Source organism: Dipteris shenzhenensis, chromosome 26 (assembly GCF_047967505.1).
Source record: "Dipteris shenzhenensis isolate YYH24624 ecotype China chromosome 26, Dip_SZ_1.0, whole genome shotgun sequence".
Lineage (NCBI taxonomy): Eukaryota > Viridiplantae > Streptophyta > Polypodiopsida > Gleicheniales > Dipteridaceae > Dipteris > Dipteris shenzhenensis.
Window position 1 is genome coordinate 6,441,680 of NC_141621.1, and position 288,358 is coordinate 6,730,037.

Sequence of the window (288,358 nt, forward strand, 5' to 3'; positions counted from 1 at the left end):
GAAAAGTCCATTTGGGCCTCAAAAATGCTAAAAATAACAATATGTTACATTAGTCATAACCTAGCACATGTTGTTTTCATGCAATGCACGTTGAGTCAGTAAGCTAGTGGATGTCGGGTTAGTAACCTAACACATGTCGGGTTAGCTAGGTGACTGACAATGTGCCATGATTGACCTAACTTGGGTACCTAGTAAGGGTGTTGGCATTTGAATGCAAACTGGAAAATAGTGCTTCCAATAACATCTTATCCAATCAAGTGCCCAATCTAGCATCACCCCCATCCAAGAACTCAACAATGAGGTCACACTCTGTACAACCAACCCCCCACAAGAAGATATCTCTAGCTTAGAGAACTCTATGAGCTTTGATGGAGATATGGGTGAATTCAACAAACATGTAGTTCTCAAGCAAGAGAGGGGCCTCCATCAACTATTAGTAGCCCTACAATGGGAAGAGTAGAAAAGGCCAAGCACTTACAGATGCTTCCTTACTATAGCAAGGGCTCATATGCAATATTGCTAGATCAAAGAGCACACTATGCCTTTAATGCATGGGAATCCTTTTGGATTCAAATGGGAGGAAGATTCTATTAACACTTTTTCTCTACTTTTAGCTAGAGACATGGAAGAGAGAGTGTATCTAGGCTTGTTGTCTCTCATAGGGTTTTGCAGATACATCCTAATGCCATCTTGTGGACTTTTATGTCTCCCTTCTCTCAACGGATCCTCACTCACTTGCGAAAGATGATGCTAGCTAGACATAGAGTTCGGTAGAGTATTCTAGTTTTGGTGAAACCTCATATGATAGATTTAATTGATGCCCCTTTTAACTAATCTAGAATCGAGGACTATAATTCCTTGCACTTCACAAGGGAAGCCTAGACTCAGGTGGGATGACACCTTACTTTTTATTGGGACATGATTTGGGACCATGCTACCTCATCCCTGTAGGTAATTTAGGACTTTGGTACTATTCCCAATTCACTTATAGAGGGTCTCACCCATCTTATCCCAAAGACAGGGTGCAGAAATTTCATCTCTCAATGGAACTCTATAAGGAACCTTTTACAAGATTTGGCCAAAGTGTGTTTGAAGCCCTTTCTTCTAGACCTTATTTATGATATAAAAATGGTATTCATGAATGGAAGAAGCATTTTTAATAATATTTTCTCTTTGGGAAGCTTCAAATTGGGCTATGCATGGTGGCCAATGCCTTGCTATTCTACTCTTGGATTTTGAAAGGGCATATGATAGAGTAGATTGGAGTTTTTTAAAAGGTACCCATACATGCCTTGGATTTTTAGATGCATGTATTAAATTGGTTTTATCCTTATACATATCAATCCATAGCTAGGTGCTAAGCAGAGAAACAGAGAGAGATTTCAAATTTCTAGATCAGCTCATCTCGTCAGGGATGCCCTCTTGTCCCCTTCTTATATTTCTTAATGGTGGTTGAAGCAGTGAGCATACTTTTGAGATCCCAGGTGGACATCTGTGGGTTGTCTTCTCCTTAAATAGAGGGAGAAGCTCTTGGATAGTGTGATACTTTTTCTTTTTTGGATGCCAACACACAGAACCTCACATATTTTAGAGTAGACTTGGATCTATTTTGTATTGCAATAGGTGCACACATCAATTGGAGCAAGTCCAATGTCTTTTGGATCAATGATGAGGACACTCTAGCCTAAGGGGCTGATTTCGGCTTTACTTAGATGATGCTGAGGGGTGTTTTTGTTAGGTACTTAGGCTACTAGGTCGGTGTGGGCATCTCTTCCTTGCAACAACTTGCCCTTGTGCTAGAAAGTGTCAAGAGGAAGCTGATTTTTTGGAGTTCAACCAAACTTGACCTTACTTCCAAGAGTGGTGATAGTCAACCAAACATTACTAGCCATGCTTGATTTGTTTGCTCTTGTTGGTTACATTCTAGAGACTACATCACTCGACTCAAAAGACTGATACAAAAATCTATTTGGGTGGTCTAGATGGTTCAATGGTAGACAGTAAAGTCAAGGTTGCTTGGAAGATTGATCCTTCCTAAGTGGGAAGTTGACCAATATAATAGATCTAGACTTGCAGATCAAAGCTTTATTATGCAAGGTGGTGGTCAGAGGACTCTTGCCAGGGTAGGAGACTTGGAAGGATTTCTTCATTAGATTCATAAAATCTCACTCTCCTTCCACACATGGAGATTGGAATTATAGCACCAGCTGGATCTTTAATGCGACCCATCTTAAGGCTCCATCCTCCCCTCTTATGGCTGCTATGTTGAAATCTTGGGCTAGCTTCAAGAGTCCCTTCAATGAGTCTTCCCTTCCTCTCAAGAAGAGATTGATAGGTAGCCAATCATGTGCAATGATAATGAGCATGGTAGGCCACTAGGTACTTGTGTCTATATTTAGTGGTCTTCATGGGAGAGAGGTCCCACTTCCTTTGTGGGTGCTTGGAGGAATTTTGAATTCCTTCTAGGTGGTCACAAATTCCAGTTAGTAAGTCACCTAAAAGGAAGTGCAAGGAGAATCCAACAGATTGATGTAGCCATATTATATATTGGGTTCTTTCAAGTGACAGGTTTCCCTCTAGGGACACATGGCCTAGAGCCTTTAGAGATTAGGGATCCCACTTCAGGTTGTGGGACTATGAGGATCAAGCAAGGATGCCTTGATCTTTAAAGTTCATTTTGGGGGTAGGCTATCTAGATATATGGATGGTATAATTGTGCATATTGCATTTCATGTTGTTAAGGTTATAGGTCATGTGGAATAGTGCTTTTTGGAGTCAAGATGGTATCTAGACTCTAACCAAGGTCACATTTCTTTGGGATCATGTGGAGACTTTGGCTCTATGGAGGCATCCCCATAAAATATTTGTAGTGGGAACCTGAGCAGTGGGAATGGATTGATATAGGAACCAATAGAAGAGCCTACCCTTCTTTTGATACATGGTTAGTACTACCTAGAGATTTCAGCTCAGTCTTAGAGGCTAGAAGCCCACCAAAGCTTCTGAGAGGGAGAATTTTTACATTTCTATTGATCTATAGACATCATTTCGAAAGATACTATGGAAATCCATCAAGAATAGAAAAATCATTCTATTCTTTTGGCTTTCTATTCATAGATTATTGCAATGAACCAATGCAGGTTAATGTTTGGGGTGTATTCCACATGTATTCATTGCCTCTCTACTAATGTGTCTATTCAAAATTTCTTATGGGATAGTAGATAGGCAAGAATTATCTGGAAGGGGATCGTTAGACTATTAAGCAGCTCTATGTATTCTCCTTCCTTCATGACTTGGAGCTCAGGTACCTGGCTCTCTCTTTCAGAGCCTTTGACGTTTTGTGAGAAACATGAATCTTCTTGGGCTCTTTTGGTTTGATGACATTTGGATGAGTCGTTCTCTGGACAATGTTCCCACCTCTAAGTACATATCTTCGCATATATTTGTGGATACTTCATGGGAGATTCTAGTGATCTTTGAAGGTCATTGCAAGAACACAAGGAAACTGAGTGACGTTTTTAACATCGCAAATTCAAGACTAAGTGAAGAAGCTAAAGGTGGGAAAATAGAAACGTGTTGGGTGGGAGAACACTTAGGCCTTTTTGCATGAAGGAGAAAAGGGTTTCCAAGCTAATCATTAGCCAAAATGATGAATCTACTAAATGAGATATTTGTTGACCTATCCACAAGGCCTTAAGGAATGAACCCAAGAGAGCAATGGATATACTGCTTGTATCTTGTATCTTCTCACTTGTGGCATGAGGAAAACATAGGATTGGCTATTTCTCCATGGATGTAGCCCACACTGGGTGGACCATGTATATTGGTGTCTCTCTATCTATTTCATTTTGTGCACTTTCTATATTGTGTATTTTATGAATTCAGCTTCTCCCATTGTTGCTCCATTTATCACGTTGCTTGTAACAACAAGGTCAACCTTTTCAGAAGTGACATTTAAGGTAGGGGCACATGCGTGTAGCTTTGATAGCCATATTCATCAATTTCCCTCGTAGAGCCTATATTAGTAGTCTTGGAACCCATCGGGAATTACATTGCTGCCTAGGTCGTGCATAGCACATCCTTGTCCTTTTTTTTGGGTGAGTCCTTGGCGGGCCATCTTACTGGGAGGATAATAAGGTGTTGGCCTCTAGCAATGCTGGTGAAGATTATGCATGGTTTTTTTTCCTCAAAAGCTCTGGTCGAGCTTTCGAGGGGGAGGAAGTAGCACTATTGCTAGGTGCCTGGGGAGTTGGGGAAAATGGGTTGTTGCAATTGTTAAGGTGGGCTTCTTGTTTTTATCCTTGTACCATAGAGGCACCGCTGAGGTTTGTCCACCATTGGTTATGTATGTCCTTCTCTCACGCTACTCTATCTGGCAGTTGATGCGAAAGCACTGTTCTCTACCGAGAATGACTGTTCGTTTCACTATCCATTGTTCATCAATTGTGTCTATGGGCATCATATAGAAGAGTTTCCTAGACTATGGTTATTTACAATCAATTCAATATCTGCATAACCAATTACATACATGCCTTGACCATTAACAACTTCTATTCTAGTGGGGCTAGATTTAAGGAGTAACTCAGGGAGTTGTTCCCTATACATCCTACAAGAAGAAGTTGTGGCTTGCTCCTGAGTCCACCAACGCTACTTTGGAATGTATAGTTCATCCATTAGCCTAAACTAAACTGGAAACTCAGTAGGGTCAATCATTAGATTATCCAAATCATCTTCTTGTTCTAGGGTTGCCTTGAAAATTGTCATCAAGCCCTTTTGTTTGAGTTTATTTTGATAGGCACGGGCTTCCTTGATCACTTGTGTTTTCATGTGGGCGACCTCTTTTTTTACCTCCTTTTCTCTATGGATGGCTTGAAGGGTTTGTTGCATTAGAGCACCATAGTAATACTTTAAAAGCTTACTCCCCTTGATAAAGCCATCCATTTCAACTCCTGGTGGCGTGATCTCTGCAACTTGGTATGGACCCAGACCATGATACTCGGTTATTGCTTAGTGTTCCTTAAATTATATAGAATGCAAGGTCAGCACAAAGGTCCTTATTTTTCAGATTGAGGTCAAACCAATGTTTACTATAAAGTTTTTCAACCTTCATGCCATATGCCACCCTAAGTCTAGTCTCATCGCCTCAAGCTCTATTAGCCTCTCAGGGATGGCTTCCTTCGATAATCTTTCTTGAACTGCCACCCTTAGCCTTGGTACTACAAATTCCATGGCTATTACCACCTCGACCCCCAAGGCAAGGCTAAATAGGGTGTAGTTAGTTGCAACTTGGTATGTGGTGTGGTATGCCCATGATGCAATGGTGAGCTTATGCTCCCAGTCACTTTGACTAGCTTGTACCTTGCATGCCATAGTGTTACATAGAGTTTTGTTAGAGCTCTTGGTTTGACTGTTTGCTTAGGGTTATGGGTCCATACCATGATACATCAGTTTTTGCTTGGTGTCCCTTAAACTATATAGTAATGCAAGGTCAGCTCCACTAAGGTCCTTATTTTTTAGGTTGTGGTCAAACCAATGTTTCCTTGAAAGTTTTTCAACCTTCATGCCATATGCCACCATGATTTTGGTATCATTGAGTTTCTCAAGCTCTATTAGCCTCTCAGGGATGGCTCCGTTAGATAATATTTCTTGAACTACCACCCTTAGACTCGGTACTACAAATTTTATGGGTATCACCACCTTTACCCCCAAGGCAAGGCTAACAGTTAGTTGCAACTTTATATGTGGTGTTGTATGCCCATGATGCAATGGTGAGCTTATGCTCCCAGTCACTTTAACTAGCTTCTACCTTACATGCCATAGTGTTACACAGGGTCTTGTTAGAGCTCTTGTCTTGACCATTTGCTCAAGGGTAGTAAGGAGTTGATTTCCTATGAACTATTAGAAACTCATAAGGATTTGTATGGTAAGGAGTAAGGAGTTGATTTGCTTAGGCGGAGTTGATTTCCTATGAACTATTAGAAACTCATAAGGATTTGTATGGTTTTTTTAATGAAGTGAGTCCCTGGATCGCTAACAATTTGCAAGGGGAGTCTAAAGCGTGATATGAAATTTTCATACAAGAATTTAGCTGTTGCTCTAGCGTCAACTTCTTGCTAGTCTTGGATTTTGCCAATTTGGTAAACTAGTTGGTTGCCATGATAATCTATCGATCTTGTGTCCCTTTAGATAATGGTGGATTTATAGGTGTAATAAAATTAGTGCCCACTTCTCAAATGGTTGGTCTATAAGAATTCTTGTAAGAGGCATGCAATCCCTCTTTTGGGGGATGGAAGCTCTTTGTTGGCAGGGGTTGTATCGCTTAGTAAATTTGGTTGCATCTACAAAGAGAGTAGGCCACCAAAATCCAATGTGCAATACCTTGTGGGATGTAAGCTCGTTCCCTCATGCAATACTTGGATGGGCTTCTTCCAACACCTTGACAAACTCGCTTTCATGCATGTAGGGGCACATTATGCCATCCTTACCCATTTAGTATAATTGGCTGGCTATTAGTTGATAGGGCACTTTATCCTTAATGAGTTTTTGGACCCCATCCTTGTAAAGGATTTGTCCTACGGAAACCTATTGGTCAAGAAATGGACAAACTCTTGAGCCCATTCTAGTATTAGGTCAATGAGGAATAGTGGGGCATTGGAGAGATCATAATCAATGCCAGGTGTTGGCTCTTTGTTGTAAATCTAGGACATGTTGTCCATCATAAAATGCATTCATCTCTTGCAAACCACAATGGTGAGTCAAATTCTAAGAGTATCAACATCCATTACATGATATGTCCTATCATATAAGGCTTTTTCACTAGATAGAGAAGTTCCTAATGGTCTACAAAGAACACAATCTTGTTTGCCATCAAATAGTGGAAATTTTTCTTTATGGCATAGACAATTGTGAGGCCCTCCCTCTCCTTGGTGGTATAGTTCATCTAAGCCTCATTGAGTTGGTGACTTGCAAAATATATGGGGTAGTCCAAATTATACTCACAACAAGCATCCTATTCTGAACTTTCAGAAATTGATATGCACACGGGTCCATCCAGTTAAATACAATTAAGAGCTTATATAAGGGGCTAGCAATTTCGGCATAGCTATAAAAATCTTCTATACCATATGCTCAGTGAATCTTAGTACACCCTTTGCGTTTGTAGGGGTGGTAGATTCAAAATGATCTTGATCTTGTTTTAGACGATGGAAATTCCATTTTTGGACACAAAATGACCTAAGGCTCACCTTGTGTTTGACTAAAAACTGGCTCTTGAGGGGGTTGAGGGAAATCTTGTAGAGGCGATACCTCTCGAAGACTAGTCTTAAATATTTGAGGTGGTCATCCCATGATGAATGCACACAAAGATGCTTGAGGAATATATCTAGAAAATCCCTTGAGTACTCTTTGAATGCCATGACCTTCAACCTCTATAATGTTGCGAGAGCATTAATGAGCCCAAAGAGCATCACTCTTGAATTGTAGACTCTCCATTCCATGGTGGTGAATGCCACCTTATGTTGATCTGCTAGAGCTATGGATACCTAGTTGTAACTAGAGAATCCCTCAAGAAAGTTGTAGGATTTTTTTCTTGTGGCTCTTTCTAATACATGCTCCGTGAATGGCAGCGATGGATAGTGGTACTTACAAGTGGCAACATTTACCTTTTTGAAATCAACACTTGCCATTCTTCTTTAGCACGATGACAATGGGGGACACCCAGTTTGTAGTATGATCGATCTTGTATATGAATCCTACATCGATGCGATTTTGAATTTCTTCCCTCATGATCATCGTTATGTATTTAGGATTCATAGGATAGGGTCTTTGCCTCATCGGTTTGAAATCATCCATCATAGGGATGGTGTCTAAATGACCTTGGGTGGCAAACCATTCATATCCATGTACTTTCAAGCAAAGCACTATTTGTATTCTCAAACGAGGGAAATCAAGGCCTCTTTTCGACCTAGCGTGAGATCATCAGTGATGTAGGCCGATTTATAGTTTTCATCACAGGATGCAAGGTCTACTTCCTTCACCTTGGTTGGACCATCGTAACCTTGTTGATTCCTTCATCTACTATCCTTTTAGCTTGCTCTAGAAGTATTTTGTGGTCTTGACTGTGAAAGACTTAAAATGCTTTGGAACTTGGTGTAAATTAGTATTTTCTTCTTCATCATCATCCAAGTCCCTCGGAATGGGTTGCTTCTCTTAAGAGAAGTATTTTTGCTTTTGACTCATGGGGGCTTGTCCCCAAGTTGAGGCTTAGCTTTCAATGAAGTCTTAGCCTTGTAAGGGGGCTCTTCTTCTACCTTCATAGACTCCAATGGGGTCTTCCATCTATCCAACCTCACTCGCCAATTGGAGGAGAACTTGTAGTGAGTTGTGGCAACAATGACATGCCTCAGCTCGAACTTAGACTTCCTTACTCTTGTTGCTTCCTCAGCTGCTAAATTGATCATGTTCAAGGGGACTATAGTCCTAGGAACCTTGGAATCATAAGCAACCATTAGTGTTCCTCTTTTTTCAGGCACATTTATGGTTGCAAGGATGTGCATCTAGTTGTGGCAGAACTCGGTTTCTAGCGGTGGCAAAGCATACCAATGTTCATCTTGGTTCTCTCTAGCATCATTTTCATTACAGGCCTAGAACATGTTCACAAAAGTGGTTTGCTGGGCAGTTTTTGACTTGACTGTGAATAAGTTATAGGACATGGGATGGGCTTTCCAAGTTTGAAGGTCAAGCCTCATGACGTGCCCGTCGATATATTCGATTTGAGCACTTGTCATGGACCAATCCTGCAGTGTGCATGAAAGGTCTTCCCAATATAATGTCATAACCATCCAATCGGTCATGGAAATCCATAACCACAAACCATACATGGTAGGTAAGCCTGATGGTCTTGATTTTAATATCTCTTAGCACTCCTACTGGTTGAACTATAGCTCCATTGGCTAACTTGACCACAAGATTTGTACTTTCCATCTTGGGCCATCAACACTTGGTCCAATACTGCTTAGTGACTATGCTCACCCCAACACCTCCATCCAAGATTTCCATGGCATTCTTGTCCTGGTTTGTGAGAGGGAGTACTACATTGGTATCGTCACTTTCAAAATAGTGGCCTTGCTTATATTGATTGGTACCTTGAGAAGATTTGGCTCCTCAAGAAAGGGTTTTACTACCTCAAGGGGCACATCCTTGGGGGTGACCATTTTGCCATTCAATTGGCCTACTCATCCATTTGAAGAGATCCCTCCAAAGAGTAGCGTTCCCATGATAGTAGTGTGGAAATGGGCATTTTAACCTTTGTGGACAAGAATGTGGCTAAGCCAGCCATATCTCGAGGTTGTGTAATCGGTTCTTGTCCCACTGCTATGGCTCTTCAAAGCCATATAGGGACATGTCCTCCTCTTCTATGGCTTGGTGCCATGCAAGTTCCTCCTCAAACATTATTGGTCTTTGAGCCATTGCTCAAACTTCTCTTGGAAATCACATACCAACTATTGTGCATCAAGGTGATGCGTTGTTTCTCTCAATAAGAGAGTCTGGGTATTTTCCTTAACCCTTGGAGATTGGGGGTTTCCTATAATTCAACACCTCCCCCATACCATCCCTACCTTTAGGAAGGTGATTGATTGGGTTCTAAACTGAAGGGGTATCACTAGAAGAGGAGGAGGTTGGTAGGGTGGTTGTGTCCTCATCAGACCCACTTTGAATGATTACTCTATCAGATCCTCTTCCTACCTTAACTGCACCCATATAGTTTGTTTCCTTGGGCTGGGATGCACTAGATTTGTCTCTCTTGGCCTGCATATTATTTGTTTCCTTGGACTGGGATGTATTGGAATTGTCTCTCTTGGCATGCTTGTGGAGTTCTTTGCTGAAATCTCTGGCCTAGGCCCTGGTTATTACATTTAGGGAGACCAAAGACACTCGAATCTTTTTTGATACTCAAAAAATTAATGTGGTCTTAGGATCCTTGGCCGTTCTAGGGGTCTTACGCATTAGACAATCTTTAAGAGATGATCCCCCTTGCAACGAGAGTGCACCCGTTATGGTAGTAATTGCCGCAAGCAAGGGTTGATCATCTTTGTAGAGGCAATCCTTTAGAAAGTGAGGTCCTCGGAATTTATATCATGCCACTGATTGATTGGCTGGCATCTTATATGGACACTTGCTGGCTCAATGGGTACCTTGACATACATAGCATTGTGTAAGTGTTCTACAAGTCAAGGCATTCATATCCCTAGCCTTTTGGAAGATGCGGGCCATTTGATAGATCAGGATATATTGTTCGTCTTGCATAACATAATGACTTACATAGCTGGATGGTGTGGAGGGCGCAAGAAGGCTTTTCAATTATTGTTTTATTCATAGGGGTGATCTGTGGTGTGTGAGGACCAGTACTGGTGGAGATAATGAGCCCATCTCTTACTTGAGAATCTCATATATCCTGAAGTTAGAATCTCATGTCTCCTAAAGTTAGCAATTGTATAGTAAAAATCACTAATACCAGATAGGGTTGATGCAACACATGAATGGGATGACACTCCACCCTGCAAATGAGAAACCCACATCTACAAAAACATCCTCTATGAGGCACTCCTATGCATACAATGCATCTAGAATCTTGATACTAGCAAAGCGCCTCTTATGAGGCTCAAAAATCATAAGAACCATCAAAAAGTGTGATCAGATGTGGTAACCCCTGGTGCAATGCATGTTGAGTCTCCTCTGTCACATGCCCAATCCTCAACATAGAATCTATCTATCTGCATGGATGGGCATCTTGCAACCTCTTGTTTGATCAAGAGAACTAGAGAAAATGTGACAAAGTGTGAAAGGCATTATCTATCCAAGCATCTCTACCATTGTACTAAAAGGCAAGGCATCCCAAGTTGCCCTTTCCAAAGAATGAATGTCACTTCTCTCCCCTACTTTTTATCTAAACGAAACTCCACCATGTTGAAGGCACTTGCAATAATCTATGACTCTATAATGGTTGAGCAATAGAAATTTTCCTTCTAAAAAAAGACATGGCCCCCTGTATTTGTGGAGGCATAGAGGTTGAGAAGACCAACCTTACATTGACCAATCAAAAGAATGCTCCCTTGTACTCCTTCTAGAGGGAATAATGATAACATGTCAGACCACAAGGGAAAGAAAAGAGTTTGATGCTAGAATGTATGTTCCCCATGGTGCCCAAAGTAGGAGACCAAAACGTATGACATAAAATTAATTTACCAGACTTTGGATGATCTCTGTCATCTAGTTTGTGTTCTTGAAGAAAAAGTATACATCAGTGACACTTAGATGAGGCTGCTCTACTACTATGACGATGATGAGACACATCACCAAGGACATGAATGTTCCAACTAAGTTCTAACAACGCTCATTGGAATGAGGAAGTAGGGTAGAACACCTTACCCAACCTAGTGGTGGAAACAGGCCCCTTTGAGGTGGAGGCCTCCTAGCATATGCATGAGGGAAGGGAAGTCTACAAGAAAGCCCATAACTACATCCTCACATGTGGAAAACACAAACTCCTCCTCAACAAAGTTTGCAAAGATAGAGAAAGAGTTTTTGTGAAACATGCCTAGTGCCAGAGTGCATAAGATCCCTACACTCAAAGAATGTGAGGAGTCAAAAGAAATACCCTTCCCTCAATCAATGAAGTGATTCTAAAAATCAGATGAAGAAGGGGGATACTCGGATGAGGCGAAGTAGATCTGCATGACAACCATCACTGGTTCTATCGAAGCCCATATCCAACATAGGGTTGGTCACAACTTGAGAAGAGTCTAGTCACTATGAGAATAGGGGTGCTAGAAGCCTTTATAGGGGTGGCCCTATCCAAGGCTAGATCAGCATGACACTGGCCACAACTTGAGAAGAGTCAAGGGCATCACTAGTCATGACAAGATTTGGAATGGCAAAAGGCTCAACAAGGATAGGGTTTATCCCCCCTCGGTTTGTGGATGTTGGAGGAACCACTCAAATTAAGACCTAGCATGGGATAGTAGGTGTGGGACATGTGGTTGGTGCCAAACAAGATGCGGTGCCAAAGTTACACTGAGAAGGGGCCGCACTGGAAGCTTTGTTATATCTTTTCTGCTTCTTTGACATTGGTCCTACCAAAAAGAGAGCCATCTAGGTGTTGGAGCAAGATGTGGTCACCGAAAATGTTCGGGTCAGAGGCAATGATGATAACCAGTGATATATTTAGTCTGTATTTATGTAATATTTATGTAATTAATTCTCATACTTTATCCCTTTGGATATGAAGAACCACCTTTTATCAGGTGTGATTTTTTAATTCTTAACCGTATGTTTTCCAGATTCAGTTGTTAATTTTGCATCAATGTTTGGATGAGATCTTGACAATCGAGCGTGAGAGATAATGAATGAATGATGAGACTATGTGCAGTTTGCATTCTCTATTTTCATATTGTACTCATTATATTTTTGCATTATACAATCTATGAAAAATGAATGAGTTTTGTTGATCATTACATCGATACATCACGAGGGAAGCACCCCTTCCTGGTTTTTATAGCTCATGGAGAGGAAGCGCGCCACCTCTCCAACCACACTATGTGTGCCTATATAATATTATATAAATAAACGTATATTATTATTGCTCAAAATATTTAATCTCAAATTTATCTTACGTGGACTACTTTATTCTGGTTATTTTAATGTGGACATTTTAACAAGTTTTTTTTTTTTTTGGCTAGAGTAAACCATTACGCGATTGTCGAAGAGATCTCATCTCTCTTCAAGACACATCTCAGTAGACAAGGTGCTTTGTTGTTCCTATCTCTGAACAATGTCTCAGTCGACAAGAGGTGCTTTGCTATTCCTATCTGTGAACAATAAATATAATTTCCTTGGATACTGCTTCAATCAATTTTTACACATTGATTCCTCCATGCTACTTTTGGTCGATGGTGGTGGTTTAAGCCTATTGTGTGTGTGGGATGATCACTCATTCCATTTATTGAAAGGTGAGCTTGAGTTCATACACCCGTTTTAAGTTTCAGGGAGACCCAAGGTTACAGCTCTTCTAATATGTAGTGTTTTGATGATATTTCTTTGAATCAATGACTTGAAGCTCTCTACAAGATCTTGTTTGGTTTGTTACATTAATCCTCACTTTTCTTAATCCTATTGCCTTGCAAAAACCATTCCAGGAATTGAAGTCCATGCTTTGAAGGTGGACACAACACTTTGAAAGAGCTCATGGAAGTTATCACTTGGTCTCAGCTCGACATATGAGACCTAGGGTGATTTGACATTAACTTCGTTAATATTTGAGAAGTGACTATAGATTCCTTAATTTGGTTTTAACATTCTATCAAAACATTGGTCGACATCATGCTCCCAATACATCTTTTTGCAACATCGAATCTCATGAAGAGTTTGCTTTGGATTTATTTACGTGTAATGTTGTTTTGCAAGTGGGGCTTCTAAATGTTGAAGGTTACTACAATTCCATGCTCGCTCTGTTCTGCCAATTGTCAAAGAAAGCTATTCTACCAATTGCCAAAAAAGTTGTGCCAAAAAAGCTATTTTACAAAAATATATACTACTAAAAAAGCTATTCTGTCAAAAAGGGATTTTTGCCTGTCGATAGGGCTTTTTTCCTTATCAAACAGGCTTTTTGCCTATCGAACGGGCTTTATGCCTACAAATGGGCTTTATGCCTACCAAACGGGCTTTATGCCTGCCTAATGGGCTTTTTGCCTACCAAACATGCTATATGCCTACCAGTGAAAAGATTGTTATTTACTGGATAGAAAAAACAGAAAGAAAGAAAGTTGCCATCAAAACCAATATGCTTTTTGCCTATCGAAAAGGACTGTTTGCCTATCAAAAATGTCTTTTTGCCTCCCAATGTATGTTGTTGCCTCCCAAAAGGATGGACTGATACAAAAAAGAACTGATACAGAAAATCTATCTTGTAAATCTATATATTGCCAAAAAAGATGCTCTGCCAAAAAAACCGTTCTGTAAAAAAAATCTATTTTGCAAAACTATATACTGCAAAAAAAGCCATTCTTTCAATTATCTTGCGAACTTACATATCTCGATAATGTGCTCATCTGATCCATGGTTCCTGCCATTTCAAGTTTAGCTATTGTTCATTCTCAGTCTTTGCATATTTTCTGTCATTTTGACTAAGAATGCTTCCTTTGATTGAGAAGTTGCTTCCTCTACTTTCATCCAAATAGTGGATTTTTTAGAGGAGCAGATCTAGAATGAAAGGAACCAAGTGCAATCTGTAGATGTCAGAACCTGATTCGAGGAACCACTAGTGGTGGGGGAAGGAGTTCCAATGCTGACCAAGAATGTCCTGGGATTGGTTAGCCCACAAAACCATGCGAGTCAAGATCCAAACATTCAAGCATTTGTTTGAATTACCACTTTGGTCCAATCATCGTTTATAATTCGACCCTCTCCAAATTGGAGGAGTGGAGAAAATAGCATAACTGTCCGAGCTTTTGGAGTTTGAAGACGTTGAGAATGTTGTGCATGAACCACTGGAATCAAAAGTAGAGGATCCAACAAGCATACCAGACAAAGAGAAAGAATACAATAGTTTGCAAGTAGTCCAAGAGCGATGAGTCCACCTCAACAAGGAAGACCCGGAATACCTCCATCACAAGCATCACCTGAAACATCACCAATACAACAAGTTATGGCACATCCACAAGTAGCATGTTTGAAATGTAAGCTCACTGAGTTTTAAGAAAGGCAAAAAAACATCCACATAGCCATTTGGCATAGTTTGAAACACAATTGCAAGTGAGCAGTTTTGATACACTATTTGGAGATGTGGAAAATTTGAAGCAGTTCACTGGAACACTCGCTAGAAATGTGATGAGTTGGTTTACTCATTTCAATTAATACGACAAGCAACAATTTTGGCATGATTCAAAAAAGAGAAGACTCTAAACAATGTCAAGAAGAAGCTCAGGGAACTGAGTCAAAAGAATCTCTCAATGAAGTATCATGTCCAATGCTTTGGGATTGGATGTAGTTGAGAGACCGACTAACAAGACGTTGGCAAAATATTTTTACAAAGGGCTAAATCCAAAATTATTGAGTGATGTTAGAGGCCTAGACCTACTAGTAGGTGCACTTTCTTATTGAATTAGCAAAGCATACATAACAAAGAATTAGAATGACTAAAAAGACGACAAAGAAAGATGGGACGAATTTTGACATTGAGTCTAAATTTGATCAAGAGGACGTGGACAGTGAGTCAAAGAGGAAGAGTATGATTCCACTCGTGATATCTAATAGTGGTTCCATGGATGATGACAAAAGAAGAAGAGGAAGAAAAACCTCCCTCTCATTGCTCCATCTTTGCTAGCTCTCCCCTACATTTTAGCCTGCATCACTGATACTTCTCTTTAAGTGCTCATGGAACCATTCGAGGACATATCCAACAAGTACCATGTGAACCTACAACTGGAGGCAGAATATGCAAGCACACATTCTTTGGGATATAGTGGAACTCCTCAAAGTGTGCTCCATAGTCTTCGATTGCAAGGGAAGAAGCATCTTGACCTTTGGGTGGATGGAAACTTGTATCCTTTAGACCCTGCCACCCAAAAGTGTCCTCCTTTTCATACAGTGCATGATGTTGTTCGGTTTGTTGGCAAGGGACATGCTGGATTGCTCGGTTATTGCAATTGATTAAACCATTCTGAGACATTGGCTATGCAAGCAAGCGAGGCGCAGAGAGCCCAAGCAGAAGAACTTGCACATTTGGGAAATATTACTATTGTGGCAAATACATAATAGTATGCAGGATCTCCAATTGCAAAACAAAGAACTCAGTGACAAAGCACATGTACTGGACTTGGAGTGACATGAATTGGAAGAATCAATCTAGAAGCTTGCTGAAAGCAAACAAGATTTGGAAAGTTCTATCTATGGCCAAGTTCAATGTGCTGTGGAGAAGGAACGAGAGAAGTCGATAGAATGAGTACAAAAGTTAAAGGAAACACCTTTGGGACTGAAGGAGAGGAAAAGACAATTGCAATCTATGGATGCATTGTCAACCAATAGTGGTGCCCGAAAGAGGAGAATACGGGTTGCAAGGTTAGTTCCCCAAATTTTCAATGAAATTTCTTACCCCAAAATATTTGTGGTGTTGCATTCTTTCCATTAAGACTCATTTGTACTGTACTTTAGGAATTTCATAGAGGATGTGATGGGAACAATGGAAATGGATGATAGTGATCATATATTCTAAGAAGTTTAATAAAGCCAAGTGATGTCATGGAAGTGTTGAAGGACCCTAGACAAAAAGGGCTACGTAAACAAGTTGCTAGAGAGGTGATGAAGGATTTCAAGGGCCTCGTCCAAGCAAAGGAGATGCTTGGAGCTTGTGATGCTACTGAAGTAAGTCATGAAGCTTACAACTCTGTTTTTAAAATTTTCAAGTCTGCTATGGAGGAAAAGCATAAGATATCTATAATGCCATTGCCAGCACCATGGTCTGTAAGGCTTGCACGTCAAGAAACAAACCAATGTGCTAGAGAAAAGCTTGGAGGATACCATTGTGTAAGTGGCACAATGACTTGGAAGAGTAAAAGTAAATCTGGCATCCAAATGTTTGAGATGAATGCTTTCAATAATGTTTATGTGGATGTAGAGAATTTGTAGAGAGCCATGGTCAAATTCTATGGGATGAGACAAGAAGGTAAGGGAAATTCCCTTTCACATTCAACTTTATTTCTTCTTATTTCTATATCATTACTGAATTTCTCTTTCATTGTACAGATGGCAAGCTAGTATTTGTTATAAAAATGGATGAGTTGGTAAAAGAGCACAAGCTAGAGAGGGTGAGCATTTGTATTATGAATGATGCCTTGCATTTTGCTCAAGAGGATGAGGAAGTTGAGCAGGGTTTCTCAGTCCAATCTGAGAAGGACATATGGTGGCTTGCAGCCTTTGAGACCCCAAAGGAGTGCCACGAGACATTGAAGTGGGTTTTGGAGAGAACCAGCATCTCATCGATTATTCGAAGACAAGAGGTAGGGCAAACATTAATTGTGGATGGGCATGGAACGTTTCAAGTTGAATGGCATCTAGTTGGTGATTTGAAGACCCTCAAGTGCTTGTATGGTTGTGATATAGGTGCAGATGCAAAATGGACATGCTTGTATTGCACCCCCTCTCAGAAGATGCAAAAGGGAAGCCTACAATGGGAAAATGGCATCCTTTCTTGCAACCAAAGCGTAGCCCCTAATCATCACAAAAAGGATCCTAGGTGGGACCCCATTCTACCAATTCCATTGGAGTGGATACACGTGTACTTTGCATGCAGAACTACGTATACTTGATAAGTTACTCTATCTCCATCTAGTTTATGCTTGAAATTTGAGGCCACAGCAAGTATCTGCACAATGCATTGCAAAAGTTGAAGAACTACTCTCACTAATGGGACTTCACGGAGGCAATGTGAAGCTTAAGCAGGAGAAGAAACAATCAAGAAAGACACAAAATCTTCCTGCTAAAGTGTCCATGGGTGGAGGAAAGGCAAGGAGGTTCTTGTCCAAACAACCACAATGCTAATAAAGAAAAACATACATTGGCTCAAAGCACCCTAGGTTGGGAGTACTGGAAAGATTTGTGTGAGTGCACACAAATCAAGCTTCACATCTGCGAATTGCTACTTTGAGAGCAAAACTGTGGACAAAGCTTGATGCATTTATAAAGTTGCTTAGACAAGGTCAAACAAATGAGCTTTATTATGAGAGATTCAGGATAGCATTGGGAGAATTCATATCATTGATGGTAGAAGCATGGGGGGAGTCACATATTACACATTACATGGTAATCCTCCTTAGGTTGAAATTTTGTGCTTTAAACCTGAGTCAGTTTATGTTTCTAATACAATGTTTTTCTTTACAGGATATTCTTTACGCACATGCACCATGGTTTGTGGAGCAATGGGGCCCTCTGTCCATTTGGAATACTCAAGGAATGGAGAAATCACACTACAGAGCAAAGGCAGCATACTTCAAGAATACAAGGCATGGGGGTGGTATCACGCAAAGCAATGCACTACACGAAATGTTCAATTGGTTTTATAGCTGTCTAGAGGCTAGGACTCTCAAGCGCGATAAGGTAGAGGTCTCAAGTCTCGCAAAAGTGGTTCAACATGTCAAGAAGACAAGGAGATGTGCTGCTTGGAAGTCCTCAACAGGGAGCCAAGGGGTTGCGCTTTGGTTGCAACGTAGAGTCAGACAAGGGAGGCGGGTCCTAAGAGAGCCCTAAATGTAAAATGTTTGATGAATAAAGTTAACACTATTTTGAGTCAATTATAGATTCTAAAATTCACAAATTTGTTTGAAAATTGCAGAATTGCATGTGCGACATGGCAGGGTGGAGGGGTGAGTGGGTTGGGAGGGAGGGTGGTGAAGATTAAGTATTACCGAACTGGCGACAAAAGACTGGGGGGGAAGAGGTGCACTCAAAAAACCCTAATTTAAAAGAAAAACCCTAAAGTGCTTTAAAAAAGACTATATAAAGCACTTCAAAACCCTAAAATCCCTCATTTCTATGGCACGAGTTAAACAAACTGCTAGACCCACTGGGACGCCGTTTAGATGCTACCCATTGTCCTCCTCACAACGCCATGGCCTCCGAACACACTGCAAGCCCCAGTGGCCAAGAGGGCAATGATCACCAAGGATCTGAAGGCGGTTCTCCTCATTAAGAGTCCAAGCAACGTGAATCCCCACCATCCGACTCTCATGGGGGATCCTAGGGATCTCAGCACCATGAGGAATCCTAGCACGATGAAGGATCCAAGCACGATGAGGGGTCCTCTTAGTCCTTCCACACAACTAATCGTGGAGTAGAGAGGTCTCCCGAGAGGGGCAAAATAGTCCACTCAATCCTGATCAATTGCCCCTCCCTCCTCCGTGGGGTCCTGGCATGGAGCAACTAGACCAACAAGGGGAGCAAGAAATGCAAAGAGGGGAGATGGAGAGATTACAGGGGCCACAACAAGAGGAAGTATTTAGCGGGCTCGCAGATATAATGAACCTTGGCCCCAATCCTCCAACCAAGCAGACCGCACACAAGAGCACCATCAACCCTCTGTGCCTCGAGATGATAAGATATATGGAGCCTCTAGTACGAGCTGAGCAAGAGCCTCAGCTTGCTATCTCAGAGCCTCACAAGGAAAAGAGACCAAGGACAAAGCAGAACCCTAGGCACGAGAGGCCATGTCGAATGACCCAGCAGACACAGGAAGAGGAGTCTGAAGAGGTGGTTGCAAGGGAGGAGAGGCGAAACAAGTTCAAAGCGGACAAGCGGCCATGGAACCATGTCCAAAGGCCAGTGCAGGGTCCCCCAAAGATTAAGAGGCACAAAAAATCAGGAGTGAAGGCACTTCAAGAGATCCGCAAGTTCCAAACCACTATGGACAATCTCATTCCTCGTGCACCCTTCCAGCATGTTGTACATGAAATAGCACAGCATTACAAGAGTGATGTGTGTTTTACTTCAAGCGCTATGGGAGCAATTCAGGAGGCAACGGAGCAGATGACAGTAGGTCTTTTTGAAGGCGCGAACTCATGTGCTATCCATGCCAAAAGAGGAACAGTGATGGACAAGGACCTTGCACTCGCCAAGCGCATCCGCTCCGATCGCTTCCTTAAGCCCTAGATGTTGTTTAGGTTCATTTGGTGTAACTTGAATCATTTTGTAAATCTCTGCCCTTTGAGGCCAATGAATAAAAGATATTTGTATGTTCTATTACTATTCCCATGTTATTATACATGTTACGTGATGCTTTCCATCAGTTTATGCAAGTTCAGTGTGAATTTGAGTGGTCAAATGATGTTTTTTCACCGCGCGGCAGAAGGCAAATGTGTTCGGCATCGCGCAGGGAGCCCAAAAAAGGCAAAACCTGCTATGGCGCGTATGGGGCCTGTTTGACCAAGTCATATGTGCCATAGCGGGTTTTGCCCTTTTTGGGCTCCCCGTGCGATGCCGAACACATTTGCCTTCTGCCGCGAGGTGAAAAAACATCATTTGACTACTCAAATTCAAACTGAACTTGCATAAACTGATGGAAAGCATCACGTAACATGTATAATAACATGGGAACAGTAATAGAACATAAAAATATCTTTTATTCATTGGCCTCAAAGGGAAGAGATTTACAAAATGATTCAGGTTACACCAAATGAAGCTAAACAACATCTAGGGCCTAAGGGAGGGATTGGAGCGGATGCGCATCAAACAGGCCCCATATGCACCATAGCAGGTTTTGCCTTTTTTGGGCTCCCCGCACGATGCCGAACACATTTGCCTTCTGCCACGCAATGAGATTCTTATTTGATTGCTCAGAAATGACCATTATAGCACAAATATTTCTATGATCGCATGCTTTTGAACAGAATAGTGAATGAAAATATTAATGCCAACAACAATTAAAGTTACAAAATACAATGACAGTATAAAATAAATTTTGTAAAAGAACACAAAATGGGGCACTGTATAAAAAGTATAGATGTATTCATATAAAATAAAATTTCTATACAATAAGGCTTCATAGCCTTTCTCTCTTCTCTAAAACACTAAGAACATTGGGCTTTGAATTCCCAAATACACTCCTAGCTCTAAACCTAGTCGATAGAGAGTAATTGCTATTGTCGTTGCTGGCCAGGGACATGGCTGTTGAGAGTTGTGGTGCCATGAGCACTTGTAGAGCAAAGGTATGAGCAAAGGGTAAGCTGCCACATGGCATGGAGGAGATATCCCACATGTGAGCAAGCAAAATGGATGTAAGTACCCTCACCTATAAAAGGGAGGTTCATTTGAAGTAATATCAATCAAGCACTTTGCACTATCTCAAGATTCTCTTTATGAGTCCAAGCTAATCTATCTTGGAACCTAATTGACTTGAGATACATGTCATGAGCACTCTCTTCATTATGCTTGCACTTAGGTTTCATCCTCCGTAGATTAGTGTTGTATTAGGATGTTGTATTAGGATGTTGTCTTAGTGACTAGGAGAGTAGGATCCTCACTTTGTCATGGTATCAGAGCTTAGGTCTAGTTCTCCTAGATTAGTTGTAGATTGAGTTGAGTGTTCACTTTTAGTGTTCATTCTTTCATTCTCCCGCCGTTGAAAGAATTCCGTCCATGAAAGTTGAAGATTTCCGTTCATTGCTATGAGATATTTCCGTCATTCTTGAGAGAGAGAGAGATAGGGAGAGTCTTTCAAAGAAAGATTTGTGAGAGACCTCCTGTGGATCTGCTGAGAATGAGAGATGTTTTTTTAAACATACTCTTGACTAAAAGAGACAAAGCAACAAAGCTCCCAACAACTCAAAGAGTGCAAGTTTGGCACTGCTGCTCACAACGTCGACCATCAACTGAAGCAAGCCAACAGCGTCTTCTTCTCCAGCTACGCCATGAATGGCCATCTCTGTCGCCTGAGCATCTTTGTTTGCAGCAATAGCAAGCAAACACGAAGTGCAGCAACCACAGAGGTACGAGCTCTCCAATGAAGCTAAGCGCAACAGCAGCTTCAACAAGAAGCCCACGCTACCTAGTGACCTTCACGGACTGCTCACCAGCCAGCAGCCTCAACATCCCTGCGATAGAAGCGGCTCCATAGCCAACAGCAATACACAGTGTCGTCTCAGCGTGACGGACTAGCTATGCGCACAGCCACGAGTTGCAATACCGGCTGGAGAACGCTCCAGATCACTTACCTTTTTTCCGAATGATCAACGAAACCTCCAAAGCCTCACGAGCTTCAACGGCTCCTATGACAATTCGCTGAGCACCGACGTCTTCGTCACCGTCGTCGCAGAGAAGGTCTTCGTCGCCGTCATCGCAGAGAAGGCTTCTAACCTTCTCTTCCTTCTCCAAGGTCTTCCCAAAAAATGCCACGTGGCAGATAAGAAGTGACTAAGGGTTATTGAAAGCAGCCAAGGTTAGTTTATGGTTAGGTTGAATTGCATGATTTAGTTGGACCATGGTAAAGTTACTGTAACCTTGGGTTCACCTAGTTGGGTCAAAAGATTGCCACATCAGCATGCACAAGCACACTCCCTTTGTAAGCACAATTTGAATTCTGCATATGACCTCTTGTGCCACATCATCAAAGGCCCCTCTTATTCACAAAAGCTTCAACAAGCCATAACTTGCAATCCAGGAAGAATTTGCACACGCTCCAAAAAGGAAAAGTGATCGTCTTTTCGAGCTCTATGCACCTGTCAACTCAGATTCTCTGTATGCAATTAGACACTGCCAGATTTGAAAGTATCATCAAACTGGTAAGACCTTTGCAATGGCAATCCGCACTCCAACTGTTGAGAAGTTCACCGGGGATGGATTTCACACATGGTCTACACAAATGAGATATCTTCTGATGCACCAAAAGCTTTGGAAGATTGTAAAAGAAGATATACCCACTGCACAAAATGATGCTTGGAAGGAACAAGATGAAGCAGCACTATCACTCATTGGATTGCACTTGGGTCCAAACATCATTCATCATATAGACTCTAAGGATCATGCCAAGGATGCATGGGATGAGTTGAACACAGTGTTTGGTGCAAAAGCCAAAAACCAAGAAATCCATCTTAAAATTGAATTCTATGGTATGCACATGGGCTTCAATGAATCCATGGCACAATTTGTCAACAAAATCAAAAGCATTATGACTCAACTAGAGGGCATAAATGCAAAAGTAGGAGAGAAAGATGCACTTGCAATTCTCCTTAAAAGCATGCCTGCAGAGTATAGTGCATTGACAACCACTTTGAAGAATTTGCCAGATCCAAAGTTTGAAGAATGTGTATCCTTTCTTCTCGAAAAAGAAAGAGAGTTAAAGGCATTGACATCGACATCAACATCGACATCAACATACAACAGCTATAATGAAGAACAAGCACTATTCAATAAAACATCAGTGAAATGCTACCATTGCGGAAGGATGGGTCACTATCAAAGTGACTGCAGATTGAAGAACAAACCAAAGTGTCACCATTGCAAAAAGCTCGGACACAAGGAAGAAGATTGCAGATTGAAGAATCAACAAGTCAACTACGTGGAGTCATCATCAAGCCATGAGCCAAAAGGTGACATCAATGGAATGTATTGAAAAGCAAAAACCTTGCCAACCTTGCCTATGTTTTTGTAATCAAGCCTGACCACCTGAGAGTAGCTATGAAAGCACCCAGGGGAGGTATTGACATGTAGAAGCCACACTTGACCACCTTAAGTAGCATGCATGCACTAAGGGGAGGTGATGGAATGTAACTCACATCTGACCACCTTGCAGTAGCCAAAGGATTATGGCACCAAGGGGAGGTGTTGAGAGTTGTGGTGCCATGAGCACTTGTAGAGCAAAGGTATGAGCAAAGGGTAAGCTGCCACATGGCATGGAGGAGATATCCCACATGTGAGCAAGCAAAATGGATGTAAGTACCCTCACCTATAAAAGGGAGGTTCATTTGAAGTAATATCAATCAAGCACTTTGCACTATCTCAAGATTCTCTTTATGAGTCCAAGCTAATCTATCTTGGAACCTAATTGACTTGAGATACATGTCATGAGCACTCTCTTCATTATGCTTGCACTTAGGTTTCATCCTCCGTAGATTAGTGTTGTATTAGGATGTTGTCTTAGTGACTAGGAGAGTAGGATCCTCACTTTGTCAATGGCTGCTGCTGTCAATGCCATACCTTGAAAATTGGTTCCAAAGGCATTGAGGGCAGCCATGCGATTCACCAAAATAACATTACATTGGAATTCCATTAAAGCAAAAGTATATCAAGAGAGAAGAAATTCAAAGCTCATAGTTTCTTACCACTATGGAGTCATCATGCTCAATCCCTTCGTCTTTGTCAATGAGGATGGATCCAAAGGCCTCTTGCTATCTGGAGTGAGATGTGGAGGCTTCTTCTGGAACATCAGGTAGGTCGGAGTAGATTGATGTCTCTGCATCTTTGATTTGGGCCAGTGTTAAAGCAAGAACCTCTTCTATTAAATCATCTACTCCCAAAAACCCAGGTTCTTGCATAGTCATGTCCACCTCGTATCCACACAGGATACCAAGAGTTTCATCCTCCCGGAGACCAAACATAACCTCTATGTCATGGAGAAAGAGGTATTGTTCTCCATCGACAAGAAGGGGAGCAAGAAACCATATCATTGTTGCGGGGTCAATAGAGGTGGTGCCCAAGGTGGATGGAATTTGAGAAGTAGAATGAGGTTCAGGAGGTCGCTGGAGCACTTCTAGGGACAATGTAGCTTCCCGCTCCTCAGCTTCTTCATCTGTGGGCTCTTCATTGTAGATGTTGGGCTCATCTACAGAAATCAGAGGATCGGAAAGGGCAGGGGCAGGGTCAAGGCTTGAGGTCGAGGCCTCCTCTTCCATTTGTCCCTCCTGGAGAAGGAAAATAAAGGTCATTTCCCAGGATAGGAACCTATTTCCTGTGTTTCCGATGACTCCACATGCTAGGAGGTCATCAGTGTCCACCTCCCTAAACCCTAGGGGTGTGAGCTGGGCTCGAAAGCGATCTAAACGCTTAACGAACCTGGGTTCTTGATTGAACAAGTACTTCAAATAATCAATTGGGACCCATCTTTTTGTAGACTCATCAAGTTGATATGCAAAACTCGCGATGTAGTCTTGCATGTACTTGATGAGGTCTTCAAAATCATCTCAGGCTCCCAAGTAGGTGCCTAGGACATCTATGCTCTTATCAAAGGCTAGAAATAACTCCTCCTCTCTATCAATTAATGGAAGGCTAGAAATAACTCCTCCTCTCTATTATGGGAGATGAAATCGTGGAAGGCAGACCTAGCAAAATCCATGGTAGTTTGGTAGCTAGGAGAACTATGGCTATGATAGTGAAACTTTGAAACTAAAGTAACTTTATAACCTCTATATACCCAAATGTTCTAAATATAAAAAATAAAAAGAATTATAAAATTTTTAGGAAAAACTTGACATTGACATGAAACAAAACCATTCAAAACATCCAAATTAATTGCACCACTATTAATTGGAAAATGTCAAAATGTAGGATTGTTCCACGCTAACAATCTTCAATATTGCAGGAGGGATAAAAGTGGCACTATGCACGAGCTTCTCTACATGCTTTCCTACCTTTTCACCATTTAACGTAAAGTGAAAGGACTCAGACATGCCATCCTCCATGACCAATAGGTGTTCCCGCACGTCCCTGAGAGTCCACTGTGATGTGACAGTCACATTCTTAACATCTTCTAAATGAGAACCAATACATAAACTTACCCCTGTATTATCATCATCGTTAGAGTCAAGGGGGAGCCAATTGTCACATGTTTTCTTCCAGCGCCTATATTGGAAAGCAAAATATAACATTTGGCGAGAGATGTGGTACTTGACAACCACATTGTCCTTACATACATGGCATTGAAACAGATCACCCTTTTGTTCACCTGACCTGCTTCCCCAATTCACCCCAAGCAATTCCTCAAGGGCATTCTCATGTAGGCACTTGCATGACCACATGGTTTTTGTTCTGTGCATCTGGATATTATGAAAAAAAGAAGCAAAAATGTGTAGAGGCATAAACCAAGACAACCTTACCCATTTAGAGCCAAATGTAAACTTTATGGCCATGCCCACATCCTTTGCAATCTTTTCCTTGTATGATTGCATTGTTCTTGTGTCCACCATGCTGCAATCCATGTCTTCAAGTTGTGGTGTTGCAATGCATTGAAGATGGCCATAGCCTGATGCCGTCCTTGGAGTAATGTACTTGGAATTATACTAATAGATATTTCTCTGTTTCAAAGCAGAGGACTTCTCTCGAGCATGCATTTGCCTTCCTAAATCCTCATGAATGGCAGTAAACTTACTTAAGAAGCACTCGACTGGTTCCCACTCCTCAAAGTCTAAAGGAAATACATCTGTTAGGTATAGAGGGTGCAACTGAAGCTTGAGAGAAGCTCCAAGAGGTGCTGTAGCTAGGAATGGAGGAAGAAAGAGTAGAGGGGGATGAGCAGCTGCTCCAGGAGGTGTTGTAGCTAGGAATGGAGGGAGAAAGAGCAGAGGGGATGAGTAGCCACTACAAGAGGTACTATAGCTACGAATGGAGGAAGAAAGAGCAGAGGGGGATGAGCAGCTGCTGCTGTAGGAGGTGTTGTAGCTAGGAGTGGAGAGAGAATAAGCAGCTGCTACAGGAGGTGCTGGAGAGGGAGAAACACAGTGGACCAGAGCAGGAGCAGGCAGAGAAGATGCCGAATGCGTTTCCACATTTGAAAAATGGAGGGAGAATGGAGCTGGACCAGAGAAGAGGAGGGGGCAGGCCTGTAACAAGCTAAGAGGGGAAAAAAATTCGCCCAGAAGGGCCCACCGCCTCTTGAATCTTGTAGGTTTGTTTGGGGGAGGTGCATATGGGAGAAGGGTCAAGCATGGGTTGAGGGGGGGGAGGGGGGATGGTTTGAGTGGTCCCCGGTGTAAGAGGAGTAGCCAATAGGGGCTGTTTGCAGGTCTGTCCACCCTCCACCTCAACATGGCATTGCCCCACAAAAAGGAGCACTCCCATTGGTACACCTCAAATACCTCATTAATCCCTTGAAATTAGGAAACACTATTTGGAGACTCCAATTCTCCCCTAATGGCGGTGTCCACAATTAGGTCTAATCCAAACTAGCTAGAACTAGGAATATAGGGGATATATCTGGAGCTAGGACTCAATCTGAAAGAGAGTTCCCATCAACATAAGTGGAAATGAGAACATGATTTAGAAAAACCAAAGAAGCTTACAAGAAGTAGATGCAAAGAACTTCAAGAAAAAGAGAACCACCTTGAAGAATTGAATTTGGGGAATGCATAAAAGCTGCAACAAATAATTAAAATCAATGTTCATGTAGAGGGCCAATTCTAAGAAGATTTGATTCGGTCACTGGCGGAGTATAAACATGTATATGAAAGGAGTGGATCCACAGTTGGTTGCTCATCAAATCAATCTAAACAAAGATGACATACCTATTGTCAAGGAGAAGTATCGAAAGAATACCAATTTTCAAAATTGATATATGTCCCCTAAGGCATGTGCAAGTTTATAGGGGGAGAAGTGAATATCATCCAAAGAGCACAACTCAACTAAATGACATCAAACTGAAGGAGCTATGCATCTCATAAAACATCTAAGATCCAAAAAGAGAGATCCAAGCCACTAATTCCCATTGATAAAGAAAGTGGAGTGAGCAAATGTACTCAAAAGTTCGCAATCCCCTTCTAGACAACCTTGGCCTATCTACAATCCCATTCAGTGGAGGCAACACAAGCCTGTAGAGGGAGTCCCAAACTTGGACCTCCATTGATTTACTACACTTTCTTTGTGAAAATGAAAGGCCAATGAAAGAGTGATTTTTCTACTCCTGAAAAACCTCTAAGGCCTTATTCAAATCATTTTCGCAAATCGCAAAAATATGAAACTCCTCCCAACAAGAGACTCTAGAGGGCTTCCAGTGTAGTAGAAGAACAAGAGGTTGTTCTAATGGTTTTCTGCATCAATCCACTCCCACTCTTCAAGAAGGACCCCACGGCAAGTACTTGATAGGGACATCCCCACAAAGCCAAGAAGGACCCCATTGCAAGTACTTGATAGGGGCATCCCCACAAAGTCAAACCCTCTAGAAGCCTAGAGAGTTGTCCTCTGAACGGGAGTCTGATTACCATCCGAAAGCCAAAAACCATTTGCCCCCGTGTCCCACAATCCTGATCGGCTCAAAACATGCATCCAATTGTCTTGTCCTCTTCTAACATAATTGAACGTGGTAATCTACTACAAAATAGACAATGATACGTCAAGTACCTATTTGCACTGTGAGACGATTTGATGAATCATGCTCTACAATTTAATGTTAATATCACTTATACTGGTGCAATAGCCAGTAATGCGTGCATTGAGGTCCATAGTATTTTAACAAGTTCTACACTTTATATACAACTTTTTAATTGTACTCTTTATGTAATCTAGCTAGACCTCGAAATAGAGAAACCATCCAATCTTCTTGTCCTCTCCCAACATAATTGGATGATTATTGACATGGTAAACTACCTATAAAAGTAGTCATGGGATGATGTTTCACCTTTTCCCACATCCCAAGCATCTATCTATTTTATGATCATTCAAGACATCATACTCTGTTGACGAATGTTAACGTTTCATACACACTAGTACAGTCGCTAGGAATGCTTGCATGGAGGTCCACAATAGTTTAAGGTTACATCCTATATATAACTTTTCACTTTCAAAGAGGAACGCAAGGAACAATGCCTACAGCAGTATGGGCAGAACAGAAGAAGAAACACAGAGAAGAACGGGAGGAATAAAAGCGAATAGAAGTACGGGCAGGGCAGACAATATACTTGGAGTTCAAAGGGCAAACGGGACAGCATGGGCAGGAAAAACGGCAGGATTAGGGCGAAGAGCAGTATGGGCAGGTGGAGAGGATGTATGGAGGATAAGAGTGTAGGAGGAAGCAGTACGGGCAAGGAGGAGAGGGTATACAACAAATGAAGGGAAGGAACAGCAAATCAATTGCATTTGGCAGTCAAAAAATAAAAACAATAACAAACAAAAAAAACCCACAAAAAGCAATATATTGAAAAAGCAATCTGAGGTATTGCCAAAAACTCTGTGTAATCTGAAACTCTCGTGTCTTCCCATTTGACACGAATTAAAACCCAAATTTTGTAACTTCCTCTATGACTTTTAGTTTTTGAATGTTCTTTGATGTTGATTTTAAATTTCAATTACAGCACAGTCATTAAAACTGTAGAAAGAACGCCCTCATATATAGTAAAATACTTTCACCAACCTGAGTAATGATAGAGAAGTACAATATGACCTTGTAAGTTGTAGAGTTTCAGTAAACAAAACATTACTTAAATAAAATTTCCCTTATGCATATATATGATATGAGTAATCATTGGGTGGGCAATAATTGGATCATGATCAAATATTTAAACATTTGTATGATTATTGTATGCTAAAATTATAAAATATTTAATTTGTGACTGCAACTAAAAACACTCACTACTCACAAATACTCGATACTTGTTAATTTCTACACAGCTTCAAGATTTCACTGCTGGCCCCCCAAAAAAAAATCCTAGAGCGAGGAGCATGAGAATGTTCCATTGTTGTGCCACAAATAAAGGCATATATTATGCACCTTCTACATTTCTTCTTCGTCTTCTTTGCCCAAAAAAACTCAATGTCTGAAACATTTACCGAAAAAAAATCAACGTCTAAGGAGGCAAAAAAAATCAAAAACCTCCCCATTAGCCAGTAAATATCCAAGATGGAGAGGAATGATTATTCTATTTGTCTGTCCATCGTCAAGAGCTGGACACAGAAATACTTCTAGAGCGCTAGTGAAGCCTTGACCTCACTGACAGACTTTTTCCACAGATTGTTTTTGTGACTGACTATTGGATGCTCTTCTCCAATCATCACAGTCCATGAACATATTTTCTTAATGGTGCCCTCTTAAGAGACTCTGCAGGCTTCTGAAAACTCTCTCGACGATTTGTTTGTTCCAAGTTGAGGGTTGTCACTGAGGCTGTTGTGTATATTCTTTCCTGTGATAACCAGCCAGCAAGTGACAAAAGAATAAGCACGACTGCATTACAATCAGCTGATACAAATTATCTGATTAGATTTTTAAATCCTTTTAAAACAGGGTTTAAAAATCTTCTCAGATAAGAAATATCGAGAAATTGAAAACAAACATCAATTTAGCATCACTACATTACCTTAGATCTAGTGGCTGGATTTTTCACCTTAGTAACAAATACATTTTGAACAAGATCTTTATCCATAACATGGGAACTCAAAGTGTCAGTTCCTTGATTCACTGCAACGGGCAAAGGAACAAATCAGACGGTGGGAAAAATGTAAATCACATCTCTATAGTAACTGCTGTCAATCGGGGACCAGTAACTGTCATAGAGATAACTTTTATTGGAAGGAAACACACGAAATTTAGTGAGGCCTGCCGTAGAAGCCTGCACTCATGTATTCAGACAAGCGAATACTTAGAAAGTTCAGCCAAATGGGTACTTAGAAAGGTCGTCCACCCACTTGCGTATGTCATGAAGTTAGTTACACAACAGTGCGGGAAATCACCTAGATATTCCAATATAAAATACGAAGACAATTGCAACTGCTTTTAAAGATTAACTTTTACCAAGTTGGATAGATTTAGTAGTGCTGCCATTGTGTTTTTCACTTTTGGCCATGAATGCCTTGAACCTTGCCTGTGAATCTGGACAACAACAATAGAACCAAGCAGATATATAGATAACACTTTGCTCATGGAGCATCAATTTGCAAGGCTCAAAAATCGAGCAATGTCATTACCTAGCATTGGAATTTTTGGGACTTGTGCTCGCCTTTTAGTATTTTCTAAAGCTCTAATTAACTGCAATGCTGTCTTCTCTTGTTTGAAACCCCTGAAATGAGAAGAAGAAACATTGTTAGACAAAATAGGCCTGCATAATACAAACCAGAACACGCACCTGACTGAACGTTTTCTGAGAACACCATGCCATCCAGGACATTGTCATTGATCCTCTAGTTTTGTGTATAAATATAGAATAAATAAGAGAGAAAGTTGTGTTTGGGGTTGAGGTTGTGCAAGGGACTACTTTGTTACACTAAAGGGATAGAGAACGATGCAACACATGTTGGAATGTGGGGTCTTTGTGGCCCAAAACCCCTCATATGGCACCTAGAAATGATAATGTGAGGGGTGAAAGGCTCCTCGCGTTCACTCATGACACGTGTAAATTGGGGGACTTGAGAGTAGTCCCATAAAGAATCATGCACTGAAGTGGATCTTGGATATATGAAGGCGTGGAAGCCCTCCTCTACATCTTGCTGGCTATTTTGGGGTGATGCGGCAGAGGTTGCATGGCTAGGAGGCAGAAGAGTGGGACCCCCCATACTTGGCGCTGTCTTGGACACATGGCAACAACTGATGGCTGCCCAACAGTGGTATCAAAGCACATATGTGACTGCGTTGACTTTGAACTGTGACTGTTGCTGTATGTGGGGCAGCTATTGAAGGATGCGACAACCCGCGTGTGCACTCTGACTAGCAGTGACTATTCTGAATGGTGGCAACAGCTGCTTCTTGTGATCTGGCAAGCAACTGCACACTTGCGGGAGGTAGCAACCTATGTGTGCTTTGACTGCAGTGCCAGATTCGACGGCTGCGTGACCGTCTACGGTTAGTGGGTGACCATTGCATTGGTTGGCTGATCTGACTCTTTGTGGGTGATCAACACTCATTGGTTTTTGGACCATGGGGGGGTGTTTGGACTCGTGTGGCACCTAGAAATGATGTGACTAATGGAGTTAGAGGGCTGAAAGGCGCCTTTATCTGGGTTATTTCCATACTCAGCACCTTCAGGGCTGCTGTTCTGTATGAAAGTTTTTCAAGCAATAATAGAAGGTTCCTTTCTTTGCAAAAAAAAAAAAGAAGGCGGCTGAGAAGCTCCTCATGACACGATGTAGAATGGGGACTTGAGTAGTCCCAAATACAAATGTGCCTATAGTGGACCTTGGATATATGAAGGTATGCAACCCCTCCTCTAATCTGGCTCTTTTGGGATGTGGAGGAGGCTGCATGGCTAGAAGGTGGGGGACTGGGAACCCCCATACTCCGCACTCCCTTGGACACGTGGCAGCATCTGGTGGCTACCCAATGTAGTACATATAAGTAGTGCACGGGTATAGAAAGTGACTTGGTGTGGGTGTGCACACCAATGCTGCAGTAGCAATGCACAAAAAGGATGCAATGGGAATGAATGAATAGAAGGGATGCAACAGGAAATGCCGTGATGTGAGTGGGGGTGCTGTGGTACAAAGGCACAGAAAGGATGCAATGGGAAACACTGTGGTGCAAGTGTACAAGGAATGCAAAGAATGTACACAGAGAAACACACCTCCCAAACATACAAATAGTAGGAAGAACTAGTGTTTCCATAGAGAATTAGACAAACTATAGGCTCTCCTGCTCACGCTCCCCCTTGCTAGCTTCCCCTACCCTTCTACCTCTTCCCACCTCCCCCTGCCTCCATCCCTCTCCTCCCCTTCCATTCCCCCACCTAGCCTCTCGCCACCCTTGTCTGCCGCCTCCACCCCCCCCGCTATCCCTCTTCCTGCTCCGTCATCCACCTGTCATGCTTTGCTGGATTTCTTTAATGTTTTGGGTAAACCTCGTAGGGGGAAGATTTATCCACATGGCAAGCTGCCATGGAATGTTCAACGTGGCAAGGAGGTTCTTGAAAGGTCACCTCAATGAATTGGTGGCTCTCCTTTCTTCCCAAATGGTTCATTGATTGTTGGCTGACGAGAGTCTTTAGGGGTTTCTCGGGTGCCTCTTTGCTGGCAACATGTTGGTTGGGCAGCAGGTCTTGAGCACAGTTTAGAGTCACTTCATCTTCCATGTATCACTACAGCTTGTCATGAGCAGTTTGGCCTGTGTGTTGGTATTTCTGGTCATTTATTTATGTCTTTGAGCACGTGTCACTCCATTCTGTCCATTTGTGATTCTAGTGAAGAGTTCTTTAGTGGGTCTTTTACTGTCTTTTCTAAGTCTTGTAAGGTACAAAAAGCCGGTAAAGATGAGCAGCAGTCCCATCTTTTATCTGAGTCTTTGAATATATTTAAGAGCTTTTTTGAGTCTTTCTCTGTGTCGAAGGCTTTCAAATTTCTTTATTGCATATGGGGAACGTGGTTGATCCCTCCTTCCCTTTCTTTCTTCACCCTGCCTCCTCCCTGCACGCATTTGTTGCGCTCCATTCTCCCTTTGTGCATTCTGCACTCTCTCTTTTTGCTGCAGGTTCACAGCCTTTCTAGAGAAGTTGCTTGCTGCACATGGCTTGGTATCTTCACAACCAGATTGCCAGGGTCTATGTTCTTCTCCCTCTTCCTGACAGCAGCCCTCAATTAGAGGCTGCTGTTTTTGTCGGGCTCCGGGTCTATTCTGTGACTCTGTTGTCTCCAACCAGTTAGGGCTAGATAGTAGCTTGGGGGAGTTTGAAACAAGAACCTTTCCTGCCTGAGCACCCCTTGGCTGAGCCTTTTTTGGGGACCGATCCTTTGAAATCCCCCCCCTTCCTTTCTTGCCTCATTTTTCATCAGTTTTACTTTTCATTTTCCCTCCTTCCCTTCCTCCACTAGCAGGGTGTTTTCTTGATTCTAGGGAACATAAAACTTGGTAATGACTGCTTGGTCTAGCAAGAGGGGCTCACATGGCAACTTCCTCGACTCCCACAACTATTCAGATTGTACTTTACCCGGAGTAAAAACAACAGGTGAAGAATGATGTTTGGTCCCACCAAGACAGAGTTCTAGTGGGCTGTATCATTGGTCTCACACCTACAAGGAGCTTTGTGATTGGATCCTAGCGAGCTTGGCGCTATAAGGTGACCATATTCATGATTGCGGCATCTCAAGGAGAGGATTCTTTCTTGTCCAACTGAGCTCCCCCGTCACCGCCCAAGCATTGGTGGAGTAGAGTCCCATCTTCCTCAGCCCGCACCTGGTGTTCTTGATCCCATGGTACCACGGGTTCACAGTCAAAGACATGGATGTGATACATCATGCGCCACAATTCCAAGTGATGCTTCACTTCTCGGGGCTCTGAAGGAGTATCGGCCCATCATATTCTTGATCAGAGGCTGTCCCTTTTGACCACAACAGCCTTGTATGAAACTTGCAATTAGGGGTGTTCTCTTTCCCAACTACTCTTGCATTCTCATTGACTTCCACATTGTCTATGTTCTCACCATCTGCTTTTGCAACAGTAGTCACCTACAGTACCATCTATGTACACTTCCTCTATGGCTACATCAGTAGTGACTTCACAATTGTGGTCCTCTCCAGAAGATGTTGTCTCATCGGTGTCTCCACCATATGTCTCCATGGCACCCATACTTATTGCTGCTCAAATAGGAGGCCCTTCCACCCTTGTAGCTGCTTCAGGCCCTAGGGTGGGTAGGAGTGTCACCTCAGCCATGGTGGTTCTCAATCTACAGAGAGAAGTAGACTTCTTGAATTACTCAACAAAGTCCATGTGAAAACTCAAAAGTTCAAGGGCCAATTCCATGAGGATACAGAAGCTCATTTGAGGAAATTCCTTACAGCATGTAAAGCTTAAGGTGTGGAGAACGAGCGTGCCTTTCTACACACTTTTCTGTCATCTTTGGAGGATGCAGTTGATGTATGGTACTGTCAATTCACCCTTGATCATTTTCAAATGTAGACGGATCTAAGGGAGGAATTCCTGTGGACTTTCAAGCTAAAAAGTTTGAACACATGATTCTCCAAGAGTTTTCCACAGACACCATGAAGCCCGGAGAAAGCATCTCTGAAATGTACACTTGAATGAGGGTCTTGGCTGCTAAGATGTCTGTCCCACCTAAAGATGCTATCATGAAGGGGTTGTTCTTCAAGGCATTACCTCCTGCCATTGCAATTAGATTGGTTGACAAACTTCCTGAGCATGCCTCATTGCAAGACTTCCTGAGGGAAGTAGTGAAGATGGAGCGGTCTTTCCACGTCTCTTCCATGGCTAGTACCTTCTAGAGCTCCCCTAAACCCTATGCATGTCACGTGTGATGCCAAGTGTCTACTTATGGACTATGTCCTTTTAGGTCCTCAATGCATCCTTAAATTATGTTGGACCTAGTTTGCCCCTAGGTCCTAACCTTACATAAATGCACAATCTAGCTTTTATAATTTCGTCCCTTAAACGTAACCCACCTTCAAGTTCTGACATTACGGTTGGCGTAACAATGCAGCATTCTCAAGATCAAAGAGCTTAAATGTAGAAGAATGGAAGTTCGTATTAAAGTACGTACAAGAGTTTTGAAAAGCAAGTAGAATCGATTAGAAGCTAGAGGGCATCATATGAGAATGCAAGCCTATACCTCTCAATTTACAGATATGGAGAGCTTCCAGAGCTCTCATCTTTGTAAACTACACAAATACAAATGGGGACACATGCCCTACACGTTTGATTAAAGCTAGGACCCACCATACACAGTATAAACAATGATAAGGCTATTGACGAGTACAATTCAATGGTGCATGCCACCAAGTTAATTGTTTTCCAACAAGACGCTAGAATATAAGGCTAGAAGTTTACTTTCCAGTTTACTTTTCTTTGTTACAATTAAAGCATTTCAATTGTATGGTCAAGGAAACAAAGGCAATTTTCAGCCATGATATGATTATTTGAATGGAAAAGGAAACCTTGCAAAACGCACTTCAAAATGAATCTCTTTTCTCCACATTTCTTTGAAAGACTCATTCTAATACCAATGTCGTTAAGTCCCCACTCTCATAACCATTTTCAATAGAGCAATAACTAAGAGATCCTACAAGTTAGAAGGCATTTATGAGACTAGGTAAGCATCAAGCTCATCCTCATCATCATGCTCACAAGAGTTGTAACCAAATGCGTATGCTAGAGAAATAGAAATGACAAGGGGTTGACCAGGTCGGCAGAAGTACACACATCAATGAAATGGACAACAGAAATCACAAGTCACAAGCCACAAGAGGTGACCATCTCTGCACAAGTCACAAGAGGTGACCATGTCTGTCAAAGTACACAAGTCCATCTCTCATAGAGGACACAGCTCTCTTACCGAAAATTCCCATACAACAAGCAAGCTTGTAGCTCAAGCCTCTATCTCTACCCCCACTCTCCTCTCTATCCCCATATGAATGCTCAATGCCGCCTCTCCTTCATTGTCAATGTCGTATGACTCCACTCCTCCTTGGCAAGGTCCTCTCCGTGGTCAATGTGACCTAACTACTCCATGTGCACCTCCCTGTGCAGCTAGTTGGACCGCATGAAATGATATCCCTAACATAACTTCTCCATGTGCACCACCCTCTGGGGCTAGCTGGACCACATCAAATGATGTTCTACCAACATAGCCATCCCCCCACTGGATTTCTTGCCTCAATTGTCACCCATCGAATCTGTCTCCCTGTTGCCGAAATCTGTGGACCCGCCTTGTCATAGGACCAGAGCAGTCAAGCAGTCACATGTTAAGTCCCTAACATGCCAACAGTGACCAAGTGCTGGACCAGACGAGTCAAGCAGTCACATGTCAAGTCTTGGACATGTTAACAGTGACCAAACTGACCAAAGTGACCGGAGCATCACATGTCGACTGAGGCAGCCAGATGTCAACCATTGTCACATGTCGACCAGATGTTCACCGCCATGACAAATGTCAACCAAAGCAGTCATATGTCCACATATGTCATCCATCAGAGCAGTCAGCAGTCAGTGGTCAGATGTTCAGTGTGATCACATATGGATTTGAGGGGTGGTGCACATGAAGAAGTTATGTCAAGGGCAAACTCAGCAGATGTTAATGTGGCGTTGCGGTGATTGTTGCTGCAGGTGTGCGAGGGTAGATGCACAGGGGAAGACGGTTGATCTGAAAGATTTGTATGTCCATAAAAGTTTAAGGGACTCCTTGTGACGGCCTTTAGACCATGGTACATGATATTTACAATTATTGAACGAAGTGCATAAATGCAATTGCAATGCACATTTTTAAAACTCAAATGGGACTGATTACGGTGTCCTGCTCAACCATGATAAAGGATATTTACAATAATTGGATGAAGCGTACAAAATGTAGTTGTTGTTTCACCCTGTGACCTCTTGGTGATTTTGAAGCCCAAAACATGCATTCGATTCCGATTCAAAAAGACGTATGAAATGTCGAACATGGTATTACTAACCCTTGCTGGGTCTTATGTATGTTCTTTACAATGGATCCATTTGTTTCCAGCAAAGAGAAAATTACTCTACTTTATGTGTGTTCTTTACAACGATCCTTTCCTTTGCAGCAAAATCATTTTTTTTCTTGGTTATTCGAGCTCTTTGTTCTTTTATAAATGCACATTTTGTAGATAAATAATGTAAGAATTTTGAAGGAATAAACCCAAACCAGTCCTTTGCTATTTCCGCTGCGACAGCTTTCTTTTCATCAAAAGTTGGCAAATATTTTCCCATTTCCATGGAATTGTTCTGCAAAAAACATGGAGCTATGTTGAAAACAGAGAAAGGTCCATAGGAGAAAGTGATGGGGAGGGGGGGGAGACAAAATAAAGCTATATTATACATAAATGATCCAACAATCTCATGTGATAGTAGAAACATATGAGTTTGGTATCAAGTAGTACTACTACCTTTTATAAATTAATTAAGACCCTAGACTTTTATAAGACCTATTTATATGAAAATTTTATCAGTTTAAGGCCTATGATTGTTGTTTGTCTACAATTGCATAAAATATGACATACATTACTGGGTTGACAACAGCCGATGGTTTAATTTCCACTTCAGTAAAAGGTTTTTTTCATCGCGGAAAATGTGACGATAATATCAAATTTACCACACACAACCATTACTAATGTGATGTACCTACCCTTGTTGTAGAGGTCTTGACCTCCATGGGTTCATACTAACCTAAGCTAAGCTATTGAACATAAACCATCATCACAAGAAGTAAAAGTGTTAACCAAATATGTCACAGAAATATAAGGTAAGACCTGTGTGGATATTGTTAGAACATGAAGTCAAAGTGAGTGTTCGAGGTCTCTAGGTGGTGTTTTTAGTGTGTGCTATTGAGTCCTAGAGAGTGTTTATTGTCTAGTGAGTCCTAGACATGCCACATGTCATATTCATGCATCCATGCATGATGGGCCTTTGAGCCATGCTTGATGAGCCTCTGAGTCTATTGTACCATGCTCACTAGCCTCTGAGCCATGCTCACTTGCCTCTAAGATTGTGTGGGAACCATGTCTAGTTCTGACTTGGCGATTAGTAGTCCATCATTGTCATGTTCTGTTCTTGGTTTCATTCCAGTAGTCTCTCACCTTGCCTTCATGGGGGGGTGTTAGAACATGAAGTCAAAGTGAGTGTTTTAGGTCTCTAGGTGGTGTTTTTAGTGTGTGCTATTAAGTCTTAGAGAGTGTTTATTGTCTAGTGAGTCCTAGACATGCCACGTGTCATATTGGGAGTTATCCCATATGCATTGTGTCTTTCTAGAGTCTAGTGACACGCTATATAGTGTTGTACTTTTCTTGAGTCTTTTCACACTAGTCAACATCAAGCTTTATATCATGTGAGTATTTTGGTTATGATTGCCTAGCACTTGGTTCTTTCTTTTGCTTTCCCTTTTTGCCTTTCCATTATGCTTTCCATATTTCCATTCCGTTCCTAGTTAGCTCCATGTCTCTTCAGATACACAAACCAGAAAATGCCAAAGTGCAACGTGACACTGGAAGGCAAAAAAGAAGTAAAAATCCCGGCCTATGGGACAGTGCCATCTACTACCCTCATTATCAAGATAAAATAAGAAATCATATTATCAACATGAAGAAATAAAACTTCAACTGCTAGTTGCTTTTTTGGTTCGGGTGAGAGATATGGAGCCTATAAGAGCTGGCTGTTCTCTCCTTCCTTTTCCTCCCTAGGTTGATCGACTCAGTTGCAAAAACTTGAGATCGAAGTAGTAGTTCTTATTCGTCTTTGTCTTCTCTCCATGAATAAGATGATATTTTCCCCACATAGAACTAAAAACGAAAGTCTGCTTGCATGCAACCACAAAACAGAAAGAAAGAAAGAAAGAAAGATTTAATAAAAAGTACTAAGCGACCAAAGCTGAATACATCATGCTCATACGCCTCTATAGGAGAAATAGAGCTGGTACACGCCTACAATACGTAATGAGGAAATGTCCATAAGGTCCATCCATAATGCAACTATTAGCATCCACATGGAAGAAAAATAGCAATCAATCAAAGGAGAAATCGTGATTTTAACACAGCTAAGAAGTTTGAAGTGGGCCATTGTGCTTCACTTGCAGTACCCACACTTAACCTTTTTTTTCTCGTGTGTAGGCTATGATGGAATGTCCATGGATTGAATTACACATCCTAAGGTGCATGCAAGCAACAATTCATAAGGAATACTATTGTGCATGCTTTGTATTCAGGTTCAGGAACAAAACAAAGGCAAATAGAGGGTACGTCTGCCAAGTTAAGACTTGCCTTGCAGTATAAGGAAGACACTCTTTACTTTCGCACATGGAACTGGGTGGACGTTGTATATCAATCGCACCTAACTCGCATTCAGAGGATTTTTGAGAGGGTGTGCTGAGTCAGTCTAGAGCAATCTATTGACCACCAACATTCAGAGGGTACTGGTATCCCCCCCCCCAATCAATGCTCCATTATTTCCCTAGGTCGTGCCTGTTCTTATAAAATATTTTATTAAAGATTTAGCACTGGAAGACCATTGGGTAGTCCAAAAGGCCTTTAGATGCTGAGTTTCTAGTGCCTCCATGAGGTTCTCCAATCTCATTTCCCAGAGAGAGAATTAAGTTTCGTAGAGACATTTTCTCATGAAGGCATAGACCAAATGACTTTTCTAATCTTCAAGAAAGCCTCTTAAATGCACCATATACCCCTCTCTTGGGATACCATTATTCACTTGCCCCTAGGCACATTACACATTTAATGCATTTAAGACCCAGCCTTAGACCCATCTAGTCAGTGCCTTGTCACCCTCATCAAGGACCTTGACATTAATCCTTTTGACCATTAACATGAAGCCCAAATAAATATCATACAAACATTGATCCTTTAAAGGAAAATTTCCACTGACCCTTCCGAGGTCATGTTACCTCAACTTGAGCGTAACATTCCTGTGTTGGTGACTGGAGATGTGATAATCTCACTTGATGCACCATTCACCAACATATAGTTCATTATTGCTCTCTCTGCCCTTCACAAGGGCAAGTGCCTTGGTTCAGATTGCCTTACACCCTCTTTCTTTATTTCATTTTGGGATCAAATTAGGGATCACATTACTCTCAGCCCTGCAAGGAATTTGGGACTCGAGTGAGATGCCAGACTCACTTATTGAGAGCCTCATTTATCTTATCCCTAAAGGGGATTGCAGGAATTTAGTGTCTTAGTGGAGACTGATCACTTTGTTTTTTGTTTTTTTCGCAAAAAGTAGTGCTAGTTATATTGCTTGAAAACGAGAGTACAAGAAGGCCTAAAGGCCAGCGGGCTGTAATCACAAAACGGATACAGCCCGTGGTAACAAAATAATTACAAGCCTCTCACGGCATAATCATATGAGTGTGGACAAACAGCCACAGTGGGGGCGAGTAATGCCACTAAAGACTCTGAGCAGAGTGCTGGAAGAAAAGCTCTTGATGGTCCCAGTCGTGAAGGAAGCGCCGTCTCTTCTCCTTCCCTGCCCGGGAGTCCCCCTGAATCTGATCCCACTGACCCTTGAGCGTGTGAATGATCGTGCTCCAGATGTCTGCTAGGGTCTGGGTAGCAGAAGAAGCCTGATCTCCTAGGGTCTGCGCGCATCTGGAAGTCCAGATATGCCAGCCTACGATACTCCCTGATCTCCCAAACTAGGTGCCGAGTCATCGCTCCTGCATCTGTCTCTGTCAGATGCCAGAGGAAGATTTCCATGTATGCCCAGGTGGCCTGCGTGATGAAGAAAACTGGATCCTGCCAAGAGAACTCGTAAGCCAAGTGATGTCCCATCTCGGTGCCACACCAGCAAACGGCTCCCCAAGTGACCGGAGCTCGGGTGCAGCCCTCGCTAAGATCCCCATGACTCCCTTCCACATTGTCAGAGCATGCGAACAGCTCCAAAGGCAGTGCTTCAGGGATTCCTCCTCCTAAAAACACATCTGACAGTGCCCCTCCTGCCCCATCTACCTCAGCCATCTCCCAACTGGTAGCCCCTTATGGACCACCATCCAAAGAAAGTAAGAGATCTTCCTCGGCCGCCAGCTCGCCCATAGAGTCTTCTAAAATGTACGAAGAAAGACCAGAGATATCCCTTGGGCATACCAGCTATGTGCCTGGGTGGGTAGCCTACGCTGGAGAGCCCCAAGAGCACGCCTACCGGTACGCGCGCTATATGAGAAGAATGGGGTAGGGTTATTTGAGGTCTCTAGTGGTGGCCAGCGCCACTCCCCTGGATCCCACTCCACCTGTCAAGGAGCGGCCCTCCCAAATCCAGAGTCTCCAGTCCTGGTCCTGCACAATCAGGGGGTCTATATGCCACGCTTTCCCTTGAAGCCCTATGATGTGAAGGCGCTGCCAGGGAAGCTGGGGGTCGATCACGACCTCTCTGCTCTGGAGACGGCTACCATTGGCGACGGAGAAGAAATGAATCGAGGAGTCCGAAAAAAGACCTGCAACCACCAAAGGAATGCCGCGCGGTGTGAACTGCCCTAGCCACCTCTCATCTCCTGGGAGGAGCTATCTGGTGATCATGGGAATCCTCCAACCTGCAGGAATGGCAGCATCGATCTCCGCTCGCCGAGCCTGGATCCCACATGCTGTACCTACTGCTGCTGCCAGCTCGTCTGGGCCCAATTGGCTATAGATGTCCCTCCAAACCCGGAGCGAACGCGCAGGCCCACGCGCCCAGAGCGCCCATGGGATATGGGATCTCTCTCCAAGCTGGCGACCTGTATCATCTGTCACCTGGCTGCTCCAGATCAGGGGCTATCTGTCTATCTCCTCTCGGCAGTTGGGGGGAACCTGGGAGAGGATGTGCCACAGCTTCCTCCAGACCGAGACGAGACTGCGGAGGAAGGGGAAGCGGGGCTGAGTCAGCGGGGCTGAAGTGAAAATCCACCGGATAGAAGGCTGCCAATCACCCCCTCTCTGGGGGATACACGCGCTGAGACCATGCTGAAGCAAGAGCTTCCACGTCTGCCCTCCTGGGGTCAGACCGCGGATGACTAACTTGCCAAGTAATGCCTGACTCTGAATTTTTGGATCTATAATGCCAAGACCGCCCTCTGTCTGGGGGAGAATGACCGTCTGCCAGGCGACCCGAGCTCTGGTGGTGCCGGAACCGCCGTCGAGCCAGACCATAGAAAGTTCTGCACCAGTCTCCTCAACTGGGCTACGCACGATCTTGAGAAGCACCAGCAGGATGCCACATACCAAGCGGTGGCTAGAAGGACCTGATTGACCACTAGGGCCCTGCTTGCCAGAGATAGCCGAGCCGTGCTCCAGAAGGCTAGCTTCTGTCGTATGGAGGCTAGGACCGGTAGGAACTGCTGAGCCGGCGTGATATCCAGCCCTACCTGGAATCCCAGGTAACGTGTCGTCTGTCCTCTAGGGATCCAACGAAACCCCAGGAAAATACCCCACTGTGAGCTGGCTCTCGGATCCGTAAGAAAACCAACTGACTTATGCCAGTTGATTTTCTCCCCAGCGGCTAGGTAGAAAACCTCTAAAGACAGTCTCACTCGCTCCAGTGACTCGATATCATCTTGCACATACAGGGCCGTGTTGTCTGCATACTCGGAGTCCAAGAGTTCTGCATCATCTCGGATAGGGAGGCGCATCCCTCGAAGACCTGTGGTACGAGCTCATAGGAAGTGAGTCACGGCCTCTGCAAAAAAGAGGAAGAGGTAGGGCGCAAGCGGGCAGGCGCAAGCGGGCAGCCCTGACGTACCGAGCGCTCGAGGGTGAATCTCTCCCCCATCCTGCCACTGATGATAACCCGGCTGGAGGCCGATCTGTAGAGGCTAGCAATACCTTTGATCCACTCGTCCGGGAAACCGAACCGAGAAAGTGTGCCCTCCAAGAAGGACCAGTCTACCCTGTCATATGCCTTCTCAAAGTCAAGGAGTATGGCAAGGTGCTGGCCACTATGCTGGGCCCACTCCGTCGCCTCTGAGAACATGAAGATGTTGTCCAAAATGCTGCGATCCTGGACAAAACTAGTCTAGGTGTCGTGGATCAAGTCATGTAGCAGGGGTCGGATGCGGCTACTGATCATCTTGGCGAGGATTTTATAGGCAGTCGGAAGGAGGGTGATAGGGCGCCATTGTCTGATCTCCTGACGGTCCCCCCCTTTGGGGATGAGGCAAATCAAGCCTGTCGCAAGGCTCTCTGGCATCTATCCGCTGGAGAAGATATGCTGGAAGGCTACAAGCAAGGGCTAGTGGATCTGCTCCCAAAAGGTGGTGAAGAAAGCTCTAGAGAGCCCATCCTCACTTGGGCATTTCTGCCCATCAATATCGCTCACAACATCCTGCATCTCTGACACGGTGAACGGGGCGAGAAGGGTCTCACTCATGCTAGGCTGCACGAGCGTCGGCGTATACCTCCACACCTCCTCCCTGCAACGGCGGGCACGAGGGTCTGGGGGCACCTGCTGGAACAGGGATCTATAGAAATTTGTCGCCAAGTCCCTGACCTCGTCTGGATCTGTCCTGACACTACCATCCTGTGCCCTAAGAGATCGGAGCTGTTTCCCTACTGACCTCTGGCCATGAGTCCTGAAGAACTCTCTGCACATCCTGTCACCTTTCCTAGCCCAAAAGAACTTGGAAGCGTGGAACGAGAACTCTAAGCGTCGCTGGGTGATCTCCTCTAAGATGGCTCGGGCTCTAACCTCCTGTCGTCTGAGCTCCTCGGAGCCTGGAGAAGACTGCTGCATCCGCTGTATCGAGGCAAGGTCTCGTCTGAGACCCCTCTCCTTCGCCCACCACTGCTGCCTGACCAGAGTCGCCTCCTGCTGACATATGAGACTAGACTCGGCAAGAACCTGAGCTACCTGAGCTGCCATATCCCCCATGGGGTCCCAATCCTGCTCCCACAGGTCCACTACGCTACTGCGAACTGCTGCCCTGGAGTAGATGGAGTCTGGGATCTGGCACAAGCGGGGAGGTAAGGAGTGAGAGGCTGAGTCCAGGACTAGGATGATTGGGGCATGGTCAGAGAGGGTCATCCCTGGAACCACCCCTGACTCTCCACCTCTGCCTATCGCCCAATCACTGACATAGAAACGGTCCAACTGCTCCAAAAGTCTGCCTCCCTCCCTCCTGTAACCCCAAGAGAAGTCCAAGCTCCCTGTCCATCTGCAAAAGGAAGGGAACTGTCCCGACCTCCCACAGCAAATAAGAAGGAGTCCCATTCCGCCTGCTCCGCCTGAGCTATACCGAGGAACTCTGGGCCCCGTCCCTGCTAATCCTCTAGAGCCTCAAGGTTATTGAAATCCCCTCCTACAATCCAAGAATCCATCTTTGGCAATAAGTCTGTCAAAAAGCTCCAGAAAGCGGCTCTCCGTCTAAGGTCGGTCAGGGCATAGATATTGAGGATGTCGATGCGGGATCCCACGTATTCAAGCCCACCCAAAGCGCTCGTCTTGGGATCAAGGTGCCAAAACCACACACATGCTGAACTAGAGAAGCGTCGATGGAGGTACAGACATCTCCGCTCCTCCCCTGCTCGCCAATCGAAGGTTCCAAGTAGGTGTGGGAGTGCCCTGTGAGGACCTTCCCACACTTACTAGTCTGAGAAGCCGAAAGCTTGTGTTCCTGCAATAGGAGCACATCTACCCTTCCCACCAAAGCTGGCTGGAGCTCCTGTCTAAGCACCATCTTCCTGTGGCCGCGGGATCCTGATGAGTGGAACCCGTTGACGTTCCAAGAGATAATGCGTATACTCATGAAGAGGAGAGATGAGCCACAAACAACTGTCTGCTTGCGGTCGATGTCGAGGTGGTCGGAGGATGTCCAGTGTGCAGACGAAGGCGCTTCTGTGAAGAATTCGAAGGAGAGGCCGGATCATTGGACCCATCCTCTAAAACCTTCAGCAGAGGGGAAAGGCCCTTCGTCCCATGGTGGTAAGCTCTCTCTAACCAACTCGAAGCCTCCGCCAGGGAAATATTGTAGAAGCCCGCTACCTCTGAGGTCCTCCAAGGGCGGAGCCCTTCCGATTAGATCCACTCCAGAGGCGGTCGAATGATGACCAAAAGGAGGAATCGTTTGGCGTTGTGGCGCCATCTCAGACGAACGTCACCCTCCTTCCACTGCTGCTGCAGAAGCTCCGCTACTCTACTACCAATCCAGTCTTGTACCTGCTCCTGGGACTGATCACGAATCGTCTCCCAAACATTTTCATTCGTCCATTGCTCATTCCCGTCACTAGTGATAGTCAAGGAATAGCTAGGACCATCATTGGGGGCAAGGACGGACACCTTACCCTCCGCCCCCTTTCGGAGGAAGAAGATGCTGATGTCTAGGCATGCAAGGAAGGAGCCAATACCAGCTGCATCCAAGTAATCCCAAGGTCCTGCTCGGTAGAACTCCAAAGGTAGAGCTCTAGGAGCTGCCCTTGGGTGGGGGGACGAAGATGAGGAGTCAGAACCAGAAAGAGGGGTGCTGGCCGTTGAAAGAGCTGAAGTGGTGTTGGCCATCTGCGGGGAAGGGCCTCTCCCCTCCACCGGGCCAGGGGGGTAGGCGCGGAGGAGGTCTGTGCTAGCTTCGGGGCTGCAGGAGGAGGGGGGGGTTCCCACGGGATCATGCTCGAGGGAGAGGGGAGGGCTGAAACCAAAGGTGCCGGGAGGGGTCCTGGAGGGGGGGGAGGTAGGGGAACCGAGGAGGAGGGGGGAGGAGGAGGGGGGTGGGGTGAAGGATGAGGAGGAGGCTGGCTGACCTTCTCCTTCCCCTTACCGGGCTGCTGCTGACTGGTGACCACAGGGGTCTCTTGCTGGAGAGGGGGCTTTTTGGTTATTGTTTTGTTTCCTTTCCATTTCCTTTTGACCTCAGTCCAGCCTTCCCCTTTTGGAGGGGTTGTCGATGCCTGGCGGGGGGGATCCTGAGTTGCCTGGCTGGGGGCCATCCGAGGTTCTGTCCTCGTGAAGCGAGGGCAAGAGCGCGCCTGGTGCCCGAAGCCATGGCATCTTAGACACTGATCTGGGCGACCAGTGACCATAATGCGCTGCATCACCACACCTGTGTCCGTCTCAATCTCAAACTCCGAGGGGATACTCTGCGGATCTAGGACTGCCACTTTGACGCGTGGCACCCCTTGGGCTACCGCCGCATCAACGAAGGTGTCCTGCATGAGCCAGCCAAAGTGCGCCCCCAAGTCCTTGATGATCGGGCGAAGCTCTGTTGCGAGGCCTGGGAAGATGAGGGTAACTGGATGGCAGGGGATGCGGAAGCGGGCATCGAAGTCCGCTACACTAAAACCCCTATACCATGGGACCATAAGGATGATCTGCCCATAGAGGTAGGGGACCGTTTGACCATATCACTCGCAGCCTGTGCCGAGGAGAGCTTGAGCCAGAAGATACCACGTCCCATGAGTGCGACCTCCTCAATGTGGCTCTCCTCAAGGTATAGGGTGGACTGCAACCAGTCCCTGATGTCTGCTCGTGAAGGGGCGTAGCCAATGACTCTTCCATAAACGGAAGTCTGGGAAAAGTCATTGGCAGCCTGCTTCACCAAGGAGACCTGATGCTCTATCAGTGTTATGCGGTAGGCTGAAGAGGGGGGGGGGGGAGTCCGTCTGGGCCACCGGTTCCGAGCTTACGGCCGCCATACCGCACCGACAAACTGCGAAAGCTCCAAAAGGCGGGGGAAAGGAAATGGCAGAGGCGAGGGAGGGAGGAATGGAGGCGGAGGCGGGGAAGGAAAGAAGGAGGGATGGAGATGCACGAGGAAGTGGGGGGAGGAGAGGCGGTAGCAGGGAGAGAGAATGGCGAGGGAGGGGAAGGAAAGGAGGCGGGAGCGGTGGCAGCGCGGTGGAAGGCGGGGAAGGGGAGGGAGGAGAGGCGGGGGTGTGGCAGCGCGGCGTGACGCGGAGGCGGGGAAGCAAGGAGGAGAGGAGGGAGGGGACGGGGGGGGTGGCAGCGCGGCACAGAGGTGGGGAAGGGGGAGGAAGGGAGGCGGGGGTGTGGTAGCGCAGCGCAAGGAGGAGGCGAAGAAGGAAGGAGGGGCAGAGAAGGAAGGAGAGCGGATGGAGGGCAGAGAAGGAAGGAGAGGCGAAGAAGGAAGGAGGGGCGAATGGAGGGTGGCGCGGCGGCAGCGTGGCGAGAGGCAGAGGAGAGGGAGGAGGGGAAGGGGAGAGGGGGCCGCGCGGCGCGAGGGAGGTAGACGGGAGCGGGGGGGGCTAGGAGCATTCGCAGGAGCAGCCTCAATCGCTATCACATGGTCGATATAGTTTCGAGACTGATCACTTTGTTGGGCACTTTGTACAAAATCCTAGCAAAAGCAATCAGCCTACGTCTACAACCCCTTCTTCCAAATATTATACATGATATGCAGACGGGTTTTGTGCATGGGAGGAGCACTTTCGATAATATTTTCTCATTTTGGGAGGCTTCTTAATTGGCCATGCATAATGGCCATAGGCTTGCCATTCTACTCCTAGACTTTGAGAAAGCTTATTAGAGAGTAGACTAGGGTTTTCTAGAGAGTACCCTCTCTCGCTTTGGATTCACAGACGCATGGATCAGAGGGGTGTCACCTCTCTACAGATCAGCCCATAGCCAGGTTCTTATTGGTGGAGTTAGGGGAGACATATTTTAGATTACCAGATCGGTCCGTCAGGGATGCCTTTTAGCCCCCTTTCTCTTTTTATTCGTGGCCGAAGCTATGAGCTACTACCTTAGAGCTCAAGCTGATATTATAGGGCTGATTCTTCTATTGAGGCAGGAGGAGGAGCTTTTGGATAGTGAGTTGACAAATGATAAAGCTGTTTTTTTGGATGCCACACCACATACACTCACCTCTTTCAAGACAGCCTTGGATTTATTTTGCACTGCAACAGGGGCCCATATTAATTGGAACAAATCCAATGGCTTTTGGATTAGTGATGAGGACACTCCATACTAGTGTATTGACATAGGATCACTTGGATTCATAGGAATGTTTCCATCAGGTACTTAGGATGCCAGGTTAGGATGGGCATCTCTCCAGCACAGTAGTTTGCTCCCGTGTTGGAGAGCATCACAAGAAAACTCATTTTTTGGAGTTCTACCAGACTTGACCTTGCATCCAAAGTAGTGGTTGTGAACCAAGTATTATTGGCTACTGCCTGGTTTGTTTTCTCTTGTTGGTGCAAACTAGAGATTGTATATCTCAGCTCATGAGACCTGTCAGGAACTTTCTTTGGAGTGGGTTAGATGGCACCTTAGATGTTGTAGCTAGGGTGACTTGGGAGGATGCAGCAGATAGAGGCAGCCATACCAACGGAGTGGATAGATATAGATGACTTGCCAATCACAAAGTCCACTTGGTTGGGAGCTTTTACGAGGACGAGTGCTCCCTTACAGGTCATTGCCTTGTGGGATGCACATGAGGAGACCCTTGTCTTTGATGTTCAATCGGGAGGCAAACTTCTCATATCTTCAGATGATATTCTTTTGGAGATTGCCTTTCCGCCTGTTAGGATTGCAGGTTACATGGAGTGGGGCACAGACTCACAGTGGTATTTTGATCCTGACCTTGTTCTTTGGCACTTGGGTCATGGAGACTCTGGTTATATGGTGGTTCTCCAATCAGGTTCTTGCAGTGGGACCCAGGGGAGTGGGAATTAATTGATGAAGGGCACCGAGAGAAGAGCATCCCCTTCTTTTGTTACACCGTCAGAAATGCTAGGAGATTTTATCTTAGCAATAGAGGTTGGAGGCCATCCAGAGCTCCTCATTGGGATAGTTTTCATATTTCTGTAGAGCTGTATAAAAACTTTTGGAGGCTGCTCTAGAAATCCCTTAGAAATAGAAAGATCACTTTCTTCTTTTGGCTTTCTATTCATGGAGGGATTTTAGTGAGCCTGTAGAGAACCAGGTTCGGGACTGTAGAAACAAAGTGGAGACAGGTTGTGAACATAAGTGAGCAAGAGTGCACACACAAGAAAGCTTCAATAGAAATGTTCAAATGAAACAATCCAAGTACTTGGTATATATAGTACCCAAGTACTACTGGTCAACCATAGGGTTGACTTTATGCCTACAACACCATATCTTTGTAATGTCTTACAAATCCCCCCTCAAAGATATGGCTGAAAGTACCCTGGAAATGTCTCGGGTGTATCCTGTAGTACCTAAAGTACCAATGATGGATATGCAACCTATGGGAGTACATGAAAACAATGTCATTGTGAATCACTTCACAACCCCCTTTGACATTGTGAGAATGTCTCTGATCCCCAAGCCATGTTGATGTCGTAAGAAAAGATCTATTGACAGGGCTTTGGTGAAGATATCCGCCACATTGTCCTCATATGGACAATAGATGAGATCAATGAAGCCATCAGAAATACAATCCTGTACATAATGATAATGATTTTCAATGTGTTTCATGGGAGCATGAAAGACAGGATTGTTGGCTATGGCAATGCATCTCTGGCTGTCATGCAAAAGCTTACTTAACCACATTAAAAAGTAGTGGCTGAATTTGCAGCTTTGTACTCTGCTTCACTGGAGGAAAGAGAGACTCGCTCTTGCTTCTTATTGAGCCATAAGATACAGGCTGAACCCAATAAGAAGCAATAGCCAGTAGTGGACCGTCTGTCGTCAATGTTCCCTGACCAATCTGAGTCGATGAAACCACTCATTTTTCACAATGGGCGCATCAACCAAGTCCCATGTGGCATTCTTCTCAATGGATTTAATCTCGGCTTCCATAGCTTTCTGCCATGCCAGATTATGCTGAGCATCCTTGAAGCTCTGAGGCTCATTTTCAGCTTCCATCACTGAGGTCATCAAAGCAAAATTGACCTTTTTCTTATTTTTCTGAGTGCTGGCCCTAGTTTTCCCCAAAGTAGGCTGATCCTTAGCATCTTGAATGGTCAACCTTGCCCAACGTGGAATAGATTTCTTTGCTATACCACTCGGGGCTGCATCAACATCTTTAGTGGCCTCACGACGTTGATAATGCCTCCAAACATGAGGCTGTCTATTCTCAATAATTGGGCTACAATTCTGAAACATTTGAGGGAGAGCCATCCTCAACATGTGGCAAGCCATCTGAACTATGAGAAGTAGAAGGGGAAGCATCAAGAGACTCCATCTCATCATCCTCAAACTGGATGATGTCCAAAGGGGTGTCATTGTATGGTGGCAAGTCTGCACTAGCGGGCTGCATGCACTCATTCTCAGCAAAGAGAACATCTCTACTGATTATTACCTTCATGGTAGCGGGATTATAAAGCCTAAATCCCCTGCTTTTAGTGCTATACCCCACGAAAATGCATTTGACACTCTTGTCATCAAGCTTTGTCCGATGTGCATCTGGAACCAAAGCATATGCCACTGAGCCAAAAACTCTGAAATGACTAACCTTTGGCTTAAAGCCATGCAAAGCCTCAAATGGAGTCACATTAACCAAGGGTGAACCTGGATACCATCCATCGTCTCTGTACACCTGGCTCTCCAAATATGCCAAGCTGCAATGCTAGCCAGAATCTCCCAAGACGTGTCTACTGAGGCATGAACAGCTCCGAAATGAGTGAAGGGAACATTCTGGAGGGAACAAGACTCCACTGAGTGTCGTCGTACAATGAGAGCTAGATTTGGATCCTGTCCCTCGAAAAATACCTAAGGGCCAGTAAGAGATAACTAAGTCACTGAACCCCAAGTCATATAGAAAGGTGATGTATGAAAGATACTGAAAATCCTAGCAACACCTTTCCTGATCTCGTCCTCACCTGTCTGCACTCCCAAAGGCAATGTTGTACTGACTCAACTGCAATGTGACATTGAGGACAAGTAGGGTCAGCCCCGAACTTGGATCTCCATAGGTTTACTGCAATCCCTCCATGAATAGAAAGCCAAAGAAAAAAGTGATCTTTCTATTCCTGAGGGATTTCCAGAGCCTACGCCAAAAGTTTTTCCGCACAACTGCGGAAATGTGAAAACTATTCCAATGAGGCGCTCTGGAGGACCTCCAACCTCTACTGCTGAGCTGAAACCTCCGGGCATTTCTAACTGTATAGCGAAAGAAGAGGAAGCTCTTCTCTCGGTGTCCCTCATCAATCCATTCCCACTCCCCTGGGTCCCACTGCAAGAACTGTAGTCATCGATGAAAGTCAAGTAGTAAAGTGAACCATTGATGTTGCAGGTCTGGGCATGACCCCATACATCTGTATGAATCAAATGAAGAATATCTCATGTTCGAGGGGTGCTTCTGGCAAAGTTGGTTCGCTTTTGTTTGCCGAAGCAGCATGCTTGACAAACTTTTCCAAGAAACTGTAGCTTAGGAATCCCAATCGTCATATTCTGATTCCTGAGCTCAATCAAGCTCTTGAAATTGACATGTCCATATCTCTTGTGCCATTTTGCGGATAGTGGCATCTGTTGCGGTTGAGCTGACATGGCATGCAAATCTGGTACTGTGCCTACCATTTTGAACAAGCGTCCTTCCTTAACTCCTTTTTCTACTAGCAGAAATCCTTTGGATTTGTCTCTGATAGTGCATTCATCTACGTCGAAGATGACTCGATAGTTGTGTTCCATCATTTGACCTACTGACAAGAGGTTCTTACTCAGCTTCGGAACATAGAGTACATCTTTCACAAATCCTTTCGTACCAGTGAAATTGTTCATAGGAATAATGCATGTCCCTTGAACTGGATTCGGTGTATTATCTACCGTGTAGATAACATTCTTCTGACCTTCTAATGGTTTCATCTTTGTGAACCATTCCTGATGCTTTGTCATATGAGATGATGCACCGTTGTCAATATACCAAGGATCCTGATCTGCTTGGTCGACTTGATAGCTGAAATCCTCTTTTGAATTGCAATCAGTATCTAGATATACTGTATCAGTCTTCTCGCATTTCCTCGTTTGCAAGGAACATATTCCCATGTTCATTTGCATAATGACTGTGACTAGAATGTCCACCACCACGATGATTTCCTCTTCCATGGAAATTCCCTCGATTGCTGCTGGATTCACCGCCTTGGTCGTACTGCTTCTTGCAGCAATCTCTTTCATAGTGTCCAAACTTATGGCAATAGTTGCACTGAATGTTTGACACGTTTGTGGATGCATTCCCTCATCCTTGGAATCTTCCTCAGTTGGAATGATTTCCTCTTTGTTGCTTCTGATGTTGCTGAGGATGATTCTAATGCCGATTCTGACTTTGATGCTGATTTTGTTGTTGATGATGACCACTTCGCTGGAATGCTCTACCTCTACCTCTGCTTCTATCTGAAGCTATGAATGCTTGATCATTGAAATGACCTTTGCATGCGTGAATGGCCTAAGTCCTGAGTTCTTCTCCAAGTAAACCTCACTGAAGTTCTTACAGTGTTGGAATTTGCCATTGGATGGCAATACTTTGGACTAGATTCTCGTATCCCTTCCTAGTCCATTCAGGATGACTTGAATCATTTCTACGGGATTCATTGTCTCTCCTATTGTTGCTGTAAGTTGATTATTGTAATCTTTGAATCTGAGTACGTAAGCATAACTAGTTTCACTACTGTTGTGGAAACTCGTCAGTGTGAGAATCTTAGAAGTGTTCTTGGACTCGTATAGAGTTGCAAACATATCCCATGCTTCTTTTGATATCTTAACTGTGTTGAGTTGTCCTAGCATGACATCTTGCTTTAAGTGATGATATGTATACTTGTCTTTCTTATCTCATTCTGCCTGTGCTCGGGCAATGGCAGGATCTGCTACAGGTGTGAAAACTATTTGTGTAGTTGTAGATCTCGCTGTAGATCCCGCTACTGGTGCTGTGACAACATGTGGAGTCGAGCTACTGCTGGCTAGATCGTCCAATGGTTTAGGTGTAGACCCATCGACATACTCCCATTTGTCCTGAAGTACAAGAATGGTCTCCATTCGATATTTCCATGTGCCGTAATTGGAGTTGTCTAGCTTAGAAGATGCCTCCAGATTGAGGTTGCTAGTCGTAGACATGGTGCAAGAAATGTACTCAAACTGTCGTGAAAATCACTGTCTGAATCAACTGTAAAACATTGACTGTGGCAAGTGAAATCTGAACTGTGGGTGAAGATAGAATTGCAATATATAATCTAATATGTTACAAGGCTTGTGGCAAATGATGCCGGAAATAGCCAAGAGGATTTACAAGGCTCAAAATGATGTGCACAAATGCCAGAAAATAGTCTGATTAAAGGCTTTACAATGGTGGCAATGTGAAGTGAAAATGTGCAATAGTATGCAATCTGCCCACTGATACAATGTGTCAATACCATTGAAGACTGCTCACTAATCCGAAGATGGTAGGGTTTCAGGTAATGTGATGATGTGAAACCGCATGTGAGCGTAAGGATTGACTCCGAGTAGGAACTAGTAGGGAACTTTGGGCATGGCTTATAATTCAAATCGTCTCTACTATGGCGATCTAGTGTACTCTGATCTAGATCTAGACCAACCGTCGATCGAAGAAAAGAATAGCAAATAATTTCTTTTTATGTGCTGGGGCAGATGCGTCGATGTAGAGGCTGATGTGCGTGAAAGAAGTGGATTTGTCATCAAGGCTCAAAGTGTATGAAACTTGCGCCGAAATGTGTGCGTGATGTGACGCATAGAGCATGAAAAATCAAGTGATTTTCCTTTTGGGAGCGTCCTCAAATTCTTCTTGGATCAAGAGATACGACTTGATCTAGGTGGAGGGGCAAAAAAAAAGGGTGCAATGATGATGTGACAGTCAAGGGTTCACGTGGTGACTGTGCCTGTGAAGAAGTGTGGCAGTGGAGCACTGTGCTGATGTGGTAGGCAGGTGCACATGCAGAGCACCAAGTGTGCCTGTAGAAGGGTCAACGTGCCTGGCAGGGGATAATGCCACATGGTAGTGATGATGTGGCACTGCTGATTGGACAAGATGACGTGGTAGTTGACTGGTCAACCCTCATGACCTGGATGATGATGTGGCAATGCTGATGTTAGCCTGGTGATGTGGCAGAGATGAGCTGGCTGATGACGTGGCAATTGATGAGCTGTTTGATGATGTGGCAGGATAGGGTCTCCCTGTGCTAGCGGGATGCTACTAACGTGGCACCTTTGACACCTTGCCATGTGGTACTATGTGAAGGGTGATAAGGTTGATCGCAAGGAAATCTAAAAGATTCTGTCACCGTGGAGAAAATCCATCGGGGCATTGGACGCGTGACTTCGTTCATCAAGTTGTGGGCGTTGTCTGATTTCCGAGCGTGGAGCGCCTCCTTACTGTGTACTAGGCTGTGTAGATGGCCTTGGAGGTGGCATAGAGGAGGAGCCCACTGGAGGCTAGTTGTAGGTGGCTCTCTGGTGGTGGCCATCGAAGGTGTTTGAAGAGCCTGGAGCTATGAGCTCTGTTGCACGCTGCTTGTAGGTCATTGGAGCCCGTAGAAGTGCAGAGAAGCTATCCTTGCTTAGGAGGTCATAGTGGCAGCCGTTGGAGTCACGTGCACAGAGGCAGGCGGCAATGTGAGTGGAGCTATGGCAACGCAGAAAGAGTCGGAGATAGTTGTGCCTTACAAGTTAATGGCTGCCGTCTACGCTCGGTAATTCCGACAGAAGGTTGGTGGTCTTCTACTTGGGTGCACTGATACGACGGGTGCTAGCTCATTGTATCGATGGTGGAGAGATTCATTCGTCTGTTTCTTAAGCATGGGTAGAGGAGTGCAGCGATGTATTGAGAGCTCCAAAGAAGGAGCCTGTTGTTGGCAGTGGGTATGACGGACTATTCGATGTAGGAGGCGCAGCAAACGCTATGTAAATGGAAGTGGCCGCATATGAGTAGTAGTTATTGTTGTAGGGATGCTGTAGGGGCCGCCTTGCGGTTGGGATGCTGTAGGAGAAGGTGCTTTCGTCGAAGGCGCTATGAGCAGCTTAAAGTTGATTTGCTGTTGGGCGTTGGTTCTTTTGGTTGATGGAGGAACCTTCGAGCTGCTTCAGGGCAGATTTCCCTCCAAAGCTAGGAGCTGTTGAAGCCAAGAATTGAAAAGGCTTGAAGAAGCCTTTGCCTCATAGGAAGCAAGTAGTATCCCTACCTCTCTCTCAACGGAATATTTGAAGCAAGAAATCTCTTAAGGAACAATGAATCGAATGAAAGGAGATTAACGAAAATCTCTCAATCTCTCATGGACGGAATTCTCTCACCAATGGACATAATTTTCTCTCAATAAAACGGAAGTTCTCTCAACGGAAGAGAACACTCGATCTCTCACTCTCAAGGATCGCAATGCCTCAGCGGAAGGAAAGGATGCTCTGATACCATGACAAAATATGAAGAGGGGAGAGGAGAAGAGTGGAGATGAGGAGAGAGGGAATAGCTAGAGAGCACACCACAAATGACTAACTGTATACTAGATTTAGTTGAAAATGTAGAATATATACAAACCCATTTAGGGTTAGGGTTAGGGTATCTAACCCTTTCCTTTATAGCACTCTATATGTGTTAGTGCTATGCACATGTAATCACATGATGTCGAGCGTGGTCTCTCAACATGCTTTAGCTGTAGAGACTTTTCCTGGGATGCCAAACCTAATCTCTTTCCATGGTTCAACATACCCTATAAGTTGTTGCATTTAGACTTCCTCATCTAAGTAACCACCATTGATTAAAACGTTTTTGACATCTAGTGGTACAGATTCCATCTGCTGAGTGTCGCTAGTGATATCAAAATTTGTATGGAATCTATCTGCGCTACTGGAGCATAAGTCTCATCATAATCTTGACCATATTCCCGTGCAAAACCTTTTGCAACTAATTTGGTTTTGTATCTTTCAATGCTTCCATCCGGATTGTACTTTACTTTATAAACCCATTTTTTTGCAATGGCCTTCTTTTTTGTTGGAAGGTTGCATAAATCCCAAGTGTTATTTTTATACAATACTTCCATATCTTCATTCATAGCAGTTTGCCATTTTGGCTAACTGCATCCTCAAAGTACACTGGCTCTTTTGTAGCCATGATGGTAGTCATAAGAGCATAATTGGTGGTTTCAATCTAAATTGCTTTGCCTTTCTGGGCATATGTCAATCTTGCTGGTGGTTTGCTTTCCCTAGTAGACTGTGTGAGTTGTTGCTCTTCTAGAGGGTTCTCTAGCAATTTTTGCTCTTTTTCATATTTGCAAATTCACTACTCCTTCTGTGTATTTTCTGCTAAAACTTTGGCCGAGTAATTCCAACCTCTTTCAATGACATTCCACTAACTCTCACTCAACTGATCTTGGTGGTTGCACACAGTTGACAATTGCATTCAGATATGTGAATCGTATTTGTTGTTTTTTGGAGATCATTGTGATTATCCATTCCGTCAATTTGACTTGAATCTTTGTGATGTTCTCACATTGAGTTTCCCACAACAGTTCCCACGTAGGAAAGGCTCCTGGCCTAGATCGTGATGAAGGTACAAACTCCCCGAACAGTCGTCGGTAGATTCTTTGACTTCTTGCAGTTCTCACGACCTGGGCACATCTCTGGCTATGAGCACACCCTGGAGTGGCCAGCATTGGACAATAGCAAGCCCCGAACAGGCCTCCACTGACTGGGGTTGTGAATCACGATAGTTTTGGGCCTGTTTGAAAAGGCAAAGTTATTGTGTGAGGTGCTGAGTGTTATGCTCTAGCCGAGATAGCATGACCTCGGATAGATCGGTGGGCATTTTCTCTTAGATGACCAACTTTTGTAATAATTAATGTGCGTAATTAAATGGTCAAGAGAAGTAACTGCCAAGGTCCTAGGTGAGGGCGTAATGGCATTGACTAGATAGTTCTAATAGGGCTAGGGCCTAGGTGCATCTAATGTGTAAATTGCCAAGGGGCAATTGTTTTAAAAGGGAACTCCAAGAGAGGGGTGAAAAAGGATGCATCTAAGTAAGGGCTTAAAATGTGACATGTGGCCAGGAACTATCTAGGGAGATTGGGGTCTCAGGGATAAGGATGGAAAAAAATAACGAAGAAACGTACGTGACAGGACGAATCTTATCCTGAGAGTTGGCTGGGAGGAATATAAACTTGCCATCGCCCGTGAGCGTAAAAAGTCAGTGCGCAGGTACACTATTAGACAGGTACTGCAGACGAAATCTAGGGAGAAATTTGTTACACTTGGTATCAGAGCGCAGCAAGGGGGAGATCGACGAGTAGGAGATGCAGATTAACGTAAGGCAGAAAGAATGGTCGATCATACGGGTTGCAGTTAGAACCGGTATCGCGAATTGAGAAGGGGCAAAGTGATCGCGATTTCAAGCGACTGGGGGAACTGAGCGTGAGGAGTGACTTGTTCGTGACTACAGCAGTTGGGTGCTTCATCGTGCGGCATATACTCTGAGCGCCGATGCAAGGCTTTGGATAGCGTGGTGGTTCGCCGGTCAGACGGGACTTCTGAAATTGTGGCTGGAATTTTCGAAGGGGCACCTTATCGCAGGGCTGCTGATAAGGTCTGCGTATCGTCATCTCCACGCAAGTGACGAAAATTACGAACGGAGCAGGTTGATATTTTATTGCGATAGTGTGGCGTCGTTGACGAAACCAGGCGCAGCTTCTAGAATAGACCAGCGTAGGAACGTGATACGGAATCGATCGACGGCGAATCAGATGAAGACATGGGATAATCGGTAGCAGGACCTACTGTAATTCGGAGATATCTGATAAAATCGGAACTGACGAAAAGCCCAGGGAGCATCTTTTCCGTTCGTTTGAGTTTATCGTTTACGCAGAGTGGAAATCGAAAAACGGTATATATATTTTACTTTGGAGGTTGGCGTGTAGAGTTTTTTTTAAGAAAAAAAAAAAACCAGAAAAAGGAGGCAGTATATATTTTCCTTTAAAAAAAAAAAAGAAAAGAAAAGAAAAGAAATTTCCCTTTCAACAAAATGGAAGCAGAAGGGCAGAGTTCAAGGGTGAATCCTAGTGAGTCTAGAGCTCAATCTACACAACAGATGTCACATCACGCAGCACCTACTTTGATTGGTAGGATTTCAATATTAGAGGATGCTTTGCAACAGATTATGAACCAGCAGCTTCAAGTGAATGCTGGTCAAAATGAGATTAGGGAGATGGTGCAAGCCTTGTCGGCTAGACCGTCTAGGATTGACAAGGGCAAAGCTCCAGCAGAGCCAGAGCCCAGTGTACATTCCTTAGAGCGCGCTAGGGTCAAAGTGCCCAATATTGCTAATTATAGACCGGAGAAGTACGCTGGTCGGATGACCGAGCGCAGCTCTGATGTGATCGAGGTTTGGTTGCACAAGTGGGAAGAAGCCTTCGCCATTTGTGAGATTAAATCCGATCTAAAGAAAATCCGCGAGGCCACACACCTGTTTATTGAGGCAGCGGATAGATGGTGGATAAAGCAACAGAAGGATCAAGTTGCTCCAACCACCTGGGAAGGGTTCAAACTTGAATTCAAGAAACACTTTCTCCCACCTGATGAAGAATCCCGAGCTTGGGATGCTTATAGAAGTCTTCGTCAGAGGAGCTTGTCAGTGGCAGAGTACACTGACAAATTTAGGGAATGTGTTATGAAAATAACAGACCCTCTCCCTATGTCGGTTCAGTTAAAAGACTATATCTATGGACTGAACGACAAGATAAAAATGGAAGTTCGGGCTAAATATGTGACTACATTAGATGAATCTATAGCAGTAGCCCTGAACTATGAGGATGCCAGAGGTAGGTCTGGTGGATTTGTGCAGGCAGGGACTCAGTATGAGCACCCGAGAAAAGGGGGATTTCAGAGGAAATGGGTTTCAAAGACAAGTGTCTCGCAGCCAAGTGGCCAAACCAAGCAGGTGAAGCCGGTTGAGGGACCAGCAAAAACAAGTACCACCGTTGGGGTGAAAAGGAAAATAACTCCAATGGCAGCCCGGGCTTGGTCAAAGTCCTCATTGACCCCTGAACAAAAAGAGAAAGCTAGGAAAGAAGGATTGTGCTTCGGCTGCCTTCAGCGACATCAGTGGAAGGATTGTCCATTGAACAAAGATCGTCGCACGGCTAATATGATAATATCTGAATGCGACGTAGAAATGCAGGAGAGTCCCAATGCGGAACATATGCAGATGCAACTGGCGGGACCTTCTCAGAGGTTAGTACCTTGTTTGTTGTGTGTATCTGTTGCTAAGTTAGTGACGAGTGCACCTGATAACATCCTATCTAAGCCCGCAGCAACGGGGTATACAGCCTTCAACGAGACGGAGTTGATTAAAATGAAAGGGCAAGTGGCCAATCATGATGTCATTGTGTTGTTTGACTCAGCGTCAACTCACAATGTGATTAACTCCAAGCTCGTGAAGAGGCTGAAATTAAAGACAAGTCCATCTGACTATGCGTACACAGTCAGGATGGCAGACGGAAGTTCAACTGAAGTATGGGACCAAAGGGTTACCCAGTTGGAGCTTCGGATTCAGGACTATACTGAGAAGCTGGATTTTGAAATGACCAAGCTTGCTCATGCGGATATAGCCCTGGGAATGGCGTGGCATTCTAGGAAGAATCCAGCCATTGATTGGAAAAAGCACGTATATCAATTCAAGATGAATGATGTGCTTTATGTCTTGCGAGGTGAAAGAGATATACCTCAGGGACCGTTGGTTTCCGTGATGGAAATAAGAAAGGCTCAAGTAGAGTTTTTGTACCTTTGCACCGCATCGGTAGAGCCGGTGGATGAGTCTTCGGCTAGCACTGATGTTACGCAAAGTGGTGAGATGGCCAAGCTGGCTAATCTTATAACAGAGGAGTTCTCTGAATGTTTTAGGGATGAACTACCTTATGGGTTACCTCCAGAGCGGAAAGTTCAGCATAAGATTGAACTGATCCCGGGGGCAGAACCTGTAAATAGACCTCCCTATAGAATGAGTTTTACTGAAGAAGCGGAGGTGCGTAGGCAACTGGAAGAATACCTCAAGCTGGGGCAGATTCAACCAAGTTTCTCACCTTTTGCTTCACCAGTGATATTAAAGAGGAAAAAGGATGATACGTTTTGCCTCTGTATAGATTACAGAGCATTAAATAATATCACTGTTAAGCACAGGTATCCGATGGCTCGGATTGATGATTTGCTAGATGCATTACATGGAGCCGTGATTTTCAGCAAGATAGATCTTAAGTGCGGCTATCATCAGATCCGGATTAGAGCCGAGGATGTGCATAAAACCGCTTTTAGAAGCAGGTTTGGTCATTATGAGTTTTTGGTAATGCCCTTCGGACTTACCAATGCTCCAGCGACCTTCGTCATGCTTATGAATGATTTACTACGTCCGTATATCGGAAAGTTCGTAGTACATTTTATTGACGATATTTTGATATTCAGTAAAAGTGTTACTGAGCATTGTGAACACTTAAGGATAGTGTTTAGTACTTTGAGGAAAGCCAGTCTTTACGTGAATAAAAAGAAAACTATACTGTGTATGGTTAGGCTTGAGTACTTAGGGTTCATAATTACTCCACAGGGGGTAGAAATGGATCCGAAGAAAGTGGCTGCGATACTAACTTGGCCAATCCCTCAGAGTCTGACCGCGTTGTATTGCGATCATTCTTGGGATTTGTCCAGTTTTATAGAAGGCATATCAAAGGATATTCCGGAATAGTATTGCCATTGACTGATCTGACCTCAGATAAAGTACCTTTTATTTGGGGACAGAATCAACAAGAAAGTTTTAACACCATAAAACAAGCTGTGGTCTCAGGACCGGTGTTAAAAATAGTTGATCCCCAGAAACCGTTGTTCCTAGAAACCGATGCAAGTGGCATTGCGGTAGGAGCAGTCCTCCTTCAAGAGGGAAGGCCAGTAGCCTTCGAAAGCAAGAAGCTTTCTCCCTCTCAAAGGAATTGGCCAACTCATGAATTGGAGTTGTATGCAGTTATCCATGCTTTGAAAACATGGAGGCATTATCTGTATGGTTCAGAGTTTTATGTGGATGTAGATCATGATACTCTGAAACATTTCTGTAAACAGCCTGACTTGAGGGGCCGCCAAGCTAGGTGGGCAGAGCTCATGCAGGAATTTAATTTAACGATTCGGTACCGAAGAGGAAAAGACAATAAGGTAGCTGATGCGTTGTCTCGCATTATGCACAACCTGAGTTTCATGGTATTAGAGAGTGCTCTAATGACCGAGATTAGAGAAACTCAGAAGGTGGACGAGTTGTCCAGAGCTTATGGCCTAAGGCTCATGTGTTAAAACCCGGGGAAAATGAAAAGGATGACCTGGCATCCAGAAAAGGCCAAACTTATGCAAGATATACCATAAGGGATGGTATGCTAGTTAGAAATGGCAAGGTTGTAGTACCTGGTCAGAATGATCTCAGGCAGAGAGTCATTCGACAATGCCATGATAGCCCGTGTGCGGGACATCCAGGAGTCGAGAAGACATATGATCTCGTGAAGCGAGATTTCTTTTGGCCAAAGATGAAAAAGCATATTCATGAATATGTGACACGGTGTTTCTCGTGTCAGGTAAGTAAGGCCGAGCGGGTGAAGCCACCCGGACTTTTACAGCCCTTGGAAATACCACTAAGTGGGAGAGCATTTCCATGGACTTTATTGTAGGACTACCTGCAACACAAGGAGGGTATAATTCTATCCTTGTGGTGGTTGATCGTCTAACCAAGATGGCTCACTTCATTCCGACTAGAGAGTCTATTAGTGCCCCGCAAGTAGCGGATTTGTTTATTAGACATATATTTCGTCTGCATGGATTGCCTAGATCCATAGTGTCAGACAGAGATGTCAGGTTTACCGGTCATTTTTGGACAGCGGTATTTGAGACACTAAGGACTGAGTTGGGAATGAGTAGTGGGGATCATCCTGAGACGGATGGTCAGACGGAGAGAGTCAACCAAACTTTAGAGGATATGCTGAGAGCATATGTGTCATTGAGGCAACATACATGGGACAAGTGGTTGCCATTGTTGGAGTTTGCCTACAATGATAGGAAACATTCATCTACTGGGTTCAGTCCGTTTGAGCTGAACTATGGTTATAGACCAGCCAATCCGACTATAGTTGGAGTACCTCAGAAAGTGCCTAGTGCCGCGAACTTTGTAGTTCAGATGCGGGAGATGCTAGCACTTGCGAGAGCTAATATCCGCCAGGCTATGGATAGAGCCAAGGTGTATGCGGATGAAAATCGGTCTATAAGAGTATTTGAAGAAGGAGAAAAAGTTTTTCTCAGAATTCCTTCGCACTCGAAGTCGTTGACTTCAGGAGAGTGTGCTAAGTTATCACCTCGATACTGTGGGCCGTGGTTAATTCTAAAAAGAATAGGCAGTGTAGCCTATAAATTAGAATTGCCACAGGGGTGTAAGGTGCACCCGGTTTTTCATGTTTCGCGCTTAAAGAAATTTTTGCATACAGGTGACTCAACTCACTAATCGAAGGTGTGGTTTTGTTTCAGGAGATAGAGGATATTGCAAGGCGCAAACCAACAAGAATCCTGGACCGAGGAACAATGCAAATACGAAATCGGAAGATACCCACGGTGTTGGTTGCATGGCATGGTCAGCCTCTATCGGAAGCTACCTGGGAATCCGTATACCAGTTGCGGAGAGCATTCCCAGATTTCATCATCGAGGACGCTGATGCTTGAAGAGGGAAGGAATGTTATGCTCTAGCCGAGATAGCATGACCTCGGATAGATCGGTGGGCATTTTCTCTTAGATGACCAACTTTGTAATAATTAATGTGCGTAATTAAATGGTCAAGAGAAGTAACTGCCAAGGTCCTAGGTGAGGGCGTAATGGCATTGACTAGATAGTTCTAATAGGGCTAGGGCCTAGGTGCATCTAATGTGTAAATTGCCAAGGGGCAATTGTTTTAAAAGGGAACTCCAAGAGAGGGGTGAAAAAGGATGCATCTAAGTAAGGGCTTAAAATGTGACATGTGGCCAGGAACTATCTAGGGAGATTGGGGTCTCAGGGATAAGGATGGAAAAAAATAACGAAGAAACGTACGTGACAGGACGAATCTTATCCTGAGAGTTGGCTGGGAGGAATATAAACTTGCGATCGCCCGTGAGCGTAAAAAGTCAGTGCGCAGGTACACTGAGGTGGGAGAGGGGGGGAGAGAGAGAGAGAGAGAGAGAGAGAGAGAGAGAGAGAGAGAAAGTTTATTAAAGTCTTCGGAAGACCGATGGGTCTATGAGACTGTGAAAAAACTGGTGTAAACGAGCTGTGGTGGTGGAGCTACTAAACGAGCATCCACACCAATGCATAATGCAAAAAATGCAAAATGGTAGTACTAAGTCAACATAGTCATGTCAGTGGTCGAATATATATCAATCTCATCATCATCATCATCATCGTTAGGACATCAAGGTGGATGAGGCAATGGAGGCATGAAATCGGCGATAGAGTGTTGTCGGCCACTCATGGGTGCGGCCCTATCACGTCTCCTGGTCATAGCTCTGTGTCTAACAAGGGCTACCGTGACCCCTGTCGGTCGGGCTCCAACTCTAAACAGGGAAGGGATGTCCCCAAGTATGATCTGTGTGTCAATCCTCTGTCTAAGCTATCGGGTCAATGGCTACGGCGGGTCACGGTCATGTCGAGGCCTCGTCTCGTGGGGGTCCATGTGACCTGGCTGAAAAAACTCCGTGATAGAGCTCTGGGAGGGGTCAGCCAAGGAAAAAGTCTACGTCTTTGTGCTCGAAGTATCCTCTCGAGGTGTCTACGTACCTCATGAATGAAACCTGCCAAACATCGCTGGTCTGGGTAGGAGAGGAATCGGGCCAAAATCCCATAGCTATCTCTGAAGAGGCAGTAGAAACGCCCTCAGATCTCATAGTAAACAAGACACCTGAAGATGAAGTGCTCCTTCGTCTCAACCTCCTACATGTCACATAATGTGCATATGCGCCTCTCTCTGGGGGGTCGCTCTGCTTTGCCGCTCTCGATACGAAGTCTATGTGAAGACACCCGGAACTGCCCAATAGAGATCCTCAGTGAGTGGGGTAAGTAGATCTGTGTGTATCCTGGGGGGTCAATGAAATCCTCCTCTCTGATATGTAAGCAATGATCTCTGTAGAAGCTAAGCTTCATTGGGAGTTCACTCGGTCCCAACCAGGTCCGAAAGACTTTGGGATTTTGCCTCTGCCATCCTCTCACTCTTTGGTGCTATCTTAAATCTTCCATGTGCACCTTCTAGTGGCTCTTATTGACACTAAACTAGACTAATAGGTAATGTCGATTGGCACAACTTGTCATCCTTAACGTATGTTCACTCCAAGTTGTTGGTTCAACCAAGTGGCCTCCGGGTCAGATCACCTCAATATCAGCCTAGTGCGCTGTTACTTCTAACTATCCTGGAGACCTCCTGGTTGCTTGGTCAAGCAGCGAGGTACTCCAATGCTGAAGTGATCCTTACACCATGTCTCACATGTCATAGAATGTACAATTTTGTTGACTTAATGCCATCCCTTTTTCTCAGTACACCTACACATGCATCAATGGACACTTGCTAGGAGGAGCGGGCATCACAGCCTGGCACTTGCACAGAAGCTATTGATGGCACCCCGGTCCACCCTGCTCGTACCCTTGGCCAGCATATGGACAACCATTATACACACTGTGATGGCTATTTGGTTGAGGACGCAGGGTACTTCTAGGTTTGCTTCAGTCAGGACGATGATTTTTCTCAAAAAGTGGAGAGGTTGTCCTTTCTTTTCTGAAACCACCACAGGCATTACGTGGCATTTACAGACACGGTGCTAGTTCTTATCAAGATTTTCATTTGCTCAGACTCTTTGAGTGGTATCTACCATGGATGTTTCATGCTCTGCATCATGTATCTATGCCTAGGGTTTCTTCTCTCAGCTCTTTCTTTCATACTTAATTGATGTCCATTTCAAGCATTAAAAAAATATGAAAAATCAAGAAAAGTACAATATGCCTATCCTATGAATATATGCACTACACCGTAGCCTTATAAAAGGCCCTTATTTTGGATTTCACAAGGATTTTGCACGCTCGTGAGGGATGGAAGAGAATTTTAATACGGTTTTACAGCAACAAATGCACACATTATAGATCAACATGTGAGTGTCCCTCTCTTGTTTGTGTGTACCACTCTAGCTCCTACTCTTATTCTCATCTCCTCTCGTTATTCAAGGTGGGCTAGGAGGGGTTACAGTAGAATTGCGGGGCTGGAATAAATATAAGAAGTCAGGGTCGATAACAGGCAAAAAGTTGTGGGAAAGAGCAGCCAAAGAGCATGAAAAAATATTTTCAATGCATAATCAAAATTTTCTCTATGTGTATCTTAATAGATCCCTTCATATTTGTAAGCATGCCTGCAAATGGAAAACTGAGGTATTTACCCTTAAGACTCTCATTTCGCACGAGTATAGGTCTATAAGTTTTGTCCATTGCAAGGTAGATGCCAGAATCAAAGACTGAACATCATCATCAAAGGTTACTTTCAACAGATGACTTTCTCGTACTTTTCTCTATACTACCTTTACTAAGGATCATGATATTGACATTACATATGTGATCAATGGAAACTCAAGCTATGGTGACCTACTGCAATATAATACCATATACACACCGTGGCCCTTCTTTTGAGAACACTGAATGCTGAAGGATGATACCTTGTAGAAAGTCATGTCTCGTGATTCGTGTGAGTTCACATCTGGGGAAGATAAGGCCAATCCAGTTGTTAAGTTCTCACAATCAGGTAAGCTCCGCTGTGCATCGATACATGAAAGATCTTTATTATTTTCCACTGTATGCTCCTGTGACAGTTTTTGTTTTATTACTTCATGCTCCTCGATGAGGAGGATTGGAGAACTGGTATCTTCTGAATCTTTTTTTACATTTGAAGGGAGCTGTAGCTGCTGGTATGGAAAGCTGTGCATACATACTTCATTGTGTAATAGCTCATTTCCTGCATTAAATTTCTCAAAATCCACTTTCTCTGGTAGAAATTCATGCTCATCGACTGCAACATACTCAAATCCATCAGAATCCTCATATTTTGATTTTATTATTGCCAGCTGAAATAATTTTCTGGTTCTGAAACCTCTCCAAAGTGCCTGAAATTTTACTAGGGCCTGCTGCCTAAATTCTCTCTCCATATAGAGGCTATTTAATATGTTGGACTTCCTAACTTTCCATCCCCTCCAATGGGACTGAATTTTCGCTACCAAGGAGAATAATATTTTTTCCTGATCCTGCAACTTGGCCCTAAGATTGATTTTCTCAGAAAGTAAAATTTTGTGATCTCTGTATTGCCTTCTAGCTATAATACCTCTTGAAATCGCTTGTAGCCTTACTATTCTTTTTATATGGGTAATGATTTCCGTTTGATATGCCTGATTTATTTCAAATATTTCCTTATAATTGCTGTCATTGAACTGCATATGCTCTTGCATACAAAGCTCAAGGTCAGAAGTGTCCCTGTTCCTTGCCAGAGCTCGATATCCCAGCTGTTTAAAACATTGTGGTAAATGTTTGGCCTCTTCTTCTGGATAGTGATAAGATGCCTTTGAAATGCTTTGCAAGCATTCATCTTTTCTATTCCTATTGGAAAAAGTATATTCTCCTGCACCAGAAAAAAGTCGTCGTCGATGATTTAGGCACATAATTTGGAATGACTGTAATCTCCACTGGGCCTCGACTTGAGATGGCAAATACCTTTTATCTAAGAATCCTGTTCTATGCCAGCTTATACTGTACATTTGGGAGACTTCTAATAATATTGTCCACAAAACAGCAACATCTGCATCCCCTACCATGATTTTGTTTATAGAGATTGTATTTCTTTCTATGGCTGTATCATGAACCACAGAACCAAGGCTATGCCTGTGCTGTTTTGGGAATCTGATCATTCCTCTAGTGTGATTTATCTTGATCTCCTGCCATTTAAAAATATCTACTAGACCTAAAACTGGTACTCTTCCCTTCATTATGTTTGATTGTACATACTCCAGACCAGTGACATTCATGACTTTTAAGAAAACATTTCTTATTGCTTGGTGCTTTAAATTTTCAGCTAAAGCTTCATTGTCCAGTTCTGCAAGCCATGGTACAGCCTCAAGAACTCTCTCTACATAGTATGGGAGCTCTGATACTGGATTATCATTGAGCTGGAGTGAACGAAGATTGGGAAAACAACCTAACTGCTGCAACTGCTGAACTTGTGAGATCTTGTTAAATGAAAGATCAAGAACCTGAAAACATTCCAAAATCTTGTCAGTTACTCTCATGCGTCTCTGCATTAACATTACTCAAATTTCAAAGGCGCAAGTCATCAAGCTGAAAGAATGACCTTAGTTTTCAACAAAGTTTTGTGTTGAATTGAATAATGAAATACAAAGGTTTCTTCTAATCATCTTTCTTTGTCAGGGAAAGTTTCTGGTTCCCAATAAGGTCAGTTTTTCTGAGTTTATCCAGTAAAACAAAAGTGACTGATCTCTTCCAAGCACTACTGGCATATCTATGAACTAAAGAGACCATATAGTATGGTTTACCATCAAAATTTTCTTCCCCAAAGTTACAAAGCCTCCAAGGTTCTCTTTGGCACTTTACACACAGTCTTGCTCAATCTGGTGACCTCTGAAGACATCAGATATCAAGCATGTCGAAATTGTTGCAAGGAACCAACCTAAGCCACAATAGCAACGTCTCCTAGTTCATTCAAAGTGTTATCAAGTATCAATTCTACACACCAGTTATTGATGTATGAAAGTCTGGATTCCCCAGGTGGTGGTTTGCTGTATGCAGCAAAGCATGCGATATGTTTACAAGGTTTGTTGATATGGGGGCACATTCTACGCTAAAAGCCAGTCACCCAAATGCCTAAATATATGTAGAGACTCATTTGCACGTCTTTTTAGGATCACGGGATTGAGATACTGTACCCTGAATACTGTTGGAATATAGATGCACTCTTGCACCAGCCCCCTTCCCTCAGGTTTTCCATGTACACCTTTCATCGCAGAGCATTCTTTATTATTGTTATCAGCAAAAACATAGAACAAATCAGAAGGCATGGAACGTGATAGAATAAAAGAGATGAGGAACTCGTGAGTATATTCCTCTGGATCTCTTGTCAACTATTACCTCAAGAACTGGAAAACCCCAAACAGGTGCAATGGTGTCAATCTCATTGTCTTGTAGGTATAAACGTTGCAGGTTTGGCATCCAAGTTGTGCAGGAGAAACACTTGATTGCATTTCCATTGAGCCATAGCTCTCTAAGTAAAACACTGCCACCATGATTAGGGAGCTCTCTAAGCCTATTCCGCGATGCCACCAGTGAAACCAGAAGGGGACAGTACTTCAGGGCCTCCCATAGGCTATTTCCTTTTAGTCTGTTCTGCCCCACATCTAAGACCCTTAGGCATCTTAGACCTAAAAAAGCACTCCCTTGTGACCCATCAAGAGACACAAGGTGATTGGAACCAAGATCCAAAACTTCAAGTTTTGGACAGAGAATTCCAAGTTTTACCACCTTTGAAATCCTGTTGCAGCTCAAGCCGAGCTCTTTCAGTCTGGGCCAGAAAGTTGAAGGAGGGGATCCAATATCCGTTGTCACAAGTTCTTTCTCTACTGCACCTTTGCTTTGCCCTTCGGCCACATTGTCCAACATGATTTCTGTTCCATAACCGCAATCACTTTGAGACATAATTGAATAATTTGAATTTGATGCAATCACCTGAAAAATAGAATTTCCATCTAAATGGATCACTTGTAGTTTGTGTAAGTACTCCAGTCCACTGAGGTCATACAAAAAGTTGTCTTTTAATGACAACTGCTCCAAAGTTTCTTCGTATCCAATGAAGGCATCTTTCAGATTATTCAGCCGGTTCATGTCTGCCGTGAAAACCCTAGTCTTTGGACACCAATGACTAAGAACCCCTTCACCCAAGGAAGACAATCCCTCGTGGTTCAAATTGAGAAAGGTAACACACTTTAATTCTTTCCCACAGCAGTTGAGTTTCTGCTCAAGTATTGTCCTGGTCAGAATCACAGGTGCAGAAAAAGTCAAAGCTAGATCGTCATCTTCAGGATTCTCAACATGCAGTCTGTAGGTAGCCAAATCCGTTTCAAACTTTTGCTTATCATCCTTTTCATCTTGTACTTGACTTGTGAATTTTGCTTCTTTCAGGACTTCAGTTTTTGGCCTATCCTTAAGAAGTGATTTAGTAGTTTCTTCAGCTTTGAAGCTAGCCTTGATGATCTCTGATTGCATAAAAGGGGATAACTCCTCTCTTTGTGCATATAATTTATGTGGTTTCACATGATCTGCAGGCACCCATTCTTGCTGTATATTATTTTGCACATCAGTGATGTAATTCTGCCACTGACTTCGAAGCTTATCTACAATATCCCAGTTTCTTAACATTGAGTGGACTGGAAGGCTGATTTCGGATGTACTTCCATGGACAGCGCTTGCTGAATATCGGACCAGAAAGTCAGACACATTCACTGTATTAGAATACTCTTGACTTTTCAGATCCATGCCAGAAATGACTGCTCCATTGCCTGCTAGTTTCCTTTCTGGATTCCCTAGTTCATCTGTTTCAAACAGTGCCCATACTTTCCTATTTTGCTCCTGCATGCATATAATTATGAACAAGGTAGATTAAATGAATATTTAATTGGAGAAAGGCCATTAACCTTGAGCAATATCATTTTAGAAAGCATCCTTTAGTAACATTAGTTGTACAGACTTGGCCTTAACCTGCTGAATAGAATCGTGAAATAAAATCACCGTTTCAACGGTGGTTTCAAAGTTGGGACACCAGTGACCCTACTATGTCATAGTCTAAGGTCGTAAACTAGATGAGTCTGGTAAAAAATATTGATGAGTGATTGTGAGCATAAAATAAGATTTTCAGCAATGCTGCTGCTCTCCGCTCCTCCTGCTCCCCTCCTTGCTGCCCCCTCCCTCCCCTCCCCCCTACCTGCTGCTCCCCCGCCCTCTCTCCCCTTCGCTACCCCCTGCACACTGCCTCCTCCCTCTCCTCCCCCCCCCTACCTGCTGCTCCCCCCCACCTCCCCTCCCTCTCTCCCCCTCCCTACCCCCTGCACTGCTGCCAGCCCCCCCTCCCCCCCGCGCTGTTGCCCATGCAGCACCCCCCCCCCCCCCGTGCTGCTGCATGCACAGCCCCCCCCCCCCCCGGCGTGGTTTCCTCGCTCCCCCCCCCCTCTCCTCTACCCTCCCCACCTCACTGTCCCCCCCCCTCTCCTCCCCTCTCTTGCTGCCCTCCCTTTCTCCTTTTTGACGATGACTCCTCTCCTCGCTCAACCCTCTCTCTCCCTCCCTCCTCTCACCCTCTCCCTTCATCAGGTGTACCCCTGTTTTCTTTTGGGGGTCTCCTGGGCTTCACGAAAGCGGACGGAGTTTTTTTGTGTTTGAGTTGAGCTTTTCCACCTCGATTGACGAATGGGTACCCGTTCAGTCAATCCGTTACAGCACACACTGGCCGCGAGAACTATCACTTTCTCAAAAGATGAGCTGCAGTACTTGCAAAAGGATTTGGAGCATGAGTGTTCCACGACCCTCTTCGCATGCATCTATGGCTCCCACCCCTCTAGATCACAGGCTAGAGATTGGATGCTTGCGGCGCTTCCTCAGGACCTTGCTCCCCACCTTAAGGACGTTCGTTTGTTGGGACGAGGCTTCTTTTAGGTGTGCCTAGATTCCCCGGACGTCACCAGAGACTTGCTATAGCCTAGGTTTCTCTTTCTAGGCTACAGGAGGATTTTTTTGTTTCCCTTTCAATTGGGCTTTGACCCAGTTGAAGAGGACAAGCACGGAGTTTCCGTCTTCATCAGGTTCCCTGGTCTACCTTCAATTTATCACCGGCTTCTTTTAGTTATTAGCGAGAGGTTTGGTGTGGTAGCAGAGATCCCACCTCTTCCTGGCGAGCCTTCATCGGCTACTGAGGTGGTCAGGATGGATGGGGTACCCAGGGTTAGGGTCTTTGTCGAGGACCCTAACATTTTAGATGACCACATCATGCTACAGCGACCTGATGGATCATTCTTTTGCCAGAGATTTGAGGTTGCACGTCGCCAGGACCAGTGCAGGATTTGCAGATCCTCTGGACACTTCACCAAAGATTGCCCAAAGAAGAAGAAGAGGCCAAAAAAGCAACCAGCTCGTACTAGGTTATGATAGAGATCGGGAGTAGGACCTATCACTCCACAGGAACCGCCTCAGACACAGGGCCCCCCTCCTCCTAGGGCTGCCCGAGTCCCTCCTGCACACCGCACTACCTCTGGCCCCCGGTGGGTTCCGGTCACGGTTAGGCTCATACTTCCACCACTCCGGAGACTACCCCTTAGGAGCCTCGGGAGGCTACCGCCGTGGAGCCTATTGTTCAGGAGCCTTCTTCCACTCCACCACAGGATGTTGCTATGCCTCCTTCAGCAGCCCAGGTTATTGGCACCTTGTCCACAGCACTTCTTGATTAGGACGCAGCACAGGTGCCTCCTTCTGTTGACAGAGGGAAAGGGGTCTTACATTCTTTCCCTACTTCGGTAGAATTCCTTTGGACCTGTTCCTCAGGACTAGCTCAGTGGAATTCCTTTTCCGCTCTTGAGGATCTTTCTAACCTCCCAGATGATGATTTTGTACCCTCCACTTTCGGAGAGCCACTTATCGGCATCCCCCTTGAGAGATCCTTCTCTCTCTCACCAGTGGACTTTCCTCCCCTTGGACCTCGTGTGTATGGCAAGAGGTCAGCTCCGGTAGAGGGTTCTTTTTCCGCCACCAAGTCGGGTAAGGTATTCCAACCCGCTTCCTCCTGCCGATGAGGATAGCCAGTTGGAATTTACAGGGGTTGGGCGGCATCCCTCATCGCCGTCGCAGACAGCTGATAAGGAATCAGCTTCATCCAGGTGTGTCAGGTGGTTCCTTAGACATTCTTTTTCTACAGGAACACAAAATGGATGCCAGAGATTGTTCCAAGTCAGGTAAGCTTATTTCAGGCCGGATGTTTTGGCTTCCTGCCTTGGGAACCAGAGGAGGTACTTGCATATCATCTTCAGACTCTATCCTCCCTCTGGTCATTGGACACGGTACCATCAACCCCTCCAGGGCCCAATGGATTTTGCTTATGGTCAACGGACGTAAGGTTGGTTTTCTCAACCTCTACGCTCGGAGGGGACCGTGTTCTTTTTTGGAGAGAGTTGCTCTCTTGGGCTGACATTGCAGATTCTTGGATTATTGGAGGTGAGTTCAACATGGTTGAGGCACCATCCGATAAGAAAGGGGGAAGAGAAGGTGGTATTCACTCCCTTGAGAGAGCAACTTGGGATGCCTTCTTGTTCAGATTCAGTGGCAGAGATGTTTGGTCAGATGCTGCATTTCATATTCAGTCTTAGTCACTCTTGTTTTCGTGGTCGAACCGTAGGGTGCAGATGCCTATCCATGCTCGGATTGACAAATTCTATGTGGATGATTGGGCTCTTGATAGAGGGGGGACAGTTTGCATTGCACCTGGTGTTTCCACCTCCGACCATTTTCCGGTGGTTTTGTTCATCTCAGAGTGCCATCTGAGAAGACGATCTTCCAGTATCAGGATCCCCGACGGCTTATACACAGATGATACTCTCACAGAGGCAGTCTTGGAGATCTGGGTTTCTCACATGCATGGGGGGTGGCCGCACCTTCACATGTGACCACAGCACTTGCCAGTATCAGCGACTTCTATCATTTTGTCGCTAGTACTAGGCAAGGTGAGGTACTCAGGCGGGAGATCGGTATCCGCCGGCAATTGACAAACCTGCAGAGGGAGGAGCAGAAACGACCCTCAGATGCTTGGATCCAGAAGCGCCTTGCTGCAGCAAGGGCTCACTTGCAGACATTGCTAGATCAGAGAGCAGAGTATGCCTTCCATGCACGAGAGTCTTTTTGGATACAGATGGCAGGGAGAGTCAATAAACACTTTTTCTCTACACTTGGTCCCAGACATAGAGAGAGTGTCCGGTAGCTTATTGACTCTGATAGGGTTTTGCAGTCTCATCCTGTCTTGGGGGGGTTTCCTAACACTTCCGGAAGTATTACCGGAGGCCTAGGGCCACTGGTGCGAGAAGCAAGCAAGACATGCCATAGGTGTCACCGATGGTACGTAGGCGAGTGTGCTAGTCGATGGTGTCAACTATGTGCAAGCGGTACAAGTGCTAAAGTGATGTGAGCAAGAAGAAGACCAAAGTAAAACAACATCATAAAAGCCAACCCTTGACATGAACGGAAAAGAACTTCAACCACATGACACAGGGTCCGTTGTACCAGATGAAGGGAGAGGAGGGGATGAGCTCACAAGGGGAAGAGATCTTAGAGAAGCGGGCAGAGATGGGGAGTAGCATAGTTCATTAGAAAGCAAGATGACTGATACACCAGGAGAAGATACACACGAGGCGAGCTCTTGACTCTAGCCTCTCACTCCTTCACTCTCGCCTCTTGCCCCTGCTAGAATGTCCCCTCCTTTTTCCCGTTTCCCCTTTTCACCTTCTCCTCCTCTACTCCCCCCGCTGCAAATCTCCTTTCCTTCTTCCTATTGAATGTCTTCCTGCATCCTTAGCCATTCCATCGTTTGTGGGCACTTCGCCCTTGATGGCTTCTGCAATACTCCAGCCTATTATGGGTTAATGAATCCCGTGCTCCATGTGTTCTCCTGTCTATTCCATGCACTCCTGACACTAGTTGGTTGCGAGGGTTGGTGCACCACCTATACCTCTTAACTGTTGGACTGCTTCCCATGTGCACCAACGAGTACCGCTTGCGCTTGTGCACTCTGCTGGATTGCTTCCCATGTGCACCAACAGGTGTACCTGGTGCACCATTGCGCCAGTACTTTCCTCTGATCAACTTTGACCATGGTGGGTCGAGGTTGAGGTTCGGCACTCTTCAGTCATGTATTGCTTCCGTCATATCCAAGTCATGTCCAGGTCCTCTATAAGTCATGTACTGTCAAGTCATGTCCATGTCAAGTCATGTCCAAGTCGTGTCAAGTCATGTCCATGTCAAGTCATGTCCAAGTCATGTCCATGTCAAGTCATGTCAAGTCATGTCCATGTTTGTTTCCGAGTGACCAAGATGTAAACATATGTGAACACGATGCGACTAGGTATGACCAAGGTCTAACAACTTGGCATGTTGCTGAGGTGACCATGATGTGACCCAGGTGTGACTCTTGGTGGGAGTCCCGGAGACTTTGAGTACAACAGATCCCCTGCCACTATCATTCACCGTCCCGGTGAATGACTGAGGGTCTGTGTGAGAGATAGTTAAGTATAAATTACAAATAAGAAAGTGACCTTGTGGCTGACATCCCCAAAACTGAAAAGAAAGGGCTCATGGCCTTACAACTATAAAACTGAAATAAAACTATGGCTCATGGCCATACAACTCCAAAATTCCTTTATTTACATGAGAACTATTGTATCAGTTTTACAGTAATCAAATTTTTGATTCTCCATATTATATGTTTTCTCTCTTGCGTACAAGATCCTGTTATCTGTTGAGCACAGACGTTGTATTGTTTTATTACATGGTATCAGAGCCTGGACTCTAGCAAGAAGATTTGGTAGTGTGTTTCTGTTTTGCGAGCAGATTGTGAGAGATGGCCCAGTCCACAAAACTGCAAATCCCACCGTTCGACGAAAGCGAAAAGTTGGACGGCACTAACTATCCACTCTAGAAGTTCAAGATGAAGACCATCCTAAGCGCATACGAGCTTTGGGACACTGCTACTGGGGTGGACCTGAAACCGGTTCCGAGACTGAATCTGGCCAATGCAGCACAACATATAGTACCAACAACGGATGAGATTCTCGTGTGGACAAGAAGAAATACGAATGCGCTGTGTTCTATTGTCTGCAGTGTAAGTGATTCTGTCATGGCGTTAATTCAACATGTCACCACAGCGGAGGAGGCATGGACGGTCTTGAAAAATCAGTACGAGACCACGAATCATACGTGGATTCAGAATCTGGAGACTCAACTCGCGAATGAGAAGCTGTCTGAGCCTGAAACGGCAGAGAAGTCATCACCAGGGTGAAGAATCTGCGCGATCAGATGACTGTGATTGGCATCACCATCACCAGTGAGAATCTAGCACGAAGGTACATACGGATTCTCCCACCAAAGTACGACGGTCTTGTTACGGCGCTGAATACGCAGAACAGAAATCCGCCCCTCAACTTTGGGGATTTCAGCGCAATGCTTCTAGAGGAGGAGATGCGTCAAAAGACGAGGACTGGAGAAGATTCAACTTTCTACGCTGGATCAAAGAAAGATAAGGGTAAGGACTCTAGTAACCCATCTTCTTTTGATGATAAAAAGAGAAAGAAGAAGATCAAGTGCTTCTATTGCAACAAGGCAGGGCACAAGCAGAATGAGTGCCGAAAGAAGATTGCAGATGAGAAGAACGGAGTAAAGAAAGAGTCCAGCAACAGCGCGCAGGCAGTACCAGTAGAGCTGTTCGTAGCAATTGAGGAGATTTGCACAGAGGCAGTTCATGTACCTGCGGATGAACCTTGGATTATTGACAGTGGTGCATCGGCCACATGACCAATCAGAAGGATTGGTATACCTCTCTACAGCCGGTAGGGAATGACATCCTGGTAGCAGTCGGCAATGATGCAAAATGTCCAGCAAAAGGAAAAGGTACGATTGCTCTCAAGTCAGATGGAGTTGTAAAACAGTTGTCGGACGTTCTTTATGTGCTAGATATAAAGAGGAACTTGTTGTCCGTTTCTGCGATCACAGATCGGGACCTCAAAGTTCAATTCGATAAGAATGGTGCACATATTCTGGATCTTCAAGGGAAGGTCGTTGGTAAAGGTACACGGCGCAACAACATCTACGAACTCTCAGCTTTCAGTGCTCGAGCGGATGTGAAGAACACTAAGCTGTGGCATGAGAGGTTTGGTCATCTAAACCTTAGTTCTTTAAAGGAGATGCATAAAAGTGGAATGATTGCAGACCTACCAGAAATTGCAGATCTGCCCGATGTATGTGAAGCTTGCATGATGGGCAAGCAGCATCGGCATCCCTTTCCTAAAGAGGCCAGCAGGGCAAAGGCTCCTCTAGAGCTCGTTCACATGGACCTCTGCGGAAAGATGGAGATGGAAGCTTTGGGTGGTTCCTACTACTTCATGACGTTGATCGACGACTACAGTAGAAGGATATGGATATACTTCTTGAAGACTAAAGACGAGGCTTTTAGTAAGTTCAAGGAATGGCATGTAATGGTCGAGAAAGAAACGGGAAAGAAGGTGAAGAAGTTGAGATCACACAGAGGTGGAGAGTTCACATCAAGTGAATTCGAAAGTTACTGCAAAAGTCACGGGATCAAGAGGCAGAAACCCCCGCCACATACATCACAACAAAATGGAGTAGCAGAACGCAAGATGCGCGCCATCTGCGAAATGGGCAGGAGTATGATGAAAGGGAAAGATTTGCCAAAGACTTTTTGGGCTGAAGCATGTAACACTGCAACAGGATGACTCCACTGCAGGCCTTTTCTGGTAAGAAACCTTCAGCTGCACATTTCAGAGTTTTTGGATGTGACTGTTTTGTGCATGTCCCTGATGCTAACAGGACCGAATGGGAACCAAAGAGCCGGAAATGTATTTTCTTGGGCTACAGTGAAGAGACGAAGGGTTACCGTTTCTATAACCCTGTTACCAAGAAGGTAATAGTGAGTCGCGATGTGGTCTTTGCAGAACAGCTGCATCAATTGGAGGAGGATGCTTCCTTCCCAGACAACCTAGACTAGGATATCCATCCAGTACAACCACCAACAGCAAACTGAAATCCCCAAACGGTGCTTGGGAGGATTCAAGATAAAGAAGAGGAAGAAGAGCCTGCAGAACCACAACGACAACGGCCATTCCCGAAGTGGGTAAAGCAGCTTTTGGACGGCAGAGAACCTCCAGCCATTGAGGAGGAACCATCCGAACACTGCCGGTCCAAGAGATTAGAGGAGCAAAGAAGGGCGCAGGAACACTTGGTCAACTACGCTTTGATGACAGAGGTGATCCGTGCTGAAGAACCCAAGTGTCTCGAAGAGGCACGGGGTGATGATAGGTGGATGGAGGCTATGCAGTCGGAGTATGGCTCCATAATGAAGAACAACACTTGGGACCTTGTGGATCAACCACCAAAACGCAAGGTAATCGGCACCAAGTGGGTGTACAAGACCAAGTATAAGTCCAACGGCACATTGGATAAGTACAAGGCTCGGCTCGTGGCAAAAGAATTTGCACAGGTACATGGTTTTGATTATCAGAATACTTTTGCTCCCACATCTCGACTAACCACAATTCGCAGTGTTTTGGCTCTAGGTGCCCAGGGAAGTTGGCCCGTGTTTCAGATGGATGTAAAATCCGCCTTTCTGAATGGAGATCTCAAGGAGGAGGTATACGTGGAAAAACCACCAGGTTTTGAGATCCCCGGTTCAGAAGGTAAAGTCTGTAAACTGAAGAAGGCACTTTACGAACTGAAATAGGCCCCACGAGCGTGGTACTAGCGAATTGATGCCTACTTTATGCAAAACGGGTTCAGGAGGAGCCCATCTGATGCAAATTTGTATATCTTCAAAGAAGGAGGCAAGTGTATGATTGTGGTCCTTTATGTGGATGACCTTGTCATAACAGGGAACCATGAAGAGAAGATCTCGCAGACAAAGCATTTGCTAGGAAGAGAGTTTGAAATGACAGACCTCGGACTGATGCATTTCTGTTTGGAGATTGAAGTTTGGCAAGAGCCGAAACAGATCTTTATTTCATAGCTGAAGTATGCTGGAGAGATACTGAAGGCATTTGGCATGGCTGAGTGCAAGACAGTTGGTACCCCTATGGAGGTTGACGTGAAGCTCTCAAACGAGGATTCATCACCACTGGTGGACGAAGCGAAGTACAGAAGACTTGTGGGCAGTTTGATTTACTTGTGCAACAGACGGCCGGACATCAGTTTTGCGACTGGTGTACTAAGCAGGTTTTCCAATAAGCCCCGGGAGAACCATTGGAGGGCAGGGATGCGGGTGCTGAAATACATCAAAGGCACACTTGATTATGGCATCACCTATATCAAGGGCAACATCTTGACTGGATTCTGTGACTCGGATTGGTGGGCAGGAGACGTGGACAGCAGGAGATCAGTGACAGGTTATTGTTTCTCACTTGGATCTGGAGCTGTGTCATGGGTCAACAAGAAGCAACCCACAGTTGCTCTTTCTTCTACCGAGGCCGAGTACAAATCAGCATACTTTGCTTCTTGCAAGGCAGTGTGGTTGAGGAGGATTTTAGGGGACATGGGTGCAGTGCAGAACAAGCCTACGCAGTTATCATGTGACAATCAGAGTTGCATGGCGATTGCAAAGAACCCTATGTTCCACGCTCGCACAAAACACATTGAGATTCAATATCACTTTGTACGCGAGTTCATCATGGATGGAGAGGTCGACTTGGTGTACTGTCCGACTACAAAGAATGCTGTGGACATCTTCACGAAGGCTCTTGGAAGAGACTTGCTGGAGAGGCATCTTCATCGACTTGGCATTGGACCGAAAAAGTAAGTTCACTTGCGGGTGGACATTGAGGGGGGGTGTTAGATATCAATGCTCCACTCTCGTGTAACTACGCGTGAACCAGCTAACTCTACTTGTAAGCCCCCCATATGAGGAGAAGGCATTTGAGTAGCTCGGTTATCCGGTAGGTCCTGGTTTGGACACCAGATGGGGACCATGTGTGGCCTGATGGCTGGACGACTTCAGATAGAGTTGGCACACTGCCAACTAGGCTACATGCAAGTGCGGGAAGGTATCCCATGACTGACCGCACTGAGGGTAGACGGAGCATTTCCCGGGGCAGCCCACTCTTGGGTTGCGGGGCCCGTTTGGAGCCTCAAATGATCCCGGATGGCTCTGGGCCGAATGGAAACTGTAGGTTAGTTGCTCTATTTTGCGCACCGGTTCTATCATGTGGTCGGTGGCCTATTTTGGGACCGACCCCCAGTCGACCGTTTTGGGCGGACTGGGTCGGTCATCCAATTGGGTCTAACCGACTACGACTGGTGGCTATATAAGAGCAAGCCCGTGAAGCCCATTTCATCACTGGCTACAGCAACCCTGATTCCTTAGCATCCAGTCTCTGTCTTCTACTGTTTCCAGCTTGCCATCGAAGCTTCTTTCACAGGAGCGCACGGCTGGGAGGCAGCGCCATCTATTGTATCAGTTTTACAGTAATCAAATTTTTGATTCTCCATATTATCTATTTTCTCTCTTGCATATGAGATCCTGTTATCTGTTGAGCACAGACGTTGTATTGTTTTCTTACAGTCTACACTTCCAAAGGCAATGCTGAACTGACTCGACTGCTATGTGGCATTGAGGACAAGTAGGGTCAGCCCCGAACCTGGATCTCCACACGTTCACTACAATCCCTCCATGACTAGAAAGCCAAAAGAAGAGAGTGATCTTTATATTTCTGAGGTATTTCCAGAGCCTCCTCCAAAATATTTTATGCACCTCTACATAAATATAAAAACTATCCCAATGAGGAGCTCTAGAGGGCCTCCAACCTCTAATGCTAAGCTGAAATCTCCTAGCATTTCTAACTGTGTAACAAAAGAAGGGGATGCTCTTCTCTCTAGGTATCCTTCATCAATCCATTTCCACTCCCCTGGGTCACACTGCAAGAACCTGATGGGAGAACCACCATATAACCAAAGTCTCCACCAAGACCTAAGTGCCAGGAGAACAAGGCCAGGATCAAGATACCACTGTGAATCCGTGCCCCTTTCCATGTAACCTGCAATCCTAACGGGGTGGAAGTCAACCTCCAAAAGAATATCATTTGAGGATCTGAGAAATCTGCCTCCCGACTGAACATCAAAGACAAGGGTCTCCTCATGTGCATCCCGCAAGGCAATGACCTATAAAGGGACATCCGTCCCCGAAAAGACTCCCAACCAAGTGGACTTTGTGATCAGTAAGTCATCTGTATCTATCCACTCTGCTGGTATGGCTGCCTCTATCTGCTGCATCCTGACTGCACTCCATCTGAGGTGGCCAACTGATAAGAGTCTCTGATATTCTGGAAGCTGTCTAAAAGCCTTCCACACACCTATAGTGGATGCTGGTCCCCTCTCCCATCTAGAACACCGCAAATAATGTGACACGCCCAGTCATCTGCCATGCTTATCCAATATGGATTCATTCCACATAACTGGCTGCCTGTCTATTTCTTCACGAGAGAGGGTGTAACTCTCCGCAGCGTGTCTCTGAAGCTGCCCCAAGCTTTCAAAACGGAAGCCATGAGAGGGGAATAGGGAGACCTAAGATGCGCTGAAGTAAAAATCCATTTGGAGCTGTCCATCCAATCTCCCCCTTGAAAAGAAATACAAGACTGAATGTTGCGTAGGAAAAATTCCTTCCAAGGCTCCTGTCCACCATGCATCAAACCTCTCATTACAAATTTGCAAAGCAAGGCCATACACTGCAAATTCGGATCAATAATATTGAGACCTCCTTCCCCAATGGGGAGAATGAGGGTCTCCCAAGCCACCCTAGCTGTAACATCTAAGGTGCCATCTAACCCACTCCAAATAAAGTTCCTGACAGGTCTCATGAGCTGAGATATGCAACCTCTAGATCTGCACCAACAAGAGCAAACGAACCAAGCGGTTCACAACCACTACTCTGGATGCAAGGTCAAGTCTGAAGAAACTCCAAAAAATGAGTTTCCTCCTAATGCTCTCCAAAACGGGAGCAAACTGTTGTGTTGGAGAGATGCCCACCCCAACCTGGCATCCTAAGTACCTGATGAAAGCACCCCTCTGAATCCAAGTGAATGCTATGTCAATCCCCCAGTCTGGAGTGTCCTCATCACTAATCCAAAAGCCCCTGCTGCAATGCAAAACAAATCCAAGGCTGTTCTGAAAGAGGTGAGTGTATGTGGTGTGGCATCCAAAAAAACAGCCGTATCATCTACCACCTCACTATCCAAAAGATCATCCCCCTGCCTCAACGGAAGACTCAGCCCTATAATATCAGCTTGAGCTCTAAGGTAGTAGCTCATAGCTTCAACCACAAATAAAAAGAGAAAGGGTCCACGAGTAGAATGGCAAGCCTATGGCCATTATGTATGGCCCATTCGGAAGCCTCCCAGAATGAGAAAATATTATCGAAGATGCTCCTGCCATGCACAAAACCTATCTCCATATCATGTATAAGATTTGGAAGAAAGGGAAGTAGACGTAGGCTGATTGCTTTTGCTAGGATTTGTACAAAGTGCCCAACAAAGTGATCGGTCTCCACTGCAACACTAAATTCCTGCAACCCCCTTTAGGGATAAGATGAATGAGGCCCTCAGTAAGTGAGTCTAGTATCTCACCCGAATCCCAAATGCCCTGCAGGGCTGAGGTGATGTGATCCCCAATCTGATCCCAAAATGAAATAAAGAAAGAGGGTGTAAGGCCATCTGAACCAGGATACTTGCCCTTGTGAAGGGCAGAGAGAGTAGTCCTGAACTCTATGTTGGTGAATGGTGCATCAAGTGAGAGTATCATATCTCTAGTTACCAACATAGGTAAATGCTGCCAAATAATACCTCGAGCATCATCTCTGGCTTGAGTGTCAGGATCTGCTGTAAGAAGGGAGGCATAGAAATATGTAGCTACCTACAAGACAGTATCTGGATGTGTCTGTAAAACTCCATTTGAGTCAACAAGCTGTGAAACGCTCTCCCTACTATTTTTTTCCGAAAAAACAGTGCTAATTATATTACTTCGAAAACAAGATACATGAGGTCAGCTTTGCAACTGACGGCTGCGTTCACAAATCGGACGCAGCCCAAAAGGGAACAAAAAAGTAAAGCTCTCTCTCACGGAGGGATCAGGCGAGTGTGAATGAACAGCCAAAGAGGTGGTGAGTAGTGCCACTGAAGGCCCTGCGAAGTATGCTCGAAGAAGAGGCCCTGTGTGTCCCAAACACGGAGGAAATGACGGAGGAAATGTCTCCGCTTCTCCCGGCCAGCCCGGGAGTCTCCCTGTATCTGGTTCCACTGGCCTCTGAGTGTGTGTATAATCTCACTTCAGATGTCAGTCATGATCTGGGCAGTTGAAAGGGAGGTGCCACCGAGGATCTGCGCGCAGCGCGAGGTCCAAATGTGCCAACCTGCGATGCTGCTAATAATCTCCCAGACTGGCTGCCTCTCCTGAGATCCTGTGCCAGCCTCTGCCAGGTGCGGCGGAATGCTCTCGAGCGGCCCCCACGTCCCCTGTGTGATAAGGAAAGTGGGGTCCTGCGGACATGCCTCGAACAAGTGATGAAAACCAAGTGCGGTGCTGCACCAGCAGAACGTGCCCCAAGTGATCAAACCTAACTCCGGTGCTGCGCGAGTAAGGATCCCAAAGGTCCACCTCCACACTTCCTGGGCGCGAGTGCAGCTCCATAGGCAGTGTTTTGGTGACTCCTTGTCCTCATGACAGATCTGACAACGTCCATCCTGACCTATCTACCGCAACCAGCTCCCCACTGGAAGACCTTTGTGGGCGAGAAGCCAAAGGAAGTAGGAGATCTTCTGCGGCCGCCAACTTTCCACAAGGCCTTCCAGAAGGCCTGCAAAAATAACTTGGAGATACCCTGAGCATACCAACTGGGCCGCTGGGTGGGAGGGCGGCTCTGCATCCTCTCGAGAACTCGCCTGCCCAAAGTCGTGCTGTAGGCAAAGAAAGAGGTCGGCCCCTGTCCTGTCACAATCTCTGGCCATCTCCACTCTCCTGGGTCCCAATCAAGCTCTGACAAGGCCCGCTCCTCCCAGAGCCAGAGTCGCCATAACTGCAGCTGATCCTGCTCTATACTGTGATCGGTCCGCCAAACCTTCCCCACGAGGCCTATGACCCGAACCCTCTGCCATGGGAGTAGGGGGTCGATGAGCACATCCTCTCTCCTGAGTCGGCCATCCCCCATAACCGCGAAGAAGGAAACAGAGGAGTCATCCATCCGACCTGCAACCACTAGTGGGATGCCACGAGGGGTGAACTGTCCTAGCCAACGGTCATCACCAGGCATGAGGAGCTGAATCTCGGGTGAAACCAACCAATCAGCTGGAATCGCTCCGTCTATCTCCGTGCGTCTTGCCTGAGCTCCACGGGCACCTCCAGCTGCGACTGCTAGATCAGCGGTCTCCAAGTGTCTGTACGTGTCCCTCCAAACTCGAAGGGACCGGGCTGGCCCCCGCATCCAGCCGTCCCACCTGATGTGTGATCTCTCCCCCAGCTGAAGGCCCTCGGCATCTCCTAGTACCCTTCTCCACCCCTTTGGCCTTACATGCTGTGAGAAATTTTTTGACATGAGCTTCACATCTTTGTAAGCAGCCCTTGAACTTCTGGGTTTTCACGTGGACTTTGTTTAGTAGTTCAAGACGTCTCCCTTTCTCCATGGAACTCAGAATAGCTATGGCTGAGGCAACACCTTTACCAAAACCGGGACCTGAAGTATTTACAACCCGTTGAAAGACCTCCCGATTTAGCAGTAGTAAGGCTTAGTACCACAGGGCCATATGGTTGCGAGGTCATGGGTGGGACAAGGAACCCTAATGAAGACCACAGTGGCGATGTTACTACTGATGTAACCATGGATGGTGCTGGTGCTGAAGGTACTACTACTGCCAAAGTAGAAGGTGAGAGTGCTAAAGGTATTACTGATGCCAATGTAGACAAAAGACCATAGTGGATGAAAAAGGGGTTGGTACGCTAGGTGCTGAAGGCACCATGGACACAAATGTAGGGGTTGAGAATGTAGAAGGTGGGGAAGTCAATGATGATGAAAGAGTAGTTGAGAGAGGGTGTAACAAAGTGGAAGCTATGAATGATGGGTAAGAAAAGGACATAGATAGTGAAAAAGGCAATGCAGTGGAAAGAGGAGGTGAAACATTCATGGAAGGTAGGGACATGACCGGAGAGAAACAAGAACCAAGAGGTGCTATGGATGTAGAGACTAGACTGGGGAGGAAGCCGAGGTTGTACATAAGAGATGGCATAGCACCTTGACAGTTTTGATGTGTCGAGTTGGATGTTGATGATGTGGTCAACCCCATAGATGATGCTGTTGACAAAGACAGTTTTGCGAGAGGGGAGAAAAAGTTGTCTTGAACTATATGAGCTTCGTTGGATGAAGCCTCACCTTGAGTGCCTTCTTTCTTCACTTGTTTGCTGCTTTTCACTTCTTCTTCCCCTTCACAGTCTCAATCTGACCACCACGGATCTTGCCGGTTCAAGTGAGTGCGAGCTTCGACAAAGCTGCTGACTCTAGCGACTGCGCTGATGGGTTCACTTTGTGCTTGGCTGGAGGACTTCTCCAGCTTCCATCGCACGTAATGCTTCTTATACCATGCTTGATCTGCAGGGAACCTTCTCTCCACTCTTCTCAAGTACCTTATCGTTCTCTCACTTGCTCTCTCAAGGATGTCAGAACTACTTGGCATATCTCTCTTCTAAGGCCCTAAAACACCACTTCACTCTTTGTACTCAACACCAGTGTCCCACCGTGATCACCAGTACATTCTGCGAGGGTGGTCCGAGCACTTCTAGAGGTGTTATTAGAGGACAAGGGCCACTAATGTGAGAGGCAAGGAGTGGGTGGTGCGAGGACCTATGACACAGTGGACCTATGACATGATACTAAAGAGTGCAAGGATCATGCTTGTGGGTGCTAGAAGTGATGTCAATCGGAATAACAAAGAAAAGAACGTGCTCTAAGAGAAGACTAGGGAAGGAGAACTTTGAGAAGAGACTAGGAGAGAACAATGCTCATAACAAACAATGCAAGAGACAGTGAATATAGAGGAGACTCTACAAACAAGAGCACATCATAGAGTGAAATGAAACCAAGTACACTAGTCCACCTCGGAGATACAATAGGCGAGCTCATAGTTCCAGCCTCTCTCTCTCTCCTCTCCATCTCCTCCCAAAATCCCATACAATGAAAAGAATGGCTGAATGGATCCCCAATCTCCTCCAAATCTCCCCTCTTCACTCTCACTTCTCCCTAGCTGGAAATCTCCCATCCTTTCTCCTATTGGCTATCCCCTACACCTTAGCCATGCACCGCTCCATCCCTTATATGTCTTCTGTGACTGCCAGCTTCTCCTAGTTGAAGCGTTGTAGCTACTCCCTATGCAACGCCTGTGCACCACTTGTATCTGACAAGGAGATTCACTGCATGAGATGAAGACATGTAACTACTCCATCTGCACCGCTCTGTGCACCACCTATATCTTTGACAAGGGATTTGATTGCGTAAGAACAGACAACGAGGTGGACCAGGCGAGATAACAACCTTGTGAGATGTAACTCATTGACATGCCATTTTCTTGGGTGATAAGATCCACCAAGCCACCAGGTTGACCATGTGACCATGTCGATGGACCTAACCATGTCGACTATGTGGTGGTTTGGGGACCGAAGTTGCTGGACAAAAGCGTGCAGTATCTGCCTGTTCGGGGCTGACTACGTGAGCAGGAGGCGCTTCTGTCTGCACAATACTTCTGCTGTCGACCAACCGTAGAACAAAATTAGGTGCTGGTTTTTCCTCTTCCATGATTCGTATCATGCCAGTGCGAGGAGGGATATGGGCGTAAGAGTGCAGGAATCCGAAACTGCACTGCACACAATGGGTGGCATGTCATTCATGCATGGAGGGAAGGGTGAGGGGGTTCTGAAGGATGGAATCATGTGTTGGTGAACACTGCGTTACATGCATGCAGCGTGTCGTTGATGATGCAAAGGGAAAGGAGGGGGGAGGTATATAAGCATATGTAGGCTGAGAATTGAAGGAGTATTAGAGCGTTGCCATAGCCACAACAGCCAGAGCGGCTGGGGCTCGTTGGCCTTTTGGACAGTTATCAACCAGTTACCGATGGTTACAATTGCGCTAGTGTTCTATGTGATAGCCGCCACCTTTCCTAATCTTTGTTTTTCCTTTTTCTTAAGCCTCCATAGTCAATGTAGACTTTGAGTATACTTGTCCCTTCAATATTGGTACTACCTGGCAACTAGGTCCCCCGAACATGAAAAATTTCATAAAATGTTTCAAGGGGTGGTAAATTACTTAAAAGATTAATTTCTATTATAAAGAGTGACTATGTCAATTTTCTTCACCTTGCAATGGTTGAACTCTGGCAGGTTATTTCGACTTATGGATGTGTGAGACCCTATGGCAACTACATCCTCCTCCAATAAGTGGACAACAGGAGCAAGGCTATGGGATGGTGATTGCAAGTATGAATACTTTGAGATTGACTTAGACGAAGCGAGGAGGAGAACTAAGTATATCGAAGAGAGAAAGGGCTGCCGCATGGTCATCCCAAGCTGAGACCACAATGAAGCCTCCTTAAACTCATGCAATCTTTCAACAGCCTCATACTACGTCAGGCCATCTTTGAACTGATTGCCATTTGCCAATGGGTCACGTTAAATACCAAGGCACACATAAAGATAACTTAGTGATAGGGCTATGGCTGAGCTTGCATCTATTTTGATGAAGATCAATGTATTGTTCAACACTTGAACACATAGCTAAATAATCAACCATGAATCCTAATGCAGAATGTCAATGTAAGAAGCTTTCAGTATCGCACTGGATGCTGGGCTGAATGGAGAAGTGGGCCTTTTATAGGCTCTGCCCAGGCCCCTTCAGATGACTGACCAGAAGGGTTGGTACCTTGTCTGGTGGCCGACTATATGGGCCCCATAAACCGACCAGGGTTGGCCCTGGTTGGGCCGACTTGGCCAGCCACAGGCCCCTATATAAGGGTGCCCTGGGCAGCCAGTCCGCACTGCTGCTGATGCCTCCATGTGAGGCCTAAAGCCCCCCTCATACCTGCTGTTGCAGGCGATAGTTTTGATATGAGAAAGTACAATGCCTTTATAGGATAGGCACACACACTCTAAGTGCCAAATGTAGATGGGATAAGTCCCATAGTGACATGTGGCACTCTAGGATATAAAGTAGTATAGTACTACTCTAGAACACACTAAAAGTCACTCAAATTGACTCCATTTCCTAACAGCCTCCATGGAGGAAAGGTGAGGGACTATTGGAATGGAACAGAGAACAGAACATGACAGTCATCAAAACTGTGCATGCCGAGAACTAGGCATGGCTACCACAAAATCTCAGAGGCAAGTGAGCATGGCTCAGAGGCTAGTGAGCATGACATAGAAATCTCATCTAGCATGGCTCAGAAGCTCATCATGCATGGATGCATGATCAACTCAAAGGTCTAGGAGATCAATGCACCAACAAAGCCAAAAACACATGGCTCCCACAGTACATCCCCTCCTGGCTCCAAAGACTAATGAGGAACATGAAGCCACACACCAAAAGTAGAAAATAAATACATCATTTTAGGAGGACCTGTCCAAGGCAGTACCTTTATTGACTACACACACATGATTTATTGCATTCATTTTTGGGAAACACCCCCAGGGCAGAGTACCCAAATATAGCATGCTTAGAAAGCAAAATCATGATCTCCATCATTCTCTAGATGTTGGAGACAGACAGTAAGAGCATGATCCTGTGTCGGATGGTCATTTTTGTCTGCATCATCACTAGTGGCGGATGCCACCCAACTGGCATGATCCTTCGATTGTTGTTGAGCAAGCTTCTAGTAGCACCTGTCCTCAGTATGACCGAGCTTGTTGCAATAAGTGCACTTGAATGGCTTGAATGTCTTTCCTCGTGCTTGTGGAGTCGATGGCCTAGGTCTCCATTTGCTGGTGGAGGCAAGAGCCTGTGTGGTATTCGATGAGTAGGATGGAGATTCTTTGTTGTGGCGATCCTTTTCAAAAAGAAGAGACACCATATCTTCGAATGTAGTCGATACAATGCGAAGTACTTCAAGGGCATTCTCAAAGCGAGAAATCCCTTCCATACTTGTCATGAGGACAGCCATTTTGTCCTCGTCATCCGCGCAACACTTCAAGTAGAGTTGTTGAACTAAAGACTGAATTTTTGCTATATGTGCACTCAAGGTATCGGACTCTTCCATTTTCAACTTATAAAATTGCATTCAGAAAAACCTTGGAGTTGGTGATCTTGTTACCAAATATATTCTCGAGGCGTGCCCAAATCTCCTTAGACTTGGACTTGAAGTCGATATGATGGATCAATGAATCATCAAGGCAAAGCCCGATGATTGCGATGGCCCTTGAAATGTGTTGCTTCCAAATCTTGCGCATTTGAGGCTCCGTTGATGCTTCAAGCACTTCATCATCTTCGATGGCATCCTAAACATTTTCCTTCATGAGAAGAAGTTGAACTTTTGTTTGCCATGTTGGGAATCCGTCCTCCTTGAATTTGTCCACAAGGAGAAAGAAAGAAATTTTATTAGAGTCTTCGGAAGACCGATGGGTCTATGGGACTGAAAGAAAACCTGATACAAATCACAGTAAGGGTGGAGATACTGAAACGAGCATCATATCCCAAATCAGCCAGTCCCTAACCTCTCACACAGGGCTATGCACTGAGTTCATTGCATATGGGATTAACCTCCTAGCCCCGATCTTAGCAAAGATTTTTAATGAAGCTGTTTGTTTGGGATTTCCACACAGTTGGACCATTAACACTATCTCACCCATCCACAAGGCAGGGGATCCCATGAGCCCGGAGAACTACAAGACCATTATGATTGGACATGTCATGTCCAAGATTTATGCATCAGTACTTGACTCCGAGGTTAGCAGACTTGCAGAGTGTCGAGGACTTAGAGCAGCAGAACAGGCCGGCGGATTCTGGCGTGATCATGGAACCATGGACCACATTCTCACACTCAGATGTATCATCAAGGAGGCGAGGTCATGGAAGCAGAGGGTTTATTGTTGCTTTGTGGATTTCCGCAAGGCATTTGACACAGTTCCGAGAGCCCGCCTCATACGACGCCTACAAGACTTCGGTTATGACCAGGAGATCATTTGGACTGTCATGGCACTTTACGAGAGAGTTTCTAACAGAGTTCAGGTATGATCCAAGTGGACAAAGGAGATCATGAGCACCATCGGGTAGGTTGCTCTCTTGCGGGCACGCTAATCTAGATTTTGCTCTATGCAGATGACGTAGCTCTCTTGTCTTTCTCAGCAGAGAGGCTTTAGAGACACCTAGACGTACTACAGTCCTTTTGTGAGTCTCATGATTTGAAGGTCAACCTAGGTAAAACCAAGGTCATGATCTTCAATACATCTCGAGCCATCCTACGTCAGAAGCAGTTCACATTTGCAGGGTCATCTGTTGAGATAGTTTCATCATACACTTATCTTGGGGTTATCTTCTCCGGACCCAGCTTCACTATGAGACCCGCGATGCAGGCACGCTTGAGTAGAGGGTATGATTCATTGGCTAGAATAGAGAGGCAGTGCTTCCGCTCGCGCTTTTAGGATCCACGCACCAAGGGGTTGCTTTTTTACTCCTTGGCTAACCCAGCGGGGATATACGACAGCCCTTGTTGGGGGCGAGACTTGTCGGATATAGAGTGGGCCCGTGTGGAGCGGCTACAGGTTCTCATGTTATCACGGATGATTCATGGTAAGTCATCCGTTCCTCACCAGATCATTCAGGCTGAGTTTGTGTCACCCCCTTTACAGCTAGATGCTGCATTTCAGGTCATCACATATCTGTACTGAGTTAAGGAATATGGGGATTATGTGTAGCAGGCTACCATGGATAGCTCTATCCTCTTCTATGGCACTTGCAGCAGGAGGAGACCAGAGGTGTTGGTATGCACGTACAGAGAGATGGTTTGAGGGATCGGGGCTCCACATGGATAGACTACCTCCCTTCCAGTACAGCATGGATGCTCCGTTTTCTCCCCTCTTATCACATGAGGTCAACCACGTTATCTGTGAGGATCTATACAGCTACACACAGTTCGGACCTGGTTGGGACTGAGTGAACTCCCAGTGAAGCTTAGCTTCTACAGAGATCACTTCTTACATATCACAGCGGAGGGTTTCATTGACCCACCAGGATACACGCAGATTCACCTACCCCTCTCGCTGAGGATCTCTCTTGGGCAGTTCCGGGAGTCTTCACATAGACTTCCAATCGAGAGCGGCAGAGCAGAGCGACTACCCAGGGAGAGGCGCATATGCACACTGTGTGACATGCAGGAGGTTGAGACAGAGGAATATTTCATCTTCAGGTATCCTGTGTACTATGAATTCGAGGGCGTTTCCACTGCCTCTTCAGGGATAGTTATGGGATTTTGGCATGTTTCCTCTCCTACCCAGACCAGTGATGTTTGGCAGGTTTCATTCATGAGGCACTTAGACAACGTGAGAGGATACTTCGAGCACAGAGACACGAGCAGACTTCTTCCTTGGATGATCCCTCTCAGAGCTCTATCATAGAGTTCTTTCAGCTAGATCACATGGACCCCAACAAGACGAGGCCTCGACATGATCGTGACCCGGAGCCTATGACCCAACAACTTAGACAGAGGGTCGACACATAGATGACAATTGGGGACATCCCCTCCTTCTTTAGAGTCGGAGCCCGACCGACGGGGGTCACAATGGCCCTGGTCAGACGCAGAGTTACGACCAGGAGACATGCCAGGACTGCACCTTTGAGTGGCCGACAACACTCTATTGCCGACTTCATGCCTCCACTGCCTCATCCATCCTAATATCTTGCTGCTGCCGATGATGATTTTGATGACGATGCTGAGACTGATATATAGTCGACCATCGACATGACTATGTTATACTTAGGACTTAGTACTGCTATTCTGCATTTTTGCATTTTCCATTGGTATGGACGCTCGCTTAGTAGCTCCACTACCACAGCTTGTTGTATCAAGATTTTCACAGCCTCATAGACCCATCGGTCTTCCGAAGACTTTAATAAAGTTTCTTTTCTTTCAAATTGACTCCATTTCCTAACACTTTCTTCCTCTAAGAGGCTATTCGTCAACCAAAGAGTGGAGACGCTATACTTTGAGGTTTTCTATAGGATTAAGGTGCACTTTCAGACTTATTCTTGGGTCTTTTTTGGGCTCTTTTGTTGAGTAGGGTATTGACTCTCCATGGTTTTTCTCATGCTATGCATGATGTACTCTTGCCTTGAGCAATTTTTCTTTTGGGGTTTTTTCCATACTCAATAGAAGTTATTTTCATCGAAGAAAAAGGGAGCACAGCTTAGCTGCCTTACAAGACATCTGGAGTTGCCTTCTCAATTGACACTCTGGGAAACAAATCAAGTGACACGGATCATAGAACCCAAGCAGGGCATGCTTGATTGTGCACCCTGCAAAAACCCTCAATGAAGGAGAAGAGAGGGTGAAGTGAAACCAACCTCTAATCACTCAGAGGGCAGTGGAACTAAACCGTTAATCACTTCAGCACTTATTTACAGCTCACAAAGCATATATCACAACCATTAACCATTGCATGATCACCATTTGGCATTTACCCATTTGTTCACAAACAAAACCACTAAAAAAGGAATGGAGGCTAGAATGCCCCTGCTCAACAAACATAGACAAGTGCACCTGATTGGCCCCAAACACCGTGGCGCCCCTTTCGGTATTTATTTATATTTCATAGTGAAATGATTACAAGTTGCATCTGGGAGACCTTCCCTGCAACTGAGCACGCAGCCCTAATTCACTGAGCCTTCGCAAGGCTTTCAAGCATATAACACCATCACATAAGTGCACTTAACCCATAGGCTCAATCCAAAGGCATTCTCTTTTCCGAGTGCAATTCCATTGGCTGTCCAGATGCAATCACACTGCACCCCAGCTGCACTCTCTTTGAGTGGTTTCCAAATGGCATTCACAAAGCTTTTCAAAGCTCCAAAATAAAATCAGCAAAGTACCCAACCAAAGAATGACTCATGTAGCACTGCCTTGGCACCTGTGAACCTGGAAAGAGGTGGCACGCGAGGCCAACCAATAGCTTATGGCAAAAAGAAATTGCAGCAGCAAAATCACAACTCACCAAACCCTGCAAACTCAAACCAAGTCCTCAATCACCAAGAGGACATAGTAGCCAATGCCCAATTGCATTCATAGCCAAAGAGGAGTGCAAAGGCATGAAGAAAGAGCATTTACAAGAGCCGACCAACAAGAATTCCACTGAAAAATGCAAAAAAAAGCACTTCTATCGCGAAGAAGTGGGAGTTCTTGGGCTCAAAAGAAGCGTGCTTTAGAGAGGAACGCATTGAAAAGGTTTTGGAGAAGTTTCATCGCTGGAAAGTCCTCCAAAACTGAGAAAAACCAGCCAACCAGCGCGTGGGACCACTCGAAACTCAACAGAAAGCTGTAGCTTTGCAAGAGGAGAGGCCCAGGAGGCTGTAGAAGAAAAAAGGTCCAGAAAAAGCCACTTTTTGCAAATTCGATCAGCAAAAGAAGTGCTCAACTCTGCCCGTTCTACCAAACGAACGGAGGGAAAACCATATCACTGTGAAGGGGAGGTAGAGGGGAAGCCATCGGGCCAAACGAAAGTCGGGGAATCCAAAGGGTGAGGAGTTATGAAGAAAAACGGAATTCAGCTGAAGGAGGCTGAAAAACCAGTCCAAAATCTCAACAAAGGGAGAAGATGAGAGAGAAAACCACACATGTGAAGTTTAGAAGGTGCAGGAAGGTCCAGGAATGGCAAAAGAGCATGTAGAAGGCACTAGAGCCACCTGGAACTCTAGGGGGGCCACTGAAGGTACATGGCTCATTAAAAATGCCACATCATCATTTCCCAACAACCACTCTTTTAATTCCTTCTAGGAACCATGCCGCCTTTAATTACACATTATTAAGCCCACGCTTGGACTTTTAAAACCAAAGTTGTCACGGTCTTGTAGTACATTAAAGTACTTAGAATTTCACGTCCCCGTGACATTACCCTCTCTTGACACAGCAAACCACAGTTTGCTACCCCAAAACACAGGAGCGAGCATGAAATATACCATGGAAGAGTATACAAGAAAGCCACAGTTATAGTATACAAAGACAGTGAAAATATGGCTAGGAGAGGCATGTATCCATCCATATACACTGCTCAAAATCTATGTGATCCTCAGCGATCAATAGTCAAGATGCATCAATATCATGAAGTCTCACAGCAGAAATACTGTCAGCTCAGTATCTCGGATGAAACATACAGTGTCTTCAAGCGACCTCATGAAATCACGGTGAGCCCGTCTGTACTGAGGGAGTGGAGGTGCTACCCCCCTCTCGAACACCAGGTAATCCTCCAGACGCTCGCTCTGCTGAACTACCCGTAGGAGCCTGGACCGCAGTCAGCTCTAACTAGAAAGCATTAAGGTAAAGCTGCAATATCCCAGGTGAATCTGACAGTTCACCTTACTCCATCCATTTCGCATCAAGTGATGGGTAATTTTGAAATTTTACCAAGTAGCGATGGATAACTTTAGCCTTGAGCTTCCTATCTTTGTGTGCGAGAATCTGCTCTGGGACCAGAAGTTCATCCTGTTCTTCCACTTTAGGCTGTATCTCATCACGTAAATCCTCGGGAACATCTCCATGATATTGCTTTAACAAGCTCACATGAAAGGCATTATGTATCTTCCAATGCGGAGGCAACTTCAGCTTGTAAGCTACCTCGTTTATCTTTTCAGAAACCTGGAAAGGACCATAGTAACGCATGTTCAGCTTTGTGTACAACCTTTCCTTGCCTTTCTTATTTTTCAGCCTTGCCTTTTGAAAACGCAGCAAAACTCATGCTTGGGCAGGAACCTTGGAAGGATTTCTTTTTTAGATGCATTTAGGCTTGCACACCTACCTTGGGAGATGATTGGGTGGACAGCCCTCGTTGGATTTTTACTTCCGCCTCTCTCAAGTCTCCTGCCTCTCCTCTCATGATTGCCATCCTCAAAGCTTGGGGGAGCTTCAGGAACACTCTTCGAAGGGTTCCGCCCTCTACCCTTGAAGAGATTGATAGACAGCCGATCATTTGGAACGATAGTATACTTGATGAGCATGGCAGACCACTGGGCACTTCCCATTATATGCAGTGGTCTAGATGGGAGAGAGGCCCCACCTACATAGTAGGCACTTGGAAGGCTTTTATCGGGCTACCTGAGGATCAAAGGCTTCAGTCCGTGAGTCACCTCAGAGGGGTAGCATGCAGGATTCAGCAAATAGATGCAGCCATCCCGGTGGAATGGACAGTTGAGATGCCTATTACTTCCACCACTTGAATGGGAGCTTTTTCGAGAACAGCAGTTCCTCTACAGGTGATCGCTCTTCGAGATCTCGAGCAGGAGATTTCAGCTGAGTAGTAGAGGTTGGATTCCCTCCAGAGGCCCCCATTGGGATAGCTTCTTTATCACCGCAGATTTGCAGGAATTTCTGGAGGAGGCTCTGGAAATCCCTCAGAAATAGAAAGATCACTCTTTTCTTTTGGCTTTCTATTCATGGAGGGATTGCAGTGAACCTATGGAGATCACGATTTGGGGCTGATCCCACTTGCCCTCGCTGTCATTCTGCAGAGGAGTCAGTGCGACGTTGCCTTTGGGACTGCAATCAAGCGAGAATTGTTTGGAAAGGAGTTGCTCGGATACTCAGCATTTTTCATACTTCCCTTTCTTCATGACTTGGGGCTCGGTCGCATGGTTATCCCTTACTGGGCCCTCGGTGTTTTATGAGGGTGAGCCTTCTTCTTGGGCACTCTCGATCTGCCGTTAGGTGATAGAGCCCTGCTCTCTTCAAGATGTACCACATATTCCTTTCAGAGCTTCACATGTTTCAGTGGACACCTCTTGGGAGATTTTAGCTAGCATTTCCTCTTGGCACATTTGGAGAGCCAGATGCACAGAGGCCTTGGATGACACCCAGATACACCCATCACAGGTGTTCACGGGTATTTGGAGTAACACGGTTCACACTTTGATAGCCATATGGGCTAGCATGCAGGGCCCTTCACGGGCAGTCTCTTCTAGGAGGACTGTATTTCTTCGAGTTTGGAGGGGTTCTCCCTTTTTCTCGGAGGTTGCTACCGGATTGAGATGGCACTATCAGCCCCAATCCTTTCTTTTTGGCTCTTGAGCTTTTCACGCATTGCATGGTGTATCCCGTATTCCCATATTGAGCTTGCTCTAACGGTTTTCTTTAATCCTTAATAGAAGTATCTTTTTTGCAAAAAAAAAAAAATGCAGCAAAACCCAATCACCTTCTATGAATACCAATTCCCTGCGGTGCTTATCTGCTGCTCTTTTCTGCTTGTCCTGACTTCTTTGCAAGGCATATTTAATCTTCTTGTAAGCTTCTTCAAGGCTTTCCACAAAACGATCAGCTTCGAAGATTTTCTCTTTTGTATGCAAAATGGGAGGTATCTTCCTGGCACCTTTCACTATTTCAAAAGGTGCTTTACCTGTGGATGTGTGCACCGTATTATTGTAAGCATATTCCAGCAAAGGCAAATAATGCTCCCATTTGCTTTTGTGGTCCGAGACATAGCATTTAAACATATCCAAGATGGTATAGTTTTCCTGCTCCGATTGACCATCAGACTGAGGGTGAAAAGATGACGAAAAATTCAGCGTAGTGCCCATATTTTCAAACAACCCTCTCCAAAAGAGGCTGGTCATCCTCGGATCTCTATCACTGATTATGGATTCAGGCATCCCATGATACTTGAAGACATACTGCAGAAACAATTTGGCCATTTGATATGCTGTAATTTTCTTTCTTACTGGCACAAAGTGGGCTTGCTTGCTAAACCTGCAAATTATTGTCCACAATCCATCATGTCCAGTAGGAGTACGTGGAAGATCAAACACAAAATCCATAGCTATGCTTTGCCATGGTCTATCCGGAATCGGCAAAGGGTATAACAACCTAGGTGCCTTCTACATGTCAAAGTTTACTTTCTGACAAACCATGCATGTTCTCACATATTCTTTCACATCTTTCCTCAAAGATGGCCAATAAAAGTAATGCTCCACTGCTGTAATTGTTGCTGGTATTTCCCTATGTCCTGCATACGGAGGAGCATGACTTTCCAATATGACTTTTTGTCGCATCTGATCAGTGACACAGAGTCGTCCATGCATCAAAATGAGACCCTCTTTCAACATATAGTGATCATGCCTTTGACCATCAAAAAGCTGATCATAAATAGTTGAAAAATCAGCATCATTAACATACTAATCTTTCATCACATCTAACACATTGTTGTAAGCAATGCTCACTGCTGAAACGCTGGGTTTCTTGGAGACTGCTTCAGGCTGTGGTTTCCTGGAAAGTGTATCAACCACGACATTTTTGTTACCCCGCACATGTACAATTTGAAAATGAAACATTGAGAGGAAGTTAGCCCATCTCATGTGCTTTTCGCATAATTTTCTCTGCGTGAGAAAATATCTAAGTGACTGATGATCTGTCTGAACATAAAAATCAGCTCCAAGAAGGTAATGTTTCCATGTGGTCAAAGCATGTATCACTGCTAACATTTCCTTCTCCTATGTCTGCAAGTACAATTCAGCATCTTTGAGAACTCTACTCTCATATGCAGCCACTCTGCCATCCTGCATCAATGAAACCGGCCTCTAATCACTCAGAGGGCAGTGGAGCTAAACCTTTAATCACTTCAGCACTTATTTACAGCTCACAAAGCATATATCACAACCATTAACCATTGCATGATCACCATTTGGCATTTACCCATTTGTTCACAAACAAAACCACTAAAAAAGGGATGGAGGCTAGAATGCCCTTGCTCAACAAACATAGATAAGTGCACCCGATTGGCCCCAAACACCGTGGCGCCCCTTTCGGTATTTCTTTATATTTCACAGTGAAATGATTACAAGTTGCATCTAGGAGACCTTCCCTGCAACTGAGCACGCAGCCCCAATTCACTGAGCCTTCGTAACGCTTTCAAGCATAGAACACCATCACATAAGTGCACTTAACCCATAGGCTCAATCCAAAGGCATTCTCTTTTCCGAGTGTAATTCCATTGGCTGTCCAGATGCAATCACATTGCACCCCAACTGCACTCTCTTTGAGTGGTTTCCAGATGGCATTCACACTAGTAGCCAATGCCCAATTGCATTCTCAACCAAAGAGGAGTGCAAAGGCATGAAGAAAGAGCATTTACAAGAGCCAACCAGCAAGAATTCCACTAAAAAATGCGAAAAGCAGCACTTTTGTCGTGAAGAAGTGGGAGTTCTTGGGCTCAAAAGAAGTGTGCTTCAGAGAGGAATGCATTGAGAAGGTTTTAGAGAAGTTTCATTGCTGGAAAGTCCTCCAAAACTGAGAAAAACCAGCCAACCATTGCGTGGGACCACTCGAAATTCAACAGAAAGCTGTAGCTTTGCAACAGGAGAGGCCGAGGAGGCTGTAGAAGCAAAAAAGTCCAGAAAAAGTCACTTTTGCAAATTCGACCAGCAAAAGAAGTGCTCAACTTTGCCTGTCCTACCAAACGCACGGAGGGAAAAGCACATCATTGCGAAGGGGAGGCAGAGGGGAAGCCATTGGGCCGAGGAATCCAAACAGGTAAGGAGTTATGAAGAAAAACGGAATTCAGCTGAAGAAGGCTTAAAAACTAGTCCAAAATCTCAACAAAGGGAGAAGATGAGAGAATACCACACATGCGGAGTTTAGAAGGCCCAGGAAGGTCCAGGAATGGCAAAGGAGCATGTAGAAGGCACTAGAGTCACCTGGAGCTCTAGGGGGGCCACTGAAGGTACATGGCCCTCTAAGGGGCCCATTAAAAATGCTCCCAACAACCACTCTTTTAATTCCTTGGAATACCTTTGGGCTTAGGGATTAATTATGCTTATGTGCTAGGCACCATGCCGCGTTTAATTACACATTATTAAGCCCACGCTTGGACTTTTAAAACCAAAGTTGTCACGGTCTTGTAGTACATTAAAGTACTTAGAATTTCACGCCCCTGTGACAGTGAAGAGACCGAGCAGGTAATACTCATGATCTAGCAACTTGCACAAAATCCTCCAAGGCGAAGAATAGGGTGATCATTGAGCACAGACGCCCAAGAAAGGAAGGACTAAAGCAGCTTAAGTGATTGGTAGAGAAAAGGTCACCAGTGATAGATAAAAAAAGCTTGAGAGCAATTTGACATTCTCTTGTTGACACGAAATGAAACCGTACTTAGACATGGATACAATAAGTTGAGCCTATGTATGAAGACTTTCACTCAGAAATCTCAGGCACATTAAGCAGCAAAGCAGTTAAATGCGAGTTTTTTTAAAAGAATAAAAGCTTCAGAGTATAGACGCGAAGTGGCAGGGTAATCTCCCTTTGATATCTAGACTCTTGGAATACTACTTTGGGGATGGATCCTTGTTTCTAGTAACTGTTTGCTAGTCTTTAATTAAATAATTACTTATTCAAGGAAACAAGAAAGGCTTTAAAAGAAGACGATGCATGGCAAGCTACTTGACCATCTTGAAACTAGATAGCAAATACCAGCTTTGAAATCACAATTTTCCAGCCATTACAAACAAACTATTTGAGAATGCCAAGTCTTGTTGAGGAAATAAGCCATGCCTGCATGTTTTTCCTCAATTTCTCAAATTTCTTATGAAGGCGAAGAAATTTAGCATTGCTGGTTTGCTGAAGATGAAGCCTTTGTCTTTTCAATCCTGAAAATATTCTCTTTGCAGCTATTCTTTTTTTGACCTGTAAATAGTGTAGCCAGCATTGCACTTTCTTAGTGTATATTCACAGTAGCATAAGATTAACTAAATCTCAATTTAGAAAACGTGGGAGATAACAAGATTTATTGGATCACATCAGTGCATCATCACATGTAGGAAGCAAATTTATTCAATTAATACCACTCTATGACACCCCCATAAGCCCTAAATTCTGAATTGATGAAGTTCCACATGTAACAGCAAACAACCACTCAATAAATTTGTGCACCATGTGGAGTAAAAGGCCTAGATCTCTACAAAACTTGTTTGCCACCCCCCTTTTCTCAATTCTGCTTCCACACCCCCCGTTCTTCCTGTTGCCCATCCCCTAGCCTCCCCACCATCCCTACCAATCTTTCAGCCCTGTGCTTGGAGCTGCTGCCGTAAGCGGACCAGCTGCCTGTGTTGGGGCTGTGCTGAGTCTCGAGGGTCTCGTTCTGAGCCCCTTAGAGCAGAACTTGAGCAGGGTGTGCAGCCTGGACGTGTTGCCCCCACGGGCTGCTTGCACGCTGCTCGAGTTTGCTCACCTCACAGCCTGAGTGTCAATCATCTGCAGCGCCAACGTGGCCTTTTCTTTTCTTTCCTTTTGGAGCTTCAGGTTAATTGTTGACATTTGGAAGAAAGAGAACCTGGTGGCGACTTCTGCCTGACCAGAATGGCTCAAATGGCAGCACCTTCGATCCTTGCATCCATCAAGGTTATTCTCTCTCCCCAGGACAAACAACAGGTCAAGCAAGCAATTTAAACCCTCACGGATAGAGCAGTAGTGGGCCGGATAGTAGGGCTCACCCCTTCTAGGAGCCAGATCCGACTGGTTACAGGAGAGTTTAGCATTAGAAGGGGATCACATCCAGCAGGTCACCATCTATGGACGAGGAGTCTTCCTTCTCCAGCTGTGCTCACCCAACACCACCTAGGCACTAGTTGAGCAAAGCCCCATCTATCTTGGCCCACACCTGGTCTTCCTTTTCTCCTAGTACCACGGCTTCATTTCTCTTGGAAAATGCTCGTCCCCATTGTGGGGGGGGGACTCCAGCAATGTGCCAAAAGCTCTGCCAATGGAGGGGAGGATGGGCATGTACTCCCTTGGAAGTTCTGGAAAACAAAGTGTCATCGGAAAGCGAGGCACATGATAGGATGAGTCCATGTTCTCTAGGGACGAGCATTTTCCGAGCCAAATCTTCGGAGCATCCGAGCGAAGGGAAAAAAAAGCTTCCAACTATGTAAAAATATGGCAAAAATAGATTGGCACAAAACATAGTTTCACTTAGAAATATGCAAAGTATTATAGCAATATCTATTTTATACACAAATATTTACATGAATCTTTGGAAATGGTGAGTAACATAATGGGATGGTTTTTGAAGAAACATACATGTAGAGTAGACTTCTTTATGAAAATTCCGTTATGATCCTTCTTACAACTTTTAGTTAATAGGGAGTGACATTGAAAACCCTCTCTCAACCTAGCTTCATGAAAGGGTTTCTTCAAAGAAACCTCATTGAAGCAAGCTATCAAGGTAGGTTGCCAGCAGCGTAGGTCTTCCATGGTAGTTTCGCCAGCGAAACTACCATGGACGACACTTTTAAAAGTGGCATAACTTTCACATCCAATGTCCAAATATAGTCATTCAACCATTGATTGATAAATCCCATTTGAGCACATCTGTTGGGTTATATTTTGGAAAATCTTGCATACATAGTATTAAATATTACATGTATTTTATGAGAGTGATATATAAGCCCAAGTTAATACTTATTTATAGTAATTTAAATTTCTTTAGAAACATATCCATAAATATATTATTATTTATGCTATCAAAACACTAGAAAACTCTTGTCATATTGATATAGATGTGTTTAATAAGTAATTATATATGTATAATATTATTACATTGAGAGTGATTATGAAAGATATTTCTTAAAAGAATTATTTTTCAATACCTTTTTAAGGTAATAACAAGGATACAAAGCATGTCTATGAATAAGATAATTTATGTTATGTAAAAATGAATGAGTGACTATTCTGTATATTTTTATGATAAAGGGATCTAGTTCTAGTGAAAATAAAAGTCTAAAAACCATGTTTCATAAAGAAATACATTTTTTTAAATCTCTTGAAAAACACGCTCGGATAAACCTACTCATAGGTTTTTGCTCGTAAAATTGGCACATCCCCCCACAGTCAGCCGCGTCAATGGTGTTGGATGGGGGATCCCCAAGACTTGGACTGGTGGTAGAGGACCCAGAGTCCATTTCAAAGTGGATCCCACTCGAGACTCTCGAGTGGGGTGATCTACGTCAAAGGATTGAGATCTCAAGATTATCGGGCCAATGCCTCCGATGCAAAGAGCATGGACACCTATCCAAGGATTGTTCTCGAGGCTAGAGACGACCCCCAGCCACAGGACCTTCAACAAGAGCCTCATGTGGACAGGCAGAGCCACCTACACAGGCAACATCAGCAGTTCTAGACCCCCTAGGTGGAGCCCTCCAGTGGGAAGTTGAAGAAACTGGATCATAAGAAGAAACCAAGCAAAAAGACCCTGAAGAACTGACAAAGGAGAGCCCGTCTTAAAGTGAAGGCGAAAGCTGAGTGTGAGGCAGCCTCTCAGCCTCAGGAGACCAGACCATGGAGGAGTCGTCCATCCCCCCGACCGATCCCACTGGGCAAGGGAACCAGGGCATGCAGATAACACTCAACAACAACATGGTCCATGAGGAGTGGAGGGCCCCTCTCAACAGGTTGATAGACTCGCTTCGATGAGAGGAGTTGACCCCGTGTTCTCAGGTCTTCTCACCCCATGCTTCTTCTCCCGCATGAGTAGAGGCTAGCCCCCTACCTCCCTCCCGCCCCCCTCTCCCTCCTGACCCTCTCTGATGCCCCATGTCCCGCTTATGTTCTCACGCCCCCTTGCCTACTAGTCCAACTGTTATCACCCTCACCACCCTCCCCCCCCTCCGACCGAGTAGTCCCCCTTCCCACCCCTCAGCATCCCGAGCTCCATCTCAGATCGTGCATGACCCTCAGCCCATGGGTAAGGGTGGGACCCCGTACGAAGGGGCTTCTTCATCCTCTCAGAAGCATAGCCCAACGGCTTCTCAGAACACAGCCCCGTCTCAGCAAGTAACCCCCCCTCCCTTCTCACTTCTCAGCCTCCAAAACGGGCCTCAGGGGGTAGTGGCTCGTCCTCCCAGTCCTCAGCTCCCCAATTCCAGCCTGGGCGCCCTCTTCTGAGGAGTTCTTTTTTTTTTCCCCCCAAAGAAAATTACTTCATTAAGTATGAATGAAAAACGCGAGAGAGCTCAAATGCGGAAATACATCATGCTATGCATGAGGGAAAAAAACAGCTCAAAAGGAGCTAATAAAAATCCAAGGCGGAGGCTGAAAATGCCACCTCAACCTTGAGGGAGACTCAGAGAAGAAAGGAGATCCTCTCCAAACTCTGAAACAAGTAACTCTCCTGGCAGTGGCTACTGTGAGGATCCATGCATGCTCGCCTAGATGGCCATCAGAGTGTGTACTGTGTCCGTCCAAATACTGACCATAGCCTAAGAGGGGTAAATCTGGGTACCTTCCATCACCTCTGTACACCTGGCTCTCCAAATATACCAAGCTGCAATCCTAGCCATAATCTCCCATGATGTGTCTACTGAGGCATGAGCAGCTCTGAAAGGAGTGGAGAACATCTTGGAGGGAACAAGACTCCACTGAGTGTCATTGTACAATGAAAGCTAGATCTGAATCATGTCCCTCGAAGAACACCTGAGGGCCAATAAGAGAGAACCATGCTACCGAAGCCTAGCTCATATAGAAAGGTGTTGTATGAAAGATGCTGAAAATCCTAGCAACACCTTTCCATATCGTCCTCGCCTGTCTGCACTCCCAAAGGCAATGTTGTACCGAGTAAACTGCTATGTGACAACAAGGACAAGTAGGGTCAGCCCCAACCTGGATCTCCACAGGTTAACTACAATACCTCCATGAATAGAAAGCCAAAAGAAAAGAGTGATCTTTCTATTCCTGAGGGATTTTCAAAGGCTACACCAAAAGTTTTTTCACACAACTGCAGAAATCTCAAAACTATCCCAATGAGGAGCTTTGAAGGGCCTCCAAACCTCTACTGCTGAGATGAAATCTCAGGGCATTTCTGACTATATAACAAAAGAAGGGGCTACTCTTCTCTCGGTGCCCCTCATCAATCCATTCCCACTCCCTTGGGTCCCACTGCAGGAACCTAATAGGGGAACCACTGTATAACCAGAGGCTCCAAGATACCACTATGAGTCCGTGCCCCACTCCATGAAACTTGCAATCTTGATAGGCTGAAAGGTAATCTCCAAAAGAATATCATCAGAAGATCTCGTAAGTCTGCCTCTCGACAGAACATCAAAGACTAGGGTATCCTCATGTGCATCCTGCAAGGCAATAACCTGTAAAGGAATGCCCGTCCCTATGAGAAGGCTCCCCACCAAGTGGAATCTGTGATTGGCATGTTATCTGTGTCTATCCACTCTATCGAAATAGCTGTCTCTATCTGTTGTTTCCTGATTGCACTCCCTCTGAGGTGGCCAACTGCTAAGAGTCTCTGATCCTCTGGAAGTATCCTAAAGGCCTGCCAGGCGCCTATTGTAGAAGCAGGTCCCCTCTCCCATCTAGACCACTGCATATAGTGTGACACTCCAAGTGGCGTGCCATGGTCATCCAAAATCAAGTCATTCCACACGACTAGATGCCTGTGAATTTCTTCACGAGAGGTGGTGAAACTCTGTGAAGAGTATTTCTGAAGCTGCCCCAAGCTTTCAGAATAGCAGCCATGAGAGGGGAAGGGGGAGATTTTAGATGGACTGAAGTAAAGATCCATTTGATGCTGTCCATCCAATCTCCCCCATGAAATGGAGTACAAGATTGAATGCTGCGTGAGAAGATCTCTTTCCAAGGCTCCTGTCCAGGCATCAATCCATGTACTATGAACTTGTAGAGTAAGGCCATACACTGCAAGTTCGGGTCAATAATATTGAGACCTCCTTCTCCTATTGGGAGAATGAGGGTCTCCCAAGCCACCCTTTCTACAAAATCTGAGGTGCCATCTAAACTGCTCCATAGGAAGTTCTTGATAGGTCTCATGAGTTGAGCGATACAAGGTCTAGACCTGCACAAACAAGAGCAAACGAACTAGGCAGTGGCCAATAATACCTGATTCAAAACCAAAACCCTGGATGCAAGGTCAAGTCTCATAGAACTCCAAAAGATGAGTTTTCTCCTGATACTCTCCAACACAAGAGCAAACTGCTGTGCTGGAGAGATGCCCATCCCAACCGACATCCCAGATATCTGACGGAAACACCCCTATGAATCCAAGTGAACCCTATGTCATTCCCCCAGTTTGGAGTGTCCTCATCACTGATCCAAAAGCCATTGGATTTGTTCCAATTAATGTGTGCACCTACTGCAATGCAAAACAAATCCAACGCTGTCCTGAATGAGGTCAATGTATGTGGAGTGGCATCCAAAAAAACAGCCGTATCATCTGCCAACTCACTGTGTGGGTTTCGGTCGCGGTTAGGCCCTCTACTTCAAATCATACTTCCGCCGCTCCGGATACTACCCCTCAGGAGCCTCGGGAGGCTACCGTCGTGGAGCCTATTGTTCAGGAGCCTTCTTGCACTCCACCACAGGATCAGGCTGTGCCTCCTTTCACAGCCCAGGTTGTTGGCACCTTATCCACAACACTCCTTGATCAGGATGCAGCACAGGTGCCTACTTTTGTTGACAGAGGGAAAGGGGTCTTACATTCTTTCCCTGCTTCAATAGGAATCCTTCGGACCACTTCCCTAGGACTAGCTCAGTAGAATTCCTTTTCCACTCTTGAGGACCTCTCTCACCTCCCAGATGATGATTTTGTACCCTCCATTTTCGGAGAACCAGTTATCGGCATCCCCTTTGAGAGATCCTTCTCTCTCTCACTAGTGGACTTTCCTCCCCTTGGACCTCGTGTGAATGGCAGGAGGACAGCTCCGGTAGAGGGCCTTTTTCCACCACCAGGTCGGGTAAGGTATTCCAACCCGCTTCCTCCCAAGAACTCCTGGCTGCAGGGATGGAAACGACAAGTTGGAATATACAGGGGTTGGGCGGCATCCCTCATCACCGTTGCAGACAATTGATAAGGAATCAGCTTCATCCAGGTGTGTCAGGTGGTTCCTTAGACATTCTTTTTCTACAGGAACACAAACTGGATGCCAGAGATTGCTCCAAGTCAGGTAAGCTGCTTTCAAGCCAGACGTTCTGGCTTCCTGCCTTGGGAGCCAGAGGAGGTACTTGCATATCAGTTTCAGACTCTATCCTCTCTCTGGTCATTGGACACGGTACCATCACCCCCTCCAGGGCCCAGTGGATTTTGCTTATGGTTGATGGACGTAAGGTTGGTTTCCTCAACCTCTATGCTCCGAACAACAGAGGGGACCGTGTTCTTTTTTGGAGAGAGTTGCTCTCTTGGGCTGACATTGCAGATTCTTGGATTATTGGAGGTGACTTCAACATGGTTGAGGCACCATCCGATAAGAAAGGGGGAAGAGAAGGTGGTATTCACTCCCTTGAGAGAGCAGCTTGGGATGCCTTCTTGTTCAAATTCAGTGGCAGAGATGTTTGGTCAGATGATGCATCTCATATTCACTCTTAGTCACTCTTGTTTTCGTGGTCAAGCCGTAGGGTGCAAATGCATGTCCATGCTCGGATTGACAGATTCTATGTGGATGACTAGGCTCTTGATAGAGGGCGGATAGTTTGCATTGCACCTAGTGTTTCCACCTCCGACCATTTTCCGGTAGTTTTGTCCATCTCATAGCCCCATCTAAGAGGATGATCTTCCAGTATAGGATCCCCGATGCCTTATACATAGACGATACTATAACAAAGGAAATCTTGGAGATCTGGGTTTGTCACATGCAGGGGGGGTGGCCGCACCTTCACACGTGGCCACAGCACTTGCTAGAATCAGCGACTTTTATCATTCTGTCGCTAGTACTAGGTGAGGTGAGGTACTCAGGTGGGAGATCGGTATCTGCCGACAGTTGACAGCCCACACTTGGTCCCAAACATAGTAGAGAGAGTGTCGGGCAGCTTATTGACTCTGACAGGGTTTTGCAGTCTCATCCAGATACCATCATGCACTTATCGACAAATTTTTATGCCTCCCTTCTTTCTGCAGACCCTGACACATAGGCCAGAGATGTGGCTAGAGATGCGGTTTGGCAGTGTTTACCTGTGTTGGTCACACTAGAGATGATATGCTCACTTGATGCACGATTTACCAACACATAATTTAGGACTGCTCTCTGAATCCTGCTCTACATAGCCCACTCTGAGGCTTCCCAAAAGGAAATGATGTTATCAAATATGCTCTTGCCATGCACAAAGCTTGTCTGAGTATCATAGATGAGGTCTAGAAGAAGGCACTGCAATCTGATGTTGATTGCCTTGGCAAGAATTTTGTATAGAGTGCCCAAAAGAGTGACCCAAAAGAGTGATGGGTCTCCAATGGGATACAAAATTCCTATTGCCACCTTTCGGGATAAGGTGTATAAGTCCCTTGATGAGTGAGTCAGGCATCTCACCCGAGTCCCAAATGCCCTGCAGGGCTGATGTAATATGATCACCTATCATATCCCAAAAGGCTATAAAACAGGATGGAGTAAGACCATCTGAACCAAGGCACTCTTCTACGATTCGGATTCTCAGATGCATGGATTAGAGGAGTGGCCTCCCTTTACTGATCATCCCACAGCCAGGTTTTGATTGGAGGGGGAAGGGGTGACAGGTTTCAGATTTCCAGGTCAGTCCGTCAGGGATGCCCCCCTTCCTTTTTCTTTTTGTGGCTGAAGCTATGAGTATCTTTCTTAGATCTCAGGCTGGTTTATATGGGCTGAGATTACCCTTGAGACAAGAGCAGGAGCTTTTGAAATGTGATTGGCTGATGACACTACCATTTTTATTGAGGCCTCCTCGCAGTCACTGGATGCTCTCCGGACGGCGGCCTTGGATATCTTTCGCTCAGTTGGGCAGAAGCACACATTAACTGGCATAAATCCTTTGGCTTTTCGATCAGCGATAAGGACACTCCAGGCTGGGGAGTTGACATTGGCTTCTCCTGTATTCGGAGGGGTGATCCTGTCAGATATTTGGGATGCCAAGTAGGGTTGGACATCTCTCCAGCACAACAATTTACCCCAATACTGGAGAGTATAAGGAAAAAGCTTCTCTTCTGGAGCTCAGCCAAACTTGACCTTGCATCTAGAGTTGTGGTAGTGAACCAGGTTCTCTTGGCCACCGCCTAGTTTGTGTGTTCATGCTGGTGCTGGTCTAGAGAGTGCATCACTCAGCTCATTCCTGGTCTAGAGAGTGCATCACTCAGCTCATTAGACTAATCAGAAATTTTTTATGGAGTGGACTCGATGGGCACTTGGAAAGCATTTATCAGGCTACTTGAGGATCAGAGACTACAGTCTGTGAGTCACGTCAGAGGGGTAGCACGCAGGATTCAGCAGATAGAGGCAGCCATCCCGGTGGACTGGACAGTTGATATGCCTATTACTTCTGCCACTTGGATGGGAGCTTTCTCGAGGACACGAATTCCTCTTTAGGTGATCCCTCTTCGAGGTGTTGGGGAGGATGCACTTGTCTTTGACATTGGGGATGGGGGTATACTTTCTAGATCCACGGATGATATTCTTCTAGAGGTTGCCTTTCAGCCTGTCAAGATTGCTGGCTTTGTGGATCATGGAATGGGCTTGCAGTGGTATTTAGACCCCGACCCTCTACTCTTGACCTTGGGATCCTGGAGATTGTGGTTATATGGAGGTGCACCTATCAGGTGCTTACAGTGGGACCCAGGAGAGTGGGAGTGGATAGATCATGGGCACCAAGGAGGGAGATTCCCTTCTTTCATTTCATAGTTAGTAATGCCAGGAGATTTCAGTTGAGTAGTAGGGGTTGGATTCCCTCTAGAGCCCACCATTGGGATAGCTTCTTCATCACCGCAGATTTGCGTACGAACTTCTAGAGGAGACTCTGAAAATCCCTCAGAAATAGAAAGATCACTCTTTTTTGTTGGCTTTCTATTCACGGAGGGATTGCAGTGAACCTGTGGAGATCATGACTTGGGGCTGACCCTACTTGCCCTCATTGTCATTCTGCAGAGGAGTCAGTGCGACATTGCCTTTGGGACTGCAGTTAGGCGAGGACTGTTTGGAAATGGGTTGCTCGGATACTCAGCATTTTTCATACCTCCCCTTTCTTTATGACTTGGGGCTTGGTTGCCTGGTTATCCCTTATTGGGCCCCAGGTGTTTTATGAGGGTGAGCCTTCTTCTTGGGCACTCTCGGTCCGCAGGTAGGTGATAGAGACCTGCTCTCTTCAGGGTGTACCATTTACTCCCTTCAGAGCTTCTCATGCTTCAGTGGACACTTCCTCGGAGATTCTGGCTAGCATTTCCTCTTGGTACATTTGGAGAGCCAGATGTGCAGAGGCCCTGAATGGCACCCAGATACACCCTTCATAGGTGTTCACAGGTATTTGGACTGACACGGTTCATACTTTGATAGCCATTTGGGCTAGCATGCAGGGCCCTTCACGAGCAGCCTCTTCTAGGAGGACTGTATTACTACGAGTTTGGAGGGTTTAGGGTTTAGGGTTTAGGCCCCAATCCTTTCTTTTTGGCTTTTGAGCCCCAATCCTTTCTTTTTGGCTTTTGAGCTTTTCATGCATTGCATGGTGTATCCCGTATGGAGCTTGCTCTAACGGTTTTCTTTAATACTTAATAGAAGTCTCTTTTTGCAAAAAAAAAAAAACGTTGTCTGTGACATAGAAATCCCATCATGGGTCTGCCAAAACTAAATGCCAAGGGCTTCACATTCCAACAGTTGGACACAACTGCTGCTGTTCCCCGCTCCTCCTGCTCCCCTCCTCACTGCTGCCCTCCCCGCTCACTGCTGCTCTCCCCGCTCCCTGCTGCTCCTCCTGCTCCCCTCCTCGCTGCCCTCTCCCTTCCCTGCTGCTGCTCCTCCTCCCTGCTGCTGCTCCTCTCCCCGCTCCCTGCTGCCTCTCTCCCCGCTCCTTGCTGCTCGTCCTGCTCCCTCCTCGCCGCCCCCTCCCTTCCCTCCTCGCCGCCCCCTCCTACCTGCCCTCTCCCCCGCACTGCCCCCTTCCCCCGCGCTGCAGCCTCCCCCCCCTGCGCTGCAGCCTCCTCCCCCCCCGCGCCTGCTCCCCCTGCGCTGCAGGCTGCTGCTCCCCCCCCGCACCTGCTGCTGCTCCCCCCCCGCTGCAGCCTGCTGCTCCCCCCCTGCACCTGCTGCTGCTTCCCCCCCGCTGCAGCCTGCTGCTGCTTCTCCTCCCATCTCCTTCCCCTCTCCTCTACTCCTCTTCTCCCCCTCTCCTCCACTCCCCCTCTCCCCTATCCTCCCCTCCTCTCCCCTCCTCCCCGCTGTCTCTTCTCTCTCCCTTCTTCTTCACCCTCTCCTTCATCTGGATTACCCCTATTCTCTTATAGGGGTCTCCTGGGTTTCAGGAAAGCGGACGGAGTTTTTATTTTTTGTGTTTGAATCGGCCAACACACCTCGATTGATGAATGGGTTTCCATTCAGTCAATCCATCTCCGCTCACACCGGCCGCGAGAACTGTCACTTTTTCAAAAGACGAGCTACAGCAGTTGCAAAAGGATTTTGAACATGAGTGTTCCACGACTCTCTTCGCACGCATTCATGGCTCACACCCCTCCAAGTCACAAGCTAGAGATTGGATGCTCTCGGTGCTTCCTCAGGACCTCGCCCCCCACCTCAAGGATGTTCGTTTGTTGGGACGGGGTTTCTTTCAGGTGTGCCTAGATTCCCTGGAAGTCACGAGAGACCTGCTACAGGCCGGGTTTCTACTTCTAGGCTACAGGAGGACCTTTTTGTTTCCTTTTCAACTGGGATTTGACCCAGTTGAAGAGGACAAGCAGGGAGTTTCTGTTTTCATCAGGTTCCCTGGTCTTCCCTTAGTTTATCACTGGCTTCTTTCAATTATTGGCGAGAGGTTTGGTGTGGTGGCAGAGATCCCCCCTCTCCCTGGCGAGCCCTCTTCAGCTGCTGAGGCGGTCAGGATGGACGGGGTACCCAGGGTTAGGGTCATTGTCTAGGACCCCAATATTTCAGATGACCACATCATGCTACAGCGACCCGGATGGGTCTTTCTTCCGCCAAAGATTTGAGGTTGCAGGTCGGCAGGACCAGTGCAGGATTTGCAGATCCTCCGGACACTTTGCCAGAGATTGCCCAAAGAAGAAAAAGAGGCCCACAAAGCAACCAGCTCATACTAGCTTACGATAGAGAGCTGGAGCAGGACCTACCGCTCAACAAACACGGCCTCAGACACGGGCTCCCCCCTCTCCTAGGGCTACTCGAGTCCCTTCGGCACCCCGCGCCACCTCTGGCCCACGGTGGGCTCCGATCGCGGCTAGGCCCTCTACTCTAGTTCACTCCTCCACCTCTTTGGAGGCTACCCCCTTGGAGCCTCAGGAGGAGACTACTGTTCAGGAGCCTTGTTCGACTCCACCCTTGGATCAAGCTATACCTTCCTCAATAACGCAGGTTGTTGGCACCTCGTCTGCACCACTTTTTGATCAGGATCCAGTACAGGTGCCTCCCTCTTTAGACAGAGAGAAGGGGGTTTTACATTCTATTTCTGCTTCGGTAGGAATCCTTCGTACCCCCTCCCCAGGACTGGCTCAGCGGAACTCATTTTTCGCTTTGGAGGACCTCTCTAGCCTCCCAGATGATGATTTTGTACCCTCTACTTTTGGAGAGCCAGTTATCGGCATCCCTATTGAGAGATCCTTCTCTCTCTCTTAGCGGTATTACGATGAGGCCACCTAGTTGGCGCATCGTTGATGATGTATTTTCCTTTCGGATGATTTTGTGTCCCATAGGCCATGTATGGCCTTCCGTGGACCTTTAATAAAATTTCTTTCTTTCTTTCTTTCTCACCTGTGGATTTTCCTCCCCTCGGACCTCGTGTGTATGGCAGGAGGTCTGCTCCGGTAGAGGCTTCTGTTTCCGCCACTAGGTCGGGTAAGGTATTCCAACCCACTTCCTCCCGCCGATGAGGATAGCTAGTTGGAATATCCAGGGATTGGGCAGCATCCCTCATCGCCGTCGTAGACAGCTGATCAGGAATCAGCTCCATCTAGGTGTTTCAGGTGGTTCCCTAGACATTCTTTTTCTTCAGGAACACAAATTGGATATCAGAGATTGCTCCAAGTCAGGTAAGTTGCTCTCAGGCCGGACTTTTTGGCTTCCTGCCTTGGGAACCAGAGGAGGTACATGCATTTCAGTTTCAGACTCTATTCTCCCTCCTCTGATCATTGGACACGGTACCATAACCCCCTCCAGGGCCCAGTGGGTTTTACTTCTGATTGACGGATGTAAGGTTGGTTTCCTCAACCTTTATGCTCCGAACAACAGAGGGGACCATGTTTTGTTTTGGAAAGAGTTGCTCTCGTGGGCTGACATTGCGGATTCGTGGATTATTGGAGGTGACTTCAACATGGTTGAAGCACCTTCTGATAAGAAAGGGGGCAGAGAAGGTGGTATCCACTCCCTTGAGAGAGCAGCCTGGGATGCCTTCTTGTTCAGGTTCGGTGGCAGAGATGTTTGGTCAGATGATGCATTTCTTGTTCAGTCTCAGTCACTTTTGTTTTCATGGTCGAACCATAGGGTGCAGATGCCTATCCATGCTCGGATTGACAGATTCTATGTGGGTGACTGGGCTCTTGATAGAGGGGGGACAGTTTGCATTGCACCCGGTGTTTCCACTTCAGACCATTTTCCGGTAATTTTGTCCATTTCAGAGCCTCATCTGAGAGGACGGTCTCACAGTATCAGGATCCCAAATGCCTTATACACGGATGAGACTCTCACAGAGGCAGTGTTGGAGATCTGGGTTTCTCATATGCAGGGGGGGTGGCCGGTCCTTCACATGTGGCCACAGCACTTGCCAGTATCAGCGACTTCTATCACTCCATTGCTAGTGCTCGGCGAGGTGAGGTACTCAGGCGAGAGATCGGTATCTGCCGGCAGTTGGCAGCCCTTCAGAGGGAGGAGCAGAAACGACCATCAGATGCTTGGATACAGGAGCGCCTTGCTGCGGCGAGGGCTCACTTGCAGACCTTGCTTGATCAAAGAGCAGAGTAATGCCTTCCATGCACGGGAGTCCTTTTGGATACAGATGGGAGAGAGAGTCAATAAACACTTTTTCTCTACACTTGGCCCTAGACATAGTAGAGAGAGTGTCAGGCAACTTATTGACACTGGCGGCGTTTTGCAGTCCCATCCGGAAACCGTCATGCATTTAGCAACAGATTTTTATACGTCCCTTCTTTCCGTAGATCCGATCTCACAGGCCAGAGAGGTGGCTAGAGATGAAGTTTGGCAGAGTTTACCTGTGTTGGTCACTCCAGAGATGTTATGCTCACTTGATGCACACTTTACCAACACATAATTCAAGACTGCTCTCTCTGCCCTTCATAAGGGCAAATGCCCTGGTTCCGATGGTCTTACTCCTTTTTTTATAGCCTTTTGGGATATGATAGGTGATCATATTACTTCAGCCCTGCAGGGCATTTGGGACTCGGGTGAGATGCCTGACTCACTGACCAAGGGACTCATTCACCTTATCCCGAAAGGTGGCAACATGAATTTTGTATCCCATTGGAGACCCATCACTCTTTTGGGCACTCTTTACAAAATCCTTGCCAAGGCGATCAGCATCCGACTACAGCCCCTTCTTTCAGAACTCATCCATGATACTCAGACAGGCTTTGTGCATGGCAGGAGCATTTTTGATAATATTTGTTCCTTTAGGGAAGCCACAGAGAGGGCTATGCAGAGTGGGCAGAGGCTAGCAGTTTTACTCTTGGACTTCGAGAAAGCCTATGACAGAGTAGATTGGGGTTTTCTTGAGGGCACTCTTCTACGGTTTGGATTTTCAGATGCTTGGATCAGAGGGGTGGCCTCCCTTTACAGATCAGCCCACAGCCAGGTTTTGATTGGAGGGGTGAGGGGTGACAGGTTTCAGATTTCCAGATCAGTTCGTCAGGGATGCCCTTTAGCCCCCTTCCTCTTTCTTTTTGTGGCAGAAGCTATGAGTATCTTCCTTAGATCTCAGGCTGAGCTTTTTGGGCTGAGACTGCCCTTGAGACAGGAGCAGGAGCTTTTGGACTGTGAGTTGGCTGATGACACTGCTATTTTTATTTAGGCCTCCTTGCAGTCACTTGATTCTTTCCGGACAGCCTTGGATATTTTTTGCTCAGCTGCAAGGGCACACATTAACTGGCATAAATCCTTTGGCTTTTGGATCAGTGATGAGGATACTCCAGGCTGGGGAGTTGACATTGGTTTTTCCTGGATTCAGAGGGGTGTTCCTATCAGGTATTTGGGATGCCAGGTAGGATTGGACATCTCTCCAGCACAGCAATTTGCCCCAGTACTAGAAAGTATAAGGAAAAAGCTGCTATTCTGGAGCTCTGCCAAACTCGACCTTGCATCTAGAGTTGTGGTAGTGAACCAGGTTCTCTTGGCCACCTCTTGGTTTGTGTGTTCTTGCTGGTGCCGGTCTAGGGATTGCATCACTCAGCTCATCAGACCGGTCACGAATTTTTTATGGAGTGGACTTGATGGCACAGCAGATGTTGCAGCAAGGGTGGCCTGGGAGACTATTTTTCTCCCTACATGTGAAGGGGGCCCTAATGTCATTGACCCGGACTTGCAGTGCAGGGCATTCCTTTGTAAGGTGGTGGTGAGGAGACTTATGCCTGGGCAGGAACCTTGGAAGGATTTCTTTTTTGGATGCATTCAGGCTTGCACACCAACCTTGGGAGATGATTGGGTGGACAAACCTCGCTGGATTTTCACATCAGCCCCTCTCAGATCTCTTGCCTCTCCTCTCATGACTGCCATCCTGAAAGCTTTGGGGAGCTTCAGGAACACTCTTCGAGGGATTCCACCTTCTACCGTCGAAGAGATTGATAGGCAGCCGATCATTTGGAATGATAGTATTCTTGACGAGCATGCCAGACCACTGGGCACTTCCCATTACATGCAGTGGTCTAAATGGGAGAGAGGCCCCGCCTACACAGTAGGCACTTGGAAATCTTTTATCACGCTACCTGAGGATTAGAGACTGCAGTCCGTGAGTCACCTCAGAGGGGTAGCACGCAGGATTCAGCAGATAGATGCAGCCATCCCGGTCGAATGGACAGTTGAGCTGCCTATTACTTCCACCACTTAGATGGGGGCTTTTTTGAGGACATCAGTTCCTTTACAGGTGATCGCTCTCCGAGGTCTCGGGGAAGACGCACTGGTCTTTGATGTTTGGGATGGAGGTTTACTTTCTACATCCAAGGATGGCATTCTTCTTGAGGTTGCCTTTCAGCCTGTCAGGATTGCTGGTTTTGTGGACCATGGAGCGGGCTTGCAGTGTTACTTAGACCCCAACCCTCTGCTCTTGGCCTTGGGATCCCGGAGGTTGTGGTTATATGGAGGTGCACCTATCAGGTGCTTGCAGTGGGACCCAGGAGAGTGGGAATGGATAGATCATGGGCACCGAGAGAGGGGGATTCCCTTCTTTCGTTTCACGATTGGTAATGCCAGGAGGTTTCAGCTGAACAGTAGGGGTTGGATTCCCTCCAGAGCCCCCCATTGGGAAAGCTTCTTCATCACTGCAGATTTGCGTAGAAATTTTTGGAGGAGGCTCTGGAAATCCCTCAGAAATAGAAAGATCACTCTTTTCTTTTGGCTTTCTATTCATGGAGGGATTGCAGTGAATCTGTGGAGATCACGATTTGGGGCTGATCCCACTTGTCCTCGATGTCTTTCTGCAGAGGAGTCAATGCGACATTGCCTTTGGGACTGCAGTCAGGCGAGGACTGTTTGGAAAGGGGTTGCTCGGATACTCAGCATCTTTCACACTTCTCCTTTCTTCATGACTTGGGGCTCGGTCGCATGGTTATCTCTTACCGGGCCCCAGGTGTTTTATGAGGGTGAGCCTTCTTCTTGTGCACTCTCGGTCAGCCGGCAGGTGATAGAGCCCTGCTCTCTGCAGGATGTACCACTTACTCCCTTCAGAGCTTCTCATATTTCAGTGGACACCTCTTGGGAGATTTTGGCTAGCATTTCCTCTTGGCACATTTGGAGAGCCAGATGTACTGAGGCCTTGGATGGCACCCAGATACACCCATTACAGGTGTTCACGGGTATTTGGACTGACACGGTTCACACTTTGATAGCCATATGGGCTAGCATGCAGGGCCCTTCACGGGCAGCCTCTTCTAGAAGGACTATATTTCTTCGAGTTTGGAGGGTTTCTCCCTTTTTCTCGGAGGTTTCTGCCGGATTGAGATGGCACTATCAGCCTCAATCCTTTCTTTTTGGCTCTTGATCTTTTCGTGCATTGCATGATGTATCCCGTATGGAGCTTGCTCTAACGGTTTTTCTTTAATACCTAATAGAAGTCTCTTTTTGCAACCAAAAAAAAAAAAAAAAAAACTAAATGCCAAGATAATAATGCAATAGGCCCAAATCTGTCATGTCAAAGTTATGACATAAAGAGGACTGCACTGCTGTAATTTGCTGCAAATCACTGCCAATGAGTATGATGTCATCCACATATAGTACCAACATGACCGATTCTGATTTTTGCTGCAGAACATACAGATTTCGCTCTGTATGAGTACTTACGAAGGCCTCGGACATCAAAAACTGATGTATCTTCTAATACCACGCACGAGGTGCTTGCTTCAGCCCATATAGAGCCTTCTTGAGCTTGCATACCTTGTGCTCTTGTCCCTTCACCTCAAAACCTTGGGGCTGATGTATACAGACCTCCTCTTTAAGATCTCCATTGAGGAAAGCCGTCTTGACATCCATCTGGTACACTGACCAACCATAAAACGCAACAAGAGAAATGACAGAACGAATGGTGGTCATCTTGGTCACTAGAGGAAAAGTCTCCTCATAATCTATCCCCTCCTCTTATGCATACCCCTTGGCAACCAAACGGGCTTTTTATTTCTCAACTGTGCCATCTGAATGGTATTTCACCTTATAAATCCATTTCGTGCCAACCACATTTTTCCCAATGGGCGCATCAACCAAGTCCCATGCGGCATTCTTCTCAATGGATTTAATCTCAGCTTCCATAGCTTTCTGCCATGCCCGATTATGCTGAGCATCCTTGAAGCTCTGAGGCTCATTTTCATCTTCCATCACTGAGGTCATCAAAGCAAAATTGACCTTTTTCTGATTCTTCTGAGTGTTGGCCCTGGTTTTCCCCAAAGTAGGCTGATCCTTAGCATCTTGAATGGTCAATCTTGCCCAACGTGGAATAGATTTCTCTGCTGTACCACTCGGGGCTGCATCAACATCTTTAGTGGCCTCACGACATTGATAATGCCTCCAAACATGAGGCTATCTATTCTCATTAATTTGCTGCAAATCTGAAACATATGAGGAAGAGCCATCCTCAACATGTGGCAAGCCATCTTTACTATGAGAAGTAGAAGGGGAAGCATCAAGAGACTCCACCTCATCATCCTCAAACTGGATGATGTCCAAAGGGGTGTCATCGTATGGTAGCAAGTCTGCACTAGCAGGCTGCATGCACTCATTCTCAGCAAAAAGAACATCTCTGCTGATTATTACCTTCCTGGTAGCGGAATTATAAAGCCTAAATCCCCTGCCTTTTTTTTTTTTTTCATGAAAAAGACTTCTATTAAGTAAGAACAAAAACCCGCGAGAGCAAGCTCAAAGCGGAATACATCATGAAATCATGAGGATAATAAAAAACCCCTTAGAGTGAGGTGGAAAGAAACCAAGGCTGAGGCTGAAAGTGCCATCTCAACCCTGTAGTAGATTCAGAGAAGAAAGGAGAATCCTTCCATTCCCTGAAGAAAGAAGCCCTCCTAGCTGAGGCTGCACGGGAGTCCCCCTGCATACCCGTCCATACGGCCATGATACTAGCCAATGTGTGCGAGGGATGAACCTGAGTACCCTCCATAGCCTCTGTGCATCTGGCTCTCCAGATATGCCAGGCTGCTATGCTCGCTATAATCTCCCAAGAAGTATCCACAGAGGCATGTATAGCTGTAAAAGGACGGTGTAGAACCACATCCAACGAGCAGAACTCAACCCGATGACGTCGAACCGAAATGGCCCGAGAGGACAATCCCCTGCTTTTAGTGCTATACCCCACGAAAATGCATTTGACACTCTTGTCATCAAGCTTTGTCCGATGTGCATCTGGAACCAAAGCATATGCCACTGAGCCAAAAACTCTGAAATGACTAACCTTTGGCTTAAAGCCATACAAAGCCTCAAATGAAGTCACATTAACCAAAGCTTTGATAGGGCATCTGTTCTGAATATAAGTGGTTGTCACCACTGCTTCTCCCCAAAAAGCCTTTGAGACTCTCTTGAATTTCAGCATGCACCTCGTCATCTCCATGAGAGTACGATTCTTCCTCTCAGAGAGTGGATTATGCTATGGTGTGTAAGGGCATGTCAAGTGATGTTTAATCCCATGCTGCTTCAAAAATCCCTGGAATGCATGTGACATGTACTCTCCCCCTCTATCTGAGTTGAGTGTTCCAATTCTAGAATTGGTTTGGTTCTCAGCCATAGCTTTGAACTCCTGAAACCAATAGAACACCTCATATTTTTCCTTCATGAGAAAAAGCCATGTGAACCTGGAGAAGTCATCTATAAAGGTCACAAAGTACCTTGCTCCTCTATGCGTGGGAATAGTCATGGGGCCACATACATCACTGTGCACTATCTGCAACACTCTGGTTGCCTTGACCCAATTCTTGCCTTATTTATTAAATGGCAAGCGATGCAATTTGCCAAGTGCATACCCCTCACACACTTCATTTGCTGCCTGCTGCAATTTTGGCATTCCCTGAGTCATATTATTGTTGTACAAGTACGGCAATGCCCTATGATGGACACGTCCAAACCTGGCATGCCATAAATCAGCCTAGAAAGTGTTTGCTACAGCCAATACCTTCTGATCATAAGGCTGAGCATCAAGCTTGTATGAGCCTTTGTCATATGTGCATGTTGCTACAACCTCATACTGTTATGCTCTAGCCGAGATAGCATGACCTCGGAAAGATCGGTGGGCATTTTCTCTTAGATGACCAACTTTTGTAATAGTTAATGTGCGTAAATGAAATGGTCAAGAGAAGTAACTGCAAAGGTCCTAGGTGAGGGTGAAATGGCATTGACTAGGTAGTTCTGAGTGCTAAGGCCTAGGTGCACCTAAATGTGCAATAATGCCAAGGGGCAAGTGGTTTTAAATGTGCCCCAAGAGAGGGGTAAAAAGGTGCACCAAGTGGAGAGGCTAAAATGATGACATTTGGCAAGGAGAACTATCTAGGGAAATGAGGGTCTCGTGGATAAGCATGAGAAAAATAAAGGAACGAACTAATTCGAATATCTGTGATCCACGAGAGTTAGGCTGGGTGGAATAAAAGAAATGCCATCGCCCGTGATCTGTATCAACGTAGGAATAGAGATTCAGGACCAAGGGATAGAGTCGTTGACAGTTGGTATCAGAGCCGAGGATGTGCATAAAACCGCTTTCAGGAGCAGGTTTGGTCATTATGAGTTTTTGGTAATGCCCTTCGGACTTACCAATGCTCCAGCGACCTTCGTCATGCTTATGAACGATTTACTACGTCCGTATATCGGAAAGTTCGTAGTACATTTTATTGACGATATCCTGATATTCAGTAAAAGTGTTACTGAGCATTGTGAACACTTAAGAATAGTGTTCAGTACTTTGAGGAAAGCCAGTCTTTATGTGAATATAAGAAGAAAACTATACTATGTATGGTTAGGCTTGAATATTTAGGGTTCATAATTACTCCACAAGGGGTAGAAATGGATCCGAAGAAAGTGGTTGCGATACTAACTTGGCCAATCCCTCAGAGTTTGACCGCGTTGCGATCATTCTTGGGATTTGTCCAGTTTTATAGAAGGCATATCAAAGGATATTCCGGAATAGTATCGCCATTGACTGATCTGACCTCGGATAAAGTACCTTTTATTTGGGGACAGAATCAACAAGAAAGTTTTAACACCATAAAACAAGCTGTGGTCACAGGACCGGTGTTAAAAATAGTTGATCCCCAGAAACCGTTGTTCCTAGAAACCGATGCAAGTGGCATTGCGGTAGGAGCAGTCCTCCTTCAAGAGGGAAGGCCAGTAGCCTTTGAAAGCAAGAAGCTTTCTCCCTCTCAAAGGAATTGGCCAACTCATGAATTGGAGTTGTATGCTGTTATCCATGCTTTGAAAACATGGAGGCATTATTTGTATGGTTCAGAGTTTTATGTGGATGTAGATCATGATACTCTGAAACATTTTTGTAAACAGCCTGACTTGAGGGGCCGCCAAGCTAGGTGGGCAGAGCTCATGCAGGAGTTTAATTTAACGATTCGGTACCAAAGAGGAAAAGACAATAAGGTTGCTGATGCGTTGTCTCGCATTATGCACAACCTGAGTTTCACGGTATTAGAGAGTGCTCTAATGACCGAGATAAGAGAAACTCAAAAAGTGGACGAGTTTGTCTAGAGCTTGTGGCCTAAAGCTCATGCGTTAAAACCCGAGGAAAATGAAAAGGATGACCTGGCATCCAGAAAAGGCCAAACTTATGCAAGATATACCATAAGGGATGGTATGCTAGTTAGAAATGGCAAGGTTGTAGTACCTAGTCAGAATGATCTCAGGCAGAGAGTCATTTGACAGTGCCATGGTAGCCCATGTGCGGGACATCCAGGAGTCGAGAAGACATATGATCTCGTGAAGCGAGATTTCTTTTGGCCAAAGATGAAAAAGCATATTCATGAATATGTGACACGGTGTTTCTCGTGTCAGGTAAGCAAGGCCGAGCGGGTGAAGCCACCCGAACTTTTACAGCCCTTGGAAGTACCACTAAGTAAGTGGGAGAGCATTTCCATGGACTTTATTGTAGGGCTGCCTACAACACAAGGAGGGTATGATTCTATCCTTGTGGTGGTTGATCGTCTAACCAAGATGGCTCACTTCATTCCGACTAGAGAGTCTGTTAGTACCCCGCAAGTGGCGGATTTGTTCATTAGGCATATATTTCGTCTGCATGGATTGCCTAGATCCATAGTGTTAGACCGAGATCAGACCGAGATGTCAGATTTACCGGTCATTTCTGGACAGCGGTATTCGAGACACTAAGGACTGAGTTGGGAATGAGTAGTGGGGACGGATGGTCAGACGGAGAGAGTCAACCAAACTTTAGAGGATATGCTGAGGGCATATGTGTCATTGAGGCAACATACGTGGGACAAGTGGTTGCCATTGTTGGAGTTTGTCTACAATGATAGAAAACATTTCTCTACCGGGTTCAGTCCGTTTGAACTGAACTATGGTTATAGACCAGCAAATCCAACTATAGTTGGAGTACCTCAGAAAGTGCCTAGTGCCGCGAACTTTGTAGTTCAGATGCGGGAGATGCTAGCACTTGCGAGAGCTAATATCCGCCAGGCTATGGATAGAGCCAAGGTATATGCGGATGAAAATCGGTCTATAAGAGTATTTAAAGAAGGAGAAAAAGTTTTTCTCAGAGTTCCTTCGCACTCGAAGTCGTTGACTTCAGGAGAGTGTGCTAAGTTATCACCTCGATGCTGTGGGCCGTGGTTAATTCTAAAGAGAATAGGCAGTGTAGCCTATAAATTAGAATTGCCACAGGGGTGTAAGGTGCACCCGGTTTTTCATGTTTCGCGCTTAAAGAAATTTTTGCATACATGTGACTCACTAATCGAAGGTGTGGTTTTGTTTCAGGAGATAGAGGATATTGCAAGACGCAAGCCAACAAGAATCCTGGACCGAGGAACAATGCAAATACGAAATCGGAAGATACCCACGGTGTTGGTTGCATGGCATGGTCAGCCTCTATCGGAAGCTACCTGGGAATCCGTATACCAGTTACGGAGAGTGTTCCCAGAATTCATCATTGAGGACGCTGATGCTTGAAGAGGGAAGGAACGTTATGCTCTAGCCGAGATAGCATGACCTCGGAAAGATCGGTGGGCATTTTCTCTTAGATGACCAACTTTTGTAATAGTTAATGTGCGTAAATGAAATGGTCAAGAGAAGTAACTGCCAAGGTCCTAAGTGAGGGTGAAATAGCATTGACTAGGTAGTTCTGAGTGCTAAGGCCTAGGTGCACCTAAATGTGCAATAATGCCAAGGGGCAAGTGGTTTTAAATGTGCCCCAAGAGAGGGGTAAAAAGGTGCACCAAGTGGAGAGGCTAAAATGATGACATTTGGCAAGGAGAACTATCTAGGGAAATGAGGGTCTCGTGGATAAGCATGAGAAAAATAAAGGAACGAACTAATTCGAATATCTGTGATCCACGAGAGTTAGGCTGGGTGGAATAAAAGAAATGCCATTGCCCGTGATCTGTATCAACGTAGGAATAGAGATTCAGGACCAAGGGATAGAGTCGTTGACACATACCCTTTCTTTGGATCCTTGATTCTGCATTGGTTATCCTGAAATTCAACCAACATATGTTGATCATGGGCAATGTTTGAAACTGAAATTAGATTTTGCCTCAAATCTGGAACATACCAAACATCTTGGATATACTTAACTTTCCCATTATCAAGCTGAATGGGAATATGCCCAACTCCGATGATGTCTTGAGAAACATGATTGGCACATGTAACCTGTCTGCCATGAACATGTGTGATGCTCTCAAACCACTCTTGGCGAGGAGTCGTGTGCTTAGTAGCACCACTGTCGATATACCATGTATCACTTGCAACAAGGGAAGCATCCCTTGATTGATTTTCAGCATTCAAATCCCCCCTGGCATCCATCTTCTCACTAAATGCAGCAAACACAAAATCTATATCACCTTGGGCAAGATGAGCTTCACCATGTGCATCTGAAGCACGAGTTTCAATGGGGGCAACAAAATTACTACTCGAGCTGTCCCTTTGCCTTTTCTTTTCATTGGCAATCCTTTTTTGACACTCTGCGATGTAATGTCATGGCTTCTTGCAATAGTTGCATTTGGCCTTTTTTTTAATTTTGCTTGAACTGCTTGCATTCCCCTCCTTGGGCTAAGTTGTATGGTTGTGTTTTGGCTCAAACTTTTTCTGAAATTTGCCCTTTCCACCCATGGCAAGCGCTTGCTCACCCTGACGAGAGGCTTTGGCAAAATTTGAGCATCTCTCCTCTTCTTGCAACAAAAGCCCAACTAACTCATCGAACGAGAGTGGGGCTGCCCTGAGAACAATGGTCAATGAAGTGACAAATGTGCCATATGAGGGCGCTAAGCTATTGAGAGTAATGGAGACGAGCTTCTTGTCTTCTATTTCCTCATCAATACTTGCGAGCTGATCATGTAGATCAGTGATCCTGGCAATATGATCAGTGATGGCCTGGCCTTCCTACATCTTGAGATCCTTGAGCTGATTTGTCAAGGCAATTGCCCTTGCCTCATTCTTAACATGATACATGTTTGCCAATCTTTCCCATGCTGCCGTTGCATCCTTGCACGACTTGATAGTCGTCATAATATGCCTCTTCACATTTGTGGAAATCAAAAATATTGCTTGGGCACTGCGGCGGTCAAACTTCTTCTGCTCCTCCGTCGATGCTATGGGACTAGCAGGAGGGGTTGTTGCAGATTGGTGTCTGCCTGTAGTCTGACCCGAAGAAGTTGTGCTGGATGTAGATGAGCCTACTGGCCTCACCTCATCCCCACTATCAATATCTAACAAGCCCTTACCAACCAAGATGTTCTTAAGCATGAATGACCACAAGGAATAGTTTCGTCCATCCAGCTTGTCACCCTCGAACAAATTGCCAAAACTGTCTGAAAGAGTCGACATGATGCAAAATGGGATACCCACAAGCTGCAAAATGGGATACCCACAACCCTCAGTTCACGAGGATGCATTAGTTGACTCTGCTTTAGTTCGGGCTCTCCCTCCAATCTCACCTCACACAGTTCGAGACGCTTTAGCTTCGACCTCCTCCCTGGTTGCAACTTCTCCCCTAGACCCAACGGGTCTGTTACAATAGAAACACCCATGACCACATGACGATAGGCGTTGACCACATGTCGACAAGCGTTGACCACGTGTCGACAAGCGTTGACCACATGACGACCGGTATTGACCACATGTCACCACATGTTGACCATGTGTCAACACAAGTCAGCCACACGACACGAGGAGTTGACCACACAGGTTCATCCAAGAGTACTATCCGAGGCAACCATGCGTCGACACATGTCAACCATAGGTCAACACATGTCAACCACAAGTCAAACAGGAGTATCATGCCCAAGGCGATCTCATCGAGAGCTGCGCACATGGAGAGTGAGCTTAGCACATGGAGCAGTCAGGAGTATTTACAATTACACAGTGGTTCAGTGGTGCGGTGATCCAGCTCACCTGCACATGGAGAATTTACACCATCCTAACTAGAAGAGGCTGGCGAGTCAGGAAGTCGCCGTAGCCATCAAGAGAGCCAGCGGTGCAACGGCTATCCTCAACAACTAAGGAGATAAGAGGATGACCAATGGGAAGAAAGGGGGAGATTCTCAGCGAAGAAGGGACCCTCCAAGGTGGGGATGAGGATGAAGGCAAAGAGGGAGAGGGGAGGGGACATTCAGCATTGAGCATTCAGCGTTCGGCATTGGAGCGGGAGAAAGGAGAGTGTAAGGAGAGATAGAGGCTGGAGCTACGAGCTCGCCAAGGAGAGAGTGTGGAGAGACTTGTTTGTACCCCTCTGTCTACTATGGGGATAGACCTGTGTGTTCTTGACTTGTGACTTGTGACCTATAGATGCTGGTCCAGTGATATGTACTTTGGCCATCTTGGTCTCATTTTTCCTCTCTCTTTCCGATATGGGGATTGTTCACTAGTGTATAACGAGGTTTTCTTCTTCTGCTTATGTTGTGGAGTTCTCATGTGATTGTCATTTAGCATAGTGCACTCGTACGTCGTCGTTCACTGCAGTACAGCATACGACACTCGCACACTACTGCACTATGCACTCTGCGCGATCCATTGCATTAGAGCATTGCAACACTCCTACTTCTCACGCCAGCGGCCTTTGGCCTCCAGTAACACCTTCGGAAGGATAGGAACCCCTCCCCTTAGACAGGGTCCCCCTTTATCTATCGGTGCCAAACCCTCTCCCCATTCTGCAGGCATGAGAGGTCTCCACGGCCGTTCAGACACAGGGTCGTCTTGATCAATCCTCACTACTTCAGACCACTTTCCTGTTGTGTTGGCTATCTCAGAGCCTCACTTGAGAGGCCGGTCTGCCAGCATCAGGATTTTGGATGCCTTGTATACAGAGGAGGACCTTACTAAGGCAGCCTTGCACATATGGGTTTCTCATGTCCAGGGTGGGCAGCCATCTCCATCACATGTAGTTGCCCTTTCTGGTATTAGCGACTTTTACCACTCAGTTGCTAGTACCAGGAGACGAGATATTCTCAGACGTGAGATTGGTATTCGCCAACAATTGGCAGCTTTGCAGAGGAAAGAGCAGAAACGGCCTTCAGATGCTTAGATTTGGGAGCGTCTTGCTGTAGCAAGGGCTCATCATTGCTTGACCAAAGAGTAGAGTATGCCTTTCATGCACGGGAGTCCTTCTGGATACAAATGGGTGGCAAAGTCAATAAACACTTTTTCTCTACTCTTGGCCATAGACATAGTAGAGAGAGTGTATCTGAGCTTATTGACTCACACGGGGTTTTACAGACAGATCCAGATGACGTCATGCACAAAGCTTCAGATTTCTATGCCGCCCTTCTTACTACAGATCCTGACACACAGGATAGAGAGGATGCTAGACAGGTTATTTGGCAGAGCATCCCTATGTTGGTGAAACCGGATATGCATGTATTGCTTGATGCACCTTTCACCAACACTGAGTTCAGGACTGCGCTTTCAGCCCTTCACAAGGGCAAGTGCCCAAGTTCGGATGGCCTCACCCCTTCTTTCTTCATTCCATTTTGGGATATGATTGGAGATTACATTACATCAGCCCTGCAGGGCATTTGGGACTCTGGCGAGATGTCACAGAGGACATCTTGCTTGAGTCTGCCTTTCAGCCTATCAGGGTTGTAGGTCTTTTGGAGCAGGGATCATATTCAAAGTGGTTCCTTGACCCAAACCCCCGGCTTCTCTCCACTGGATCTTGGAGACTTTGGCTCTACGAGGGAGTTCCCATTAGGTATTTGCAGTGGGACCCTGGAGAGTGGGAGTGGATTGACGCAAGGCATCGAGAGAAGAGCATCCCCTTCTTTCGCTACACGGTTAGTAATGCCAAGAGATTCCAGGTCAGTAGTAGAGGTTGGAGACCTTCCAAAGTTCCTCATTGGGAGGCATTTGATATCACTGTGGAAGAGCAGAAACGGCCTTCAAATGCTTGGATTTGGGAGCGTCTTGCTGCAGCAAGGGCTCATCAACAGACATTGCTTGACCAGAGAGCAGAGTATGCCTTTCATGCACGGGAGTCCTTCTGGATACAGATGAGTGGCAAACTCAATAAACACTTTTTCTCTACGCTTGGCCCTAGACATAGTAGAGAGAGTGTATCCCAGCTTATTGACTCACACGGGGTTTTACAGACAGATCCAGATGACGTCATGCACAAAGCTTCAGATTTCTATGCCGCCCTTCTTACTACAGATCCTGACACACAGGATAGAGAGGATGCTAGACAGGTTATTTGGCAGAGCATCCCTATGTTGGTGAAACCGGATATGCATGTATTGCTTGATGCACCTTTCACCAACACTGAGTTCAGGACTGCGCTTTCAGCCCTTCACAAGGGCAAGTGCCCAAGTTTGGATGGCCTCACCCCTTCTTTCTTCATTCCATTTTGGGATATGATTGGAGATTACATTACATCAGCCCTGCAGGGCATTTGGGACTCTGGCGAGATGTCACAGAGGACATCTTGCTTGAGTCTGCCTTTCAGCCTATCAGGGTTGTAGGTCTTTTGGAGCAGGGATCACATTCAAAGTGGTTCCTTGACCCAAACCCCCGGCTTCTCTCCACTGGATCTTGGAGACTTTGGCTCTACGAGGGAGTTCCCATTAGGTATTTGCAGTGGGACCCTGGAGAGTGGGAGTGGATTGACGCAAGGCATCGAGAGAAGAGCATCCCCTTCTTTCGCTACACGGTTAGTAATGCCAAGAGATTCCAGCTCAGTAGTAGAGGTTGGAGACCTTCCAAAGTTCCTCATTGGGAGGCATTTGATATCACTACGGAAGAGCAGAAACGGCCTTCAAATGCTTGGATTTGGGAGCGTCTTGCTGCAGCAAGGGCTCATCAACAGACATTGCTTGACCAGAGAGCAGAGTATGCCTTTCATGCACTTTGGGATATAATTGGAGATTACATTACATCAGCCCTGCAGGGCATTTGGAACTCTGGCGAGATGTCACAGAGGACATCTTGCTTAAGTCTTCCTTTCAGCCTATCAGGGTTATAGGTCTTTTGGAGCAGGGATTAGATTCAGAGTGGTTCCTTGACCCAAACCCCTGGCTTCTCTCCATTGGATCTTGGAGACTTTGGCTCTACGAGGGAGTTCCCATTAGGTATTTGCAGTGGGACCCTGGAGAGTGGGAGTGGATTGACGCAAGGCATCGAGAGAAGAGCATCCCCTTCTTTCGCTACATGGTCATGCCAGGAGATTCCAGCTCAGTAGTAGAGGTTGGAGACCTTCCAAAGTTCCTCATTGGGAGGGCAACTTTTGGTTTCTATCCATGGTGGGATTGCAGTGAACCTTTGGAGATCCAGATTCGGAGACGACCCTACTTGCCCTCATTGCTTGTCTGCTTTGGAGACGATTCAGCATTGCTTATGGGATTGCAGACATGCGAGGATGATTTTTTTATTTTTTTTTAAAGAGACTTCTATTAAGTAAGAAAGAAACCCGCTAGAGCAAGCTCTGTGCGGAAATACACCATGCTAAGCATGTAATAAAAACACCTCAGAGGAATGAGGTAGAAAGAAACCAAGGCTGAGGCTGAAAATGCCATCTCAACCCTGTAGAAGTCTCAGCAAAGAAGGGAAAGTCTCTCCAATCTCTGAGAAAAGTAACTCTCCTAGAGGAGGCTGCTCGAGATGATTCTTGCATGGTCGCCCAAATGGCACTCAGAGTGTGTATCGTATCTGTCCAAGTACTGGCCAAGATTTGAGAAGGGTGAACCTGAGAACCCTCCAAAGCCTCAGTGCACCTGGCTCTCCAAATGTGCCATGCTGCAATGCTAGCTAGGATCTCCCATGGAGAGTCGACTGAGGAGTAAGCAGCCCTGAAAAGAGTGGCCAGAACATCCTCTAGAAAGCACGACTCCACAAGGTGTCATCGGATGTGAAGAGCCCAAGAGAAGTCAAGTCTCTCAAAAAATACCTGGGGCCCTGAAAGAGTAAGCCAAGCCACTGATCCCCAGGTCATATAGAAAGGTAGGCGAACAAAAGTGCTGAAAAGTCTTACAATCCCCTTCCATATGATTCTCGCCTGTCTGCAATCCCATAGGCAGTGTTGTATTGTCTCCAAAGCAGAAAGGTAGCGAGGGCAAGAAGGGTCAGCTCCGAACATGGATCTCCAATGGTTCACTGCTATCCCACCATGAATAAAAAGCCAAAAGAAGAGAATGATTTTTCTATTCCGGTGGGATTTCCAGAGCCTCTGCCAAAAAATTCTCTGCAAGTCAGAAGAAATCTGAAAGTTCTCCCAATGAGGAGCTCTGGTAGGCTTCCAACCCCTAGAGGTGAGCTGGAATTTCCTGGCATTACTGACCGTGTAACGAAAGAAGGGGATGCCCTTCTCTCGGTGCCCTTCATCTATCCATTCCCATTCCCCAGGGTCCCACTGCAAAAACTTAATTGGGATACCTCCATATAGCCACAGCCTCCATGAGCCAAGGGCGAGGAGAAGCGGGTTAGGATCCAAGTACCACTGTGAAAGAGAGCCATGCTCCATGAAGCCCACTATCCTGACTGGCTGAAACGGTACCTCCAACAAGATATCGTCTGTGGATCTGGACAGCCTGCCCCCCGAAGAAACATCAAATACTAAGGCATCCTCATGTGGGTCAGGAAAAGCAATCACCTGTAAAGGAATTCCCAATCTGGAAAATGCCCCCATCTAGGTGGAGCAAGTAATAGGCATGTCATCTGTGTCCACCCAATCCAAGGGCAAGGCTGCATCAATCACTTGGACTCTCCCTGCACTCCCTCTGAGATTAAGAACCATCTGGGCCTGTTGGTCTGCAGGAAGCTTCCTGAAGGCTTTCCATGCTTCCACTGTAGACGCAGGGCCCCTCTCCCATCTTGGCCACTGCATGTAAGGAGAAGCTCCAAGTGGTCTGCCAAGCTCATCCAAAATCCTGTCATTCCACATGATAGGCTACCTTTCAATCTCTTCACGGGTGGATGGGGGAATCCTACGAAGAGTACTCCTGAAGCTCGTCCATGCTTTCAGGATAGCAACCATAAGAGGGGAAGAGGGAGACCTGAAGTGGGCTGTGGTGAAAACCCATCTAGTACCGTGTGTCCAATCCTCTCCTGAAGTGGGCGTGCGATACTATATGCATCTGATAAAAAAATCCTTCCAAGGCTCTTGTCCTGGCATAAGCCCTCTCACAACGAACTTGTAGAGTAAAGCTCTGCACTGTAGATCTGGGTCGATGATATTCAAACCCCCTTCTCTTGTAGGAAGAATCAAGGTCTCCCAAGCCACCCTGGCTGTAACATCAGTTGTGCCATCTAGACCACTCCATAAAAAGTTTCGTACATGTCTCTTAATCTGAGTGATACAATCCCTAGAGTGGCACCAACAAGAGCATACAAACCATGCTATGGTTAGAAGAACCTGGTTAACCACCACCACCCTGGAGGCCAAGTCAAGTTTGGCTAAGCTCCAGAAAAGGAGCTTTCTTCTGATGCTTTCCAACACCGGAGCAAACTGTTGTGAGGGAGAGATGCCCACCCCAACCTGGCAGCCCAAATATCTGACGGAGAAGCCCCTCTGTACCCAAGTGAAGCCAATATCATTACCCCAATCCGGGATGTCATCCTCGCAAATCCAAAAACCACTGGATTTATGCCAATTAATGTGTGCACCTGCAGCCGTGCAAAACAAATCCAAGGCTCTGTCCGAAAGGAAGTGAGTGTCCTGGGGGAGGCATCCAAAAAAACAGCCGTGTCATCTGCCAACTCACTATCTAGGAGCTCTTCTTCCCGGCGGATAGGAAGCCTCAGCCCATAAATATCAACTTGAGATCTAATGTAGATACTCATAGCTTCCGCCACAAATAGAAAAAGAAACGGGGCAAGAGGACATCCCTGGCGGCGGACGGATCTGGAAATCTGAAACCTGTCCCCTCTTACCCCCCCAATGAGCAACTGGCTATGGGCTGATCTGTAGAGAGAGGATACTCCTCTAATCCATGCATATGAAAAACCAAAGCGAGATAGAGTACCCTCTAAGAAATCCCAGTCTACTCTGTCGTAAGCTTTCTCAAAGTCTAAGAGTAGAATGGCCAATCTCTGGCGGCTCTGCATGGCCCATTCTGAGGCCTCCCAAAATGAGAAAATATTATCAAAAACACTTCTGCCATGCACAAACCCTGTCTGCGTGTCATGAATCAAATATGGAAGAAAAACCTGTAGCCGTAGACTGATGGCTTTCGCCAGAATCTTGTAAAAAGTGCCCAAAAGAGTGATGGGTCTCCATTGAGACACAAGATTCCTATTACCCCCCTTTGGGATGAGATGAATGAGACCATCTGTGAGTGAGTCCAGCATCTCACCAGAGTCCCACACGCCCTGCAGGGTTGATGTAATGTGATCACCAATCTGCTCCCAAAAAGTAATAAAAAAGGAGGGGGTAAGTCCATCTGAACCTGGGCACTTGCCCTTGTGAAGGGCAAGTAATGCAGTCTTGAATTCTGCGTTGGTGAAAGGTGCATCCAGAGAAACATACATCTCATCCTTCACCACTACAGGGATACACTACCAAATAACCTCTCTGGCATCATCAATGGCCTGTGTGCCTGGATCTGCAGTAAGAAGGGATGCAAGAAAATCTGAAGCTACACGCATGACATCTGACTGTAACACCCCGTCTAAGTCAACAAGCTGTGAAACACTCTCTCTACTATGTCTGGGCCCATGAGTAGAGAAAAAGTGTTTGTTGACCCTGCCACCCATCTGAATCCAAAAGGATTCCCGTGCATGAAAGGCATACTCTGCTCTTTAATCCAACAACCTCTGCAAATGAGCCCTTGCTGCAGCAAGGCGCTCCTGAATCCAAGCATCTATGGGCCTCTTCTGCTCTTCCCTCTGAAGGGACGCTAACTACTAACGTATACCAATCTCACATCTGAGAACCTCACGTCTCCTAGAATCAGTGACTGAATGATAATAGTCACTAATTCCGGATAAGGCTGTAGCTACCTGAGATGGATGGACAGCTCCACCCTGTATGTGAGAAACCCAAATCTGTAAAATATCCTCCATGAGGCTATCCTCTGCATAAAAAGCATCCAGAATCCTGACACTGGCAGAGCGTCCTCTCCGATGAGGCTCAAGAATCTGCAACACCACTGGAAAATGATCTGAGGTGGAAACCCCAGTGGAAATGCATACAGATCCTCCTCTGTCAAGTGCCCAATCGTGTACATAAAATCTGTCAATCCGTGCATGAATGGGCATGTGTATTCTCCTGTTCGACCAAGAGTACAGGAGTGACTGTGGCATAATATGAAAGGCATCATCCAACCAAGTGTCTCTGCCACTGAACTGAAAGAGAAAGGCATCCTAGGCTGTCCTCTCCAAAGAATGAATTCCATCCTGTCTGCCTCCCTTTTTGTCTGAAGGCAACTCAACCATGTTGAAGTCGCCACCAATGATCCAAGAATCTGCAATGGGGGCCCAAGAGAGTAACTCCTTCCAAAAGGAGATCCGCTCCCCTCTGTTGTTGGGAGCATAAAGATTGAGAAGACCAATCTTACGCCCTCCAATCAAAATAATGATCCATTGAGCTCTAGAAGGGGAGATAATACCATGACCAGCAACCAAGGGGAGAATAGAAAGAGAGACCGAAATGCAAGTACCTCCCCTTGTGCCCATAGCAGGCGACCAGAAGGTATGTCCTGAAAGCAGTTTGTTAGACTTAGAGCAATCACTGGCATCTAGCTTGTGTTCCTGGATAAAAAGGATATCAATAGCACCTCCAGTGACGCCTGGATGAAGCTGGTTCCGGATCAGCTGCCTGCGGCGATGGTGTGGAACTCCGCCTAGGTCCTATATGTTCCAGTTGACTATCCTCATCGACAGGAGGATGCTGGATGGAAAGGCTTACCTGACCTAGTAGAGGAGACGAGCTTCCCCTGGGCCGAAACACTCCTGCTGAGGGCAGGAAACTCAACAGGTGAAAGGATCCCCACACCTACTAAAAGGGAGGCCCTGTCAGAAGGAATCCCAATGATCGGGACCCCTAAGGTGGAGGGCACAAACTCCTCATCATCCATGAAAGTCGCCGATTCTGCCAGTGCCGAAAAAGAATTCCTGATAAGCAAGTCTGGCCGAGGAGTGCGAAGAAGACCTGCACTCGTGGAAAATGGAGGAGAAGGGCCTGCCAGGCCTCTATCAGCAGAACTAGAGCTGGGGGTTGAGGAGGCCTATGGCTGGGGTGAAGAGGAATCGGGAGCCCTCATCTGCGCCTGCACTTTCTGGGTTGTCCTGACTGTGGCAGGAACAGTCTGCGGGGAAGAAGTACCTGTAGTCCCCTCGTGGTTAGAAACCAAGGGGTCAGAGACCAAAGTGACTGGGGCCGATGGATCTAAAGGCCCCTCCTGATGTGGAACTATAGTGTCTGGGGCTGCAGCAACATCCACCTCTGGAGTCTGGAAGGCGTCTGTCTGAACAGGATCAAAAGTCTCCTCCTGAGGTAAGGGAGCCGCTCTGATAGCTCTCCATCGTGGTACTGGTTGTGCTGCGGGCATTGGGCACCCTGCTGGCCTGGTGGTCCTGGGGTGCGCAAAGCAGGGCGCCCTGTTGCTCTTGGTGGTCCTGGAGTGCGTGGTACAGGGTGCTAGGGAGGTGCAGTCGTGGTAGTACGTGCCCATAGGTTGCTATATCCAAATGTGGATGAATTTGTGCAACCATGGTACTTTAGGTACTACTAGACTAGACTCTAGAGTATCTCAGCCATATCATTGAGGGGGGATTTGTAGAGATATCTACAATGATATGGTGTTATAGGCCATAAGTCAACTATATGGTTGACCAGTACTTGAGTACTATATATTATAAGTACTTGTATTGTTTCATTTGAACATTTCAGTTGGAGTTCACTTGTGTTGACTTCTTGTTCTCTTGTGTTCACAACTCTTCTCTATTCTTGTTCCTACATAGATGATGTTCCCCGCTCTCCTTTCAAATCTGCACATGCTTCGGAGAATACTTTTTGGGAGATTCTAGCGAGTATTTTAGTGTGGCATATTTGGAGACCTAAATGTGCAGAGGCTTTCGATGGCTCCCAAATCCACTCTTTACACCATATTGGCTATTATTTGGACAAATATTATACACAATTTGATGGTCATTTGGGTGAGCATGCAAGGGCCTTCCTGGGTTGCCAAGAGGACTGTTTTCCTTAGGGAGTAGTGGCTCCCCGTTCTTTTCAAAGTGCACCGTAGGGTTGAGGTGGCACTTTCAGCCTCAACCTTGGTGCTTTTCTATTTGTGCCTAATGAGCACCCTATTTACCCTTTTAGGGCGCTTTGTTTCTCATGCCTTGCATGGTGTATTTCTACCATCAGCTTTGCTCTTGGGGTCTATTTTATACTAAATTCAAGTCTTTTCATTGAAAAACAAAATTGGATGTTGATGTTGATGAGCCAGACGTGATTTCACTTTGTATAGGAAGTTAATGGGCACCTTGATTTACCTCATGATCATTAACACAACACATCCTAAGGCCAGCCATTGGTGGGCAGGTGAAAGAATCCTTTGTTGCATCAAAGGTGCTATCCATTTTGGGATTTTTTATGGAACTCTACAGCTGCAAATGAGTGATCGACAAGTAGCAAACATCGAATCCATACAAGCTATATGTACTCATTCACTTAGCACAAGCATTACTTCATGGGTGAGCAAGAAGGAAAACTGTATTGCTCCTTTTTCCACTGAAGCTGAGTACATGGCAGCGAATGCAGTAGTATGTGAAGCAATTCGGCTTCAAAGGTTACTTGGTGATCTTGGCATAGCACAAGAGGGTGCAGTCCCTCTTGGTTGTGACAATCAATCATGCATTACTTTTGGCCGAGAATCCTACAATAATTCCAAGACTAAGCACATTGACAAAATTTATCACTTCATCTATGAAAAGGTGGGAAATCAGCAGTACCTAATGCTCTATTATTCTATCAAAAGAACAATCCAATAGGCACATTCACCAAAGCTTTACCAGAGGATAATATTTTCCCGAGCAAGCATCTCCTTGGTATACAATTGATTCCAGAGATTTGATCATTGAAAATGTACCAAAGGCATTATATGCAGTGGTCTGGATGGGAGAGAGGCCCTGCCTACACAGTGGGCACTTGGAAGGCTTTTATCAGGCTACCTGAGGATCAGAGGCTACAGTCCGTGAGTCACCTCAGAGGGGTAGCACGCAGGATTCAGCAGATAGATGCAGCCATCCCGGTGGATTGGACAGTTGAGATACCTATTACTTCCACCACTTGGATGGGAGCTTTTTCAAGGACAGCAGTTCCTCTACAGGTGATCGCTCTTCGAGGTCTCGAGGAAGATGCTCTGGTCTTTGACGTTGGGGATGGAGGTATACTCTCTAGATCCACGAATGATATTCTTCTAGAGGTTGCCTTTCAGCCTGTCAGGATCGCTGGTTTTGTGGACCATGGAGCGGGCTTGCAGTGGTACTTAGACCCTGACCCTAACCCTGACCCTCTGCTCTTGTTGGCCCTGGGATCCTGGAGGTTGTGGTTATATGGAGGTGCACCTATCAGGTGCTTGCAGTGGGACCCAGGAGAGTGGGAGTGGATAGATCATGGGCACTGAGAGAGGGGGATTCCCTTCTTTCGTTTCATGGTTGGTAATGCCAGAAGATTTCAGCTTAGTAGTAGAGGTTGGATTCCCTCTAGAGCCCCCCATTGGGATAGCTTCTTCATCACTGCAAATTTGCGTAGGAATTTCTGGAGGAGGCTCTGGAAATCCTTCAGAAATAGAAAGATCACTCTTTTCTTTTGGCTTTCTATTCATGAAGGGATTGCAGTGAACCTGTGGAGATTATGATTTGGGGCAGATCCCACTTGCCCTCGCTGTCATTCTATAGAGGAGTCAGTGCGACATTGCCTTTGGGACTGCAATCAAGCGAGAATTGTTTGGAAAGGAGTTGCTCGGATACTCAGCATTTTTCATACTTCCCCTCTCTTCATGACTTGGGGCTCGGTCGCATGGTTATCCCTTGCTGGGCCCCAGGTGTTTTATGAGGGTGAGCCTTCTTCTTGGGCACTCTCGATCATCCGACAGGTGATAGAGCCCTGCTCTCTGCAGGATGTACCACATATTCCTTTCAGAGCTTCACATGTTTCAGTGGACACCTCTTGGGAGATTTTGGCTAGCATTTCCTCTTGGCACATTTGGAGAGCCAGATGCACAGAGGCCTTGGATGACACCCAGATACACCCATCAGAGGTGTTCACGGGTATTTGGAGTGACACGGTTCACACTTTGATAGCCATATGGGCTAGCATGCAGGGCCCTTCACGGGCAGCCTCTTCTAGGAGGACTGTATTTCTTCGAGTTTGGAGGGGTTCTCCCTTTTTCTCGGAGGTTGCTACCGGATTGAGATGGCACTATCAGCCCCAATCCTTTCTTTTTGGCTCTTGAGCTCTTCATGCATTGCATGGTGTATCTCGTATTCCCGTATGGAGCTTGCTCTAATAGTTTTCTTTAATACTTAATAGAAGTCTCTTTTTTGCCCAAAAAAAAAAAAGTACCAAAGGACTCTTCATTAGGAGGACATTATACCTGCTGAACTGCATGCAACTGTTGCAATTTTTTAGCAGAGTGCTGCTCTTGCTCCATTCTATGATCAAGACTTCGTTGCTTCTGCCAAAAGATAAATTTTTGCCAAATAGTCAATTAAATGCATCATGAGAAAACTGCAAATTTGAAATTACCTTCTTGCCCATACACATCAATTAACTTTTCCAACAGATAGTTTGATTTTCCAAACATAAAATAAAGGCTTTGACAATTTATTTGATCATAATTAACGAGTATGTCATTTATTTAATTATGTTCAAAAGTTATATTTAATTGATCAAAGTATTGACTTCGGTCAAAGATACTTAACCTCGGTTAAGTAAGCCTAACCCCGGCTAGACAGACTTGGCGTAAACCAAAAGGGTTAACTGCGGTTAACCAAAGAACCTCTAACTCTGGTCAGAAGGAGTTGACTTTGGTCAACAAGACTTGGCTTCGGCCAAAGCAAGTTGATTTCGGTCAACCTAGACCATTAACGACTTCGATTGGAGAGTTTTGGCATTGATTAAGGCACCTTGACCCTTGGTCAAAGTCATCAATTACAGCTAGAAAAGGGTTGGCTTCGGTCAACCACAAAGCTCGTTATGTTTTGTGCACATGTTTGCTTGGTGGGGACACTCACAGAGACTAGGATTAGTCTAGAATTGATTTGCATACAAAAGCGCTAACGATTAATGGGTGCCATGGCTATGTGCTCTTTAATTAATTGTTGTAGGTAATAAGAGGGGTTGAATGCCCAAGCCATAAGGAGCCTAGCAAGCGACCAGCATTTGTTCGCGTGACCAAGTGCTTCGAAGATCCCCGAATTAGCCCTTTGAGGCATGTTATAGGAGTTAGTCTAGAGTTTGGACACTTGGCATGTTGCCAAAAGAAATGAGCTGAGAGCTCTCTTGTAATGATGATCTGTACTCTGTTTTCAGCAAGCAGCTATAATCTGTACTCTGTTTTCATATTGTCCTAGGCCCTAGTGTGTGAGAGAGAGAGAGAGGGGGGGGGGGGGGGGGGGGGGACGAGAGTGTGATTTCTCAGCACTAGACTGCACAGCCAGCCAAAGAGAAAGAAATCGACGCTGTTTTGGAGTTTCATTGGTATCAAAGCGCAATTTCAATGCTCTTCTTAGAGCATGATGATCCAAATGCAGGAGATGCCTCTTGAGATGATAAACGATGCTTGGATAAGAAGCATGATTTGATCGATGTTGGCATCAAGCGTACTGCTGCTGTTAGTATTGGTCATGGAGACGTATGATGATCATTAGTGCTGCTTTGATGATGCTGGTCGATGTTCTCTTCTAACGCCTGAAAGACCTACGCAAGGCTTCATAGGCCTCTAGTTGTGCCTACAGGACTAATTCCCAAATATGGATTCAGCCTTAAGTCGTGAACAGCGAATTTAGGGGTGTTGGGCTGAGCAATAACTAGTTGCCTGGAAAGGTCATTGTAACCAGGATTGACGGAAACCTCTGAAGACCACGATCGGGCGACAAACTTAGAGAAGCTTGCAAAACGATGCATGTGGATTGTATGGCCATAATCGCGTACGTATGGATTTTTGGTGACACAAAGCTACGTTTGAATTTCCGTTAAGCCTCTGTTGTTTGACACACAAATTCTTGTACACGAACAAGGTCTCGCAGCAAATTATGACGTGTTAGGCCGGGGTGTTGATTCCGTGAAGGAAATCGTAATGGTTGCGGCTGTACCTGCATGACGTGGTGCTCTACCTGCGAGATGGGGTCCGGTGAAGAGCCGTGCGTGAGCGATACGTGAGGCGAAACCTTCACGCAGCCGTAGGCCGTGAGCGTGATGACGTGGTGCTTACATGCAGCACCTAACTGATGTGGCAGCCTGAAAGCCCACGTGGCAGTGATGACGTGTCAAGTTAACACATGTCTGCTGATGTGGCAAACCCATGTTGGGTTAGGTAACTTGACCATAGTTAGTGACCAGGTTAGATGTCCAGGTAGTTTGGTTCAACCAGATCAGTCTGGTTAGTGTAACCAGCTAGCTAACAGTTAGTTTCTCTGGTTAGAGGCTCGGTCATAGACTAACCAGACCAGAGCCAGTTGGTTTTGGTTAGTGTAACTAGACAGTTACTCATCCAGTTACTGTGAAAAAAAATAAATCAGAGACAGTTTTGGCCACCAGTTTCCTACCTACCTGTCAAAAATCAACAGAATACATAAAAAACCAGAGATTTGCACAAGTAAAGAAATGCATGCCTTTGAACAGACAAAAAGGGAAAAACAGATGCATTTTTAGTGCTTTTTGCAGCAGCCAGAAAAGGGGTTTATACTTTTGGTGTATGCTTTGAGTTGACAGCCTGTTACTGGCACAAGTTGTGAATGCAATACACCTTTTGTTGAGGTATTTTCTCCTTGAAAGAAAAGGCTGAGTGCATCAGTTGCATACATTGTGAAGATAGTGGGAGAGAGGGAAGGAGTCTCACTTGCAGCTTTCTCACATACACAATGGGGGAATACACACAAAGGTGGAGGCTGAAAACAGTTTTCATCTTCTTTAGTTGTGAAAGCCAAAAAGAACTCTAGTACAAAGAAATAGAAGAACCCTATATGTGGGTCTCAAACCAAACTCAACTAACTAAGGTGACATACTAACTGAGCCACGAACTAGTGTAGATAAGGATAGTTGTCATCCAGCTATTATTCGTGGGCGGTGTACCAACCGCATCTGTAGCTAACAAGTCGGTGACATAAATGCACAACGGTCACCCTGGCACATCGCGAGTGGAGCTCGATATCTCAACACTCCCCCTCGAGCTCAATCCCAATTCCTGCACACCAAGCAGGTCTCTGAACTTGCGCAGCTTCTCTGCGCCCAATGCCTTCGTGAATATGTCAGCTACCTGATCCTCTGTGCTGACATAAACTAGATCAATAAGACCTAGTAAAACCTTCTCCCGCACATAGTGATAATGCACCTCAATGTGCTTTGTTCTAGCATGATAGACTAGGTTATTTGCCAAGTGTATACTGCTCATGTTGTCACAATAAATGACAACTGGCCCATCTGTAGACTGATGCATATCATAGAGTAGCTTATGCAACCAAGCTACCTCACATGCAGCCATTGCTGCACCCTTGTACTCAGCCTCTGTGCTCGACAAGGCAACTGTAGGCTGTTTCTTGCTGCTCCAAGTGACTGCAGCACTCCCAAAAGAGAACACATATCCACTGGTAGATCGTCTATCAGAAATACTACCAACCCAATCAGCATCAGTGTATCCATGCAACTGTATCTGAACCCCAGCCTCATAAAATAGTCCATACTGCAATGTGAACTTCACATACCTGAGTATGCGTCTAGCCGCATTCAAATGCGGTTTCCTTGGAGCCTGCATAAACTGACTTACCAACCCAACAGCATAGCTCAAATCTGGCCTGGTAATAGTCATGTAAATCAAACTTCCTGCTATGCGTCTGTACATAGTAGGGTCTTCCACAAGCTCACCTGCATCTGCGCTCAGCTTCACATTCTGCTCCAAAGGAACTGAAATAGGCTTACAGCCTGTCATCTCATATTTGGACAACATGTCCAGTCCATACTACCTCTGCAAGAGCTGTATCCCACTTGGTGATCTAATCACCTCAATGCCCAAGAAATAACGCAGCTCTCCCAAATCCTTCATCTCAAACTTCCGCCTCAATAGCATTTTCACATGAAGGATATCTTCATCACTATCACCTGTGATGATCAAATCATCAACATAAATGACAAGTAGCATTATCCCTTTCTCTGTTTTTCTTGCATAGAGTGAGAAATCTGCCTTAGAAATCTGAAAGCCAATAGTGACAAGATACTGTCCTATCTTGTCAGACCATGCTCTAGGTGCTTGCTTCAAGCCATACAAGGCTTTCTTCAACCTGCAAACAAACTCAGGATGAATAGCATGAACATAACCTGCTGGCTGCTCCATAAAGACCTCTTCTTGCAAATCACCATGCAAGAAGGCATTCTTTACATCCATCTGATGTAAAGACCATCCCTTTGATGCAGCCATAGCAATGGCTGCTCTTACGGTTGCCATCCTTGCAACCGGGCTGAAAGTTTCCTCATAATCAATGCCATATGTCTGTGCATACCCCTTGACAACTAATCTTGCCTTGTATCTATTCACAGAACCATCTGCATTGTGCTTGATCTTATAAACCCACTTACAGCCAATTGCATTCTTGTCTTTAGGCAAAGGCAAGCACCAATTCCCATGTAGCATTTGCATCCAAGGCATCCATTTCTTCATCCATGGCTTTCTCCCATTTTTCATTTCCCATGGCTTGCTCAAAAGAAGTGGGTTCTGGTTCCTGTATCACTTTGACCATATAGGCATAGTGAATGGCTGTAAATCCATCATATTTCAGCCTATCCACAGGATACCTAACCCTGGTAGACCTGCGCAAAATAGACTCACTTCCAGGTGCTCTCAAAACATCCCTGGTCTTCCTTACTCCAGGTGTAACAACAGAAGGAATACCCAACTCATCATCAATGCTCTGCTCTGAGCCACTGGATTCACCATTCACATATAAGAGTGACCTGCATTCACATCAAACATGGGCTGATCTACCTTCTCTTTTCCTTTTCGTGATACCTGCATACCACTATCTGCATTGCTTTGAGGGGATTCTCCTGATCTCAATCTACCTGTCCATGGCGAAGTATGTGAACCACTGCTAGAGAACACTGCAGGTCCACTGATATTTTGTGATTGCTGCTGTGAATTTTGTGCAGCATTACCATTTTGTGCATCTACATCAATCATCACATTTACTGGTTTATACCAGCTGCTCATCTCATCAAAAACAACATCTCTGCTCATTGTGAACTTACGTGTAGAAGGGTTATAGCATCTATACCCTTTCTGCTGCAGAGAATAACCAATAAAGACGCATTTCTCAGCCTTTGGATCCAACTTGGATCTCAACTCATTTGGCACATGAACATAGGCAATGCAACAAAAAATTTTCAAATGAGAAATGTCTGGTTTCCTACCAGTATACATCTTCTCTGGCGTCATGCCATGTATTGTTGCAGTGGGAGTCCTGTTCATTATATAAACTGCTGTAGCAACTGCTTCAGCCTAATAATAATCTGGTAGATCTTTTTCATTTAGCATGGCCCGAGATACCTCTCCAATATGCCTGTTTTTCCTTTCTGCAATTCCATTTTGCTGTGGGGTATGACTGCATGAATATTGCTGCTTTATGCCATGCTCCTGCAGGAACCTTGCAAACTCATTTGAGAGGTACTCTCCCCCTCCATCTGACCTTACGCATTTTATTTGCAGGCCTGTTTCTTTTTCAACCATAGCTTTAAAAGCTTTGAAGTGCCCAAACACTTCACTTTTCTTTTTCATAAAATACACCCAAAGGTTTCTGCTGAAGTCGTCAATAAATGTGACAAAATAGTGACAGCCTCCAATAGATGCAGCTTTAGTAGTCCACACATCAGAGTGGATTAATTCCAATGGCTTTTTACTCTCTTGAACATGCTTAGGAAATGGTTTCCTTGCTTGTTTTCCAAATTGACAGGCTTCACACACCTTATGCATTTCTGCAACCTTGAATTTAGGCAATCCTGCAACAATATTTTAGGCGTGCATTGATTTAAGTCGCTGTACATTAACATGACCAATGCGTTTATGCCAGATATCAAAATCTACAACTACACCGGTCCCATGTGCAAACATTGCTGCACTCAATTCATGCATGTCCGCATCCAGCGTAAACATCTTGCCTTTCTTCTTTCCTTTTGCTATCAAGCGACCATTATTTTTCATATCCTCAACAAAGCATCCATGAGGATTGAATCTGACCTGCAAGCCCTGCTCAACCATTTGACCAACAGAAACCAGGTTCTTGGTGATGTTCGGGACATGAAATACATCAGACAAGTATTTCTTTTTCCCATCCTGCATAGACAAAGGAATTTTGCCAATCTGCACAATAGGATGTGCAGTATCATCACCAGTCTCCACAAATCCTGGTTTTTTCATTTTCCTTGCATCCTGCATCCATTCAGCATGACCTGTCATGTGGTTTGATGCACCTGAGTCAACATACCACACATCATTGCTTTCTTCTGCACTTGTCACAGAATTTGTCATATGCTGTACCATAAACAAATGCTCATTTCTGTCATCACCCTATCTACTAGAGGATGCATAAGTGCCTTGCTGCAATTTCCATTCATAATGTCATTCTGCTTTTTGTAGCAGTCTTTAGCCATATGCCCCATTTTACCACAATAGTAGCATTCAACATTGCTGTTTGCATTTTGGCCTCTCTGCCATCCACCACGACCTCTTTGGCTCCCCTTGCCTCTAGAGTTACCACGTCCTCCTGCATAGGACTGGTTTTCTTGAGTTTGCTGCATATTCTGATTTCTACCACGGCCTCCAGATCGGCCTCCTCTACCTCTGCCTCTACCCCTTCCAGCATTTGAGTAGAAGACAGTTTCTTTTGAAGTTTCTCCTGAAGAAGATGCACCACCATTTCTTTGCTCTTCAGAAATTAGAAGAGCAATCAACTCCTCAAAATCAGGAAATTTTTCACGGACGGCTATGGATGTCCGGAACTGTGCATAATCCTTTCCTAGACCATTCAAGGTCACAGAAACTAAATCGTCATCATCCACTGGCGACCCAATGGAAGCAAGTGCATCCGCAATTTTCTTCACCTTCATGTGGTAGTCATTGATGCTCATATTTTCTCTCTGCACATTGTGCAGCTCCTGCTTGAGCTGCATTTTCCTGGCCTGCGTATTTGTGCTGTACATTTTAGCCAAAGTATCTCATGCCACCTTTGGCGTACTTGCATCCTGAATATGCACAATCATTGAATCTGAAATACTGATAGACAGCCAGTACATAACTTTTCTGGCTCTCTCATGCCATCCTTTAAATGCCTGCATTTCCTGCTGATTGGGAACATTAGGAGAAACTGGTTCTTCTTCATTTCCTGTAATGAACTCCCAGTAGCCTTTTCCCATAAGGAAATTCGTCATTCTAAACTTCCATGCTTGGAAGTTGTTCTTGTCAAGCTTTTCAGTGACAATCTGTGAAAGAGAATCAGACGCCATTACAGAACACTACAAAATATTCTGTCACTGCAAAAGACACAACTTCTGCCTCACAAGGGCAAATCTGCAAACCTGACGAAAGTGGTTTTTTGACCACACAGTCACTTCCTAGTAACGATTTTGCATCAACAGGCAATAAGGATGATTATGCAACTCCCAATATCTCTACGTACAGGCATAGGATGCAATTTCTGCGGCAACTTTTCACCGACCTGCAGAACAGTGGTCGCACAGCAAAAACAAGGCCTCTTCCTGAGTGCCTGCGGAGAACTTCCGCCTCCAAAACGGGCCCCGAAATGACCGTAGCATATAATGCCCTCTCGCCACACCGCGAAGGGCGTCTCAATCTGAGACAGTGCACTCTTGCACTTCCGGCTGTGCTACCTGCAGAGATTTGCTCCCAAACTCGAAAAAGGAAAGCAACACTGGTCCTCTTACCAGGACACTGCGAACTTGGTTTGCTTTCTTGAGCTCCTTACCACGAACAAGGCTTTGATACCATGTGAAGATAGTGGGAGAGAGGGAAGGAGTCTCACTTGCAGCTTTCTCACATACACAATGGGGGAATACACACAAAGGTGGAGGCCGAAAACAGTTTTCCTCTTCTTAGTTGTGAAAGCAAAATAGAACTCTAGTACAAAGAAATAGAAGAACCCTCTATGTGGGTCTCAAACCAAACTCAACTAACTAAGGTGGCATACTAACTGAGCCACGAACTAGTGTAGATAAGGATAGCTGTCATCCAGCTATTATTCGTGGGCGGTGTACCAACCGCATCTGTAGCTAACAAGTCGGTGACATAAATGCACAACGGTCACCCTGGCACATCGCGAGTGGAGCTCGATATCTCAACATACATTGTGTGTGAGAGTTTGCAAGTCTCAGATAAGTTGCAGTGATGGCTTCGCAACAGGATGCCATACCCTCCCATGAGGAGAGTGCCAGGAATGATCAAGCTATGCAAGAGCAGAGTCAAAAGACTGAGGCAAGTTACAGACATTTACTAGCACAGCTCATGGAATCCAGAAGGGATCCATTGTTTCGCAGGCTCGTAAATCCTCATGCAGAGAAAGGGCAGCACAGAGCTTCTTTTGGGGCGACCCAGAAGGTGACAGCCACAAAGAGATCCCTGCACGCAGTTCCTATTCTTCCTTAAGATGATGTTTCCAAGAAGAGCAAGAAACCTCAAAAGGAGGACATCAAAAAGAGGAAAGCAGGTAGTCAGGAAGGGAGTACGCCTTCCAAGAAGAAGGCTAAGCATCATCATAGTTCTTAAATTTCCTCTTCTTCTTCTAGCTCTACCTCTTCATCCTCATCATCGTCTTCTTCTTCTGGATCATCAAAGCCAAAGCATAAGGAGAAGAAGTCTCACAAGAAAAAGAAAGTTTATTAAAGTGTTCGGAAGACCTATGGGTCTATGAGACCTATGGGTCTACGAGGCTATGAGAATCCTAATACAAACAAACTGTGAAGGTGGAGCTACTAAACGAGCATCCACACCAATGCAGGATGCAAAAAGCTAGTGCTAAGTTCTACATAGTCATGTCAGAGTGATCGACTACACATCAATATCATCATCATCATCACCATCATCCTCATCATCCTCATCAGGTCATCCAGGTGGATGAGACAGCGGAAGCATGAAGTCGGCGATAGAGTGTTGTCGGCTGCTCCTTTGGGCATGGTCTTGTGTCATCTCAGCTCTGCGCCTAACAAGGGCTACAATAACCCCTGTCGGTGTGTGATGAAAAATGTAAATACGGTGTGCTGTACATGAGATGTGCTTGGAGTGACCAGGGAGCTGTATAGTGTGCAATGGGTGCGGGTTTTTTATAGTGTGGGTGCACCAGCCATCCCAGAGCATGGTATCCAGTCTATGACGGTGTGTTTGTGTGGGATGGTATACGTCTTTTATGGTGGTCCCCAGTCATATGTGTATGAGGGCAATAGTTTTTTTTTGTTGAGGGCGTCTTCCAATTTTCCATGTGTCAGGATTGGATTTATATGTGGATAGTCAGTAGGTAAAGAGGTCTAAGTGCTTGTGGTGTGCATTAGTGTGCACAAAGTGTATGGTTTGGGCATTTAATTTCCTTGGTATAAATTTTGAAGGAAGGGTGGAAGAGTAGTAAAAAGCATGGGATGACGTGCCTATTTTTGAGAGAAGGCAAGCCATGCATGCAAGTTGGCTACGTGATGAGGAAAGATAAGCTTCTGGATTGTGAGAGCTAGCACGTACGTGGACCTTGGGCTTGCAGGAGAATTCTGGAACGTTTCGTGGGCACACAGAGGATGGACACGCGAACTCAAAGACAAGAGGGAGGAGTCCAAGTAATGGACCATGAAAGTATCAACTGTGAGAGGGGGGATACCTTGGATGAGGAGAGTGTGTGCACCAAGTCCAAGGGAGAAGCCGCGACACTGGAGTTCTTGATACGAGGCTGTGATCGTCACGTTAAGGAAGGCGAGTGATAACGGGAGTGGGCTGCAGCTTTTGAAGAGAGCTATGGAGTGGTTGGGCTTGACGACAGAGAGAGCAGAAGGTGGTATCCGACTAGCTGGCTGGGGACAGTTGCTTTGAAGTTGGAGCTTTGGAATGTGGCTGGAGGCGTCACTATTACACGGAGGACCTTGGAGGAGGTCGTGAGCTCCGTGAGCTCTAGGATGCTGTAGAAGCAGCTGTGAGAGGCGACAAGGCAGTTGGTCATCGATTGTACGTGAGCTAGGAGCTTGTAAGTGACAAATGCGTTACGGGCTGTTTGTGGCCAGCTTGTGGGTTGATGTCTTGAAGAATCATGAAGATAGTCTTCATGTGGATTGTGGGTTGGAAGCGATTTGAAGCTGATTGCTCTCTGAGTTGTTGAGGGAAGAAGTCCACTTGTCTCGAGCTGTGTAGTCTTTGGGTTCTTTTTTTTTTTTTTTTTTCAAGAAAGAGACTTCTATTAAGCAAGAGAAAAAACCCGCGAGAGCAAGCTCAAAGCGGAATACATCATGAAATCATGAGGATAAATTAAAAACCCCCTCAGAGTGAGTTGGAAAACAACCAAGGCTGAGCCTGAAAGTGCCACCTCTACCCTGTAGTAGTCTCAGAGAAGAAAGGAGAATACTTCCATTCCCTGAAGAAAGAAGCCCTCCTAGCTGAGGCTGCACGGGAGTCTCCCTGCATACCCATCCATACGGCCATCAAAGTATGTACAGTGTCTGTCCAGATACTAGCCAATGTGTGCGAGGGATGAACCTGAGTACCCTCCAAAACCTCTGTGCATCTGGCTCTCCAGATATGCTAGGATGCTATGCTCGCTAGAATCTCCCAAGAAGTATCCACAGAGGCATGTACAGCTGTAAAAGGAAGGTGTGGTACCACATCCAACAAACAGGACTCAGTCTGATGACGTCGAACCGAAATGGCCCGCCGAGAGGAGTCAAATCTCTCATAGAATACCTGAGGCCCTGTAAGAGAAAGCCAAGCCACTGAGCCCCATGTCATAAAGAATGGGGAGTGGGCAAAGTGACTGAAAATCCTGGCTACCCCCATCCAAATCATCCTCGCCTGTCTGCAATCCCATAAGCAATGTTGAATAGTCTCCGAAGCAGAGAGGCAGCGAGGGCAAGTAGGGTCGGCTCCAAACCTGGACCTCCAAAGGTTCACTGCAATCCCACCATGGATAGAGAGCCAAAAGAAGATAGTGATCTTTCTATTCCTGTGGGATTTCTAGAGTCTCCTCCAGAAGCACCTCTGCAGATCCGCAGTGATATCAAATGTCTCCCAATGAGGAACTCTGGAAGGTCTCCAACCTCTACTACTGAGCTGAAATCTCTGTAACGAAATAAGGGGATGCTCTTCTCTCGATGCACTGCGTCAATCCACTCCCACTCTCCAGGGTCCCACTGCAAATACCTGATGGGAACTCCCCCATAGAGCCAGAGCCTCCAAGATCCGGTGGAGAGTAGCTGGGGGTCTGGGTCTAGGAACCACTCTGAATCTGATCCCTGCACCAAAAGACCTACAATCCTAATAGAATGAAAAGCACACTCAAGCAAGATGTCCTTTGTGGACCTGAGCAATCTGCCACCATCCTGGACACTAAAAACTAAAGCATCCTCCTGTGCATCGCGAAAGGCCAAAACCTGAAGCAGAACACCGCCTCTCGTAAAAGTACCTGCCCAAGTGGAGGAAGTGAGTGGCATATCATATGTGTCTACCCAAACCTCTGGAAGGGTTGCCTCAATCTGCAAGATCCTCCCTGCACTCCCTCTGAGATGTCCTATCAACCTTGATTTGGTCTCCTCTGAAAGCCTGCGGAAAGCTTTTCAAGACCCCATAGATGATGCAGGTCCCCTCTCCCACCTGGACCACTGCATGTAGAGTGAGGCACCCAGTGGTCTGCCATGATCATCTAAAATACTGTCATTCCACATGATGGGTTGCCTATCAATCTCTTCACGAGAGGAAGGAGGAATCCTCCGAAGAGTGCTCCTGAAACTGGCCCAAGCTTTCAGAATGGCAACCATGAGAGGGGACGAAGGTGATCTGAGGTGTGCTGTGGTGAAGATCCACCTAACACTGCTCATCCAGTCTCCTCCTGAAGAAGGTGTGCACCTCTGTATGCTGCTAATAAGAAAGTCCTTCCACGGTTCCTGCCCTGGCATAAGTCCTCGCACCACCATCTTGCAAAGTAAAGCTCTGCACTGTAAATCTGGATCAATAATATTGAGACCCCCTTCCTGTGTAGGGAGGATGAGGGTCTCCCAAGCCACCCTAGCTAAGGCATCTGTTGTGCCATCAAGCCCACTCCAAAGAAAGTTTCTGATCGGTCTTCTGAGCTGAATGATGCAATCCCTAGAACGGCAGCAGCATGAACAAACAAACCAGGCCGTGGCCAAGAGGACTTGGTTGACCACCACAACTCTAGAGGCAAGATCCAGCTTGGCTGAGCTCCAAAAAAGAAGCTTCCTCCTGATGCTCTCCAAAACGGGAGCAAACTGCTGCGTGGAAGAAATATCCAAGCCGACCTGGTAGCCCAAATACCTGATAGGCACACCCCTCTGAACCCAAGTGAATCCTATGTCAAGCCCCCAAACTGGAGTGTCCTCATCACTGATCTAAAAGCCATTGGATTTATGCCAATTTATTTGTGCCCCCGCCGCCAAGCAAAATAAATCCAATGTTGTCCTGAAAGAAGTGAGTGTCTGTGGAGTGGCATCCAAGTAAACTGTTGTGTCAGCTACCAACTCATTGTCAAGTAACTCCTCTTCCCTTCTAATGGGAAGTCTCAGCCCAAAGATGTCAGCTTGAGATCTAACATAGATACTCATAGCTTTGGCCACAAACAAAAAAAGGAAAGGAGCAAGGGGGCATCCCTGACGGACTGATCTCGAAATCTGAAATCTCTCACCCCTTACCCCACCAATAAGTACGTGGCTATGGGCTGATCTGTACAAAGAGGAAACACCTCCGATCCAAGCATCAGTAAAGCCAAAGCGTAGAAGAGTGCCCTCCAAAAAACCCCAATCTACTCTGTCATACGCTTTCTCAAAATCCAAAAGTAGAATGGCTAGATTCTGGCCACTCTACATGGCCCACTCTGAAGCTTCCCAGAAAGAGAAAATGTTATAAAAAATGCTTCTGCCATGCACAAATCCCATCTGAGTGTCATGAATAAGATCAGGGAGAAGGGGCTGCAATCGGAGGCTGATTGCCTTGGCCAGAATCTTGTAACAAGTCCCCAGAAGTGTGATAGGCCTCCACTGGGACACTAAATTTCTGCAACCTCCTTTCGGGATAAGGTGGATGAGACCCTCTGTAAGCGACCCAGGCATCTCGCCAAGAGTCCCAAATGGCCAGCAGGGCTGAAGTAATGTAGTCTCCAATCATATCCCAAAATGCAAGGAAAAAAGACGGGGTGAGGCCATCCGAACCTGGGCACTTGCCCTTGTGAAGGGCTGAAAGTGCAGTCCTGAACTCTGTGTTGGTGAAAGGTGCATCGAGCAAAACATGCATACCCGGATTCACCAACACAAGGATGCTCTACCAAATAGCCTGTCTAGCATCCTCTCTATCATGTGTCTCAGGATCAGCAATAAGAAGGGTGGCATAGAAATCTGAAGCTATGCGTAAGACATCATCAGGCTCTGTCTGTAAAACCCATGTGAGTCAATAAGCTGGGATACACTCTCTCTACTATGTCTAGGGCCAAGAGTAGAGAAAAAGTGTTTATTGACTCTACCACCCATCTGAATCCAGAAGGACTCCCGTGCATGAAAGGCATACTCTACTCTCTGATCAAGCAATATCTACTGATGAGCCCTTGCTGCAGCAAGGCGCTCCTGAATCCAAGCATCTGAAGGCCGTTTCTGCTCTTCCCTCTGCAAAGCTGCCAACTGCTGGCGAACACCAATCTCACGTCTGAGAATATCTTGTCTCTCCTGGTACAAGCAACTGAGCGGTAGAAGTCGCTAATACTAGAAAGGGCAGCAGCTACATGTGATGGATATGGCTGCCCACCCTAGACATGAGAAACCCATATCTGCAGGGCTGCCTCTGTAAGGTCCTCCTCTGTGTAAAAGGCATCTGGAATCCTGATGCTGGCAGACCGGCCTCTCAAGTGAGGCTCTGAGATAGCCAGCACAACAGGGAAGTGGTCTGAAGTGGAAATCCCAGTAGCAAGGCATACCGATCCACCTCTGTCTAGTGCCCAATCATCTACATAGAATCTGTCAATGCGTGCATGAATAGGCATCTGCTGCCTCCTGTTCGACCAAGAGAACAGGAGGCACTGTGGCTGGATAAGAAAGGCATCGTCCAACCAAGTATCTTTGCCACAGAAGTGAAAAAGGAAGGCATCCCAAGCTGCTCTCTCCAAAGAGTGAAGTCCGCCTTCTCTACCCCCTTTTTTGTCTGACAGTAACTCAACCATGTTAAAGTCACCTCCAATCACCCATGAATCCGTAATGGGGGCCCAAGAGAGCAAATCCTTCCACATAAGGACATGTTCCCCTCTAATGTTGGAGGTATACAGGTTAAGGAAACCAACCTTATGCCCTCCAATCAAAAGAATAATCCACTGAGCTCTAGAGGGAATAATGACTCCGTGTCCAACAACTAAGGGGAGAACCGACTGCGAAATTGAAATTGAAGTGCCCCCCCTGGTGCCCAAGGCAAGCGACCAAAAAGTAGGCCAGAAAGCAACTTGCCTGACTTGGCATAATCTCTAGAATCCAGTTTGTGCTCTTGAATAAATAAGATATCAATGGAACCCCCAGTAACACCTGGATGAAGTTGATCCCAGATCATCTGTCTACGGTGGCAATGTGGGACGCCACCTAGGCCCTGTATGTTCCAACTAATAATCCTCATCAACGGGAGGATGTAGAGTGGAACACCTTACCTGACCTAGTGGCGGAAACAAACCCCTCAACAGGGGAAGACCTCCTGCTCGAGGAGGGAGGAATGGAACCAAGTGGCGGAAAATCAACAGGGAAAAGAACCCTGCCATCTGAAGAAGAAGCCCTGTCAATAGGAAACCCAATCACTGGCTCCCCAAAAGTAGCGGGCACAAACTCCTCTGGAAAATCTAATCATCTGCCAAGGCTGAAAATGAGTTCCTGTGAAGCAAGCCAGACACCGGAGTGCGAAGGATCCCTTCTGAGGGAAGAGGATCAATAGTGTGAACCATCCCCTTCCCCCTATCCAAGGGAGGAAGTGAGGACTTCTCTCTATCTTGTGTCTGCCCAGCCGCGGAGACCTCTACCGCCTCAAGAAGAGCGTCTGGCACCGCTGGTTCTAGGGAAGAAGCTGCAACCGGGGAGGAGGTCGAAGCTTCAGTGTCTCGAACTGTGCGAGGTGAGACTGGAGGGACAGCTCGAGGTGAAGCAGAGTCCACTAATGTACCCTCGTGAACTAAAGGAGGAATCTGCACACGTGCCGGAATCCACTGGAGTGCGTCGCATGCCCCTGAGATAGGTGGGGGTCGAGGAGCAGGTGATGGACCTGTACCACCTCCTTGTCGAGGCCGAGGAGCAGGTGCTGGACCTGTACCACCACCATCCTGAGGAGGACCGCCATGCGAAGGTCGAGGAGCAGGTGCTAGACCTGTACCACCCCTCTGTCGAGGCCGAGGAGCAAGTGCTGGACTTGTACCACCCCCCTGTCGAGGCCATGGGGCGGTAGCTGTACCAGAGGGCTTCTTGGGCCTTTTCTTCTTCCTGGGGCGATCCCTGGCAAAGTATCCAATGGTCCTGCATATCCTACACTGGTCCTGTCTGCCTAAAATCTCTACTCTTTGGCGAAAAAAGGAACCATCCGGGCGCTGGATCATAACATGGTCCATCTTGAGGTTAGGATCCTTACAAAGGACCCTAACTCTAGGTACCCCATCAACCTTGGTTGCCTCTGCTACAGTCAATGGCAACCCAGGGAGGGGTGGGATCTCAGCAACCGCGCCAAAATGCTCCCCAATAACAGAAAGAAGTCGATGGTAAGCCTGGGGAAGCCCGAGAAATCTGATGAAGAGCGAAAAGATTTCCTTATCTGCCTCCACCGGGTCGAAACCAATATGAAAGGCTTCAAAGAAGATCTTCCTGTGTCCCAGGTGTAAAAACTCAACTTTGAGCACACTGCTCGCAGCCTCTGGAGTGTTAAAAACAACATGGAAAAAAACTCGTCCCAGAAGACGAACATCTAACAATCGTGGAGTGAGGTCTGGGGGGGAGAGCCGCAAGCATCCAGTCTCTGGCTTGGGATCTGAAGGGGTGAGACCCGAAGATGCGTGCTAGCAACATGGTAGAGCATTCAATCTCTACATCCTTCTTGAGCTGCTGCAACTCGTCTTTAGAAAAGGTAATAGTTTTCACGGCCGGTGGAGGTGGAGTAGGATTGGCTGACGGAGTATCCATCGCCAATCGAGGTGAGGAGGCCGACTCTGACAATTTGGAGGCTCATTCCGCTCCAAAAAATGCTGCGGGAGATAAAGGGGTAGAAAACAGGGAAAGGAGGTGAGAAGGAGCGGGGGAAGGGGCGAGGAGGGGAGGGGTAGAGGGGAGAGGCTGAGAGGCTGAAGGGGAGGGGGCAAGCTGAGAGGGAGGGAGGGGGCAGGCTAGGGAGAGGAGAGGGAGAGGAAGGAGAGGCAGGAAGGGGGCGGGCTGAGGGGCAGGGAGTGGGCGGGCTGAGAGGAGTGGGAGAGGAGGGAGAGGAGAGGGAGGAAGGGGGCGGCGGCGCAAGCTGAGAGGGAGAGGAGAGGGAGAGGAAGAAGAGGGAGGGGTAGGGAGGGACGGGCTGAGAGGAAGGGAGGGGGCGGTGCAGGCTGAGAGGAAGAGGAGAGGGAGAGGCGGAGAGGCAGGGAGGGGGTGGCGCAGGCTGAGAGGGAGAGGAGAGGGAGAGGAAGGGGCGGGCTGAGAGGCAGGGAGGGGGCGGAGGCGCAGGCTGAGAGGGGGAGGAGAGGGAGCGGGCTGAAGGGAAGGGGGGTGGGCTGAAGGGGGAGGAGGAGAAGGGAGGGAGGGGCTGAGGGAGGGGGAGGGGCTGAGGGCAAGGGAGAGAGGGAGGGAGGGGCTGAGGGAGAGGGTGCAGCAAAGGAGCGGAGAAGAGCAGCAGCTCAATCGGTCTGGCTATCTTGGGTTCTTTTTGAGGTTGTGTGGTCCCATATTAGTCAGTTTTTGTGGGAGGTTGTCTCGGTTCCCAATTCAAGGATCCATGCTCTGGTTGCTGGAATATAGCTCCATCTATAAGCTGCCCATGCTTTTCTAATCCCATTGGGTCCTGGCCATAAGTGCTTTCACTGAACAGTAAAAAAGAAAATGATCATACCACTGGAGTTTGGGCCAAGGATTTGTGGTCTGTCTTTTGAAGAATTCGATGTTGAAATTTTATTGTCTGCTGTCCATGGTGATTATTGGACTGTAGTAATTTATGTGAGTGATGAGGAGTGGGCTGAGGTTGTTTGACTTCCAGAGGAAATGTGGCCAGAGTATGTGTTGAATGTAGAGGTGTGTAGAGACCAGGATTTTGAATAAGTCTTTTACCTTGTGATTGTGTTGTTCAGTTGCTTTAAATGTGGATGAGGATGGCTGTGAAGGTTGACAGCCCCGATCTGAACAGAGAGGGGATATCCCCAAGTGTAATTTGTGCGTCAACCCTCTGCTTGAGCTGTTGAGTCGCTGGCTCTAGATCCCGATCATGTTGGGGCCTCGTAGTATGGGCGTCCACATGCTCTGGCTGGAAGAACTCCGTGATCGATCTCTGAGAAGGGTCTACCAAGGAGGAGGTCTGCTCTTGTCTCCGTGATTGAAGTAGACGCTCGCGGTGCCTGGGTGCCTGACTGCCTCATGGATGAAAGCCGTCCAAGCATCTCTGGTCTGAATAGGAGAGAAATCAGGACAACACCCCATAATTGTCTCTAAAGAGGCTATAGAAGCGTCTTCGGATCTCATAGTAAACTGGGTACCTGAAAATGAATGCTCCTCTGACTCGATCTCTTGTATGACACATAATGTGCATATGCGCCTCTTCGAGGTAGACCCTCTGCCTTGCCACTCTCAATGTGCAGTCTATGTGAAGAGACCCGAAATTGCCCAATAGAAATCCTCAGTGAGTGGGGTAAGTGGATCTGCGTAAATCCTGGTGGGTCAATGAAACCCTCCTCTGTGATATGTAAACAATGATCTGTGTAGAAGCTGAGCTTCACTGGAAGCTCGCTCGGTCCCAACTAGGTCCGGATTGGGTGAGATAATAATAACAGTCCAGGTGCGTGGAAACCCCAAACATACAACTTCATTAAAGAGCTTTGCTAAGATCAGGACTAGGAGATTAATCCCATATGTAATGAATTCTATGCATAGGCCTTCATGATCTTTTGCTCGACCATTATGAAGTTTCATTACGGCATCCTTCACTCACCCCTTAGTGAAGAGTGTGCAGGATGTAGGGCCGGGTATATGTGAGAGGTCAGGAACTGGATGATTTGGGATATTGTAGAGCATGCATGCATAGTTATACCAAATTTGAGTGTCTGTGAGTGGTGAGGGGGGACACCCCTCTAGAGATCTCTACCAAATGTCCTTAGAGTTGTTACTAAATAGAATGTTCACTAGTTCTTGCTCGTTCCGGTGAACAAAATCCAGCTTCTTCCCGTGTGCCAATCGACAATACTTGCATAGCATCTCCGGTTTGTTTGGAAGGTTGTTTTTGGTTTCGAATCTGAGCTAACGGCATAAAGCCTTGCACTCAGCATTGTACCAACTATTACAAGGTACGGTCCCAGGTGGTAGTGGACGGGTGGAGCGAGTGGTGTGAGGGAAAGCGTGAAGGGCAGCCTCGTGTAGTGAGCGGGTGATCAGGGCAGCACGGTCCTCTAGTAGGGGTATGAAGTCAATATATGGGAGAAGTTTGTAAATGCGGGCTGAGTATATAGGTGAAAAATCGTGGTGAAAACGTATGTTATGATAGGTGGTGTAGCCGATCTGTGGAGTGGGAGATGCTATGAGGCCGGGTGTAGAGATGCTAAAATAGAGGTATGTATGATCAGCCCCGGGGGGAGGAGGTGCGACAATAAAATCCATGATATGAGATGTGAAGGTAGGGGATCCCATGATGTAATTGACAACGCTAGAGCCCCCCCCATGTGGGAAGCATGTGAGACCACCTGAAGCGGGCCATCTATCAAGACCATTATAGATAATGAGATCATGCATCCTGCCTAGATCTAATAAGACCTGCCCATAAGGTGTGATCGAGACTCGCCTGTCAGCCGACTTGGCATGTTGCCAAAAGAAATGAGTTGAGAGCTCTCTTGTAATGATGATCTTCACATATGTTTTTCAGCAAGCAGCCCAGGAGCTGATTCTGTAATCGGTACTCAGTTTTCATATATGACCCTCGGGGGAGTCGAGCCCGACGATTGTCCTTGGCCCTAGCATGCTTGAGAGAGAGATAGAGAGAGAAGGAGAGTGTGATTTCTCAGCACCAGACTACACAGCCAGCCAAAGAGAGAAATCGACGCTGTTTTTGAGTTTCATTCACAAAGGGAGGAGCTTCATATACTTTTGATGGCCGGGAACATTGATTTCTTATTCCTGCACAAGAGCACCATCTTTTAGAATCTCACGCAGCAAAGCGCAGGAGGGTTCTTCGAGGACAGAGTAGAACCTTCTAGGCTTCTGCAAAAGCAGAGGGAGCATGGTAGGGAGGATTCTGCATATGCATTGCGGAGCCTTGGACACATGCCGTATACGATTGGGGTATCCGTGTGTCAAGCAAAGCACACTGTGCTACAGTGAGGATTGTTGAGGTTAAGGTAGGACTTTTGTCCATTTATCCCCCCAATGAAGCAGCACAGAGAATGCAAGAGGTGGCCCCTGATCCACACAGATCTGTTCGAATCTCTTGGAACGTTTGGGTATTAGGGGGTGCTTATTTTTGCGAAGGGAGGAGCGTCATCAGATAGGAGCTCACAGATTTTGAAGGGTGGGGACATTGATTTCTTTTTTTAATAAAAGCATCATCTTTTGGAGTTCCGTACAGCTAGGTTGGGAGGATTCTTCAATAGGGTGTTCTAGGTTCCCACAGTAGGAGACGGAGCATGGCAAGGAGATATTTGTATTTGTGTTTTGGAGCCTTGGACACAAGCCATTCAGGATTGGGGTATCCATGCGCTATGCAGAGCACTATGGGTTACAGTGAGGGTTGCTGAGGTTGTGTGTGTGTGTGTGTGTGTACATAGAGGAGAGGAGAGGTATGTGAGCTCTAGCGCCTCAAGCAACCAGCCCGCGAGCCTCCGCTACAAGTCGCGCTGCATCAGAGCCTCAAAACCGATAATCTGGAGCCGTTGATACCAGCCATACAGCCCGTCAGAGCGCCATACGATTTTCGTACAGGTGTACGGCCTGTACGGACATCTCCGCCTGCAACAGTTCTCCTGTTCCCAGATCATCCCCGGTTCTCGGCTCTCTTCCACGCAGGGTTTCGTTTGCGAACTACTTCCACGCGCTGACTTTGAAGGCTTTTGCTCCTGTTTTTTCTCCTCTTTAGTCTTTGGATCTGCTGCACCTTTCCCATCGCCAAAATCTTACCTTTTCCTCTGAAATATAGTTCATCTGGGGTTTTTTACTGTTTTTTCCCTCTTTTTCCTTCTACAAAACTGTTTATTATCTTCTCTCGACCTCTACATCCCTCTTTCCTGTCTATCTCCTTACTAATATACTCTTTTTCTCTTCTCTGTGGGCTTCCTGTGGATATTTCTTTGGGACTGGTTTTTTTGCTTCCACTACCCTTTTATAGGTACTTCATTCTTGAGTTCCATTTCTTACAAAGCTATGGCAGAATATTCCTATGAAAAAACGTTTCAAAAGGAGCGTTAAATGGTGCATGTATTGCCATGGTCTCCCACAAGGGATTTTCAGGCTTTAATCCTTCACAGATGCCTGGTTTGGGTTGAAGTTGTCGATTTCCCACAATGTATGGCCTCACTCTTGCCTAAAATTGCAGCATCTTTAGGTAAAGTGGTCTGCCCACCACGGCCAAATGGCAACTCGAACAGATTTTGCATTCTCTGGGATACTGATAATCCCACATCAGATTCTTATTCAATCACGGTGAATAGTGTGGACATGGGAAGTGCTTTTTATAAACTCAAATGGGGATTATTTGGAGGGGCTTGTTTTGAGTGTAAAAAATTTGGACACATGGCTTCACAGTGTCCAATGAATCAGCATAGAATGCCTCATACCACTTTGCCAGTTCAAATGCCTACTAAGGATGCTCCTACTTCAGTTGCAAATAAAAACAAAGGCAGTAGACAGCTTTCTGGAAGTCAGGATAAAGGCAAAGCTCCAGTGGTTTCCAATGGGAATATCTTTTCACATTCACCTCCTGCTATTCAACCCTTGACCAAAGGACAGAAACCTCCAACTAATGGATGGCAAAGTCCAAGAAAAGTTATTTCTGCTCGAAGAATTCCACCCCCCCGCACTTGGAATGGTGCATCTTCTAGTGGAAATACCCCATAGATAAATACAGGAATTGGGATTACATGGGCTGCAGTAACAGCCAGCAGAACACTCTTCCCTGAAGAAGAGGTTGCTGCTTTGCTGTCTACTCCCCAGGTGGCTACTTCTTCTCAGGGGCGAGGCCTTGACCCTGAGATAGAAATGCAAGGCTGACCTCATAAATTTTGCTGCTGTACATAGTTGTTATATTACTATAAATATCTATAAATATAACTGCTCATATCAAATGTTTTACACTCAATGTCCAAGGGATGTGTGACAGTAGGAAATGGAAATCTGTGTGGCTGTACATCAATAGATTTCAGCCTGACATAGTGGCATTACAAGAACACAACCAACATGTCTATGCAGGAAAGACAGGACACTATTGTGGTTATGATATTTTCTATGCTGGGGAGCACTCTTTCTCAGGGGTAGTCCTTCTGATCAAACATGAGCTTCAACCAGTTATTGCTTTAAATGACAACAAAGGCAGATGGCTTGTTTTCCAATGCATTATTCGAGGAGAGGTGTTTGAATTTGCTTCTGTTTATGCACCTCAGTCCTCTAGAGAAAGAACTGCAATTTGGGATGCCATGCAACAATATCCATGGAGATATCATGCCTACATATGTGGGGATTTCAATAATGCTCCACAACAGGGTGACAACACCTCCAGACATGACCATATGTTAACTCCTGAAAGGCATGCATGGTCTCAATTACTATTGCATCTGGATTTGGTTGACCTTTGGAAGGAATTGCAGCCTTTGTCACCGGGCTACACATTTCAACATAATGCCCTTTCTTCTTATCAGGCACGTCTGGATCGATGGTATAGTGTAGCTCCACAACAAAATGGGGATTTTACATGCAAAATGTGGATTGACTATGCCTTTGTGGATTCAGACCATGCACCTCTATGGTTGCGGTTATCCTTTCATGATATGCCAAATGATAGATTGCCACAAAGGAGACATCTAATCATAAACAATAGCTATTTGCAACATGCTGATTTCAAGGCAATGGTTACTGAAGCATCTCATTGTCTGTCCTCTAGCAGCCATATTCATATTGATGATGCCTGGGATTCTTTTATTTCCAAAATGCAAGTTGTGATTAGAGCTTATGGCAAGTCTTACATGAAGACTCTGAGGGAAACCATTGCTCAGGCCAAATCCACTTGTCAAGACCTCACTGAACTCAGCCATCATCGTTCGTTGTCCATGCATGAGCAAACAACACTATGCCAGGCCAGACATTGTCTTAAACTAAATGATCACAGGAAACTAGCCAAATGGGAGACTAGAGCAAGACAAAGAGCCTTTACAGATAAAGGTTGCTCTTCCAAAGAATTCTTCAAAAGTTTGCATCAGAGGAGACTCAAAACAGAAATTTGCAGGGTGCTTATGCCTGATGGATCATGGACCACTTCACGGTCACAGCTTGCTTCTGTTTGTGTGCATCATTTCTCTCAGCAATTTGGTTCTGCAGTTCCTTCCTCACAACAGATTTTTCTTGCACGAAACTTACTGTTGCAACATGTTTCTCCTATCATTTCCACTACTCAAGCTTTGGAATTGGAGAAACCCTTTACTGAGAGGGAACTGTCAGATGCAATCAAATCATGTGGCAGATGGAAATCTCCAGGATGGGATGGTTTAACAGTCGAGTTTTTTCTAGAATATTGGCCTATTTTGAAGCATACATTGCTACATATGGTGAATGCTGCATGGCAAAATCAAAAAATGCCAGACACATGGAAGAGAGGTCTTGTTAAACTCTTTCAAAAAAAGCAACTTTGTGAGTCTTTGGTAGACCGGAGACCTATCACTCTTATGCCCGTCATTTACAAAGTCACTACCAAAATGATTGTTGATCAGCTAAAGGGGTTTTTACATGATGGGTTGCATCCTGCCCAATATGGCTTTGTCCCGCGTAAGCATATCACAGATAACATTGCTAATGCCTATGTTGGAATTGAATATGCCAAATACACGCAGCAAGATGTTTTGTTATTGCAAGTTGATATTGCCAAAGCCTTTGATACTGTTAAGTGGGATTTTATTTCATCGACTATGCAAGCATTGGGATTTGGCACAAAAATGCAGCAACTCATCACTTGGCTATATCAAGATAGTAAAGCTACCTGCATACTTTCAGGGGATATTTCTCCATCCTGGACTCTTGGTTGTTCTGTCAGGCAAGGATGTCCCCTAAGTGCTTTACTTTTTGCCATAGCCACTCATCCACTGCTTCAATATCTAGACCACCTCTTGGACACTGACCAGTTGCACGGTTTGGAGATTCTTGGCAGTCATAGCATGATCACTCAAGCATATGCTGATGATTCATTCTTTACTCCAAAAAATACTCGGGCTGATCTGTCCATGATTATGCCTGCTCTTTCTACATATGGATTGGCTGCTGGTCTTCGGGTAAATTTTCAGAAATCAAAATTGTTGCCGTTGCATGCACAGGAATGACACAGCCTTCTGTGGCCTGGGGAAATTGTCCCCGCTTCTCAATTCATTCAGCATCTCGGTTATCCTCTAGGTTGGGGACTCACCCGTTCCCAACAAACTGATTGGGTGCTAACAAAGTTAAGGGCAAAACTTGAATATTGGAAGCTCGCAACTTGGCCATTACATGTTCGTTTGCGAATTACACAATCCATTTTGATAGCATACATACAATTTTATCTGCCTCTCACTATGTTCACTAAGGTAGATCTAGTTTCATTTATGTCAGCTATCATGGAAATTTTCTGGTGTTCAAAAAATGGCAAGAAAAGTCTCAGATTACTCTCTATGCATCGTCTCTGTTCTCCAAAGATGCACGGGGGTCTAAACATTCTCAATATTCAAATGCATTTACTTGCTCATAGAGGGAAAATGATGATACAGTTTATGCAAGGAGATCGGCCTTGTGCTTTCATGATCCGCTCTCTCTTATTACATATTCATACCTCTGCCTTTGGGCATTGGCAGCCTACTCAATGGGATTTCTTATTTGGCTCTATCCAAGGCAAGATCAGAGGCTGCCCTTTTGTCAATCGTCTGCTTCTTGATTGGAAACATATCTTATCCCACTTGGAATGGCATGGCAGAGATTCTCTGTCGAGAAACTCTTTGAGGGCTGAGAATATTTTTTGGTCTAAAGTATTCCACCCTCCTTTGGCCATACAAGAACCCAGACGTTCTTATTTTCTCTCCTTCAAAGGCATTTCATCTGTGGCGGATGTACTTCAGGATGATGGCACAATTTTATCCTTTTCTATGGCTGCTAGCAAATACGGCTTGGGAGCTCATTATCGTCCTTTATGGCATAGGATTTCAGCAATGCTTCAACTGTACTTGCCGGTACCTCGTTTGGAACTTTAGAATCGGCTTGAGGATTGGATTTTACGCTCTTCTTCCTCATACGCCCGTCCCTTGAAGCTCTCACATATCACAGTGTCATCTCTGTATAAAGTGTTATTACCTACGCCTTGGATTTCTCACAGAGCAAATACCGTTTGGCATATGGATCGCTCAATGAAGTGGTGGAGAAAAAGGCTGCGTCTCCTTTGGCATTACAAAGTCCCTCTTCGGCAACAGCTTTTCCTTTGGCGAGTTCTCCTTGGCATTTTTCCATCCGGCCAGTTACTTGCACACAGACATAGCCATGCGTCAACAAATGCGACACTCGCCGCTGCCAAAACCTGCTCTGATACCATGTTAGCATGCAGAGCATGCCACATGGCACCTGGATGTGAGCTGGGTTTGGGGTCCCCAGTCCCACCCCATAGCCGCCCACAAAGCTCCACAGCTCCCCAAAACGTCCCAGGAGGGGATAGACTGTCAAGAGTGCTTTATATCCAAGGTTCTCCTAAGGGCACAATTGCTTATGGGATGCACCCTCCATGTACACGTGTCAGAAGCACGTGGCCGCCTCCAACTCCTTTTTGTATTTTCTCATGAACTACTCCATGTATGCGAGGGTGAAGGCCATTACCTCCAACAACTCTGATCAGTCATATATTGGAGCTTAAAGACAACAGATGACAAGAGGGGAGGAGGACAAGCACATATTCTTAAAGGAAAGGAGCAGCCAGCTTGCGGAGCTCATATTCCATGCAAGAGGACATGATCCCTATCATTTAGCTGAGTTTGACCACTCACCAAGATCCTCTCCTCTTCTATAGATGGGACAGACAGGTGGATGCCTGCAAATTCTTGAGGCTAGACCGGTTCTATGTCGATGAATGGACATGTGATAGAGCTGGGATAACAGGCTGCCTCAACTAGTTCTATGTGGATGAGTGGGCATGTGATAGAGCTGGGATGATGGGCATCGTCCCGGGCACTACCTTCTCCGAGCATTCTCCCGCATAGATCATTCTTTTGGAGCAGCAAAGAGTGCAGCCTTCAGCTATTAGGATTCCTGACTTCTTATGCCAGGAGGTTTCTCTTAGAGAGCCCATTGTAGAGATCTGGAGATTGAGACCTTTTGAGAGGGGCTCAGTAGCTAAGGATCTAGATCACTGCTTACTTGTGATCAGACTCCTCCACCATGAGGCTGAGACTAGGAGAGGGGCACTTTTGGACAGCAAGAGGGCCTCTCGTGCAAGCTTGGTAACCCTACAGAGATTGGATGAGAGGGTGCCAGGAATTCCTTGTGCGGTGGAGAGTGTGCAAATTGCCAGAGCGAAGATATGCAGGCATGCAGGAGGCTAGATCAGAGTACAGATTTCATGTAGGGCTGCATTCTAAACTCAGAGTGGTGACCAAGTGACCACAGACTTCTTTCAGACTATAGGCCCCAAACATTCAACGGAGGGCATCAGGAGATTTGAGAAGGCTAGATGGCACCATTGCAGCACCATTGATGAGTATTGGTCTTATGAGACCTTTCACTACCGATGAGATCGAGAGAGCAAATAGGATAGTTTACTGCCGATCCTATTTAAGTCTCATTAGGAGCTTATAAGCTCAGGCATTCTCAGGACGCCATACAGACCAGGGATATGCCAGACAGACATTCAGAGGGCTTGAGAAGCAAGATCGTGAGTCTCCATATCTATGGTAAGATTGAAGTCCTGATCCAGAGAACCCAACCCCTCGAGTGGGACCTCACCTCCCTGCTTAGCATCAACAGTGGCATCTGTCTTTGATTTCCCCCCTTTACAATTGTCTTCGTCATGCCCTCCATTAGCATTCTTTGCTGCATACTTGCCCTTCCTCTTCCCCTCCAGAGAGCCATCACTGTACCAGGCTTCGGTTTCGTCCCAGCGCCTGGATAGATTGATTGATATGATATGATTATGTTTATGATTATGATTCTGTTAGCATAGACTAGTACTCAGCAAGGGTCCTAGCGTACCCTTTGCTTCAGCCCACTGAGGCTTGTATGAGTTCACTTTTCTGTGCGCTTTGTCCCATAGGCCCGCGAGGTCTCCCGTGGACGTTAATATATCGTTCTTTCTTTCTTTCGTTCTTTCTAGTCCAAACTCCAGTGTGGGACATGAGACTGATGACGTTTTCAGGATTCTCTAGGGGATGCATGAGACTCATCTTCCTCCCTTCAGGGGTCTGCTACAAAGAGAAATGAGGATGACAGAGGGGACAACTTGCAAAGCAGAGATGACTTCAAGGGACAACTCCAGTGGGGCTGCTCCAAAGAGAAATGGGGATGACAGAGGGGACAACTTGCAAAGCAGGGACAGAGGCCCAGAAATCACAGCATAATGGGGAACTCAGGAAAATGGTGGATAGATTCAATGCCATCCACTGTGATGTCATAGTACCAGGGAATGTAGAACACAAAACGTGAGCCCAAGAAACTGGACATTGCTCTACTAGAGCCTGCATAATCTCTGGCGGAGTCAGCTGGATGAGGAATACCCCTCCCATAGATCGTGAGTTCATATATGTGATCACCCTCAATTGCAAGGCTTGCCTATACCCAATCACAAACTTGGCGTCTGATTGGCATTTGGCCCACAATGCATCCCAAAAGTACCTTGTCTTGTAGTTCGTGAACTGCCGATTGAACCTGCTGGTTGTCCTCAAGTGCGAGAGCTCTCCTGATGGTTTGAATCATAAATTAATCCCACTTCATTGTTGATGATGTAATTATGATATAGATTCCTGATTGTGGAACTTACCAAATCTTCTTCCAGCTCCATCGTTATTTTCATGCGACTATGCAGACTTTTCAGCTTTTCTTCCATCTGTATGTCTTGTAAGTTGAACTTATTTTCTTCCTGCCTTTTCTCTTCCTCAAACATCCTAACGATAAACAGAGATTGCAAGATCCATGACAGTGTCAACTATCTGCTGCAAATCCAATTTGCCAGATACGAGAACTTTTCAAGAACAAAATTACAAACCCAAAAAGACTCTTATTTCACATGCACATAATTTCTTTTTCCATAAGAATGACAACAGGCCCATAATTTCCCCCATAGATTGTTCAAAATACAAATGTATAGATACTCTTAAAGTTATATTTAACAAATTTATAGAAGTTGTATTTAAAAATTTCCATAGAAGAACAGAAATTCATCGTATCTTTGGAAATTTTTAAAAAATCTTTTGAGACAAAGAAAGAGAATGCCACTCTATGCCAACACAAGGATTTTCAAACATCATACATATACCAGTCAAAAAACTAATTCCATGATTTTGGCAAGTTTCTCATTAGTGATCAAGATGTTGACCTAGATGAGTGCAGTTGGCTGATGAGGTTAGTGTGTCATAGATGCCTCTTTCTGGCAGATAGAAACATGAAGACTCTTGTTTGGAAAGTGCCTCACAGCGTATTAGCCTTCTTCCAATGATGTCTAGTAGGTTCTAAAACTCAGTAAAAGTCTACTTCAAATTATGCAGTATCCAAACAACCTCATGCTTATAAAGTTCCACATGCAAGATAGAAGACCAATTAACAGCACGCTTGAACAGGGTTCTCATAGGCACGCTTGAGGTGGGGATCTACAAACCTAATGCAAAGCCTATAGTTTAGCATGCAGTTTCAGTTACTGCCACTAATACTACTGCCCTATGGCATGTCATAATTGGTTGTGTAAGTTGTCATAGCCTGGTCTCAATGAAGAAGAATCAGACACGTTCCTGTTATTGAACACCCTCTTTCGGTGTTTATGAGGAATGCATTCCTTGGGAATCTTCACCCATATAACCTATACGAATTAGTCAATGAAATCCATGGTGTCACACCTTCAGTTGGCGCATCGTCATGATGCTGTTGGACAAATGGATTTCTTTCTGTTGTCCAGCATCATAATTTTGTCATATTTATTGATGACTTTGCGCTTTTGTTGGGTGTTTCAGGTGAGTAAGTACCTCTTTCTGAGAAGGAGAGTGTCACACAGGTTGTTAGTACAAGCCACATGCAGTCGCGGTGTGTTTTGCAAAGAATGTCAAACAACGTATCAGCTAATAGTGCCATTCTCTCTGTCTCAAGGGCAGCTGAAAAAGATAAAAAAAATGGGGCTCATTATATACTCAAGCACAAAAGTTTTGCTAAGGATTTTTGGGTGGAGACTATCATGGGCAAGAAATTAGATTCAGTGCTTCACAAAAGAACTTGTGAGTAAGACTCAATCCCAAGGCATGGTTTGGGTCTAGGCCTCGTGTTGGTCACTTTAGAGCATTTGGCTTTATGAGCATATTCTTTCTCAGAAAGAAACATAGAACGGAATTTTTATTTATGTCTGCAAAAGGCCAAAAATATTGGATGACGAGGGGTGTAAATGCATTTTTGATTGTAACAGTAGTGAATAAATCCAACCCAGTGGAGACAATCACCGGACGAGATAATTTCGTACAGGAGGATAACATGCAACCCACAGCAGGGATTAAAGATAAACGTTTAGTCTCTGTGTGAACACATCCTTTCTTCCTTTTTCCAATTTGTTAGCAAACAGATGACAGCAAGAGGACTTGTACAAATAACCCATTTATGTATGATGGAAAAGGAGACGTTAGTCCACTCCACATCACACTTCTCAGCCACTTTAATGCAAACTTTGGAAATCCATAAAGAAGAAGACAAACTGAAACCCAGCCACATAATGCTAACATGACCACCACCATAAAAACTCCCTGAAAGAAGAAAACACCATGAAAGAAAAAACCTACAGTGATCATGGTATAAAATGTAGAAGATGATCATAGATGAGCAATACAGCATTTCCACCTTGAGAGGCTCCACCTAATGAGACTGCCTCGGACCATCAAAAGCACAAGACCTCTACCTACGCCCCAATTCCTGGTCCAGGCTATGTGATTTCCCTTGTATGGATGCTTGGTTACCTAGCTCCTATTATATGTATGCTAGGAAGTAGGGATGCTCCTGTGTGTCTACCTCTGGGAGCTGCTCAAACCTCTTACCTCTAAGAGGTCTCAACCACCTCAAGTACATGTTAAGAAAGGTCTCAATCTCTTGGCATTCTCCCTTGTACCAGATGTATCCCTTCTGATACATAGTAATCCATGTGGAGGGAGGCCACCTTGTTCTTCAGGCAAAGTATCTTTTTCTCATAATCCTTGTTTATGAGAGAACATGATTGCTGTACATTTTTGTAGAGCCTCACTGTGAGATTGTTAAAAGTTTAAACTCCATTATAAGTATCCTCTTGAACAAATACATTTCTTATTGCAGTTTCTCCTACCTCTTTGCCCATTGGATTCTCTCCATCACCATCTAAGCATGTGCTTTCTCCCTTTAAAGCTGCTCCTTGCTGCACTGTGCGGCTTCCTCTGCTGGCTTCATGTTTAGTCTTTTCCTCAGGTGCTAGTTAAGAGGTGGTCATTTGCTTTGCTTCGCATGTCTGCTTGACCACTTGTTCTATTGTTATCTTCCTTGCAGTTCGGTCTGCTATAACCATTTTACTATACATATCTTCACCTTGGTTGTATCTGTTAATGGATCTTTTTCGCAATGCATTCGACTCAATCCCATGAGCCCATCTCATTTCACAACTTCGGGCATTGGGGGTTGCAGATGATGTTGTCTCAGAAGTAATAGCACTTTATGGGAGGGTCACATGCTGGGTCCATACCACACAAAGCATGTCCGAGGAGGTGAGTAGCACCATTGATGTGAAGCAGGGGTGTCCTCCACTGTCCCCCACTCGGGAGCTTTACAGGAAGTCGTGACATGAAGGGCAACCTTGCTAAGACCAAGGTTACAATCTTCAATACCAGAAGTACCCAGTTCCAGCACGAGTCATTCACTTTTACAGGGGAAAAGGTCCGGATTGTCACATCAAATGTGTACCTAGGTTGCACTTCACCGGGCCCCGGTTTAGTATGAAACCAGCAGCTCATGCCAGGCTAGCTCGAGGGCATAGAGACAGTGCTTCCAGGCACACTTTCAGCATGTGCACCACAAAGTCCCTCCTCTTTAACTCTTTGGTTAGACCAGCAGCATATATGCTTTGCAAAAATAGACTTCCATTCATTATGAATTAAACTCACAAGAGCAAGCTCAAGGAAGTAATAGGAAGAGGTACAAAATAACCAAGGTTGAGGTTGAAAATGATGCAGGAGCCTTTTGGCATGTGGGTATCTGTAATCTGACTCCAATTAGATCTTTGTGAAACAGCATCACCGAGGACAGGGTACATGCTTTGGAGATCGAATTGCAGCAAATAAAGGACATGAAAGCACCCCCGGAAGGAAATTGCAAAGTAATGGAGGAGCTGAAAACAGAAAATGCCACTCTCAGAAGGACATTGCCACCATGCAGGAAACAATGCAAGGCACACATGCTGAGCTTAAACAACAAATCAGCAAAGGGGAAGCTAAGATGTTGGAATGGAAGGATGTGGTCAAAAAGGGCACAACAGCCCCCAAAAAAGAATTTATCTCCGAAGCACTTGAGGAGGAAAAAAGAAGGACCAGCAAAGCATTAAATGTCTTAGTGAGGGGGCTTCCGATGGGAGATGCCAAAATACTGCTCACCAAAATGGGAGTCAATTTCGCTTGTGAGATAGCCTGGAGGGTGGGTAAACTTGAGACACCCTGAAAGCCACTAGTGCTGAAATTCCAGACAGCCATGGACAGGAAGACCCTCATGAGCACGAGGGCGACTTTGAAGGGAACCAGGATCAACCTGGATGACGACCTCACATTCCTACAACAGGAACACCACAGGGAAGGTACGATAAAACTAATGGTAGCAAGGGAAGGAATGGGCTGTATATAAGGATGGTAGGGTGATTATTCGAGAAAGAGGAGATAAGGAGGATAAAGAAGAGAAGGAAGAGAAGGAAGAGGGAGAATTGTGACGGTGTCGAGCTCATAGGATGTGTGCACATACCGGATTGAAAATAGCAGTATGGAATTGTAATGGTCTGACCCAGGGGGTTTCCTGGAGACATATAATGGCACATTATGGTCTGACCCAGGGGGTTTCCTGGAGACATATAATGATAGAGATATGATTTTCTACACCGGAACACACGAGAGTCCGGAGCGAGGGCTGCCCACAGACTGGATACACATGGCAATCAGCTCACAGAAGAGAGTTGAGAAGAGATAGCGGAGTTCGAGGCTCCAGTGGAGTGGCTGTCCTTTTCATATCACAATTGAGACACTCATATCGATGGTTCGGAGAGAGGAACATGCACAACACATGTGGATACGAGTTCAGCTCCCAGATGCTCGGCCTATCTCCATTGCAGTGTGCTACTTTCCTCCACACACATCATCCTACGCACGAGAGGTGTACAGATGGACACAGTCCATATGAGACGATCCATGAGATGACATCACGGAGTTTTCTAGACAGGGAGACACTCTCCTGCTGGGGGACTTGGAGGAAATAGACAGGTGGGCCTACTTGACTTCTTAGATGATGACAGAGACCCACACATAGTCCCGGAACTAGATGCAGCTGAGCTTCGGATAGTAAGGCATTCTGCAGATGCCCCACAGGTGACAGGATATGGACGACACATGCTTGACCTAGGGGCAATCCACAACCTGATCATCTTTAATGGCCTTCATAGATGGCCATCTTCTGGGAGACTCACTTGCTTCCCACATGGTGGTGGATCTAGTACAGTGGACTATCTACTAGGCCCACTAGACTTTGTCTCACGGATACACAACTTTGCCATACCCCCCCCCCCCCACTCAGAGTTGATCACTCATACTTGACCTTCCATATTGCCACGACCATGCCAACCACAGGGATAGCTCCCCCCACACACTCCGATCCACTTTAACAGTGCTCTTCACCAAGTATACATGAGCCATCTAGCCAGGGAGCTCCCTGCTCTACTTGGAGATGACATAGACCTCAACAGCGCCTCCGACACCCTTGTCTCAGTGGTACAGGACGCTGCTATCATATCTTTTCCCACGACCCGATCCAGGCAGGCCAGGGAAGGGAAGATGCCTCAGAACCCTTGGTTTGAGGACGAGTGTAGAGAGGCGAGAGCCCACTTCACACAGCAGCAGGCTTTGAGTCATCTGACGCCACCTAAGGCACAAAGGATCCATCAACGAAACTGGCGCGCCGTAAGAGAGGCGGGCTTTCCTCACACATAAGATGGATGAGATTGTCAAATCGTTCCAAGGAGGAGACCCGACCATTGGATGGAGATTTCTATTAGAAAGGAAGCAACCTATCCCCATTTCTGACCCAGATGTGTGGCACACGTATGCATGTTCCCTCTCTGATGCCCACATGCAAACATCGCTGGATATGTCCATGCCTAGGCCCACCACTTGTCATCTGTTCACCACACAGAATGTACAGGCTGCACTTCACCATCTACACAATCAGAGAGTGCAGGACAATGAGGGCCTCTAGACTGAGCACTTTGCACATGACAAGAGGTCCTCGCCCCGATCGCACAGAAGTTCAACCGGGCTGTTTGTCACGGATTTCCACCTTCTTGGAGTACCACCACCATTGTACCGATACACAAAGCCGGGGACCCTATGGAGACGGGTAACTATCGGACCCTTATGATTGGCCACACTCTGACCAAGATTTATGGATCAGTTCTAGAGACGGAACTCACCAGCCATACAAAGGCTCGGGGACAACGGGCACTAGGACAAGTAGGATTCTGGAGACAGCACTCTACCCTAGATCACATCTTCACTATGAGGGCTATCACTGAGGAGGACACCAGAAAGTCTACACATGCTTTGTAGACTTTCGGAAGGCTTTTGACACTGTCCCACGATCCCGCATGATCAGGAGGTTACAAGAACTGCAGATTCCAGAGACGCTGATATGGGGGGTTGATGAGCCTATATGAGTCAGTCAGAGGCCGAGTTCATGCCCCAGGTGGCCTATCGGACTGGGTCGAGAGTACGATCGGAGTGAAGCAGGGTTGCCCCCTCTCACAGACTCTCTTCGGGCTGTACATTGATGAGATCACCTCTTTCATAGACCACCTAGGAGGCGAAGGATCACTACTAGCTGATCTCATGATACAAATATTGCTATACGCTGATGACATAGTCCTTATCTCATCCTCAGTGGAGGGGCTACAGAGACACTTGGAGGCCCTAGAGGTGTTCTGTAGAGAGAGAGACCTCACAATCAAGCTTGGAAAGACCAAGGTTATGGTCTTCAATACTTCACAAGCAGTAATCCGACGACTCAGTTTCACTTATCGAACCGAACGATTGGAGATAGTGCAGTCATACACATATTTGGGAGCAGTCTTCACACGACCCCTTTTCACTATGACACATGCAGCCCAGGCATGACTTATGTGGGGACAGGGTGCTCTGGCACGATTGGAGAAAGAAACAAAGAAAGAAAGTTTATTAAAGTCTTCAGAAGACCGATGAGTCTATGAGACTGTGAAAAACCTGATACAATGAGCTGTGGTAGTGGAGCTACTAAACAAGCATCCATACCAATGCAGAATGCAAAAAATGCAAAATGACAGTACTAAATCCTAAGTACAACATAGTCATATCTCGACCATATATATATATCAATCTCAGCATCATCGTCGACATCATCATAACCATCATTATCATCATCAACAGTAGTAGGACATCATGATTGATGAGGCTGTGGAAGTGGAGGCATGAGGTCAGCAATAGAGCGTTGTCGCCCCCCCAAGGGTGCAGTCCTGGTACACTTCCAAGATCCATCGATGAAGTGCTGGCTTTTCAATATGCTAGTGCGACTGACTGTCATGTGAGCAGCACCAAACTAGGGATGTGATCTACCAACAGCAATGTGGAAGAGATTTGAGCAGCTATAGGTGACCATGGGATCTAGGATGATTCGTAGAAAACCCTCAATCCCGCATGAGATAGTACAGGCAGAGTTTGCCATGACACCACTACAGATTGGTGCCATCTTTTGGACAATGACTTTCATCCCATTGGAGAATACCGAGGCTGGCTCCGCAGACGACTAGCTGAGGGTGGGGTAGACACATGGTATGCACGTATATTCACATGGTTTGCCAGACACGGGATTCATATGGACAGGCTCCCCTCCTTTCAGTATAGTTTTGATGAACCCCTGAGTCGATCCCGCGAGATGAGACTAACCGTATCATACGGTTAGATCTTCTCCAGCTCCACACGTCTCAGGCTTGAAGGGGAGATTAGGAGCTCCCCACCAAGACATAGTTCTACCGTGACAATTTCTTGAATGTCTTAGAGAAGGGATTCATCATCATACCCCTATTTCTCGAGGTCAGAAGAGTCTCACATGCACTGAGGATCGCCATTGGGCAGATGCAAGTTTCATCCCATCAGCTGAGGATTGAGACAGGGAGAGTAGCACGTATACCTAGAGAGCAGCAGACCTACACGCTATGCACACTGTGGGTGGTTGAGACAGAGGAACACTTTCTTTGCACTTGCCCAGCCTACTACGAGATCTGGGGATGATAATACTGCCTCTATCAGGATTGGAGTGGCTTTGGCCCACTATCACGCTTGATCCATTTCCATGACCAGGTCTGCATTGGGCTCTACCTGCTTGAGATGCACCAACACAAGGAGACCCTGCTACAATAGATCAAAGAGCAGTAGGAGGCAATCACACCACAAGATGCAGAGGTTGACCACACACAGCGGCACATCACATATTTTTATGCATTCGAGTCAGCTGCAGGACACAGTTGGGTGGAGAAGGAGGAGCTCGCTGCTATGCAGCCAGTCTGGATTACCAAGAGAGGACTGCAGAGGCCACCCACGACACAGATAGTGCCCAGAGCACACTTGATTGAGGTTCGCCTTATCACAACTTTCCTTAGAGGGGACCGCCCGAGACGAGGGGTCACTCTGAACATAGCTCATAGGGTTCAGAGATCCGAGGATATCACGCCCCCCTTTGACACCGCAGTATGAGACAGCTAGACAGACTCAGATTCGAGACATTTTCACCGCTCATAGATGAGCCACCACAATGCCGGGTTTCAGTTTCTAAGTTTCCACTTCCAGTTCTAGTTCTCAGCCTACTCCAGATAGCAGATAGCACATGATATGATATGATATTTTTGTAATTGTTTTAGCTTGAGCCATTGAGCTCTCTTTATTTCAGCACAATACTCAACAAAGCGTCTTAGCTCGCCCTTTGCCTTAGCCCCTTGTGGCTTGTATGAGTTTTTCTCTTCGGTGTCACTTTGTCCCATAGGCCCATGAGGCCTCTCGTGGACATTAATCTCTCTCTCTCTCTCTCTCTCTCTCTCTCTCACACACACACACACACACAGCACTAGGGCCTAGAACAACATGTCGGGCTGGACCCCCCCAAAGGCTTTATTCATTCAAAATATTTTGAGTGCAAATCACAATTCAGCTCACGGGCTGCTTAGTTGAAAAACATCTGTGAATCATTTTACAAAGAGCTCACAAGCTCAAAATTTCTTGGAAATATGTCACTTGTCCAAAAGCTAGACTAACTCTAATTACATGCCTCAAAGGGCAAATTCTGGGGTCTTCGAAGCACGGGGTCGTCACATGGACACCTCCTGGCTGCCCACTAGGCTCCATTGCGCTTGGGAAATCAACCCCTCTTAGTACCTACAACCATTAAATAAAGTGCACATAGCCATGGCACCCATTAATCGTTAGCGCTTTTGCATGCAAATAGATTCTAGACTAATCCTAGTCTTTGTGGCTAATTCTAATTACATGCCTCAAAGGGCAAATTCTGGGGTCTTCAAAGCACGGGGTTGTCACATGGACACCTCCTGGCTGCCCACTAGGCTCCATTGCGCTTGGGAAATCAACCCCTCTTAGTACCTACAACCATTAAATAAAGTGCACATAGCCATGGCACCCATTAATCGTTAGCGCTTTTGCATGCAAATAGATTCTAGACTAATCCTAGTCTTTGTGGCAAACATGTGCACATAACATAAAACAATTACTCTGATCGACCAAGGTCAACCCTCTTGACACCATCACTCCTATTCACAAGGCAGAGGGATCTCATGAGCCTGAAAAACTACACGACCATTATGATTGGGCATGTCATATCCAAGATCTATGCATCAATGCTTGGCACAGAGCTTAGCCGGTTCGCACAGCTTTAGGGACTCAGGGCCAAGGGACAAATAGGCTTCTAGGCTGATCGCACAACTCTAGATCACATACTCACACTCAGAGGTGTCCTTGAGGAGGCAAGACCATAGAGACATAGGATTTATTGTTGCTTTGTGGATTTCCACAAAGCTTCTGACAGAGTGCTAGAGCTTGTCTCATCATATGTTTGCAGAAGATGGGGTATGGTCAGGAGATCATTTGGGCAGCCATGGCACTCTATGAGAAGGTATTAGACAATGTTCAGATATGCACAAGGTGGATAAAGGAGATTGTGAGTACTATTTGGGTCAAACAAGGTTGTCCATGATCACCAACCTATTTGGCCTCTACATAGATGAGCTCCAGACTTTCATCGGGACATTAGGGGGGTCTGTTAACTCTCTCGCCGCCTCCTTCACTCAGATCCTCCTTTATGTAGCAATGTGGTCTTATTCTCATCCTCAGTAGAGGGTCTTAAGCAACACTTAGATGCACTTCATATCTCTGCGGGACACATGACTTGGAAAAAACAAGGTCATGATCGTCAACACATCCCGAGCAGCCATGCACAAAGAATAGTTCATCTGGACGGATCACTGGTGGAAGTCATCGCATCCTATACATACTTAAGGGTTCTTTTCTCTAGCTCAATTTTCACGATGCGACCAAACGATGCAGACCCGACTGAGCATTGGATATGCCACACTTGCTAGACTTGAGCGTCAGTGCTTTCGCTCTGATTTCCACGATCCCGGAGCCAAGCCTCTTCTCTTTGACTGCTTGGTCCACCTAGTGGGTATGTATGGCAGTCCTTGTTAGGAGCCCAATCTATCAGAGGCATGGAGAGGCTTCAAGCTCTCTTGCTGTCATAGACAATTTATAGTAAGCCCTCAGTTCGACATCAGATCGTTCTAGTTGAGTTCAGAGCATCTCCACAACAGCTTAGCGCAACATTCCAGGTTATCACTTACCTTCACCAAGTCAATGATTATGGCTCTCATACATCAAGCTGACATAGGTTATCGTGGATGTCCCTATCTTCATCCATGACTTAAGCAACCGATGGCAATTAGAGGTTGGTATGCATGTAAATGCAGATGGTTTGAGACTATGGGGCTCCACATGGACAAATTACTCCCCTTTCAGTATAGCATTGAGGCCCCCTCTCTTCCACTCACCTATCATGAGGTCACTCCCCTTATCTGAGAGGATCTCTCACAGCTTCACACATTTAGGACATGGTTGGCACCCAACAAGCTTCCTGCAAAGCTCACCTTCTATAGGGACCACTATCTGCGGATTTTAGAGAAGGATTTCAATGACCCAGCACGATATACATGGATCCACCTCCCCCTTCCCTTGAGGATATCGATCGAGCAGTTTCAAGTCTCATCGCACTGACTACTCATTAAGAGTAGGCAGGAGGAGGGCATACCTAAAGAGGGTGGCATCTATATTCCATGTGATCAACACGAGATTGATTCGGATGAGTACTTCACTTTCAAATGCTGTGTGTACATTCTCTCTTCAGGATCAGAGATACCTGGCAACTTTCATTCATGAGGTAAACCAACACAGATAGCATCTGCTCAGGATACATTCGGAAGCAATGCAAAGGAGTGCTCTCAAGATAGAGACCCCTTGCAATGTCAACTTTGGGGCCAAGCTTCAATGAAGGAAGCAACCTCAACCTACAAGCATCTGGCAGGCAATATAGTAAGCAACACACAGCCTTGGATGGCACCCTAGACAAGCACACAAGTTTGTAATGCTCTTTCAAGCATGCACGGGTCAATTGAACACATGAGTCTCAAGGTGCTCAAGTTGACGTTCACAAAAGGAAATTGCAGAAAATGTATCGAAAGAGTTGCCTGCATGAGCAAGTGAGCTCCCATACAAGATAGGCAGACATACACAAGAAGATGAATGACAAGCAAGCTCCAGAGCGCATTTGTTCAAGCAATTTCATGCACGAGCTTACCTTACTGGGCAAGGTGATGGCCAAAAAAGAGGCCTACATCCTCTGAAGCATCCTACCGTTATGTAATGCAGTAGCATGGGGTACTATTGATTCATTGATGACTAGTGGATCATAGATGGAGATGAACTCATGATCATTTGTACACTTGCAGCATGGCAGAGATTTTTTTGGAGGGATTTGATTTTCATGATACTAGCTTGGCGCCATGTCTCAGCACTAGTCATATATGTTATTCAAGGGGGCTTCCTCCCTCATCGTATTGTTTTGCATTCACTAGGGACAGTGAGTGAATAATTAATGCTGGGGGAAAACTATTACAAGCCTTATGGAGAATGAGTAGGAGAGGCCTAAATGGAAATTCACGAGGAAAATGCCATGTGCCATTGAAGGAGTTATACCACATATGATGGTTTGTGGAGCGGCCTTACAAAAATGAACGTACTTGTATTTGAGGAGGGGGGAAGAGATCTTTGCTTTGTGAAGAAGATCTTCAGTTCAACCTTATTTCTTTGAGTCTTTTCATTAGTTTTTTAAATTCATGTGTGCTTTATAAGTTGCCTTACCCTAGGGCCTAGGATACACCCTTTCTAACAAGGAATTAAGATAGTGCGCTACTAGGATGATTTCTAACATTGTACGACAAAGACAACCTTACTCTTTGATTGTGTATAATTTATCTTTATTCCAACTATCATTAATAAGAAAACCCCTAGTTTCACGAGCATGTTACCGCTCTTTTACCTTCTCTTGAATAGAAGTCCTACAAAATATCCTCACCTCAAATTTTCATGCATCTCGACCTCCAAATTTCCAAAATTCTTTGTTTTTTCCGCGTCCACACCTTCCTATTGTAAAACGTACCCTCAGCTTTAGAATCAAACAAAAAATCCAAAATTAATTAATGCATGTACATACTAATCATGGTCAATACTTCCCAAAAAAAAACTAATGTTGAGACATCTGTGAAAGCACGATAAATATAAACCAAAAGTTTTAATTTTTTATATTTACACATAAAGGACTTTTGAGTTCTCTACCAGGGCAATGCACAAAACGTCAAAGGAATCCAATCGTGTTGTGGGAAATGTATGAAGGTGTTGTGCAACCATATTACCACATAAAAGTATGTAGCTGAACTGCATTCCTACCATCCCCAACATAGGAAAAGCATCTTCTATTTCTTTTAAAGGATGGGTAACTTCTTCATTAAAAATTTATACAAATGAATGAGATTGCAATCATTTTTAAAGCTCTGCATGTGGCAATTTACCACATTTGATTCTGTATAAAGTCCAAACCCAAAAACAAGCACCCTGAATTTTGAAGGATTTCTTCTTCAAATATGACTATTGATACATTTTTTTGTGTGCGCAAAAAACAGACTTCCATTAAGTATGAATGAAACCAGCAAGAGCTCTATGTGGAGATACATCATGCTGTGCATGAAAAACAAACCCTCAAAATGAGGTAGAAAAAAACTATGAAAAACAAACCCTAAAAATGAGCTAGAAAATAACCCTAAAAATGAGCTAGAAAATAACCAAGGTATGAAGGAACATGGTGGAAAGAGGGAGAGACAGAGGGTAGGCTAGGGAGAGAGGAAGTGATACTTAAAAGGAGTCATAATGAAATGGAAATTAAATGACTAGAGCAATGAACAAAAATGAGAGTACTCATCTGTAGATTAAAGAGCTTGTAGCTTGATACTTGATTGATTTGACACTAGACAAGTACATCTCTTATATAAGAGCACACACACACATATGAACACCTATGCATATGGGATACTCCCAATATGACACGTGGCATCCATAGGACTCACTAGACTATAAAACACCTACTAGACACCTAGTACACTCATTTTTTACTCAGTTTGGCTTCATATTCCAACACCCCCCCATGAAGGCAAGGTGAAAGACTACTGGAATGGAACCAAGAACAGAACATGACAATGACAGTCATCAAAACTGTGCATGCCGGTCTAGAACTAGACATGGTTCCCACACAATCTCAGAGGCAAGTGAGCATGGCTCAGAGGCTAGCGAGCATAACATAGAAAGCTCATCTAGCATGGCTTAGAGGCTCATCATGCATGGATGCATGACCAACTCAGAGGTCTAGGAGACCAATGCACCAACATCCTGGAACTCTTAAGCCACGCCTGATAAACAAATAGACCTATCAATGCCAATACATGGCTCCCACAATACATCTCCCTCTTAACTCTAGGGTAACTAGAAACATGGAGTCACACACCATACAAGAAATACATAATTTTAGGAGGACAATCCAAGGCAGAGAACCTTTATTAACTCTTCAAACATTCTTTCTAGAGGGACTACTCAAGGCAAAGAACCTTTAACTAAAACATATATAAAAAATATATATAAGATTTCATTCATTTTATGCATAGCAAGGGCAGAGAACCCATGAGCCCAAAGTAGCTACCGCACAAGAGTGTGCATATCCTGATGCAAAGAGGTATGTCGGTGAAGAAGCCCTCGAATGATGTGTCAATGAAGGCCATAAGAGCAGCTACCAAGGGAGATCACGTCATGACTCTCAATGTGCCGATCAGAGAGTCACCGAATGTGTAGAAGAGGCTCAAAAAAATGAGCAAAAGTGTACTCTGTAGGAGATATCGAGGTGTGAAAAGAGTATTCCCCGTTGTCAGAAGCCTCAAGTCAATGTACCGGAGTGTCGGTACAGTAGAAATGACTTGTGGGTAAGCTCGAGAAGCTCAAATCACTGGTGGAGGTCACGAGAGTCCAAATCTGAGCAAAAAATGCCAAAAAGTAGCCTAAAACTGCTTGAAATCGCCTTCTGACAAGTTGTACAGACTCCTGGAACTATTGCGCATCTGCCTGTAAACGTCCGTACGGACAAAAAAGAATTTTTGATTTTTTTCCCCCCGAAATGGTGCGAGACAGGGTCTTTTATGTTTGGGCAATGCCAAAATGTCAAAAAACGTCAAAATCGGAACGTAAAAGGTCAAAAAACAGTTGTCGGACTGCTCCAAAATAAGTTTTTGGCGACCAGCTGACGAGGAATGTCCGCCAATGCTGAGGGAGAACCACGAACTGATGCGGGAGTGAGCTGAACTCACAAATGAGGACCAGGAGCAATCACTAGGACACAGGAGTACTTGATGGCAAGGAACCATGGCGAGGCTAAGGGAAGGGAGGCTCTACCTTAGAGGAGAGGGGAGCTTCCATTTGCGGGCTTCTCTCATCCTCTAGATAGAGCAAGAAGAAGGGGAAGGTAGGAAGGGAGGCTCTGATACCACATGAAGGAACATGGTGGGAAAAGGGAGAGAGAGAGGGTAGGCTAGGGAGAGAGGAAGTGATACTTAAAAGGAGACATAATGAAATGGAAATGAAATGACTAGAGCAATGAACAAAAATGAGAGTACTCATATGTAGACCAAAGAGCTTGTAGCTTGATACTTAATTGATTTGACCCTAGACAAGTACAGCTCTTATATAAGAGCACACTTTTTTTTTTGGTAAAACCAAGATACTTATATTATAAATTCATTTACATCCAGGCTGTGCTCAAAATAGAGCTACAGCCCTATCCATCAAAAACAGTAAAAGAAAAGTTGAATACAAGAAACATCCAAATCTTCCTCATGTAAGGCACACATACACATATGAACACCTATGCATATGGGATAACTCCTAATATGACACGTGGCATCCATAGGACCCACTAGACTATAAAACACCTACTAGATACCTAGTACACTCATTTTTTACTCACTTTGGCTTCATATTCCAAAGGTTGCAGCTGAAAATGCCATCTCAATCCTGTGGAAGTCTCAGAGAAGAAGGGGGAGCCCCTCCATTCCATGAGGAAAATAACCCTCCTGGTAGTGGCTATCCGAGAGGACCCATGCATACTCATCCATGTCGCCATCAATGTATGTATACTGTCTGTCCATATACTGGCTAGAGTGCAAGCAGGGAGAACCTATCCAAAGTCTCTATGCATCTAGCTCTCCAAATATGCCATGCTGAATGCTCACCAGGATCTCCCAGGAGGTGTCCACAAAAGCATGCACAGCCCTAAAGGGTACATCTGGAATGTCATCCAAAGAACACGACTCACAATCAAGTGCCGTCCGTTCGCCAAGGCCGATGATGAGTCACCCTCTCCAAAAAGACTCGAGGCCTCGAAAGAGAAAGCCAAGCAACCGAGCCCCAAGTCATGAAGAAAGGCAAAGAGGCAAAAGAACTGAGAATCCTGGCAATCCCATTCCAAAAAACCCTCGCTTGTCTGCAATCCCATAAACAATGCTGAATAGTCTCCACAACAGAATGGCAACGAGGGCAATGAGGGTCCGCCCCGAACCTGAATCTCCATAGGTTCACTGCAATCCCACCATGAATAGAAAGCCAAAATCAAAGAGTCATTTTTCTATTCTTGTGCGATTCCAAATTCTCCTCCAGAAGGATTTCTGCAGATCAGCAAAGATAAAGCTGAAAGATCATAGTGGTAGGGAGAGAAGCAAGCTAACACTAGCAATGGAAAGGAAAGATAACAAGCATAATGGAAATGAAATGGAAAGAAAATGAAAGCAATGGACAAGTACCACATGATACCAAAAGAGCTTGATGTTGACTGATCTTAAAAGACTCAAGATAAGTACAACACTATATAGTGTGACATTAGACTCTAGAAATCCATAGTGTATATGGGATAACTCCCAATATGACACGTGGCATGTCTAGGACTCACTAGACTATAAAACACCCCCTAGACACCTAGAACACTCATTTTTCTACTCACTTTGGCTTCATATTCCAACAAAAGCTGTCCCAATGAGAAGCTTTGGATGGCCTCCAACCTCTACATTTGAGCTGGTATCTCCTCACAATACTGACCGTGTAACGAAACAAGGGAAGGCTCTTCTCTTGATGTTCTTCATCAATCTATTCTCATTCTCCTGGGACCCACTGCAACAACTTTATGGGACCCACTGCAACAACTTTATGGGAGCACCTCCATAAAGCCATAACGTCCATGATCATCCAATAGGCATATCGTCTGTCTCCACCCAATCCACTGGCAAGGCTGCATTGATTTGCCGTATCCTCCCTGCACTCCATCTGAGATGGCTAACATCAGAAATTCCCAATTATCTGAAAGATTTTTAAAAGCTTTCCAGGATCCCACAATGGAGGCAGATCCCCTCTCCCAACCGGACCAATGCATGTAATGTGAAGACTATTGAAATATTTTGCACTTAAAATCCACTAGAAATTATTTTTAGAGAAGTTTGTGCCTCAAATATTTATGGCAGCATTCTCAGAGATGGGCATTCCGTTATAGATCATTGCATTGTAGGATGCACATGAGGATACCCTTGTCTTTGATGTTCAGTCAGGAGGCAAACTTATCAGATCTTCTGATGATATTCTTTTGGAGGTTGCATTTCAGCTTGTCAGGATTGCAAGATTCATGGAGTGGGGCACGGATTCACAGTGGCATCTTGACCCTGATCCTATTCTCCTTGCGCTGGGGTCTTGGAGACTCTAGTTGTATGGTGGTTCCCCTATTAGGTTCTTGCAGAGGGACCCAAGGGAGTGGAAATGGATTGATGAGGGGCACAGAGAGAAGAGCTTTCCCTTATTTTGCTATACAATTAGAAATGCCCGGAGATTTCAGCTCAGTAGTAGAGGTTGGAGGCCCTCCAGAGCGCCACACTGGGATAGTTTTCAAATTTCCGCAGCTGTGCCGAAGAACTTTTGGCGTAGGCTCTGGAAATCCCCCAGGAATAGAAAGATCACTCTTTTCTTTTGGCTTTCTATTCATGGAGGGATTGCAGTGAACCTGTGGAGATCCAGGTTCGGGGCTAACCCTACTTGTCCTCGTTGTCACATGGCAGTTGAGTCAGTACAACATTGCCTTTGGGATTGCAAACAGGCGAGGATAAAATCTGGAAAGGTGTTGCTAGGATTTTCAGCATCTTTCATATAGCACCTTTCTATATGACCTTCGGTTCAGTGGCTTGGTTATCTCTTACTGGCCCACATGTGTTTTTCGAGGGACATGATCCATATCCAGCTTTCATTGTATGGCAACATTCAGTGGAGTCTTGTTCTCTCTAGGATGTTCCCCTCACTCCTTTCAAAGCTTCTCATGCCTCAGTAGACACGTCTTGGGAGATTTTGGCTAGCATTACAACCTGGCATGTTTGGAGAGCCAGGTGTATAGAGGCGATGGAGGGCATCCGGGCTCACCCTTCCTAGACTATGGCCAGTATTTGGACTAACACAGTACGCGCTCTGATGGCCATTTGGGCGAGCATGCATGGATCCTCTAGAGCAGCCACTACTAGGAGAGTTACTTTTTTCAGAGTTTGGAGGGGATCTCCTTTCTTCTTTGAGTTTCCTTCAAGATTGAGATGGCATTTTCACCCTCCGCCTTGGTTCTTTATTCGCTCACTTTGAGCTGTTTTTTCCTCATGCATTGCATGATGTACTCCCGCATTTGAGCTTGCTCTCGCGGTTTTCATTCATACTTAATGAAGTAATTTTCTTGAAAAAAAAAAAAAACTTATGGCAGCCACCTATCTATCAAGGCCAAAATGGTCGAAAAATAAAATCCAAGGATGACACAAGAAGTGACCCATGAAGAAATTGCTTTGTAGAGTCTAGGTGAACTAGTTCATGACACGCTGACCTTTGATCTCTACAACAATCAACACAAGTATCAGACGATGGTGTCTAGAAGTACAGAGGAAGGTTGTAGTGATAGGGGAGATGAGATTGAGGGTGATCAACACATGACAATGAGAACAGAGGTCTCGAATGTGAATCGGGTAAACCATCATGATGAGACCAAGGAGTCACATGACATGGATAGTTCTGAAGGGACCGAGGAGCATCAAGAAACCAAAAAAGGAGAGGACACTGATGGTACAGAAAGGGTCTCTAATCATTATAATCCCTTTGATACACAAAAGGAGGTAATATAAATGTACCAGAGTACGGGTGGTGCACCTAGTGGCTGGAAGGTCAACTAACACCATTGATAATGATGAAGGACCAAGAGGGGACCAAGAGCAGACTAGACGACTAAGAGTAGTACACGTCAAAACTGGAATCATGAACCCTCCAGGCAATGGGGAAGCCCACATCCCATATAGAGAGGAGAAATTTCTCCCACCAATGAGGATTGTCACTTGGAACCTATACGGTCTTGGTGGTGTGCCATAATTAGCTTCATTTAGGTGTTACTGGGAATCCCATTGATATTATTTTTATTCAGGAACACAAATTGGATGCCAGTGATTGTGCCAAAACAAGTAAGATGCTTTTAGGCTACACTTTTTGGTCACCTAGAGATGGCACTAGGGGAGGTACATGCGTTTCAGTTTCAATGCCCTCTAGACATCAGTGGATCCTTCTTTTGATTGGGGTATGTAAGGTTGGCTTTCTCAACCTTTACGCCCCCAATAATTGAAGGGGTGGTGTCCTTAGTGGAAGGAGCTGCTCTCTTGGGCCCCCATTGTCAATTCATCATTTATTAGAGGTGACTTCAATATGGTGGAGCTGCCTTCAGATAAGAAAGGGGGTAGAGAGGGTGGCATTCAGTCCTTGGAGAGAGCAGCCTGGGATGCCTTCCTATTTTGGTTCAGAGATCCATGGTTTAATCATGCCTTTCACACTAAGTCATAGTCTCCTATTTTCGTGGTCGAATAGGAGGTCTCAAATGCCTATCCGTGCACGGATTTATAGATTTAATGTTGACGGCTAGGCTCTGGATAGTGGTTCCATATGCATTTCCATTGGGGTAACCACTTCATATCACTTGCCTGTGGTATTGATGATTTTAGAGCCTCATCTGAGAGGATGCTCTACCAATCTCAGATTTCCAAATGCCTTTCATGTAGAGGAGGACCTCAAAGAGGAAGCCTTACAAATTTGGGTTTCTCACGTGCAGGGTGGAGTGCCATCCCCTTCACATGTGGCTACAACCCTCAAATGGTGTTAGTGACTTTAATCATTCGCTCTCGCTAGCACCAGGAGATGTGACATTCTCAAACGGGAGATTGATATTCGCCAGTAGTGGGCAACCTTGCAGAGAGAAGAGCAGAAACGGCCTAAATTTGCTTGGATTCAGGAGCACCTTGTTGCAGAGCAAGAATAATTTTTCTCTACTCTTGGCCCCAGACATAGTAGGGAGAGTGTCTTGCAGCTTATTGCCTAAGACAGAGTTTTATGGACAGATCGTGATGCCGTCGTGCGCATAGCCACAGATTTTTATGCGTCCCTTATTACAGCAGATTCTAACACACAAGCCAGAGATGATGCTATTATATGGCAGTGTATTCCTGTGTTGGTGAAACTAGATATGCGGGTCTCACTTGATCCACCTTCCACCAACATAGAGCTCAGGACTGCGCTTCTTGCCCTTCATTAGGGCAAGTGCTCGGGTTTGGATGGGCTTACTCCCTCCTTCTCTACTACTTTAAGATTTGGGGATCACATAACCTCAGCCCTACAGGGCGTTTGAGACTTTGGTGATATGCTGGACTCACTTACAGACGGTCTCCTTTATCTTATTCCAAAGGGGAGTAGCAGAGATTTAGTGTCTCAAATCAACATAGGTCTATTACTCTTTTGGGCACTTTCTACAAAATCTTAGCTAAAGCAATAAGCATGTGTTTGCAGCTCCTACTTCCAGACCTTATTCATGATACGAAGATGGGTTTCGTGCATGGCAGAAGCATTTTTTATAATATCTTCTCATTTTGGAAAGCTTTTGAGTGGGCTATGCAGAGGGGACAGAGGCTGGCGATTCTACTCTTGGAGTTTGAGAAAGCTTACAATAGGGTAGAGGGCACCCTTCTTCACTTTGGATTCATAAATGCATGGATTAGAGGGGTTTCCTCCTTATACATATCAGCCCAGAGCCAAGTGCTTATTGGCGCGGTCAGGGAAGAGGTTTCAGATTTCTAGATCAGTCTTCTAGGGATGCCCTCTAGCTCCCTCCCTTTTTTTCTCTGGCTGAAGCTATGAGTATCTACCTTAGATCTCAAGCTGATATTGATACTCCTGTTATTTTTAATGCCTTGATACAAACGCTCGCTTCTTTCAGGACAGCCTTGGATTTATTTTTACCGCCTATTTTGGGGACACACATCAATTGGAATAATCCAATGGCTTTTAGATCAGTGACGAAGACTTGGGGTAATGACATTGGCTGCACTTGGATCAAAGGGGTGTTTCTGTTAGGTATTTGGGGTGCCTGGTCGGTATGGGTATCTCTCCATCACAACAATTTTCTCGTGTTGGAGAGTATAAGGAGAAAGCTCCTTTTTCGGAGTTTAGCCAAGCTTGACCTTGCCTCTAAAGTAGTGGTGGTTAACCAGCTTTTGTTGGCCACGCCTTGGTTTGTATGCTCTTGCTGGTGCCGTTCCAAGGATTATATCACTCAGCTCAAGAAACCCGTAAGGAAATTTTATGAAGTGGACTTGATGGCACGATAGATGCTATAACTAGGGTGGCTTGGGAGACCTTGATTCTCCCCACAAGGGAAGGGGTATCAACATCATAGATCCAGATTTACAATGCAGGGCCTTGCTCTACAAGATGGTGGTGAGGGGACTTATGCTTGGGCAAGAGCCTTGGAAGGAATTCTTTATTTGCAGCATACAGCCTTGTTCACCGACTTTGGGAGGAGGCTGGATGGATAGTACCAGATGGATTTTTACTTCAGCCCACCTTAGGTCTCCTTCTTCCCCTCTTATGGCCACTATCTTGAATGCTTGGGCCCGCTTCAGGGGCACCCTTCAGAGAGTTCTCCCTTTCTCTTGTGACAAGATCGATAGGCAGCCTGTCATGTGGAATGAAAGCATACTTGACAAGCTCGCATGGCAGACCACTTAGTACCTCTCACTACATGCAATGATCTAGGTGGGACAGGGGCCCTGCCTCTACTGTGGGATCTTGATATGCTTTCAAAGATAGCAATTTTAGAGGGACTGTAGGTAGAATTCAGCATATTGATGCAGCTATTCTAGTGGATTGGATGGACACAGACGATATGCCTATTTCATGTTCCACTTGGATGGGAGCTTTCACGAGACCCGAATTCTTCTGCAGGTTATTGCTTTTCATGGTGCAGATGAGGATGCCTTGGTTTTTTATGTCCTTTTGGGAGGCAGGCTGTCTAGATTGCGGATGATGTTCTATTAGAGGTTGCATTTCAGCCTGTCAGGATTGTTGGTCTTGTGAAACATGGTTCAGACTCAGAGTGGTGGTATGTTACGCTCTAGCCGAGGTAGCATGACCTCGGAAGAATCAGTCGACATTTCCCTTAAAGGATCTATCTCTGTAATATATGTGTTTGCGCTTCATGTAAATGATCGGGAGGGATTTAATGTCAAGGTCCTAGGTGAGGGCTGATAGCACCAGACTAGATAGATCTAAGACCAAGGGCCTAGTGCTAAGATTGTGCCTAGGGGCAAGGAATTTAATGCATCCCAAGAGAGGGGTGAAATGTTGCATTAGGAAGGCCCTATATGGATGACATGTAGCATCTAGATCTATCTAGGGAATTGGGGCTTGCTGAGGCTAGAGAGAGATGAGAAGATAATGATTCGTGTGGATTTTGTAACGTAGATCTCTATTTGCTAGTTAGCCTTAGCGAGATATGGCTGGGAGGAAATAAATGGTGCTACTCCCGTGATCGAAGTAGAGGACAATCAGAGTGAGTGTGTGACAATTGGTATCAGAGCCTTGTGGAGAGAGCAAGGGACGAGTGATGTACTGAAGGAAGGTCTGGTTCATGGGCTTGGTGGCGAGTAGTTCAACGATGGCCTACGCAAGCTAGATAGGGGGTAAGGAGGCGACGCGACGGAGCTGCTGACGGCGCCTCGATCATGGAGTCCCTGACTGTTGACGTCGAAAGGCCTGCGAGAGGACCTGGTGTTCCCGTAGCGTACTGACGGGCCTACGAACCGGGGGGGCGCTGGACTACCTCAACGGAAGTTCCATGCGTGCGTTCAACGAATAGAGAGGGCGACTACAGCAAGATCAGAACGGGGTGCTGTGACGACGGACACCCGGGGATTTGCGACGGTGCCTGGTGACGCAGTGCAGGTTGACATTTAGTTCGTGGTCTGCTTCGCTCGCGCACGTACGTGCAGTCATCTGCAACGCCAGCAGTTTGTCTGTAACCAGTGACGAGAACGACGATCCAGCAACCAGTATGAACGCAGATAGAGCGCAGGAGGGTCCTGTTACTCGTGACCTCCATGCGACAGATTCCTTCGACGAATTACAGATATATTAATTGCATGAACGACGTGCTCCTGTCAGAGCCATGCATGGTCGTGCAGATGATTCATAGATAGCAGCTTGGAGCGCAGCTGTGACAGAAGTAAAAGAGAGGTCTTATTATTCATGAGCAGGCAGTACGTGGAGGCTACAGGATTCGGAGACACCGATTGGGCGCAGAGGCGCAGGACTTGACCAGGGAGCTTTCTTTGATCTCCCTTAGCTTTGTGTTGTTTTTTTTCTTCTTTAATTAGTTGGGTGACGCGCTACTTCCATAGACAGGATAGCATGAATGAGCAGCATGCATGAGGTTTCAGTGTGGTAGTAGGGACAGATTATGCCTGTGTGGTTCAGTCGGAGTTAGATTGCAGGAATTTCCCTAGTATAGGGAAAAGCGCCATCTGTGATATATACCTATATAAAAGGCTTGATCGGTGTGAATGTGGGATTGCAGGGATTCCCTAGTATAGGGAATTATGTCAGACGGTTAGTACACCGAGCTGTGTCAGCTTGTAATACAGTTTTACAGTGGTGTTTATTTAAATTTTAAAAAAAAAAAAAACAACAAACAAACCAAAACAAAACACCCATTGAACGGAATGGATGCAGAAGAAGGGGCTTCCAGGAGGGACCCTGGTGAATCAGGAGTCCGGCCGACCCAGCAGGGATCGCGCCCAGTAGCTCACACTTTATCTGGCAGGATTGCATTGCTGGAGGATGCCTTGCAACAGTTGTTAGCGCAGCAATTACAAGCCAACGCAGGGCAATCTGAACTTAGGAGAGCGTTACAGAGTATGTCTGCCAGACCTTCTCGAGAAGAGAAGGGAAAGGCTCCAATGGAACTGGAGTCTAGTGTCCATACGGTCGAGCCTAGGAAGGCTAAAGTGCCAAATATTGCGAATTACAGACCGGAAAAGTATTCTGGTCGGATGAACGACCGTAGCTCCGATGTCATTGAGACCTGGTTACACAAATGGGACGAAGCGTTCGCCATTTGTGAAATCAGAAATGACATCAAAAAGATCCGCGAGGCCACCCACATGTTTAGTGAGGCAGCGGATCGGTGGTGGATTAAACAACAAAAAGATGGCATAGCATCCACTACCTGGGAGGGGTTTAAAAGAGAGTTCAGGAAACACTTCTTACCTTCTGACGAAGCATCCCGAGCTTGGGATCAATATAGGAACCTTCGTCAGAGAAATTTATCAGTGGCAGAATACACTGATAAGTTTCGAGAGAGTGTAATGAAGGTTGACGAACCCCTGCCTCAATCAATCCAAGTGAAAGATTTCATATTTGGATTGAATGATCGAATAAAAATGGAAGTTCGGGCTAAGTACGCGAACACGCTAGATGATGCAATAGCTATAGCCCTGAACTACGAGGATGCCAAGGGTAGCAAGCCAAGTGGGTTTGCACAGGTCGGAACCCAGTATGGGTATCCGAAGAAATCTGGGTTTAAGAAGAAGTGGGCTAGTAGAGGGAGTGGTTCGCAGCCGAGTGGTCAAGCCAAGCAGGCGAGACCGGCTGAAACTCCTAAACCAAGTACCACCATTGGAGTGAAGAGGAAAGTAACCCCAATGGCAGCCCGGGCTTGGTCTAAGTCTCCCTTGAACCCAGAACAAAGGGAAAAAGCGAGGAGAGAAGGCCTATGCTTTGGTTGCCTTCAACCTCATCAGTGGAAGGAATGTCCACGTAACAAAGATCGTCGGATGGCTGAGATGGTGATCTCAGAGTGCGACGTGGAGATGCAGGGAAGTCCCAGAGCGGAAGAGATGCAGACTCAGCTAGCGGGATCTTCTCAGAGGTTAGTACCTTGTTTGTTATGTGTATCTGTTGCTAAGTTAGTGACGAGTGCACCTGATAACATCCTATCTAAGCCCGCAGCAACGGGGTATACAGCCTTTAATGATACGGAGTTAATTAAAATGAAAGGGCAAGTGGCCAGTCATAATGTCATTGTGTTGTTTGACTCGGCGTCAACTCACAATGTGATTAACTCCAAGCTCATGAAGAGGCTGAAACTAAAGACAAGTCCATCTGACTATGCGTATACAGTCAGGATGGCCGATGGAAGTTCAACTGAAGTATGGGACCAAAGGGTTACCCAGTTGGAGCTTCGGATTCAGAACTATGCTGAGAAGCTTGATTTTGAAATGACCAAGCTTGCTCATGCAGATATAGCCCTGGGAATGGCGTGGCATTCTAGGAAGAATCCAGCCATTGATTGGAAAAAGCACGTATATCAATTCAAGATGAATGATGTGCTTTATGTCTTGCGAGGTGAAAAAGATATACCTCAGGGACCGTTGGTTTCCGTGATGGAAATCAGAAAGGCTCAAGTAGAGTTTTTATACCTTTGCACAGCATCGGTAGAGTCGGTGGATGATTCTTCGACTAGCACTGATGTTACGCAAAGTGGTGAGATGGCCAAGCTGGCTAATCTTATAACAGAGGACTTCTCTGAATGTTTTAGGGATGAACTACCTTATGGGTTGCCTCCAGAGCGGAAAGTTCAACATAAGATTGAACTGATCCCGGGGGCAGAACCTGTAAATAGACCTCCTTATAGAATGAGTTTTGCTGAAGAGGCGGAGGTGCGTAGACAACTGGAAGAATACCTCAAGTTGGGGCAGATTCAACCAAGTTTTTCACCTTTTGCTTCGCCAGTGATATTAAAGAGGAAAAAGGATGATACGTTTCGCCTCTGTATAGATTACAGAGCATTGAATAATATCACTGTTAAGCACAGGTATCCGATGGCTCGGATTGATGATTTGCTAGATGCATTACATGGAGCCGTGATTTTCAGCAAGATAGATCTTAAGTGCGGCTACCATCAAATCCGGATTAGAGCCGAGAATGTGCATAAAACCGCTTTCAGAATCGGTCTATAAGAGTAGTTGAAGAAGGAGAAAAAGTTTTTCTCAGAATTCCTTCGTACTCGAAGTCGTTGACTTCAGGAGAGTGTGCTAAGTTATCACCTCGATACTGTGGGCCGTGGTTAATTTTAAAGAGAATAGGCAGTGTAGCCTATAAATTAGAATTGCCACAGGGGTGTAAGGTGCACCCGGTTTTTCATGTTTCGCGCTTAAAGAAATTTTTACATACAGGTGACTCACTAATCGAAGGTGTGGTTTTGTTTCAGGAGATAGAGGATATTGCAAGGCGCAAACCAACAAGAATCCTGGACCGAGGAACAATGCAAATACGAAATCGAAAGATACCCACGGTGTTGGTTGCATGGCATGGTCAGCCTCTATCCGAAGCTACCTTGGAATCCGTATATCAGTTGCGGAGAGTGTTCCCAGACTTTATCATCGAGGACGCTGATGTCTGAAGAGGGAAGGAATGTTACGCTCTAGCCGAGGTAGCATGACCTCGGAAGAATCAGTCGACATTTCCCTTAAAGGATCTATCTCTGTAATATATGTGTTTGCGCTTCATGTAAATGATCGGGAGGGATTTAATGTCAAGGTCCTAGGTGAGGGCTGATAGCACCAGACTAGATAGATCTAAGACCAAGGGCCTAGTGCTAAGATTGTGCCTAGGGGCAAGGAATTTAATGCATCCCAAGAGAGGGGTGAAATGTTGCATTAGGAAGGCCCTATATGGATGACATGTGGCATCTAGATCTATCTAGGGAATTGGGGCTTGTTGAGGCTAGAGAGAGAAGAGAAGATAATGATTCGTGTGGATTTTGTAACGTAGATCTCTATCTGCTAGTTAGCCTTAGCGAGATATGGCTGGGAGGAAATAAATGGTGCTACTCCCGTGATCGAAGTAGAGGACAATCAGAGTGAGTGTGTGACATGGTACATAGACCATCACCCGTATATTATTACCCTAGCTGCTTGGAGATTATGGCTTTATGGGAGTGCTCCCATAAAGTTCTTGCAATGGGATCTCAAGGAGTGGGAAAGGACACCGAGAGATGAGCCTCCCCTTCTTTCGTTACACTGTTAGCAATGCCAAGAGATCTCAGCTGAGTTGTAGAGGTTGGAGGCCCTCCAAAGCTCCCCATTGGGAGGGGTTTGAGATTTCTGCTAACCTATAGAAGAACTCTTGGGAGAGACTCTAGAAATCCCTCGGGAATTTAAAAATCACTCTTTTCTTTTGGCTTTCTATTCATCGTGGGATTGTTAGTGAGCCTCTGAAGATCTAAGTTTGGAGCCAACCCTACTTGTCTTTGATGCCTTTTTTATGTGGAGTTACTTTAGCATTGCTTATGGGATTGCAAACAGGCGAAGATTATTTGGAGGGGGATAGCCAGGAATTCTAGTGCCTTTGTCCATTCCCCCTTCTTCATGACTTGGGGATCAATTGCTTGGATCTCTCTTTTGGGGCCTCAAGTCTTTTATGAGAGGCATGACTCTTCTTGGGCCTTATCGATTCAATGCCACTAGTTGGGCCATGCTCTCTGGATGATGTTCCTACTGACTCACCTTTTTGAGCTGTGCATGCCTCTGTGGATTCTTCTTGGGAGATACTAGGGAGTATTACAGCGTGGCATATTTGGAGAGGTAGATGCACAGAGGCATTGGATGGATCCCAAGTTCACCTTCTCACACTTTGGCCACTATATGGATAGAGACTATACATACAGTGATGGCCATTTGGGTGAGCATCCTCTCGGTTGGTATCTACTAGGAGGGCTACGTTTTGTAGATAATGGAAGGGCTCCCCCTTCTTCTCTGAGTCTACTGCAGTTTTTTTTATAGCATTTTCAGCTTCAACCTTGGTTGTTTTCCATTGCTTTCTTAGGAATGTTTTTCACATGCATCGCATGATGTCTTCTCACTTTGAGCTTGCTCTCGCAGGTTTTGTTCATACTTAATGTAAGTTTTTTTTTGAAAAACAAAAGATCTAAAAGGAGTCCGTGCTGAGATCATGGAACACCGCATCAAATCTGTACATGGACCCAGTGATCAAAGGACCATACCGTATCTATGGTAAGGCCGTCCAAGCTGATATTGAGAAAAAGGAGCAAGCAGCGTTGATCTACCTAGTAGACTATTTTGATTGAGCAACTATAATTGTCATGAGGAACACAGTAAACTACTATCTGAAAATCTTTTATTGAAGGAAAAGTTAGCATCTCTAGCTCCAGCAGAGGATCTCAGCTGAAGGCCATGACAAATGAAGAAGAGTTAGAAATCTCTGAAACTTTCATGCCCGCGGTAGCATTAACAGAAATGCAAGACAAGCTGACAAAATATATGCTCAATATGTGATCTCAGGTGGGAAATCGACTTCGACATCTTCAAAAACAGCCAGTGCAATACTGGGACCAACATACACAGAACTTGTCCAAAATGTTAGGAAATGGAGTCAAGATGAGTCAGTTTGGTGCATTCTAGTGTGAGTACTTGTTCATTGCTCTTGCTATTTCATTTCCATTTCATTATGTCTCTCTTTGAGCATTATTATCTCTCAGCCCGTTTTCTGCTTAAAAACAGCCCATTTTTGCTGTTTTGGGGGCGTTTTTGTGAAGGAAATAGTTGCTTACTGTTGTGGATATGTTTCTACTATTGGTCGCCCTAAAAATGACCTCATTTGGAGCCCGTTTTTGAAGAAACGACCTAGTTGAAGAGAAAGAAAGTTTATTAAAGTCATCGGAAGACCGATGGGTCTATGAGACTGTGAAAAACCTGGTACAAACAAGCTGTGGTGCTGGAGCTACTAAACGAGCATCCACACCAATGCAAATGCAAAATATGCAGAACGTCAGTACTAAATCATAGATACAACATAGTCATGTCATGTAGGTAGTCGACTATCTCATCATCATCATCATCATCATCACCACCATCAAGACATCAGGGTGGGTGTGGCAATGGGGGCATGAAGTCGATAGAGTGAAGGACAAATTGATGTAATGGGATCATACCTAGGGTCCTAAGGTCTATGGTTGTGAGTGCGTGAACACATGGTGTGCCTGAGTTAGGTGTGACTGATGATGTGTTAGTTATTAGGTGTGAATGAGTGAATCTAGGAGTGTGGTGTGTGATTAAGAGATAATTGTGGATCTAGAGATGCTCTCTTGAGCTCACATATGATGTCACTCTTGGATGTAACTTATGCCTATATATTGGGCATATCTCTCATGAATAAACTCTCCCTTTTCATCATCTTGGTATCTCCATCTTGTCTCCATGCTACTCCAACATGTGGTATCAGAGCCTTTCCACCCTCCTTGAGCCTCCACCCACGTCCTAGTGCCACCTCCTCATCATCTTCTTCAACCTTCTTCCACCTCCTCCATGTCTATCCCATTTTCCTCAATTCTGCCCGAATCTTGCAACATCAATTTCTCCACGTCCGACCGTTAACTTTCAAAATCCTTCCAGCTCCACCTTTCACACACTAGGGCGCACCTTTCCACCGTTGGGATCGACGGAATTGTACTCTAAGCTACCGTGCCACCTTGTTCTTTGTTTGCCAAACTTCCTCGAATTTCCGCCTCTATAGTCATAATTTCGACCTGCCCTATTAGCCGTACTTGGACAACACTTAGGGCTAGCTGCTGCCAAAATTTGAGCTCAATCCGACCACAGACGAGGGAGATATCACTGTTTCTTTGGCTGACTTTCCTTATATAATGCCGGATTACTATGCGCACTATTTCGCCCATCCTTTGTGCTGCTAGTAGGCCTCAGTAAGGGCTTTCATTTCCACCCAAAAGCCCCTTGGTTGCTGCTCAGGATAGGTCAAATTTGATCCTCTAGTCTATGTTTGCTCCATTTGGGGGTTTCTCTCAAATCTCCTTCATGCCTGAAGCATTGCAAGTGGTTAGATACTCAAAAGTTTCAATATTTTACGGTTTTTGCTTGGCATTGATGGGTGTTGGTCATACGAGTAGATGGCTGAAGTATTTAATGCTCCAAAGTTGGTCTATCACTATGCAAATCATGTTTTTCACAACATATGCTTGGATGAAAGGTTATATTGGTCACAAGAATGCATCATTCATGACGTTTCAAACTGGTTCAATGATGTATGCAACCCCTTTGCTTTTCTTTGTGGATGATATGCTCTATGCATACTACAAAAGTTTAAGGTTAATTATGTATGGCTTTATGCTTCATACACTATGCTATGCAACATTGAAGCATATGATGGATACTCTTCATAGGTTCTCTGCCTTGGCTTTGCCTAAAATGCATGTAATGGTGAAAGGTTATGTGCTTTACTTGAGGAGTGATTTGATGAGCATAGATCTGAAGATCAAGGAAGACATTATGTGCCTCAATGGTGATATACTAGCTATACTAGCTAGTGATTCTTTTATGAAGAAGAAGGATGCAAGAAAGATCAAAGGGCAAAGGAGTTACAAGAAGGGCTACACCAAGAACCTCTCCAATGACAATGTACTTCACACTATGGTAGCTTGGAAGAGAAGGAGGAAAAGGACAAGATATGCCATTAAAGGGGGGAATTTCCCCACATCTTCAAAGTAGATTTTTGGGTGTGTGGTCAATAATGGTTCTCTGCCATGGATAGTCCATCTCAAATGATTAGGAGTGAGTCACAGGTTGGGGCCATGTGTGTTGTTGCCACATGATGGTGGGCAAGCCATGGAGCATCCCATGTACTACTGCTGAGGGATGAGGTCATCAATTTGTGGGAGGGAATGAAGGACAAATTGATGTAATAGGATCATACCTAGGGTCCTAAGATCTATAGTTGTGAGTGTGTGAACACATGATGTGCCTGAGTTAGGTGTGACTGATGATGTGTCAGTTATTAGGTGTGAATGAGTGAATCTAGGAGTGTGGTGTGTGATTGAGAGATAATTGTGGATCTAGAGATGCTCTCTTGAGCTCACATATGACGTCACTCTTGGATGTAACTTATGCCTATATATTGGGCATATCTCTCATGAACAAACTCTCCCTTTTCATCATCTTGGTATCTCCATCTTGTCTCCATGCTACTCCAACATAGAGTGTTTTCGGCCACTCAAAGGTGCAGCCCTGGCATGTCTCCTGGTCATAGCTCTGCGTCTAACCAGGGCTACTGTGACCCCCGTCGGGCGAGACCCGACTCTAAATATGGAGGGGATGTCCCCAAGTGTGATCTGTGTGTCAACCCTCTGTCTGAGCTGTCGGGTCACAAGCCCGGGTCACGGTCATGTCTAGGCCTTGTCCCGTGGGTGTCCATGTGATCTGGCTAGAAAAACTCCGTGATAGAACTCTGAGAGGGATCAGCCAAGGAAAATAACTGCTCCTGTCTTCGTGCTCAAAGTACCCTCTCGTGGAGTCTGAGTGCCTCATGAACGAAACCTGCCAAACATCGTTGGTCTGGGTAGGAGATGAATCGGGCCAAATCTCCATACCTGTCTCTGAAGAGGCAGTAAAAACGCCCACGGATCTCATAGTAAACAGGACACCTGAAGATGAAGTGCTCCTCTGTCTCAACCTCCTGCATGTCACACAAAGTGCATATGCGCCTCTCCCTGGATAGTCACTCTACTCTGCCGCTCTCGATACGAAGTCTATGTGAAGAGACCCAGAACTGCCCAAAAGAGCTGTTGCTACATCGACCATTGGCGTCATTATGCATGTCATTACTGCTCATTGCCTTTTCTCCTCCACATGAGCTGAGCTATCCTCATTTTGCCCACAAATTGCTGCTCCATCTCCCACATGATGACATCTCTATCCTTTGCCTCTTCTGCCTTCAGTTCCAGCTCTCAATCTCATCTCTTTTCCCGCTCCTAAAGTTCTAAAACTGAAGTTGCCATTTCCCGAGATACACAATGAGTTCTCTCTCTTCAAACTAACTGCTCGTGGAGAAGTTCAAGGGGGAAGGATTCCCTACTTAGCAAACTAAGGTTCAGTTGCTCCTCATGAAAGAAAATGTATGGGATGCTATTGAGGATGATGCTCCCACAACGGATCCTAAACAACTCAAGACATGGAAGCAACATAACTGAAAAGCTATTGCTATCATCGGACTTTGCCTCGATGATACTTTGGTTCATCACATCAACTTCAAATCAACGGCCAAGGCGATATGGGCGTGTCTTGAGAATCTTTTTTATAACAAAATCATAAACTCCAAGGTTTTCTTGAAGTTGCAATTTTATAAATTGAAAATGGATGATAGTGATACCTTGAGTGCACATTAGGCAAAAATGCAATCTCTTGTGCAACAGCTTTCCAACCTGAAGTGTTTCCCGAATGAGGAGGAAAAAATGGCTGTCCTCATGAAGAGTATAGAAGGAGTCACTCGTTTTGAGCATACTCTTGAAATACTTAGGCTTGCCATGACTACCTTTGATGATATGGTGACTCTTTTTCTCGAAAAAGATCGCGCCGGAACAAAGAATCTCCGATCTCTTCTTCAAATACTACAGAGGCTCTTGCCTCCACCAGCAGATGGAAACCCAGGCCTATACCAGCACATGGAAAGTCAAAGCCATTCAAGCCTCTCAAGTGCACCTTTTGTAACAAGTTTGGTCATACGGAAGACAGATGCTACTAGAAGCTTGCTGGACAGCAAACTAAGGACCATGCCATTTGGGTTGCAGCCGCCACGAGTGATAATGAAGGTGATGACCCTCCAACACAAGTTCATGCTCTTACTTCCAAAATCCGACATCTCTCTTTCCCTCCAAAGGACAATGGAGATGATGATCCATATATTTTCTAAGCATGTTCAATTTGGGTACTCTTCCCTGGGATGTTTCCAAAAAATGAATGCAATAAATCATGTGTGTTGAGTCAATAAAGGTCCTCTGCCTCAAATTGTCCTCCTAAAATGATGTATTGCTTTTATATTTATGGTGTGTGGCTCCATGTCCCTACTTAGTCCCTGGAGCCAGGAGGAGGATGTACTATGTGAGCCATGTATTGGCTTTGATAGGTCTATTTATCAGGCCTAGCATATGAGTTCCAGGATGTTGGTGCATTGGTTTCCTAGACCTCTGAGTTGGTCATGCATCCATGCATGATGAGCCTCTGAGCCATGCTAGATGAGCCTCTGAGTCTATACCATGCTCACTAGTCTCTGAGCCATGCTCACTTGCCTCTGAGTTAGCATGGGAGCCATGTCTAGTTCTAGACCGTCATTGCACAGTTCGATGACCGTCATAGTCATGTTCTTGGTTCCCCTTCCAGTAGTCACTCACCTTTTGCTCCATGGGGGAGTGTTAGGAAATGGAGTCAAGATGAGTCAGTTTGGTGTGTTATACTGTGAGTACTTTCATTTTGTTCATTGCTCTTGCTAATTCATTTCCATTTCATTATGTCATTATGTCTCTCTTTGAGTATTATTATCTCTCTCCCTAGCCTACTCTCTCTCTCTCCCTCTCCACCATGCACTTCATCAAATTCTGTTGAATCGAGAAGTCCAAGAGCTGAAAAAGGAAATTTACACACTTAAGACCAAGTTAGCTAGAGCAGAGGAGTTGGAACAGACAGGTTCCTTACTCCAAGAAGGATCAAAGAAGCAGCTCAGGGAGGAATCTAAAGTCTCCTCGATTTAGTTTTTATCTTGTCAGTTAAATCTTTTCCAGCATTTTCAACAGTTGCATTGACACATCCAGTAACCCCAGTAAAAGTAGTTCCTGGAGCAGATTGTCTTACAACAACTGAAGCAACACAAACCTTGGTAATGGCAAAAACAGAGGGAAAGTCAAAAATTATGATAAAGTTACAGGATATCAGTCCAAGACGACGACACACAATTTACATTTATAAAAATGGAAAATTTTTTTTCAAGAAAATTACTTCACTAAGTATGAATGAAAACCGTGAGAGCACGCTCAAATGTGGGAGTACATCATGCAATGCATGAGGGAAAAAACATCTCAAAAGGAGCTAATAAAAAACCAAGGCGGAGGCTGAAAATGCCACCTCAACCCTGAGGGAGACAATGGATAAATCTTTGGATATTTTAGCTCAAAAAATTACAAATGTTTCCAACAATGACCTAGTTGAAGATGACGGACACCCCACTGACACAACCCAGGTACCAGCCCTCAAGTTAGTTGATTAAGCAGACTTTGATTTAAAAGAAGAAGATACAGACCCGGTTAAAGAGCTCTCACAACAAGAGGATATGAAGGCAATTCATTATGTCAAAGAAACAATCACTCTTTCAATAATTTCTCAGTTTCATTTAGTTCAATTCTTCAACATAGTTGTCAGTTTGTACTGTTGAACCTTAAAAGATAAAATCTTTATTTTCTTCTACCACAAAGTTTGTTACTTCGTTTGTTGATGGAGTTCTTTTTTCAACCGAATTTACCATGCCTTTCTTCTTTTCATTGCAAAACTTCTCAGAGTGATTGTTTTTGCCACAATAAGTACAAGGATTGATCTTATAGCAATCTTTTTCAAGATGATTGGTCTTTCCACAATGTTTATATGCTTTATATTTGCCCTTTCCTGAAAACTTCACTGCAAGTGCTTGAATTTTCTCTTCAACCTTCCTTGAAGTCTTCTTTCTCTCTTCTTCTTGTAGAGCACTGATGATGCCCTCTAGTGTTGGTTGGGGAAGATTCTTCAAATTAGTCACAACGTAGAAAAAATCATGAGGCATACTCTTCAAGAGCACAGCCATTGCATCATCTTCAGTGACTGAAGAGTTGATTCAAGCCAATTGTATCATAAGACTCCTCATAGTGTTAATATGCCATGTCTGAAAGGGCTTTCAGTGTAAAAGTAAAGCTTGTATACCAAAGAAGAGCCATCAGAGAGCATTGGCGAAATTGAGTACTATAACGTCTAGGAGAAGTGCGCCATTTCTGACTATTGTTTCTGTGATTTCGCCTCACTCCAACAAGCATTTGGGCTCATATTTGAGCACAAGATAGCTTATGGCCTTGCCCACTTGTGGCTAGAAGGAATTGGCATATAGTTGAAGATTCCATCGGAAATTTGCGACAAATCGGCGGGCGATTATCTTGTCGGCACGCGCAGCAGAGGCAAGCATTCTTTAATTCCACCGGGTCAGGAATTCGCCCCAAGACGAGAGATCTTCAGCTCAGAGGGCTTGGCAAATGGTGCAACAGACGAGGAGAATGAAGCTTAGCAAAATTTGGAGAGAAAGGGTGCAAAAGGGAAAAGAAGGTAGAGGATGGAGAAGAAGATGATGAGGTCATATTTTGGAGCTAGAATCGACTAGGGGCTCAACCTGGCTCTGATACCACATGTTGGGAAGTGGGAGAGTAGGAGTGCATCATGGAAGAGAGAGTGGGAATCAAAAGAGTGAATTCCATTGATTTAAAAGGAAAGCCTCTCTTTTATAAAGTAAGAGAGAGGGTGGCCTAAACCATAGACACCTCTCCTACATCAAAGGAGATAACTCCTACATCATACGAACTCCTACATCAAAGGCACCTCTCCAAGTGGGGGTCTTTCATTACATCATCACCTGTGTCATGGTCTAGACACCTCATAGCACTAAGTGTGCTTCACACAACAAACACACACACGCACATGATCATATGACTGCTACTAGAGCAAGCCCTTGATCACAGATATCCCAACACCCAAAGGTTATATCAGCCTGCAAACCACTCGTTTCACAGATATCTTCAGGGGAACAGCCACTGGACTTGAGGATGGTTTGCTAGATGCTGGCCTTTTTGAAGTCATCTCTCCAATGGATGAATCCTTGTTTTATGTGGATTGCTTTCCACCATGGTATGCTAATGTAGTTCATTTTGACTACCACATGTGAGTTTCCTCAAGGGCTAACCCCAATAGAGAAGAGGAAACACATCATTCAAGTCGCCCCCTTCAAATCGATTGCAGGGGAATTGTACAAGTTGAAAAAGGAACACATTTTGAGGCAATGCGTATTCTTACAAGAACCTCAATCCATTCCTAAGGAGGCTCATACCATCATGGCTGGGGGCGGTCATGTGGCTATAGGGGTCACCAGCCCACCATGTAGCAAGAGCATTTGGCCAAACGCTTGACGGGTCCCAATTGTTCGATACCAAAGAGGACGAAGACCAAGATACCAAAGAATATGCACAAGGATGCTATCCTCCACATGCAGGATTTATGACACTGCCAAGGAGTCGGTGCAGTGCATAAGCCAAAGCATCACATAAGATGGTCAAGTCTCGTGGCACAATGGCATAGTGAGGAGACATCAAGGAGCGAGCCAAGAGATGATGGATCAGAAATAAGAGTTCAAAGGGTAGGTACATCTACCATGGAAGGGAAGGAGAATCATGACTCCGAATAGAAACATTGTCAATTGATCCAAAGGAGGGGAGGTGTAGATAGGAAGAAAGAGCACTCGTAGGGAGATTGAGAAGAGTGTGAGAGAAAAGAGGCTTGAGCTACAAGTTCGCCTATTGTATTGGGGATTCTTTGTGAGTGACCTCTCTACCATCCAAGATGTGGTGCTGTGTACTTTGGTTGGTGCAGTAACACTATGGCAAGCCCTATTCTTGTTCTATTTCGCTCTAGCATGCGTATCGTTGTTATAGTTCTTAGAAGCATGAGCATTTTTATTTCCTTGTGTCTCTTCCTTTTGTTCCATCCCACACTTGTACCATCACTGGCACCACAGTCTACTCCGTAACTGTTCCCTAGTTGCACCATCACCGTGCAACCCATTGCACCATAACTTACAACGAAGCCACTAGTAGTATCGCATCAACACCCACACAATCACAAGTATTATGCACTCCTTGCACCTTACACCATTGGTATTACCTCTGGAAGACCGTATCTCTTCTTAGACAAAAATCTAGATATGCTAGGTTGACATGCTTGCTATGATGTCCCAACAATTGTCCACCGAGGCATGTGCATGACTGTAGTGAGAGAATGGAACCTCATCCAAAGAGCATACCTCAACCAAATGGCGTCGAACCCAGAGCCCATCTGAGGTCCAATCAAAGAGAGCCAAGACATGAACACCAAGTGATGAAAAAAAGAGAGGAAACAAAGCTACCCACCAGTCCCATGATTCCCTTTCAAACAACCCTGGACTGTTTGCAATTTAAAAGGCAATGCTGAAATGGTTTCTGCAATGGTTGCACATCAGAAATGGCTGGAACTTCAAGGACGTAAGTCAGCTATTACAAGAACCATTAGACCTGTAGCCAAAGGTTATGCTCGAGTGGAAGAATTTCATTAACAGAAATTTTGCGCCAATAAAAAATGATGACCATTAGAATGTTTCTTGCAATAGCTGCACATGAGAAATGGCTGGTACTTCAGGGACATTAAGTCAGCTATTGCAAGAACTGTTAGAATGATGCTTGTTGCAATAGATGCACATGTTAACTGGCTGGTACTTCCGGGATGTGAAGTTAGCATTCCTAAATGGGAACTTGGAAGAGAGGTGTATGTTGAGCAGCCTCCTAGGTTCCAAATAGTCAAGAAACAAGGTGTGCAAGGTTCTTCTCATGGTTCTGAGCTTAAGGTTACCAGTACTATTATGAAGATGGTCACAACTTGGCTAGATGGCACATCTTGAAGGCACACAGCTCTAAGACTATGAAGGGCCGAGTTACATCTGCTCAAAGGTCTCGAGCATTTACATCAGCAAATTTGATCACACCAGCCGATCTAGAACCCAAGATGATTATTTGGCAGCTGACAACCAGGAAGAGGCTTCCTTAGGACCTTAAACGCGGCGATTACTTGGCACCTTTGGACCTAAGAGAGGCTTTCTTGGGCCCTAGACATAAGACGATGTTATCTTGAGCTGAGCATTTGCCGCAAAAGTGGCACTCCTACCTTAGTTGCTCTCGCCTTTTCTGGGAGAAAAGCTGTGAAACCTCATAATAGGTCATTTCACACTGTTCAGTCTTATACTTGATTAGGTTTTTTTAGCCCCAAAAGTTGAGACTTGTGCAGCAAAGAAAAGGCTTTTGGCCTTTTGGACTTTCCTTGATAAAAGAGATCATACTTTATAACATCTAGGTTACATCCTTCATACAAAACTCTAGAGCCCTCATGATTTCACAAAAAGAGTGGCTTTCCTAGGGTGAATCCCACTGTAGAATTTCAAGAGGATCTATAATTGCTTGCCCAAAAATCAAACTTTTCCTTATCTTTAAACAGCATTCAGCAGTATTTCTATACACAAAAAAGATTTCTTAGAATTAAGTACTCAACAGACTGGTTACGTCATGGAAAATGTTTACCTCTTTATGTACATGCTTTTCTACCATACAAACGATCCCTTCCTGATGGCTCAGATCTGTGAAACTATCTGCACCCAAAATCAGTGGTTCTGGAACAAGACTCAGAGTCCCTATCTCCATAGTAGAAACACTATAATTTCTATTTGATTTTGGGTTCCCTGATGATTCCAAACTTGGCGAACTACTAAATTCTCTGCAGCCTAGTTTAGACTCCACATCCAAAGACGAACACACTTCAGGGTTCGATGGCATGTAGTGGCACGTGATAGTCTTCCCATCTTCATTGTCAATTTTTATCAGAGGGCATTGGACCCCTTTCAAATTCCTATGTGTCAGCATTGATTGATCCAAACAAGTTGTCTTTTGTACAGCTCCCATGAAGCACTTGTACCTCTCATTACACAAGCACTTCTCATTTTTGGAGCAGCCATGGTCCGCACACCTGAAATTTTCCTCAAAAAACTTCGGAGAACTGACTGAATTACTGCGATCCCCAAACTCACTTTCCTGAATAACTGGTCCGGATAGACCTGCTTCTGCAATAGATCCAGAAGTCATATATTGATTACCAAAGCTTATTGATGGGAACAAAGAGCATTCAAAATGGAGTAGCTTCTCATTTTGCATAATCAATCTTTCCATAAGGATCTCAAGTGCTTGGAAATCTTCATATTCTGTATTGCTTTTTTCCTCCTCTTCCACAACTTCCAGTTTTGTATCCCCTGCAAGTATCAAGAGGGAAGATCATCAACCCTCAAGCTGACCTATTATATTTATATAATTACAATTATATTCATGTTTGCATTTTGTATCAGGTTTTTTCATAGTCTCATAGACCCATCGGTCTTCCGAAGACTTTGATAAATTTTCTTTCTTTCTTTTCTTCTCTCTCCTTCTCTCTCTCTCTCTCTCTCTCACACACACACACACACACACACACACACACGATGGCACAGAGAAGGAATGAAATGGGTGGAATCATGGGTTATAACAGCTGCTGATACCAAAAGATGCATGTGAAATTAGGGAGAAAGAAAGAAAGAAAGAAAGAAAGTCTATGTTAACGTCCACGGGAGACCAAGAGGTCTATGGGACAACATGAAAGCCATCTAGTACATCAGCTTAGGGAGGGCGCAGGGGGGTGCGTCAATTTTACGAGCAAAAACCTATGAGCAAGTTTATACGAGCGTGTTTTTCAAGAGATTTTAAAAATAGTATTTCTTTAGGAAACATGGTTTTTACACTTTTATTTTCATTAGAACTAGATCCCTTTATCATAAAAATATACAAACTAGTCGATATTCATTTTTACATAACATAAATCTTCTTATTCATAGACATCCCTTTGTACCCTTGTTATTACCTTAAAAAAGTATTAAAAAATAATTCATTTAAGAAACGTCCCTCATAATCACTCTCAACATAATAATATTATACATAAATAATTACTTATTAAACACATTTATATCATATGGCAATATCTTTCAAGTGTTTTTATAGTATTAATAACAATATATTTATGGACATGTTTCTACAGAAGTTTAAATTACTGTAAATAAGTATTAACTTGGACTTATATATCACTCTCATAAAATACATGTAATATTTAATACTATATATGCAAGGTTTTCCAAAATATAACCCCATAGATGTGCTCAAATGGGGTTTTCCGATCAGTTTGAGTGGCTGAATGACTATATTTGGACATTGGATGTGAAAGTTATGTCACTTTTAAAAGTGCTGTCCAAGGTAGTTTCGCCAGCCAGCGAAACTACCTTGAAAGACCTTGTTCAAAGGGGTTTCGCTGGCGAAACTACCTTGATGGCTTGCTTCATGAAGATAGGGTGAGAGAGGTTTTTCAATGTCACCCTCTATTAAGTAAAAAGTTGTAAGAAGGATCATAAGGGCCCCCCATGCCCCCCCCCCCCCTCCCACTCCCCATGCCCCCCCCCCCTTGCGCGCATGTCGCGTACCCCCCCCCCCACCCCCCCACCCCCCATGCCCCCCCCCCCCCCCTCCCACTCCCCATGCCCCCCCCCCCCCCCCCTTGCGCGCATGTCGCGTACCCCCCCCCCCACCCCACCCCCCATGCCCCCCCCCCCCACCCCACCCCCCATGTCCCCCCCCCCCAACCCACCATGCCCCCCCCTCCCTTGCGCGCATGTCGCGTACCCTCCCCACCCCCACCCCCCATGCCCCCCCCCCCCCCCCCTCCCACTCCCCATGCCCCCCCCCTCCCTCCCACTCCCCATGCCCCCCCGCCCCCCCCCCCCCCACACCCCATGCCCCCCCCCCCCCCTTGCGCGCATGTCGCGTACCCCCCCCACCCCACCCCCCATGCCCTCCCCCCCCCCCCCCCACCCCCCAACCCCCATGCCCCCCCCCATGCCCCATGCCCCATGCCCCCCTCCCAACCCACCATGCCCCTCTTCTTGGACTGAGACCTGCTCTGTACTTTCTCATTTGGGTTCCTTTGGAGATCTTTTTGAAAGGTGCAACCTACATATAAGCATCCCAAAACTTTTGGTTGTACACATCCATTGTATCTCCTACATCCATATGCAAACTGTCCCAATCTTCAAGAACATGATCTCTAAACTGTTTAGGCATAAACTGCTAGTAGAAGGCTTTCTTGAAGTCCTTCCACTTCTTTGGGGCTGACCCATCTGTGGTCTATGCACTCCACCATGCACTAGCTGTCGCTGTCAAGTGCAAATTGACCATTCTTAACTTGGAGGATTCTGAAAACTTTTCTGTACCGAATGCAGCATCAAACTGCCTCATGAACTGCAATGCTTTGTCTGTATGACCATACTGTCCATTGTAGGTCATAAACTTGGTCTACTCTACATGTGGGTTTCTTCAAAAGCCATCCCATTATGTTCTCACCATTCCCAAAGATTCACATAAATATTCGTGTATAAAATAGGCATTCCTATAATACTTTTCATATTTCTAAGTGAAACTATGTTTTCTTCTGATCCATTTTTGTCATATTTTTGCATAGTTGGAAGCTTTTTTTTTCCTTCGCTCGGACGCTCGGAAGATTTCGCTCGGAAAATGCTCGTCCCCGGTGCAGGGCAGCTCCCAAGGAGTGCAAAAGCAGCTCCATTTATTTAGAGAGTACCTATATTGTAGCCTAGATAAAACATACACACATATATATAGTTGGCCTTACATGAGTTTAAGACTGAGAGTCTTTTGGTTTTGATTTAAACTCTCTAATCAGTGATATCCCGTCCCGGTAGACTGCCCATTTACCATCCTTCCTGGCAGCCCGAACCTTTGCTAATTCCTTTGCCTTATCCTTCAGTTGAGCCTTGGTGAGTTCCTCGGCTATCCATATCTTCATCCCTTTCAGCTTGTGAGATTGTCGCAGAACTTTTATACGTATGTCTCGTGAGTTGAGCGTAATGATAGCATGGCCATTACGTTGACCGATATGTCATCATTTGGGTTGTCAGGATTGTCATCGGCATCTGCCGTCTAGTCAACAGTAGGCATGGCTGTTTGGACATGTGCTAAGGTATCACTAAAAGATTCATCTTCTTTATACCATCCATCTGGAAGCCCCCCAATTCTGATTTTCAAAGCATTATCCTTTCTAGCTGCATGTTCTTTAATCTCTTCCTGAATATCAGCTTTGTTGACCTTTGCATCAAACTCCATAGTCACGTCTTGCTTGGCTGTCTGCATTCAGTATGAACTAGATTCTTGACTGCACAGACTAGTTGGGGGGTAGGGGGGGAAGCATTGCATGACTTTATAACCTCGTCAATGACTTCCTTCTTACTAGGTCCTTCCAAGACTTGAATTCTAGCTATGGCATCCGTTAGCTGCATCCTCAGCTCTCTCACTTGATCTTGTAGGAAGTAAATTTGTTCATGATATCCAAGAATTGGTCGGTCAAAAAGACCACCTCGTTCATATATATGTGCATACGGGGAAGGTGTCCTGGCTGCCACTGTAGAGTATCTGGCTTTGTTACTGGAGGCTGCTGGAGTGGAAGGGGTTTTTGAAGAGGAGGAAGGTAGGCTGGGCCATGCTTTGCTGGCCATATCTCCTCTTACCCCCTGGCTGAGCTAACCCTCTAGTTGGTGGGCTGGGGGTTCAGCCCAGCTAGGGGTTCCTAATTCAAGAGCTTGCTACAACCAGCTAGGGGAGCAGGGAGCAGAAGCGGAACGGGAGCAAGAGGTACGCATGTACAGGTACGGACGGGAGCGGGTGCGGGTACGGACGGGAGCAAGTACGGATGTGAGCAAGACGGGAGCAAGTACAGGTACGGACAGGAGCGGGAGCGAGAGCAGGAACAGGTACGGACGGGAGCGGGAGTGGGAGCAGGTACGGACAGAAGGGAGGTGGGGAGGGGGCTAGCAGCGAGGCTACAAGAGGGGGGCTGGAGAGGCTATGGGAGGGGGGGAGCGGAGAGGCTACAGGAGGGGGGGCGGAGAGGCTACGGGAGGGGGGCCGGAGAGGGGGGGCGGAGAGAGAGAGTGATGCAGAAAATGTTACAGAAATTATGGCAAAACCCGGGGACAAAAATGCAGTTCTAGGAACAGGAAATTAGCCCAATGGTCAGCTACAGATGCAAACATACCTCAAGAAAGACATATTAATGTTTGAAAGGAATCCAGACCTGCAAAATTAGAACCTGCTCAAATGATCTAAAGGTGGAGAGGGGCAGGTGGGCAAGACCTAGGATCCCTAGAGAAGAAAGAATCTGCAAAATCTGCCCCACAGGGGAGCTAGGAAATGAGCAGCATGTACTCATAAGATGTGGATCCTATGCACATATCAGAGAAGGCTATGGGGACAGCAAAGACAATCTAACAAATCTTTCAGAGAAGCCAAACCAAAAGCTAGGAAGCTACTTAAAAGAGGTCTTGGAACACCGCAATAAGGTACTAGGACTAGCACACAAGCTAGCCCATCAAGTACACACTACATAGCCAGTTTGTAATAATTTCTTTCACGGGATGTAAGGATCACTACTAGTCAATAGTGATCGCCAGTCCCATGGATCTCCAAGGGTCTTGGTAAGAGGCCTAGCAGTGGGTGACACCTCGATGACGGACGTGAAAGCACTGATCACCATCAACCTCACTTTCGAGGCAATGTGGAGGGTGGGGAGGCCGACACACCCCCACGAGGCTGATGGTAGTAAAATTCCAGACAGCCATGGACAGGTCCACTTTCATGAGCGTGAGGGCCACACTCAAGGGATATGTCCTCATGCTCTTGTACGAAGAGCACCGAAGAGAGGGAATGGTATGTGTAATGGCAGCTAGAAAGAAAGAAAGAAAGAAAGTGTATTATTGTCCACTAAAGGCCAAAATGGGCCCATGGGACATCAAGAACTCTGCATACAAGATAGCACAAAATCAACGTGCCACAAAGAAGAGGTATCGTTGAATATCATCTAAGTGCTACGCAATACAATGCATTGTGCAAGTGAAAGTACATAATGTCAAATCTGAGCCTAAATACTAAGTAAACTAGATGCAAGGAAACCGCCCCTGGGTGCAAAATGGGGGGATGAGTACAATATGCCAATGCAAAGATACAAGTCCAGGTGTCACGGAGTCTGAGAACCAAAATAATACTGGAAATCCTGTCCATCGACTCTGCCTCCTGCTATGAGAGTACAAATCTGAGCAAAGGTGAGGTGAGCGGCTGGTGGGGCGAGATCTCCATGAGTAAGTCTCCTCCGAAAAGCTGCCATCATCCTGGATCGTCTGGAGATGAAGCAACGAGTACGTCCCCTATGTAACAAGATCCTGCGGCGTCTACAAACCATCTCATATGTACATCCACAGGGTGGAGGCATGTGTCCTGTGTGAGCTCTGACCTCCTCGTGCTCCTCTTGGTCTCTGTCCTCTGGTATAGCGTGTGCCTGAGCTCTATCAGGCTGGGCTCTATCATGCTCCGGTCTTTGTTGATGGTCTCTGAGGTAGTCTCGTCGAAGCATAGTGGCCTCCCTGACATAAAGAGCTAGGCAATGCTGATCCTCGTAGTCCATCACTCGTGAGAGAGGTCCAAAGCCATCCGTGAAGAGACAGTGGAATCTACCTCTGAGCTCATAATATAGTGGGCATCTGCAAATGAAGTGCTCCTCTGACTCCACCTCTCCCATGGTGCAACAAGGGCAGATCCTAGTCTCTCGGCCTGGTCGCCGTCCATCCTCCATGCGTCGCATCCTACCAGCCTCTATCTCGAGCTGATGCGAAGAGACTCTAAGCTGGCCAAGGGCAATCCTCAGTGAGTGGGACATGTGGATACCTGTATAGCCTGGTGGAATGACAAATCCATCCTCTGAGATCCGAAGGAAGTGGTCACGATATGTGGCCATCTTCGTCGGAAGCTGCGTGGGATAAATCCAAGTGCGATACGTATGAAGCTGCAGCAAGTCTGCTCTCGTGACCTGGCTAAGCTCGTGGCGAGTCAACTCGAGATGAGGGGCATCTATGCTGTATCGGAAGGGAGGCAGTCTATCCATGTCTAGTCCAAGAGATGTGAGCCACCTAGTGAGTCTGAAGTACCAGCAGTATCGGGCCCCAGATCGTGCCAACTCCATAGAAGATGCAAGTGCTAACCATGGCAACCGAGCTCTGCCTGCTGCTGAGTCTCCAAACTCCCTAACCCTATGCAAATACATGACCGACTGAAACGTTGCATCCAATGCAAGGGGAGTAGCTCCAAACTCTGCTAGCATGATCTCGTGCGGAACTGTAGCCTTGGCCCTAATGAGCTGAGAGAACATGATGATCTGTAACCTCTCTACTTGTCTCCAATCTGCAGCGCCGAGGTCTCCTGCTGCCCAGAAAGGAGCTGCATACATCGCAGCTGGTCTCACCAATGTATCAAAAAGCAAGGATTTCGTATCGGGATGCTGAAAGTGGGACTGAAAACACTGACGCTCAAGATGAGCCAACGAAGCATACCCTTTACTAATCCTATCTCATGCTGCATATGTCATGGTGAAAACCGGTCCCCTGAAAACTGCCCCCAAATAAGTGTACTCTCTAACAAGCTCAATGGGCTGTCCGTCATATGTGAAGCAAAACTCATCCGTGCTGTAAATACGATCAGAGGTGTTGAAAACCATAACCTTGGTCTTGCCAAGGTTTACGGTCAACCCCCTGTCCTGACAAAACCTGTGGAGTGCCTCAATATGTGCCTGGAGGCCCTAAGCAGTAGAGGAAATGAGAACCACATCGTCCGCATACAGGAGGATAGGAATGGAGGATCCTGAGAGAGTAGAGCCCACACCGCCTGTCATCTGTATAAACATCTCTAGCTCATCAATATATAATCCAAAGAGAGTAGGAGAGAGCGGGCAACCCTGCTTCACCCCAATCGTGCTGCATACCTCCTCTGAGAGCCCCTCACGTGTCCGAACCCGACCAATGACCCTCTCATACAAAGCCATGATAGCCCACTGTATCTCTCCACTGAAGCCCATCTAGCGAATCCTCTGAAACAATCTGAATCGCAGAACTGTGTCAAATGCCTTCCTGAAGTCCACGAAGCAACAATAAAGCCGTTGCCTTCGTGACTTTGCCTCCTCTACCAGTGCCCTGAGTGTGAGGATGTGGTCAAGTGTCGAATGATCCCTGCAAAATCCAGCCTGCCCTCTGGCTCTGAGTCCTGTCATCTTAGCATGGTCATTTATACAGCTTTCCAAAACTGATGCATAGATCTTGGCCATAACGTGGCCAATCATGATGGTCCTGTGATTCGACGGCTCCATAGGGTCCCCCGACTTGTGGATAGGTACTATGGTATTGCCTAACCAGGACTGTGGTAGGCCTGTACAAACAGACTCATTGAAGAGACGGGAAAGAACAAAATCTAAGGCATCAATCCCATGGATTACATACTCCGCTTGCAATCCATCATGATCCTTAGCTCTCCCGTTCTTCAATCGGTGGACTGCTGCACGGACACTCTCTGGTGTGAAGAGACTAGATGAAGCTGGCCTAGGGGAATGGGATAAATCGATGGCTGGCTGATCTGGAACATCGTATAGAGCTGAAGTGTATGTAGACCAGACACGTGGATCTGTGAGGGGGCTCTGAGACTTCGAGCGGAGGAATTTTCTCCAGAATTCCTTGGAGTCACAGCTGAAAAGCAAGCTTCTCAGCTCCTCATTCCGGGCTAGAAATTGGTGTTTCTTGCGCCTAACCAACCACTTGTAGTCTCTCTTGGTTTCGGCAAGGAGGGGAGACTTCTCCTTGGTCTCAAGGTGAAGTTTCCTGCAGAGTTCCTTACACTCCTCGTCATACCAACCGTTGCAAGGAACAAGACCAACCGGTGGGGGACTAGACGAATGACATGTGGCAGGGAATGACATGTGAGCGGCAGAAACGAGTGAAGTATGTACAAGTTCCCACCGGTCCTGCGTGGATGGTAGAGCATCTAATAGATGAGGACGGAGTAGGCGGCTAAGGTTCTGGCTATATACATCATCGAACTGGTGGTCGAAATGAACCTCGTAATAGGGTTGGCGGTCATGATAACGAGGGGGGGGTGGGTCATGGGAGACATTAGTCAAAGTAAAGTGGATGAGTGCATGGTCGGCAGAGGGCATGAAGGGGCTAACAGTAAGGCTATGGATGGAAGGGACTAGAGTCAGGGGACCTATGATGTAGTCGATCACGCTAGTACCACGCCCAGAAGCAGAAGAGAATGTAGGCATGGAAGACTGTGGCCACCTGGACAAGCCGTTATAAATGACCATACTGTGCGAGGTGAGGAGCTCCAGTAACTGACGTCCCTGATCTGTGGGCTGTACTGTGCAGTCTGATGAAGTCCGACAGAGGCTATCATCGTGAAATGCTGGGAGTATGACCGGATCCTCCATGAAGTCATAAGTGAGGGCCTGTTTGTCTGAGGTCCTCGCGTTGAAGTCTCCTAAAAGGATGACTTCTCCGCGATGTGAAAAATCTGCAATGTCCGCTGAGAGATCCTCAAATATGGACTGGCCTGGTCCAGTGGAAGAATAGATTGACTGCGCCGGGGGGAAGTAGCAAACTGCAATAAAAAGATCTCGCTGAGGGGCTCTGCGGCAGATGCGTACCCACAAGAATCGGGCATGTGAATCCGCTCTCTCCACTGTGATGATCCGATCGAGATGCTCTCTGTACAAAATGGCCACTCCTCCAGATCCTCTCACTCCAAATGTTCGAGTGTGCTGCCTGAAGGCAGATCTCCATGTATACCCTGTCACTCGTGGCAAAGGTCTCTCTGGACTCTCGTGTGTCTCCGTGAAAAAGATGATATCTCTCCCAAAGAATGCCCCCCGTAGATTGCCTGGCTGTGCTGTAAAAGAACCATTGCAGTTCCATATAACGATGCGTAGACTATCTGACGGGTGGTGTGTCCCATGGGCCCTGTCCTATCAAGCGGTCGTAGCAGGAGGTGGAGATGGGGCTATATCTGTTGGTCTGTCATCTCTAAGCACTGTGGAAGCACGCCTCAAAGTGCCTGTGATGAGTCTGCCATCCCTGATCACTGCCCACTTGCCCTGAGCTCGGGCTGCATCTCTCTGAGGCATGAGCGCCTTGCGCTCCTCAACCTGTATCTGAGTCAGATCCTCGTCCATGGAAATCTGTGGGTGGTCTCTGAGTGTCCCTCTCCTCCTGAGGGCAGCTAGACGTGCCTGGGCATCTCTGAATCTGATAATGAGGGGCTACTCTCTAGTTCGATCCCTCCCGACTCTATATGATCCTACTATGCCATGATCCTGTACTCCCAGTGTCTGAGAGACAAAGGTCACAGCCTGTGTCATCGTGGACTCTGTCGCCGAGGGCAAGATACCACGAATGCGAATGTTGAGGGCCTTTGTGGCCCTCTGCTGTGACTCGGCCAATGTAGCTGATACAATCGATCTCTGAGGCTGTGATGGCTGACGGCGGACGACATCCACCCACTCTGTGGCTCTCTGGACCTCTGTCTGAAGGGAGGTCAAACGCTCCTCAACCGCTGCTACTGCTGTAGTGGGAGATGTGTCTATGTGCTGAACGCGAGTCTCGATCTGCTGCCCTCGCTCTGTGTGTCCATGAATCTCTCCAGCAAGAGTCCTATGAGTCGCCTGTAAGACCTGAAGATCTGTCCTAATAGACAAGATCTCCCAATCCTGCTATGTCACTCGATCAGCAAGAGATGCAACCTGAGCTGTTAGTAGAGCAATGGTCTCGTCCTTCCTGTGAAGCATCTGAAGGGCAGATCGGAGGTGGGTCTCAAAGTGCTGAAGCTCTGGTAGGATGTGGCGGCAAGGACAAACAGCACAAGGCATGGAAGGAGAAAGAAAGGGAGAAAGGGGGGAAACCGGTAAGGTGGGTAGCGGGGATGAAGGAGAAGGCCGGAAAGGGGGAGAGAAAGCGGGTACCGGGGATGGAGAGGAGGGGATGGGTAAAGTTTGTAGAGAGGATGAGGAGGAGGGAGCCTCTGGCAAAGTGGGTAAAATAGGCAACAAAGGGGGGGAAGAGGTGACAGAGGGCTGTGAGAGGGGGAGCAAAAAGGGTGGAGAAGGGGTAGGAGAAGAAGGAACCTGAGAGGGGAGGGGTGAAAAAAACTGCGGGTACAAAGTAGCTATGGGCGGAAGATGAGATAATGGAGCTGAAACCGGTGTACCTGCGACTGGGAGTGCGGCAAGTGCGGGCACTGCGCTGGGCGGAAGATGAGATAGTGGAGCTGAAACCGGTGTACCTGCGACTGGGAGTGTGGCAAGTGCAGGCACTGCGCTGTCCTTTGAAGAAGATGCAAGTCCTCTTCTACTATAGTGCAGCATATCGGTCGTGGCGGCCATTGATGTTGCTGCTGTTGCTGCTTCTGTAACATGCTCGACGGTGTCGGCCATGTTTAATTACGGGAAACTGGCAACATTGAAAAGCGGGAGATGGCGAGCGCTGCCAATGTGCGATGAGAGAGAGAGAGAGAGAGAGAGAGAGAGAGAGAGAGAGAGAGAGAGAGAGAGAGAGAGAGAGAGAGAGAGAGAGAGAGAGAGAAAGAAAGAAAGAAATTTTATTAAAGGTCCACGGAAGGCCATACATGGCCTATGGGACACAAAATCATCCGAAAGGAAAATACATCATCAACGATGCGCCAACTAGGTGGCCTCATCGTAATACCGCTAAGATGCCAAAAATGGCTACAAAAATCCTAGATACAAAATGAAATGAAATAGAGTACCAAAATTGCCTAGATACAAAATGTAAAATATGAAATATGAGGAACATCGTCTTCCCTAAGGGGTCTGTGATCCAAAGAAATGATGGAAGTCATGGCCATCGACCATGCCTCCTGCCATGAGTGTGAAGATCTGGGCAAGTGTCAAATGGGCTGCTGGCGGTGCCAAGTCTCCATGGAGCAATCTCCTCCGAAAATCTGCCATCATCCTCCGTCGTCTAGAAATAAAGCGACGGGTACGGCCTCTGTGTAAGATCATCCTGCGGTGCTGCCGGATCATGTCATATGTACATCCTCGGGGTGGAACCATCGGTGCTCTCTGGCAAGATGGGCTATCTCTGTGCTCATGGTCCTGCGCCTCGTCCTGCTCCTCATGAATAACCAGGTCTCTGGCAGGGATGCGACGGTGCTCTCTGAGGAATCTCTCTCTATATCTGGTGATCTCCCTGATGAACAACGCTAAGCAATACTGATCCTCATACTCCATAATCCGAGAGAGAGGTCCAAATCCGTGCCCAAATAAATAGTGAAATCTGCCACGGATCTCATAATATAAAGGGCATCTGCAAACAAAGTGCTCCTCAGTCTCCACCTCCCCCATAGTGCAACAAGGGCATATCCTAGTCTCTCGCCTGGGTCTATGTCCGGTAGCTGTACGACGCATCCTGCCGGCCTCAACGTCTAATCTGTGGGAAGATATCCTGAGTGAGTGCGACATATGAACGCCGATATATCCTGGGGATATGATGAAGCCATCCTCTGAAATCCTGAGAAAATGGTCACGATATGTGGCCATCTTCGTAGGAAGCTCCGTGGGATGAACCCAAGTGCGAAACGTGTGTAGCTGCAACAAATCTGCCCTGATAACCTGGCTGAGCTCATGTCGAGTGAGAGGGAGGCGAGGGGCATCTATGCTGTATCGAAATGGTGGCAGCCTATCCATATCCAAGCCCAGCGAGGTGAGCCATGTGGAGAGTGTGTGGTACCAACAAAAAGTATGACCTCTCTCCGCTAACATCTGCGAGGATGTCAGTGCTAGCCACGGTAATCGTGCTCTGCCTGCTGCTGAGTCTCCGAGCGCCCTGATCCTATGCAAGTACGTAACTGACTGAAATGCTGCATCTAGCGCTAGGGGTGTAGCTCCGAACTCTGCGAACGTAATCTGATGCGGTACCGTGGGCTTCGCTTTGATCAATCTGGAGAACATGATGATCTGTAACCTCTCTACTCGTCTCCAATCTGCAACCCTGAGATCTCCTGCCCAAAAGGGGCTAGCATACATGACTGCAGGTCTCACCAGCGTATCGAAAAGTAAGGACTTCGTGTCGGGATGCTGAAAATGTGACTGTGCACACTGCCTCTCGAGAAGAGCCAAGGCGGCATACCCTCTACTGATCCTATCTCGTGCTGCATGCGTCATGGTGAAGACTGGACCTCTAAATGTGGCACCCAAATATGTATACTCCCTAACTAGCTCCACCTCCTGCCCATCAAATGTGAAAGAGAACTCGCCTCTCCTATAAACCTGGTATGACGTGTTGAAGACCATGACTTTGGTCTTCCCAAGGTTTACAGACAACCCTCTGTCCTGACAAAAGCTGTGGAGTGCATGGAGATGTGCCTGTAAACCCTGCTGGGAGGAAGAAATAAGAACCACGTCATCTGCATAGAGGAGAATCGGTATCGTGGATCCTGCCAGTAAAGAACCTGTACCACCCATCGTCTGTATGTACATCTCTAACTCATCGATATAGAGACCAAAGAGTGTCGGAGACAAAGGACACCCCTGCTTCACCCCTATCGTACTGCGTACTTCCGCCGACAGCCCCGCCCGTGTCCTGACTCTACCTGTGACTCTCTCATACAAGGCCATGATCGCCCATTGAATCTCCCCATTGAATCCCAAGTCACGAAGTCGCTGGAAGAGTCTGAAACGCGGCACAGTGTCAAATGCCTTTCTGAAGTCCACGAAGCAACAATAGAGCCGTTGCTTACGTGACTTCGCCTCCTCAATCAAAGCCCTGAGTGTGAAGATATGATCTAGAGTCGAGTGCTCTGCACGAAATCCTGCCTGCCCTCTAGCTCTCATGCCTGTCGCCTCGGCATGGTCATTTATATGTCCTTCTAGAATGGTCGCATAAATCTTGGCCATGACATGGCTAATCATAATGGTCCTGTAGTTCGACGCCTCCAAAGGATCCCCCGACTTGTGTATGGGTACTATGGTATTTTCTAGCCAACTAGGTGGAAGACCTGTACAAATGGACTCGTTAAAAAGACGGGAGAGGACTGTAGCTAAGGCATCAATCCCATGGATTACATACTCCGCTTGCAATCCATCATGGTCCTTAGCTCTCCCAGTCTTCAAACGATGAGCTGCTGCTCGGACACTGCTGCTCGGACACTATTGGATGAGAATAAGGCAGAGGAGGTGGGTCTAGGCACATGGGATAAGTCGATCTGTGGCTGGTCTGGAATATCATATAAAGTGGAAGTATAGGCAAGCCAAACCTGCGGGTCTGTAAGAGGAGTTTGAGATTTCAAGCGAAGGAATTTCTTCCAGAATTCCTTGGAATCACAGCTGAAAAGTAAACTTCTCAGCTCCTCCTCATTCCGGGCTAGAAATTGGCACTTTTTGCGTCGCACCAAACGCTTGTAACTCTTCTTGGTCTCAATGAGGAGGGGAGACTTCTCCTGTGTCTCAAGGCGAAGCTTCCTGCGGAGTTCTTTACACTCCTCATCATACCATCCATTACAAGGCACAAGACCGACTGGTGGAGGACTGGATGTGTGGCAAGTGACGGGGAAGGACTTGTGGGCTGCTGAGATGATGGAGGTATGTACAAGGTCCCACCGATCCTGTGTGGAGGGTAGGGCATCGAGAAGGTGCGGACGGAGAAGACCACTCAGGTGCTGGCTATAAATATCATCAAACTGGTGGTCAAAATGAACCTCATAGTATGGCTGACGCTCATGATGTCTAGAAGGGGGGGCATAAGGAATCTGGGTAAGAATAAAGTGCAGACGTGCATGATCGGCTGAAGGCATAAAAGGGTCGACTGTGAGGTTATGTACAAAAGGGATTAAAGTCGGGGGACCCAAGACGTAATCAATGACGCTCGTACCACCACCCGCGAAGGGAAAACATGTGGCTGTGGATGAATGCGGCCACTGTCGAAGTCCATTATAAATGACCATGCCGTGCGATGAGAGAAGCTCCAATAGGCGATGTCCCTGATCTGTCACCTCTACCCCTCTATCTGAAGATAAGCGTGGAAAACTCTCATCTGGGGCAGCTGGAACTAAGACTGGATCCTCAGCAAAGTCCAAAATCTCTGCCTGTCTGTCTGATGTCCTCGCGTTGAAGTCTCCTAAAAGGATGACCTCTCCGCGGCGTGAGTACTCCAATACATCGGCTGACAAATCCTCAAAAGGTGACTGTCCTGGTCCATCTGAGGCATAACGAGACTGTCTCGGGGGAAAGTAGCATACTGCAATAAACAAGTCTCTCAGGGGGGGTCTCCTGATCCGTACCCAAAGATATCTGGCCCGATGGTCTCTGCTCATGACTGTGAGTATCGATCTGAGATGCTCTCTATAAAGAACTGCCACACCGCCAGATCCTCTGACTCCTCCTAATCGTCTAGTCTGCTGTCAAAAGACAGACTCCCAGGCATACCCTGTCACCTGCGGCAAGCCTCTCTCTGGGCTCTCATGGGTCTCTGTAAAGAAGACGATGTCCTGATCAAAAAAGGCCTCTCGTAAGTTGCCAGGCTGAGCTGTGAGGGAACCATTACAGTTTCAAACTGCGAAACTCAAGCTATCTGGCAGACTACGTGTCCCATAGGCCTCGTGTCGTCAACTGTGGGCTCCAGCCGGTCTAGATCGCATAGCTCCTATCAAAAGTCTGCCCTCTCTGATCACGGCCTCTGATCACGGCCCACTTGCCCTCATGACGGGCAACATCCCTCTGTGCAATGAGACGTCTATGCTCCTCCCACTGAAGAGCTATAAGGTCCTCATCCATGTGAATCTGTGGATGGTCCCTCAATCTGGATCTCCTTCGTAATACTGCGAGACGGGCCTCAGCATCTCTGAATCTAATGATAAGTGGCTGGTGCCGTGCTGGATCCCGGCCCACTCGATATGCAGCTACTATGCCATGATCCTGAACTCCGAGTGTCCCAGATATGAAATCTGTCGCCTGATCCATGGCTGATCTCGTATCTGATCGCTCAACTCCGCGGATGCGGATGTTGAGGGCCTTCTGAGCTCGCCGCTGACTCTCGGCAATAGTCTCAGAGATTGTGGTCTGCTGGGCCTGTGGGGCTCTACGCACAACGTCCACCCACTCTGAGGTCTTCTGTACCTCTGTCTGCAGTGTGGCCAACCTCTCCTCAACTGCTGCACTAGCTGGAGGAGCTACATGCAGCTGCTGGAGGCGATCATCGCATGCCACAACATGCTCCTGAATGTGTGTCTCCAGCTGCACTATGCGCTCAGCATGTGTCCGTAACTGGATATCCCGATCAATATCTCTGGTATGAAGCTGGCGAATATGGGAGTCCTGATCAGATCTATGACTCTCAACTGTCGATACAGTGTGTGTATCTGTGCTGTGAGAGACTGAATCGCAGCGCCCTGAAGTCTGCAAGTCTCCATGCACTGCATAACTAAATCTCTCAATCGCAGATTATCTGCCAGGACTGCTTCCGCTGTGGAGGGTGAAGGGGAGAGGGGGTACAAGGATGAGGGGGTAAGAGGGTAAGAAGGTGAGTAAAGGAGGGGTGCAGAAAATGGAGGTCCTGAAGAGAGAGATCCGGTAGAAGGAAGTAGGGAGTCAGGGACCGAAGAAGAGCCTACACTAGGGGAGGAAGGGGCTGAAAGGGAGGGTCGGTGGGGAGAGGTGGGAAGAAGCTGGGTAGGGACTAGGGGAGGGGAAGAAGAGGAGGGAGGAGGCTGGGTAGGGAATAGGGAAGGGGAGGAAGAGGAAGGAAGAGGATGGGTAGGGACTAGGGGAGGGGAGGAAGAGGAAGGAAGAGGATGGGTAGGGACTAGGAGAGGGGAGGAATAAGCAAGGGAAAGGGCTAGGGAGGAATGAACGGGAGCAAGAGGAGGAGGTGAAACTGAAGGAGGGAGAGGAGGAGGATTGAGTAGAGGAGGTGGGTAGGAAAGGGTTGGGATTGAGGCAAGGGAGGTAACCGGAAGTGATGGGGGAGATGGAAGTAAAGGAGATGGGGTCGGAGCCACAGGAGGATTGAGTAAAGTAGATGGGTAGGAAAGGGTTGGGGTGGAGGCAAGGGAGGTCGTTGGAGGTGGTGGGGAAGGAGATGTTAAGGGTAAAGAAGAACTTGCCTCTTCGGCTCTTGTACTGCTGCCTATGCTTTTATCTTTCTCTACTTTTGCTCCTTGGAGGGCCATGGTGGAGCTCCTTGTTTGTGGCATCTCCTTACTCCTGGAAGTGCTGAATTCTCTGCTCAAAACTGCCTCTAAGGGCCATGGTGGAGCTGCTGAATTCTCTGCTGTCAAAACTGCCTCTTTTTGCCCTCAAAACTGCCCCTTTTTAACTCTGTTTTCTGTTTTTTCTGTTTCCTGCACTTTAAGGACACTTGCTGTAAGTCTATTCACACGGGGGGGGGAGAGAAGTTTAAGACTTTCCTTAAACCCCCTTCCCTTCCAACAGAGGCTTGCGCAGGGAGGGAGAGGCTTCACAGGGAGGGAGCTGTTGGCTTTTGCGCAGGGAGGGAGGGTTGGCTTTAGTAGAATGATGAACCGAATCTTTCTTAAACACTAAGGTTGTGTGGTAGTATTTTTCGGTGTCTCCTCAAGAAGGGCTCTGGCTTGAAGGGCCTGGATCCGAAGCTCCTCCGAGCCCCCGGGGATGCCTGCTGGAGCCGCTGAATGGAGGCGAGGTCCCTCCGAAGAGCTCTCTCTCTACCCCACCACTCTTGTCGAACCTGTAGGGCTGCGAGCTGGCAGATTTGGCTGGACTCCTGCAAAGCCTGCGCCACCGAATCAACCAGATCCGCGCACTCGTCCCAGTCTCTATCCCAAAGACTGCAAATACTGCTGCGCACGTCCTCCCTCGAGAAAATGGAGTCGGGAATCCGGCATGAGCGGGGGGGAAGGGCCTGAGCTGCCGAATCTAATGATAAGAGCACAGGCGCATGGTCGGAGAGTGTCGTCCCTGGAACTATACCGGCCTGACCGCCTCTGCTGATGGCCCAATCACTAACATAAAATCTATCCAGCCTCTCCAAGAGTCTGCCTCCTTCCCTGCGGAAGCCCCACGAGAAGTCCAAGCTCCCGTGCCGACGCCGGAAGGACGGGTCTCGCCAACAGTCCCTTCCTCCTGTCGCAAAGATAAAAGAGTCCCAAGCGGACTGCTCTGCCTGAGACATACCTGTAAACTCCGGTCCTCTGCCCTGCTGGTCCTCCAAGGTCTCCAGATTGTTGAAGTCACCTCCAACAATCCAGGAATCCATGTCTGGGAGAATCCCTGTAAGTGTCCTCCAGAAGGTGGCTCTACAACGGAGATCTGTGGGAACATAAATGTTGAGGATTCCAACTCTGGAGCCCTCCAATTCCAGGCCTACCCAAAGGGCACGACCTGGAATCAACGTGCCATGACCGAAAACTCCCTGGGCTAGCTGCTCTCCCACGGAAGTACAGACACCACTACTCCTCCCCAGTGCGCCGATCGAGGGCTCCCAATATAAAAGGTACTATCTAACCGATCAGTCAATGGCGACACTATTTCGGAATATCCTTTGATATGCCTTCAATAAAATTGGACAAATCCCAAGAATGATCGCAAAGCGGTCAAACTCTGAGGGATAGGCAAAGTCAGTATCGCAGCCACTTTCTTTGGATCCATTTCTACCCCCTCAAGAGTAATAATGAATCCTAAATATTCAAGTCTCACCATACACAGTACAATTTTCTTTTTATTTACATAAAGACTGGCTTTCCTCAAAGTATTGAACACTATTCTTATGTGTTCATGATGCCCAACAATATTTTTGCTGAACACAAGAATGTCCTCAATAAAATGTACTACAAACTTCCCGATATATGGGCGGAGTAAATCGTTCATAAGCATGACGAATGTAGTTGGAGCATTGGTAAGTCCAAACGGCATTACCAAAAACTCATAATGTCCAAACCTGCTTCTAAAAGCGGTTTTATGTACATCCTCGGCTCTAATATGGATCTAATGGTAGCCATATTTAAGATCTATCTTACTAAAAATTATGGCCCCATGTAACGCATCTAGCAAATCATCGATCCGAGCCATCGGATACCTATGCTTAGCAGTGATATTATTCAGTGCTCTGTAATCTATATAGAGGCGAAAAGTATATCTTTCTTTTTCTTCAATATCATTGGTGAAGCAAAAGGTGAGAAACTGGTTTGAATCTGCCCCAGCTTGAGGTATTCTTCCAGTTGTCTTCGTACCTCCGCTTCTTCGGTAAAACTTAACCTATAGGGAGGTCTATTTACAGGTTTTGCCCCCAGGATTAGTTCAATCTTATGCTGAACATTCTGCTCTGGAGGTAACTCATCCCTATAACAATCAGAGAACTCCTCTACTATTTGATCAACCAACTTGGCCATCTCTCCATTTTGGGTAACATCAGTGCTAGCCAAAGGACCATCAATCTTTACTAGAGGAGGGGTAAAGGATGCCGTAATGAAACTTCATAATGGCCGAGCGAAGGATCATGAGGGGTTATGCATTGAGTTCATTGCGTATGGGATTAACCTCCTAGCCCCGATCTTAGCAAAGCTTGATGCGAATGGCAGTCTCAACCCTAAGAAATGCACCATTGGAGCCACTCAAGGGAGGTTATTAGGACATATTGTCTCATCCGAGGGCATCAAGCCTAACCCCGAGAAGGTAGAAGCCATCCTCAAGCTCTCCCCACCAACAACCAAACATTAGGTACGCTCATTTGTTAATCTAGCAGGATACTATCACTGCTTCATTGATCAATATGCTGCTTTGACATGACCCATGACTATGCTATTAAAAGATGGGGTTGATTCTCTTGGGATGAGGATTGTGATCATGGGTTTGCACAAATCAAGAATGCTCTGGCTTCAGAACCCATTCTACACAATCCTGATTGGTCAAAGACTTTCTATATCAATCCTGGATTTGGTGAGCACACTCTGGTGGGTATTCTTCTCTAGCAAGGGGAGGATCGGTTCATGTATCTTGTTCGATTTGCTTCTCGACAATTGCTCAACACTTTTAATGAAGCTGTTTGTTTGGGGTTTCCACACACTTGGACCATTAACACTATCTCACCCATCCACAAGGCAAGGGATCCCATAAGCCCGAAGAACTATAGGACCATTATGATTGGACATGTCATGTCCAAGATTTATGCATCAGTACTTGACTCCAAGGTTAGCAGGCTTGCAGAGTGTCGAGGACTTATAGCAGCAGGACAGGCTCGATTCCGGCGTGATCATGGAACCATGGACCACATTCTCACGCTCAGATGTATCATCGAGGAGGCGAGGTCACGGAAGCAGAGGGTTTATTGTTGCTTTGTGGATTTCCGCAAGGCATTTGACATGGTCCCGAGAGGCCGCCTCATACGGCGCTTACAGGACTTGGGTTATGACCAGGAGATCATTTGGGATGTCATGGCACTTTACGAGAGAGTTTCTGGCAGAGTTCGGGCAGGATCCGGGTGGACAGACGAGATCATGAGCACCATCGGGATCCAACAAGGGTGTCCTTTGTCGCCTACCTTGTTTGGCCTCTACATTAACGAGCTTGAGACAGTGATGCAGACACAGGGGGGTGTAGGTTGCTCTCTTGCGGGCATGTTGATCCAGATATTGCTCTACGCAGATGACGTGGCTCTCTTGTCTTTCTCAGCAGAGGGGCTCCAGAGACACCTAGACGCACTTCAGTCCTTTTGTGAGTCTCATGATTTGAAGGTCAACCTGGGTAAAACCAAGGTCATGATCTTTAATACATCTCGAGCCATCATGCGTCAGGAGCAGTTCACATTTGAGGGGTCACCTGTTGAGATAGTTTCATCATACACTTATCTTGGGGTTAGCTTCTCTGGACCCAGCTTCACTATGAGACCCGCGATGTAGGCACGCTTGAGCAAAGGGTATGCTTCATTGGCTAGACTAGAGAGGCAGTGCTTCCGCTTGCACTTTCAGGATCCATGCACCAAGGGGTTGCTTTTTAACTCCTTGGTTCACCTAGCGGGGATGTACGGCAGCCCTTGTTGGGGGCCAAACTTGTCGGATACAGAGTGGGCCCGTGAGGAGCAGCTACAAGTTCTCATCTTATCACGGATGATTTGTGACAAGCCATCCGTTCCTCACCAGATCATTCAGGCTGAGAGTTTGGGTCACCCCCTTTACAGCTGTAAGCCACTCCATCTCTCAGTCAAACTCCTTGAACGAATTCATGCATATGAGCAGACCCACGAGACCAACCTCTTCTCTATTTTAATTATGTGACGTCGATTTGGCTCCTGCTGACTAGGCCGGCCTTTGTGAGCATAGTCGTTAATCTTTATTAAACGACTAAATGTAAGCAAGCTTCCCCAAGAGCGGTTCACATCAATGTAAGTAGCTCTACTGACTACCGAGCCCACAACTAGCAAAACATCAATGTATGTAGCTCTACTGACTACTAGCAATAGCGGTTCACAGCAATGTATGTAGCTCTACTGACTATCGAGCCCACAACTAGCAAAACAGCAATGTACGTAGCTCTGCTGACTACCGAGCCCACAACTAGCAAAATCAACAGTACTATCGTATCCACAGTTCCAACACCCTCTCACACCATACAACGTTGTGGCTGCAACTTTTGGCATTAACCAAAATACCGCCCTTCAAGCCCGACGCCAACCCAATAGAGCGCTTGATTCATCTCGTAAAGTGCACCTCCCATGCAACAGCTGAAGGATCGCTTTTTTATAACACCCAGCTTCTGCGATGCCTAGGAGCCTTGAAGACAACAATCCATGACCCTTCACATGCGCCACTCAATCCAAACAACGAGAAATCAATTGCGCCGACCCTGTTCGAGACTCCGTGAGCCACCATAAATCCTATCTGGCCTTACAACGGTGCCTCGGGAATCAGCCCCAAGAATCACGATTCAAGTTCTTTGTATACATGCAGTTCTCCCGCACATGCTTCCAAACAACCTTAAGGATGAACTTTAAAGTTTTTAATCGGGACTCGGCGGCACTCAATTTTCGGAAGTTTTGCCAAGATGTGATCTCGATAGCCTCTATTATAGACAACCAACATTTGCATACCCGTTTTCCATGAGCGTTCGAAATTGCTTGAACTCGGAAGTTGGAGAACATTCACACGTTCATACACAGAGAGTTCACTCGCAAAGTCTTCCTGCACCTTCGTGACCTGACGCTCTGATACCAGATATTACGATCACTAACGTATAACCTATTTCATTTTCCCAATTCAACGATCAATCACGGGGCAGGCACTCTTATTATCCTCCCAGCCAATTCTCCGTGGTAGCAAACTCTCAGAAAAATATGATCTTACGTGAAAGCTCCTGCTTGCATATTCCACCAAGCCCCAATTACCTAGATGGATCTAGTATGCCACATGTCTTCATTCTAAGGTATCTCTTAAATGCATCTTTACTATCCCTCTCTTGGGATATCAATTTATTCACTTGCCCCTAGGCACATTTCCACACTTAATGCATTTAAGACCCCTAGCCTTAGACCCATCTAGTCAGTGCCTTGTCACCCTCATCAAGGACCTTGACATTAACCCCTTTGACCATTTACATGAAGTCCAGTAAATATAATACAAACATTGATCCTTTATAAAGGAAAATGTCGACTGACCCTTCCGAGGTCGTGTTGCCTCAACTTGAGCGTAACAGAGAGGCCTCCCATATCCATGCTGTAGAATCTACAGCAGTGGTAAATAGCCCATGACTCCTGAAGGAACTGAATGCTAAAAGACACTTTTGTCAAATGATCGATTGCTGCTCAATCTCCTCATGGCATTGGGTATGGCCCGCATAAGTCCCCCAGAAAGGCACTTCTAGACTCTCAAAAGGCTCCTCATCAAGGGGGAGACCTTCCCTGTGAGAGGGGCCTTTGGAAAAAACCATCTATGGACCTACTGCCACTATCCACCTGTATGAGGGTGTTCCTGAGAAGCCCTCATTGAAGCAAGAGCTTCCAAGTCTTAGAGCTTGGGGTGAGACCGCATACCACCAACTTGCCCAGAAGGGCTCTACTCCGCATCTTTGGGTATGATGCCAAAGTCTCCCTTGGCATGCAATAGAATCATCATCTACCACACCACCTTGGCCCTGATTTTCTGTGTGCCGCCCGATCCCGCCCATAAGAAGTTGCGCACCAAGCACTTGAGCTGACCCATACATCTCTTGTGAAAGCACCAGCAACAGGCTATGCACCAGGACATGGCAAGCACGACTTGGTTGGCCACCAAGGCCCTGCCTCCTAGGAGAATTTTGCCGAGCTCCAATAAGAATCTTGTGCCACACACTCTCTAATACTTGGGGCAATCTGCTACTCTGCTGATACATCCATGCACACAAGGTATCTCACTGTCTAACCCTATTGTGGACACTCGCATGAGGACCATAGACATATCTTTTCTGTTCGACATGGGGAGATAGACCACCGAATGACGATAGCACTCCTTAATCAATGGGCCTCATCACAGAGACTATAGTGGAGGATGGATGTACCTAGACATGGCGAGCGCCATCAATGATCTATCACTTTCTATTCTCCTTCATGAGAAGACCATGAAGCTGACAACTAGGAGAGATAGCGGGATAGTGAGAGTGATGGACGGAATGAAGCTGTAGAAGAGGAAGAGCAAATGGCAGGCACAATGGAGCTGTAGAAGAGGAGATAGCGGGCACAATGGAGTAGAGGGGGAGCAGCTGTAGATGGCGGGAAGAACAGTAGCGGGCAGAGAATAATGGCGGGCAGAAGAGTAGCGGGCAGAGAATAATGGTGGGCAGATCAGATAGCGGACAGAACTGTAGGCTGCGTGTAGATATGTGGGAGAATAGCGGGCTGAATGGCGAGGAGAATGGCGAGCTGAGTGGCGAACTGAAGAGCTCAGTGTCGAGCTCTTGAAGAGCTGAGTGGCGAGCCGAATCCCACGAACTGAATGGCGAGCTGATTTCCATGAACTGAAGCACGGGCTGAAGTGACAATCTCTTAGCTGAAGTGACGGGCTGAAGTGACTACCAAAGCTCTCCAATGGTGAGGCTCAAGGTAAGAGAGGTTGAGCTCAAGATGGGATTGGAGAAGGCATCCCTCCAAGGCGAATGAGGGAGGGGCTTCATGTCCTCAATCTCTTACCTCAACCTCTTGGAAGATAGCCTAGCTCTGATACCAAATGAAGATGCAAGACATGGAATGGAAAGGAAAGTAGAAAAGCAAGACTAGGCAAACATAATGGAAATGAAATAATGCTAGAAAGAAATGTACAACCAAGCACAGTACTTACATGATCAAGAAAGGCTTGAGGCTTGATTGATTTGACATGAGAAAGTACAATGCCTTTATAGGATAGGCACACACACTCTAAGTGTCAAATGTATATGGGATAAGTCCCATAGTGACACGTGGCACTGTAGGATATAAAGTAGTATAGTACTACTCTAGAACACACTAAAAGTCACTCAAATTGACTCCATTTCCTAACAAAAAGTAGTAGCTTAATAAAATTCCCAGATACCTTATCATTGAGATAAACCAGGTCACATAACTAATCATTCAAAACAGAAGCTTGTCAAACTTCAGGCTAAGTCGTGCTCAATCATAGAAACACAATATAGCTTAATAAGGCAGAAAAGCACCACACATATACCTGATACACTACTGTCTTCCATGGCATCCAAGCCTTCAAGTTCTCTTTGAATATCTGCCTCCACATCCCACAGAGTATCATGATAATTCGTGTTCGCAGATCCACTTAAGATAGGCATGCAATATGAAGCACAGAACCCTATAAGCCTTTCAAAAGTTTCATGGCTAAAACCAGTGAACCTTGCAGCTGCATCCAATGTCAAAGGCTTCAATTTCACCCTAGTATCAACTTTACAATAAAAATTGCAGAGTATTTGGTTTCAGTCATTTATTAAATGAACCAAAAGCACACAAGAACACCAATCAAGCCATCAAAGGTTACGATATTCCATCAACCCACCTGACTGCATAAAAATAAAACTTCACCCGTAGAGTTGCTCCTGGATGCATAAAATCAAACTAACAGTGCAGTTTGCATTATCAACTGCATAACAAGGGAACATAGAGGGTATCCTTCTAGTCAATGGATGCATAAAATCAAACTAATAGTGCAGTTTGCATTATCAACTACAGAACAAGGGAACACAGAGGGTATCCTTCTAGTCATAGTTAAAGATATTTCATCTAATGGCCATCATGTGATGCCTTGTGTTAGCAAAAAAAAAACTGGATTTTAGGCCACATGAAATGGAAAGCCAATGCTGAAAGATAATATGTCAGTCTGCATGGAGATAAACCTCTCTCGCCCAAAAACAGCAGGTGCAGATGTTTGAGGCTATGAACTGCCCAGAAGCTTCGAGGCCGAGACTGCCCACGTTTAAAAGCAAAAACCATGAAATACCTCTACATGGGAAATTGTACCAAAAGATCGATGTTTTTTGAACCTTCAAAGATTGTCCAAAGAATGATTCAGCAGCCTCACATTTCTCTGCCAGATGGACCCCGAAAGTGTCCACAATTGGGACTCTTGCAGCAACTGCTTGTGTATTGACCAAGCTGGTATCCATAACCAGCCCCAAAAATACCGATCCTACCTATGCCTAGCTCTCATCATAAAGGGGCCTACACACAGGCCTTTTCTCAGATCTGACCTACCCAAGTCAAGAGAGACACTAAGCACTATTTTTTTGGTCTGTCAAGAAAAGGACTTCTATTAAGTATGAAAAGGCCCCAAGAGCAGAGTGCTCAAGGCAAGGATACACTAACATAGAATGAGAAAAAACAGGAGGGTCAAACCCTAATCAACAAAAAAGTCTAGTAATGATCCACGGCGAGGTTGAAAGTGCCACCTCATACCTGTAGTGAATTCTGAGAAGGACAGCCTCTCCACGCCCTGTTGAAGAAGGTCCTCCTGGTAAAAGCACCCTTGGAAGACCCCTACATACTTGACCAAATGACCATCCAAGTGTATACAGTGTCTATCCAAATATTAGCCATGGTGTGAGAAGGGTGGACCTAGGAACCATCAAATGCCTCTATGCATTTGGGTCTCCAGATATGCCAAGATGAAATGCTCAATCTGTCCCACCATATTCCTGCGCCATCTTTAGGGCATGTTGCAGGCTATACCCACAAGCCTCACCAGATAGCTCGCCATGTAGGTCTTGTACCCCGGGATGCCCCGCCATCTTGCTGCTCATCATTAACCTCTTGCTAGGGCCGATAAGCTTGCCCTGCCATCTCCCTTCCTCAAAGACAACATCAGATGCAACCACTTTTATGCTTCTAGGTACATGATTACTTTCTTTGTCTTTTCTGGCATATGCCCTAGGTCTCCTTCCCCACGCTATCCTCATTTGGGGGCTTACAGATGGGGAGGTGACCTTTCCAACAATTATTTGGTTGAGTAATGTTCTATGGATATTGTTCCATCATCTCCTTACAGACCTGCACATGCCTCAATGGACAAGATGAAAGGCTCGTTGGGACTGGTTGAGCCAGCCAACCAGGCCTTGATAGGGCTGGTCAAGAGGGCTGGGTGCCTGCCTAGAAAGAGTGCTGCAATGAGGCAGTACCCTCCCCTTTATATAGGGCTAGCAACCAAGGCGGCCAGCACACAGCCCCAAAAGGGCAGCCCACAGCCCCATATATGGGGAGCTCTGGGGTCGGTTGGGGAACAACAAAGTCGGCCAGAAGGCCTTTCTGGTCGGTCAGTTTTGGGGGGTTTCTCCCCTATAAAAGGAGCCCCTTGGCAGGGCATTTCACATCCAGCAGGCCAACACACAAGGGAGCAGAAGGAACAGCACTAGCCTCACCTTTGGGCCTCAATCCAGGAGGCAAAGCAAGGGCAACAGTTGTTGTAGATTGAGCTCATCTAGGACTGGAGCCTAGGCTGTCTTCTAGGCCAGCAAGGTGCTGAGGACTTTGGAAGGAGAGTCTACGTACGCTCGAGGTGGAGCATGTGGGCTCAGTGATCAACAAATATCCGGCAGATAGTAGAAGTACCTTTTGGTATATTAGAGGACCACATCTTGGTGGGACTCTAGATCTATCTTTTGTATTGTGTCCATAGCTTTGGACAGAAATATATTGTTTTGGTGGTTTCTATATCTGGCTTGGATCATTGTCTATTTACTAGTCTGCACATCTATGTGAAGCACATAAGGTTAAGAAGTTTGTGATTCTACACACCACACACACTATGTGAGCTCCTAGGCTACTCTATCAATCTTCCGCTATGCGTACCCTCTGTTAGTTGATTTCTAACAATGACATCAACCAAAAAAACCCAAGAGGAGCTATGGATCTCATAGAACACCAACTGAGGCCCCAACAGTGAGAGCCAAGCCACTAAGCCCCAAATGATGAAGAAAGGGAAGGAAGCAAATGTACTCAAAAGTCCCACAATCCCCTTCCAAACAACCGTGCGCTATTTGCAATCCCAAAGGCAATGTTGAATGGACTTTTGGGCAAATAGACAATGCAGGCAAAAAGAAGGAACCCCAAACTTGGACCTCCACAAATTAACTGCACTCCATCCATGAATAGAAATCCAAAAGAAAAGAGCAATTTTCATAAACTTGAGAGACTTCTACAGCCTTCCCTATAAAAATTTCTGCAAATCTGCAGAAACTTGAAACTCCTCCTAGTGAGAGGCTCTACAAGGCTTCCAGCCCTAACATTGAGCTGAAACTTCTTGCTGACAATGTAGTGGAAGAATGGATGGCTCTTCCATGGTTAATCCATACCCATTATCGAGGATCCAACTTATGTGGACACCCCATAAAGCCAATCCTCCATGAACCCAAGTGATGTCCTCAGGATGGGGGTCTCAATACAAGCCAGAAGCCCAAAAACACTGCTCTAAGTGCCCCGCAATCCTGATCAGCTGAAAACAATCATCACAATAATATCCTCATCCATGGACTTGAATAACCTGCCCACAGAGCACACATCAAAGACCAAGGCATTCCATATGTATCTCATAGGAGACCTATGACTTGAAGCAAGATGCCTATCTACCATCCATCTAACACTATCATGTTGTCTCTCATTTGTAAGGACCTAGTCCACTCTCCTTCCGCTTGCTCTGAGGTGAATAACCATTTGAAATCTATGATCATCGAAAAAAGGCCATCCATAGCCAACAAAGGAAGTGGGGCCTAACACTATTGTGTTGTCTCTCATTTGTAAGGACCTAGTCCAAGGTAAGGCTGCATCAATCAGCTAAACTCTCCTTCCGCTTTCTCTAAGGTGACTAACCATTTGAAATCTATGATCATCAGGAGGTTTTTGAAAGTCTTCCATGAGCCCATAGAGGAAGTGGGGCCTCTCTCTCAACTAGACCACTACATGTAACCAGAAATACCTAGTGGTCTTCCGTGATCATCAAGAATCATGTCATTCCACATGACAGTGTGTATGTTAATCTCTTCCTGTGAGGAGGGAGGGATCCTCTCAAGAGAACTTCTTAAACTGACCCAAGATTTCAAGATGGCAGCCACAACAGGGGAGGAAGGCATCCTAATGTGTGCGGGTGGCAAAAGAGTCTACAACCTCAGCAACTAGACCCCCGCCAAACATCATAGTCGTCTCCTAAATGCACAAATATCACACTTGCATACAAACTGATCTACAAGTTCAATGATCTAGGTGCAATCACATCCAACATGAATGCAAGATAGCAAGAATTTCCAGCCTCAGCAACGAGACCCCCGCCAAACCTCTTGCCAAGAAGATTCGACGACAGAGTCCGCAGCCTCAGCAACAACGAGATCCCCTCCAGAATTCACACCCGTCTACCTCCCTCAAGTTTGTTAAGTAAAAGATTTGGAATAAAGTGCTTGGAGGAAGGGTGATGACAATTATCGTACTCCCAAGGATCATCATTGTCAGACATTCAATCATTATGCATTGAACATAATTATATTCCTTAGGATCATCATCATGGTGAATTAAAATTCGATTTCTAGAAAACTAAAAAGCTATGAGGGACAATGCACACATTTTAGTCGTATTAAAGAGTGTCGATCATTATAAAAAGGACGCAGTGATATAGTTATATTTTCAAAAAAATGACTGCACAAAAGATAATTGTATTTACAATTTTCTTCCAATAAATTTTGGCCATTTTAGATTAATGCCATGCAGATGCTCTAGAAAACAATGCCATGTAGATGCTCTGGAATTGTACATTTATATGTACAAAATTCCAAGTGTTGCTTTAGTTCGAATACTTTTATCACATAAACTAGATAACAAATGATGCCACGTGGAAACTAGATCCTTGCTCCACAAGGCTATGATCAATTGATCCCTATTTAAAAGATCTATGATGTCCCCAAATTGATAACTTGCATGATCTATTACTCACATGCACTCAATACTTGTCCACCTACATCTTCATTACATACCTTGGCATCCATTTTCTCCATTTGTGGCAGAATTGTTAATGCCTCTATAAATCCCTTATGAAACTGAACTGCACTTGTAGCTAATCAGATGTCCCCAAAATATTCCAACGTTATCTTGAAAAGCATCTGATTTGCCTTCAAGCTCCTACCTTGGTAAAAGTTCTAAAACCACAAGTTGCAAAGTAAAGCCCTTCATTGTGGATCAAGATCAATGATATTCAGTTCCTCTTCCTGTGTTGGGAGCATCAACGTCTCCCACGCCACCTTGGCTCTAGCATCTGTTGAATCATCAAGCCCAATCCATAAAGAATTTCTGATTGGCCTTTTGAGCTACGTGACCCAGCCCCTAGAGTGGCACCAACAAGAACAAACAAACCGAGTTGTGGCCAATTGTATCTAATTGACAACTATCACTCTAAAAGCAAGGTCGAGCTCAGCTGAATTCGAAAAGAGGAGTTTCCTTCTGATGCTCTCCAAGAAAGAGCGAGCTGCTTTGAGGGAGAGATGCCTACAACGACTTGACCACCCAAATACCTCACGGAGACATCCATTTGAATCTTTGAACCAAAATCAGCCTCCCAATTTGAACCAAAATCAGCCTCCCAATCTATGGTGTCCTCCTCACAAATCAGCCTCCAATCTATGGTGTCTTCCTCACAAATCCAAGAGCCATTAGATTTATTCCAATTATTATGTGCACCTGCTGCAATATAAAATAAATCCAAGGCTGTCCTAACGGAGGTGAGAATTTGGGGAGCGGCATCCAAAAAAACAATGTCACCTGCAAGCTCACCATCCAAAAGCCCCTCATCCTACCTGAAGGGAAGTCTCAGCCCAAATATATCTACTTGAGATCTCAAAAGGATGCTCATTGTTTTAGCCATAAATAAGTACAAGAAAGGTGCAAGAGGGCATCCCTGGCAAGGACTCCTGAAACATCACTCTTCTAACCCCTCTGATCCAAGCATCAAAAAAACCAAAACATACCAGGGTACAATCCAAGAGCCAAGTCTACTCTATCATAAGCCGTCTCAAAATCCGAAAGTAGAATTGCCAAACCCTGGCCGCTATTCATAGCCACTCCAAAAAAAGGAAAAACTATTATAAAACATGCTCTCACCATGCACAAAGTCTAAAACATGCTCTGACCATGCACAAAGTCAATTTGCATATCGTGAATTAGAACTGGGACAAAGGGTGGTAGCTACAAGCTGACTGCCTTTGCCAAGAACTTATACGCCATGTCCAAGAGAGTCCATTGGGTAACCGATTTTTGCAACCGCCCCTTTGGGATAAGACAAATGAGGATGGATCACACATAGCACCTATTCCCAAATATTCTACAGAGTTGAAGTGATATGTCACCAACTGTGTCCCAAAAGTAAGGAGAAAAGAGGGGCTCAGCTCATCTGAATCGGGACTTTGCCCTCGTGAAGGGCAAGAAAAGCAGTCCTGAATTTCAGATTGGTGAAAGGTGCATCAATTAAAGCCTCCATATCCAGTTCACCAAGTTTGGAATGACTTTGTCAAACCCTCTAGCTGGCAGCATCTTTGGCAAGAGTATCAAGATCTGCCATAAGAAGGGAGTCATAATAATTTGAAGGAATATGCATAATGGCATTAGGATATGATGGTAAAACCCTATTAGAGTCAACCAGCCTTTCCCTACTCTATCTAGGGCCAAGATTAGAGAAAAAGTGTTTGTTGAATCTCCCTCACCATGTAAATCAAAAAAGACTCCCATGGATGAAAGAGATACTCATCTCTATAATAGAAAAGTGCATGTTGTTAAGCCCTTGTTACGATAAGGTGCTCCTAAATCCAAGCATTTGCAAGCCATTTTTGCCCTTTCCTCTATAGGGCTGCTAACTACTAACACATACCAATCTCACGTCTTAAAATCTCATGTCTCATGATACTAGCAGTAGAATAATGAATCACTCGTACCAAAGAGGGCTGTTGCCTGATCTGAATTTGAAGGCACACCACACTACATATGAGACACCCAAATCTATAACATTGCCTTTGAAAATCCCTTCTATGCATATAAGGCCTCTGGAATCTTGAAGGAACATGCGTACAAGGCTCCGAAACCGTCAAGACCAGCGGACAATGACCTGAAACGTGGAGACCCCTTCCGCCAATGCAAATAATGCCATCTCTATCTAATGCCTAATTGCCAAAAGAAAGTCTATCAATTTGTGCATGGTGGGCATGTGAAATCTCCTATTCAACCAAGAAAATAGGAGCGAGGAAGGCATAACATGAAAAGCATCATCTATCTAAAAGTCTCTGCCACACTAAATTGCAAGAAAGCATCCTAGGCGGCTCTTTCAAAAGAGTCAAGGTTTTCTTCTCTTTGTCCTTTTATATCAAAGGGTAACTCCACTATGTCGAAGTCACCCCCAATGATCCAGGAGTCAGCAATGAGGACCCATTTTAACTTCTTCTAAAACAACACATGTTCCCGTCTATTGTTAGGGGCGTAAAGGTTGAGAATGTGAGTTCTTTTGGCTGGACTTCATATGCTAGTTGGACACCTATTTTAAATGAGGTCTCGATACGTGTACTACTATTATATACAACTTTCACCATCTTTGCTATGGATTCGCTCTTTGCCTGTTGGAGAAATCATAGTCAAAGAGTGTGTTCTAGTGTGTACTAGAAACTAGTTTTATGAGTCTTTTTGTAAGAGAGTGCCATGTGGCATATGGGAAGTTATCCCATATACATATGGTACTTGAGTGTGTGTGTGTCCACTCTATATGAGTGTTGTACCTTCACTTGTCACATCAATCAACTCAGTGAAGCTGTTAGTCATGTAAGTGATTTCATTTTGGTTCTTGCCTTTCCTTTCATTTCATTTCATTTCCAGTTCAAGTTATGCTTCCTTCCTTCTAGCTCCCTTGTCTCCTTTCCCCCTTCTTCCAATTCCTTCATGTGGTATCAAAGCCATATCCCCTTTCTAGCTTTCCCTTCGTTGGGCAAACCTTAGGAGTGAGGTAGCCCGAAAATGGAAGCGATCTTCTCCCAAAGGGAAGCCCTTCCCTCTCTTCCCTTAGCCTCTCCATGTGCTGTTGATTCGTGCAGCTGCTACTGTTGATTCTTGGAGCTGCTATTCATGGAGCTGCTACCTCTCCGCCTCCTATTCCTGCTGCTCATTCCGCCTCCCCTTCTGCACCACTTCTGATGTTGGTCGCCGCCATCAGCCTTTCCTTCTGCCCGCTACACGCTGCCTCTCTTCTGCCCGCTACTTGTTACCTCTTCTACTGCTCGTGCTGCCCGCTACCTCATCTTGGCGCTTCCTTCTCTTTGGAGCTGCCAACATGACTTCTCTTTTCAATACGTCCCTCATTGTTGAGAAGTTCACGGGTGAAGGATTTCTCACTTGGCTAACTAAAGTGCAGCTACTTCTCATGAAAGAAAATGTATGGGATGTCATTGAGGATGAGGACTACGCTACAACAACGGATCCTCAACAACTCAAGATATGGAAGCAACACAACTCAAGTGCCATTTCTCTTATTGGACTTTGCCTCGCCGACACTTTGATTCATCATATCAACTTCAAATCAAAGGCCAAGGAGATTTGGGAGCATCTCGAGAATTTGTTTGGTAACAAAATCACAAACTCCAAGGTTTTCTTGAAGCTGCAATTTTATAAGTTAAAAATTGAGAATAATGATGCTTTAAGTGCACACTTGGAAAAAATGCAATCTCTTGCTCAACAACTTTCCAGCCTAAAGTGTCTACCTGACGACAAGGACAAAATGGCTGTCCTTATGAAGAGTATGGAAGAGTCTCTCGTTTTGAGAATACTCTTGAAGTACTTAGGCTTGCCTCGACAACCATTGATGATATGATCTTCTTCTCAAAAAAGACTGCCGGAACAAAGAATCTCCGCTCTTTACATCAAGCACTAAAGAGGCTCTTGCCTCACTAGCAAATGAAAAACCCATAAGAACATCACGTGCAAATATTATAAGCGTAAGGGCCATATGGAAGCAAATTGCTACACATAGAAAGCAAAAGAACAACACCAACATCATGCCAGCTTGGTTGTAATAGAGGAGATTCCATACCTCGACCACACATCACTGCCCATGTCACCCTCATTGAGGATAACAACCATATGTATTCTGATTTCTCTTATGTAAATCAATAAAGGTCCTCTACCTTGAGTAGTTCCTCTAAAATTATGTATGCTTTTGTGGCTTTGGAGTCAAAAAAAGGTACTCTGCCCTGGGTAGTCCCCCAAAAAGTGATTGTATTACTCTTATGGCTATGCAAGACTCCTACCCACTTCACAGTAAGGGGGGGGAACGAGTGATGGTCCTCACTACCGGTCACAGCTAACTGAGAAGTCAATATCACACACGAGGTGTTGGATAGTTGGACTTGTTCTTTGCAGTATTGCGGTGGAGGGGAGATCGGTTTACTCCTTGTGTTTTGGGTCTCACACTCTTTGCTCTGAGGGGGGATGTTGGAGAAATCATAGTCAAAGAGAGTGTTCTAGTGTGCACTAGAAACTAGTTTTATGAGTCTTTGTGTGAGAGAGTGCCATGTGGCATATTGAGAGCTATCCCATATACATATGGTACTTGAGTGTGTGTGTCCACTCTATATGAATTTTGTACCTTCACTTGTCACATCAATCAACTCAGTGGAGCTTTTAGTCATTAAGTGATTTCATTTTGGTTCTTGCCTTTCCTTCCATTTCATTTCATTTCCAGTTCAAGTTATGCTTCCTTCCTTCTAGCTCCCTTGTCTCCTTTCCCCCTTCTTCTAGTTCCTTCATTGCCCTGGCATCATCCATGGTGGTTAGAGCGTCCCCACGAATTACACACGGAAGTGTTTCACTACGGAATCAGACTCCTCAACTTGTGTGTACTTCACAACCATATATGTGTGTGCAAGCCAATAAATAGACAAAGATCTAAGAAAGATATAGCACCAACAAAAGGATATTTCCATCCAAAATGAATACAATAGACAAGAGGACTGAGTCCCACCAAATAGTGGTTCTAAGTCCCTACCAAAAGCTGTGGTACTATCATCTTGGCCGTTCTAGATCTTTGAGGGTGTGTGCTCCTCTGAGCTTATGTAGACTCTTTGTCTAGTGATCCTTCCACCTTACTACCGGGTAGTCAACCTAGTTGGACAACCTCTCTTGAGCTAAGTCTACATCCATGTATGCCTCCTTCACCTTCTAGATGTAGACCCAAGGGTAGCCCTCCTATTGCTCCTTTCTACTCTAGATCCGCTGCTCCAAGTGATACCTTATGGGGACCCAAATGGCCCCTTTTATAGGGCTTAAGTTCCCCTCAAAATAATTTCCACCTCTATCAGGCTTCTTCCAGCCCGTGTTCCAAGTCCGTACAGCCTTCAGGACCCCCTGTACACCTGTTGATGTCACTGTGCATGTTTCGTACTGGTGGTGACATCATCTACCACGTATGCGCCCTCTTGCTGGATTCACTGTGCAGTCAGGCTGCAACAAATCTCTGATGGCCACATGGCATACCCGCAGTCCTTCTACCCACCAAGGAGCCTTATAATTGCCAGGTAACCTTCTTGACCTGCTGCTGCCATGTGCTGCCCATGTGGCAGCCCCATGTTTCTTTCTATTATCCTATGGTCCACCCCCCGATGCACTCCTCATTTGGGGGCTCATAGGTGGGAAGGTGACCAACACAATGAGCTTCCATGTTTTGAAGTCATGCTATGCTTGGGAGATCAAGCCCAAGCTATTTCGTTGCTAGATTGATTAGAAATACACTGAATTGTTGAGAAGAAAACCACCACGACTGAATTGCACTTTAGATGACTCCAAGATCTTGAACAGAAATTAACTATTTTTGCAGTAAATCAGCAAAACGATTTGCTGTTTTGGAACAACAAACTGAGCTTAATCAGATCACCAGGGCATAGGACTGTTCTGAACTTGAGTTGACCACGCCAAGTTTCGCCAAAATTCAAGGGCTACTTGCAGATCAAAATACTTGTGCTTTGTTCACAACTTTGAAACGATCTGACAAGGCTGAAGAGAATCTGAATTGCGATCAAATTAGAAACTCCTTGTTTGGATCTCGGCGTTGAAAACTATCATTCAGGCTGTAGACCTGCTGTCTTCTATAATTTGCCGATGTCCCTCCTCAATCGGGTAGTTCTTTGGATCATTGCTACAAAGGAAAGTGGCAAGGCTGAGCTTTGACACCACCGTAACCAGCCTAGAGACTATAAAATGAATCTGTAATCAACTTTGAAACGCTAAAATGCATTAGTAAACAACCTTGACCTAAAACAAATCACTTTTGGTAAAAACATATGAGCTGCGATTGGAGTGAGAGGTGTGAGAGATTATATCCTCATGCTTCTTCAGCATCAACTATACAATCTGGATATGAATGAGGGGGACAATGTTCATGACCATCTGACAAAAGTCAAGGTGGTAAGGGATCAGCTCGCGGCAGTTGGTTAGAAGGTAGACTCAAGTCATCTAGCATTGCTGACGCTACACAAGCTACCTCGCAGTTTCAAGAGTTTCATGACTACAGTCATCACAGGATAGAGGACCAAGCCTCTCACCCTCAAAAAGCTTGGTCCTTTACTATTGCATGAAGAGGCTCGGGAAAAACTATTTACTCAATCGGAAGAGAAGGCTCTCGTGGCAAGGGGCAAGCCCGGCAAAGACTCCAAGAACAACAAGATCGGCGATGCAGAGAAAAAGAGGCAGATGAAATGCTTCTATAGTGAAAAGCTTGGTCATTCAGCTAAGGAATGCCGCAAGAAGAAGGTGGACCTCAAGCGAAAGGAGTAGTCCAAATACCAGGAGGAGCCAAAGACTGAATCGACAAACCTCAATCCAAATTGTGGCATGAGTGGTTCGGTCACGCCAATTATGGCACTCTCGCCGAGATGTAAAAGTCCAAGATGGTGGATGGACTTCCACCAATTGCACGCAATGATTGTGTTTGCAGGGCTTGCTTGGAGGGCAAGCAACAAAGGGACAAGTTCCCGCAGGGGGCCTCATCACGAGCCAAGAAGCCGCTCGAGTTGGTTCATTCCAACATCGGCAGCCCGATGTCAACAAATTCATTCCAACATCGGCAGCCCGATGTCAACAAATTCATTCGCAGGTTCGCGATATTCTCTTTTATTTGTGGATGATTTCAGTCGGATGACTTGGATATTCTGCCTAGCCAAGAAGTCTTAGGCTTATGAGAAATTCAAAGACTGGAAGGCCCAGGTAGAGAAGGAGAGCGAGGAGGTAATCAAAGCCTTCTGCACAAACAAAGGGGGGGAGTTCACTTCTACCGAGCGGCAAGTTCAATGGATTTCGCAAGAAGCATGGGATCAAAAGACAGCTCACTATAGCTCGCACATCTAAGCAGAATGGAGTTTCTCAGAGAAAGCACAAGACCGTCACAGAGACAGGTTTAACCATGTTGTGAGAGAGAAATCTCTCGAAAACTTACTGGGGTGAAGCTGTGAACACTGCCGTTCTCATCCTCAACAGAAGCAAGACCAAGGTTGTTGATGATAAGACTCCATATGAAGCTTACTATGGTAAGAAGCCAACCATATCTCATTTACGGATTTTTGGTTCTAATGCATTTTTTTATGTGCATAAAGATGAGCGGATGAAGCTTGATTCCCATAGCCAAAGATGTATCTTTGTGGGATACAATGAAGAATCCAAGGCCTATCGCCTTTTCGACCCAATAAAGAAGCAGATCCTTATCAGTAGGGACGTGATCTTTAAGGAGTCAGAGCCCCAGCCTGCAGAAAAAGTTCAAGAACTTCTGTCATTACTCCCACCCAAGGTCACCATCCAAGAGGTGGAGACGACTGAAGAACCGAAGGAGGAGGAGCATGATGTTTCAATATCGGCTCCAAAGGCAACTCCAACAAAGACACCTCCATCAGAGAAGAAGCTACCTCAGTGGTATTTGAAGACTTTAGCAGACTCATGGGTCATGGACACTCCCGAGAGCAGTTTCAGAGCGCAGCGGTCTCAACGCAACATGAAGACTCCCTCCGTGAACTGTGCTATGATGGTTCAACTTGAGGAGCCCCGATCCTTCGAGGAAGTGAAGGATATTCTAGAATGGCAAGATGCCATGCAAACAGAGATGGACGCCATGAAAAATGACAACTAGGATTTGGTAGACAAGCCGTCCAAGCGGAAGGTAATTGGTACTATATGGGTGTACAAGCTTTTGTTCAAATCTGATGGGAGCTTGGACAAGTACAAAGCCAGATGGTAGTGAAAGGCTATGCACAGTCAAAAGGACTTGACTTCGACGAGACCTTTGCCCCCACAACCATGATGGTGAACATTCGTATAGTCATTGCCTTGGCTGCTCATCACAGTTAGCCTATTTTTCAGATGGACGTCAAGTCTGCATTTTTTAATGGAACCCTAGAGGAGGAGGTATATGTGGCACAGCCACCAGGATTTCAGATTCCAAGATCCCCATCAAAAGTATGCAAGCTAAAGAAGGCCTTATACAGGCTGAAACATTTCCCCACAGCATGGTACCAGCGGGGATAGATGTTTTCTTTTAGAAAATCGGGCTTCAACGGAGTCTATCAGAGGCAAATCTTTATCTCGTCTTAGAGGGGGATTTGCGGCTGGTATTAATCATGTATGTGGATGACCTCATCATTACAAGAGATCATACGAAGAAGATTGCTCACGTCAAGAGACTTCCCATGGAGGAGTTCAAGATGACGAAGTACTTCGTTACTTTCTTGGGATTGAAGTGTAGCAAGGAAAGAGCTGTATCTTTATCTCACAGGAGAAATATTGCAGGGAGCTACTCAAACGCTTTTAAATGGAAAATTGCAAAGCAGCAGCGACTCCCATGGAAACTGGTGCTTGAAAGGTACTTGCACCTATGGCATCACTTACACGAGAAGCATTGAGCTTCTGCGATAGTGATTGGGCAGGTGATGGTGACACCCGAAGATCAACTATGGGTACTGTTTCATACTCTCATCAAGAGCCGTGTCATGGATGAGTACGAAACAACCTATTGTTGCCCTTTCATCAACAGAGACAGAGTACAAGGCTGCTTGTACAACGGCAAACATTGTGGCTGAGGTGGATCTTGGAAGACATAAACGTAACCCAAGAAGATGCGACGGTGATCATGTGTGACAACCAGAGTTGCATAGCAATCACCAACAACCCCGTGTTTCATGCACGGACGAAGCACATTGAGGTCCACTACCACTTTGTTCGAGAACTCATCGACGAAGGTGTCATAGAGTTGATGTACTGCCCGACCGACAACAACATCTCGAATGTCTTCACGAAGGCGCTTCCCAAGGAGCAGAAGGAACACCTCATTCGACGCATGGGGATCAGCCCACAGCTGTGTCATTAAGAGGGTGTGTTAGAATGTCATTGTCCCCACCTGTGAGCCCCCGATTTGAGGGGACAAGGGAGCAGAAGACAATAGGGGGATGGAGGCTATTGTACCTAGTTGTTTGGAGGCAAATCTGTGCTAAATATGAGGCAGCACCCTGCGTGCAATATTGCGCCAGCACCATGGGAGCAGATGGAACACCTCATTCGACACATGGGGATCGGCCCACAGTTGTGTCATTGAGAGGGGGTGTTAGAATGTCACTGTTCCACCTATGAGCCCCTGATTTAAGGGGACAAGGGGGCAGAAGACAATATGGGGATGGAGGCTGTTATACCTAGCTGTTTGGAGGCAGATCTGTGCTAAATCTGAGGCAGCACCCTGCATGGAATATTGCGCCAGCACCATGGGTCCATGCGCGGGCATAAACACAGTACACCGGAAATCAACTCCTCGTTTACTGCAGTCGTGATGAATGGAATACTACCAACACCTTTCACAGGGCATGTCCGGTTATCCCCCATAGTGACCTTGGAATCAGGATGCGTACCTTCCATGGTTTTGAACCACTCCTTCTTGTTGGACATGTGCTTTAAAGCTCCACTGAACCTTCCTTTCCTTCACCGACTGCATAAGTGGAGCAGTACTCAGTGATGATGAAGAGAGCGCCAGTCGTGACGTTTGTCGATGCGGTCTTTGGCTCCTCCTTGGACTTGTACTTCTTTCGCTTGAGGTCCGCCTTCTTCTTGCAGCACTCTTTAGCAAAATGACCAAGCTTCTCACAGTAGAAGCACTTCATCTGTCTCTTTTTCTTTGCATCCTCAATCTTGTTGTTGTTCTTGGAGTCTTTGAACTTACCCTTGCCGGGCTTGTCCCTTGCCACGAGAGCCTTCTCATCCGATTGAGTAAATAGATTTTCCCGAGTCTCTTCCTGCAATAGTAAAGGGCCAAGCGCCTCGAAGGTGAGAGGCTTGGTCCTTTATCCTGCAGTGACCGTGGTCACGAAACTCTTGAAACTGCGAGGTAGCTTGTGTAATGTCAGCAATGCTAGATGACTTGAGTCTACCTTCTGACCAGTTGTCGCGAGCTGGTCCCTTACCACCTTGACTTTTGTCAGATAGTCATGAACATTGTCCGCCTCATTCATGTCCAGATTGTACATTTGATTTTGAAGAAGCAGAATACGAGATGTGTTGTCTGTTTCATACAAATCATTCAGAATAGCCCACTCCTATACAGATGTCTCGGCCATCTGGATGTGCGGAAGAACAGAGTCCGCCGTGTCCCGATGATTAATGCTAGGGAGTGGCATCTCTGTCTTCCCAATTCTCAAGCTCCTCTCCATCTACTGGAATGAGAATCTTCCTCTTGCTGTCCAACATATCTTCCGGCTTTACATCGACCCTCATTGTCAACTTCCACAACTTTCGAGCCACTAAATGGCTCCGGATTTTCACCTTCCAGATCGGGTAGTTCAACCCATCTAGCTTTCCTGACTCTCCGAAGTTCAGGACGGTGAATGAGAAAAATCTAGAGGAGGACGAAGGAAGAGAAGGGGATGAAGAGGCAACAGTAGAATCCTTGTCCTCCATCCTTGCTGTAATAGCGAACAGCAAACTGAAAAAAACAAATTTGCAGTAGAGAACTTTGACCATGCAGCAAACCTGAGTGTTGATTGGAGTCGCCTTCTTGCTAAGGTACTCTGTTCTATAGCTGAAAACCTTGCTCTGATACCATGTTGGAAATGAGGATAGAATCACTCACACCTCACACTCCCAATCTAGCTCAAACAACACTCAAAGAGACAGAGAGAGAGATCGCAAAAACTCAGATATATTCCTCCACAATAGTGGGCAGACAAAAGCTCAAGAGATGAGCGTATACAACAGCCAACAGATGCTGCCCAAGATCCTGAGTCTACTCCTCTCCCTGCGCGCTTGCTTGTGCAAGGCTTGTCTGTGCAGGTGAAGGAGGAGTGGAGGCCCTTTTATAGGAGGGCCTCGTGCCCTCAAAATGGCCGACTAGGCCAGTCAGCTGCAGCCTAGTGCACCGACCCCTAGGTCGGTTTCTAGGCCAGCCTCTTAGCCTATATAAGGCCCCATGTGATGGGCCTTTGAGCTGCTGCTAGCTGGTCCTGGTACTGCTCCGTACGCCCCCGCATGGTGCTGGCGCAATCTTCCACGCAGGCTGCTGATGCAGTCCTCCACACAGCCAGGTACCCTCAGCCCCTTTTTCCCCCTACAGTCTCCTGCCCCCTTGTCCCCTCCAATCGGGGGCTCACAGGTGGGGCAACGACATTTCTAACAGATCAAAGGACCACACTCTGGTGGAACTTTGGATCTCTCTCTCTTTGTATCGTGTCCATAGTTTTGGACCAAAATATATATTCGTTTGGTAGCTTCTATATCTAGCTCAGAGTTACGGGAAAAGGGGAAACGGAAACGGGAAACGAAAACGGAAACGTTTCGGGATTTTTGAGAGGGGGTGAAACGGGGAAACGCCACGTCATCAAGGGGGTTTAGAGTAATGCATACACACATTTAGAAGTTTCGGGTCTGAAACGGCATTGTCTGAGTGGCATTTTAGAATGCCAAATGTATCTCAATCTTTTGCCCCCACTTTGCCGTGCGAGTCATTCGCCAAAGCTGATTGAGCTTGTGAGAAACTCATGGCAGAGATAAAAGGACTTTGTATAATGAAGAAACAATAATACATGACAGCCGTAAAGGTTTCAAGAACGACCCTGGAGAGGTAATAATCCAATCATCAAGACGTTCTTAAAGCTCCAATAGTGAGTGGAATGGGCTGAAAAGGTTGAAGCATAGCTGTAATCTTTTGCCCAATGGATTTGTAATGCATACCAAGGTCAAATTTTGCAGCAGCCAATGGAAAAGAAAGAGGAAACCCATCATCTTGGATGACATCTGCCACTGAGTGGATGCCTTTTAAACTGAGGTCTGAAACATTTCAGACCCCCAGAAACGGCACGTTTCGGGTCTAAAATGGCGTTTCAGATGCCGTTTCGGCGTTTCGGATCGCCGTTTCAGCCTGCGTTTCGGGTTTCGGGGCCGTTTCGCATTTCGGGGGGTCTGGCACGGGGGAAACGCCGTTTTGGGCCTTCGTTGTGCCGTTTCGGCGTTTCAGCGTAGCTATGATCTAGCTGGATCATTGTCTACTAATGAGTCTGCACATAAGTTTAAGAAGTTTGTGATTCCACTCCCCACACACACTGTGTGAGCTCCTGGACTATTCTATCAGCCTTCCGCTGTGCGTACCCTCTGTTGGTTGATTTCTAACACTTTGGCTTGGCCATCATGCAGTTTCAGAGCTGCGTGTTTGATGGTGGTGATTTTGAGCAAGAGGTGGGACGGGATACCTATGAGAGGTCAAATGGTGGCTGGTGGCTGGTGGAGAATGTTGTATGGTGTGAACGCATAAGAATGCCATATTTTGGTATCTGAAGAGGAGGAAGGGCTCATCGCTTTAGGAACTTTTGCCAGAAGTCCCTAGAGTTTTTACTAAATGAGATATCTATTATCTCCTCGTTCTAGTGAATGAAAACCTTCTTCTTCCGGTGGACTAGACGATGATACTTGCATATCATCTCCGCCTCGCTCGAAAGATGATGCTTAGTCTCAAATCTGAGTTCACGGCATAAGGCCTTACACTCATCATCGTACCAACTATTGCAGGGTACTGAGCCAAGGTGCGGTGGCCGAGTGGAACGGGTGGTGTGTGTGAATGTGTACAAGGCGGCCTCATGAAGGCTGATAAAGCATCGACCTCCACTGGTTTGGGGATCCTTCCCCCAGTGGTTTGTCCTCTCCTCGATCCCCTACAGCAGTTTAGGAGATCCTCTTCACATGGGGGACATGCTTTCATTAGGGAAGCTGTTAAACCTACTTGCTCCCATTGATGAGGATTGTTAGCCGAAACATTCATGGTCTTGGTGTGGTTCCTCATCATCGTCAAAGGCAGCTGATTCATAATCACCTTCATCCAAGTATCACTAGGGGTTGTATTGACATTCTCTTTATCCAAGAACACAAGTTGGAGTGCAGAGACTGTAGAAAGTCAAGTAGAGGTCATACTCTTTTGTCTCCTAGTTTTGGCACTAGGGGAAGGACTGGTATTTCAATTTCAGATTCTTTCCTCCCCCTAGTTGTTGGACATGGCATCATTATTCAGTCTAGAGCGCAGTGGATTTTACTTTTCATTAGGTTTTACAAAAATAGATTCACTTGCTGTTCCCACGTACATCCTCGCATTCATCGAAATCACTCTAAAACCTCTAGGGCTACTCTCTCAAAGGAAGCCACAAGTTCCTTTAAAGTTCAAGGAGTTTTTTACTTTGGCATAGAATGAGTTTAAGAAGAGATTTGAGATTCTTAGAGCAGAAAGGGGGCAAGTTTACTTCAATGGTTTCTACATACTTTCGCAAATCCAAGGGACCACAAGACAGCTTACAAATGCTCATGAAATTGTTGTGGAGGTAGCGTGCCCAAAGGCAAGGATCTTCCAAACGTTTTCTACATAGAAGTCATACAAAACACAATCTACTTGCTCCATAGAAGCACAACAAAGTCTGTCAAAGACATGGCTGCTCAAGAAGTTGATACACCCTCTGGTTCTAATTTGAGAGTGTTTTGTCCTGAGTTAATTGCACTAGGGTACACATACCCACAGAGAGGCCTCACCCAAAGTACTACTGCATCCCCCCTTACAAATATCTTCTGCCCGGTCCTGGTTTGTTCACCTGGTTGTTAGTACATGTTTATAATATCAGAGCGTACCATGTCATCAAGCTACTTTTATCTTTGTTTGAGTGTCCAGCAAAGCTATGTGCCTTGCTACCATTATGCTTTTCCGGAGCCTGAATCCTTTCCCTATTTTCCATATCAACCCGTGCCACCTTCAGCAAAGATATTTGATAGTGTTATATATGATACATAAATTTCTGGATCCAGTTCCAACATGTGTACTGATGCTTGCTCTTTCAGTTGGTCGTCTGCAGGCGGCAACCAGTGCCACATATGGCACAGCTGTAGGTTGAACGGCATGTCATTGATTACATATTCTGCCTGATACATTAGTCCAGCCCTCCTAAGCAGGTCAATCATACAAACATAATGATTCCCATCAGGTGAGAAGCCTTAGTTCCTTATCATGGAGGCAAAGCACTCCAAACCCTCAAAAACCAAACCACCATGGCTGCATGCAGACAATAATATTATAAAAAGTGATCCTGTTTGGTATTACTCCTTCCTGCTCCATTTGGTCAAACAGCGGATGTGCCCCCCTTGCATGCCCATGCCATGAAAGATGAAAGACTTCCATGCATCCTCTAAGCTGCCACACTTGCCATACATGCTGACAAGGGCAGATGCCACAGTAATATTCTAAGCATCCCCTGTGTGCAATGTACCCCCTGCGGGCTAACTGGCTGGAACATGCACCAATGATGCTGAGAAAGGTGACCTGGCTTGGTAAGAGTCCTTCCCCCTGCATTGCTCAAGTAGTTGGACAGCTTCCTTTAGCTGTCCATGTTGCAATGTAGCCGCCTGCCTTTTCTGAGGGCTAACTGGCTGGAACATGCACCAATGATGCTGAGAAAGGAGACCTGGTTTGGTAAGAGGCCTTCCCCCTGCATTTGCTCCAGTGTTGGACATCTTCCTTTAGCTTTCCATGTTGACCATACCCTACAAACATGGAATTCCATGAAACTATGTCCCACTCGTGTAGTCTGTCAAACAACATTCGTGCATCCTCCAGACCTCCATATTTGCCATAAATGCTCAGAAAGGCATTTCCCACCATGACCTTTGATTCTAATCCACAGTCTAGGATGCGGGCATTCATTTCCTTCCCTTTGTCTATAGCTTCCTTGTTACAAAATGAAGCAAGAATGCCTTAAAGCTGGTTCGCACTAAGTCCTTTTTTCATTCGATCAAGAAGCTGCATAGCTTCCTTCCCCTGTCCATGGTGAGCATATACAGCAATCACTGCAGTCCAGGAAACCACATTCTGCTCTGGGGTTATAAATGTCCCACAGGATGCCACACGACCACACATGCTGAGTAATTACAACACTTGACTCAAATCCACTAGCCAAATATGGGCGTGAAGTTCAGCAAGGGCCAAGCAGCTTCTGGACGCATAAAAAATACAGACAATTTACAACGGTGACAAGATTTGGCAACATTACGCCTTTGAATAGTTGAAGAGCCTCCTTACCCTGCCCTTGACAAGTGTACGCTACAATCATTGCTTTCCAGGAGATTACATTCTTATAGAATATATTTCTGGGCATCTGTTATGCTCCCAAATTTGGCATACATGTTGATGAGGCTGTTCCCAGCTATGACAGCTGTCACCCCTGCTGTGCATGATGTGGGCGTGTATCCACTTGGCCTGATTTGGTTGTATTCCCGTCTGCTGCATCTGGTCAAAAGAAAGTCAAATCCTAAATACCATGCTCATTTTCAGCATATAATGCAATAATGGTGCTCCACGAAACCACATTTTGCTCAGGCATTGTGTCAAATGTCCTATCTTTCCAGAGATGTTGACAAGAGCATTCCCCAAAATGACTTCTGACTCGACTTGTGACTCCAATCCCTTACTCAATGTGCAGGTATGCACCCGCTCACCTTCACATAAAGTTGTCTGGCTGGTGCATGCAGCGAGGACAATTATGAAGGTTAGACTATCAAGAAAGACTCCTTCCTCCTGCATTTCTTTGAAAAGTCGGAGGGCATCCTCGCTCTGGCCACGTTGGGCGCACATAGAAATGGTGCATTCCAAGCTATTGTGTTTTGATCTAGCCTTCATGGCGCCACACTTACCATAGAAGTGTATCCCGGAAGTTCCTACTACATCTTCCTGACATCTACCATGCTGGATGAGACGGCACTAACGTCTGCCTTAAGCTAGATCTGTCTTACTGGCGCATGCTGCAAGACTGCTGACAAGAGTAGCCCTGTTTGGTCATTAATCCTTCATGCTGCATTTTGTCAAAGGTTTAGAGTGCATCTTTCTTCAGACCATGTTGAGCATGATTGCAATCATTGCATTCCACGAGACATCTTGCACGGCCATTTCCTCAGATATCCTCTCTGCATCATCCAGTATCAAAATTTTGTGAATGAACCATACCGAATTCTTGGAACAGGGGCCTTTGAAGGGGAAATGTGATCCAATGGCCCTCCTGTATTCCAGGTTGATATATTCTTCCAAACATCTTGAAATCCATTTCAAACAATCTTTTGTAAAAAACTATCTATTCTAAAGTGACTATGCTTTTATACTTACACTGAATGTTTTCAAATAATGTGATGTAGATATGTCCACAAAAATATCACATGGTAATAAAACAAATAAATACCAAATAACAGTAGCTGTACAATTTGTTTGGTCAAAACTTTCAATTGAACAAAAATTTCAGTTTTCATTTCCTCAAGCCACGTTAATTACATTTAAAGTATTGTTCTTTTTTACCTACCTGGAAGGGTAGGTCTTATTGGAGATTCACACTTCTAAGAAGCTAAATTGGCATTTGAATTTTAGAAATTCTTTCCTTTTTAATGATTGGTCGCACGTACACTTGCTATTTCTTTTCCTACAAATCCTCCATCTCTCTCTCTCTCTCTCTCTCTCTCTCTTCTCATCTTTCAATTCATCATCTCCCACAGTCTCCGCCCCCTTTTCTGCACACCATCTTCAGCGCACATCCAATTTATCTTCTTTTTTTCTTTTTGGATTTCGGGCAGGCCTTCTGAATGATTGAATATCATTCACCTTGTTTTATCTTTGGAGTTCTAATTCTTGAACTTTATGTTGATTCTATTCCATTTGAATCTGCATTCCTACTTCTATTTGCTGCCCAGGATGCGGGCATGTATGTGCTTGCCTTTAGCCAGGGCTTCCTGACTGGCATATGCAGAAACAATGCAGACAAAGGTGACCTTATGGGGCAGTACACCTTCCTGTTGCATCTGGTTGAAGAGGTGGTGGACCTCCTGCCTCAGCCCTCGGTGTGCATGTGCTCTCAGATGAAATTCCAAGACACCACATTCTGCCGCTGCAATTTGGTAAACAATGCCACTGCTTGCGCTAGAGCTCTACCTTTGCTATGGATCGGGGGAACAGGGGGCAGCTCACAGACATACTTTGAATGATATACGGTAACTGCCATAATAGACAGTGTAACCGCCTAGACATTCTAATTGAAGCTTGTCACATCAAGTCTCTCCCAGCCACAGCTTTCCATACACGATGTTTCGAAAGCCTTTCATGAGGAAAGGCACTACCTTGATCCCTCAACACGTAGTTTTATCTGCTTCTAGGAGCTCCTTATCAGCTGCACCTTGCATACTACAGGGAACCATTTAGGAGACTGCTATCTTCTCCTCCCTTCTAACCTTCTCCGTATACTGGTCTCAATTTTGCGGTTCTCATTGGGCTTTATAAATTCGTTCGCTCATAATTTCAATTTTGACCCTGCGAAATGTCTAGGGGACGCGTACAACGTTCAGGGAAAGTCAAAGCCCCCACTTGTGCATTGTGCCTTCTATTTTTGCCTTTCGCTCTTCACGTTTCCCCCTCCCTTGATTCACCCTCCATTTCTTTGATTTCTTCTCCCCAGGGCTATAGTTAGCGTACTATTGGAGAACGTACGAGGGAGTCTCCCCTCCGTGACACCCCAATTTGAGGGACATTTGTCGGCCTCGATTTACTCCTCCTTTAACGGCACCTTCCTCCTAGCAGCGGCTGCAATGATCGTACCACCTTGTTCAAGAAATAAAGTTGTCTAGTGAAAAACCTTATCCCTTTGACCGCCCTCAAAGCGACCGTTCAGGTCCTGACCATCGGCGTCACGAATCGTTTATTCACGTGTCGTAGATGTAAATTTGGGCACCATCACTGACGTGAAGAAAGCCAAGGCAAGATCGCAATGTGATGAGAATGGAAGACAGACAGTATGAGTTTATCAATTGCATTTTGCAAAAACCACCAAAGAGCTCTCAGTTGCATTACTCTCCTCTTCTGCAAAATACTCCAGAACCGCTGATGAGTTTTGGGCATGCCAAAAGCAAAGCCTCCAAACTATTGTAAATTAAAATTGAACTATTTGTTGGAGACTACTAGTAGACTATTGTTGTACATTTATTTTCCAGTTTATCAATATGAATGTGAGTATTTAAGTTGATTCCCACTTTGAACTGTCACACGCGACTAAATAGTAATGGATTACTCTCACTTGTGTTGTGTAAATGGCAATAGCATATGGCTTAGCGTTTTTTTTTGGGTTCTCTTGTTATGGAATTGTGCACCTACCTTAGAAGAAAATTCTATGATAAAAGGGTAACTTGAGAGGGGCTTTAAGGGTTGTTATAAAGGGTGACTCGTTATCACATCTCATGGCCTTTTGGCAAGCCCACTGAAATTTTCACCTTGTTCAAAGTATGTATATATTGCAAACTACTCCAGAATAATGCAGGGAGTATTTCCAAATATGCATGTATTGGCACATTCCAAACTCGTCAAAGTATGTATATATTGCAAACTACTCCAGAATAATGCAGGGAGTTTTTCCAAATATGCATGTATTGGCACATTCCAAACTCGTCGTTTTCCATGTTGTAATACAATGTGCATGCATACTTCCAAAACAAGGTGGTAAGAGCTAAGTTGTTGATGGGGCTAGGTTAAGTTATAGCCTTTGTAGTTGAAAACCCATAAACCCAACGTCAACCCCTAACAAATCCTTTAATTATAGATTTTGTCATCTTTCCTCCTTCTAAGTACATCTTTAAATCCTTTGACCTTTTTGTCTTTAGAAAGCAAAAATTTGAGAGGTCTCTCTCTTACTCTCTCTCTCTCTCTTTTTAGTAATCTAGATGCTAATGAATATTCAAAAGAAAGGGCTTGGTTCTTGGATTGATATACTTAACGTGAATCAAAGATGTTTCCAAAAAAATTGGATGGTTATGTATTTATAAAGATATATACATACACTTATATTTACTAAAGAGAGTCATATATATATATACTTTAGCCATTATTTAGGTAGAAATTAAGATGTTAGTTCCCAAGAGATGTTCTTGCACTTGTGAATGTATCATATGGGCAAGGCAAACATGCACAATATAATTCAAGTACTTTCTCTCCTTTCAATCATTTAGAAGTGAAAATGGTAAGAGTCTTTTATGGAGAAGAGGAAGTATCCTCTATGATTATCATTTGCATTAGTTCACGCATTGTGATAATCAATCTAATTAAAGTGTCTAGTTAAATAAAATTAAAAAGGGATGTTGACATGTTGGATGGGCAAAAAATGTTGTACAATAGTGGTTATGAGATAAATCAAGCTGCCCATCAATTGCCTGTACAATGTGGCATCCAACTATGGCTCATCTACAGTGCCCATTTCTTTCAAAATGGCATGCCTTGAAAGAAGCTGCTTATATAATCACTATTGTGTACCAAGCACATTGGCATCCATAAGCTTATCATCCTCCATGGGATAGTTGACATGTAGGAGATTATCATCTTCCAAGTGACTCCCACCTACAAGGATATTTTCCACACAAGCCTATATAGATCCATGCTAGTCTTTCTTTAAGCCCAAAAACATCATTGTACTACTAGGAGTTTCAAAAATATCTCTTTGGACAAGTTCATATTGCTTTATAACACTCCTAGACTTCTCCGAATATGTTGTATAAGAGACTCCACAAGTTTGCATTTGCAATGAGTACTATAAGGACCTATTTATAGTACTAAATTAGGCTACCTTACATACCAGTTCATCTACTACCACAGTACTAAATCAATATTAGAATTACACTAAAGTAGTCGTAATAGATAAAACACATAGTACTAAAATAGTAAAATCAGTAGTTAGTACTAACTATATATTTCTAACACAAATTGCTAATTCAGTTCTAACACAAATTGCTTTTTTATTCAAAGTGGTATTGACATAAATTGATTCCAACACACAACTACTAGTCACACACTTCTTATCATTCCAAAAGGAATATAAGAGACTCCACCTACAAATATATATGTATGAATTAGGTTTCTTTGATGTATTAAAAGTGTCAATGATAAATACTCAAATATATATTTTACCTAGTTCCCAACCCATTTTTCATTCCACCCCTTATGGAGTAATTGGGAAAACCGAAAGTTCAAGATGCTATGAATAGTTTGGTCCCTATTTAGTGCAAGCATTAGAGCATTGAGAGGACCTTTCAAGACCAATGATGTGATTGTTACATCTCATTTTTTCCCTTGTCCATCCACAAAGCAAACCTGTGAACTAGATGTATTTAGCCATTAGTAATTCTAACATTTTTAGCTGAGAGGCAATGAGAGAAGTCCAGAAAATGATTCAATGAAAAGATCTAGAAATGGCAGATAAAATCCCATCTGGATCGTTTCAATCTCATTGAGGTGGAAATTTTCCATTATTTGATTTTGAGGTCTTTTAATAGGACTGGAAAGCCTTATTAAGGGACCCTAAAAAGACACAAAAGGTTACTTGCATTTCCTTTTTCGATATCTACTGGGTATGATACTTTGCATAGGCCTTAAAGTGGGTAATATTAAGGCCTCTACAAAGTATCATATCAATCCGAGACATGGACATAGGATAGAAGTATCTGATGTGTATTTTTTCATACTCATCAATGGCCTGTGCTGAGAAACAAGAAAATATATATGCCAAACCATGCAAATGATATCCGATGGATATGATACTTTGCATAGCCCTTAAAGTGATTAAGGTTAAGGTCCTTGCGAAGTATCATACCAATTTGAGACATGCACATAAGATAGGAGTACCCCGATGCATATTTTTACACAGCCATGCATGACGTATGGTGAGAAAAACAAGGTAATATGCATGCCCGACCATGCAAATGATATTTTATGTGTGTGATACTTTGCACAAGAATTAAAGTGGGTAATATTAATACCCCTACAAAGTATCACGCCAATTGAAGATAAACATGTGGCTCGAAGCACACCTATGCGTATTTTATAAGACTCATGCATGATTTGTGATTAGAAGCAAGGAAAAATGCACACCCAACCATGCAAATGATTAGAAACAAGAAAAAATGCACACCCAACCATGCAAGTTATATCCGATGGTGGACCGGATAATATTCAAGTCATAGGATTTAGGGTTTAGGCCTTAGGGCTTAGGGTATAATTGATCTAAACAGCACGATATACTTTAAATTAATTTTATTTCTATGATTATAGCTTGTGGATATGTTTATTTCTATGATTAAGGAGAAATTGCATATTATTTTAAGAATATATTTATATAAATCTGGTGCAAGAATTTTTATTCTAAATGAGTAAGATTGCATATATTTCTAAGAAGTAAATCTTATGCATAAATATTTTTATATTTAAAGAGAAAGTTTAATATATTTTTTATGTGAATATTTGTGGAAATTTTATCTAGAAAGAAGGAAGGGAAGGGGGGAGGGGAAAGGAGGGAAGGCAAAGATAAAAATGAGGGAAGGGAAAGGGAGAGGGGAGGGGAAGGGAAAGGGAGAGGGGTGGGGAAGGGAAAGGGAAAGGGAGAGGGGAGGGGAAGGGAAGGGGAGAGAGAAAGCAAAAGGGAGGGGGTGAGGAAGGTAAGGGGAGAGGGAAAATGAGAGAAGATAAGGGGGGGGAGAATGTAGAGTCTTGAGAAAAAGGAGGGAGGGAGGAAAGGGGAGAGGAGAGAAGGAGAAGAGAAGAAACCCTAAACCCCCAACCCTAATTTCCCCATAACCTTGGATTCTCTATAAAAGTCTCCTCCCTTCATTCATTATCCCTCGATTCATTGGAGTAAGGAAGAGCAATCAGATTGCAAGTCTACCTATCTATCAACCTACTATCCAAAGTTTTTTCAAGTATTTACAATTCTTTTCTAATTCTTTTTCTTAAGAACATTGAAAATTTTCATTGTCTATTTTTTTTTGTTGAAAAACTAAAGAGGAAGAGGAAGAAAGAAGAGAGAGAGAGAGAGAGAGAGAGAGAGAGAGAGAGAGGGAGGGAGGGAGAGCTCAGAGAGAGAGAGAGAGAGAGAGAGAGAGAGAGAGAGAGATGATATGATAGTATTAAAGTCCTCGTGAGATCCTTCACAGGATCTGTGGGACTGGTGATCACTAAAAACAAATATTGATCTTTTACATCTAGTGAAAGAGAATATTTATCTAGTTAGTACTTGTTGGGCTAGTTTATGTGCTATCCACGTACTTTTTTTGGGTGTTCCAAAACTTCTTTTAGATAGCTTCCTAGCTTTGTAGCTGGCTGTTCCAATAGATGTTTCAAGCTACCTCTTCTATCATTATACCTTTCTCTGATGTGTGCATAGGCTTGGCATCTTAGGAGTACATGCTTCTCATTTTCCACCTGTCATGGGGTAGATTTTGCATTTTATTTCTTCTCTTCGACCCTCGGTCTTGTCCACCGTCCTTCGCTACTTCCAGGTCATGTGAGTTGGTTCTCATTTTGCATATTAGATGCCTTTTGAACATGGATATGTCTTTTCCAATGTATTTTTGCATCCCATACCTATCTATTGGATTAATTTTTTGTTTATAGAATTGCATTTTTGCACCTAGGTCTTGCCATATTTTTTGTAGCATCTTCAGTGTCACTAGCTCTTTGATCTCACATGTATCCTCTGGCACATAAGTAGTTGTTATCCCCCATAATTGCATCCATTTCATCCCTTCTTGGTGCCATCCAGTGGTTTATGTAGCTTCCAAGGCCTTACTTTGTTGAGATAAGCCATCAATTAGCATAATACTTCTCCCTCAAGTGGTATCATGGCCGTCACAGCTAGTAGGATGGGGTAGGGTGTCTAAGCTAGAATTCAAAAAAAGGTATTTGCTTGGGTTTACAATATTAGTATTTAAATTTCTCCCACTTTTCTTTCAAACTTCTAACATTAAAATTTTTAAACATAAAATTTAGTGGTCCTTAGTGTTCCATTCTTTTCAATTCAAATGTAAATTTAAATTTCAAATTAAAAATTTCTAAAATTTTAAATTTTAAAATTTAGTGGTTTGCCCCCACCTTAGTGTTTCATTCTTTTGAATTAAAATTTAAATTACCTTTACATTTCTTATACTTTTCTTTCCAATTTCAAAATGTAAATTAATTAGCTAATATATATTTAAATTGATATTTAATTTAAAATATATTAAAATTATAATTTAAATATACTCTTAAAATGTACAAATGAGTTATCTTCGTATTATCTTTTCCTTTTTGTAAAATTTAGGTATTACTATCAGGTTAGTATTAGAATATACATATTTAAATTAGGATTAGAACATATTTGAATTAGTTAGTATTAGGTTAGGATTGGAATATATTAGTTAGATTTAGTTCAAATTATAAGTGAAATTAATTTAAAAAATATTTAACACTAACTTATTAAGGATTATATCTTAGGATTAGTTAGTATTAGGTTACATTTAAATTATAAGTATTTAACATATAATAAGGCCCTAATGTGCTGCATAAAGAAATGTGCTTGTGGATCACTATGTGGTGGTGATAATGTGGCACTGAGTGTTCATGTGTTGCATAAAGAAATGTGCTAACAGAGAACCATGCACCTAGGAGGCATAGTCTTGACCAGCAAATGATGGCATGGCACTGATGATGTAAAATGGTGGTGTGATAGTCTTGATGGCATAAATTTTGGATGATGGAAAATTGGTAGGTCGTGTGGGATGGCTTGCAATCGACTCTAGTGTTTTTATAGGAAATTGAGGGTTTTGATGTCTTCAACGTTTGTCACTTTTGGGTTTTTTCAAGGAATTGAGAGCTATAATTTATGTGAGTTTTTGGTTCTTATGAAAGTAACCTATGGTACATTTTATGGGATATCCTCACAGTTAGTTATTAGCAATTCTTTGGCATTTTGGGGAACCTTAGCCTTCTAGATCGCTTCAATCTCACAGGGAACAATTGCCATTTCTTCTTACAAAATGATGTTTCTTTTAAAATACTCCTCTCTTTACTTGCAAAAGCACATTTTGCGAGATTTAGACTTAACTAAGCAATCGGGCATTTGTCAAAACACAAATGCAATTGCTCCAGATGCTCAGCCTTTCTCCCAAAGCCGCTAAAGTCATCCAAAAAGACCCATATGAAGCTGGTTAGATAGGGTTCAAACACCTTCTATATCTAGGATTAAAATGTCGGCAGTGCATTCTTCAATCTGAACGTCATTACTTTATTGGCATAAACCCCCCATTCCATTAAAAATGCACTTTGCCTCCCCGCTGCCACACTCCACCCTTGCTGCCTCCCCCTCCGCTCGCTGTGCCCCCTACCAGCTCCGCCCCCCGCCATCTTGCCTTCCCCCGATCACCTCCGCCCCTTCGCCTCCCCAGCCTCTTTCGCCTCCTCCTCCGCTCCCTTCTCCTCTCCCTCTCCCTTGCCAGCTCCCCTCCCGCCTCATCTCCGCTCCTTCGCCATCTCCTTCCCCCCTTCTCTCCTTCCTATCCTCCCTCCTTCTCTCGTCCCCCCTTCTTTCCTCCGCTCCCTCCTTCTCTTCTGTCGCCCCGCCACTTCTTCCACCTCCTTGCCTTCTCGTCCCCTCTCCTCTTCCGCCTTCCATCATCACCCCCTCGCCTTCCTTGCCCTCTTTCTTCTTCCACCTCCTTACTTGTCGTTCCCTCCTTCACCCAGCTTGTCCTTGTTCTCCTCGCCTCGTCTCTGACTCTCCCTCTGACGTCCTTCTTCCTCACCCCCCCCTTTTTTTCTTCTTCCTCCTTGTAGCAGGAGCATTTGTGCTTGTTAAGGAAAAAGAAAACCTTGGCTGTGACACTTGGTCTAGCTAGAGGGGCTGTATGGCAGCACCCTTGAATCCCACAGCCGTTAAGGTTCGTCTTTCCCTAGCTAACAAGCAACAGGTACAACATGCCATTTAAACCAATGGGCAAAATTGTGGGCCTCACTCCTACAAGGAGATAGGTGCGAGAGTGTATCAAGGCGAGCTTGGCATTAGAAGGGTGACCATATCCAAGAGGTCACCATCTATGGAAGAGGTGTATTCCTCATCTAGTTGAGCTCCTGTGACACTTCCTCGACACTTGTGGAGCAAAGCCCCATCCTCCTTGGCCCGCATCTAGTGTACCTCTTTCCTTGGTACCATGGCTTTACAGTGGAGGACATGGACACGACAAACCATGTTCCCCATTTTTCGGCTATGCTCTACTTCCTAGGGCTCCCAAAGGAGTATCATGCCATCCTCCCCTAGAGACCCTCCAAGAGTTGATCCTCCTAGATGGGTCACCTAGCCAGAGATTGCCCCCATGGCCATGCCCGAGCACCTCCCTCCCCAACCCCATGGAGCAGGCAGAGTCAGCAAGCCAGAGCCTAGCACCCCCTCACACACGAGCAATAGGAGTCTCAGACCCTCTGGGTGACCCCCTTAGAAGGGGAATGTGGACCCAGACTAAAAAGAAAAAGAAACCAAGCAAATAGGCTCGCAAGCAGAGGGCCAGATGCAGAGAGAGAGAGAGAGGGTTGACCGCTGTGAGGGACCTGAGGAGGAGAAGCAGCAGAAGCCCTTATGAGGAGATCCACCTCCCCCAATGAAAGGGGCCATCGGCCAGCCAGATGATCCTCCCGTGTTGGAGGTTCAGTGTCTGCATTCACCCTTACATCAACAATGAGCCCCAGGATCTCCTGATACGGTGATGGCGGATGTTAGCTAGGCAACAATTGAGGAGGAGAAGATCTAGAGCCTCGACGAGCCTGATCAACAGGGGGGCCTATGGTTGCCCCTATTCCCCCCCCTCCCCCTCCAAATCCCTCCCCCTCTTCCTCTCCACTCCCCCCATCCCCTCCCCTCCCCTTCCCCCCGCCCCCTCCCCTTCCCCACCCCCCCTCTCCCCTCCTGCTATGATCTCTCACCACTCGCCCCCTTCCCTCTGCCTCCCTCCCTGCTTTCTCCCCCGCTGCCCTCCTCTCCACCTCCATAGTAGGTTCCTCAGCCTCCTTCCCCTCCCTCGCTTTGACACCCCTCCCAGCAGGCAAGGGTAAGACGACGTCCCCTTCTGCTTCCTCATCGTAGCATTAGGTCCATTTAGGGAGGGAGCCAGAGGGACGGGGCTCATCCTCCCGGTCAGCAACTCCCAACCTCCGGGCATCCCTTACCACAAGACTTCTAGAGGTTGGGACCCTAGAATTATCTAGAGATTCCGAATTCTTATTCTTTACCGATGGAGGTAATGCTTATGGTCGTGCAGCCCCAGAAGGGGAGTTTGATCAGCGCAGTGGGCTCTCAAACACACCCCATTTGGAGATTCCAGTTTGCCTCCAAAGGATTGGAGAAGTGGTCCTCAGAGGTGTTTGATGCTATTTTGGGAGATCAGATTTCACGCATGATGGACAAGTGAATGGGGCCATAGGGACTAGACCTTTGGCACGCCCATGGTGTGGAGGTGAATTTTCAGCTGAGCTTCACCCGAGAGGAGCCGATGTGTGGTTTGGCAGTAGGAGTTATCAGATTGCAACTGGAGAAAAAGGCGGAATAGGCATACTACTGGCCCCTCCAAAAGTGTGCGGAGCTGTTCGGGGTGGAAGTCTCCTTCATGATGAAGTGGGCACGAAAGATCGACATTGAGCCGATATCCACCCTAGTACGGCGTCGCACATACATGGACTACTCGCCCTCCAAACCCCCAGCAAAGTCTAATAAGGCAGTCTTTCTAGAATAGGCACCCACCCACAAGAGAGCCTTGTTTTCTGCACCCCCGTCCTTATGAGCTGGACCATAGTGAGTTGGAACGTGCACATGCTCCACCATGTTCCTTGCTTCCCAGTGATGCTCCGCTTCCTGGGACTCTCGGGGAATACAGGTCCATTCTTTCTTCCATCGGATGAGCATTTGGCACAGTTTTGGAACTCACATCCCTCCCAAATGTTGATGATAGCTTCAAGTAAATGTTTGCCCTTTATGAAGCCTTTTTGCTCTGGTAGGATCCACTTTGCCATTCTATTTTTAAGCCTCAGAGCCAGAGCTTTAGCAAAGATTTTATAGCTATAGTTGAGCATAGTAAGAGGTCTCTAGTTCCTTAGCTCAGTCTTATCTCCTTCCTTAGGAATAAGTTTTATAACACCACCATTGATATGTGTAGGCAGGAACCCACTTTTAACACTTTCCTATCATAAGAGAAGGAGATATGGGCCAACAGTGGACCATAATATTTTGTAAAATTCAATTGGTAGTCCATTGCGATGGGAAATGCTCACGGAACTTGCAAATCCTTGAAAAACATAGCAACACTATTCGAAAATACGCACAAACTCTCAAAACTCACAAATGGAAGAGATAGAACAAGCGTGCTAGGTACAATCTCCCCCCATAGGAGTGGTGCTCTCCTTCCACCTCCTATGTATTTATGTATATTTCTCAAAAAGCTTCCGAGCAAAAATCATACAAAAGCCTCTGTGCTGTCCTCCATGCACCCTTTTACAAAAAGCCCATCCACCTTCTAGAATGGCTGGCTTTTTTTCTAAAAATAAAGCTTTTTCTAACTTTAGTTTATACTCTTAGCCAAGCCACTAATATTCCAAAATTCAAATATGTACATAAGCTTTTGTAATATCAAAAATTAGGCATAAGCCTTATTCATCCCCACATCACTGGAGTTGTGCCTACGTGCCCAAAATATGGTAGATCATGCTTACCAGATGCCATCGCCCGATCAATTACTCTTCCCCTGGATTCACATGATCAATAGTAATGAAATATTTTAAGCATAAGATAACCTTGAATTAATCACCACAATCAATCAACCTTTCAGTATTATAGCAACACAAAATCAATAAATCACAGATGAATGGTGCACACATGTGACACATACCATCTCATGGTGCACTTGATGCTACACATCAATAAAACCATACAGATGGTGCACACATGCTACACATATTGTCATCGCATAAGTGGTGCACACAATGCTACACATTCATATAGCCTGCAGCTGTATATCCAGCCATGTAGGAGCACACATGCATCACTACAGAATAGTGAGCACACATGCATCAACTGCGTGATAAAAATGCTAGAGCTCACTAAACTAAATACTGAAGGATTAAATTAATGGGATAATTCCAATTCTCATAACATCCCTCTTGCTTGAAATCGCAATTGCCCTCAATTATGGGACAAAAAAGTAGTCAATAAATCAGGGTAGTGGCGAAAATATCGCTCGGGCATCCACTTAGCGTCCTCAATGGGGTGGTTCTTAAATGTAAGAAGATAAATAGGATACGAGTTTCCACATCTCGTTTGAGTGATTTGTTGATCAATGATTGGTCTGGCTCTAAGATCTGGGCCTCTCCTTGAAGCAACAGTGCATCGTCTAAAATAGGTCGAACTGGTGGGTCTCCATGAAAAGGTTTCAGGAGGTGCACATGAAAAGAATTATCAATTTTCCAATTGGGTGGTAATTCGAGCTGATAGGCATTGTCATTAATGCGCTCCAAAACTTTAAAGGGACCATAGGATTTAGGGGCAACCTTAACTATAGGGTGTGTCTCAATACTCTTAAGTCTGTGCTTCTCAATACGTAACATGACTAGGTCACCTTCAACAAATACAACTTTCTTTCTACCCTTGTTTGCACGTACAGTATACACAGCTTGAGCATGCTCGATATTCTTTTTGACAGTAGCCAAAATGCTAGAGAAATCTTCAGTAAATCGATCAATAGCCTCTACTTGGTGCTTAAGGCGGATCAATGGAGTAGGAATGGTCTTTCCATTGACAATTTGGAATGGAGATTTGCCTGTAGCAGAGTGCTTAGTGTTATTGTAGGCAAATTGTAATATGTGCATAAATTTGCCCCATTTGCTTGGTTGACTAAACACGTAAGCACGTAACATGTCACAAATAGCATTTTGTGGCCATTAGACTCGGGATGAAAAAGCAGTGGAAAAGTCTAACTTCGTACCAAGATTGTCAAAGAGTGCGGTCCAGAAGTTACTACAAAATTTACTATCCTAGTCTGACACGATTACTTTTGGAAGGCCATGGTGTATAAAGATGTGCTTGATGAACAAATGAGCAGCCTAAGCTGCAGTCAATGTCTTATTACAAGGAATAAAGTAAGCCTGCTTGCTAAATCTATCAATGATAGTCCAAATCATATCAAAACCTGAGCTAGTTGTAGGAAAACCAATAATAAAGTCCATAGAAATATGCTCCCATGGGCCATCAGGAATTGGTGAAGGCATAAGTAAACCTTGATATTTGCCCTTGTAGCTCTTGACGTTTTGACAAATAAGACATTGTGCAACAAAAGTTGCAACATCAACTTTAAGCTTAGGCCATAAAAAATCTTGAATTATAGTTTGATACGTAGCAGCGACGCCTCTATGTCCCATGTAGGGTGGTTGATGTATCTCTCCTAGTACCAAGCGTCGAAATGGTGCAGTGACACACAAGCACTTTTCATAGAATAGATAGTCGTTATGAATGGAATACGAGGCCATAGGGGTGCTATTAGCTTGCGTAACCTTATGCCAAAATTTTGAAAAGTCTCGATCAATAGGATAGTCTGCCTTCATAGGCTCAAAAGGGTCTCCCTTGATGACTGAGATATTATTTATGCTAGGTCGACGGCTTAGTGCATCGGTAACTACATTGTCTTTGCTTGGTTGATATTAGATCATCGGTTTAAAGCTGTCATTAAAGGCAGCCCATTTAATGTGCCAATCCGAGATGACCGGCTGAGTAAGGAGATGTCTAAGACTCTAGTGATCAGTCTTAATGAGTAACTCGGAACCCATAAGATAGTGTTTCCAGAGTTTAAGGGCATGCACTACAACAGCTAATTCTTTATCATACGTGGAATAGTTTAGCTCTATTGGTTTTAATTTACGTGACTCAAATGCAATTGGATGGTTATCTTGCATGAGCACAGCCCCAAAACCCTGTCCACTAGCATTAGTAACCATGACAAAGAAGGGTCTCGTAAAGTCTCGCATGGTCAAAACTGGTGTGTGCATCATTGCACCCTTAAGTCATTGAAAAGCTAAAGTGTGCTGCTCACCCCAAGAGAAAGCACGACTCTTACGCAGTAGTTCGGTCAATGGATGTGCCTTGTGTGCAAAATTTCTAACAAATCTATGATAGAAACTACACAGACCTAGAAAAGATCATAACTCATGGATATCTTTAGGCTGTGACTAGTTTACTATCACTTCTACCTTCTTTGGATCTACTTGAATGCCTTCAGTTGAAACAATGTGTCCAAGATATTTAATTTTAGGTTGGAAAAAGGAACTTTTCTCCGGGTTGGCATATAGTTGGTTCTCACGTAAGAGAGAGAAAACAAGATTCAAGTGTTTCTCATGTTCCTCTCGACTCTTGCTATAAATCATGATATCATCAAAGAAAACTACCACAAAGTCTTGATAGGGTAGGAAGATATGATTCATCATCCAACTAAATGTGGTAGGTGCATTGGTCAATCCAAAAGGCATAACAAGAAATTCATAGTGACCAGTTTGGGTTCTAAAAGCAGTCTTGAAAATGTTGGGCTCGATCACTCTTACTTGATGATATCCTGACTTAAGATCAATCTTGCTAAAGATTGTGGATCCTTTCAACTTGTCGAGTAGATCATCAACTCTCGAAATGGGGTATCAATTTTTCACTGTGATTTTATTTAAGGCACGATAATCGATGCACATTCGAAAAGTTCCATTTTTCCTCTTGACAAGAAGAACGGGTACCCCAAATGTTGAGCTACTAGGTCGAATTAGGCCTCTAGCCAAAAGATCTTCTATTTGGGATTGAATAACTCCAATGCCAAATCCATAGCATCAGATGCTGCAGATGGTCAAAGCATACGTACATCAGCATGAATAGTAGGGCATAAACCCTTAACAAAGGTACGACATTACTCCTTTTGAGACACTTTCTCAATGGTTTGCAATTGAAGTAGAGAGGAAAGATATTTCTTGGTGTATGCGTCCACACTCTCATTATCCAACTGCCTCAATTTTTGCCATTGCCTACGAGTATCCTCTTCAAACTGTGTAGGTAGGAAGTGCTTCTTGATTTTATCTTTGAATGCTTCCCATGTATTTGGAACATGAGTGCTTTCGGCAACCACACTCCATCATAATTGTGCACTATTTGTCATGTGACTCGCAGCAAGTTTTACCTTCTCTATCTCTTCGTACCGTTCTCCCAAAAAGTATCGATTGAAAGAACTAATCCACGCAAGTAAAGCTTGTCCATCTCTTTTACCATCATATTTTGGAAAAGAAAAAGTTTTGTGACTAATCTTACCAGAGTTCTTCTTATCACAAAGCTTGAGTGCTTTCAAGATGGCCTTTCCCACGTTGTCTTCATCGCTCGACTCATGTGAAGGAGTAGTGTCATGATGTCATCATAGTGAAGTCTTCACATGTTGCTTCTTCTTCCTTTGATGTCTCATCTTGCTTCTTTCACGCTCACTATCATTGGTGTCTGATGATTTGCTGCTTTCACTTTTTTCATCATCTCTGTCCTTCATATGCTTCTTTGTGACTTCAGTCATCTCTTTTAACACTCGATTTGCACGTTCTTCATTGGCTTTATGCATGTCGCACATGCTACGCATGTACTCAAGTTCCTGCTTAAGGCCCCGTGCATGATGTTTCCATGCATCCAGTGAATCTAATGCATGCATGGGTTCCTCATCCTCAATTGATATAGGTGGCTTCCAAGTTGTCATCACTTGGCATAGAGCATCTTCAATCTCTTGATGCCAAGTTATCACTTGGCATAGAGCATCTTCAATCTCTTGATGTTGTTGCTTCTCATGCTGATAGCGTTCTCACCATTCTTCCTCAGTAAGTGTCATCGGTGTTGAACTTCTTCTTGACCGATGGTGATCATTTTCCACATCCTCATCATGATGTAGATCTTTAGGATAACCTATCTCTGATGGAATACACCTTCCAGACATAAGTATGTGCACGGTGCAAAGAAGAAATCACTGTGAAAGGAAATACACACAAACACAAGACTTATCTCAATTCGGTTTTCGAGCTTTGAAAGTGGCTATTTGTCGAATAGTATCTCTGTGGGCTCTTGAACTCACACAATTCCAACAAGTGAATCCACGTTGCAAGTACAAAGCAAAGCTTGTGTCCGATAGCACTTGTAGATTGCCTCCTGCTCTTGTGAACACTTGCTTTTAAGATTCTCCTCTTCCAAAATCCGTTGGGTTGCTCCCTTGTTTGCACTTTTGCATTGAAGGATATCTTTATGACTAGGAACTTCAAAGAATAGAGCAACAAAATGACTTGATCTAGTGGATAGTCACCAATTGTTAAGGAGACTTGAGCTTGAACAGTACCGGGATGCGGGACCTCCCGAGAAGTTTAAAAAGCAATCTCCCAAGGCTTCCTCACGTGCAGCCAACGGTGCCAGGTATGCCAAGGACTATGCCTTGGTCGTTGCCTTTGTCGTACGCTTGGAGGAGCTAAGGCATAAGTGTGCGTTCACAAGCTTCGACCTGTCTACATGCGACCGACTACTTTTGCTACGTTTTTTTTCCTCTTCGCCGCACGTTTTCCTACTTGCGGGCCGTTCTACGCTATTTGCTTCTATTGCTTTGAACGCTCTTGTTCACGGTGTCTACAATCTGATGTATGCTATAGTTTCTTGTTCGAGGATGCGGGGTGCGTGTGCTTCCCGTGCTATGGGTGACGAAACCTTGGCTTTGATACCACTACGATGGGCAACGCTCACGGAACCTGCAAATCCTTGAAAAACACAGCAACACTCTTCGAAAATACGCACAAGCTCTCAAAACTCACAAATGGAAGAGATAGAACAAGCGTGCTAGGTACAATCTCTCCCCATAGGAGTGGTGCTCTCCTTCCACCTCCTATGTATTTATGTATATTTCTCAAAAAGCTTTCAAGCAAAAATCATACAAAAGCCTTTGTGCTTTCCTCCATGCACCCTTTTACAAAAATCCCATCCACCTTCTAGAATAGTTGGCCTTTTAGCCATGTAGGAGCACACATGCATCACTATGAAACAGCGAGCACACATGCATCAACTGCGTGACAAAAATGCTGGATCTCACTAAACTAAATACTGAAGGATTAAATTAACGGGATAATTCCAATTCTCATAACATCCATCCTCTCCTGGTGTTTTACCATCAGCCATCACCTTGACAGCTTCAAACAATTCCTCTATAGTCAGAGGTTTCTCCAGGTACTTGTTATCAAATCTGAGAACAGTGCTTTTTCTAGCTTCCTTGCAAAGTTCTCTGGCTTTAATCACTTCATTGTCTACTTGAATGGTGGAGGGCAATAGAATCTGAAAATGAAGTTGAATAAGGTCAATGTTCTCCTCATTAGAAAGGGCAAAGAGTTGTCAGCTTTTCTAAGAAGGGGTACCTCTTCATTAGACCTTTTCCTTCTTATACTTTTAGAGTATTCCTTGGTAGGTCTGTCAGCTTTGCCAACCCACCAATCTCTGAAGTATACCTTAAAGTCATTTAGAAGAATCTGCTCTTGAATTTTAAACTCATTTCTTTTGAGCACCAAGTCAGCCTGTGCCTGAGGTTCTCCCTGTCTAGCTAGGGTCTCCATGGTAGTAATCATGCTTTGAATGCTGTCCATCCTCTTTGCGCTAATTTTAGCTCTATCCTTTCTAGCTTTTCTGAGGAACTTTTGAGTCTGGTTAATTGCAGTATAGCAGAATTCACTGGCAGAAGGAGACTCAGTGAAAGCCTTGAGCCAAATAGGTTTAACACCTTCTTGAACACTCCTTAAGTCAAAAAATTTGGGATCAACCTTAAACCATGATGTGGTTTTTTGGCCAAGGCCAAAGTCACACTTGAGTAGGATTGGCTTGTGGTGTGAAAGAAAGAAAGAGGAAAAGACCTAAGTCTGGCAAGAGCTGGTTTGGCTAACTAGATCTTATGAGACATATATCCTATCTAGTCTGGCCTCTCTTCTGTTGTCCCCCACTTGACTGTTTGACCATGTGAAGGTGTCCTTCATCCCCATGTCCACTAGACTTAGCTCTTCTTTCAAGTCCTCCTAGAAATTTAGTTCTCTGCCTCTGATGACTGTTCCTTTACCCATCCATCTATCCTTGGAGCTTTCCAACAAGTTAAAGTCACCAACCATAAAACATTTATTTCTTGCCAGCAACAGTAGTGATTCTCAGCTAACGATTCTTTCCTGTGAACTGTTAGAAGCATAAAGTGACACCACTGTGAATGTCTGCCCATGTATCATGCATTTAACCATAATCCATCTGTTCTGTGTATCCACTTCCACATCCAAAATACCCTGAGCATAGTTAGATAGTATACCAATTGCTACCCCACCCTTGCCCTCCTCATGGTTAGTGAAGTACCATTTCCTTCTCTTGTCAATAATAGTTAGTCTTTTCTCTAAAAAAGGTCCAGAGACTTTAACTTCTTGCAGAGTAAGGAAAGTCGATGAAAGAGCATTAGTTCTCAGCCAATAAGCTAACTCTCCTCCTATGTTAGGGTCAGTGAGACCTTTGACATTGAGTGAGAGGATGGCTATTGGTTTACTTTGACATTCTTCTTAGTTCCCTTTCTAGCCCTGGGATTGGGGCTGTTTATTTGAGGGGAGGCATTTTTTCCTTGAGAGAGTTTTCTCTTGCTTTGTACCTGAGTAAAAGCCTTACCTTGGTTAGCAGTATCCTTTTCAGCCCCCGTATCTTGATCACCTCCTAGGTCTTCCCACTATGGTGTCATCAATCATCCCTTTGCCTTTATCCTAGGGGAGCATGGTTTTGCTAGAGTTTATCTGTTGGAGAAGGGTTTTTCCAATAGAAATTGACTTAGGGATCCCTTTTTCAACTTGTTTACTATTGGAGGGTGCAGGATCCTTGGGCTTAGCTTTGGTCCTTCTTTGTGGGCAGTTCTTAACTGCATGACTAGAGATTCCACATAGGAAACAAGAGTTTGGAAGATTTTTGTAGAGAAGGGGTCGTTCCTTGTACACACTTCCATTCTTGTTGACCATAACCAAGGTGTGGGAAGCTCCTCAGCAATATCCATCTTAATATACACTTGCGGGTTAGCTCTAGGATTGATGAAGTTTTCCTTCTCAACTCCCACTACCTCACCCAAATAGCTGCACAAGGAAGCTACTTGGTTGTAGAGAGAGAGGGGAAGATCTGGGAGCTCTACCCACACAGGAGTAATAGTGGATCTAGGGAGATTAGGGTTAAAGTTGTGCTTCTACTTCTTGAAGTAGAGAGGTTGGTGTCTGATAGTCCAGAGGGTGCTGTTGAGAGCCTTGGAGGTGATCACATTAGCAGCATAGTGCATGGTGTGTTAGCAAGCCAATGCATGTTGCACAAATAACCCAGTGCACTCCAAGTTAATAACACAGCATACGTCGGGTTAACTAATCAATGACCAACTAAACTCTGTGATCCAAGCTAGTGCATGTTGCATTAATAACCCATCACATGTTGAGTTAATTGTTCAGTGGTCAACTAAACTCTGTGATTCCAAATCTAATCATTAAGTGATCTTGCATGCTCTAGATCTCCACCAACCACCTAGAATCACTGAATTGACCCTTCAAAAAATTGACATAGGGTTGGGGGTGTGCATGAAATGAACATAAGAGAAAATTCTCAAGAGACCATTAAATTGAATCTCACTAAGTAATCTAGGAACCAAGACCACTTCTAAAATAGGCGAGGGTCACTAAAAAGTCCAATTGAGCCCCCAAACTACTAAATTTAGAAACCCACCCACTATATTAATAGTGTAGTGTATGCTACAATATAACGTAGTGCAATCGTACTAATAAACCAACGCATGCTGAGTTAGCCAGTTGACTGGCAGAGGGATCTATGACCAAAACCAAGGTGGCCATCTAAGGGTCCACTCACTTGACCCACCTACATGCAATTGAGAGGTCTAGGAAGATCCTAGGAGCTAAACTAGAGTTGGAGGATAGTGCTTCCAACAACGGTGTATTTGATTAAGCACCCATTTTAGCATTAGCCCTATACATGAACTCAGCTCTAAGCTCATATTCCATGCATGGTCCATCACAACCTGTCATCTCCAGCTTGGAGGATCGATGTGCTTCGATGAAGAAATGGGAGACAACTCAAATCCTAGGGCTTCCTTGGCTCCTAACTCCAGCTTAGTCATTGGCTCAGTCAAACCCCAATCTCCAGCTCGTGATGTTGGCGATTGATTATCTAACACATTTGAATTGAGCCTTGCCACTGGTATAGGGTGCTAAACCTCAAAGAGAAAATTAACTGGGATACGCTCAAAAAGTCATTCATAGTGGGGTTTGCCCATAGCAGTCCCAAGTGGATCCCTATCAACCAACTATATGAGGTAAAGTAGAAAGACTCCAAGCTGCTTCAGGATTATGTTGCGCGAATCAAACACTTCAACTCCAGCTGCTACGAGCCTCATGAGAGGATGAGTGATGCGCAATTGCTCATGCTTCCTCATTGGACTATGGGATTCAAAGCTTTATGACCATATTTTTGCCATGAATCCCATGTCATTTGAGTTGTGCATCAATATTTTTATGTGCTTAGATGACAACATGAAAGATAAGGCCCAAGTAGAAAAGACATAGGTGGCTTCATCCAATGTGTCCCACACTAGTAAAACCATTAGTGTGGGCGAAGCCTAGGAGGCAACTCCCCCCACCAAGGGTGTGAAAATAGATGAGGTGGCTACTGACCATTTTGAATTGGGTGATCTAAAAGCTTAAAGGGGAATTGACTAGGGAAGGTCCAAGAAGTCCTCACCTATTTCCTAGACGAGACAATGTGTGGTGTGGTATGAGCATGGGAAACTATCCCCAACTAATGAGTGCCCCTACCTTAGGTTTACCGCCACTCTACTGTGCCCATTGCACTTGATGGGGAAACCATGAGACATCTTTGTTAGATATGCTCAATGCCCCACCCTCTTGGTAACCACTAGTTGTCCAAGGTGCTCAAGTTGTAAGGCCCCCATATGAGGAGAAGCCATGTGTGAGCCCGGGACACTGGATGGATCCTGACTTGCATGTCAGATGAGGTCTATCAATGAGATCATTGATGGTACAAAGGTGATTGTGTGGGAGCCCCTTATTCTTGTTGGGGCCTAGGGGCTAGTTGGCCCTCGATGGTATAGGGAATATTCCTTGAATATTCCATGGATGAGGTTCCATCGACTAGGTTGATTGGTCAGCTTCATCGACTAGGTTGACTAGTCGGTTCCATCGACTACGTTGATCCGAAGGAAAAATTTGTTTGTCTCCAGTTTATCATTGTGTGAAGATTTTTGAAAATCCCAAACTCAACTTGTACATGTGTACATGATTGATGTTCCGTATTGTGGTAAAGTCATGGGAGCACTCATTGACTCAGTGTGGGAATCATGGATGTGTGGATATATGTGCCAATCAAGCTTTAGGCTTTGATGGAAAGCAGTGTGGTTGCAGCAGGCTAATCTAGAGCATGGCATCCAAAGTGTGATGGTGTTTTGTTGAGGGATGACATGTGCTTTCATGGTTGTCCAGAGTCCTTTCTGTATGAGGGCATGAGCATTTTTTTGTCATGGTTGTCTTGTAGATCCTTTGTGTCGGGATGGTGTTCACCATATGTGGTAACCTGGGCAACTAAATGCTAAGTGTTGGAGGCATGCAAGTGATTGAATGCCTAATTAGAACCATATGAGCTTTAAGTGCCTTGGTGTATGAATTTGAGGGAAGAGTGGGAGAGTGGTAAAAGGCAAAGGTAACATGGCTAATTTTAAAGGCAAGCCGACGAGTTGGATGGAGAGGGAGATGATAGCTTGCAAGAGGATTCGGGAAGGAGATCGTGGGCACCTGGAGGATCATCACGCAAAAAGGAGCTTATGGAGGGGCTCTTCTGGGAGGAGGAGAGAGAGCTCGGTGGTTCGGTGAGCTCGCAAAAGGAGCTGCAGGGCGGTGGGCAAGAAAGCTCAGTGAGAGAAGGGGTTTGGTGAATAGGAAGACTAAGGGGGAGATAACTTCTTGGGAGGCATCACAACTGTGGTAAGTCGAGATAGGAGAGGGAAGCATAGAGGGATGGAGGACGAGCATGCAAGCTCAGGGGTTGGAGGACTTGGAAAGGGGCTACGTGAATCTGGTCGGGAGGCTTCTGGTCGATGAGCTAGAGGTACGTGAAGGAAAAGCTTGGTAGGAGAGGCACAACGGGAGGGCTGCAAAGGAGGTCCAGGACTGTGTAGAAATATACGGTGGTTGGAATGATGGGGACGATGGTGATCTCTATTATGGGCCAGGATATCAAAACTACATAAATAGGCAGTTCTATCTGAATAGCTACAAGTTCACAAGAGAGCGAACGTTGTCTAACAGGTTGAAGTCATCTCTAGCATGGGCTATGATGGCGTGCAACTACAAGCTGGTGCTACGAGAAAGATCAAGCAGATGTTTCATTCCACCACCCATTGTTTGAGGTGCGGTGCTTCACGTTCGCACTTACCGAAGTGTCTGAGGGTATCTCGATAAATTGCAAACCAGCCATAGCCTTGCTGAGGTAACAAGACACAAGAGTTTGATTGAAACACCCTACTTTGGGTCATACTATGGGGATACGGTTGCTGAAAGGGTCATCATTTGCTCTCACCGGGAGTTTTTGGGACTTGGCAAGGGGATCTCTCCACTAAGCGGGCGGAGAAGACTTGAGAGAGAGGAAGGCATGTACTCCATGAGGAGTAGGGAAGCTGTGAGGCCATGATCACTGTGTGAAGGAGTGTGGCTCTTGCTAGTCGTGACTTTCTGAACAAAGGCATGGCATCTCTATTGTGGAGGTTGGGAGACCTTGGAAGGACGGTCGTGAGCTCCGGAGCTCTAGAATGCTGTAGGACTAGCAATGGGAGGCGACAAAGCAGTTGGTCGTCAGTTGCATGAGATGATGGAGGGTATACAATGTGCATAAGAGAGGATTGCAGTGGGTGGTTGGCCGATGAGTTGTGGGATTGGATGCATTATGAATTTGAATGCTTTGTGAGCTTGAGCTCAGTCAGTAGGAGCTTGTGTTGGGCTGTGTGGTCCACTGGGGTTTTTTGAGGTTGTCTGGCTTCCAGGGAGATGTGGCCAGAGTGTGAGTTGTATCAGAAGGAATGTAAAGAGATGACGATGTTGAATGAATGCCTTTTACCTTGTGATTGTGTTGTTCGGTTGTTTTAAACGTGGATTAGGGTGGCTCTCAAGGCAGATGAGGTTCTACTGCTTTTGTCCATCCATGTTTTGGTGCCTCCACAGAGGCCTGTGCACTTCAATTTACAAGTGTGAAGTTGTGCAGTCAGTTGTAGTGTTGAAGAGCTGAGAGAGATGGCATAGGACTTTCCAGAGTTTTGGGGATGCCATATGAGAATGCAATGAGATTCCTGGAAAAGATGGAATTTACAGCATTTATGAAAGATAGGGCAACCCTTGAGATTTTGTTTCAGATCATGAATTATTGCTTGCAGGGAGATGCAAAAGCATGGATGCAGACTGAAGTTGTTACTTTCAGGACTACTCATCCTTAGGAGCAAAATCCGGAGTATACAGTGGTGAGAGCAGCTTTTCTTGCATGGTTTGCACAATCCAGGAGCCCTAATGAAGTATGGAAGGAGTTGTGCAAAATTCAGCAAAAGGATAGTCAGGATGTGGATCAATATTTGATAGAGTTTGGTAGACAATGGAGTCTATGGTGTGAGGCTTTGATTCCTGAAGTACCCCCGCAGATGATAAAGAGAGACCGGTTTGTGGCTGGTCTGGAGCCTACCCTCCGTTTGAAGGTGAAGCTGAAGAATCTAGATAGCTTTAAGGAGGCTGTCAGAGTTGCTCATGAGGAGGAGTGGAAGGTGAAGCATTTGAGGTAGTTGGGAATACAGGAAGAACCGAAGAAGTATGTGAATGTTCCAGAGATGGTGAATGTACATCCTGAGAAAGAAGCTATAGCAATTCCTAAATAGGATGATTCATTGAAGAAAGATATTCATGAAGCAGTGGAGCTCATGAAGTCTTTAAGCTTGAATTGGATAGAGTCTGTAGGAAGAGGGAGAGGGTATTCGAGCAATGTGCAATGCTAGAATTGTGGGGAGTGGGGACATATTTGCCCTCACTATGATAAGCCAGCCGAGGCAGGAGGAGATGCCTATCTTGTGCAGCAGAGAACAAATGATAGACCAAAAGTGATTACAGTATGGAGGTGAAAGATCTGAATCAGCTCTGTACCAATGATGTGAAATGGGAGGATAAGGGGAAAGGAAAGGCAATTAGCCTGATCAGAATGGAGACCACACCAGAGATTATGTCTATACCCATGCAGTGCAATATGAGCTGTAGGCTAGAATTGGAAGAGGAACCTGAGGAGACAGTCATAGACGAAGAGATAGAGAGTGAGGCAGAGGAAGAGGGCATCTCATCAGAGGAAGAGAGTTAGTTGTCTTCACTGTTGAAGAAATCGGATGTTGATGATGTAGGGGAGCTGGAAATCATTACACTTAGTATGAATGGAGGCTTGTCAGTTGCTATGGAGGAGGGTGTTGCTCAACCAGTTCTGTGTGAGGTGGCAGAAGAGAGCCCAAGTGAAGGGGTTGCTACCACAGATGGCAGAAAGGTTGAGAGCCCATTAAAGGTAGCTAAGGATAAGTCTGTGTGTGTAGATGATGATCATGCTCCAGTGTTGTGTGGTGATGATGTGCATATGATGGCTGAATGCAATTAGTTCATGGTTGACACTGAGATTGTGCATACCAAAGGGGCTGAGATTTTAGATTCAACAAGTGAGGAAGAGAGAGGTGAAACTAGTAGTGAAGATGAGAGCTCAATCATGTCTGACAATGATGAAGCTGATGTGGCTATTACTAATAAAGTAAAAGACCTACAGTTAAAACACTTAGTTTGGGTGGGACCAACAAGTGTTGATTGTGTGCATGCGAACTATGATGTGTATGATGAGGTTAAGATTCAGTGTTTACAAGATGGTGGTGATTCAGATGATGAGCTAGATTGCATTCTTGATGATGCACTGGATGATATGTTAGCTTTGATCTCTTCGAAAGAGAATGTAAACACCAATATGCATGTTGAGTTGGATGGAAGTGATAGTGTGGTTGATGATCAGCTGGATGCTTTACTTGATGATACCCTTGTGGATTTTGCATGTATGGTTGGTAATCACAAGAAAATATGTACTCCTTATGACTATTCAGAGAATGAAGTTGTCAGTGAGGACAGGATGCATAGCAAAGTGTGGTGATATGTTTGAGCATTCTTCAGGTGGGAAGGATGTTTGTTTGCTGCTGGGTGATCTTGATAATTCATCTGATGGGCTAAGTTTTGTAGCTTACAAGGTTGAGGCAATAGGGTATGTTGAGAAGTCCCTAATCACAGATTATGAGCTGGTGGTGCCTGTGAGATCTATGTGTGAGGTAGTGACCTCAAAAGATGTGGCTCATGTGAAGCTAAAGAAAGACTCATGATACAAGTGTGATGGTTAATAGCCAACAGACTTGTGTGATGTCTTGGTAGGATAAGCTATGGGATCCTCGAGGCTTAGTGAGGATGTGGGTATATGGAAGGAGTTGGTGGCTATATTGATTTGGTATGTTGTTGATTCCTTTTGATCCAGGGGGATGGTGGATTATGCATATCTGGCAGTGGAGGGTTCAAAGTTATCCTTTGATTCTGGAGGAGGAAAGCAGAGGCATAGAGTACAAGCTTGCTTTGTTTTTTATCCAGGTGGTTTGCTGATGTTTTTCTTTAGCTACTAGACATGAATGTCACAGCAGAAGAGTGGGGTTGCTAAAGGTGTGTGAAGATTTTTGAAAACCCCAAACTCAACTTGTACATGTGTACATGAGTGATGTTCCGTATTGTGGTAAAGTCATGGGAGCACTCATTGACTCAGTGTGGGCATCATGGATGTGTGGATATATGTGCCAATCAAGCTTTAGGCTTTGATGGAAAGCAGTGTGGTTGTAGCAGGCTAATCCAGAGCATGGCATCCAAAGTGTGATGGTGTTTTGTTGAGGGATGACATGTGCTTTCATGGTTGTCTTGAGTCCTTTCTATATGAGGGCATGAGCATTTTTTTGTCGTGGTTGTCTTGTAGATTCTTTGTGTCGGGATGGTGTTCACCATATGTGGTAGTTTGGGCAATTTGAGGGAAGAGTGGGAGAGTGGTAAAAAAGCAAAGGTGACGTGGCTAATTTTAAGAAAGCATGCATGTGGCTACGTAGAGAAGGAAAGGCAAGACAACAAGCTGGATGGAGATGGAGATGATAGCTTGCAGGAGGATTCGAGAAGGAGATCGTGGACACCTGGAGGATCATCGCACAAAAAGGAGCTTACGGAGGGGCTCTTCTGGGAGGAGGAGAGAGAGCTCAGTGGTTCGGTGAGCTCGCAAAGGAGCTGCAAGGTGGTGGGCAAGAAAGCTCATTGAGAGAAGGGGTTCGGTGAATAGGAAGACTAAAGGGGAGAGAACTTCTTGGGAGGCATCGCAACTGTGGGAAGTCGAGACGGGAGAGGGAAGCACAGAGGGATGGAGGACGAGCATGCAAGCTCAGGGGTTGGAGGACTTGGAAAGGGGCTACGTGAATCTGGTCGGGAGGCTTTTGGTCGGCAAGCTAGAGGTACGTGAAGGAAAAGCTTGGTAGGAGAGGCACAACGGGAGGACTACAAAGGAGGTCTAGGACTGCACAGAAATATACGGTGGTTGGAATGATGGGGATGATGGTGATCTCTATTACAGGCTAGGATATCAAAACTACATAAATAGGCAGTTCTATCTGAATATATACAAGTTCATAAGAGAGCGGACATCCTCAAATAGGTTGAAGTCATCTCTGAGCAAGTTCAAAGCAGTGGCGTGGGCTGTGATGGTGTGCAACTACAAGCCGGTGCTACGAGAAAGATCAAGTAGATGTTTCATTCCACCACCCATTGTCTGAGATGTGGTGCTTTGCATTCGCACTTACCGAAGTGTTTAAGGGTATCTCGATAAATTGCAAACTAGCCATAGCCTTGTCGAGGTAACAAGACACGAGAGTTTGATTGAAACACCCTACGTTGGGTCATACTATGGGGATGCGGTTGCTGAAAGGGTCATCATTTGCTCTCACTGGGAGTTTTCGAGACTTGGCGGGGGGATCTCTCTACTAAGCGGGCGGAGAAGACTTGAGAGAGAGGAAGGCGTGTACTCCATGAGGAGTAGGGAAGCTGTGAGGCCATGATCACTGTGTGAAGGAGTGTGGCTCTTACTGGTCGTGACTTTCTGAACAAAGGCATGGCATCTCTATTGTGGAGGTTGGGAGACCTTGGAAGGACGGTCATGAGCTCCAGGAGCTCTAGAATGCTGTAGGACTAGCAATGGGAGGCGACAAAGCAGTTGGTCATCGGTTGCATGAGATGATGGAGGGTATACAATGTGCGTAAGAGAGGATTGTAGTGGGTGGTTGGCTGGTGGAGTTGTGGGATTGGATGCATTATGAATTTGAATGCTTTGTGAGCTTGAGCTTGAGCTCAGTTAGTAGGAGCTTGTGTTGGACTATGTGGTCCACTGGGTTTTTTTGAGGTTGTCTGGCTTCCGAGGAAATGTGGCCGGAGTGTGAGTTGTATTAGAAGGTATGTAAAGAGACGAGGATGTTGAATGAATGCCTTTTACCTTGTGATTGTGTTGTTCGGTTGTTTTAAACGTGGATGAGGGTGGTTGTGAAGGCAGATTAGGCTCTACTGCTTTTGTCCATCCACCGTGTACTCTCTATTCTTTGTTTAGTTTTTGTTCTGCTGCACCGTGTAATTTAACATGGTATCAGAGCCCAAGTGGCTCTAAGGATCGAAGAGTAGAAGAGAGGCGAGGGCTTCAATAGCATACGAAGTAATGGCAACAAGAAGCGGCTCAATAGGAAGTGCAACAACAGCTGCTGCTGCACCAACAATCCAGGTATTGAGGATTTGCCCACCAGCCTTCAGTGAAGGCAGGCTAGAGGGTACGAACTACACTCTGTAGAAGTTTAAAATTACTGCTATTTTGGATTCATATGAGCTTCTAGAGACAGTACTGGGGACTGACCTAGAACCACAAGGAACCCTCGCCCCAGCAAATCCGAGAAGTATGATACCTCCTAATGCCGACCTTCTATGAGCTTGGAAATGCAGGAATGCAGATGCGCTATGTGCCCTGGTTACAAGTACTACTGATAGTGTTTTGATCTTGATTCATACATCTAAGGCAACTGTGGTCTGGAACATATTGAAGAGTCAGTATGAGACGTGGAAGCAGACAAGGATCCAGAACTTGGAGAATCAGCTTGTGGTTGAGAAGTTTAATGAAGGAGAGACAGCGGAGGCATTCATAACCCGAATAAAAAATCTACGTGACCAGATGGCTGGTGCTGGGATACAAAAGACTAGCGAAGAGCTAGCTCAGCGATGTCTCTGGATATGTCCACCAAGGTTTGATGGACTGGTAACAGCACTTAACACTCACGTGAGACCCCAACCATTGTCATTTGAGGTGTTTTGTGCTTTACGTATGGAGGAGGAATTGAGGCTTAAAGCTCGAGGCAATGGGGATGCTGCGTTCTTTTCCACTGCGAAAGGCAAAGATGGTTCCTCCACCAAAGGTGAGTCCTCTACTAGTGGTGACAAAAAGAAGAAGGGCGGCAAGAAGAAGTTTCAGGGAGAATGCTTCTACTGCAAGAAAAAGGGCCATGTGACTGTAGATTTCCAGGTCAAGAAAGTAGATGAAAAGAATGGTACCCTGAAGAAGACAGATAAGGGGAAAGAGACAACTAACATAGTGGAAGCAGAGTTGGATCTATTTTTGGCCATTGAGAAAGAGTGTTCCTCAGTTTAAGAAGCATCAACCACTGATTCATGGGTGTTGGATAGTGGTGCCTCTCATCACATAACTTGTAAGAAGGGTCTATATTGTTCCATGCAGCCTCGTGACGGTTGGAAATAATGCAAAATGCCATGTTGAGGGTATAGGTACGATTTCATTTGAGTGTCCATGACTATAGTAGGAAGATGTGGGTGTACTTTCTTCGCAAAAAGGCTCGAGCTTTTGGTAAATTGAAAGAATGGCTACAGCTTGTTGAAAATGAAACAGGGAGAGAAGTGAAGAAAATCAGATTGGATGGTGGTGGTGAGTTTGTTTCTATAGAGTTTGGAGATTTTTGCAAGAGCAAAGGGATCAAGCGACAAACGATGACACCACATACGTCTCAGCAAAATTTGATTGTTGAATGCCAAATGCGGACCACCATGGAGATGGGGAGGTGTATGTTGAAAGGTGCTAGACTGCCAAACCATTTTTGGGCTGAGGCTATTAATACTATGGCTTACATCCTTAATCGCAGCTATACAAAGGCACTCAAAGGTAAAACACCACATGAGGCTTACAACGGCGGTAAGAAGTCATCTATCTCCCATTTTAGAATGTTTGGGTGTGAATGCTATGTGCATGTACCAAACAAAGAGAGAGACAAGCTACAACCAAAAAGCACCAAATGTATCTTCTTAGGCTATTGTGATGAGAACAAAGCCTACAAGTTCTATGAATGAGAGGCAAAGAAGATCATAGCAAGCCACGATGTGGTGTTCAAGGAGCAACCACATGCAGTGGAGGCAAAGAAGAGCTCTTCCACTTTATCATCAAGTGAAGAGGTAATTCACTATGAACCTATCTCAAGAGCTACAAAGGAGGAGGAAATATCAGATGATGAAGGTATAAGTCACCAACTTGTTGTTACACCATTGGAAAAGCCATTGCCACGATGGGTAAGGTAGCTCTACGACCATGATAACCAGATGCCTATGTCTATTGAGCAGCATGCAGATGGACCAAGGCGGTCTTAGAGAATTGAGGAGCAAAGGAGGGCTTCTGCTCACATAGTTAATATGGCCTTGATGGCTGAGATTATTGCAGAAGTAAAGGAGCCTGCGAGTTTGGAGGAAGCACTTGCAGATCGAAATTGGAAAAACACTATGCAAGTAGAATATGATAGCATCATGAAGAATGAAACTTGGGAGCTGGTAGATCGACCACCTAACAGAAAGGTTTTTGGCACCAAGTGGTTTGGAAGGTAAAGTACAAGGCCGATGGGACTTTGGAAAAGTACAAAGCGAGATTGGTTGCACAAGGATTTTCGCAGGTTAAAGTCTAGTAATGACCACGTACATTATGGACTTTCTCAATTCTTATCACTCCAGCGATGCACATGTTAGCAAGTACAGCACCATCACTGTACATCAGAGCCAACTCAATATTATACTCGATAGTATACTGCTAAATTTCTCAAAATAAAGCCTCTCTTTGCCAAGGGCACCAAGTTCCATAGGGATGGGATATTACTATGCACCATCATTAACCCTCGACTCAAGGAAGTAGCGACATTCCTATCCAAATCCTAGGGGTTAAGTGCAAAAGAATCGATACATCCCACTCCACGCATTTGTTTTGTCCACGCATTTGTTTTGTTGAGTAGCAGCTAAAGCAAGACTAGATCCAACACTTAGTCATCTTCTTCACAAAGAAATTGGATGGTTCATCGGGCCAAAAATGCAAGATTCCACACTTATTGGTTGTAATCGTCAGTTGGAGATAAAAGAGAAAGAAAATACTCTACCCAATCGCCAAAAGCTTTTAAGGATGAAATCCCCTTATCTCTAGCATGGGAGCTATCACCACCTTCTCCTACCATCACATTGGCAAATGTAGATACCTCAAAAGAAATGTCTATTTTGGAGGTAGGAAATGAGGAATTGCCCCATGAGATGTTGTAGCTCGGTGCACGGTTGCAACCAATATATCTACATCAACAGTAGTAGCCAGAGCCTGAGGCTACATCGGCACAAGCACCACCTATCAACATCATGCCAGTCAATGAGCCACAAGGAGATCTAGTGCCAGATCAGTAATACGACTACTATAATCAAGTGGCTGACTTACCATTGAAACAATCCCCATCAAGTACTACAGAATCATTAGGATGGCTACATGGGCACCAATTGTATCAATAGTATTGCCAATCCTCATCACCGTCTGTCATTCTCAATCATCAAGCTAGCCAAATGCTTCAAATTTTAGAACTATTTATCACTAGCTTGGCCGAGGAGGAGCATGCTCAAGAATAAGAAAGATAGACTGTAGCAGCCATCCAAGACCAATTCCATGGAATTGCCATAGAGGTCACAACACTTCGGACACAAATAAATGAGAAAGAGGTTGAAGAAGCACTCATGAACCAAACTCTCCAAGCTCAAGAGAAGGTAGTGCAAGATGTGACTTCCAACCTCCACCAGAGCTAAATATAGTTGACTAAGCAGTAGTACAAGCTACGACAATCCTACAGACCTCCTATGACTATTTGACTGCTCAACAGGTGGAGGAACTGGCATAAGCTCAACTCAGTCTAATCCAAAAAGAAGAAGAGCTCCAGTATTTCCAAGAAAATCTTGAAGACATGCAACAATCTTTGGCAACACACACATTCAGCATTGAAGAGCTTACAAGGTATTGCTGAATCTTAAAGGACCAACTTGCCACCACTACAGAGGCCAACACTTCTCAAGCACAAGTCTTGGACCAATGGTCCAATACCACTAAAGTCATTCCTCAACAAGCACAGGTCACCTTGCAAATGAAAAAGCTTAAGGAGGCATATACATCCATCTACCATAAGTATAAGGGAAAAATGGATGAGATGCAATCCCAAAAGATAGTCATCTCAAAGCTTGAACTCCAATTGCTAGTGCAAAATAATGAGGGAAGACACCATTAATGAATTCCCACTACAATGCAGAATGGTGGTGTACCAAGAGCTTATGGCCGCTCTACAAGTGAAAGATTGCCTAAAAGCACGAGTGCTTATCAATGGAAGCAATTCCAACTCAGGATCATATTTGCTCATCCAAACATCAAATGGGAACATTCCATAGGGGCAAAAACTCTATGCAAGAAATAAAAAACTTGACAGATGGAAATCGAAAGGGAGGGAGAGGTGGTCACCTAAACGCTCTCCAAGTCTTTCTCGATGTACAGGATTGTTGAGGAACAATGGATGGTGGGTGGATGGCTGGGTTATCGCTACGAGATGGGCTTGAAGTTACTTACAATGTGAGGATGAGAGTAATGTGGTGGTCGATGGAGAGGGAGGAGTGTCTTGTGTAGGGCTCGGAATGAAGAAGATAATGGAGGTAAAAGTGAAAGATGAAGAATGAGGGAGTGGAGTTGGTTTTTATAGGATTTGAGTTTAGGTTTAGGGTTTAACCCTAAACTCTTCCTGAGCCATAACTCTATGGATAGCTCGGTTTGCTTTTCTAAAAAAAGGTAAAATGATCAAAATTGCAAGCTCTACGTATTCATGTCCACTACCTGGCCTGATTTTTTATCATGTGGCTTCTATTAAAGAAATTTCTTAAGGTAGTAACCCAAGGTTGATGCTTGGGGTAGATATGTTTGGCTAGAAATGGAAATTTTTTTTTACTCTCCTTGCCCTTGGGTGTTATGTTCGTGAAAGTTCGAAGTAGTTTGTTTTTTACACATACCTACGTATGTTTACTTGCTACTTGAGATGCTAGTCTCCCCGACAGTGGTGCCAAATGTTGGCTCTTTCCTACTGCTTTTGTAGGAAGAGCAGGGTATTCTTAGTATGTAGGGTTCGGAGGCTTTTTGTCACCTACAGTTATATTGGGGTTGTCGTTTGTAGTATACGTGTAGCTTAGGACCTCGAGTCATGTTCTGGTGAGAGATGTAGGCTTAAGTGTGGTAAGCAAACAAAGTGCATGCATGTGTAAAGGGAACGTGAATCATCATGGTTGAGGTAATGAAGGCTTTCGCCTTCATTGGGGGTTGTAGGGTTTAGGAGGAGTTAAAGGGTTAGAAGGAGGTTCCAGGGTTAGAAGGCGGTTCTAGGGTTCAAAAGGAGGTTCCAGGCTTAGAAGGAGGTTCCAGGGTTTAGAAGGAGTTCCAGGGTTTAGAAGGAGGTGTTAGAGTTAGCTCAAATGTCCACCTCTCATGTAACCCACCAATATTCTGTGTACCCAATGTTGTAAGGCCCCCATATGAGGAGAAGCCATGATGGGTATCAGATATTGGGAGGGATCCCCAGTTTAGACACTGGAAGGGGTCTTAGAGTAGACCAGATGGTTATGAGACGGCTTAGGAGCCAAGAGTAGATACCCGTCTGCACAAAGGGGGGGTTCGGGGGGGCGATAGCCCCCCCGATAGCAGGGGGTCCGGGGGGCGCAGGCCCCCGGTGGGGGTCTGGGGGCAAAGCCCCCAGCGGTAGGGTCCGGGGGCTGCCGGTAGCCCCAGGCCCGACGGTATGACCTATGCGCGATCCTTCATCTGCCCGACGGCATGTTTTCTGAAGGGTCGGTGGTCTTCCAGGCCGACTGTCTATTAGGCCGACTGCCTATTACAGGGCCGACCGTCAACCACTTACACTATATAAGTGGCCACCCCCTATCATCAGATCACCAGTTCTTCACGCTCATAGTCCTCCGTCCAGCATCTGTCTAGATCACCATCGAAGCTCTGTCTGTAGAGCGCACGGGTGGACAGCCAACCATCAGTTGTATCAGCAGTTTGGTATATCAGAATTTTTTGTATTCTCTCCAGCTTTTCCATCGTGTACTTGCGTTTTGTTGTTATCTTCCGCTGCGTACTATTTTCTTACATGGTATCAGAGCTCAGGCTATCTGAGTAACGACTTTATTGCAAGTTCAACGAGCTTTGTTAGCAAAGGCTACTAGGAGTGATGGCTGCACCAACCCCGTTGCGAATTCGTCCACCTGCCTTCAATGAAGGCAAGCTCGATGGGACGAATTATACTTTGTGGAAATTCAAGATCAGCGCGATCTTGGATTCATATGAGCTTCTGGATACTGTTCTGGGATTGGATCCAGAACCGGTTGGATCACCGAATCCAAACAACCCCAACGTCATAACGCCACCGAATGCAGATCTTCTTCGGGCATGGAAACGAAGGAACGCAGATGCACTCTGCGCTCTTGTTACCAGTTCAAGTGATTCTGTTTTGACTCTGATTCAGCATACAGACAAGGCAAGTGAGGCTTGGAACATACTGAAAGGTCAGTATGAAACGCGGAATCAGACCAGAATTCAAAATCTGGAGAATATGCTTGCTGCAGAGAGGTGCTCTGATGGAGAATCAGCTGAGACATTCATCACACGGATCAAGAATCTACGTGATCAGATGGCGGCGGTTGGGATTACAAAGACCAGCGAAGAGTTGGCCAGAAGGTGCATTCGGATCCTTCCACAAAAGTACGATGCGTTGGTCACGACACTCAATACGCAGGTAAGAAATCCACCCCTCACTTTTGAAGAGTTCAGCGCGATGCTTCTAGAGGAGGAGATGCGAATGAAGACCCGCGATGGCGGAAGTGATGCAGCATTCTCAACCACATCCAAAGGGAAGGGTGGAGAGAAGAAGAATGGTAAGAAGAAGAAGTTTTCAGGTAAGTGCCACTACTGCAACAAAAGCGGTCACATGATCAAGGATTGCAGAAAGAAGCAGCAGGACGAAAAGAATGGCACTACACAGTCTTCTTCGAAAGGCAAGGAATCTGCCAACACAGTTGAAACTGAGTTGGAGCTATGGGTTGCAATTGAAGAAATATGCTCCTCAACAGAAGTTTCAACAATGAATGATTCGTGGCTCCTTGATAGTGGAGCGTCCCGTCACATGACCAGAAAGAAGGACTGGTATAGCTCTTTCAAGCCTCTACAAGAGCCCATGAACGTGACGGTCGGTAATAATGCAAAATGCCCTGTGGAAGGTATAGGTACTATCTCTCTTTCCATTCAAGAGGGTGAAACTAAAGAGCTTTCTGATGTATTACTAGTTCCTCAGCTAAAGAAGAACTTGCTTTCGGTTGCTGCGATAACTGATCGCAACTTGGAGGTGCGTTTCAAGAGGACCGGAGCAGAAATCCTTAATGCAGCGGGCAAGGTGGTCGGCAAGGCAGTAAGGAAGAACAATCTGTACGAGCTGACGGCACTAACAGTCTCTTCAGGAGTGGGCATCAGTAAGGTATGGCATGAAAGATTTGGTCATCTTAGTTATCCTATTCTTTTGGAAATGCAGAAAACAGGGATGGTTGCACACTTGCCTGCACTCTCAAAGGTGCAGGAACCTTGTGAAGCTTGTATGATGGGCAAGCAACAAAGGAAGGCTTTTCCACATGAGAGCGGCTATCGGGCAAAGGCTCCTCTAGAATTGGTTCATGCTGATCTCAGTGGGAAAGCTCCGACTCAAGCTTTGGGGGGATGTAACTACTATATGCTTATCGTCGACGACTACAGTAGATACATGTGGGTGTATTTTTTACGAGATAAGGCTGAAGCTCTTGGAAAATTCAAACAGTGGCAAAAGATGGTGGAAAACAAAAGCGGGCTGAAGGTAAAGAAGCTTCGCACGGATCGAGGAGGAGAGTTCCTGTCAAAAGAGTTCGACACATACTTGCACGAGAATGGCATTAAGCGCCAACTCACGACTGCACATACTCCGCAACAAAATGGTGTTGTAGAGCGTCGCAATCGTACTACCATGGAGATGGCACGATGCATGGCACTAGGTAAAGGATTGCCTAAGTCTTTTTGGGCTGAGGCAGTCAATACAGCAGTCTACATCCTCAATCGAAGCTTCACAAAGGCCTTGACGGGCAAAACACCTTTGGAGGCTTATTTAGGTAAAAAGCCTTCCGCTTCTCATTTCAGAACATTTGGATGTGAGTGTTTTGTTCATGTTCCAGATAGCACCAGAAAGAAATTAGATCCAAAGAGCAGAAAGTGTATCTTCATGGGCTATAGCCAGGAGTCAAAGGCGTACCGGCTATATGATCCAGAGGCAAAGAAGATCGTGGTCAGTCGTGATGTGGTGTTTTGGGAACAGCCACATACAGTGGAGGAGGAGGTATGCCCTTCCACTTTATCATCAGCCGTAAAAGTAACTCACCTTGTGCCCGTATCTAAAGCAGAGTTGCAGAATGAGGAGGAGTACTTCGAGGAACAGACTCCACCAACACCAAAACATGCCTTGGCTCCACAAGGTAAGCCACTTCCAAAGTGGGCAAGGCAGCTCTTTGATGAGAAGAATCCGGTTCCAGACTTGGCGGAGTCATCTGCAGATGGACTTCGACGATCAAAGAGGATAGAGGAGCAGAAAAGGGCTTCTGAACACATAGTCAATATGGCCTTGATGGCTGAGATTATGAAAGTTCAAGAGCCTACGCATTTGGATGAGGCAATGGTTGATCCAAATTGGAAAGCTGCCATGCAAGAGGAGTATGACAGCATAATGAAGAATCAGACTTGGGACTTGGTTGATCGTCCAGAAAAAAGGAAGATCATTGGTACCAAATGGGTATGGAAGGCCAAGTACAAATCTGATGGATCTTTGGAAAAGTACAAGGCTAGGCTTGTTGCACAAGGATACTCTCAAGTTGAAGGCTTTGATTTTGAGGATTCCTTTGCTCCTACAGCAAGGATGACAACTATTCGGGTGGTACTTGCCTTGGCTGCTCATAAGCAGTGGCCGGTGTTTCAAATGGACGTGAAATCTGCGTTCTTGAATGGACATCTCAAGGAGGAGGTATATGTGTTCCAGCCACCAGGATTTGAGGTGCCCAATTCAGAGAACAAGGTTTGCAAACTAAAGAAGGCATTGTACGGGCTGAAACAGGCCCCAAGGGCATGGTACCAACGGATTGATAGCTTTCTCATATCTATTGGTTTCTCAAAAAGTGCTTCTGATGCTAACCTGTATGTTTGTAAGCAGGATGGCAAGTATGTGGTAATAGTCCTTTACGTGGATGACTTGATCATCACAGGAGATCATGAGAAGATGCTGCAACAGTTGAGGAAGTCGTTGAGTTCCGAGTTTGAGATGACAGATTTGGGGCTCATGCACTTTTGCCTCGGCATTGAGGTTTGGCAAAAACCTGGCAGGATTTTCATCTCTCAGCAGAGATATGCTCGCGAGATCTTGAAGGCATTCGGTATGACCGAGTGTAAGGACGTGGTCTCTCCCATGGAGGTGAATGGTAAGCTCTCAGTGGAGGATGCATCACCACGTGTCGACATCAAGGAGTATAGGAAACTTGTGGGGAGTCTCATTTTTCTGTGCAACACTAGACCTGATATCAGCTTTGCAGTTGGTGTACTTATTAGGTTCTCAAATCAACCTCGAGAGAACCATTGGAAAGCAGGGATGCGTGTGCTAAAGTACGTGAAAGGTACACTGGAGTATGGCATTACCTACAGAGCAGGGAAGACCTTGGCGGGTTACTGTGACTCAGATTGGGCGGGAGATTGTGATTCTAGAAAGTCAGTTTCTGGATATTGTTTCTCACTTGGTTCAGGAGTGTTCTCTTGGATTAGCAAGAAGCAACCAACAGTGGCACTATCTTCGACAGAAGCTGAGTACAAGGCAGCATGCATTGCTGCTTGTGAAGCAGTTTGGCTAAGGAGGATCCTGCAAGACATAGGAGTTCCAATCGAAGATGCGACGGTTCTAAAATGCGACAATCAGAGTTGCATGGCCATTGCAAAGAATCCTGTGTTCCATGCTCGTACAAAGCACATAGAGATCCAGTATCACTACGTACGAGAGCTCATCGAGGATGGAGTCATAGAGCTGGAGTATTGTCCCACAGAGGACAATTGCGCAGACATCTTCACGAAGGCTCTTGGGAGTGATTTATTGTTGCGGCATCTACATCGACTCGGCATTGGTCCGAACACGTAGTTCATCTTCGGGTGAACATTGAGGGGGGGTGTTAGAGTTAGCTCAAATGTCCACCTCTCATGTAACCCACCAATATTCTGTGTACCCAATGTTGTAAGGCCCCCATATGAGGAGAAGCCATGATGGGTATCAGATATTGGGAGGGATCCCCAGTTTAGACACTGGAAGGGGTCTTAGAGTAGACCAGATGGTTATGAGACGGCTTAGGAGCCAAGAGTAGATACCCGTCTGCACAAAGGGGGGGTTCGGGGGGGCGATAGCCCCCCCGATAGCAGGGGGTCCGGGGGGCGCAGGCCCCCGGTGGGGGTCTGGGGGCAAAGCCCCCAGCGGTAGGGTCCGGGGGCTGCCGGTAGCCCCAGGCCCGACGGTATGACCTATGCGCGATCCTTCATCTGCCCGACGGCATGTTTTCTGAAGGGTCGGTGGTCTTCCAGGCCGACTGTCTATTAGGCCGACTGCCTATTACAGGGCCGACCGTCAACCACTTACACTATATAAGTGGCCACCCCCTATCATCAGATCACCAGTTCTTCACGCTCATAGTCCTCCGTCCAGCATCTGTCTAGATCACCATCGAAGCTCTGTCTGTAGAGCGCACGGGTGGACAGCCAACCATCAGTTGTATCAGCAGTTTGGTATATCAGAATTTTTTGTATTCTCTCCAGCTTTTCCATCGTGTACTTGCGTTTTGTTGTTATCTTCCGCTGCGTACTATTTTCTTACAGGAGGTTCGAGGGATTAGAAGGAGTCCAGGGTTAGAAGGAGGATCCGAGGTTCAGTTTAGAGTACACGGTGGAGAACTCGTCTCCCTTGTAGATCATGGAGTTTAAGGGTTGAGGAACAAAGGGTTTAGGGGGACCATAGGAGTGGGAGAGGAAGAGGGTGTAAGAAAATGGGGGAAAGAAGAGAGGAGGGAGGAGGAGAAGGGAGGAGGAGGAGAGAGGAGGAGGAGGAGGAGGAGGGAGGAGGAGGAGGAAGGACGAGGAGAGAGGCGGAGAGGGAGAGGATGGGTTACAAGGTTTGAGGAGAGGGGAGGAGGAGTTGCAAGGTTAGGACATGCTTTTGGACGTGGAGTGCAAGGAAGCATGGACACTTGAGACAAATGCTTGGAATACCAAAGTAGACTCAACACAATGCCCCAAAGAGTGTGGGCTTCATTCCATTATGGGGTATTTATACAAGTTGGAGAGCTTCTCTCTCTGCATGTAGGAAATGTAACACATCCTCTCTCTACATGTAGAAGTCGTATGTAGAAGTTGTAACACATTCTCTTTCTACATGTAGAAGTCGTATGTAGAAGTTGTAACACATTCTCTTTCTACATGTAGAAGTTGTGTGTAGAAGTTGTAACACATTCTCTTTCTACATGTAGAAGTTGTAACACAAAGTGGTAACACATTCTCTTTCTACATGTAGAAGTTGTAACACAAAGATGTAACACATTCTCTTTCTACATGTAGAAGTCGTATGTAGAAGTTGTAACACAAAGTTGTAACACATTCTCTTTCTACATAAGTCCATGTTGGCACAGAGTCAACATATTCATTTTATTACCCATCCTCGGGTTATGGCTTATTTTGATTTTAGAGTAGGGATGCCATGTGCGTAATCCAGTCGTTCCTGCTATAATGCTTTTGCACTATAAAATTTGTGGTCTATAGTCAAGAAGCTTATCTCCTCTTAAGGAGGGGTAGTCGTTGCTGAGGTTGTGGACACTGCCATCGAATCTTCTTGGGAAGAGGTTTGGCGGGGGTCTCGTTGTTGAGGCTGGCATTTCTTGCTATCTTGCATACATGTTGGATGCGATTGCACCCGTATCATTGAGCTTGTAGATAATTTGTATGCAAGTCTGATATTATAGCATATAGGAGATGGCTGTGATGTTTGGCAGGGGTCTCATTGCAGAGGCTGCAGACTCTTTTGCTAATTCATCTTGAGTTTTGGCATAGCTTCTTGTCATGCTTGTGAATTCATTGCATGCTTTGAGAGTATGGAATGAGAGTATGTGATACTATTATTGATGCAATCTATTATGTGCCTATGCAAAATCGTGTGAGTGCATGTGGTGTGTCTAACTATATGTTTATTTGTGGGATTTAATAGGGAAACTAAGACTCAATCACCCCTAATACGAAATTGATTAGGTCTTCCTACATGTGCAAAAACGTGCATGTGCCAGTGAGTGTGCATGTAACAAGCTGGTGCAAATTATATGTGCAAAAATGTGCATATGCTAGTGAGTGCTCGTGATACAATTTAATCCTAACTAAGGAAGACTTGGTTTCCCAAATCTTCATTTTTGTCGGGGATGGCTTGCGTGCTAATGTAGTAGCGCTTCAGTCGGCTCTCATTTACTGTTGTGTTGAATTGGACTCCATCCAATGTTTCTAGTAGCACAGCTTCGATGGAATTCATCTTTCGTACTCGGTATGGTCCTTGACCTAGATACTTTAGTTTCCCCTTGTGTACTTTGGCATTGTATAACAGGACTAAGTCGCCTTCCTTGGTGTCTTTAGCTTTCAGATTTTTGTCAAACCATGCCTTTCTTCTACGTTTTTATGTTGTCATGGCATGGTAGGTGACTAGTCTTGTCTCTGTATGCTTCTCCAATTAATAGCGCCTTTCTTTCAAGGATTCCTGGTCTCCCATGCATTCCTATACTACGATACATAGACTTGGTATTACAAATTCAAGTGGGACCACAGCTTCAAGGCCGTACACCAATTGAAAAGGTGTGTTCCCTATACTGACCTTGAATGTGGATCTGTATGCCCATAAGGCAGCATTTAGTTTCTCTGCCCAATCAAAACACTATGGTTCTACTACCTTGGTGAGGATAATGCATATTATTTTGTTGGTGGATTCTGCTAGTCCATTCCCTTGGTGGTAGTAGGGTGTGCTTTTTCTATGGATTACCATGAAGCCAGACAAGTGTTCTTGGATTACCTCATTGACAAAATGTGTGCCTCTATCTGACACAATTTCAATGGGGCATCCGAATCGGGTGATCACATTTTCGTATAAGAATCTTGCTGTGCTTCTGGCATCTACCTTTCTGACTGCTTTAGCTTTAGCCCATTTTGTAAAGTAATCAGTGGCCACAATGATGTAGCGTGCCTATGTTCCTTTTGCTGCTGGATGTATGGGACCCACATAATCAATCCCCCATTTTTCAAATGGTTTTTGTGCAACAATTGGCGTTAGCGGATTGAAGTCTTTGTGTTGTGGTTTAATAGTCCATTGGCATACATCACAGCCTTTTACATATTCATAGGCATCTGCCCATAGTGTTGGCCACCAGTAGCCTGCGAGGAGAACTTTTCTTGCTGTGGCTTCCCCTTGGAAGTGTCCTCCTGCAATGCCTTCATGGTCTTCACTCAGGATTGGCATGATCTCATGAGACATTAAACATCTTCTTAATATCTAGTCCTTGCCCATCTTGTATAGTTGTCCTGCAATGAGTTGATAGGATGCAGCCTTTAGAATCAATTTTCTGGCATCTACTGCTTTCATGTCAGCGGGTGGTCTTCCTGCCATCAAGTACCCAATGATATCTCTACACAATTTTGGAACAGCATCTATTTGAAATAGTGTGGCATCTGGTAAGTCATCTTCTACTCCAATGGCTTCTTCTCCCGACTTGACTCGAGACATGTGATTGGCAATGTAGTGTTGGGCACCTTTGTAGACCACTATTTTGAAGTTGAATTCTTGAAGCAAGAGAAGCCATCTGGTTATTCTTCCTATGGTACACAGACGGTTCACAAGATAAAGCAATGCTTGATCATCGATGTAGAAGACAAAATCATTTGCCAGTAGATAGTGCTGAAATTTCTTTACACTATACACCATTGCTAGGGCTTCTCTTTCTGTGGTTGCATAGTTGAATCTCTGGATCATTGAGTTGTCGACTGGCGAAGTAGAAGGGGTAGTCTTTCTTATGTTCACCAGGTTGACAAAGCACACTCCCAATTGCATACTTGGATCCATTAGTATGTACATGAAAATCAATACCCCAATTAGGAACCTGTAAATGTAATTACACGCCAACAGAAAGAGGCCACCAAGGACCCTAACATTCCAATCCAACCAAAGAAACTTCTTAAAAAGAAAGCACAAGTGCCTCCACCTCCGCCAAGCAATGAGCAGCCGAGTTCATCCACATCAACTCTCGAGCCTCAAATAAAAGAAGCTCCATACCCAAATGCAGAGGTGGAGAAGTCTCGTTTTCAGGCACTTCAACAATGGGTACAAAATGAACAAGCTCAATTTGAGGCTGAGAAACAAGCTCACGACCCAATCCATGACTTGGCCCCACAAATATTGATACTGTACTTGAGCCTTTGTTCCAACAACAGACTCCAGAGCATAATGTACCGCCACATCAACTTGAAGGAGCTGCACTCTCTAGCATCTTGAGTTGCCTTGTGTCAATTCCCATTGGAATCCTCTTATGGAATTGTCCCAATTTCTGGGAGAGTTTCAAAGGATGGGTTGAACTCACAAAACCCCCTCCACCTATGAATGACATTGAAGATATCCCTGTGCAGATGGGTGAGAGAGATGACATATGCAACATTACTATGCCTTTGATCCAGAAGGCATATAATGAAGTCCAAGCCATAATGGATGGTGGAGCAAGTGTAAATGTCCTATCAAAGGAGCTCTATGAAGAATGGGGTCTCCCATCGATGCAAAAGGCTAATTTCAACATACGCCTTGCTGATGATTCATGGGCTAAACCCTTGGGGATAGTGAATGGCATGTCCACAAAGATCGCAGGAGTCTGCTTTTCCCTTCGATTCACAATCTTGGATCTCCCCAAAAAGTCCTATCAAATCTTACTGGGACGTCCTTGGTTACAGGAAGCATCAGTCCTCCATGACTGGGGAACTGATAGACTAACAATCCAGAATCGAGACACTGCAATCAAGGTGAATGTGGAAATAGGAGTTATTAAACCAATTGTGCCTAGAGCATTGGATGACATCTTCCACAACAATCTCAAGCAAATCAGCTCCCCTACAACAGCATGCCATAGCGGGTGACTCACAAAGCAATGTCAATAACTGGATACAAACATTGGCAACCATTGACAACTGCCATTCATTAGACCCCATCTTCTCACAGATCGATGCTAAGGCACTACAGGTAAGATCCTCCACTCCAACATGAAGAACCAATCAATCTAGAGATGCCATTCTTTATAGCTGACCTCGAGTGGGATAATGAACCTGAAGAAGCTACTCATACCAATGATGACTTAGATTTTCCTTGGGACCTTGAAACAGAGGCTGCCAAAGCTGAAATTGAAGGTCAAATCTTTGATAATGACTTAGCCATTCTGCATGCCCTAATGGCAGCCGAGCTCCAAAAGTTGAACCTCCAAAGTTGAATAACAGCAGAAGATCCCGCAAGAAAGCTAAAGGAGGAAATCGCAGAAAAGCCAAGGCCGAGCACTTTAATGAATTTGAATCAGTCCAATCAAGGATCGTCAAATTATACCTTGCAAAGTCAGCTCCATCAAAATCAGAATCACTGCCTCTTGAATGGTCCCCTGAGGGATTGGAAGGAGTATGTGTAGCAA

At 45.4% G+C, this 288,358-nt stretch overlaps 2 protein-coding genes across 2 annotated transcripts; both read right to left on the minus strand.

Annotated features, from left to right (window-relative positions):
- Positions 1–29,156: 29,156 nt before the first annotated feature.
- LOC147884589 (uncharacterized) lies at positions 29,157–85,416 on the minus strand. The gene is made up of 9 exons (XM_087398019.1): positions 85,279–85,416; positions 67,917–69,410; positions 66,725–67,024; positions 65,444–66,658; positions 37,050–37,129; positions 30,421–30,512; positions 30,248–30,325; positions 29,814–29,914; positions 29,157–29,639 (listed from the first exon to the last, which is right to left on the minus strand). Exons 1-9 carry the CDS (start codon positions 85,414–85,416, stop codon positions 29,511–29,513), a joined length of 3,627 nt encoding a protein of 1,208 aa, XP_087254145.1. The 3' UTR covers positions 29,157–29,510.
- Positions 85,417–98,387: 12,971 nt separating this feature from the next.
- LOC147884590 (uncharacterized) lies at positions 98,388–223,933 on the minus strand. The gene is made up of 5 exons (XM_087397095.1): positions 223,766–223,933; positions 199,685–200,406; positions 174,044–174,111; positions 134,667–134,747; positions 98,388–98,482 (listed from the first exon to the last, which is right to left on the minus strand). Exons 1-5 carry the CDS (start codon positions 223,881–223,883, stop codon positions 98,467–98,469), a joined length of 1,005 nt encoding a protein of 334 aa, XP_087253221.1. The 5' UTR covers positions 223,884–223,933; the 3' UTR covers positions 98,388–98,466.
- Between the last annotated feature and the right edge of the window lie 64,425 nt (positions 223,934–288,358).

What these genes read in the sequence shown, in the direction of transcription:
- LOC147884589 (XM_087398019.1), bottom strand. Translation starts at nt 85,416, where the DNA reads ATGGAAGAGGAAAAACCAGCACCTAATTTTGTTCTACGGTTGGTCGAC. An exon ending in TACTAAATCTATCCAACTTG is followed by an intron (nt 29,915 to 30,247) that starts GTAAAAGTTAAT and finishes TGCCCGTTGCAG; the next exon opens with TGAATCAAGGAACTGACACT. An exon ending in ATCCAGCCACTAGATCTAAG is followed by an intron (nt 29,640 to 29,813) that starts GTAATGTAGTGA and finishes TGGTTATCACAG; the next exon opens with GAAAGAATATACACAACAGC.
- LOC147884590 (XM_087397095.1), bottom strand. Translation starts at nt 223,883, where the DNA reads ATGCCTATCTTAAGTGGATCTGCGAACACGAATTATCATGATACTCTG. An exon ending in AAAAGCATGTACATAAAGAG is followed by an intron (nt 174,112 to 199,684) that starts GTAAACATTTTC and finishes GTTTTACAATAG; the next exon opens with GAAGGTGTGGACGCGGAAAA. An exon ending in GAGATGCATGAAAATTTGAG is followed by an intron (nt 134,748 to 174,043) that starts GTGAGGATATTT and finishes ATCTTTTGGCAG; the next exon opens with AAGCAACGAAGTCTTGATCA.